The sequence below is a fragment of the Cinclus cinclus genome, chromosome 21, assembly GCF_963662255.1.
Source record: "Cinclus cinclus chromosome 21, bCinCin1.1, whole genome shotgun sequence".
In the NCBI taxonomy this organism is placed as follows: domain Eukaryota; kingdom Metazoa; phylum Chordata; class Aves; order Passeriformes; family Cinclidae; genus Cinclus; species Cinclus cinclus.
This window is the reverse complement of record NC_085066.1, coordinates 7,142,897-7,427,045: the sequence shown is the minus strand read 5'-3', so window position 1 is coordinate 7,427,045 and position 284,149 is coordinate 7,142,897. Positions and strand designations below refer to the sequence as shown.

The 284,149-nt window shown below is 45.4% G+C and overlaps 9 protein-coding genes across 9 annotated transcripts; 5 read left to right on the top strand and 4 right to left on the bottom strand.

Moving 5' to 3' along the window:
* The first annotated feature begins 4,447 nt into the window (after window positions 1–4,447).
* MLPH (melanophilin) lies at window positions 4,448–28,988 on the top strand. The gene is made up of 18 exons (XM_062506688.1): window positions 4,448–4,557; window positions 8,495–8,716; window positions 9,865–10,001; window positions 11,457–11,495; window positions 12,059–12,153; window positions 12,843–12,971; window positions 14,562–14,748; window positions 16,088–16,245; window positions 19,892–19,975; window positions 21,717–21,908; window positions 24,160–24,345; window positions 26,153–26,308; window positions 26,401–26,493; window positions 26,691–26,756; window positions 26,914–26,971; window positions 27,081–27,110; window positions 28,528–28,625; window positions 28,962–28,988. Exons 1-18 carry the CDS (start codon window positions 4,448–4,450, stop codon window positions 28,986–28,988), a joined length of 2,067 nt encoding a protein of 688 aa, XP_062362672.1.
* Window positions 28,989–35,945: 6,957 nt separating this feature from the next.
* Window positions 35,946–38,317, bottom strand: RAB17 (RAB17, member RAS oncogene family). Its single transcript, XM_062506710.1, has 5 exons — window positions 38,161–38,317; window positions 37,086–37,237; window positions 36,737–36,862; window positions 36,436–36,529; window positions 35,946–36,058 (listed from the first exon to the last, which is right to left on the bottom strand). Exons 1-5 carry the CDS (start codon window positions 38,315–38,317, stop codon window positions 35,946–35,948), a joined length of 642 nt encoding a protein of 213 aa, XP_062362694.1.
* Window positions 38,318–54,613: 16,296 nt separating this feature from the next.
* On the top strand, window positions 54,614–155,121 carry LRRFIP1 (LRR binding FLII interacting protein 1). The gene is made up of 23 exons (XM_062506642.1): window positions 54,614–55,078; window positions 100,283–100,369; window positions 106,959–106,976; window positions 110,207–110,254; window positions 111,502–111,546; window positions 112,061–112,111; window positions 119,871–119,927; window positions 123,929–123,973; window positions 124,772–124,837; window positions 127,748–127,825; window positions 134,596–134,628; window positions 135,397–135,522; window positions 136,036–136,107; window positions 138,145–138,315; window positions 139,187–139,279; window positions 139,743–139,835; window positions 140,951–141,043; window positions 141,507–141,648; window positions 151,665–151,711; window positions 152,537–152,654; window positions 153,078–153,157; window positions 153,800–153,904; window positions 154,885–155,121. Exons 1-23 carry the CDS (start codon window positions 54,614–54,616, stop codon window positions 154,993–154,995), a joined length of 2,244 nt encoding a protein of 747 aa, XP_062362626.1. The 3' UTR covers window positions 154,996–155,121.
* Window positions 155,122–160,868: 5,747 nt separating this feature from the next.
* Window positions 160,869–166,913, top strand: RBM44 (RNA binding motif protein 44). The gene is made up of 8 exons (XM_062506640.1): window positions 160,869–161,668; window positions 162,301–162,477; window positions 162,836–163,010; window positions 164,362–164,452; window positions 164,815–164,946; window positions 165,604–165,677; window positions 166,506–166,651; window positions 166,772–166,913. Exons 1-8 carry the CDS (start codon window positions 160,869–160,871, stop codon window positions 166,911–166,913), a joined length of 1,737 nt encoding a protein of 578 aa, XP_062362624.1.
* A 1,931-nt stretch (window positions 166,914–168,844) lies between these two features.
* RAMP1 (receptor activity modifying protein 1) lies at window positions 168,845–188,936 on the top strand. Its single transcript, XM_062506727.1, is given in 5 exon segments — window positions 168,845–168,888; window positions 169,078–169,174; window position 170,240; window positions 180,063–180,201; window positions 188,320–188,936. Coding segments are annotated over 5 exon segments (537 nt in total). The 3' UTR covers window positions 188,576–188,936.
* A 2,326-nt stretch (window positions 188,937–191,262) lies between these two features.
* UBE2F (ubiquitin conjugating enzyme E2 F (putative)) lies at window positions 191,263–244,176 on the bottom strand. The gene is made up of 10 exons (XM_062506715.1): window positions 244,065–244,176; window positions 242,132–242,265; window positions 234,181–234,210; window positions 233,239–233,304; window positions 228,042–228,109; window positions 224,524–224,594; window positions 220,658–220,715; window positions 211,797–211,829; window positions 209,787–209,849; window positions 191,263–191,767 (listed from the first exon to the last, which is right to left on the bottom strand). Exons 2-10 carry the CDS (start codon window positions 242,247–242,249, stop codon window positions 191,717–191,719), a joined length of 558 nt encoding a protein of 185 aa, XP_062362699.1. The 5' UTR covers window positions 242,250–242,265; window positions 244,065–244,176; the 3' UTR covers window positions 191,263–191,716.
* Window positions 244,177–246,342: 2,166 nt separating this feature from the next.
* Window positions 246,343–247,470, bottom strand: LOC134052276 (interferon lambda-3-like). Its single transcript, XM_062506639.1, has 5 exons — window positions 247,309–247,470; window positions 246,979–247,041; window positions 246,680–246,829; window positions 246,521–246,601; window positions 246,343–246,426 (listed from the first exon to the last, which is right to left on the bottom strand). The coding sequence occupies exons 1-5, from the start codon at window positions 247,468–247,470 to the stop codon at window positions 246,343–246,345; spliced, it is 540 nt and encodes a 179-aa protein (XP_062362623.1).
* Window positions 247,471–252,580: 5,110 nt separating this feature from the next.
* On the bottom strand, window positions 252,581–255,426 carry LOC134052350 (putative methyltransferase DDB_G0268948). Its single transcript, XM_062506733.1, has 6 exons — window positions 255,301–255,426; window positions 254,842–255,002; window positions 254,367–254,580; window positions 253,651–253,751; window positions 253,388–253,525; window positions 252,581–252,919 (listed from the first exon to the last, which is right to left on the bottom strand). The coding sequence occupies exons 1-6, from the start codon at window positions 255,409–255,411 to the stop codon at window positions 252,829–252,831; spliced, it is 816 nt and encodes a 271-aa protein (XP_062362717.1). The 5' UTR covers window positions 255,412–255,426; the 3' UTR covers window positions 252,581–252,828.
* A 5,752-nt stretch (window positions 255,427–261,178) lies between these two features.
* Window positions 261,179–274,678, top strand: MREG (melanoregulin). Its single transcript, XM_062506638.1, has 5 exons — window positions 261,179–261,267; window positions 264,608–264,767; window positions 272,374–272,464; window positions 274,045–274,208; window positions 274,544–274,678. Exons 1-5 carry the CDS (start codon window positions 261,179–261,181, stop codon window positions 274,676–274,678), a joined length of 639 nt encoding a protein of 212 aa, XP_062362622.1.
* The last annotated feature ends 9,471 nt before the right edge of the window (window positions 274,679–284,149 follow it).

The following is a 284,149-nucleotide window of genomic DNA, read 5'->3' as shown; positions in this document are numbered from 1 at the left end:
TCTCTGGGAAACCTGTGCCAGGGCCTCCCAACCTTATTATACAAAAGTTTGCCCAGTGTTTAGATCTATATGGACCTCTCTCCTTCAGTTTAAAACCATCACCCCTTGTGCTGAGGGGTGGAGCAGCTCCAGGTGTGGTTGGAGTAAGGCAGCATTTGGGAGCCCTGGGAAGATCTTTTTCCTTTATCCTTTCTATTCCATCTTCTCCATCACTCATCAGTGCATCCCAGTGCCCCCAGTTTCTCCCCAGTGCATCCTGGTGACCCCAGAACAAAGGCAGGGAGTTCAGGGGGAAAGGGGTTTAAATTGAGGGAAAAACCTCATTTTCCATTATTGTTTATGTTTAAACTGGGGGAAAAACCCTTCACCTGTGATTTAAACTATCAATTGAAAGAAAACCTTCATTTTTTGTGTTGTTAGGGGCATCAATTAATTGACCAGGATACCCCATTTTCCATTTTAAGTGTAAGGGAGAGATCTTTTTTATGCCATGTAGTGGGTTTGAATTGAGGGCAACACCCCCCCCCCCTCATTTTCATCATCTTAATGTTTAAGTTGAGAGGTAGTCCCTGTTGTCCCTCATCTTTCTAGGGTTAAAATGAGGGATGTAACTCCCTTTTCTCATCATTTGGGTGTGGTGCCTATGGGGTTGTGAGAGCTATGGGAGCTCTAAGGGATATAGGGTCTATGTAGGCTATAGGGTCTGTGGGGGCTATCAGCTATATGAGGGGTGTGACAGCTATGGGGTTTGTTAAGGGTTATGGGGTGTGTTAGAGATGTGAGGTCTATTTGGAGTATATGGGCTTTGAGGGCTCTAAGGTCTGTGTAGGGTTTGAGGGCTTTGGGGGGCTGTCAGTACTGTGAGGCCAATGGGGTTTTTGAGGAACTGTGAGGGTGTGGGATCTCTGAGGTCTGTGATGGCTGTGGGGGCTGAGAGGGCTCCCTAATGTTCACATTGGTTAGGAAAAACGTCCTTACAGCTTCCACCCCATAACTGATATTCCACAAACTTTGTTTCCATGTTCTCAGTGATAGTTTCCTAATTGCTAGAGATGTCAGAGCATCATCATCCATGATAATTAAAGTCAAATGGTTATATTCTCTAAGTGAGGCTGTTGGGGTCATTCCCAATGAGATGTGGTCATGCCATAACATAATTTAATTGCTGTATTAATAGATGGAACCCATGGCAGTCCCTCGTGAGTCACATACAGAAATAGCAGTGGCATTGTGCGCTCCTTCACTGTCCTGCTTGTTCTTCTCTAGTGTGATGGTGGTGATAAGGTGTCTTTGTAAAGCTGCCAACAAACTGAAGGGAGAACGAATGCCATCCCAGTGGGATCTCATGACTTGGAGATGATTGCAGGAGGATGGGGGGGGACAGGCAGAGGTGCCAGAAAATTCCTGGGGTCAGCAGCAATGTGCTTGTTGGAGCTCCTGTTTTTGTTATGCTCCTGTGAATGAGGGTCCTGTGACCTCTCTGCCTGTGGCTTTGAAATGGGCTGGAGCTGATGGTGGATGCTCCTGGTTTGACTCCATCTGGCTTTTGGAAACTCTTCTAGCATGGCCAGGTGTTTGGGATGACCCTGTGTTGAAGGGAGCCAAAACACCCATCAGTGTTGATGGAGTGAGAAGCAAAGCTGGAGCTGATGCCAGTGTAAATCCACCCACCTCCCTAAACATCATTTCAGCACCTGGTGGAGACACATCTTCCCTCCAGCACTTAAGGCAGTTGTTTGGAAAATTGGGTACTGGAGAAATTATTGGGGTTTTGCCCCTTGGTTTGACCAAACAGGGACCCCTTCAGCAGGAAGAAAATGAGGATGTGGGAGCATTGGGTGGCTTCACTGAGGTGGTGTTTGCTGTCCTTAGAAGCAACTGGATATTATCTTCACTCTGTTTTGTTGAACTTTGATTATGGATTTACTTCCAGTTGTCAGTTCAAACATTTTTAAATGAATGGCTGGAGAAGGGCCAGGCCACATGTCCCATATATCAATTCACAGTTGCCTTACAAATGATTACCAAGAACAAAGATAAGATTACCAAGCAAAGATAACCACTCTTGTGACTTAGTTTTAAAAGAATGGCCCTGCAGCTAGAAGTGCATTTCTCTTAAAGATACCCCAGAAATCCATTCTTTTCCTCATGTGGCAATAATGAAAATCAGAAATGGAGCCTGGGATCCATCTCTGCCTGGTTTCCCAGGAGAGGCTTAGTTTATGACACTTCCCTCTCCCATTTTGCCACCGGGTCCCCAGTTCCACTGGAATCAAGGGCCACTTGAGCCTTCAGCTAATAGGAAACACATAACTTTCCCTTTATATCCCTGCTCCTGATTTCCACCCCACACATGTGCGGTCACTGCAGGGGCTGGTGGACTTTGGCAGACACATAACATCATCTGCCCTACAACCTGGAATCATGAAGGGTGGAAAAGTCTTCTGACTCCAACCGTTAACCTAACACTGCCAGTTCCACCACTAAACCATGTCCCCAAGTACCACATGCACGTATTTTTTGAAGACTTCCACGTGACCGTGCCTGCCTGAGTGGTTCTGGGTGTGTGTATTTTTTTTTTTCTTTTGCATGAGCCTTTATTCACGGTTGTGTAATGGGGGAGGGAGCTATGGGCGGGCAGGTTTAATTGTCCTCCTTAAGGCAGAGGATTGCTGGGTCTGAATTGCTACAAAATCCAACAAACTGCTTTGAAAGAGGGGGAAAAAAGAAAATAATTCTATCTTTGCTGTTATACATACCAGTGAGCTGAGGGAGGAGAGTTTTCCTGAAGAGACTCTGTTCCCAGGCAATACTTTACCAATGGAATACTTTGAATTTATTACTGCACTCAGGACATTTACCTTGAGGTGGTTTTCTGGCTAAGCCAAAAATACCCTTTTTAGGGGGTATTGGCACTGCTGAACACTTGCATTTTACACATTTTCATTGCATAGCAGTCCACATCTTCCTTATTTAACACAACTTCTTTATCCTTTTGGAGGAGAATGTATTGGGATTTGGGGCGGCCGGAGCTCCTGGCGTGATTGTAGCGGGAGGCCCTGGAGCAGGGGCTTGTTGTGATGTAAATTAGTAGCTATTGACCGCTCCCTGTTCGGATGCAGTGGGGCGCAAGGGCTCTCAAACACGCTTACATAAGGACCTGCCCGACCGATGTCCGGCTCCTGCCAATAAACTGATTGTTTTTGTCGGGACCTCTGCTGGACGAGGAGCTGGAAATCAATTTCTGGCTTCCAGAGAAGATCATGCATTGCCTATATCCAAGCTCAAGCCCTGAATCTGTAGTCATCACCTTTCCTGCACAAAAATCCATCCTAATTTAGATTCAAAATGCTTTTCTGGCTCTGTTCATAGAGTTTAATCTAATCTTTGTTTCAAGTGAGTTACCAGGGTGGATAATTCCCTGTACCCCCGGGTGGGCAGCAGGGATTTTAGTCGCACCAGGCAGTATGCTTTTCCTCTTCAGTCTTGCTCCCTGTTTACATTCCTATCAGGAAAAAAAAAATACCATCAATATTTGCTCAGATGAAGGTGAGAAATTGTTTTACTTTAATATCCCTAGACACAGAGAGTATTCTACAGAGCAAGAGAGCAGCCTCGGTAGTCGGATAGATGTTGCAATTTATATCTCTTTGGCTGTGTGGTGTATTTAGCACTTTTCTTAAAATCCTGTCAAACCGTCTTTTCTTGCTCACGGCAAACGAGGGAAGTGCTGCGTCCTAATTAAGCTGTTTGCCACAAGCAAAGCTCAGCTGTCTAAATTGCTGTGAGAGCAATGCAGGACGCCAGCCTCTGGTGGGGGGTGGGGGGGGGGGGGGAAGCCAGATGTGCTTAAGCTTTCCTTACAAACTGCTGGTGGGGGCAACATTTGTGTGATGAGATCAGACACAGAGGAGCGGGCTGGGGGGCAGAGCATCCTGCTGGGGCAGGAGCCACCGCGATGGAGCCGGTCCTCCCGGGCGTGCAGGCACAATTCCTCCCGGGGATGCTCCGCTCCGCTCCCTCCCAAAGCCCGTGGCCTGCCTTCCCCGGGGAGGCGTTCGAAGGTTCCCTTTCATCCGCACACCCTGCATGGAGCAGGCAGAGAGTAAACATCTCCCGTAGCCCCAGCCAGGCGGGCGAGGTCTGGAGCGGCTGCGGGCAGGACCCCGGGGGAAGGAAGGGCCACCCTCCCGGGTGGCGAGGAGTCCCCGCAGCCGATAGGCACCGTGCCAGCCCTGCTCCGCGGGCAGGCTCACCCGGCAGAGCAGCTGCGGTGCTGGCAGGAGCCGGCTGGCCTGCCCGCAGCTCTGCCCCTGCCCGGTTATATGGGCAGCCGCGGAGGTGGGGCTGAGCTCTTCCCCCTTCGCAAGCAGCATCCCAGGGTGCGGGACGGCGAGCGCTCGGGGTAGCGAGTAACGGGATCGGCCTCGGCTCTCGCCACGACGAGATGGGCAGGAAGCTGGACCTCTCCAAGCTCACCGATGAAGAAGCCAAGCATGTTTGGGAAGTCGTTCAGCGGGACTTTGATCTGCGGAAAAAAGAGGAGGAACGGCTGGAGTGAGTATCTGCTCTCGGGTCCCTGAGCTGGGGGCAAGCGAGCCAGAACCTCATGTCCCTGTGGGCTGTAGGGATAAAACAACCTGCTGAGGCTGTGGGCGAGGAGGGACGGCAGGAGCCGGGGCTGTGAAAGTCAAACACGGTTAATAGATTGCGTTATCAGCAGCAAGGTGACGCATTCGGGCAGCAAAGGTGCAAACTGGCGCCGTGCCACCGGCAGCGATGCGGATCCGTGACACCGCCGCACTTTATGGGGACAAATACCAGGAAATGCTTCTGTGAGGCTTGAGGCTGGTGGGGCTCTCGAGGGGAGATTTCACCTGGGAGCAGAGGAAGGGATTTGGCTCCCCTGGTTTTGCTTCGTGTGATGGGTCCCTTGTGTTTAGGGCAGGAGTTTTCAGTGTGTCCTGGGGAGTCCTCAGATCCCTTAAGAATCCTGAGAAAATAACTGAGAGGAGTAATAAACCTACTAGTAGTACTAAACTTGTTTTAGTAGCCTTAAATACCCAATACAGTGGGCTGCGGTGTCCTGGGCATGTGTTAGGGACCCACAGATTGGGAAAACATTGAAAATCACTGGAGCCGCAAATTCTATGAACTTCTAAGTCCTTATAAGCAAGGCGTTGGACAAAAGTGCTGTTTAAAAAAATGTTCTGTCAGATCAGATTAAATTTTGAGCATGAGAAGTTACAGGGGTTCAGGTTTTGGTCATTAACTACATCAGACGCTGAACTTAATAATGCCTTAACATATTTCAAGAACCTGCAATGACCCTCTTCAGGGTCTGGCCAAGTTCTCATTATTCCCAGAGGAGTGGTCCATGCTCTCAGACTGGGTTTGGGCAGTGCTGCACTCCCACTGAGCCCTCAGACCCTCCTAGCTCTGAATTTTGTGAGCCAGGGCTGGTTCTGATACCACGACAATGCCTGGAGACCAGAAGCTCATTAGTTCCTCTATCAGATCCAAAAGAAGCGGTGAAAGAGTGATAGCCATCCTTGGTTTGGGATATCTGCATCCCCAAAAACCTTACCATCATGGGAGGCTCTACATTTACACCATTGGCTACAAGAAACTCTCAGTCGTATATTTTTAATCCCCTTGATTTTTTTTTTGGGGGGGTAAAAAAGCCAGCCTGCGTGGGAGGCAGAGATAATTCAGTATCTACTGCCTTCCTCTGTTGGTAGCTCTGAAGAGCAGGAAGGAGATCAGACAGGGATATTTTAAAAAATTATCACCCTGCAAAGGGTGAATGTCTCCCTTGTGATGCATCTGAGCTCAGCCTGGAGGGAGGAGGTGGAGACCTACATTGCTGTGCCCTGAAGCAAAGAACTGGGCGAGGTGAATTCCTTCCTTACTGACCTTGGCGCCAGACTGGCTTATCTGGGTCCTCTCTGTTGCCCAGGAAGCCTCCAAACTGAGTGCCATGCTCTGGGAGATGCAGGATGGGGGAAGGTCTCGGGATGCTCCTACCCAGCTGCTGTTTCTCCTCCAAAGGACCTTTCCCCCGGTTTCTTATTTTTATCGTCTCTTTAATCGTGCCCTGCAGTGAGCTGGAGTTAAGCATTCTGAACTACAGAAATTTCTGTACTTTCCGAATAATTTCTGCAACAGACCAGACCGCTAGTCTGGGAAAGTATGCCACATTCCTGAGTGCTGGACATCTAGGTACAGGAGAATTTTCTGCCTGTAACAAGCTGGGACATGATGTGACATTCTGGGAGACCCTACAGCCATTCACTCTGTGCTTTGACCAGCCCCATCCATTTACTTTTCTATTCACTGGGCTTGTCTCAACCTGCCAGCCTTGAAGAAATGTCCCATCCCCCCCCCCCCCTCCAGCTTGGTCTTTTTCTTCCCTTTTTGCTGCTTCTCTGTGTTTTGTTTTTGGCAGAAGCTATTCACCAACAAGGGACAAAGGCTTCAGCTTGCCACAAACTGCACAGGCATGTGAGGACAGCTCTTTGCCCAAAAATTGAAATAATGGTAATTTTGAGGACTCTCTCCATGATTCGTTCCTGAAACATCCATGCCCACAACCCCATTTTTGGGGGATGGCTCTCTGCATCTCTCCTGGAGCTCTGTGGGTCCAACCCTTCTGCAGCTGGCATCCCAACACCACAGATTTATTCATTTTGCCATGAGCAGAGCAGGGAAGGGACTGGCTGGTGCTCCTGCCAGCAAGAGGAGACAAGAGGCATGCGGGTTCCTGCGGGTTTTAAACTGGTTTGGCTGAGACTCTTCCTTCCTTTGACAGGTCTGGTGGGTGAGGGAGGAGAGGTGAAGGGATCCAACCGGTCTCTGGGAACCAGAAAAAGCAGTTCCAGTAAAAAAGATTGGATCCTGCTGGCAACAGCCTTAGCCCGGGAGTGGAAAAGGAGTACCGAGTCCAACCCAAGGGTTTTCTAGTTGAGGGTTTCTTTTCAGAAGTCACTTAAATTTACTGCTGGCACATTTGTACCAGTTTGTCCAAATCACTGCTAGGATGATGAATGGCTGATTATACAAACCAGGTGCCCAGTTCTGTCTTTATACTGTTTTTTTACATCTCCCAGATGTAAATGCAAGTTGGTGTCACTCCTGCCTGACCACAAACAGAGGAGTGACACCAAAAAATATGTCTTGCGGTGCACTGGCAGCCAGCTGGCCAGAAAATTCCTCCTCAGAAAAAAAATCAAGAGCTGAGCCCTAATGTGCAAACTGATTAGGTTAAACAGAGAGATCAGCTTGACTGATATGCCTGTCCTTCCCACTGCCAGTCACACCACTGCTCCCAGGGCCAGCCAGGCTCCTCCTATGCTCACCCCAGCTTCTCTTGTGGTCACCCCGGCGTCAGTCCGGCACTGGGAGCATCACCAGTGCCTCGTGGTCCACTCTGTGATCCTCGAACAGCCTCCAGACTTGATTCCTTGAGGGTTTTAACCCAAGCTGACTTCTGCTCTGGAAAACACAGCTTCCTAACCCCGTCAAGAGAGAAAACAACTTTCCAGGACCTTCCCCACAAGTCAAACACCTTCCTCTGGGCCATGGCCCCAAAGGCAAACATACCTGAAGTGGTGCGTGGCATGGGCAGCAAACAGAGCTTTTGGGCAGTGCAGGGGGCTCCCACCAGCTTGGCAGGAACCTCAGCTGTCCCCAGCTGGTGCTGGGGCCTCAGACTGATGCAGATACTGTCTCCCATGAGGACCTGCTGTGGCAGCCAGGTTATCTGGATAGTGAAGGAAGCTTGCAGGGTTGCACTGCCAGGTAAAGGTGCTCTTGGAAAGTGCTTCCCTTTCACAGGATTGTCAGAAGCTGCATCCTCTGAACCCTGAAGCCAGAACCTTGTTGCACATAACTTAATAAAATTCTCTGCTGAACTGTTAGTGCTGGAGGACTGTATTAAAACCCCTTTAAATCCTTTCTAATCCCAGATTTCTTTTCTTCTCTCTTCTCCTCCAGCCCCTTTTTTTTTTAAACTAAGAATTCCAGAAAGATTTTAATTCTCTGCAGGACTCCAGGCTTGAAGATTGTGTCAGGTTGGGATACTGCCACAGGGTTTGAGAAGAGCCACTCTCCTGAAGTTCCTGGCAATTAATGATCAACACCCTGTGAAACAAACAGAACAAGTTTTGGCACAAACACTTCTATTTTTAATGATCCATGTGGGTTCTATCCAAGTCAAAATATTCTAATATTTTATTCTAATATTAAATTAAATCTAATATTAAATTCCAGTTACCCATCCTGAATCTGGAGCCCCCTTCATTGTTATCTTATTTAACTCGTGATATGTTATTTATTAGATTTGCCCTACAGCTGTTTCCACAAGCTGCAGACTTGCAATGTTCCCTGGAAAATCGTTCCTGAAATGATTGTGGCATGATGGGCTTTGCCATGTGAGAGCTTGCAGTGAGATGATAACACTCAAGTTCCTGCTTTTTGGGGGTGTTTTCTACAGGGAGCTGAAATGCAAGATTGACCAGGAGAGCAGCAAGAGAGAGTTCCTGACCAATCAGTCCCACCTCAATGAAACTCACTGTGTGCACTGCCTGCAGCCCTTCAAGTTCCTGCTGAACAGCAAACGGCAGTGCCTGGACTGCCACTTCTACACCTGCAAGAACTGCAGCCGCTACAACAAGAAGGAGCAGGGCTGGGTCTGCGATCCCTGCCGCCTCTCCAGGTACTGCTCCTCAGGGAATAACAGGATGGTTTGGGCTGGAAGGCACCTTAAAGCCCATCCTGTTCCACTTCCCTGCCCTTCCACAGTCCCAGGTTGCTCCAAGTCCCGTCCAACATACCCTGGGACACTTCCAGGCATGGGCCAGCCACAGCTATTCTGGGAATCCTGTGCCAGGACCTCACCCTTCTCACAGGGAAGAATTCCTTCCTTATATCCCATCTAACCCTGCCCTCTGGCAGTGGGAAGCCATTCCCCCTGGTCCTGTCACTCCAAGGCCTTGTCTCAAGTCCCTCTCCAGCTTCCCTGGAGCCCTTTAGGCACTGGAAGGGCTCCAAGTTCTCCCCAGAGCTTTCCCTTCTCCAGGTGAACACTCCCAGCTGTCCCAGCCTGGCTCCAGAGCAGAGGGACTCCTGTCCTCAGAGCACCTTTGTGGCCTCCTCTGGTCTTGTTCCAGCAGCTCCATGTCCTTTTTTTGGGGGTCCCAGAGCTGGAGGCAGCTCTGCCATTGGCACACTCACCTGAGTGAGGCAGAGGAGTAGAATCTCCCACTCCCCTGCTGCCCAAACTGTGGGATCAGCCCAGCACACGAGGGGGTTTCTGGTTGTCAGTTCACATTTCTGACTCTTGCCAACATTCTCACTCTCCAGCCCCCACAAATCCTCATCCTCAGAGCTGTTCCCAATCCATTCTCCACCCAACCTGTATATTTGCTTGGCATTGCTCCAACCCAGGAGCAGGACCTTGTGCTTGGCCACATGAGTTTCTCACAGCCCCACCTTTCAAGACTGTCAAGGTCCCTCTGGGTGTGATTCCTTCCCTCCAGCATGTGACACCACTGCACAGCTTGGTGTGTCAGTGAACTGAGGGAACACTAAATCCCATTGTCCATGTCACCAACATGGGCTAAAGAATTCCAGTCCCTATATCAGGCCCTGGGAACACCACTCCTCACTGCTCTGCTCTGAGGGGGGGCTAAGGCACAAGGTGGGCCTCAGGGATGAGGCTCAACAAGATTTGCCCAAACTCAGCCTCCTTTCAGGCAAAAGCATGCTGTGTTTTTATTAGGACACAGTTTTTTGGGTGAGGGTCTGCTCACCGTGGGAGTGGCTGGAGTGGCTGACCTGGGTGTTGCTCCTCTCTTTGGGCAGGATTGTGAAGATCGGCTCCCTGGACTGGTACTACGAACACGTGCGCTCCCGCTTCAAGAGGTTTGGAAGTGCCAAAGTGCTGCAGTCCCTCTATGGCAGGCTGCAGCCAAGCCAGGGGCTCAACTCTGCCTTTCTGGGTGAGGAATGGCCACTGCTGCACGTGGGGAATCCGTGCTGCACCACCTTGGGGTGCAGCAAGGCAGGAACAGCAGTGTTGATGCTGCTCTGAGTGTCATGGGATGCTCAAAACATCTCAGGCAGGAAGCTGAGGTTCAGGGTTGTTCATTCAGACACAGGGCAGATGTTCTTGATGGCTTTTCTTCTGCCAAGTCTTAAGTTTTTACCACAGACTGGAGAATGTAAGATCATTACAGTTGGAAAACACCTCTAGATCATCCAGTCCCACCCAGTACTACCAAGACCACCACTGAACCACGTCCCCAGGTGCCAGATCAATGTGTTTTTTGAACACTTCCAAGGATTGGGGTTCTACCACTTCCTTGATCACCCTTTCAATGAAAAAAAAAATTCCCTAATACCTCAAGTTTAATTTAGAGGTCCCACTTCCTGTGGTTTGTAAGTATGTAAATTTGCAGGTTTTTTTTTTCTTTTGTTTCTTTTGGTTTTGTTTTTTTTTTTTGGGGGGGGGGTTGCTTTTTTGTTTGTTTGTTTGGGGTTTTTTTTGTTTGTTTTTGTTTTTTTTGTCTTTTCATCACAGAGCTTGTGGAATTAATCAGAGTTTAACCTGCAGGATAAAGCCAGTTCTCTTTTTTTTTCCCCAAGACCTGATGATTTTTACAACCAGCCTGATTATCCCCTGGCACTGACAAAACTGTGCCAAAATTAGTGAGCTACCTATCACCGTAACTGTTTTCTTCAGAGCTTTATGGACCTTCCATAATTCTGATTTTGGTCCACGAGTGCATAAATATATGATAATGTTAATACAATGTTATTTACTAGCCAACTCCTAGTTGTCATTCATAGAGCTCCTACTCCTTGACCTATTTCCTTTAGAAGCCAGTGTGGAGTTTATTCTCATCTTGAGGAGCCACAGAAAAGTTTGCACACATACCATGACCTGATTCAACTGCTCCAATCGCTCTTTTAGCCAGGGCACTCATGGCAGAAATAGCAGGGAAAAAAAATTAATGGACTGAGAGACAATCCATGCATTGTTTGGACCGAACATGCATCAGAGCACACAACAACCCAACCAAGCATGAGGGTAACAGCGCCTTGGGCTGCTTTAAATTGAGATTCTGATGCCTTTTTCAAAAGGAAATGATTTTGTTGTTTATTACTTCATTACCACTAGTGAATTGGCTTGACCCTCGAGCAAGCAAGAATCTCCTCCTGGGATGTATCTCTGGCCATCTGCAGTTGGCTGTGCCTTCCCCGGGAAGCTCTTTGACTTTTGAAAGTCAAGCGCCTGTTTTGTTCTCTCTAAAGAGCCTTTTTAACCATTGTTTCTTATGATGGCTAGAGAATGAGAATTCCAGTTAGTCATGGCTCTGAGGCTTGCTCTCTGCTCGAGGAACAGGAAGAAAATGTGATTATTGATTTTTCTCACCATTTTTCTCTTTGTTTAGGTCTTCATGACAGAGTTTATAGCCTGCCAGACATTAACAGTAAGTAAAAAAGGGGATTGCAGCAGGGGGGCTTGCAGTTCAAGCAAGGCTTCCAAAGTCTTTTTGTCTTTACACCGCTCCAGCTGTGGGCACTTCTGGAGAGATTTGGAGTGGTAAGACCAGGGAAAATTCCTACTCTGCAGGGGAGATGGACTGTAGTGCTCAGCTCCTGCATTGTGGCACATCTGGGGGCTCCAAGGGTAGATTTGGATACAACAGGACTTTTTAGTTTACAATCACTTGTTATCTCAAAGCAATGGGTCATTGGTAAGTAAAGAGCTGGCTGATGGGAATCAGGAATAGCTCCTGAGCCTTCAAGCACTGGAGTCACCCAGGTGGACCTCGAATGGCTCTCTGTGATGCAGGTGCCCTTTCACTTCCACATCTGTGATGGTGCACATCTGGCAGGGGAAGCAATGAGAGGAGGCCAGCCAAGCCTTTGCAAGATCAAGTATATAAAAGTGGGTGTCTGCAGAAAAAACAGTTTGGGAGGGTCCTTCTAATCTGGGCCTTTTCACCCCGTGTATGAAGCATGGCTTCACCTGCTGCCCGTGTCCCCTCAGGAGAGTGCCAGCTGCTCACCAGCTGTGACGCCAGGGATGACAGTGATGAGGAGGACAATGTCCTTCGTGGAGCTGAAGCAGAGCACTACAGCAGAGTAAGTGTTTGGTTCTGGAGCTGCCACTGCCTCACTCCGTGTCCCTGGCCTGCCTTGGGTGATAGTGGTGGTGGCTTTCTGTGCCACTTTCAAAACTTGGCCTATCCCTCTGTTTTTCTTCTCTGAGATAATAAGCTCCTCTCCCAGTTTGTTTAAAAACAACCATGTCAGTAACATCATAAATACTCATGCTCTGGAGAAAAGACCCAGTCCTAACACGATGGACATCACCAATTAATATTAAAGTCCCAGCTCCTACCTGTATAATGAGAACCCGCCTGCCTTGGGTTTTTACTAATGACCTCCCAAATATTCGGAGATATCTGCCTGCAACACTCTTTCTCTGAGGATAGGGAGATGCTTCAGGGCTCAAAAGCATCACCTGGATCTCTCTCTGAGCTGTAACCTGGCTCAGCTTTCCCAGAGTGCCTTTATAAACCAGGAGAGAGATTCTCACTCTGCTTACAGCAGCAGTCCTGAGCCAGAGGCTGTGGAAATCAATAACCCACTTTTCCTTGCCTTTAGCACAAGCACATGCTGTACCTGGCTCTCTTCAAGCAGGACAGAATCAGGCCCAAAAAGCAGAGCAAACCCAGGCAAACTAAGGAGAAAGATCCTCCCTCCCCCTTTCCTCAAGGTCAACTGTGTCTTACACTGAATGTTCCTTCCTTGCACTTTCTATGCTAAAGATGTGCAAGACAAAGCGGCTGCTGTCTGTGCATCCCTTTGATTTTGAGCTGGACTCGGATTACTCTGCTCAGTCTCGCCGCCAGTCTGTGCAGCTCTCTCCAGCAGCCAGCAGCCCGGATGCTTTCCAGGTACTGGGAGACTCCTGGGGGGTTCCTGTCCTTTCTTCTTCCTTCTCCTTTCTTGCTACTACTGTTCCTTCAGCCTCAGAACTCCTTCAGCTGGTGTTTTCGGGCAATGGTGCCAATCTCTGATCCCCATCTGCTGCTTGCAATCTCTTTTTCCAATTGAAAACCTTTGCCCCAGGCCAGGTCAGGAGCAGGACATCTGATCCAAGCAAGGATGAGTGTTAAGATGAGACAGCAGGAGGTTCTCTGGCTGTGCCCCTGCAGATTTCCTTGCTCTCAGCAGACAGTCTTGTTTTCTTTTGTTGTCCCAAGGCTACAGGATACGCTCTGGGTTCCAGTGGGTTTGGTGCTCAAGGGATTAAATGAAATCAGGTTCTTCTCCTGTGTTCCCATCCAGTTTGGGACTGGGTTTGCCATGTGGTGACACTGGGGTGCAGCTGGCCAGCAGCTCCATGAGGCACATGAGCTTTGTGAGGTTGAGATGAATCTCACAGAGCCAGTGTGAGCAAGGGCCAGTCAGAGGGATGAACATTGGGAGGACGAAAACTGCAGGAATGCTGGTTACTTCTAAACAGGACACTGGATGTGCCTTGGTATCCAGAGCTTCTGGCCAGGAGCAAGACTCAGACAGATCCAGACAGTGCAGTGAGCTGTGCCCTGTGATCCCACAAAGGGCAAGGGGCTGACCAACCCCACCTTCCAGTTCTGGGGAGGAACACAGATGGGCCACCCTGGGTGTGGCAAAAGGTCTGAGAGGCTTCAGGTCCAGCTTTTTGGGCCACTCTTGTTCGCCTTTCCTGGTGAAATTGCACTTTCAAAATATTAAACACCTCCTTTTTAATAATGCTCTGATTAATTTCTGTTCTTGGGTGGGAATAGGATGTGCTGAGATCTGTAACAACAACTTTAAAAATAAATCTCCACAATTACACACAAAACTATTAGAATTTGGGGTAAATAATTAGACTCCTCTTTTTGTTTGTCTTTTTCCCCTCTTTTTGCAGCAGAATTCAGTGTGAGGGCTGGCCTCTGTCAAATTTGATTTACAGATTACAGCTTATGTGAAGTGGTGGCTGTTTGAATAAGTACAAGGGGATGGTGTTTTAAAAGATCGGGATGTTGCAGCCTGGCTGAAGGAACTCTGTGCTTGTAAAAATTACCAGTGCCCCCTGGCAGTGATGGGAAGTATTGCTCAGGGTTCAGCAACCAGGAAAAGCCTTTAAATGGGATTATGAGGAACTTTAATAATTTATATAAATACAAATGGAATTATAAAAAGTCAATCTGTGCATATATTGAAGAATGAAGAGAGGAGCTCTTAGTGAAAGTCAGGAGAGAGAGGGAGTAGTAGAATCATAGAATAAGTTGGGTTGGAGGGACTGTAAAAATCATCTCATTCCAATTCCTTCCACTATCCCAGGTTGCTCCAAGCCCTGCCCAACCTGGCCTTGGACACTTCCAGGGATCCAGGGGCAGCCACAGTTCTATATTGTTCTTACTCTGGGGGCCCCTGAGCTGGAGGTAGCACTAAACATAGGGTCACACAAGTGGAATCTCCATGGTCAGCTGCTCAGCATCATCCTCAACTCTCAGTCCTTCCCAGATTTCCCCAACTCAGCTGAAGATGGCTCCCAGGAGTCCAGGATCACGGATGCAGACCTGGTGTTCCACCATGTCCTGCAGGAGCCAGGGGTGAGCACTCCAGAGCAGCATTTCAGCACAGAGGTTCGGCTCACCCTCAACGCACGGAGGAGGAGCCTGGAAAGGAGCCCAAAGCCTGGTAGGTGTCCTTGTCTAGGTTCCTCAGAAACCCAAAGCCTGGTAGGTATCCTTGTCCAGGTTCCTCAGAAACCCAAAACATGGTGCTTATCTTTGTCCAGATTCCTCAGAAACACAAAACCTGGTAGGTATTCTTGTCCAGGTTCCTCAGAAACCCAAAACATGGTGCTTATCTTTGTCCAGATTCCTCAGAAACCCAAAACCTGGTACGTATCCTTGTCCAGGTTCCTCTTGTCTCCTCTTGGCACAAGTGGCAGCAAGTGTTGGACTGAAGTGAAAACATCTTCAGGTTTTTTTCTGAACAACCTCAAAGCCATAAAGAGGCTTCAGGCTCTACACAATTTATCCATTTGCAAAAGGGATTCTTCTTAGGATAGAATCTTGTTGATGTTATTTGGTTGTAAAAGAGCTGATCTTGTTCCCAACAAAGCCAAAGGGGCTGCTCCTAAGGTGCCCATCCCTTTCATACTTACTGGTGGTTTCCTGTGTAGAAACTAGATTCAGTCAAACACACACTGCTTGAAAAAGTGGGATGCAGAGAGGAGTTCAACTCCTTAGTAAAGGAGGTTGTGGCTGCAGAAAGCTTTGAGTTTTTAGGGCACTTGGACTAGAACTGGAGGTTGCTAAGTGCTATCCTTGTAGCTGGGCAGTGTGCATGGGTAGGCTGAATGATCTATGAATTTGTGAGTCTATAAATGCCCTCTAAGAGGCAGAATTTGCCTTTTACAGCCTCTGTTTTCTCTGCAGTGATGGCAGAGCCAGGAGGGTTGGATATTGTCTTGTGCATCTGCAAATGTAGAATATGTCCTTCTGTGTTTCCAGTGGCTGGCTGTATTTTCAGGACATTTGGGAATGCTGAGTAGACCTTAACATGGCTGTTTAAATTCCCATTCCAAGTCCTGCTGGAGCATTAAGGCAGCAAGGTCCCCCATGCATGTTAATTTTGTTTTCTCTCCTTGTTTTTGTCTCATTTGAAATTCTCCTTTACACAGGAGACTTTCCACTCTTTTTAAATGCTCCATCCTAGGCTGATACCTCTAGCCTGAGCCTAAACATCTTCCAGCAGCTGGGTTGTACACAAAGGGCAGCATCCAAACCTGGGCTCCTACAAAATTGGGAAGGCAGTAGAGGTTTCTGGTGGGGGGCCTGGCTGTCCAGGGCATGACAGCAAGGAGGATGGTCCCTCCTTAAACTTGGTCTGGCTTGCAGAAACACTTCCTGCCAAAGGGTAAGAAGTCTGATCTGGGGAAGTTCCTCATTATTTGCTTGTCTTAAGGATGGGGCCGATGTCCAGGAGGGAACTCAGGGGTGTGAATGCTTTGTACCTTTCTCTCTCCAAGGCATCCCCTGGAGCGAGCCACCCCGGGCCCGGTACTCAGCAGATATGGACACCTCTGATGAGGATGTGAAGGGAGCCCAGCTCCCAGCCTACCCACCCCACATGAAACGCAGGAACAGAGCCTCCTCCCAGGAGAACATCAGCCACTCCTCAAACCAGGTACCCAACAGCTTCTGCTGACACCAGGCCCATGGTCACATCCCTCTTGCTGCCTCTGAGATGCAGGGTGGTTCAGAGGAGAAGAGAAGCAGCAATGGCCAGCTGGGTTGTGGTTTTCCAGTCACAGCAAAAGGAAAACCAGGCACTGGATGGTGCTTCCCTCTGCTCATGCTGCCATCACAATAACAAACCTGCCTTTGTTGCCACTATTTTCCAGCTTCCTCACTAATCTGAGTTCTTTGTGGGTTCTTGTGTCTCCAGAAAGGCTTTCTTAAATTGAATGTGCCAGTGCTTAATAAGCAGATGGAGGTCTGGAGATGGATATTTAATAAGCACCAAGATCCTTCTCTTCCTTTGCAGTGTGTTCCTGCCTCGGTAGGACTGGGTCAGGATGACCAGTCACATACCTCTCCTGAGTGATGGTAATGGGGGGAACAGCCTAAATGAAGGTGTCAGACAGGGCTTAAGTTTGTGTTTTAATTGTCAAGCAAGGACCTGCTGTTCCTGCTGCTGCCTTTGCCAGTGGTGGGTGGTGAGGATGGTGAGGCTGAATCTGGTTCCTTGGATCTCATGAGCAGCAAAATTCAGGGTGGTGTTTGGCTGCGGATACAAGGGCAGTCTCACAGCTGGTAATTTTACATGTCCTGGACTCCTCTTTGGGTAAACAGCGTGAGGTCTGTGACCACAACCATCCCTCAACACCACGCTTCATGTGCCTGGGTAGGGAAAGCTTCTCTTTGCCATTTACTTCTGTGGGCACGTTTTAATTAGTAAATGCCATTCCTTCCTCAGGCAGCAGTAAATGGGAGAACCCTGGACTGGGTGTTCTTTATGAGGTCATGCTGTGTTAGGCATGAAATGTGCACCGTGCTTTGCAGTGGGGAAATGGGGCCAAATTCCTACCAAAGCCTCCCACGACTTACTCCAGGAGCTGGGCAAGCTCCCACTGCAGGCTGTGGTTTGCTCCCTCACGCCTGGAGGAAGGCTGGTGTAGCTGTTGTCACCCTAAGGGTTATGAGGCATCTTCTCACTCCCACTTTACCCCCATTTGCTCTGGTGGCAGCTTTGCTCATTAGCTTAAATGTCTCCCCATCCTCCCTGCCCTTTGTGCTGCTGATGTGTTTACAGCCAGCAACCATCCTCCCACCCAACCTGCTCCTCACCCAGCTCTGTGCTGGTGCAGGGAGCAGAATCATGTTTGTTAACCCTGTATTAAATCCCATAGCCTGGTTTCATATGCAGTGTTGTCCTGGCAGGCAGGCACCATGAGAGCATCTGAAAGATTCAGGAGGTGGAAAACTTGGCTCTTTGACCACACAGATGAAAACTCTCTTCTCCTAAAACTACTTTAGGGGCAAGTTTGTCAAAATATGTTTGATTTGAAAACCACTTTTGTATTAGTTCTGAAGAAGTTTCAGTGTTCAGTCCCAAACACAAGAAACTCAGCTTCTCCAGTAACAGAAGCAGGGGCTGTTCCCTAGTCCTGTGACTCCAAGAGCTGAAGGTTCAAGAACAAAACCTAAAAAAAGAAAAACTCTATTTAAAGAAGCACTTAAACTTGATGAGACACAGAAAGAAGCCCTGAATTGATAACTGTGTGGGTCTTTGCCTTTAGGCTTTTATAAGTCAGGTAGAAACAGGACCAAGCCACAAGGAATAGCTCCAATTAACCAAGTTTCTCCCCAGAAGCCATCCTGCTATACCTCAAGGGAACTCGGTGGTTCTGGATTCCCAAAGTTTTGATGCTGTATGGCCCCTCTTCTTTACCTAAAGCTTCTGTTAGAGGCTTGGGTAGAGTAACCTGTCCTCCCTCCTCAGCAGCAAGGGGTAGTTTCCCCTACCGATGTTGTGGGCTGTACTTTTTGTTTATTCACCTTAAAAGTTTTAATTCAGAGCACAGTTTGGCAGCCTTTGTCACACTGAGAGAGGTGCAGGGTGACCCAGTCCTTGCTGGAGATGTGCCCTAATGAAGTGCCCACCGCTGCATTAAAGCCAGCCTTGACTGGGAAGGAGAATGAAGCTTTTCAGCTCCTATTCTGGTAGATATCCACTAATATCAACAGCAGCCTGGGCTTTAGGCTCTGATCTCTCCCAGGCTCCTCCTGATGGAGATAGGGCATTGGTGACTCCTGGTTTGTCACCATCTCTGAGGCTGATGGGCCATCAGAGGCTTCTTATTGTCACTGAGCAATGCAAGACTCAGGCCTTAAACAGGACTGAAAAACCATTTAGCAATGGACTGAAGTGCTTCATGCCCTCATGCCAGTGGGTTTAATGCTGCTTGGAGATGCTTTCAGGTCGGGGTGGTAATGGCAGCTCTGCTCTCCACAGTGCCAGGTTTTTATATTCATCCTCCCTTAAGCAGATGCAATCATCCCTAGCTGTATTGAGGGTCTAATTAATCAAGCCCTGGCAAGCACAAAAAACTAAGTGAGGGGATGGAAATTGTTACAAAAACAAAGCCTGATCCTCACACCTCTTTGTTACCACCTTTGCTTACTGCTTTTGCTGCTTGTTCCCCTTTGAATGGGCAGAAACCATTCAGCACAGCAGTGATGCACGGGTAGTGTCATAAAACAGGCCATATTTATCATAATTTATGTTTTATTTGTCTGGATCAAAGGAGAGAGACTTAGTTTTTTTCAAGGAAAGAAAAAATTAAATTTCTATAGGGGAAAAAAAAAAGCTTCTTTTAATGTTTTCAGTGATCATAGATCATAGAGATATTTTGGTTTAAATGGATCTGAAAAGTATCTCATTCTACTCCCCTGCTGTGGGCAGAGACACCTTCCACTATCCCAGGTTGCTCCAAGCCCTGTCCAACCTGGCCTTGGACACTTCCAGGGATGGGGCAGCCACAGCTTCTCTGGGCAACCTGTGCCAGGGCCTGCCCACCCTCACAGGGAACAGTTTCTTCCTAATATCTAATCCAAATCCACCCTCACCACAAAGGTTTGTCTTGATTCTGGAGCACAGAAAATAGCTTCTCTTTAATTTTCGGGATTTTGTCTGTCTTTAATTTCTCTGCCCTTCTCTCCATGCCCCATTTTTAGTCAGAAGAGTGATGGAGAAGAGAGGGGCAAGCATCAGGGTGAATCAATGCACAGAGAAGTCAGATAATTTCAAAATGGTGGGGAATATTTTCAGGTTCAGTTTTCTTGGATTTTTTCATGGGGAATTCTTGCCCTCTTCTACCACCACTGTTGGCAGGTCTGTGATGGGGTGGTTACAGCTTGAAAACATGTGGGTAGGAAGAGAAAATGGATATTGACTTTAATTTGGGGCAGCATGGGAACAACAGCAAGATGGGTTAATTATAGTCTGGTGCTTTTATTGGTGATGGGGTTTTACATGCACTGCACCAAAGCTCCAGATGCTTTGGTGGGAATTGTCTTGTTCTGGGGGCTTGGCTTTGCTTGGAGTTTTCCAAATTTGAGGTTCCTCTGCACCTCCTGGAGCTTACTGGCATTTTTAAGACATTACTTAAAAGGTTATCATTTTTTAATGTCTTTTAACTCTGCCCACGGTGGCAGTGTCCTGCTGCTTGCTTTCCTCTGCTGGCTGCACTCCTCACTGTCGTGGCAGTGGTGGCTGGTCTTTTCTCTCCTCCTTTTCCCTCTCTCTGTCTCTCTCCCTTTTCCTGTAGATCCATGAGCTCAACACTCGCATGTCTGCAATTGAACGCGTGCTGAACCGCTTGGAGGAAAAAATCCTGATGCGATCTCATGAGGTAACTGGGCAGGAATCCTGCAGGGATGGAGCCTGGGCTGGGCTGCTCCCTTCCCCTGGCCACTGGAGAGGCTTCTCTGAAGCAGCCAGCACTGCAAGGATGGACAAAATCATAGAAATATTTAGGTTGGAAGAGACCTGTAAGATCACTGAGACCAACCATTCCCCTACCACTGCCAAGGCCTTCACTAAACCCTGTCCTTAAGCACCACAATGACCTGGGCTGTTGGAGTTCACTTCTCTCTTATGGCCTTGAAGGCTGTTCTCCAGTTCCAGGTGATGGAGTGCCTTTGCAAACATTGTATGGCAGGACAGAAACACCAGGAAATTTAACCCATTTATACCCTGTGCAAGCTAGTGCCTTCATTGCCCCCTCTGCACAAGGAAAATTTGTTTTTGTGCTGATACTTCATGAAGTGCTAATCTCAGGAGTTTTGTGAGGTGGTGTCTGTATCTGCAGAGCTGTGACAGCTCATTTTGAAATCATGGGACACTCAACTAATACCTGTGAGGAGGGCACCAAGTTATTGTGAATGTGAGAGCTGAGTCAAGGAGCATTTTTGTATCTCTTCTGAGCTGCCCTCATCTTACCATGCCATCCAGCTTGGAAGAAAACAGCTAAATTAAGTTAAAGCTGAGCAACAATGTAGAATCTGCGAATACTTAGACCGCTTAACATTGATTTTTGGGTTTCTAATTTTAGACTAGGCACTCTTTTCCTTCATGTGAACCTATCACCACTCTGGCAGCTGATGACTCAGTAAAATGCATGGTGATAATTACAGGCAAGACCCCCAGGCACGGATGAAACAATGCAATTTCTCCTTTTTTTCCCCCTAAAATTTACAATAGGGGGATGGCCACGATTTTAATCATTCAGGGTTTCCATCAGCAATCCTGACCGAGGGAGTAAGAGGTTTTCACAGTGTCAGGCTCCCACACTTTATTCCCATATCTGTGGCAAATCAGAGCACAGGCAGTGGGTCTGTGGGAGAGGCTGAGGTTAACTACAAAGCAAAGCTTTCCAACAGAAAGGATAGCAGAGCCCTGGAGTAGGTTGCCTGGGAAAAAGATTGTCTGCTGCAGATGCCACTGTTGGAGACAGCTCACACAAAACCCCACCAGGTATAATGCAGGTAATTGTATAATGCAGGGGTCAGCAAGTTCAGGAACTTCTGGAAATCTCTTGCAGTGCCTGTGAGTTTAATAGGATTCTTCTCCAGCTACCAGGAATTGCACCTAACAGTGGGGTGGGTGGCAATGTACCATCTATCCTACAGGGAAATATGCTGTGTGGTTTCTCATCCCAAATGGGATTACCCAGAGGTTCCAAAAGTTACCTCAGGGAGTGGCAACTCCCATGGCTGCTTTCCTCTCCCTGGTGGACCTTGTTTCTGGGTTGCTCTGTTCTCTGCCCTCAAAGCAACCAGCCATGCCATGGCTCCTAATGAAAATGTGGTGATTTTTTGGCCCCAAAGCTCTCATGCCCACCTTTTTAACGGTGGAGAAAATGCAACTTTCCATGGAGAAAACCAAGTTAGTTGGGGGGGGGGGGGGGGGGGGAAATGGGAATGGAGAACATTTAAGTCAAGGGTTTTTGTTCCTCGGTGAGGAGCCTTTGGGCTCTGCTGTTCCCTCAGGTTGTTTGAAAGTCCCTCTGTGGTCACATTTCTGGAGCTCCTCTGCTTGGAGCTGTCTACCACAGGAGGGTCTCACACTGCTCCCTTCTTCTGCTCCTCCAGTCTCCAGCCCCAGAGTCCCACACTGATCCTGATGCTGAGGAGGAGGAATTGAAGAAAAAGCTGGAGGAGCTAGCCAGCAACGTCAGTGATAAAGAAGTCTCTTCTGATGAGGAGGAGCGTGAAGAAGAGAAGAGAGCAAAGAAACCAGAGATGAGTTCCTGCAGTGATGGCATGGCCAGAGATGTTCGAAAGGTAATCTGTGCCCTGCCACCCACATCATTCCAGGCTGCATCCATCATTCCTTCTGCTCTCAGTGGTCTATGGTTTTACACCGTGAAAACGTGACTCTTCTTCTGTCCCAGATCTCCACCACAGGCTATGTCTGTGTCTGCTTTAACAATGTCAAGGGATAGGGAAGTCCCAGGGTGTTAGATCTGGACATTTCTCCTTGTAGGCTTTCCCAGTCTCAACCAAGAGTCAAAAGTAAAGCCTCTTAGAGTTCTTGCAGGCTACTGCCTGTCATGGAGAGGTATGCAACCCCACATCTACTTAAAGGAGTTGTCCCAGGATCTGGAAGTCACTATAGAAAAGAGTCCTGGGGTGGGAAAAGAGCTCAGTGATGATTTAGTACCAGCAGCCTTTGTCAGGCACCTGCTACAGCCTGAAATGTCTTTTCCACACCTGTCAATGTTCCTGAGTCCCTACATCCCTGATCCCACCTCCACTCTGCTAGATCAGCATCTCTTGCATTTCCAGCTCTGTGCTGACTCCTGTCCCTGCTCAGTGGAGGGTGACCTGTGGGGACAGGGGTCAGGGAGAGGAAGACAGGTCACAGCACCTCTGCAGTGTGTCCCCAGTTGTGCAGAGGCTCCAAGATGATCCGTTAGCACAGATAGAAAGGTCAGCATTCCATATTGGGTCTCTGAGGGCTGGTTTGTTCATCCCCTCCCTCCTGCCTTGGCTGTGGAAGGAGGATGTGTACATTTGCTCCAAAATGCTGATAAAGGAAGGAAGCAGGCACCAGGCTGCCCCTCTCCTCTCCTTCAAAGCTCCATTCATCCGAGGTTGTGATGACTTTCATGATGCCATGAAGCCTCCCTTTAATGTGCATTTGTTCCTCAGCCTCACAACACAAAACCTGGTGGGTTTGGGTACCATTTGCTGTGCTCTCACTTCCACTGGAGCAGCAGTGCATCCTTATCCACAGCATCCTTTACTGCCTCCTTTTTCCTGAAAGCTGTTTTCAGATGATTGCTGCAGCCAGACTTAACTTCTTGTAGATTGAACCATCTGCATCATTTTAATAACCATTTCTAATTAAGTCTAGAGAAGTGGTAACTCACTGAGCCAAGGTGACAGTTTCTGTGTGAGCTTCTGATCTGCATCAGACAGAGGCTCAAACCCTGAACTGTTTGTGTGGTACCAGTGTAAGATTCTGGTTTCTTATGAAATGAAGCCTGGTTCCTCCACATTTGCTACTTTCTTTGCCCCCAAGCCCTGCTATGAAGCAGAGTGGAGTATTGAGACAGAAATATCTGCAGTAGCTGGACCAGCCTTGGTTAAAGGCTGTCAGCGTGGATGATGTCCAACAACCACTTTCTGTATACTTGCAACAGATCCAGGTTTGCATTTTGTCTGATTCTGTGGGATTTTTGATATGAGGTTCCTCCAGTCAAGAGGAAATCTTCTAACTGGGGGAGCACTGTGATGGAAGCACACAAACCTAATGGAAAATGTGAAAAAACTCTGCTGTACCGTGAAGGCACCATAAAATGATAAAAATATCATCTGGACTGAGTTGGCTGGTTCTCTGCAGGAGCAGCTTGCCTGGAAATACATGCAGTTGTAAACACAACCAGCACATATGTCACCCCCATCTCCTTGGTTTCTAGGGAATTATCAGCTGGGAGACAGATGATGAGTTTCTTGGGCCCATTTTGACATGTGTTTAGCACCTCATCAAGCCAAGGGCAGCACTTAGGGGCATTATTGTCATCAGTGCTCCTTGGGGTGGGAAGAGAGGACATTAGGTTCTGGTGGTGTGGCAATACAATCATTTTATGGTGTCGGGTTGTTTTTACTCTTTTGCCACAAACTCAAGGAGTTGTTTGCATCCCTGCTCAGGCCCGCTGAGGTGTAAAGCAATATGCTGCAATTAAATCTTAACTGCTGCATAACCGAGTGGCCCTCAGGTACTTCCAGTGAGTGAAACATCCTTCCATAACCTCTTTTCCAAGCCTTTTGAGGTGACTTCTTTTGTCACAGCCATCCTGCAGAAAGCAAGGGCTGAGATCAAAGCTCTGCTGTAGCCACGCATCCGTCTGGTGGAGAGCCCTTCAGGAGCAGTGTAAGCCTGTTAATCATCATTTCTCCCTCTTTCCACAGCTCCTGGAGGTCTGGTGCCCCTCTCACCCCTGGCTTGTACTGTTTTATATACCATATTCAAATAACATCGATGTTTTTTTACCTCCCTCCCTCCCTGCCTCCGCTTTGGCTCTCGCAGAGGTCGTCGGCTCAGGCTTTGAGTGAGATCACGGCCAAAGTGCTGAGAGCCATAAACGCCACGGAGGAAGCAGTGTGGGAGTCCTTGAATGGAGAGAGCCAGGGCTGTGCCCTCCCTGCAGGGCAGCTTCCAGGCCTGGCAGATGGGAGAGAGGTGGCTGAAGTGTACCGGGAGCTTGAGGAAAATGTAAGGCTCCCCAGAGCTTTTGGGCAGCAGGGGGGTGGGAACACAAAGGAATCCCCCCCACCCAAAAGAATTTCTTGTTAGCACTGAAAGGGTGGTCAGCAAAGGGATTAAAAAGTCTGGTCTTAGAGGATGGGACAACAGCAAAAGCAGATGCTCTGTCTTGTGGCTTTCCTTTACTTGGTTCCTGGGTGATCCCCACCTTGCTGTAGCATCGCTTTGCTGGATTTCAACAGTCTCTGCTCCAGCAAAACTTGTTTCCCATTCCCTTTGGTTCCCACCAGCATTGTGTTGGTCAAGGGGTTTATGAGCATGATTCCCCTCATCACTAAGGCTGCTTGTGCCTGGGGCTGATGAGCTCGTGCAGGTGACAAGTTCACAGCCAGAGCATAGTCCCCCTGGAAGGTTTGTGTGACCCTGGAGCACTGGCAGCTTTTTTAGCCATAAAAACTCATAGCAATCAATTCCCTGTGGAACTGGTTTGCATCCACAATGCCCTGAACCAAGCTCCAAATAAACAATTCAAACAAGGGTTGGATCTCGATCTGGGAGGTGGGTTTTTGCCATAGGCAATGTCCTGCAATGGGAAGCAGGGTTTCGGGACACACTCTGTGGCTCATCTCTCACTGGTGAAAGCTTAGAAGTAAAAGCAGCAAGCTGCAACACCTGGATGCTTTCTGGCCAAGTATAGCATCCCAGGGGAAAATGGTTGGATGTGTGAAGGTTCTGGGGTTCCCCCTCTCCCAAGAGAGGGGATAGGGCTGGAAAGGATGTGAACTTTGGGCTTAGTGCTGCTGCTGCTGTCAGCTCGGGACAGGGGTAGGCAGACAATGGCCCTGGGAGATGTGTGTCATCCTGCCACTCCCTCGGGGATCCTGGCTGACTCACAGCTGGCTGGCCACTCTGTTCTCCTCTCCAAGGCATGCCACCCACCTTGGAGGGCACTGGGGGAGTCTGATGGGCTAACAACAAATCCCTGTGACTCAGGCTGGGTGGTGCATGGCCTTAGGATTTGCACAGGGAAGGGTGGGAACCTCTGGGAGTGTGGTGCTGTGATTTGGGTGGATGAGCAGTGCATGCAGAGGGCTCCTGCCAGGCAGTTTTGCACAATGCCCAGCCCAGGAAAAGCTGAGAGGGCTGGAGGAGCAGCAACTGCTGTGGCAGTACCAAGATCTCGGCTCAGTCAGCAGAGCAGTGGCCACATCTGATCATCTGATGTGATTACATACTGATGTGTTAATGCTTCCTGAGCTGCCTTGCTTGGACCTGTGTCCTTGTAGTAACCTGGGAGGAGACAAGTGGCAGTAAAACCAGAATTTTTATTGGGATAGGTCCTTTTACCCTTCTCTAGGCAGCAAAAGGAGTGTGGTGCAGGCTGACCCTACTCCCAGCAACACCCTTAAAACAGACTGAGCAGGTTTGGAAAGTCAGTTTGTCTTCTTCCCAGCTCAGTCCTCACAGGACACAGCAGCCTGAGTTGGTCTGCAGGTACCTGCTCTCCCTCTGAGCACATGGCACAAAGTGCTGCTGCTTCTCCAGCAAGTCACTGAGTTTTGGACCTTCCTGTGTTCCCACAGAGCCTCTTACCACTTCACACTGTTGGTAATTGCTCTCAAAAAACCTAAGGAAGGGAGAAAATAAGATGAAAAGCTGTATCAGAACTGACTGGTACTGTGTGTGCTGCAAGGCAAGAAGGCAGTCAAAAAAGAGCAGCAGGAGCTGCTGCGTCTGGGGCTGCAGTCACACCAGGAGAGGAGAACTCCAGGGAGGTGAATTCTTCCCTGCAATTTTTCCTTTTTCTGTATTTCAGGTGTACCTGACTGCTGGGAAGACCTACCAGCTTGAGAAGACCCTGAAGGAGCTTGAGGAAGGGGCTCAGCACAGTGGCACTACAGACTCAGAGCTGTCAGAGCTGGAGGACAAAGTGGCCTCAGCAGCTGCTCAGGTGCAGCAGGCAGAGAGCGAGGTGAGGGCCTGACTCTGACAGGTCAGTGATGGCAAACAAAGCCACTGATGGATCCTCCAACCACCACCTGTATGTCTTTTCTCCTCCTAAAGATATCAGATATTGAATCCCGAATTGCAGCTCTGTCTGCTGCAGGGCTGACAGTGAAGTCTGTGGAAAAGGCAAAGAAGAAGTCGAGTGTGCAGGTGAGCATGGAGGGTAGTGGCTGTGATGTGTGTGCTCCCCTGAGCTGTAGCTGCTGCCCCTAGGTGCTGGGAAGGGCTGCCTGGCTTGCTGAGCCTTTCCCAGCTCTCCCCATGCTGCCTGGTGCTCTGCCATGGCAGACTGAGCTGCCTGCCTCCTCCTGCACCCCAGAGACACCTCTGCCTTCCTCTGTCTACAGGCTGCCTGTCTCCATTCTCCTGGCCCTGCCAGCAGCAGTCCTGGGGAGTCTTTGGATGACATCAAAGTGAGTGTGTGTTTAATCACAGGCTGTGCCTGTGGCACAGCATTAAGCCTGGACACAGCCAGGGTCTCCAGGGGGCTGCTATCAAAGCAGTGGCCTCATTGGAGACCTCTGCCCTCCCATCCCTTCCCCACAGCAGGCTGCTCCCCTTCTCTTTCAGGCAATGCCTGGACTGCAGAGGTTCAGGAGGAAGTTCAACAGCCCCCTGGAAATCACCAGTAAGGACCAGGGCCCTGCCCGTGGGAGATGGGGACCTGTGGGTGGCTGGGCTGGGCTCGGGGGGATGCTGCTCCTCTCTCTCTGCATCCAGCTGTGTGTCTGCACTAGAGTCCCCTTCCCTGTGCTCACAGCCTGCTGGTAGGACAGCCACGGGGGAAACCTGTGGTGGATAACTGGGAAAGGAGGGAGCAACTGGGAGGACAGGGGACAGTGATGGGAGGGCAGAGATCAAGCTGAGGTGGCTGTGTCCTCCAAGAGCCAGGACTTCTCTGCAGCCACCCCAAAGTCATCTTTGAGAGAGGGAGACATCTGTGTGCCTTCATCCCATAGACTCTTGGGCCTCAAAGCCTGGCCTAAGCCCATCCTCTCTTCTGACAGAAATTTCCCCCTTTCTTGACCATCCTGGGGAAGGTATCCTTCCCTGAATAGCATGCCCCATGCCTGGAAGTGTTCCAGGCCATGCTGGATGGGGCTTGGAGCAACCTGGTCTAGTGGAAGGTGTCCCTGCCTGTGGCAGGTGGGTGGAACAAGAGAGGATTTCAAGTTCCTTGCAACCCAAACCATTTCATGACTCTTGAATCTTGACTCTTCTGCCCACCTGACTCAGCCATTGGTCTCTTCTTGGGGGCAAGAAGCCCTCCAGGGCCCAGCTATGGACAAAAAGCAGCTTGGGAGAGCTTCGAAGTGGATGGTGATCTGAAACTTGGCACAGCAGCTTGTGTGGTATGGGGGACTATCGCTGGAAATGTTTCATACTGACCAATATCAGTGAGACCCATTAGGAAATTACTTTTCTATTTATTTCTTATCTCTCTTCACAAGCTTAAAGGCAAAAAAAGTGGCTCTGCTTCCAGATAATGGAAGATGAAGGGAGGGAAGGAGGGTAGGATCATTTAATGCAGAGGTAGAGCAGTATTCCCCCCATTTACACAATTAACAGTGCTGTTCCCCAGGCTGGGGCTGGTAGGTGGAAAAGTCCCTTGTCCTCACCCTGAGGAGGAGTCATCTGCTCTCCTTGTCCCACGTGCCCGTGGGACATGTCAGCCCTTTGAGGAGATAGAGGGACATGCAGTGGGGACAGACGTCACCAGGCAAACCTAATCCCCCGTGCCTGGGATGGACCAGGGGGTGATTTGGTCTCCTGACTGCCTGCCTGGCAGGGAAGCGACTTGGAAAGTTGGGCCTGAAGAGGTGCAGCTGGTGCAAGTTGGTGGCAGAGGAGATGAGATTAATTAACAGGTCAAAAGAGCCTCATCGGCTGGAGCCGTGAGAGCTGCTCTCAGGCTGGGGTTTTGTTGTACCATGGAGATTTCCAGGACTGCTGCCAGGCTGACCCAGCTCAGGCAGTGCTCTGGAAAGCTGAGCAGCAGCAACTCTTGTCTCCTTGTTCCCAAAGTGCTTCCTTCTCATCACCCTCCTGGAGAGGGAAGTGCCAGGATGCATCCAAACACACAGCCAGCAGGGGATTAGTAAATCCCAAGGGACTTGGTGAGTCACTGAAACTTTTGGTGAGGTGAGTGAGGACCTGGTGCCCATCTCTCTTCCCTCACTGCAGGTTTTGACGACTCCTTTGACCGGAACTCCGTGTACCGTGGCTCGTTGACTCAGAGGAATCCCAACGGGAAGAACAGGAGGGTGGAGCGGCTCTTTGCGGTAAGGACCCAGCCTCACGGGAGGGCTGCTGGCCTGGCTTCTCCTGGTACCTGTCCCTCTCCACTCTCTCCTCAAGTGATGGAGCCCTCAGCTCTCAGTGCTGGTGCTGTTGGGCGAAGGCAGGAGTGCTTGGGCACCACCTCCTGAGGTCCAGGCTGTCACAAGCCCCAGGGAAGATGAACATCTTTGAATTCCTGCTGCCTGCGTGGTCCATGGGATGGGGCAGGGACTCCATCTGTGCAGTGGCAGCTAGAAGGGTCAAGGATCATGCTGGGTTTGCTCAAGGTGGTGTGGACATGGTGGTGGGCTGAGGTTTCTCCTTCTCGTGCCTTGCAGAAGCCTGTGATGACCCACCTGTCCTGAGGAGAGGGGACTTTCCTGCATTTCAGTGAAGATACAAGACTTCAGCAAAGCAAAGCCTCTCACAGCCTTTCCTGCAACACTTTCTCCTCCTTCTCCTGAGCCCCTCTCTCCCTGAAACCCTGGACAGAAAGGAAGACAGAGGCCATGGGCAGGAGGCCTTTCTGGGAGTTGATGGGAAGAGGAGCAAAGCATTGGGGTGCAGGCATGTGGCCAGGGCCTCTCGTGGGAGAATGCTGGAATGAGGCCTTGGGGTGGGGCAGCTCTTTGGTACTGGGTCAGCCAGGGGGACCAGAGAGGTGCAGAGCAGGAGTGACCTCCTCAGAGGGAGCTGGATGTCAGTGTGACATCCAGCACAGGGACTGGAGCAGGGACACAGCCCTCACTTGGCAAAAGCTGCCAGTGCCTGTCCCTGCTCTCTGCTGCTGAGCAGGAACAGGAGCTGACACTGAGTGTGGAATGCTTTTGGGGTACCTCAGGTAGAAGAGGGACCCAGGCATCCCAGTGCTTGGATTCACATCCTGATACTGGTCCCAGTTCCCTGCCATGTCCCATGGAGCTTTGCTTCCCTTCTCTGAGCAACAAAGCAGGATGAGAGCAGTGGTGGTCCCCTCCCAGAGAGCACCTGCTCTTTGCCCCAAGCCATGCAAACACCTGCTGAGGCTTCTGCCACTGTGCCTGAAGCAGCTGTGGCCACCTGGGAATGGGAGTGAGGTGAGGCCTGAGGGAAGCAGTGCCAAGAAAAGTGGGAGGAAAAGCTGGAGGGCTTGTTTGGGATTGGTTTTCTTTTCCAGCTCTTGAAGATATTGCCGCTCCATGTGAGGCTCTATCAGCAAGCAGCAAGCAGAGTGTAGGTGCTCCTCTGCTCCACAGAGGGGTCAGCCCCTGCCAAGATGCACTTGGTGGATGAACATGTCCCCTGTCCCTGGTGATGGCATTGTAGAGCCTCTTAGCCATCCTTTGGGGGGCTGTGATGACCTTTGGGGGCTGCAACAGCCCTGGACCCCTGGTGTCAGCCTCCCCCAGCTCCCCCAAGAAATTTGTTTTCCTCCAATATTCAGCTCTCCACATCCACTAGGCCCAGTGGATCAGTACCAGCCCCATATCCATGACCAGAGCACCAGGATGGGCAGAGGGTTGCTTTCTCTTGCAGGTCACTTTGGAAGAGGTTTTTTGCTCAGTCCCTGTCCTGTACAACTCCCACTTTCCTTCCTCCTTCCTTCCTTCCCTCCCCAGTGGGCAAAGTGGGGAGGATCACTCACAGCTAGAGCAGGGAGTCAGACCAATGCTCAGTCCCCTCCATGGCCACCCAGGCTGGATCATTTTTGGCAATTCCTGTGCATCTGAGCTAAAACCACTTTAATTTCGAGCAGTAGGGTGAATTCTTATGAAAGTAACACATTTGTTTGGCTTTGGTAGTAGTAGAGGCTGCTAACTGCCTAGGAGTTGCTTCTGTGGTCATCCCAGAGAATGTTGTAAGTCCACAGTCTGGGCTTCCCAGCTGAAAACAAAACCAGTTTCTTAATTTAAAATTAAATCCTTCTGGCCCGAAGCTCAAAAGGGTAAGTGCAAACCTCTGCTGTCACAGAAGCTTTCCCAGATGCTGTGGCTTCACCAGATCCAGCTCGTGGCTGTACTGGGATGGCAAGTCCTTGGCTAGAAGAAGAGAGCTCCACCAAGATCATCCAGAGGGTTTGCACTCCCCCTTCTGTTATCAGGGTTCAGCCTTCAACCCAGCCCCATCTCTTGCTTGTCTGGTGCCAGCCATGACTCAAGTCCTTCCATGCCTGACCCTGTGAAGGAATCCTCCTGGGGAACCCCAGCAGTGCAGGGGCATTGTTCAGTAGCCACCCATGTTGCTCTTTGCTGGTTTCCTGACCCATTTGCCTGTGTAGAGATTATAATAAATGTATACTAAATCATGCAGTAAAGACAACTTTGTGTCCAGAACCACCCACCCATTTCCCAGTGTCTGTTTTCCCAGCACACTCGATCAAAGGTTCCTTTCTCTTCTCATGGAATCCCATAATGGTTGGGAAGGCACCTCAAAGCCCATCTCCTTCTATCCCCTGTCAAGGCCAGGCATGCTTTCCACAGTCCCAGGTTGTTCCAAGATCTGTCCAGCCTGGCCTTGAACACTTCCAGGCATGGTCCTGCCACAGTTTTCTGGGCAACCTGTGCCAGGGCCTCACCACCCTCACATGAAAGAATTCCTTCCCAATATCCCATCTATTCCTGCCTTCTGGCAGGGGGAAGCCATTCTCTCTTGTCCTCTTACTCCATCCCTCATCCCAAGTCCTTCTCCAGCTCTCCTGGAACCCCTTTAGACACTGGAAGGGCTCTAAGCTCTTCTCAGAACCTTCTTTCTCCAGGTGAACACTGCCAGCTGTCCCAGCCTGGCTCCAGAGCAGAGGGACTCCAGCCTTCAGATTATCCTCATGGCCTCTTCTGGACTTGTTCCAGCAGTTCCACATCCATCCATTTCTTTAACCATCCTGTGCACTCCTTGCTTTAAAACTGGCCAGATGGAGTAAACAGGAGCTGAATGAGCAGCACTGAAGCCAAATGGGGGCAGATGGTGCAGGTCAGGATGGCCACTTGGCTGGTCAGACACTGGCCACAGAGCCATGGGTGGGTCAGTAATGCCCAGTGTTGAAGCTGGGGGGACAAAGGGGATGCAGAGGCTGGTGCCGAGGAGGGGCTGATCCTGAAATAAATGCACTGCTCCAACTTGCATGGAAACCCTGAACTCAGTCTGGCAGCTGAAGCCACACAAAACACAAGCCCACAGTATCAAAGGGATTGCTTTAAATCTGTTTTAAATATTAGCAGTAACCCTGGGGTAGCGAGAAGCCGGCTGAGCCCGGGGTGGGGACTTCCCTGCCCGAAGCTCAAGGTGGGGCAGGCTCTCCTCTCTTCAGCCCTTTCCCTCCTTTGCTGCACATCTGTGGCAATGCCCCCGTGTCCCACACTGCTCCTGCCACCTCCCCAGCACTGGCTGTGCTCAGGGACGGCAGCACTGCATGAGATGGAGCTCTGCCCCAGGGCAAAGCCAGCCTCACATGGGGGTGGCAGACAGAGACCTTCCCCCTGCCCACATCCCACTGGTGACAGTGTCTTCACAATCCTGCCAACACAGAGATGTCCCTGTTTTGGGATGTCTCCAGTCCCTCTTTTGGCTGCATGGACGCCAACTGACCCTCTAAGCTGGCTCCTCCAGCATCACATCCAGCAGAATAAACATCAGAAATCTTTAAAATCAGTTTAAAACGGGATTGAGGGACCGGGGAGTGGGGATTTAGAGCTGTCATGCCCAGAGAACAAGCCCGTTCCTGCCAGCCCTTGTCCCCCAGCACATTACGTTCCTCTCGTCTCTGTATTTAGTGTTCTGCTTTCCCTAAAGCAGTTGGTGTTGGTTTTTTGGTTTTTTTTTTTGGTTTTTTTTTTTTTTTTTTTTTTTGTTGTTGTTGTTGTTTTTTTTTTTTTTTTTTGTGGAGAGTGGCGGGGAAACGGTGGTGGTACGAGTGTAAATCCAGCGGTGGAGTTGCACTGTTCGTTCAGGGCTGCAGCACACACCGACCTCGACAGCGAGCGCCGGGGGGCTGAAGGAGCAGAACACTTCCCCTTGTCCGAAATAATCCTGCACCGAGGATGGGGATGAACATCTTCCCAAACCCATCTCCCTCAGCCGGCGTAAGAGAAAACGCTGGTCCCCTCTGAGTCATGAAAATCCATCCCCGTGCTGATTTGATGAGAGGGGACAGCGGGGAGGGGAGATGCCCCGGCTCGGTCCCCGCCGGGGCTCGTCTCTGACATCAGCACGAAACCGGCCATAAAAGCAGAGACCGGAGGGGACTCCGGTCCACACAGTCGCCACCTGGCTCAGCGGGACGGCAGCCGGGCACCTCAGCTCGCCTCGCCTCGGTGAGTGCAGCCCCGCTTTTCTCTCCCTCAGGGGATGCTCTTGCTGCTGGGTAATTCCCGAGCGCTGCTTTGCCCTCCGTGTGTCTGTCCTCGCGTCTGTCCAGCCGGCTGGGGGGAGGAGGGGGGCTTCCAAAAGTTGGTGGCCGCAGCAAAGCTGAGCTCCCTGGAGCCCGGTCTGTCTCCTGCTCAGCATGCTGAGAACTTTTCCTTCTCAAAAGTCGCTGGCAGTGGAGCTGCTGCCGCAGCCCCGCCGTGACCTGCCTCGCCCAGCTCTCCTGCTTCGGTCCCTGGCCCTGCTCCCTCGTTTCGAGTGGCTGCAGAGATCCAGCCCATCGCTCCCTGCACTGTCCTGCTCAGCCCCTCAGTGCCCTGAAGCGTGGCACAGGGCATTCCCAGGTTATCATTTCAGGGGTGGGTGCCAAGGGTGCAGAGGTGGTCATCATCCATCCATCCATCCATCCATCCATCCATCCATCCATCCATCCATCCATCCATCCCCTCTTTGTGCCTCTGCTTGGTGCAGCCAGTCCTGCGTTTTGGTGGTGGACTCCATCCCCTGGGCTGTGGGGTCCTACAGGTTTACTGGGGATCTCAGAGAAGATCAGGCCTGACCTAAGGCACTAGGCTAGGATCAAAATCTATTTTAATGACCACGAGGTTTGTGCAGCTCATGTTTGGAGGTGATATTTTTCCCAGAGGTGTCAACCCCAGCAAAACCCCCAAGCCCTTTGCTGCTGGCACAGGGATGCTGTGACAGGGACACACACCAACAGCCAAATCCCTTCTCTCCTGCAGTCACATCGGAGTCCTCAGCAGGGCTCAGGAGACTTCACAGCGAAGTCACTGCTGCCTGAAAGTATTGGGGATGAAGCTGGGGGTCACCTGCCTCCTGTGGCTGCTGCTCCTCTGCCTGACCCTGCCCGCCACCCACGGCCGCGTTCTCCAGCGCTCCATGGAAATTAGGAGTAAGGAGAACATGAGTAAGGGACTCTCCCCACCCACCCCTGCCTCCAGCTCCTCTGCATTCCCACACTCAGCTGCACTTGGGGGTGAGGGGGTGCTGCCACTGTGCAGGAGCTTAGAAACTGCTTTTGCATCAGCTTTTACCCTCCTCATCCCCCTTCCCTGCTCCCCTGGTGCTCACCATCCCCTCACTCTGAGTGCAACGCCCCTTGCACGCCCTCCAAACCCCTGATGGATTTTCGACTTTCCCCTCCAGACCCGGACATCGACCCCTCGTGGTACACGGGCCGCGGGATCCGGCCGGTGGGGAGGTTCGGGAGGCGACAAGCCCTGGGTGGGAGCACCCAGCAGCGAGGCTGTGCAGCCCCCTACCCGCACCCCCACCCTCCCCAGCAGCAGCTGAACCCCTAAACCGGAGCTGACAATAAAAACCTTTCTCCTCTCATCCTTGTGTCCCAGCCTCTCTGTTCCAAAAGGCAGCGTGGCCGGGCCTGGGGGCTGTGACCCCCAAATTTGCATGGTGGCCATGGTTTTCTGCCTGCCCTGGCTGTGTATGTGGCAGCCCTTCCCTCTCAGGTTTATCCCCTGACACTCCAAGAAACACCCTAAAAGTAAGCTCAGAGTGTGAAAAATGAGGTTCACTTTTCTGGCAGATTTGAAAAGGTTTAATAAAAGACAATAAGAGACAATAAAGCAAAAGGTTATAATGGCTGGGTGCATGGCATTCAGCCAAGAGCACCCCTGCTGTTTTGGAGACACCCCTTAAATTCATCAGCCCATTGTATATTCATATAGACCTCTCATACATTTTCAAACTTCTCTATAAACTATTTTCCATATTCCAGGAACTGTTTTACATGGCCACTCCTATAGTCTGCCTTTTTAGAGCATGTGTGTTTCTTGGCTGTGGTTTTAATTCATTTTGCTTATCAGTCTTAATTTGGGCTGTGGTCTTTAATTTCCACAGACAGTAACTGGTATATCAGTAGCAGGTGTGTTACCCAAACAAGCAGGTAGCTCACTTCCTACAAAGACACTTTATGTTACTCCTAAGGAAAACTATATTTTAAAAAACATTTCAACACCACACACATAGTATCCACCCTATTATTTGTGAAAAGCCAGTACCATAATATGTATTTAAAACAAAAGGGACCCCATTCCCAGGTGTATCCCCTGTGGTCCCACAGTGTGCCAGCTCCTAGGGGTGCCCCCAACAGCTTCATTTCCATGAGCTGTGGTCAGAAACAGCCACCCCATTTCTGTGGAGCTGGGGTCAGAAACACTTGGGGAGAATGTGATGTTCTGTCCACCACACTGCCATGCCCCAAAAACTCCGAGATTACTGCCCTGCAGACAGGGTGAGTGGTGCTGCCTTTGGAGAGAGCACAGGTGGTTTTTTTCCTCCTCTTCCAGCCAAGGTGAATTTCCATAGTCGACTCAGAATTGTGTAAAAGAGAGACCCAGCAAGGCACAGGGCACACTCTGGCTCAGTGATTGCTCCCAAGGATGGGCTGTGACCCCCTGTAATGGGGTGGGTGGGGTGAAGAGAGCACCGGCTCTGGTCTCTGCCACCTCCAGGCTTCCTGTGATTCCCTACAGGCTGACATGCAGGACAGAATAAAACAAACAAACAAACAAACAAACAAACAAACAAACAAACAAAAACCACACCTTTAGGGCAATATTCTCTTTATTTGCAGCTTGGGTGTAAAACCATTGGGATCTTTGCTTTGGGAAATTAAACCCTCCCTTTTCAGATGGAAAGAGAAATGGAAGAGGTGACAGCTGGGGGTGGGGGGATGTCACCAGTCAGGGTTGGTGGCAGTGTTCCTGGCAGGTTGTGCTTTTCTCTGGAAATGGAAGATTGGTAGAAGAAACCCCTGTGCTCCATCTCCCAGCTGAAGATGGTGCTAAAGGGTTGAAGATGCCCTGTGTAACCAGGATGGGCTCTGAACTGGCTTTGAGAGAGAGAGGATGGTCAGGCTGAGCTGTCCCTGCACTTCTGAGTCTCCCCTGCTTTGTCACTGCCCCCCATGGAGGCTGAGTCCAGCCCTGCTGGGTGCAGAGTCCTCAGCTCCAGCAGCACCTCAGCCTCGTCCTGCTCACCCTCAGGTCCACAGTTGACCTCCCATGCGGGGATGGCTTGGATACCTTCTCTTTTTCCCTCCTCAGGAGCTCTTGGACTAGGAGGAAACACAAGGAAAAGAAGGGCATTTTTCTCCTGCCAGTGGTTGGGATGCAATGGCCACCCCATGTCCCACCCCAGGGGACCATCCCTCAGTTCCTTGAACAGCTAAACTGGGGACACCATTGCACCTAGACTGGATACCAATGCAAAATAAAATTGTAGCTCTGGGAGAAGGCCTGCAAGCCCCCTCTGACACTGGAGTATCTTGGGATGGATCTGTCCATCATTCTGCCTTAAGGGGTGGCACAGGCTGGACTGGCTGGGAGGAACATCAGTGACAAGTAGGAGCAATGAAGGGGGCTGAGCTGTTCAGGGGCTTGGGACCATGGTTCACCTGCCTCTGCTCTCATCTACAGCCATCCCATAACTCACCTACAGCCATGAAGACGTCATTTACTTGATAGTTGGATTTTGCAGATGTCTCCATGAACAGGAGGCCTTTTGTTTGTGCAAACTCTTCTGCTTCCTAAGTGGAAACAAGCAGAGTTATTGCCCTGCCCCGTCTGGGGATGCTTGTTCAGTTTTATGGTTGATTTCATGGTGGGTCAATAATTATTTGGAGACTTTGGAGGTGTCTGAAAACCTCTTAAACTCTTGGCTTTCCTTGGAAATTTTCCTTGGATGTATCCCAGTGCTTTCTGTGAGGGGTGATGAGGGAACCCCAGGCACTCACCTCAGTGGTGACCTCTCGCTCAGCAGCAAGGTCTGTCTTGTTGCCCACTAGAGCAATCACAATTTCATCAGGGAGGAATCTCTTCTCCAGCTCCTCCAGCCACAACTTTGCTCTGCTGAATGTTTGCTGGAGAGATGGAGACAAAACCACCCAGTGATCTGGTTTTGATTTAATCCCTCTGTCTCAGACCAAGCCAGCACCAAACCAAAGAGGGTGGGGAGGTTCCGATTGCCCCTCTCAGGGGAACACCAACCCTCAAACATATTTAGGGATAAATCACCCTTGGATGGGATTTGTGGCAGCAGAAATCACTCCTGGGTGGTAGCATGGTCCTTGCCAGGGGCCTTACCTTGTTAGCAATGTCATAAACGATGAGGGCAGCTTGGGCATCCCGGTAGTAGAGGTGACAGACACTGTGGTACTTCTCCTGGCCTGCTGTGTCCCAGATCTCAAACTTGACCGTGGCCTCATCCAGGTCGAGTGCCTGTGTGAAGAAGGAGCCTGCAGGCAAGATGCAGGGTGTGTGTTCACTTGGAGCAAGAGCAGGGATGTCAGATCCCCTGCCCTGAGGCCAAACCCATCCTGAAGGTTGTCAAAGATGTTCTAATGCACAGAATCCAGGGGGGACTCGTGATCACTGGCACTGGGCTGAGGTGGCCCTTCCTGGCAGCAGATTTGGGTGGATGACACCAGATTTGATGTTGGATTATTCAGAGCTTTGCAGAATAGCCCCCAGATAGAGAGACAGCTCCACCTCGCTGAGCTGTGAATGGGAATATCCACAGGAAGGGCTCCTGCTGGAGGGGAGCCTCCATCTTTTCCTTCCTTCCTGGCTTGCAGACCAACCAGGGACAAGGAAGAGGGACAGGAGGAGAAGCTCCACTTTGCTCTGCTCCACCAGTTCAGGTAGGCTCTTCAGTTACAGGTGGGATCACAGCCTCTGTGCCTGCTGTGCCTTAAGGCAAAAACCAGGTGCATCACATAAAATGCATATATATATATATAATGTCTAGATGCTATAGGACTGAGGCAGGGGGAATTGAAACTAGGTGATCTTTAATACAAACCATTCTAATAGAATATGCTTAGGCACACTCCTGGGGTGCCTGAATAGCAGGGAAGGCAGCACAGCATGCAAAGAGCAGATGGGCTGCACAGTTTACTCATTTTGCTGCTTACCTGCCTCTAAAAAGCAGCAGGAAGCCGGATTTGTGTGATGTGGACATGGCTTTGTTTGTGGCTTGGTGCTGAGGAAATGGGCTGCAGAGATGTGAACGGGCAGGTTCTGGCTTTTGGGCAAATCCGCACCGTGTTTCAAAGTGGGTCTGTGCTACTGAAAGATGGACCAAGCAGCTCTCCTGCATCCCACCCCGCTGCAGAGAATTGCATCAGGCCTGCTCTCTTGTCCAGAGCCCCTCACTCACACCCCACGGTTGGCAGCAGCTCCCTGAAGTCGTTTCTCACGTATCTGTAGGCCAGGCTTGACTTGCCCACGGACATGCTGCCCAGCAGGACCACTTTGTACATGTAGGAGGGACGAGGCCCCTCTGGGGAGACGCCTGATGTCACCATCTGTGCCATGTCCTGCAAGGAAACCAACTCTGCTCAATGGACATCTGCAAGTGATCCCAGGATCAGCTGAGCCTCCTGCAGCAGCTCCTAACTGGCAGCTGGGCAGCTGGGGCTTAACTCCAAAATAGGCTGGAATAAAATCAAAACCATTATAAGTTGTGAATTTAATGGATCAAAGCACCTGCCACTGTTAGTTATGACCAGAAGGTGGAGATGTTTAGGAAGAAACTTCATACAAGAAGCCTCCTTGGATGTAGGCAAGGAGATTGGTGCATCTCATTTACCTGGAGGAGCTGGAGGAATTTCCTGGCAGAGGGAAATCCCTTCTGGCTGTGCCTTGCTCTCCAGGACATCTCCCTCCCCAGAGTCCTGGTGAAAATCTTAGGTTGATGTCCCCCATTTATCCTGGTTAGAAGTTACATCAGGAGAGCCTCAGGAGCGAGAGGCCCTGACCCAAGCAGCCCTGAGGAGCAGCAGCAGCACACAAAGGAGGTAGCAAATGGTCCTGCACCCTAAAGACCCCCAGACAAACCAAACCCCTGGAGTGCCACCCACGTGTCATCCATGCCACCCTGCTGTGCCCAGGGATGGCAGAGAAGCACAGACCCAGTGACAGTGGTTGCCTCAAACCTGGCTTGAAGAGAGAGAGAGCTGCTGCAGAGCCTTGGCCGTTCCCTGGTCGGTGGGAGCCCTCCTGGGTGACATGAGTGTCCCCTCCTCCCAGCCCTGAGTCAAGGAAATGCCACTGCCTTGTGGCTGCTGGTGGAGAACTGCTGGTGCAGTGCCCTGGTTCCTCCTCGAAGAGCTCCTCCTCCAAAAATACTCAGTTCATGAGGACAGTAATAAAGGAGAGGGGAAAGGTCACGGGGTGTTGGACTGAGCAGGATGCCAGGTTGAGCTCTGCTGCAGGGGGGATTTCCCTTCCACGTAGAAGCAAGCCCTGGTGTGGCAGACAGCAGGGATCTGCAAAACTTCTAATGAAGGATTGGTGCCATTTCTACCTGGACCTCAGGAATTTGGCTGTGGAACTTGGTGAGCAAGAAGTGCCTTTACAAAGACACCTACAGCAGCACCAGCAATGGAGCTCCCTGCTCTCTGCAGTTCCCTGCCCTGACAAAAGCCCCTTGTTCCTGCGAGCTGCTCATCCCACGTGTCTCCTTTCTTTTGCCTGTCCTCCCTCTGCAATCTGGCAGGCTCCAGACCTTTAATTCTTCATTAAGGCTGTCATTAAGAGCGCTCCTTGGCTGAACCCAGGTCTGTATCTTTAGACCCAAGTAATTTTTCTGCTGGGTGAGACGGGCTTTAATCCCCTTAAAAACATAGGTAATATCATCTCCCCCAGCTCATGTAGCCCTGCAATGAAGTGCAGGATCACAGTGTGTGCAGAACAGCTAGTTAATCATATTTTTCATGCAGGCAAAAGATAAGCCCTGTGGCACAGCACACATATGTATGGTCCTCAGGGTACTGGGGGTATAATACTCCTTAGGGTATTGATTACATACATTTGCCTTTCTGTAGGCTGGAAACAAGACTGCCATCCATTCTGGGCTGTTATTGTCAGTGATAAGACATAAAACTCTCTAAGGAGACAGAAGGCTGCTTGAAAACTACTCAAGGTTGTCTGTATTAAACACAGTTTCTCATCATTTTCCTCTGCTGCTCTCTGTTCAACCTTAGAAAGGGGTTGATGCTGGAACAAAACTCACCTGAGATTTACTGCAATGAGTTCTGCCAAAGCTCACTCGAAACAATTTTTTCCTCCGTGTTAAGAGGCAGAAGGTGAGTCTCCCTTCCCACCTGAGGAGGATGGCAAGGAAGCAGAACAAGTGGCTTTGTTCTGATTCAATTGAAAACAGGATTTAAGGGGAAATGGTGGGGGTTTCAATCTCTTTTTTTTGTTGGAAGAGTACAGAGTAAAACTCTGCACTTGCTGGATTAGGGATTATGGGAAAAGCATCCAGCATCCATATCTACTGTCATCAATTTGGAGAGCAGCCTGGGCAACAGCTGAGGTGGTGCAGGTCCTCTCCTTTGTGCCAAGAGGCCACACTGAGAGGCAGGGAAAGTTCAACCTACTCAGATCCAGTGTAGTCACAGAAAATAAACAAATTTATATTCAATCAGCTGTGAAAACCCTGTTGGTGGGTTTAGTCTCTAGGTACATCTTAATATTTTGTGACAGCTGTGTCTAGCAGCAGATATTAGGGGCAGGCTTGCTTGATCCTACACCTGTCTTGAAGGTGAGTTCCCAAACAGCCACAACACCAATCGTTTCCCACTTCCTAATAGAGGATTAAACATTGATGCACCCAGGAAATTGTGTTCAGCATCTTCAGCCTGGGCTGGAGGGATCCTGGTGTATTTATTGTCAGGGGATAAGCCTTTTATTTCCAAAGCTGTAATAAAAGAAAAGCCATGCATACTTCTGGGGATAGAGTCACTGAAAAGTCTTATTTAAAACCCTATTTAGTTTGCTGGAAAATTGATGTTGTTTAAGTGCAACGATGTCTAACAGGTGTCTAAGCTTTTCTAGGTCTTAATACCATTAAAGCCATTTGCTGAGTTTCTGCAGGGGGGCAAGAGTGAACCAGAACAGAAATTACTAAGCACCTCAGAAAAATTACAGGACTTTAACACTTAACTGTGTAAGTCTGCAGATTTTGGACACGATATTTCAGGTTATTTCAGATTTAGATACTTAACTTCCCCCTTCCCCCCCAGGATAATTGTCATGCACCTACCTCCCCATTTAACTTCTACCATTTAGCTCAAAGCTCTCCTCTGCTTTTGGAATCCTCTTCCTACTTGCTTAAGTCTGGTTTAAATAAGAGGGTGGCCACTCAGAAAGTTCACTTAAGGCAGGGTTACCAGAGAATACAAAAATCCCAGCTGCAGACATAATGTGTAAACCCTAGACTTACACAGCGATGATTTCTCAGAACAAGCAGCTCCCCTCAAAGGGAAAGGGAAGGAAATAAGGATCATTAACCTTACTGCGACAGGGAAGTAAGGCAGCAATAAACGGGACCGCCCTGGGCTGAGGGAGAGACCGAGAGCTCTGCTGAGACCTTCAAAACAGCTCTGGGACGATGGGGGTAGGGCAGAAGGCTTCCTAACACCTCTTCTCTTGGGCAGGGAGTCCATGAGGACCGTGCCACCCTTCGTGCACCACTCGTGCCTTGGGGGTGAGGCTGCTCCCTGAGGATGGGAGGATTTCTGGAGCTTGCCTGGGAAAGGCACCTTGGAGAGGGCTGGGGACCTGTCCGGTGGGGAATTCCCGAGCAGAGGATTCCTTTACCTTCCCGAAGCCTTGCTGTGCTGCCAGGCTTCCAGTCCGTGTGTCAAGGGTGACAGGATGCCGGCCCCATGCGTGTGTTCCAGCCTCTCCGTGCCGGGAGCAGCTCAAAGCGCAAGCACCGGCCCCGGGAGCGGTGTCAAAGGGGAAGGAAGGAAGGAGGGAGGGAGGGAGGAAGCCCGAGATCAGCGAACTTTAGACCTGACAGCAGGCCTAAGGTCTGGCAGCCAGGCAAGACGGCACGAGGCTGTTGTGACAGTGGCCGTGCCCCCAGCATCCCTCCCTCCATCCCTCCCTCCCTCCCCACTTCCCACGCTGGGGTTTGGTGGTGGGTGGGTGGATGGATGGATGGATGAATGGGTCGGTGGGGATTACCCCCCCCAAAAAATCCCAATGCTTTCGGGATTCAAGAGCAGCCCAGCTACCAAGGAAATGGGGGTAAACCCGCCGCAGACCCCCCAAGGTTTCAGGATTAGGAAGGGCTGGGTACAGATGGGGTTGTGGTATATATAGGATTTGTCCTCTCTGGATTTTTATAACATGGCAATTTCTGCTGATGAACATTAGACCTGGCTTTGGTCTTGTGCCAGGTACAGGCTCAGATATCCTGGGCTGGGATTGCAAAGGGAATTTGTTTTGTTGGAGAAGATGTGCCCACTTGTCTGGCAAAATGCTTCTGCTGCAAAGAAGCTGCTCCTGAATTTGGGAGGCACAAAGTGAGCAAAACCTGAGCATTTTACTGCCTGTTAAGGTAATAGCTGGTTACCCCAGGCAGCTGGGGCTCAGTGTTTTGAAGAAGGCTGTTCTTGTCTAATATCTTGAGAGAGAAATCACAGCATATTATATTGCATTGAGATACTGGGTGTGGAGTGAGAATGGGAAGGTCTGATGATTAAACATCTGAATGACAATGATAATTCTGTGTTTCTGTCACTCCTCTTGTCATAGTCAGTGCCTTTCCTTCAAGTAATATATCTGGAAGGGAAACAGATAAAACAAAATCTAGTCCTAATGGTTATAGGGAACAGGGTGAAAAGCAGAAATACTACAAGAAAGCTTAAAAACAATGTCATCCTACTTTTGAAATGAAAAATGTGTCTTGTGACTTCCAAGGCCTAACCACTGCAGTTCAATTACTTCCCATTTCAATTATGAAAAGCCATGTACAATTTACCCTCCCAGCTCCTTCCCATCAGCTTTGCAGAGGCTAGAGCAGGATTTGGGGGTCCTTTCAACACAGTTCCTAACAACCCTAGGAATACATATAGTTTTTCCAGCCCAGAAGTAGTTTAATGTGCTCCCACCCCTTTCTTATAACTTGTTTCCCAAAGGAGCTGATGTAAAGCCTTATTTTTTCTTTTTTTTTTTTTTTCTAGGGCTTTGGATTAGTCAGTCCTTCAGTGTAAGTCTCTGTGATCCTGTGCACAGTTGCACTGGTACAGCAAGGGGGTAGGAAGATGTTTCAGAATTTTGGAAGGGCTGAGTGTGGATACCTTGGGCTAGGGTTGCTGCAGCAGGAATCCTTGCCCACAGCAATGATTTTACCTGCTGGTTTGGACCTAAAGGGTTAACATCATGCACCTAAACTAAGCATCTAATTTTCAATAGAAAAAAAGGCTGGGAGGCTTTGAAGCCTTATGAAAGGATGGCTTTGTCACTGCTAAGAGAAACTTCACTCCCAGTTTGTGCTGCTCTGTTATTTTCATACCAGTCTCTCTGCCTGAGCATATGTCACATCTCAGAGGCCTTTGTGAAAGGCTTTGTAAAAGAAGATGGTGAGGATGAGGTGCCCAAACAAAGTGCCATGGCTTGATTGGTAAATGCCCGGGACGACTCCAGAGCCGAGGGAGCGTGTCCCTTGTGCTGGCCGGGACAGCCTCCCCTGGAAGGCTCTTCTGCAGCTCCTGGCGAGCCAGACCCCACTAGAGGGCACAGCTCATCTACCATTGAAGATAGCGATGTTGCTGCTGCCCAGTCTCATTTCTGAACTGGGGAGCCAAACAGACACCAGTCCGTGAGAGACGGACTGAGGTCCTGACAGAAGTGTGGATGGACAGCCAAGCTTCTCTTGTTCTTTGTTCTCCAAACAACAGGAATGTGAACATCTCTGATAAGCACTGTTGCAGTGCCAGGGAGCCAGAGGTTTTCCCCATGTATCACTGTCTGCTTGCCTGCTTCTTGTGAGGGAAAATATCCAAGATGCTGAGGATCAGACCTCCTTCAGTGGTGAGTGGTTTGCAAATGGAGTCTGTGGCTGCACTGATACTGGATGGGTCCTGCACAAACCTAGGGATGCACCTCACTGTGCTTGTGCATTGAACGGTTCCTCACTTGAAATAAATTTTACTGGTAAGAACTGGGTTGTTTTTCCGAGGTTTAGGGACTGCATTTCATTTTAAAGTTACCTGATGTAATTATATCATGAGAATTTGGAGGATGGGTCTGGCCACAGGAGTGGTGTGGATCAAATACACCTGCAGCCCCCCTGTAGACCTTTCCCCACTGCTCCACCTCAGCCTTTTTATTTGTTTTTTAACTGTGAAGGAAAGGCTGATATGTCAATGGTTCACAACAATTCCAGAGGAGGTCAAAATAGAACTTCTAGGCTAAGTATGCAAGAATATTTTCAATAATCTTGTATTTCTGGCTCTGCCTGCTGCTTAACTTTGAGCAAGATGCCTCTCCTTCCTCCTTTCTCTGAGCTAAAGGAGGTACAAGCACACAGATCTTTGTGGGGCAGTTTAGAAACTCCTGGAAGGTTCTTTTTCAGTGTTTGTGTAGCACTTGGTTTTCCCTGACTGTGACTGCTATGAGGAAGCATCGATATTGACACTGTAAATCCTCCCTTGCTTAAAGAAGAGTGGTTGTGTGGGAATGGCAGCAGAGTCTGGCAACAAAGGCACAACCCTCAGCTGAAAATAGAGACTGATACCTCAACTTTGCCACTTGTTTGCTGTCTGCCTGTGGGAAGAGTTTTTTTTCCTCCCCTGACTTGTTTCTCCCCCTTTTCTTGGGCCCATCCACATGGAATTAATGTGGTCCCTGGTGTGCCCTGTGCAGGCAGCCCTGCTCAGGAGGTCTGATCACTACCAAGACTCCCACACTGTTGAAACGATGCTTAGACTTTGTATTGCTCTGAAATTATGCCCATCTTCAGCATTTTTGGTCCTCTGAGGTCCCTGAATACCACTAAATTGTTCCTGATGGGTCAGTTTGTATCCGGAACACTCTCATTTCTTATTTTTTTCAAGAACAAGCACCTGAAACTATGGTCAGCAAAATAAATTCAAAATAATCAATCCATCCAGAGGTCACAACAAATTATACTCTCAAAATTGTTTGCCATACCTGTGCTGGTAAATGTGCCATCCCTTGTTTGCATGCTGGTATTCATACAAAACATGGGTAAGGAGTTAAATCACTGAATGGATATGCTTGAAGTGTCCTGGTCTTTGCTGTTTCTCCTTTTCTGTGTCTAATGATGAATAATGAAAACCCAGGGTATTCCACTGGTGATCATACAGGCAAGGTCTGTCACCACGGCCACGGAGCATTAAAAAATAATTTTGTTTTGAGAAGAGCAAGGGTTGTGCCTCTGCTTATCAAAAAAAAAAAAAGAAAAAAAAAGAGATTGAGGCCCCCACTGTTACGATGATAAAAAATTAAGACATATTTTAAGCATTGGTGGAGTTGTAATGGTGAACAGATCATTTACAATGTGTCTCATAACTGTGGGCCTACAAACTGCTTCAGGCCTCCAAAATGCCTTCCTGTATTAATTATTAACGTTGCTAAAACACTCCAGAGATTGGCCTGGAAACATTAAACAAACTTAATATTAATAGCTCCCAGATGATAAGTGATGGTGAACATTAGCATGTGTTAAAGACCGAGGAGGGAAAATAACTACTGACTACAATAAACATTTGAAGTCTGGTGGCATTAAATTACAAAAAGAATACAAGTGTGAACCACAAGAAAGGCTTTCCTACAGCATTAGCGCTTGAAGAGACAGGTGAGATTGTTTTCACCTCTGAAATTCCACCTGACAGGTCACGATAAATAGCCTTGAGGTATGTGCTGAGGTTCTTGCCCTATGTTTAATAAGTGCAGTTTGGGTGAAAAGTAAATGCATGTGGCTTGCTCGAGTAAAGGTGTCTGCACTGAACAGTTTGCTTATCTCAAACTTCATATTCTCTTTTCTCAGCGGTCCTTGGCCAGGAGGATCCCCCTCCACGAGTCCAGCCCACATTGCCAGGAGAGCTGCCACAAAGAGACCTTTGGCTCTAGGCTGGGTACCCAGCTTCAAAGGAAAAGACAGCTCCCGAGGGCCATGGAAATGGTTCTGCGAAACAAGAGACACCTTTATCTAACAAAAGCACAGGTTTTGCAGCATTTTACATGATTAAAGCATTTAAGCACTCTCTTCCACGTGCAGGATCTGGTGTCCACCCTGAGCTCCATGTGCTGTTTTTTTGCCAGTGGGGATATCACATTTGGGATGGACCTTGACCTCTGAGGAAAACTTGGTGGCAACTGGCCAGCTGGCTTGAGCTTTTAGTGTGGGACTGGCAGAGTGATCACACATGTTCCCTTAGGAAACCAGGCTAAAAATGGCTGTAGGTGGTACCTTTCCAAGCAAAGGGCTGTAGAGGAGCTCCCTGATAGCCAAAAGTTGCTCAATAATCTCCCCCAGAAGCACTTCATCTCTCTGTGTTTGCAAGGCAGTTGCATGAAATGTCACTGAAAATTATTTGCCTGTGCGTGGAAAAAGAACTATTTAAGCAATGCTGTCTAGCACAGACTTGAAAAGCTCATGTGGGTGTGAATATGAGTTTAGTTTCCCTGAAGTCCCCACCCAGCTTTGGGGGTGCCTACCCCAGAAAACTTCAGAGGGCATTTTATGACAGGTTTTGCCTCTCTTCATGGCACCCAGGCCTGTGGCCACTGCAGTTTTGCTTTTTCATGTCACGTCTAAATGTTTGGCAGATTTTCCATTGATTTTTAGTCTCAGGCACTGGGTGTTACAGGCATGGCTTGTATAGGCACAGGAATAGAAACTATTTCATCAGTTTGAGCCTGAGTAACCTCGTTTAAGGCCAGATAGTCCTGGAAGAGTTGTAAAGCAGTCATCTTGGGCAGAGGTGAAATGAGTCATCTGCTGCCAATAAACTTGGAAAGAACAGAGATGCCTGGTGGGGGAACACCATTATCTGCTGTTACCTCAAGCAACTCCTTTTATAATTGAAAAAGGTATTAAAAGTTATTTTGGGAATTTCTAATTAGTTGAGTTGAACCACTAATGTGCTCCGGATGTTTTGGAAACTTAACCCAGTAACTTCCCCAAAAGAGGCCATGCAGAGAAGTGTCTTTCCTGTCTTTCCCCTCTGCCACCACAGCTCCAAGGTCAGAGAGGATGAAAACCTCTGCAGAAATTCAAGTTGAGCAATAAAGGCGGTGCCTGTCAGCCCCTGGGGAGGTGGCTCCTCCTAACAGCGCCCAGACATCCATGGCTTGAGGCTGGAAACCCTGCAATATATTGAGTAGCTGTCCTTAAGAGAAAGGCACAGATAGGAAAGGCAGAAGGCAAGAGGATGGAAAAGCAGAGACTTGGTGGCAGAGGCCATTCTATTCCCGTCTCCATCATCTTTTTTCCGTCATGATCCTTGACAAGTTGTTCAGCTGGCTGTGGAAATTGGCAGTTTCTAGCTGCAAAATATTTTGCTTTCTGTCCAGTTTGGGGTATTCCATGCTTTATCTACCTATTTATTTATTTATTTATTTATTATTTTTACAGCAGCTGAAACAAAAGGGTTCTCCAGCAACTCACTGTGTTCGGAGGGGGGAACAATTATTCTTCTAATTGCTCCTACAATGGGAGGGCAAACTAAACACTGGAGACTTTGACAATGCTTGCCTGACTGTTTTGGCTCCTTATTGATGGAGAAGAGAGGAACTGATGCCTTCACATTCCTACTGGGAAGGATCAGAAGGATTTTAGTGCTGTGATAATTAACGCTGAGGAAAAACTCACAGAAAAATGGCAGGGCATCCACCAATACCTGCTGCAGGGCTGGGATGGAAGAGCTGGGTCAGGATTCCCAGCAAGGCAGAGGGCAGGGAGACCACGCTGGACAGGTGACTCAGCCCCATATGCCATTCATCAGCCACTCTGCATGGAAAACCAGGAATGCTATGGATGCCAGAAAAATGTGTTATGATTTAAAATCAGATGCACCAGCTTTAACACACTGTATCATCTCAGATGTTTTGTCTCCATTTCCTCTAATGTTTTGTTACCAGTATCATCTTTCACTTCCCAGTTTAGGCAAAGTCCTTTATTTCAGGAAACTATAATGACCTGCCTTCCTGCCCTGCTGGTGATTATCCCAGCTGGAATGTGAAATCCTTTAGCACCAGCACGGCTTTAGGCAAGCCAGGAATTGTTAGCTGCCATGGCTGGTTTGCTGCCATTCTGTGCAGGAGGGCACAGAGAGATGACAGCAGGTAGGGTAGGGATGCATGGCTTCAGATCATAAAGCAGAAACATGAAACATCATACAGGTGATCTTCTGTCTGATGTCAAGTGGTTGGAACCATTCCCTGAGAACAGGCCTGGTGATTTTTCACTTTACTGTAGAATAGGTGAGTGGAAAATACCTCTTCCTGATAAGGAATACCTGACAAGAATGAAAGGTGATTTGAAGCAGAGCACAGCTTTCTGTGCTTGAGAAGAGGGATGGTTTGCCTCTGATTTGTGCCTTGGAGGAATCTGGATAGATTTCCATGAGGACAATAAATGGCACCTCTTTCCCCCCAGCTGAGGGAGTTCTAACTGTGATGTGGTTTCCCAAAAGCTTTTCCAAAAGCATGTTCATATGGCATTTTACAGAGCACTATGACTAATTGCTGCAAGCACTTGGTCTTTTACAAACAATTGGTTGTTTTTAAGCCATGTGTTGTGGTTGTGTTTTACTCCAGTCCAAAACAACTGGCGTTTAAGAAAATCTGGAGGGCCTGGTTGGAAAATGTGGCTCAGCTTAATGCTGCAGCATTTGGGATGGGAGTGGATGAGGCCACACAGCATGGAGCAGGAAAAACACAGGGAAACTAGTATCAAGGCCATGTGATTCCCCACTCCTGTGTCTCCAGGCTGTCAGTGGGGTGAGGACACTGGCACCATGGCAGCAGGAATGCTTTGATATATTAATCCCAAAGTGATGGAGGGATAGTTCCTCAGCTGCTACAGATGATGTAATGCATTGTTTGCACTGAAGCCAGCCCAATTTTGTCTGGCTGAAGGATTTACTAGTTCAGAATATGTTTTTGGACAGATGTAGAGGCTGTATTCCCAAATTAAGTATGTACATTGATCTTTCACCTGCATTCCACCTGGAGTGCAGGCAAGAGGGAATGCAAGGCATCCCACAGCCTGGAATAGGCTTTATGCCCACAGCACTTGAGGTAGGGAGCAAGGAGTGCTTTTAGACTAGGTGGAAGAAACTAGGATGTCTTTTCTTCTGAAAATAGCATGAGGCTCTCTTAAAATGTGGCTTTTTTTACACATCAAGAGGGGAAGCCACAGGAGAAGCATCCAAATTTGGAGCTCAGCAGTGCTGTGGCAGGCTGGGAATAGCAGATAGGAGCAGAGAGAGCAAACAACAGACCATGACCATCCAGCTTTGGGAGACAGCCTGGGATGGGTTTGGCTCCCCACAACCCCAGCTGCTGTGGAGCTGGCTTCACTTTGTTCTGCTCAAACACTGAGCCCTGGCATGTCTGCTGCTAATTAGATTAGGTCCTCAGGGGCTGCTTTGAGCGGGTTCCCATTTTTGCCCGAGATGGGCTGCTCTCCGTGAGCTCAGTCATGCCTGGTACATTGCAGGTGAGCTCCCTGCCTGGCACAGTCACACAGAACGTGCACGTGCTGGTCTGGGTGAAGGCTGGCTTGTGCCCTCCAAGCAGGAGCATCAATGGGACAAGAATGACCTCTCTGGGGTCACTGAGTGACAGCTGGGATGGATACCCATGCCCCATATTTCCTGGCAGGGTGAAAAGCATGCAGTATTTAGACTAGTGTTTGCTAAGGCAGACAGACTCTCAGGATAGTACTTACCACAGGCTTGACATACCCAGCTACTCACAACCTCTTTTAGGAGAAATTTGGCAAGAAATCTCTGGTATCCAGACTAAAATTATAGATGGTCTGTTTAGCTGTATGCTTTTGTGTGCCGAACTGGCTTTAAACTTTACATAGCATCATCCCCATCCCACTTATCTCCAAAGGACTTTGTAGAGGAGAGATGCAGTTTGAACAGACAAGCCAACCCCTTCTCATCTCAGTAAAGTCCTCCTGCTGCTTATCCTAGGAGCTTTTCTCTCCACAGCTATTCAAGTTTGATTTCTTTTTCATAAAGAAAAGCAGACTTGCAGGCGCCATTTTAGATAAGGTCTTGTAGATGGTTGTGCAATGACCCTTTCTTGAAGTGCTCTCAACGTTAAATATAATGTTTTAGTATTTCTGTTGTGATGGTGGCACCCAACCAACTCATGGCCAGTTTATGACCCCAGAACTACCCCCTTTTCCCTTATTAACAGTTAGTGAGATCGTGAATTTAGCTTTTGGCATGGTATTGGCTGTCTGCTTATTTTCACTCCACTTGTTTCTCAAGTCCTTAACCTCTTGTATGACTTTACCCTCTTTTTTTGATGACACTATAACACTGCGTCATCATCTTGTTTCATTAGCACTGTCCTATTTGTGCCAGGATGCAGATGAAAATACTAAATTAAATCAGCCCTGAGGTTAACTTTTGAAAAACTCCCTCCAAGAGAAAATTCTTCCTCAACCCTAAAAGCAATCCAACCTCGAGCTCCCCAAAGTGGCATTCTTAGTGACCTGTGAAAAATTTACAAATGAAAAGCTATCTCCTGTGGCATGCCAAGGTGATTAGAGAAGGCAAATATCTCATTGAGAGGTTTTGGCAAGATGAAGCCAACCAATACACTTTCTTCAGGAAAAAAAAAACCACATCACATTGCTGTTGGTAAAAGTGATCAAGGTCTGCTGCTGTTGTTGGATTTTTTTTCTCCAGTCCTATTAAAGCTTGGCTTGGAAGCCCACAGTACTCTCCTTGGCCAATCCTAACTCATGGATCTCTTTTTTGGACCAACTGGGAAGACGCTAATCAGTTCTGGCTTTGCTGTGTGACTACAAACTCCAGGCTAGACATGACAAAGCTAAGCAAGGCTCCCAAAGGGCCAGAGCTCTGCTGATGCAAATAATGACCCTGCTGACTTGAAGAGATGGAATAACAGTTAGGAATTTCATCCAGGCAAAATACATACGGACACCACCAGTCTCCTGAGCCCTGTCTTGACACTGCTCAGATGTGGCAACACACCTGAAAGCTTTTCCCAGGAGGTCTGATTTGCTGGAGAGGATCACCTTGGGCTCCCTAGGAAGTTTAATAAAGTACAAGCCCTTTAGTTGTACCAGCTTTTTTTATTTTCCTGCAGAATTTCAGTGCCAGCACATACTTGTCTGTGATGTAATTTTTTTCCATTAATAAATCCACAGACCCTGCTGGATACCACTGATGTTATGTTTGCAAAATATTGCAATGCTAATGGAGCCCTGCTCATCTCACGTATCCTGACAATCTCAAATATTGACCTCCTCAGTGTAGATTTTCCAAGGTCTTTAAAGCGTTCCACTCTCTTTGGACTAATGGACATCTTGTTAAAGCTGTCAGGCTTCATTTCTGGTTTGGCAGATGCCATGACCTTACAGTGGAGAGGAGAGGTGCCCTTGTGCTTGCTTTTAACACCCTCACTCAACCACTGCTTTCCCCTATCCCAAGGCTTGCCTCTAATAGAAATGTAATCACATTTTCCTGCACAGGACACAAAAATCATCAATTTCATAGTGTAAAAGAGATTTGTCAAGTATACCACCACCACCAGTTTTAACACCCGATTGCTTGCTCTGATTCACAACAGTGAGGTTTAACAAGAGGGTTTGGTTTAAGAGCAGCACAGGGGGAAAATTGTATCTTTTAGGGAGTGCTCTGCACAAAGCAGCCTCCTTGCACACAGCATACTGGAGAATGAGGGGTGTTTTATGCACTTAAAATAGAGCCCTTTAAAACTGGCATGGGATACTCAGTGTTGTCTGACTGCCATTCATCACAGTCATGACTTTCAGACAAAAAGAGCCTCACCCTCAGTTGTTGCTTGCTAGTATAAGGAATGTCAGTGTTTCATTTTCACTCACTGCACTCCACAGAGCAGCCAAAACCAACGTGGTTTGAACCATTATTTCGAATTTATCTGGACAAATTATCTATGTATAGTATTTTTATTACAAGACGGCTTATTTTGTCTATATTCAAAGAAAAAAAAAATTACTATGCATGTCTGGAATGCAGGAAAAGAGAAGGATTTCTTACACTGCAGAGCACATTCAGTGAATGATTTGAAATCTGACTGCAGTCACCCACCAGCATGTTCTCTTCCAATTTCTCTGCTTTACTCTCTTAATTCTTCCTTCCCTCCTCCATCTTTCTTTCCCCCTTCCCCTGTATTTCTATACTCTATTTCTTCCCCCCTTCTTCCTTCCTCCCCTGCTCTATTTCTTTCTTTCTCCCCTTTTCCCATCTTTCCCCTGGATTTCCTTTTCTCTGCTTCTTTCCTCTCCCTTTCTCCCATCCATTTCTTTCCTTCCTCCCCTGGATTTCTCTTCCTCTCTCATCCTGTCTTCCCCCTTTGTCCCCCCAGATTTCTATTTCCCCTCTAATTCTTCCTCCCCTTCCCTTCTCCCTTTCCTTTGTTCCCTCAATAGTCAGTTTTTGGACAAAAATCCTTGCCTAGCCCAAGGCTCTGCAAGGCTTTCAGCCAGGCAGCACTGATGCAAATCCTACTGCACCCCTGAACAGGGAAATTCCTTGCATGGATACAGTGATGCAGCTGCACAGGTGGCCAAAATCCCTGGGTAACAGGGACCTAAAAATAAGGCACTGCCCCGCCTCTTTAGCCAGAATTCCTCATAGGGCAGGGGCAAATGTGAGGATAAGAGTTCAGGGAATGAGTTATGCAGAGCCTGAAAGGGTGGTAGTGCTAAGCCAGGGCTTTGGGAGGTGAAGAAGGGAAGCCTGAGGGATATTTAGGAAAACCTGACCCAGCAAAGCTATGCCTCCAGGGTGAGAGCTCAGTTTAAAGCCCCTGTGCTGCCTTGCAAAGCAGGTCCTTTTTATTCAACTTGTGTAGGATCCGAGTAAACCCGATGCCAAATCTGATGGTGTGACACACATTCTGCTGCCCAAGCAAGGTGAGGGACTCATCCATCTGCTTCTGCTGACAAAATAATTATTTGATTCTTGCAAAGATAAACAGTCCCAGGTGCAAGGAGCAGCAGTGATGCAGTACCACTACCCAGTCAGTCTGAGGATGACTCAGATCTCAGGTGCTGTACATGAAAACTGCCAATAAATATTAAGAAGGCAGGTGTTGCCTTTTACTTCAATCAAGTTTAAATCGATAGTAAAATTAAATCATAAAGATTAAATGCAGCTTTCTGGTCAGAAGGGAGTGAGTGGGTTTTGTAACCCTTTTCTCTGTCTATGCAATAACATGAGCTTGAGAGACTTTAATTCATATTTAGGGAATTAGTATGAAAATTGAGGTGTAAGGGCTGTGACAGGAATCCCAGAAAATACATGTTCCTTGTCAATGTGAATTCATTAAGCACTGATGTACTTGACACTAAAATTAATCATGTCCACTTACACTTAATAGTAAAATTCATTGTTGAAGAGGCCCCACAGGGCTATGAAGCTGTGTGAAGTGCCAGGGCACGAAGTGTCGTGTTTCTGTCCTGCTCCCCCTCTATTTGTGGCAGAGGAACCCCCCAGCTTTATGGCTGGTGAGGTTTCAATGCCCATTTCCATGATTTCTGGTAAAATTTACTGTGTCCAGTTCTGGGCTCCTCAAGATGAGAAGCTCCTGGACTGGGTCCAGCAGAGGCTGCAGAGGTGATGAAGGGATTGGAGCATCTCTGAGGAAAAAAGGTTGGGGGAGCTGGGGCTCCTCAAGAGGAGGCACTGCTGAGAGGGGACCTCTGTAAGGTGTATAAATATCCAGTGGTGGGTGCCAGAGCATGGACCAGGCGCTGCTCTGTGGGGCCCAGCAATAGGACACACAGAACAGGCAGATGCTGATGCCCAGGAGTTCCACCTGAACAGGAGACAGAACTTCTTCCCTGTGCAGTGACCAGACTGTCCAGAGAAGGATGTGGAGTCTCCCTCACTGGGGATACTCCAGAGCCCTCCAGACACAATCCTGTGCTCTGGGATGACCCTGCTGGAGCAGGGAGGTTGGATCAGATGATCCTTTGTGGTCCCGTCCAACTTGACTCATTCCGAGATTCTGTAATTTCCTATGGCTTGGTAGGGAGCCCAGGCACCCCAGTGGGAATGGGGTTGGTCCACAGTGGGGCTGAGGGAGCAGGATGAACCCTACACACCCCAATTTTGGGTGGTGAGGAAAGTGAGCAGGGACCATCCCTCCCCCCCCACCCCCCCAATTTCAGATGGTGAGGACAGTGAGGAGTGTCCCTCAAACACCCGCCCCAATTTCAGGTGGTGAGAGCAGTGAGTAGAGACCCCCAAATACCCCCAGATTTTGGGCAGTGATGGGAGTGAGGATGAATTCCGTACGCACCTCAATTTTGGGTGTGAGGGCAGTGAGCAGTGACCCCCAAACACAGCCCTGCTTTGGGTGTGAGGGCAGCGAGCAAGGAGCCCCAAACACCCCCCAGTTTTGGATAGTGATGGGAGCAAAGATGAATCCCACACGCACCCCGATTTTGGGTGTGAGGGCAGCAAGCAGGGTGCCACAGACTTCCCGATTTTGGATGGTGATGGCAGCGAGCACAGACCCACACCACAATCTCGGGCGATGAGGGAAGCAATCAGAGACCCCTATACCCAGCCCGGTTTTGGGTACGAATGCAGCGGTCCCCAGACACGGCCCGGTTTTGGGTTCGAGGGCAGCGGTCCCCAGACACGGCCCGGTTTTGGGTTCGAGGGCAGCGGTCCCCAGACACGGCCCGGTTTTGGGGGCGAGGGCAGCGGTCCCCAGACACGGCCCGGTTTTGGGGGCGAGGGCAGGGAGCGAGCACCCCCAGCCGGGTTTCGGGCGGGCGTGAGGCGGCCCGTCCCCTCATGGCGGGGGGCGGTGGCGCATGCGCGGGGCGGGGGGCGGTGACGGCCGCGCCGGCGGAGGCAGCGGAGGCAGCGGCAGGGTCGCTCGGGGCCGGCGGGCAGCGGGTCCGGGTTCGGCTGCGCTCCGGGCCGGGCCGGGCTGGTCGCAACCGCCCAGCCATGGGGACCCCGGGCGCTGGGCGAAAGAGGCTGCCGAACCGGGAGCGCCTGACGGCGGAGGACGATGCGCTCAACCAGATCGCCCGCGAGGTGAGCGGCGGGAGGCGGCATCCCCCCTTCTCCCTTCTCCATCCTCCTCCCCTCGCTTTCCCCCCCGGGCTCTACCGAGCGCCGCGCAGGCGCCCCCGGCACCGCGGCGGTTCAAGGGCGAGATGGAAACCCTTCCTTGAGCGCCGGCTGTGCCACCATCCCCGGGCACGCGGTGAGGGAAGGGCGTGCGGGGCCGGAGCTTCCCCCCAGCTCCAGCCCTTCCATGAAGGGGGCGTCCGTCGCCAGCCGCTGCGGCTGAGACCCGCCGGGTTAGGTGTTAACCGCTGGAAATAGGCCGCTCGGGTGTGTTATGGATACGTATAAATCATTGAATCGCAGCGTGGTTTGGGTTGGAGTGGATTCCAAAAATCATCTCGTTCCAAGTTCCCTGCCGTGAAACACCTTCCACAAGACCAGGTTGCTCCAAGCCCAGTCCAAGCTGGCCTGGAACACTTCCAGGGATGGGAGAGAATAATGAAAACCAGAATACTGCAAGGTGATGCTAGGTCTGGGCATAAATGAACCCTCTGACTTGGAAACTGATTTTTATATTGCTGCCCACCAAATGCTGCATCGTGCTCAATGTGACTTCAGCCTTCTAAGCCAGCTGATTGCTGATGCTTCCTGCCTCCTTATTCTTCTTATGCACACTTAAATTGGTTCAGTGGTAACCAAGACAATATGAATTTGTGTTTTATCTTTATTAAATCTGACAAAGTGTGTTCTCCATCCTTGCTGTGGCAGTCCTGCAATAGGGTAAAGGGGGATAAGCAGCCCTGGGGTTCTTCTCCAGTAGGAATCCTATGAAGAAGGTGGAGAGGGACGATTTACAGGAGCATGCAGTGACAGGACAAGGGGGAATGGGAAAAAAGACCAGGGTTAGATGAGGTATTAGGGAGACGTGAGGGTGTTGAGGCCCTGGCGCTGGTTGCCCAGAGAAGCTGTGGCTGCCTCTGGATCCCTGGAAGTGTCCCAGGCCAGTTTAGATGGAGCTCTGAGGAACCTGGTCCGGTGGAAGGTGTCCCTGCCTATGGCAAGGGGTTGACGTGAGGTCCTTTCCAAGCCAAACCATTCTGTGATTCAATGTGTAAACTGCTCCAATGCTGCTGCTGAAGGTGGCCATCCTCTTCCCCAAGTGTGGGTTATGTGTGTCAGCCCACCTGGTGTTGGTGTGACCCCAAGATGGATTACAATATAAATTGCTCTTCTGGAAGAGTTTTAGGTCTCTCTTGGTTTCCTTTCCTGATTCGGAATTGCAGCAGGATCAGGTGAATGCTAATGTATGGCTTATTTTTGGTGGCACTGGCTGGTAGGTTGAGTTAGCTGTGATACTGTGCTCCTTATTGCCACCAATGGCTTTCCAGTTGTTGTGCACCATTTTCAGGTGGTTTGTAGCATCTTTGGAATATGTCCAGTAAACTGAGATTTGTGTGAGTGATTCAGTGTGTTCTCTGAAGGCAGATTTTTGTGACAGGGTGATGTGAAGGTTCCTAAGGATGGAGTTTGAGGTAGGAGGGCAAGAATGTCTCATGTCCTGGACATGAGACAGCAAGTAAGAGTGATTGTGCTATCTGTTAGAGTCATGATGGTATCCTAAGAATTGTTCTGGGATGAGAGCTTGAGTTCCACAACTGTGTCCTGGCTGTGCTGTTATTTGATCGAGGAAGACATCGCTCTCTAACAAGGAACCCAGCTGCTCTTTTCTGTTGCACGTTTTTCTCCCACTTTCTCTTTTCTTTGTCTTAGATCTGCTTTTCACTGCATTATGTAGTGGTTTGAGGACGCAAATATTGTGGTGGTTTGTAGCTTTTTTGGTTTTTTTCTTCCTTCTCCTGGGGTTTGTTTAAAGGACAACTCCATTTGCTCAAAAAGCCCAACACAAGCATGTCTTTTATCTTTTCCCTTGAGTGCTAAAACTGTGAACTGCCAAGTTCAAGGTTCAGCATTTTCCCATATTATTTTATCTATTTGCATTACTCTGTCTTGGAGTACTTTAATTATTTTGTTGTTTAACTGCCTGGTCTCCACACAAAGGATCCCAGATGACTCCTTCTGTATGATCCAGTCTTAAAATATGTCAACTAAGCCTTTTTTCTCTCCTTAGCAAGGATGATGAGAGCCTCCACGTTGAGAAGGTGGGTGGATTACTGATATTTTGGCTCTTCCAGCCTTCTACACAGGTGTTTGGACAAACCTGGGACACAGACATGTTGCTTTTACTCATAGATTTTCACTCCTGTCTTTGCCTTGCTCCTTTTTTATCCAGAAGCCAGAGATGCTGGAAAGTTATTTGCAGGTCCTAGAGTCTCATTTTCCCTTTGTCTATATGGGATCCCAAGAGAGCATCCAAGAGCATGAGGTACCTCATTCACAGAGGTACCTTTCATTCTGTGGTTGTCAGAATATTTTGGCTAACCCACCATTCTCACTCTACTATGTGCTCCTATAAGAGGACAGCAAGACTTGCAAGGACTTTTTGAAAAATTGCTGTCATTTGAATATAAATTAGTTTGGATTTGGAGCTGGGATGCCTTGCTCTGTGTTTTGCACAGACCAGGAGAGAACCTGGAGTGGTGAAAAGGGCAGTGAGAGCAGTCGTGAGGGGGTAAGTAAGCACAAGAAAGGAAATTGTGAGAGTGAAGCATCTTGTAGTGCCAAGGGTTTAGTAGCAGTATTAGTCATGTCAATTAGTAGTAGGTTTAATGTTTGAGGCACTTTCTGAAGGAGTTGATCACCTTGTCTAGACTTATTCAGGGCAAAGGTAGAAGGTGAAGTTACAAATTGAAGTTGCAAATCATTTCCAACAGGAAAGGGTAGTGCTGTATCACCAGATCTGGTTGTGGGGTTTGACAGGCAGGGTAATTGGGTGGATGGCAAATACGTAAATATAATTTACACAAAACACGTTGTTCTGAGTTTCTAGCAGACTCACAGACTGCCACTCAGGATTTGCTGTTCGCACACCTGGCTTGTGCTGCTGAGCTTGCTTTCTCCCGGGCGTCAGCGAAGCCGATCAATGATCAGCTTCTCTGCTTTCAGGCTCGCCTTGACGCCAGTAGATTATTCTGCGTTCAGGCCAGTGGAAACTTTTTGGGCTATTTCATTGCCCTCGGTGAGCACATGCCAGCAGTGTTTGCAAAATCGAGCAGTTTGATACTGCTCAAGGTCTGTGCCAGCAGAGCCAGCGGGAGCCGCGTGCTGCGCTCTCGTCTGTCCGGCCAGAGCTGGGGAAGGCACAGTCCTGCCCAGCTGAGCCTTCCAGGAGCTGCCTTCCTGCTTGGATTAGATGGCTTTGATGTGATAACTTGAGACATTGTTTCTAGGAATTTTTTTTTTTTTTTTTTTTTTTTTTTTTTTTTTTTTTTGCTGACTTCTGCTCCGCTGGCCGCAGCAATAATTGTTAGGTGAGCAGGAGTTTTGCAAATCTGAGAAGGAGCTGTGTAAATGAGGTATTTCTCTTGTAGGCAGGTGATATTGGTTACTGTTTTTTATTTTCTTGAATGAGGAAGGACAAGGTCGATTTCTTGTCTGTATTAGGAAGGTAATTGACACCTTGTTTTGCCACAGTTTTGCAGACAGATGTGTGTTACACTGCTCAGAAAAATGATCCTGCCATGTGTCCTCTCTGTGCTAGAAATCTTAATCCACCATTTTATAGAGCAGAGTCCTTTAGGTAATAATTAATTTGAAATTAGTAATTCAGCAGCATAATTTATTTTTATTGTTAAAGGAAGTAATGTTGTGATGGTTGTGCCTTCACTCTTTGTACACTTTCAGGAACTGTTACCTTCATCTTTGTACATACATAATTATTGATTTTTTATAAACTAGCACAATCTATTTGTGGACCAAACATTTGATTATTTCACTGAAGTAATCAGTTTGGGCATGGACCTGTGTCCTTAGTGATTAAAAAAATATGGATGTTACACTGCTATGAAGGAGCAGAAAGTGTTGCTAATTAGAAAAAGCTCAAAATGCAGATGAAACCAGCCAGCCAGGTTTAATGGTTGCAGTAAGAAGGCACTTCAATAAGTAACTTCAGTAGGCTAAATTGGAGTTTAGGGACTAGTGAAGAGATGCTATGATGGTTGAATGTGGAATCTGTTAAATTTAGGGGTTAATTTGGGAGAGAAAACTCTGTTTTATACAACAGTTCTGGTGACTTCCATAAATAGAGATGGAAATAATTTGGTACAAATTGAAGCTAAAGCAAGCAGAGTGGCTATTTGTATGTGGGAACACAAGCCACATAAACTTTATTGAACTGTTATGCAAACCAGAACATTTAAAGCAGTGTGTTCCCTAAGGATATACTCCCTTAGGATATATTCCCTATGTGTGAGATCTGGGTGCCTTGTTAGGGTGGGGGTGGATCTTTTTTGAGCAGTATTTGGCATTACAGATGTGTGAAGGTTTTGTAAGCTGGGTGAATGTTCCAAGAGAAGCCCTTAGAGACAGCCTGACTTGTGTAGCACCAGTACTTGACTTATTGTTTTATTGCATTACTTTCTGCCTTTATGAGTGTTAATGTATGATCCAAACAAATGATCTGAAAAAAGCATGTCTGGCTTTTCTGTTCTAGAACAGAAAGTTACAAAAGCAAGGGATGCTCTTGACTCAGCCGGGCTGACCTAAATATAGGAAGAAAGGAGAGCTTTGTAGGCGATGCTTGCCAGTAGGGTGTGGGGAATTGTTCCAAATTTGAGATGATTTTATGTGGTAAATATGTTCTTCATCAAACACTCCTTTTTCCCTTATGCTTTACATCCATATATCCAACAAATGGCACTGGTGCCTCTTACAATTTCTCCTGAAGTGAATGTGTGAAGGAGTTGTTTAAAGAAGTGAGATAAAAGTCTGGAGACCCATCTCATGTTGGTTAAACGGGTGACTGGAGCCTGTCTTACAATCTGCCTCTCAACTTGAAATAATAAGTTGCCTTTTTTTGTGTCCATGCCTGGCCTCAGTCCTCTTCAGCTGCTCTCTTGCTGTCTGAGGAAGCAGCTGTTGAGGAGCTGTGATTCCTGTTTCAGTCAACCAAGGAACTACTGGTAGGATTAACAGCATGGGAAGCCCAGCCTCTGTCTTTGTAAGCCCAGATGCTGAGCTTGGCTGCAGGATGTAACACTAATCATTACCTCATCTAGAAGGAAGTTTTTCCAGGCCTGTTACTGGATAAAGTTGGAGCTCAAATGTACTTGCAAGGCTTTTAACACTGGGATTTCTTTTTTCTTTTTTTTCTCATCCTTTCCTAGGAAGGAGCATAATCCACATAGTATTTTGGGCTTGTGAAGCAAGGTATTTGTCCCTCCTGTCAAGTCAGCAGGTTGCCAAGAGCAGTGAATCTGTCTAGCTAGACTGGAGCACTCGTAGGCAATCCTTAAAATAGCAGCTCTGAAATATCAGCTGTTGTCTTGCTGGTGCTGAAATACTTTTTGGGGAGAAGCTGCCCATTGGAATGGTGTTGGGGGGAGGGGGTAAGGGAGCTGCAGTAAACCAAATTTTCCTTCAGAAAGGTGGCTTTGAGGGTTTATATTAAACCCCAGAGAAGGGAAGGTGCGTGGTTACTTCAATACCAGAAGCAGAGAAAGCTCCCTAATAACTGGTGCTCTTGCACCTCTGAATCCACCAGTGACACAGCTGGCCTTGCATGTAGTAGAAAAATAGCTCATTTTTGGGCTTCATCACACAGTAAAGATGAGGGAAGTGCTTAAGGGCTTCTTGTCTTTACATTTGTAGCCTTTAACTCCCAAGAGACTCTCCTTTCCTTCACCTTATTTTAGTTACAGAAAAAGAAATAGGCTGAAGAACATTCCTGGCTAATGCTGGGAAAATAAACTGGTGTGTACACTGAAATGAGAACATTACATCAAGCAAAACTATATTCCAAGAGCTTCCTTATGGGCAGGCTTGGTGTAGAAATAATAGGTTGCAAGTAAGGCAACTCTGAAAGGCCTGGCTGTAGAAGATTTTTCTGTTGAAATTAAAGCTTGGTGTGGCACAGTAAATACTAAATAAAGCTGTACTTCAGTGGAAGGCATGTGATGGTTTTAGCTGTGCAGGAAGAGCCCTGCAGTCTTTGCAGTGTGCAAATGAATGGCCACGTGTCATCATTTTCTCTTAGGAAGATGTGGAAGTTCTGGTCATCCTGTTGAAAACTTGCACAGTTTTGAAGATCTGCAGAGAGAGTACAAAGTCTGGGAGAACACAGAAGTACCACTTTGATGCTGGCAGAACTCTGCCAGAGCTCTGCCCACTGGGAGAGTTTGACAAGTGTCCTCACCTGGACCTCAGCACCAAAGGCATTTCTGATTATTATTTGGATAGTTTCTCATTCTGCCTTTAAACAAACTTTGCTAAGTGGCGTGAGGTGTGAAGGCAAGGCTTGGGAAGCATTTTCCAATGGGCAGAGCTAGGAGCACTTTGATGGCCTAACCAGCTGAGAATTTTGAGTGTTGAGAGAGAAGATGCTAACAAAGTCTGACTAATGCTGTTTCCAAAACTGAGTGCTGCTTGTTTTGGGATGTGGATGTGTGCCTAAACCAAAAACTGGGCAGAAATGGGTGGATCCCTGTCTAAATGAATCCTCCAGAGATGGATTTGACTTGCACTTGAGTGTTCAGCCTGCAATTCTGTGCTCTGTTTCTCCATCCCCTCAATGTTTAACATTTTCCTGTGAGTGAAGTTCTGATTCACTGTGTGCTACTTCAAGGTGTGGAATTGTGAAAGGAGAGGTGTTTGTCTTCAAATCATTTGAAAAGTTGTTGGTTTTAATCTCAGGCATAAAAATGCAAGTTTGAACAAAACTATTTTTGGGTTGAGGAAGGATGGATGTTTTTGGGTTTGAATATACTTGAACATAAAGGGCACAGTTCTGGTCTAAAACTTCAAGTGACTAGAAAGTTTCTGACTTGAAAGTTTCACTGAATACATTGAAATAACTTTGGTTAATTTAAGGAGGTAAGGTCCCGTTCAGTGCCAAGAAAAATGAGTGTCTGACCTAATTGCTCATTAAAAATATCTGACCTAGAACTGGGAAGTTGATTGCTTTGAGGTGTGCTTTCAGTAGAATATAGCTTGGGTGTGATGGGAGGAGAGGTGGATTTGCTCAGTGGCATCTGTTTTGCCCATCTGTGAGCCAGCTTGGCATGGGCCGTGGGTTTATCCACCTAAACACTCCTGCCACTTCTCAGAGTTGAGCTGGAGACAAGGAAAGTGATCTGAAAATGCCAAATCCGTGCTGTGTTCCCATCTCAGATGTGGTGAGGAATGAGGAAGCCTCTTCATTATTGCTTCTACTCCTTGCTGGTTTATCTCCTCTTTTTCCTCCTTCCTGCACACTGCTTTTCTGTGCAAGAGTGGAGTTTCCTCTGCCATACAGCTTAATCCTTGCATTAGGGTTGCAGAAACACCATGTGCCTTCTGGTTCTCTGACACTTCGTGAGCTCCCATGCTCCTGGAGACAATATTTAGATTTTATTTCTGTGTTATGTGTTGCTGTACAAGAAATCCGAGGCTTTGGTAAACCATAATAGCCAGGTGCACCATGGTGGCCATGTTCCTATTTTTAATACCTGGTAATTAGGTACTGTTATCTTTGGCATGTGGAGAAATGCAACGACAGTAGTTTGGTCTCAGGGCTGCAGTTTCCTTTCCTTTCAGCTGTTGGAAAGTTTATGTCAACGAGACTGGAATACTCGATTTGTATCCGAATTTCTGTCAGAGAAAGAGCAAGATGGTGTCTCCGACTGGCTTCCTCAAAAACAGATCCCTCAGAGCTGGGCTTTTCCTACCATGATGTCATTACTTGCAGTTTTTGGATGTAATTAATGTCAGATTGATTTATCTCTCCCAGAACGGCCGAGTTTACTGGAAGAGAGTTCCACAAAAGGAGTTTATTTGTGTGGTTGCTGGTGTAGCTGTTTGGGCAGTGACTTGTGTGTTAATATTGCCTGCAGTGGAGTGGTGATGCCTCTGTCCCACTGGTGATCCTTTGCAGACCATTCCCCCAGTCAAACAGATGCTCTGCTCAGACAGGGAATGTAAAGGGGTAATATTTCTTCCCTCCTGGTTTCTGCTTGTGTGTATCTTGTGACCTTTCCCTTCGCCAGCATCTGATTTAAATTTAATATTACTCTTTTTCCCTTTGCCCTCTTCTTTTGAGTACTTCCTACGTCCCAAAATAACCTTTCTCTAATCCCAAATACCATGTTTAGTTGAGTCTGTCTCTTGTGTCTGCCTTTGCCAGCCCTTTCCAGTAGGCAGAAATGGAATACAGGAGGATCTGGCACACTAAAAGCTGGGTCAGGTTTTTAAAATCATTCCCTCAGGTCAGATGGATTTCAGGCATCCCCACTTGGGTCTTCTAATTATGGAGCATTTATCAGCTAACATGCTGGGATGACAGGAGAGCAAGGAAAGGCTCTTGGTGTGCTTCACATGCAGAAAAATCCCTGGGCTCTGGTCTCCTATCAGACTCTTATAGCTTCACATTTTTTCCCTTTTAAAACACATGTTGCTTCAGAGTCAGATAGTTGAGATATGTCTGTTTTTATCAGTGCCAAAGTGCTGCAGTCTTCACACAAACCCATGAAATCGTATTTGCTTCTGCTGACTGCAAACAGAGGGAGCAGCCTACTGCTTTTGTTTGCTTGTTTGTTTGTTTGTTTTTTAATCTGTATTTACATTTTGTTTTTCTCTGATTCCAAAATTGAAATTCTTTCAACAGACTTACCAGGAAACTAGTAGATACAGTTTTATGTGCTCTTAGGAAACAAGTCAGTTTTTTGATGGTCTGCAACTCCTATTTATTTGCTGTGCAATTGTGCATTTCTCCTAAGCTGTTTTCCTTAAAATGTCCATTCTCCCATATGAAAAATGTGTGTGTTGCTCTTGGTTTGCTTCCTTTGCTGCATGTGCTGCTGGGCTCTAAGAGGATTTACATTGACAAATATGTTGAACCAACATCTGTTGAAAATGAAAGTGGGCTTTTGGGACATGTTTTGTGATACCCAAAGGTCACACTGCTCCATTGTCTCTTCCATATGAAATTGAAATCTGCCCCAATGTGAAATGAGTGTGTTGGAAAAGTGATGTGACCTAACCTTTACATGAACTGTAGAGGAATCCAGAGGCTCTGGGAAATAGTGTGGATACAAGAGATAATGTTGGTATATGTAGAGAATGTCACTGTTTTATTTATAGAGGGTTACACAGAGTTTTTAGAAATATTTGTGCATTCTTGTTTAATTACCCTGGGGGAAAGAAAAATCATTATTTGGTGAACTGGAGCAAGTGAAGAAAGGTTCTCTCTATCTGCTGGTGAAATGCTTCTGTATCATTGATGGAATAAGAACATCCTGTCAAACTCAGCAATAATTTTCAGTCAAGAGGTAACCCAGAACTTTCTGTCTAACCAGTCTACAAATTCAGCATTAGAAAATAAAGATCAGTGTGTTTGCAGTGCTATTACAAAAACCTAGCCTCATTTCTTTAAAGGGAGGCTGAACCTGTTAGAACAGACAGAAGCTTTTTAGAGATCTGAATTACCTGGAGATGCTTCTTTGGGGTGTGCTACCTGTGCTGCTGGCTGTACAAGGCTCCTCTTTTATTCTTCCCTCTGTAAAATCAATACAGTGCACCCCAAAAAATTCTTGGATGCTCTGTGAGTTACAGCAATCAGGTATAAACCACTCAGGAATAACCTCTCTAAGATTTCTTGCTGCACCTCAGGGATTGCTAGAAAACCTTAAGGGAATTGGGGTTTCATTGTAATTGCCTTTAAGAGAATGTGATTCTCCAAGGGCTAAACTTTTGCTGCTGGCTGATCCCGTTCTCTCACCTCTTGTTGTTACTCTGCCATTTTTCAAACACAGCTGCTCCTGGCCTTAAACTTACAGGCTGGCACAATTTGAGTGTTGAATAGATTGTGTGACTGATGATACAATCATAAATTGTATCTTTTAGGGGAAAATGGAGCAGGAAAAGAAGGATCTGCCTTTGTGCCATTGGTGTATTCCAAGTGGCATTCTGCCATTGCCAGAATTCCAGTAAAACAGCTGTGAAGGTCACTTTTGCTGTACCCCTAGACAAGGTGTGTGTAGCCCAGTGGCACATTTCAAACTGAATTAATTTGTTAGTGAGGGATAGGGCACAGATTCTCCAAGTAATCCATTACTGCTCAGACCCAGTTTGGAGGCAGTAATCCTGTCCCACCCCCACGCAAAAGCTGTCCAATCATTTCTCAAACAATGCTGTTTTTTTAGCCCTAATCCCAGTTGAAGGGTGGTTCAGCGCCATCACTGAACTCTGGGCAAGTTCTCCTGACATGTCCTGGCTCTCTCCTGGGGAATTCCTCTTCCCAGGAGGGATAGGGTTGTGGAATGATAGCAGCATGAGGGGGTAACTCGTGTCAGCCAGCCAGGTAAGATCATCTCACAAATTTTTGAACTGGTTGAAGTAGTCAGATGCAGAGTGTGTTTTTTATTTATTTATTTTTTTAAATTTATTTTTTGACCGGTCTCTTAAAATTGCAGGAAAAATGTGATTTTTTTTTTTTTAAACACTTGTTCCCTGTGAAATTTCCTCTGTGTGCTTTTTCTGCAAACCGAGTGTAGGACTTGGCTCTTCTCCTGGAGAGCCATGGTTTCAGCACTGTTGCTAAATGTTTGAAGTTTGATATTTGTGCTTGAAGGACAGAAAATCCAGTACAGGATGATGTAGTGGAAGCTGTTATCCATCCTCTGCAGCATCCAGCTGTACTAACAAAAATACTCTGTGTTTTTTAAGGTGGTTTCTCTGGATTTAGACGCTTTCCCTTATATCAGATTTGCTCAGGCAGGTTGTGGCATTCCCTTGGTGGATGTTACAAATGGAGAATTTTCAGAATTTCAAGTCTTCTGGCTTTCTCCTGAGAATATGAGTAGCCTGAGGGAGAGCTGTGGGCTATTTCCTGTAGCAGAGTATCTAAATTAACCAGAAGCACAGTCCCTCTGCAGGAAGGTGGTAGTTTGAAGAATTCCATGTAACTCTTTCCCACCTGGATCTCTCCAAACACTTGTTACATAAAGAAGTGGTCCAGAGCTTAACAGAAATGTATAGCAGTGAGTGGCATGAAAAATCACAATTTTTACAATAATTCCCTTGTATATGGTGTTTATTTTTTTACAAGAAGTTTCTTTCATATAGTGAATTTGAAACATGGCTTGTTTTATATATAAGATAAAAATAGTCATTCCTGGTGACATCTCTTGTAGGGTCCCTCATGCAATATATTTTATATACTGATCTTCTCCAGTGCTTATGGTGACTCTGGGTCCTTCTTTTAGATTTCATATAAAATCAGTGCAGTCAGGGTGAGAAACCAGCACCTTGCAGCTTGTAACCATTGCACAATATCCAACAAAACAGTGCATTGTAAACATAATAAAATGGTCTATTAACAAATTGCTTTATTAACTCTAATCAGTCTAAAGAGCTAAATTTAATTAAATCTGCTTGTGGATGAGAACATTCCACTCATGGAAGGGTGCACTAAAGGTCATCTCCTGTTTTGAATCTTAATGTTTGCATGTAAAAGTTTGTTTTGTCTTACATTTGCTTGAGGTCAGGTAGAGATGTACCTTTAAGGACTTATTAATTATTTGAAGAGGTTTTGTCTCCCTGCCTTCCTGTGAGAGAAGCTACAAATATACCTATAAGGTACAAGGGAAAACTTTGTCTATTAGATGTATGTAGTTGTAGGTATTTAACATTTTTTGAAATGGAAGTGCTGTGTAAAAGGAGATGGAACACTTTGTTCTGAAACTTGAATTCTGTCTCGAACTCCCACTTTTTAAAGTAATTAACTCTAAGTAGTATTTTTTTTAATATCTTGAATTTTAGGTCAATCCTTTCCAGGGCAAAAGGCTCTTAAATGAGGAAAAAGGAGAATATCTATTTTCAGATACATGGATGGGAATGGAAAATGCCACTGAGTGCAAATGAAACCTTTTTCACTACTAAAAAGTTGTCTTGGACTGATTTTTTTAAAGGGCGCTCAAACAGTATTGAGTGTCCACATTTCTGAGTGTCTTCTACAGCATTATCCCTTCTTTGGACATTTTTATATTAAATTTTGGATGCAGACTCTGGACATCTGCCTTACCACGAGCCTGTTCCAACACACTGATTTTTCTCCTGCTGTCCATGAGCTGTGGGATTGAGGATCAAAAAACTGTTGCAATGAGATCTTAGCAGAGTTAAAATAAAAATTATTTTAAATTTTAACAATTTAAATAGTGCTGATAGCAGCTGATAATGTGGGGTGTGTGTAACCTGGTTTGATGATGGACTCTGGTCACAGACTTTAAAAGAAATTAGGTGAGGAGCAGTCAGTGCTGCCCAAATGCTGGAGAGACAAGTGCTGAAGCAGAGAACAGGAGTTCTGGGAATTGGACAGGTTAAAAATCCTTCAGCAGTCATTAGAAAAATTAATTTCATTTGCATTTTTGAACTTCAGGAAGTTCCAAGAACCAACATCATGGGCATGGCAGGAAGTCCTGCCTAGCAGCTAAAAGGCTGAATGTCACCTTGGGAAGAGTTTTATAAATTTGATCAAGGGTAACTGTGTTATGCCTGTGTTATACCTGTACCATGTTACTGCTGAAAACCTTAGGTGTTTTTTATTTCTGTGTGGGATAAAACACCCACTCTTCTATGGGTAAATGATGGTTTCTTGGATATATTTTTAATATTTAAAAAAAGAAAGGGTGGGGAGGCAGAGGGGAAGAAAACAGAGGCCACCTGAGGGAAAGGTGTGATGCTGGTAGGCAGCAGAGGAGCAGTTGATAATAATTGCACTGATTGTAGCAGTGGTGCAGCTCTGTCACTCCTGCAGGCTTTTGTCTACTCCTGGCCTCAAATCTTTGTTTCTACTGCTTTGAATGACCTTCTTTACAAAAGGCTTTGCTAACTTAAAGAAACTCAGTAATGTAGTGTAAGTGGTAGGTGTGATGGCTTTTTTTCAAAGACTGCACTCCTGCTCCTTGAGACTATTATGGAGTGCTTTGAAAGTAACTCCAAAGGGGGACTTTTTTCCTTTTTTCCCCTCCTCTAGGAGAACTTGGATTTGGCAAGCTGTGTAATTCAGACATACTGTGCACCAGACAGGCAGTTTATATATAGAAGCAACACACTTCTGGTACTCTCTTTAATGTGCTAAGCTTGACAGAATTCCATGTGAGATGCAGTAAGTGGTTGCTCTGGCTGGATTTGCTAGCTGATGAAGACTGAGGAAAAGAAGGAAAATGTGCTGTGGTAAATAAGGGAAATGCAGATAATTAATATAATAAATTGAATTGTTTCCTTCAAAATATTATACATGCTTTCAAAAGGGATAATCAAGTAGTTATGTAATTTATTTATTTATTGTCGCACTCTTCACTTTGCTTTATCCTCAGTTGTGCAGCAGGAAAGCAGCCATGGGATGCAGTGAGATGAAATATTCATCCCAATGCTACCAAACCAGGACAGTTGTATAAATGGATTCAGTTTCCAGTTCTGTAGTGTTTCAGGGGGTTGTCTGTGAAGTGTGATCTGATCTTGCAGGGAGCACACTGGGAAATACAGAAATGAGATTTGTTTTTATCTAACAAAATGGCCCTAGTTAATAATCTTCTATGTTGAGTTATTTGATATAGCTTTTATTGCACAATAGTTTTAAAACCAGTCCTATTTTTAGAGTACATGAAAATACTTAGGCAGGGTGGGAGTCAGCAATAAATATTTTTATTCCCTAAAGTGGTGGCTCTTGGCCAACTTCTGTGCTCTTAGTTATCAGCTGCTGGTCTTATTCCTGCTGAATTAATTTTTTTTTAATATCTCTGAGAAGCAGGAGTAATTATTTATGCATGAATCTTGCTCGTGAGTGTTGTTTCATTAATGAGATGCTGTGATTCTGTGGTTCTTGAAAGGAGTTCATTCAGGGGCCTGGCTGTGCCACTGCCCTGTGTGACACCGTGCAACTCAATCAATAGAGATGTTGGCTTCAAAGTGTCCTTGTTTTTTCTTCAGTTTTATTGAAGATGGAGTCCCTTGAAAGATTATATGGTTGGCAGTGCTCAGTACGATACCTTTTTTTCCCCATAAAAAATAAATGAAATCAAACTTTCAGCATAAATGTCTCTCTTAAATAAAAGATATCCAAAGTGGAGGCTGGATCTGAGCACAGCAAGGAATTGTCACTGTGTTGGTTTATCACCTCTCCTGCTTGGTTGCTTATGCTGTGAGTTTATGCTGCATAGAAATGAAATCCCAAGACAAAAAAAACCCAAACTAACCCCACGCACTTACAGCTTCCTAGAAGTTTGTCAGTCAGTGCTTATTTTAGAAATGGACTTGTTCAGGGGCATGAGAGAAAATTATGGTAATGCCACTGAATGCTTCAGTAGTCAGATGTCAGAGCACTCTGCATTTGTTTTGCTTGAATGCCATTTAATGTTGCTGCTTTTAGAAGATAATGTTCTGCTTTCTCACTTTCATGCATCCCATACTGGCATCAGCTGTCTCCATTATGGAATGTTCCATAGCTCATCAAATCCAGAAGTTTCAGTCTTCTTTTTGGGTACTCTTAAGTGAAGTGCAGAAAACAAGAGCCTGGTTTGTTTTGTTGTCTGGTGGATTTTTCTACCGTAGCTGGAAATTCCAGGGGAAAGGGTTATATAGCTGGAATGGGAATAGAGAATGAAGTTCCTTCACTTGGCCATGGATTCAAACTGAGAGCAGAGCAATCCTGGCAGAGAACTCTGGGAATATCTATTAAATACCATGATGTGCAACTGTAACACTTATTCAGAAGAGGAAAAAAGGGAAAATGAATTGATTGTGGTGGAGAAAAATGGAGGAGAAAAAGGAGAGAGGTGTTCTTACACCTTAAAATACCTTTGAAAGCAAATGTTGGTGTTGATTTTACCAGCTGCTTGGAAGTTATGCCATAATTAAGAGAGGAGACACGATCCTGTGTGTTCATCCAGGGTACCAGTAAAGAATGAGAGCAGAACCCAGTTATGCTGCATCTTTTTACCCCTTTCTTAATTCCCAAGCAGTTGCTTCCTTCACTTTTCCTATTGTTGGAGAGGTGAAACAATGCTGGCTCTGCAGTGGTGTCACCCTAAACTTCTGTGTTCTTCACCTCCCTGCTGCTGACTCACATTTGCACCCAAATTGCAAAGTTAACCCCTTAGAAGAGGAAAAATAATAACTCTTCTGGGTATGCGCAGTGCAGGAAAACTGCTGCTGCTTTTTTTTTTTTTTTTCCCCTTTGGAATTTGGATTTTGCCTCAGCACTGGAAATGTACTGAGCAGTTATCCAGGCTGAAGTAGGTCAGAGTGTGAGCTGTCTCAGTCTCTCTGGTTCAGGTGTCACAGAGTGTTTCTGCTTGCTGGCCAGCTTTCAATTCCATTCTGAAACAGATTAGAGGTCGTTGGCAGCTTTTTTTGGATTCAGCATCTTGGGTATTGGTGAAACCATTGCAGGAAATGCTTTTTTTCTTGTTTCTTAAAGAAGACCTGTCTTTTGTTCCCTGATTTGGCAAGAGAGGAAGCCAAAATTGAAGGATTATTGAGATAATTGACTGGAAGGTTAACTTTGCTGTTGATCAGCTTCACTATGTCCATGTCAGGGTGGTTCTAATCTAGTGCTGGTCTCTAGCATGTGAAACCTATTATAAAGTGATCACATTGGGTGGAACTGCACTTCTGAAACCACAGCCTGAGTTCAGCAGAAATTGGACTGGACCTACTTTCTGTGAGTATGAGCTCCCTGGTGCAGTGGATGTTGTCCTAGGATACTTCTAGAAGACAAGGATGTATTTAAAAGTAGTACTGATTGATTAGTAAAATCTAGAGAAAATGAGCTTTTGTGCTTGACAGTTCTTCTCCTCCTCTAATACATTTTTTTTTTTCAGTGCAAATTTGAGAAGTTGTGTCTGTGTGTCCCCAAAGTTTGGCAAGTTCAAACTGTATAACTTTAAGTGGTTAATTCTGGAGAAGAGAATCATTTGGAATTAGGAATGAGGTGAAAGAATAGAGAGGACAAGCCAACAGATTCTTAGTAGTTCTGGCTGCTTTTGTACGTAGTGCACCTTTTCATCACTGCATTTGGACTGGAGTCACTTCCTCACATTCAGGATTTTTGGCATCCTGGCTCTTCTCTTAATCTAGTTGCAGAAGCATTAGACCACGATTGCTTTGCAGTAACCTGAAAGAACTTTTTGAGAAGAAGAGCTGGGAAAGTATCCTGGTAAAGTTCAGGAGCAGAGCTGTCCCTTCATCTTCATCTGTTCCTCCCACCCTGAGATCAACCAAGCTGGACATGTGAAGTGTGTGTGAGTAAAGGGGGCAACAAATGACAGCTTTGAATGGGCTGGGAATGCTCATGCTCACCTACTTTTGCTAAAAAACTGTGATAAAACAGTGAAAAAAATTCATATAGAGAGCTTTGTACTCTGGCTGTGGCTGAGGTTTTCTCCCAGGCAGGAGAGATGGATAGCTCATTTCTTTTACCAGATTATGTTGCAATCACTTGCCATCTGAAGCCAGAGCTTTGTCAAAAAAGACACTGAAGATGACAGCTGAGAGCTTGAGAACTGGCACACCTAAAAGGGGGAGGCACTTGTCACACTTGTTGCTGCTCAGATTCTGTGCAGGGTTGTCTGTAGATACTGCTCATGCAATATTAACGTTCCCATATGGCCTGTGAGAGTGAAGTTTGAGGGACAGGAAATCTGTGTGTGACAGCTACAATTGAACCAGCCTCTGTTGGAGGCATTCCTGTGGCCTCCCAGCTTAGCAGCTCCAAGTCCCCCCTGTTTCTCCTCCTCAGAGGTGGCAGTGTCTGCTTTTCCCATTGTGGCAGTTCCCCTTGATGCTCGCAGTCATTCAGGTGTCACTCCTTACCTAAAAACCAGATTTCCTAATTGCTGCAAAACACCAGTTGAGGTCTGATCTGAGCCTAAATATATCCTTGATATTAAATTTATGAAGCATAGCATTCCAAACTGGCGTGGAAGTAAAAAGCTTTATATGAAAGCTTAAGAGAAGAGCATCAGTTCTTTCCAACACTTCCTCAAGATCCCATTTCGTATTGCCAAGTGAATTTTGAGAGGGCTGTTGCATACTCACAGTTGGATGCTAAAGCTTGTCCACAGAGATATTCATGTTTACCAGTTTCAGCTGCCCATTGTACTGAGTGAAGCAGTTCCACCATCCTGAGCAGTTCAGGATGACAGATGATCAAATTGCTTCTTTGAAAGAAAAAACCACACACACACACACAAAAAACCCCCCTCAAAATTACTCAGAGCTTTGATTTGTACTGGTAATTATGACTAAAGACCTCTCTGAGTCTTACAATTAACTTTAATAACCTTATAAATATTCTCCAAATATAATTAAGGGAAATTACATGTTAGGGAAATAGAGATTAAGTGGCTGTGTTGGTGAGGACTAATAGGCCCTAGCAGAGATGTGATTTATAAACAAGAACTCACAAAGTGGCAGCTGTCTGGCAAGGGTTTTGTTGATACTTCTAGTTTGAGGCAATAGGATTGTTTATACACCTTGTGTATCAAAACCAGTAATTTATAATTTAATATTTATTAGATATAATTTAATTATTTATTAAATATAATTTAATGCATCATTTAAAACTGGTCAACACTGATATCACCAATCTCTGCTTGGATTTTTGAAGTTTTGAAAGGTAAGTTCAGCTTGAACATGATCTAGTCCACCTACTCTTTTTGCCATTGGATGGGAGGGGTGAGAGAATCTTCCCCAGAGTCATTCCCAGGCAGGGAGGCAGAAATAAGGAAGGGCTGTGTTACAGGAGGGAGTTAGGAGAGTTATTTGGAGTTGCTCGACAGCTGCAGCCCTCTGCTCTCGTGTGAATGGTTTCCTTTTTGTCACAGTGCTTGTTTTAATGAACTCCATCTGCACAGAGCTCAGTCCATCCCAGAGAGCAGCTCAGATCCCTGTGGATGCACTATGGATGCCATGAGTTCTCCAGTTTATCAAGTTGCACATGAAAGCTAGATATGAAAATGAGCTCAAAATCTGTGAAATTTATATTGTAGTTAACTCCCTGGGGGTTTACTGTCATTGGGTGTTAGCTTTATCTTTTTTTTTTTTCTTCCCTTCCAAAAGTCATGATGATGGTAGCTTACCGTTTGAGATTTTCCTGCTGTGGAAAGTGATTTTTTTTTTCTGGAATCTCTGGTTTTATTCAGATATTGATATAGAAATTAGATGTCCTGTCCTTCAACCTCTTGTCAAGACAAATGTGACAAAGGAAATACAGAATAGGATTATTTTAAGGCAAATTCCTTCTGAAATAAAAAACCTCCTTTCTTTTAAAACAGAAATAAGGAAGCAGAATGAAAACAGAAATAAGAAAAATTACTTTGATTTGTTAGCAAGACTTAATTTTTAGCCTCAGCTTACTCAGATAAAGTTGCTTCTGCCTGAATCTAAATATATGAAAAATGGCATCCAAAGCTTACTGGGAATATATGGTGCAGCATATTTTCCTTTTCCTCTGCCATAGGTTGCACATAAATCCTCAAGCAGCTCACCACACCAAAAATAAGGCTGTATAAATATCTGAGCACATGGAAAAATACCTCTCCTATTGCAAGCACATTAGAAATTAAAAGAATTAGACTGTTAGAGGCACTAGGCGGGGGCCTCTTAAATTAGTAACAATTCTCTGAACACAAACATCCAGGTTTTAGGCAGATTTCTGGAAATGAGCAAGGCAGTGCTGGCACTGAGATGACAGTTCCTAAGTAGTATTTCAGAGGAAATGTTTGTCTGAGGGCTTGAACAATTTCCAGCAGCTGACATTTTGCAACCAAAAGTGTGCCAAATTAGGTAATTTATATTGTTTTTTCGCTCTTTGTGTTCCACTTGCTTCTCCTTAGATTGCAGCATTGACACAGAGAATTCCTGACTTAATCTGTGACTGCCTGAAAGCATGAATTAGTCACCTGAGCACTTTTAATAATCTTAAAACGACACTGTGAAGGGAGGTAATGCCTTAGGCTGTCTCTGGTGGGATCTGTAAACTCTCACCTGCAGCTGTCAGGTCTGTAATTGATAAGGAATTGCTGTTGCAATTGGATGCCTGTGATAACAATTAGGATGGAAGAGATGCAGAAAAGAAACTCAGCTGTTAATCTGGGGATGGTTTGCTGGCGGAGGCTTCTTGGTGCCTCCTTTGGACACTTTCTAATAACTTTTTATCCTCTTTATATTGTGGTGCCCAAAACTTCAAAAAGTAATTTCTGCAGTCAGTAATCTCAGTCTCCCAGGCAGGTTTGGGAGCACTCTCAGTGCTTTTCCTGTTAATGAAAAGTTAATACCACCTACTCCCCACAAATCCTGTGGAAGCAAGAAAGGGAGAGTATTTTATGACTTCCTCCAATTGGTGTAGCTAAGAAGGTGCTAAAATTCAGGGTACTGTAGCTTCTTGGTGCTGTTCCTGAGGCATTTCTTCAGTTAAAGGTTAAACATGACTTTATTATCTTAATCATCAGAATACAGAATATTCATTCCTACATTTTAGCCACAAACCCCTCGTGTTCAGCTGTGCTGTTTGTGTCTGACGTGGCTGAGTCTCATTTCTGTTCAAAGGAAGTAAAATTTAGATGGATGCTCTCATTCTCCTGGTGGAAGCAAGAATTCATTGCTATGTCTCTGGGCAGCTTTTTACAGCTTGTGTGGCTTTCATTGCTTCCAGCCCTGAAGTTGGGAATACAAACATTCTTTCAGGTGAAATCAAGTGTTCATGAAGAATTTAGCCTCTATAGATTCTGCTCTGTAGGACTGAACTTCCATTGCTCCCAGGATTGTGGGACTTTAATTGTTTTTTTACATGAACTTGTCCTTTTTCTGTTTGTAATAAACACTCTGCTCAGGTGTATGAACATATTGCCACAAAAAGTGTCAATTGGCAAAAATGAAAAGTAATGCTAAACACGGGGTGAGAATAAAGGGATTGTGACTGGATTAACCAGAATTTTGCTGGAGAACTGGGTTAGAAATTTACTGTATCTGGTGATATCTGGTTGAATTTGCTGAAATGTTAAATTTTAAAAATTGCAAAACTAAAACAATTATAGACCCTGCTTTACTAATGGTGTAGCTGATGGGTATTTCAGATTTTTATATAGGCTGTTGTTGATGTTGGTTTGAGTTTAGATTTGGAAAAATCAAGGCACTGTCCATTTTTAAATGCAGTATTCTATAAATACCTGTGTGTTAACAAAGCTTAGTAACTTTTTAATTAACACATCTTCATCCCTAAGTCCTCTGGAGCAGCATGAACACTTTGAAACCTATCAGCTACCAGTGAATTTGAGATCAAATACCTAAGGCTCAGATCTGTGAAAATATTTTCTTGATTGTCTAGTTCTCAGTGAATTAAAAACCCCATCTCTATAGTTGTCTTCATTTTTTTTAACATCATGGTCATGCAGTTAAGGGTCAGCTCAGAGACCTTGGAGTGGTGACCCTCCACTGTGGCTTTGTCACATCAGGGCTGATGTGAACATTGCAGAGATCTTGATCTTGTTCTCTGAATGCTTGAAGGAAATGACTCCTGTAGGTTTGCATCCATGAAACTGAAAACCTGTTTAAGAGTATCTGGAGAAAAAGATTCATGTTTAAAAGGTTGATTCTCATCATTTCCAGTCTGTGCAGTGGTTGGTGATGGTGGTGACAAGAAGAGAAAAAGTAATTACTTTTTAAAGTACATTTTAAAGTAATGAAAAAGAAATTCTTTCTCAATTTTTTGTATTCCAGTTTCTCTTGGAAATGGTTCCCTGGAAAGCTCAGTGATGTGTAGATGGACCATTGCTTGGGAAGCTGGGACTCAGAATGCCTGGGGGAAGTGCAGTGTGCATCTAATGGAGTGGTCTTTGAGTGCTTTAGTGAACACATTTTAAAGATAAAAAAAGCACAAGAACTGTGCTGAATTCACCATGAAACACTCCTGTAGCACAAAGGGTTTAAATGTCACTGTGAGGCATAAAAGTCTTGGTTTGAGGAGAAAAGACTATTTTTATACAGCTTGTGTGCTAGAAAAAACGTGGTCACATACTGTCAATTCTGATGCTTCTTTAAGATCAGGAATATAATATTCCACTTATATTTAGCAGAACTATGGCTCCGTGTGAGCACTTGAACATTTGTTCTTTTTGTAAAGGCTGTGGGCAGCTCTGTGGGATTCAGAACAGTGCTGGTGCTTTTTGACACTGAGGGGCTGCAAAGGTGAGCTCTTAAGTACTGTTCATGTTAAGACAACATAGAAAAGCCAAAAAACCCCTAATAATTATATTCGTAATATATTTATATAATAATTAAAATATCATAAATAAGTATTAAATAATAATTACATATTTATAATATATTTATAAATATATTTATATTTATATTATACCTACCAGACAGGCAGAAATCTAGTTTTGGAGGATGATGTGTGCTGTGAGGAACATGCAGCTTTCCAGAGTCCTTTCCTGGCTTTCCTGTCATCAGAAAGGCATTTGCTCGTAGTAAATGCATTTAATGAAACTAATTTTAGAACTACAGGTCAGCACTTAAATTTGTTTTCTCCTTGTTAATCTCACAGCTAGATCAGGACTTAAAATTTATAACAAACAGGACGTCCAGGTCTCATTTCTTCTCCCTGTGCCAGAGCTGTTTTTCACACAAGTGAAAGAACACAGTTGTTGCCAGTTTTGTACCCTTTATAAGTCAGATTCCGTTTTCTAACACTTGAATCATATTTCCAGCACTAGGGTGGTGCTTTCCCCCCTTTCTTACTCACTTTTCCCTTTGTTCCCAATCCTTTATTTCTTTTGTCAGCGACAGAAAAAGTGGTTGTGCAAATCAGCAGCGTTGTCATGGGGAGATTTCACAGCATGAACATGATGAAAAATGGCCAGTTTTCTTTTTCTTTCTTTCTTCCCTGAGACACCACAGGGGGATGACCAGGGAAATCACTTGTTATAAATACATATTATGGTATTGGCTTTTCACAAATATTGGGGTGAATACTGTATGTGTGGTGTTGAAATGGTTTTTAAGATACAGTTTTCTTCAGGACTAACATAGGCTGGTAAAATGTCTTTGTAGGAAGTGAGCTACCTGCTTGGTTGGGTAACACACCTGCTACTGATATACCAGTTACTGTCTGTGGAAATTAAAGACCACAGCCCAAATTAAGACTGATAAGCAAAATAAAACCACAGTCAAGAAACACACATGCTCTAAAAAGGCAGACTATAGGAGTGGCCATGTAAAACAGTTCCTGGAATATGGAAAATAGTTTATAGAGAAGTTTGAAAATGTATGAGAGGTCTATATGAATATACAATGGGCTGATGAATTTAAGGGGTGCCTCCAAAACAGCAGGGGTGCTCTTGGCTGAATGCCATGCACCCAGCCATTATAACCTTTTGCTTTATTGTCTCTTATTGTCTTTTATTAAACCTTTTCAAATCTGCCAGAAAAGTGAACTTTGTTTTTCGCACACTGATTTCCTGCAATTTTCCTGGGGCAGCCTGTGGCTGGACAAAGGAGCAAGGGCTTGGTTGGTTCAGCGATGCTGCCACTGCTGGGCTGAACTTTGGGAATATCCCTTGGCATCCCTCAGGGCTCCAGCAATCAGCCACGCTGATTCCTTGGAGCAGCAGCTTTGTGGAGCAGCGTGGCTCCCGCAGGAAGCAGTGCCCTGCCATCTGTCCCCTGTCACTTGGATCCCTGTGGCTCTCGGGGGGACAAAGGGGATGGCTGGGTGGCAGCTGCCGTGTCTGCTCCGAGCGCTAATTCCCTAAGGAGATCGGATCGAGCCGTGCCTGCGCCATGGGAACAGCGCAGGAGCTACGGATTGGAGAAAAGTGGGAATTCCTTCCCTAAATGCCAAAGTGAATATTCAGGTTGTGCGGCTGCCTCTGTGGGCACCCTCTGGGCAGAGGTTTTTAAGGGATTGGTGATAATTAATCACCAATTTCAGCCTATCCAGGGTTCTTCCTGCTGCAGGGGAATTGGTGGAAGAGCTGGAATGTGGCAGAGGCTCAATCCTGGACATCATCAGGGGAAAACAAACCCTTCATCTTGGCTTGGTGCTGGTGAGAGATGGTTGTTATTGCAACTGGTGCAATATCACAGCAAGATTTAAAAGCTCAAACAGATCCAGGGAGAATGATCGATACTCCCAGCTGTACAATTCTGTGGAATTTACAGGGCTAATAAAAAACTGCACAAAGAGGGAAATACGATAAACACTTAAATTTCCTCATAAAAGAGATGGCTGGAATGAAAGCTGGACAGTGTTTTGCTGTAAGGAGGTGGGAGTATACAACTTCACAGTGACTGTGATAAAGCTTTCCTTTTCCAGATTATATTTAAGCTCCAGGAATCTGTATGAAAATTCCAGAAGTAGCACACTAAACCTGTCACCTACTTTGCTAATTATGTGCCATTTTGAGAACAGAAAGCTAAACCATGTGAAATGTCTAATACAGAGCAAACTCCATGTTTAATCCTGATCAACTAAGTGGTTTATTTTATGTGGGTGATGGTATTGGCCGGATAAATCAGGTACTGCTGACCCTGTAATGGTAACAGTGTTATGCTTGCATTGCCCATCATAGCTAGAATCTTCATATAGTTCCAATATTTAGACAGGCAAGTTGTGATCTTGGCTGAATGTCGCCAGAACGTTTAAAAGGGTATTTTACAAATAAGAGACCAAATATCCTTATGATATCCTTATGACCAAATATCCTATGAAGAGTAAATATTGCAGCCTAGCTGCAACAACGTTCAGTTACATTTAAGTGGATCATTTATCTCCAAAGGTGATACCTGGTGAAAACAAATTAAAGGCAATTTTGTATCAATCTCTTAAAATGAATCATCCCAGTTGTGTTTTTAGTGGGAGAATCAGTCAGAGGAAATCAAATCATCATTAAGTGGTTCCAAAGTGGCCACCTTGTAAAGTGTGAAAAACAAGGTTCAGTTTCCTGGTAAAAGGTTTCTTTTAAAGGAACCTAAAAGGTTCCTTTAAAAAGGTTTAATAAAAGACAATAAGAGACAAAGAATAAAGCAAAAGGTTGTAATGGCCGGGTGCTTGGCATTCAAGGGATGTTTTGGAGACACCCCTTAAATTCATCAGCCCATTGTATATTCATAGATCTTTCACACATTTTCAAACTTCTCTATAAACTATTTTCCATATTCCAGGAACTGTTTTACATGGCCACTCCTACAGTCTGCCTTTTTAGAGCATGTATGTTTCTTGGCTGTGGTTTTAATTCATTTTGCTTATCAGTCTTAATTTGGGCTGTGGTCTTTAATTTCCACAGACAGTAACTGGTATATCAGTAGCAGGTGTGTTACCCAAACAAGCAGGTAGCTCACTTCCTACAAAGACATTTTATCAGCTTATGTTAGTCCTGAAGAAAACTGTATCTTAAAAACCATTTCAACACCACACATACAGTATTCACCCCAATATTTGCAAAAAGCCAATACCATAATATGTATTTATAACATAAAGCATCCTTCGCATAGGGCTGCTGGGCTCTCCTTTGAGCTTGGAAGAGGCACCTCCCAAGCCAGCCTAGGACAGGGCTCTGCAGAGCCAGTGTTCGTTTTGCTGCCTGAGATAAGCTCAGCAGGGTCCCTAGTGTGGTGTGGGGAGTGAAATCCCGACAGTGCTCACTGGCGTCGGGAAGTGGGACAGCACTGACTGAGCTGCTGGGCTGGCTGCCAGGGCCCTGGGCAATCTGCAGTGGCCAGCAGGAAGGCTTGAATCCATCCCCAAGGCATTCCTTGGTGATGGAGCTTTGGGGGTGTTCCCTAGTGAAACCGCTGCACGGCTCCTGCTGGAAATGTCGGAGAGCAGGGGCATCCTTCCCTCTGTGAAAAACCAGGCTTGTCATTTTGGTAAATTTAAAAAGGTTTATTAGAAGACAGTAGGAGACAAACAGTAAAACAAAAGGTTATACGGCCGGCTGCTTGACATTCAGCCAAGGGCACACCCTAACTAGGAAAACACTTTTTAAAGTGTATTAACCTGTTGAATATTCATAGACCTTTATGTATTATTTAAAATCGTTCCCTCCCCAACCTGTAAATCAACTTTTTTCCTTGTGACTCCATCTTGTCATGCACTCTCTGATCAATAAACTTCTTCCCTGGGGTTCTGCTCTCCCTCTCCCCTATCTTTCTTTATCCAGATAGGATAATTTAAGAATGTGAAGAATTTCCTGATTATCTTTTTACTATTTTCTGAGTTAGTTACATGAACAAAAGCTTTTTACGTCACCATATTACAGTCCAAGAAAAAGATATTTCTCACACTACTATTTCTAAGTTTTGTTAATAGCAGAACTAAAAGAAACTATATTCATTCAGCAAAGTTTTCTAACATTATACATATAGCAGTCATTTTAATATCTGCAAAAAGCCAGTAATATAATATGTACTTATAACACCTCCTACCCCTCAAGGCAGTGTTTGGAGGAGATTTATTCCTAGACTGTAGTGGGAGAACTGGCCAGTGAGGGCTGGGGCCCTGTCCTGGCTGCTGCTTACCCTGTTTTCAGTATCAGTGCTCAGCTTCCAGTTTGCCATAAAGCTAGTACTCATACATGCCTAATGTGAAATGACTTGTTCCTCCTGAATTGTACATTGCCTAAATTCTTCAAAAATAAGCCAGTTGAGTTTTTCTTGCATAGCTAAAGAGCTGTTTCAGGTGTATCTTTGTACGTAAAGTTTCTTTGGGATGATACTCTACACTTACTTGTCTCTTAAATATTCTGTGCATCAGTTTTTCTGATAAAAAATAACATGGTGGAAAGTTTTAAAAAGTAATAACATTTAGCAATATTCTCTCACATCCTAATTTCTAGGTGCTAAGTGATACGGATTGCACTGTGACCTGTTCTTGTGTGTAACTTTTCTTGTGCTGGGATATGAGCTGTAGTATCTTAGCAGGTATAGTGTGATGTGATAGGTGCTCTTTTAAATATGTGAGCATTTCCAAGCTGGTTTTGCAGCAGAACAGTTACAAAGGCATTTTTATAAAAACCTCGACTGTTTGTCATGCTTATTCCCAGTATATAGCTGGATTGGTGGCAGAGCTTCTCCTCTTGAAGTGATTGAGCCTTGCTTTTCCCAGGCCTGCACCATGGATTTGCATAAGCTGCAGTTACACACTCCAATGGCTTTTCCAGGCTCTGTACTACAGGCTTCCAGTGAAGCAGGCTTTGCTGACTGCAGCTCTTGTCGAGCCATTAACTTAGCTGGGGAGTGTCCTCTTTATGTTCAAGGTGGTTTTCAGATAACCTTGGCATGGCCAGGATTTCTAAAGCCCTGTCAGGTTTATAACAGGAGAACTCCTCAGCCTTTCCCCCGCTGTATGAACGGAGCAGTGGCTGGTTTTGTGATATTGCTACCCTCTGAAGTGGCAACTGCATTAATCGAGTAATGGTGTGAATCCTGCAGCTCCACATGTTTTATTCAGAGGAAACCTTAAACCTGCTGGTGGCTAATGCATGGTGTAAGCTGGATGTATTCATACGTTGGCCCAATCCTCAGCACTTGGAGCTTCTGTCTTCACTTAAACATGTTTTTTAGAGAAAGAGTTCCCTTTTCTACTTTATTCTCTGCTAGAAACTGTACAAAGAAATGGTTGGATAGCAGAAAATTGCATCTCCTAGATAGAATGAGGCTTGATGGCCTCAAGGATTTTTTTCTTTAAACTTTTTTTTTTTTTTTTGGCACTTTTGTCTCCGTGTATAAATAGCTCAAAAGTCTCTTCCTTGGCATTGGCTAGATGTAGTGTTAAATGCTTTTGGGAGGTGAAAGTAGGCTTTCTCTTTTTCTTGTGGATGCAGAAAATCCAAGCTGCATGCTAAATTTACACACTTAGGTTCCCTTGCAGCTTTTACTCCCTAAGTAATATGTGCTGATTTGGTGTAGTGTATTTAAAATGCACAAAAGATTTATGTTGGACTTAAAAGATGGAAAAGTGTTTTGTTACTCAGTTTCTAGCTGCATGCTGTCAGCAACTCCATCTTAATTTATTAATGCAATTTTTTAGGTAATATTTTGATCAGCAGCAATTCTTACATCTCTTGAAGAGTCATTTAAGGTGGTTAGGTCGTGCTGCTTCCCTCCGTGGTGTTTGCTGTGAGCAGCTGAATAAGCTTGTCATTCATGCCCTTGAGTCTGCACTGATTGATTTTTTTGGAATTGGCTTGGCAAGGGTACATTTTTCTCAGCTCACCGCTCGTACCACAGGAGAATTTCTCAACTGTATAAAGTGCCCTGGCACCAGATCCTCCTGGAACTGCCAGGGGAGTGCAGGTGGAGTTCACTGAGGACAAACCCACACATTTTTCTGTGTTTGCAAAAGGTCACCAGGAATTCTCAGGGACCTCAAGGAGACTTTTTTTTTTTTTTTTCCTTTCAGGCAGCATCTCAGGTTTCAAGGAGCTCTGTTGCTTCCCTACTTAATTGGGGCTGTTGAACTATGGAAATTTGCTACCTATTAAAGCATCACTGACATAGAAGGCTTTGAGGTCTTCTCTCCAAATTTTAGCTGGTTTAAACTTTCGTGTTGTCTGACTCTGCCAGGTGCCATGGCTGTGAGCATCATTAAAGCTTGGGAGAAATTGCTGTGAGTGTTTTAGAAATGCTACTTTCCATGAAATTGCTTTCAGGGCTGAGAAGATAATGGAAGTTGTTCTTTGTATAACTTCCTTATGTATTGAGGGTTGGTTTTTTAATATAACGTAAAATCCTACTTTAGCTTTAGTAGTTAACTGGTTTGTGATGATGAATGTTTGACATTAATATTCTGGAATCATTTGCAATAAATCTTCTGTTTTCTGGCAGACATGCCTCTAAAACCTGTTGTTTTCTATGTCTGTAGCTCCAAATATTGCTACATCCATAACAGACAGCTTTAAAAAATCAGGGGAGCAGTCAGAGCTTTTATTAAAGTCTGTATTGGGATAACTGATGTGTGCCAAAGACACCCAGAACATGTAAAAATGCCTCGTGTAATTGGTTTTTTTTGGTTTTTTTATGTTTATGATATTGGTACTGTGTTGGACTTTACAGATGAATGTAAAATCCTCATTTTTTTTTATGATTAGAGGCATGGCTTCAATTCAGATTCCTTTCCTCCCTCTGTCAGTCAGTAGGATGTGCATATAATGAAATACCTGTTGGGGTCACTGTGGGTAATCCCAGAGGGAGAAACCTGGGAAAGGAGACCAGCAACAAAAAATACCAGAGGGTCGAGAAGAGGACCAAACACACCCTCCAGAAGCTGCCAGAAGAACTAATGATGGGTTTCAGCTGTGGTTCCTGTGTCAGTGACCAAGCTCAGCTGTGCTCTGTTGGCCCTTAGGTACAGAAAAGAAGAAATTCTGTATCTATTCCTCCATCAAAATGTTTCCACCAGCCTCCCCTCTCTATTGTAATTTATAGTTAAGTGGTCTCTCTTTACAATTCCCACTCTTAACTAAGAAAAGGTGATAAATTATTAATATGTCCCAAAATACTGAGCCTAGGGGGTAGGAGACAAAACAATGCAGGAGGTTCTGCCCCTAAAAACAGCATTTAGTTGAGTCCTCAGCCTCTGCTTTGTGCTGTGAGGTGCTCCTTCTTAAAAACCATCTGTCAGCACAGCACACTGCTGCCTGTTCTTCCACTTAGCCACAACGTTGTGGGAGCCTGCAGGAATAATACTGTGAACCTTTTCAAACCTCTTCATGGCTTTTTTGTTTGTTTGTTTGTTTTTTTTTTTCTCTGCTGTTGTGGTGATGCTGAATGTGGAAGCTGTTACATTTTGACAGGCTGCTTGGTGTTTAAATAAAAAAACCCTGTAGGTTTTGTCTGAGTACTTCAAAAGTATTGGAGATGGAGCAGAGAGTGGGGATGCAGAACAGGAATTGCTTACAAAATAAAAGCTAGCTAGGATTTGTAGCTTATTTTGAGAATCTGGGGGGTCTGGAGACTAACACAAATTGCTAAACATCCCTACTCCCCTGCCAGCTTCAATGGTTTGCTTCTTCACATAAGTGGTTGAACTGTATCTGGTAATGGTAATAATTTAAGGCTGAATTACCATGTCCTCAGTAGGAACACAGAGAAGTGTCCCTTCTGTTGTGGTCTCTTATGCTCTAATGATAATTTTCATCCACATCCTCTGTGACTGAATAACCATGTAATTAAACATTTATATTGAAAATTCAGGGGTCCAGCTTTGTGTGGTGCAAATAGTGTCTCCTTAGGGACACAAAAAAAGTACCCTTTGCTTGATTTGCTTGATTGCTGCTCCCTCTTGTGGGGTTCAGGCCAGTTCAAAACAAGCTTGGAGTTCATTCTTGGTCTGTTTAGATGGAGTAATTCATCAGTGATTCTCCTCTGATACACTGGGTGGGGTAATGACCTTAAGACTAGCTTCTCTGTGTACCTCTGCAAATCAGAACATTCTTTTATGTCAAGGGCTATAAATCTGTAAAAGAGTTTAATTCACTTTTTAAATGTAATTTACTTTTTTTCAAGAAATTTACTTTCTTGCTGTTGTGCTGTTGATGTGTAGAAAGGTTTACATTTCTGTCAGAGCAGAGATGAGGCAGTCCCACAGCTGTAGCAGACTTGGCAAGTCCTGCTGTACTGGCAGCAGCAAAACCTCTTACACCTCCTCTCCTGTAGTCAGTGCTTCTGTCTCACACTCCTCGGGCTGTTGCCCTTCTTAAGTGAGTGGCTCCTGAAAATTAACCCCCAAAAAAGAGCTCTACCTCCCATGTGCTCTCCTGTATCCCAAATAAATGAAAATGCTGTAGCTGGGGGAAAGATTTTCTTTCTTTTTTTTTTTTAATTGTAATTTCTCAGTTGTTGTGCTGACCTAAAATCTCCACATCTAATGTGTTGTGCCTGGAGATGTAAAAATACTGCTTAGGTTTGTTTTCCTCCAGAGAGACAGATGAGCTCTGGACATATAATCTCTGTTCTCTGGACAAGAAACTGAAGTGCTGTGGATTTCTTCATTGCTCCTAATTGATGGCAAAGACCTGTGCAACTCCACTGATCAGTTTTTGGCATGAAACTCTTCCAGGAATTTCCCACTGAAGCTTAAAAGACAAATTGTCCTGACCTCTTGCAAAATGGGAAGGGGCCACATCAGTGTGACACTGAAACAAGAGCAGTTCACATGATCTAATTTCTAATATTACACCATTTCACAATAATGATAGGATTTGTCTCAGCACTGCAGTTTCCATTACTTAACTCATGTTGAGCTGTTTCTGTCCAGGAACTGCAATATGGGTATTAAATCTCAGCTTTGGAGAGCATTCAGTGGATTACCTGAACCTTTTGATCTTCATTTTACTTGGCTTTAAAAGAATAAATCAGTCTTGAATGTGCCTGCATGCAAAGTCTGTGCTTCTGTGGAGACCCAGTTCTGTTGTTGGACACATAATGAATTCCCTGTAAATGTATTTATTCTTTCTGTGATGGAGGCAAATGTGGGGTTTTTGCTGAGATTAAAGCAGGAAGCAGGTGCACTTGATCTGAGAAAAAAAAAAAACAACACAAAAACAAACCCCAAAACAAACCAGAATTTAGTGTTCTGTTTATGCCTTTTCTTAAAGCTTTATATCATTTTGTGTCACCAACTGGGTAATCTCTAAGCTGGTAGCATTTACTTCAAGACTTGTGATTTTCTTTCCTTTGACTGGTATTGTGAGCGTTATTTTAAGCAGTTGCTGGGGTTCATGTCTATATTTTAATGTGCTCTAAGTGCAGGGTTGTGTTCAGGATTTGCCAGCGCTAATTCAGATGAAATTTGCAGTTCAGTGGGGACCAAAGGGTCATCCCCACAGACTGCATTGCTTGTAGCAGTCCCTGAAATTCACTTCTTATTTATACTTCAAATACTTTTACCAGTCAAGAACAAAACTTCTGTTTATGTCCATGCATCAAAAAGATGTTGGCATCCACCCGACCCCAGAGCCTTCCCCAACCTGTGTTTATGTTGTAAAGGAACCAGTTAAGAAATGGCATTTTATTGCAGGTTCCAAATGGGGTTACTGTGCTTTACTTTATGATCAAGACAAGTGCGTTTGCTCTTCAGTAACGTGTACCAGTGGCTGAATTAATTTTGCATGTGTGCTCCCTTATTAAGAGCTTCTCTGCTGTGTGTTGGTGCCTGAGGATGAGTTCCCAGTGGGAAACACTGGTTGGAGCTTTGCTTCCAAAGAGAAGTCAAACACAGAAGTCTGAAATACAACTCAACTCTTTTATTTGTGAACTCTTGAGTGACTTCAGTTGCGGAGGCAGTTCTGCAATCAAACAGAAATATGGTATTTAAGCAGCACTCTGCAATACAGCCATTCTACTTGGGTGTTCTGAAGTTCAGTTTTATTTAAATTTTATATGAGGACAACAGTTGCTGCAAAACACTGCTGGTGCCATAGAGAGAGAGCTACAGGTGGTCACTGCAAAAGAGAAACTTCTCTCTTTTTATAAAGAAGTTGGGCAAAACACTTAGAAGAAACCACTGGCTGCAGATTCATACAAATAATTATTCCAGAAGACAGCAATGATTTTCACACTTTGCTTGTGAAATTCCAGCCCATATTTGCTAATGCTGCCAGTTAGTTTTGTTTATTTTTCTCCTTCTAGGTGTCATTTCTAATTGATTAATTTATTTGTGTGAGTGATCCAGCTTTTTCCAAAGTCAACTGGGCTCCTCCAAAACTATTTCCAGGAGTTAACAGTCTTGATGTAAAATACACGACTGCAGTATTATCCAGAGTGTAGAAAACACATGGATTTGTTCTCAGAGGTAACAGCTGTAGAGGAGTATCCAAATTCTTCCCTGGTGGGACCAACCACTTACTGACCAGAGAGCTATTTAGGGAGAAAATGCCAATTGAAGAAGTGACGTAAATGTGGTCAGTTGATACTAACTGAGGAGCTGCCAGCCAACACCCTATCCTGGACTTGCTCTTTCATCCCTGTTTTGCTTTTTTGGAGTGGAAACAGGACGAGTGATTGATTGCTAAATAGCAGTGGAAGTGGTGCACTCTATATATAGAGTAGTGCTGGAGAATGGAGCTTCAATGCTTATTAAAAAAAAACAAAAAACAAACCAAAACAAAACCCCACCAACAGAAACATTTACTAAGATAATAAATGCCTCTAAACCACTGCCAAGATGGAAATGATAACGAGATACTTCAGTTTTAAGAGGTGTTTAAAGACCAATTCCTTGTTGCAGGATTTGCTTTGGTAATCCGTGTAAGCTCCTGGTGGAGCTCAGTTATTGTTTAGACTAAATATTGTTTGTTGTTCTATTTTTAGCAGCAGCTCCTTGGGACTCCATGGCAATATAATTTACAAGGTAGGATGCAAGTCCCTAATTGTCTCTTGCATTGTAGAGCTGTACAGGCTGTTCACTGCAGAATAAACATTCTGCTCCTTTGTAGGGGGAAAAGGTCTGTGTCAACACGACTTCCCAGCCTCTGCTCACATGCCTAAGTTCTATCTCCAAGATGGGTTTCCTGGCAAGCACATCAGCAAATGTTTCTCCAAAGTGGACAGTGCTCATGTATAAATTCCTTCATTAGTCATGGGTCTCATTCCCTTCTTCCCTTCCTAGTCTTTGGTTGAAAATATTAAGCAAGAAGACCAAGAATGCTGAGCCCTTAAACACAGATAACTCACAGCAGCACCCTCAGCACGTAAGAGCAGAGTGTCTGCCTGTTCCCACTCCTGGTGCTTGGGAATTAAGGAAAAAAGAAAACCAAAGCTCTGGTGTTCTGAGAAACCCTAAAACCAAAATTGGAAATCACCCTTGGAATGCCCTTGCAAGAAAAACTTTCCATGAAAAAAATCCATCATTTAATCTCCCACCAAACTTCAGTCTTGTAGAATTTGCAGGGTGTGGATGAGCCTGACCCAGGGAAATAGGTTCAGGCTGCAGTCAGGGTGGTCATGGGAACACCATAACAGTTCTTTTGATCAGGTATCCACTGTAGGTATACTTCATTATCCTCTTTGTATGGAAAAATTGGACGCTCCTCAAAGGCAACTGTCAACTTTTTGCTAAAATGTTTGATAATGAGATTCTTTGGTGTTGGCAGAGCACGTGATCCCTGTTCATTTAAGGTGCCATCCTAGTTCATTCTCTCTAGTGGATACAGTCAAATATTTGAGTTGAAGCCCTAATGATGTTTAGCTGTAAGTCTGACTTTTTGGACTTGGTTTTTACTGTGATTTGTCTTTTTTTGTATGTGTTGAGTGGGAAAGCTTGGTGACTTAACTAGGGCAATCCCAGAGCCTGCAAATGCTGGTGGTGTTTCTTCCCACCTTTTGTCCCTGATGGGGGTAGGATGAAGCGCAGAACCACTGCACTTTTGTGTGGTACTTTTTGGAATTACTGTTGGGTTTCCAATTCACAAAATTTACAGTCATGGTGGAAATGGTTAATTCCAACTCTTTAATCTCATTAGGTTGGAAGTAGAGCCTGGGAGATGGCAAAGCCTCTTGCTGTGGGTACACCAGCAAAGAAGCACTTTTCTATGAGTAAAAGGCTCTTGCTGGATCATTTTTGTGGTTTTGTACACAAATATCTGTACACTCAGGTTTTGTGAGATGATCCAACCAAAACTCTTTTCTTCCTTTGGTTTGGTCTTTTTTTCCCCCATTATTAAGCGAAGAAATGGAAAAGCTTAAGACTAGGTCAAAAATTTTTATTATTGGAACCACTCTTGATTCTGTCACTTCTAAAACAGGAAGATCACGTAAGTTTTCATCCACCCATATTTCCAAATTCTGAAGCTTCCATCTGCCCAGATTTCAAATTTCTGAAGCTGAAGTAGTCAGACTTTAATGTATTCAATGTCCAAATGTTGCTGGCATCATGTTTTGAAGCTGAATGACAAATGTGCCATGGGCTCCCCAAGAGCCTCCCAGCTTCCCTGCTGGAGCATGACTCAGTCTGCCTTGTGCCTGTTCCAGCAGTTTCCTTCTTCCTCCTCCTCCTCCTCCTCCCTCCAGGCTGCCTGGACAGAAGATAATCTGTTGATCCTGGCAGGGGATTTTGGTGCTGAAAACCGGACATTGTTTTCCTAAGGAGCTCTTGGCTGCGTGTGCTGGAGTGCAGTGCCTTGGTGATGGGCTACAAGGAGGTTTTGTTCCCCTGGCCAGCTGGGCTCCAGACGTGCCAGGATGGCCCAGCAGGCAGGGATGATGAAGTGATGAGGCACAGACATCACTTTTCCTGTCTCTCTGACTTCGGGTGGGTGTCACTCCAGAGGATTTTATTGGCTTTCTTCAGTATTTGAAGAACAACACTCTGAACCTCATTAAAAAAAACTCCACAAACTAAAGTAACCAAATATTTCTTCTAATATAAAGTATTTTTTAGCTTTTTTCCACAAAATGAGACTTACTCACTGTATGGAAAGCCAGGACTGAATGACACTGTTGGACATTACTGAAATTCTAAGAATCATAGAATCATTTAGGTTGGGAAAGATCAAGTCCAATTAATAATCCAACACTGGCAAATCCATTAAAAATGATACCACTTGAAGAGAATGCAGGAAGTACACAACAGAATTTCATTTTTATAGATGTAAATGATAAAATCTGAGTTTTATATTTTGGTGATGGGAAGTGGCTGCTGTATTGCTAAAGAATTAACACTGAGGTGGGCCAAGCTGGAGCCAGAGTGCTCTGAGGTGCAGGTTTTTTCAGTTTTTAAAACTATCTCTAAAGGTTTGGCTGCTTTATTCCTACTTGCATGCCTCTTAACCTACCTACAACAAGACAAAATAAAAAGCAATTGAATATGAGCTGTGATGGGGGCCAGGCTTCCTTGGAATTTGAGTTATCAGGGATATTAACATACCTGGAGGATGACTGGGTGATCTTTCCCTCTTGCTTGTGACACAGTTTCTCAGTTGTTGTTTTTTATGGGTAAACTGCAGTTCTGGAAAGCTGATTTTTAGGATTTGGGCCAGCATTTGTGGAGCATTGCATTGTCCTGAGTGCAGGCATGCATTTTGTGTGTGAGTGTTTGCAAAGGAGAGGCGTGTTTCCCCTGAGGGGATAAGGAGTCTGTCTCATTAGAATCAAAGCTGCTGTCCTGAGTGCAGTAAACTTCCTTTTAATTTTCTTCTTAGACATACCCAACTCACAATTGTCCCACTAGGTTTCTGGAAGTGTCAACTGACTCTTTTTTACCCCCTTCTAAATCTCCCATTACCTGTTTTTCTTAGTCTCAGTTTAGCATTGTTGTACATGAAATGCATATTTCCACTGGGCTTATCCTTCCTGCCTAGATATATCCTGGAATTAATATCACTCTTCCACAGCATCCTATTTCAGATGGGAAATGCATGGACACAAGAACTGTGTGCTGAATAAATAAATAAATACATAGCAATTTTAGAAGATGCTGCTGTTTTTCTGAATTGGAGAGAACTACGACAAGATGGGCACTGCAGTTTTGAGGGGAATTGTCAGGACCTGATTGGAATTCCGAGCCTTCTTTTACATAAAATCAATTATAAAATGCTGAAATGTGTGTTCAGAGCTCTGTCAGCTCTGTATTGCTGAAAAATGGAAGTTTGCTAGCAATAAAAAGACCTCTTGATCCTCCAGTTCTGACCCAGCAGGTCTGTAATGTAGTACAGTTGTTTGTTTGAATTTACCCCGGGGTACGTATGAAGTGCTTCCTCAACTAAACCGAATAAAACCAAACATATTGGCTTGGAAAGTAAATAGGAAAAGGTGTGTTTGTGTGTGTGTGGGGGGGTAGTTTATGCCTGGTGTAGGAAATACTTCTATTTTCAATGTATTTTCCAAGTGACGGTGCAAAACCTGTCAAGATTTGCCAGTGAATGTAAGGGGAGATTAATTCTTGTTAACCAAGAACCAGAACAAATTGTCTGTTTCAAGTCAGGATGAAGATACTTGTCATGCTGATTTGTTCCAATGCTTTGGATTTACACAGTTAACATCACTCCCCTTCTCTGTTAAAACCTCTACATATAAGGCAATATGTATTTTTCCTGAAGAATTAACTCCAGTGCCTGTTCCTGGCTGCCTTGGGGTGAGCTGCCATAGTCCAGAAGTGCCTTCCTCACTGCTGAGCACCAAACATTGCTGGAAGCCCCAAATCATGCTGCTACCTGCACCAAAACTGAATGCTTACCAGCCTCTAGGAATTAGGGCATGACTCTTCTTGGACTTGGGGCTGTTCCACAGAAGACAGACCTGCTGGAAGATGAAGTGTCTGTTAATGAAGATTTAAATTATAGATGTTTCACAGCAACACGTATTTATTATTTTCTTTACACAGATGCTGGAGTGGATTTGAGAAAGTTCAGGTTTATTTTGTTAAAGTTGGGTTGTTTACCTGGTAGAGAAGTTAAAAATAACTTACATGCTCAACTGGTGGTTTTGGAGTTGAACAAAAGATGTGACTTTGTAGATCTTATTGCAGCCTTTCAAGCTCTTAAAGAAATTGTTATGGGAGTGACAGAGACTTTTGACAAGGTGCATAGGCATGACAGGAGACAGGTGAATGTCATCCCACTGCCAGAGGGCAGGGTTAGATGGGATATTGGGAAGGAATTCTTCCCTGTGAGGGTGGGGAGGCCCTGGCACAGGGTGCCCAGGGAAGCTGTGGCTGCCCCTGGATCCCTGGAAGTGTCCAAGACCAGGTTGGATGGGGCTTGGAGCAACTTGGGCTAGTGGAAAGTGTCCCTGCCCATGGCAGGAATGGGACTGGATAGGCTTTAAGGTCCCTTCCGTCCCAAACCATTTTGTAGTTCTGTGATTAGCATAAAACCATTCTGTTTTACAACTGTAAAGCTTCACCTGACGTAAAGCAGGTTTTCTCACAGGGGGCAGGGTGCAAGTTAGACAACCCTAATCCCTCTTATTTAAAGGAAGCATGACTGGCGTTCCTAGGGACAGTGGGACATGGCTTGGGTCCAGGGATTGCCAGTGGATCCGGCTGAAGTATTGCTCCCAAACGTAAAGCGCTGCCAGCGCTTCCAAGTTAGCTAAAGCCCTGTCAGCAGCATGGCAGCGTGTGCTGTGCCAGCCTGAGCAACCAGATTCCTTGTCCCGGGCAGGCAGCTCATGGAAAAACTGAGCTCAGTCGCTGGGTGGAGGCTCCTTCGCTGGGCTGGCTGGCCGGGAAGGAGGGCGCAGGCTGAGTTGCTAAGGAGCAACCTGTTTGGCTTGCCGTGGAAAATCCCGTGCCAGGAAGAGATGAGTCCCCGAGTGCTCTGCTGCTGCTGCACAATGGCAGTGGGTAAAAGGAGATCTTTGAACTTCGCAGTTCTCCCAGCCCCGGTGGTTCCTCCCTGGCCAGGTGCGAACTTGGGACGAAGGCAAGGGAATCGAGAGATGCTTTGGGTGGAATCCGGTGGGATCGACAGGTGCCATTGATTTCTGTGGAGCCAGGATATCTGCTCTGACCGCGCCTTCAGTTGTTCTTGGGGTATCGTTCCCTTTAGCGCCACTTCAAACCATTTGTGCCCTCTAATCCTTCTGTGTCTTCGGCTCATCCAGCTCATCATCAGAGACACAGGCTTATTTTTTGGTCGGACACTATTCCCGATTGCTCTTCTGCAGTACTGTCCGATTTCAGTGCACGTTTTGGGTTTGCTGTTTTTTTTTTTTTTTTTTTTTTTTTTTCCCCCATTATTCCGTAGCGTGTAATGCCATTTCTGAAAGAACGAAACCAACACACCAGCCCATCCAGCGTGGGTAGCTCGTTTAAGCTCGGCTCTACACAACTGCTGCGCTCCGCAGCACCGATATAATTGCAGCAATTAACAGCAGTGGCGCGGTTTGTTTCGGCCATGCAAAGGCCACGTGGCGTGAAGAGGAATATATATTATATATATATATATATATATATATATTTATAAGTATCTGCCCTGGGTGTTTGGTGGCTGTGCAGCCCGGAGGGAGGGCGGGATGTTACTGGGATGTTCGTTCTGGAGCTGCGTATCTCCCTCGGGGGCAAAAAGGAGGCGAGGAGGCCCTTTGGGTGGTGGATGCCTTGCGGGTTTCGGAGCGATGCCCGGCGGCGGCAGGTGTGTGTTCTCACCCCGTTCCGCTCCGTTCCCCGCCCGCTCCGCTCCCCGCTCCGCCCCCGGGCCGTGCCGGGCGCGTCCGGGCGGGCCCCGGCGGGGACAGAACGGCGGCGGCGGAGCCATGGACGCGGCTGCCGACTGCCTCAGCCCGGCTGCCCAGCAGCAGGTAAGGTCGGGGGTGTGCGGGGGGCTCGGGCGGAGCGGCCGGGACAGCTCCACGTGGTGGCCGGGAGCGACCGGCGCCGTGGGAGCCCAGCCCGGGGGTTGTCCCAGGCTCGCTTCGTGCGTTCACTTGAGCAAAACGTGAGATGATGGCTGCTCCGGGAGCCGTCGTGCCAGCGGAACCTGTTAAATGATTGCTGAGTAAAGTGTCGGAGCAGCCCCGTGGGGCCATCGGATGGCCGCGGGCGGGTCAGGCATCCCTCGACAGGAGCTGTCACTCGGGCTGTCACTGCAGGGGGAGAGGAGCTGTCGGACCAGCCCGGGATGGGCTACCGGGCCAGAGGCGATGGGGCTATTGCCAGGGAATCCCTATGCTTACCTGTAGGCTAAGGTTCATCAGCCTGCTGCCTCTGAGTAGTAATTTGCATTTGCAAGAGAAAGCCGAGGAGTGAAGCAGGATGTGGACTGACCGAAGCCTGTATGATTCACGGGTTCATTACCATATGAGTAAGATGAGTTGTTTGTATTTATAACTCAGCAAAGAAAAAAAAAATCAGATAAATGTGCTGGTTTTACCTCTTAAACATGGAAGTCATTGTGGTCGCTCTTGTTTCGATGCTAAGTACTCACCACTCACAGGTGTGCTCCTGGAATTCCTGGGTTAGGTCACATGCTGCTCAAACGGAGATGGGGGAAAAACATTGCCATGGGTTAGCACTGGTTCTACCCAGTAGCTGTGTTGGTCAGCTGTGTTACAGCAATATTGCAAATCAGGTGTTGCATGTCCAAACAGACTTTAAATTATGGAGGAATGCAAGAAACCTTATCAGATTTTTGACTGGTGAAGTGTGACTTGGCTAAACAGAATGAACAGTCCTATAATATTTGAAGAAGGGGATACAGAATACTCAAATGGGACAACACCCATCACAAAAAATTATGTTGGCTCCAGAAATGACTGGCTGGCTGTGTCTTAGCAAGTTGGCAAGAGGTTTAAATCAGCCTGAGAATAGTTATTGCAGCAATGCACAGCAGTGGCTGCTTACAGGGAGCAGGTGTAATTTAGTCAGAGTTGTGTTTTAAGGTTTTTCTGGCAATGGGATCAGAGAGCTTTTCCGGATATGGTTTGGTGCTGGCAAGCTAACACTTCAATCCTCCACAAAAACTAAAACACTGACTTTGATTACTAGTCTCAGAAGCAGGTAATTTTGAGTGCACTGGAATTGAGGGGTGCTTTGTATAGCTGGGAAACTCTTACACATGTAACGATGTGGCAAGTCAACATAGTCGTTTTTCACCGCTCAGAAAAGCAGCATAACTTCCTGTCTTTGTTGGCTGTGTCTTGGGGCTGCCAGGCGAACAATGAAGCCCTGGCCATTTCAGGAGGGAAAGGCTCTGAGAATGCACACCTTCAGGATGTGTGTGAGTGTGTGTGGCTGGCCTCTACCTTAGCAACTCACCTAAATAATTCTCTCGTCGCTGCGATAATGACAGCACAGCTTCCCCGGCGTGGCGCGCGGGCCAGGAAGCCACGGCTTCCGTCACCATTGTGCTTTAATTTATCCCCTGGCCACGGGCACAGCCTGGCCTCGTCCCCAGCAGTGGTGTTCAAAAAGGGGCTGTGTAGGGGTCACTCCACAGCAGCTTCAGGTCCCATGCTCCCACTTCTCCCCGCTGCTGCAGGCGGCAGAAGATGCTTCTCACCCTTTCCAGCTGATACCCAATACCTGGTTTATTTTTTTTTTCTTTTTCAGAGGTAGTTGTCCTCCAGTTACAGCCTGCTGAGTTTTTCTCTTTTCAGAGCTAAATATATTGAACCCCTAAGCCCCCCCCCCCTCCCCGCTGCACAGGGCTGGGTTTTTATTTTCAGGCTAAGTGACCCAGAAGCAGGAGTGTCAAGTGGTAAGCAAGTAACCTGACAAAAGACACAAGCATTTTGCAGTTCTGCACTGCATTTGTTTCAGGGTTTGGTGACTGTAAATCTTTCTGAATAACTGTACTAAAAGGACAAGAATTCAATGTGTATATTTGTAGTATTTGAGCGAGTCCCATAAATTAAGGTGATGATTTTTCAGCTGGTGCCCAGTTCTGTGTTCATCTCAGCAGTCTGGTTACCATCTCCTCTTGTTTTGCCCATGGGGCTTTACAGAAGCCTCTTATGAGGTTGGGGGATTTTTTTGGTATGACATGCTCAGTAGGGCTGAAGCTGCAAGTTCTTCTTGTCAGATGAGCAATATTTCATAAAAGGGAAGTTGCAAAAGCTTTGTAATGAGTGCAGTTAGGCTTCATATTTTTATTCTTTTGTTTTTGACAGCGATCTGTTGCTTTTGATTGAGGCCTGTATTGCTTGCTGAGTCACTAGTGAATTTTAGATGATTTTAAGATCACTTCCTTCAGTCCTAGTGATTTCTATTTTTTTTTTAAATCTTGAATCCCTTGAGTAGTTATTTATGCCATAGGCAGACTAAAGAACAGCTTTTAGTAAGCTGAATTTCAGAAGTGTGTGAATCTTTTGGGTGGTTTTCTAACGTTCAGCAGTGTCTCTTGCAGGCTGCAGTGTCTGTCTCTGCTACTGCCTTTAGAGGTGACTCGACTCTGGGCTCTGCTGAGTGCTTGGGCTGGACAAAGACCAGAGTCAGCCAGGCAAAGCCTGCTTTGGTTTAGTCAGCACAGAGAGAGAAATGTAAAGTTAGCTTTGCTGCTTGCAGGCTGTGCAAGAAATCAAGGTATTTATAGCACAGAGCAGAGTCCAGGAGTCTCAGAGAGTGTGGTTTGACAAAATCCCATGAGTTCAGTCACGCCCATGCTTCTGAGGAAGAGGCCCACAATAAATCTGATGCTCCTCTGTGTTTGTCTGGAAGCCTGGCCTGTGATTTTATTCTTACCTGTCCAGCTTGAGCAGGTGGGGGTGGCTGTGGGGCTGTTCTGGGTGTCCTTGCCCTGTACCTGAGCTGGTCTTTGGCACAGGAAAACCTGTGTGCAGCAGGCCTTCTTGCAGGATTTGTTGGGTGTTAGGGCTGCTACCAGACTTTGGTTTGACTTTGGTATCATCCTGCCCAGTGAGGTGTGGACTCACCCCTGCCCTGGTGGATTTATTTCCTCTGAGCTCACAGGTGATGCATTGGGCATTGTCACCAATGCCACCTACAGAATATAAAAAGAATACATTCATTCTGAGTTAAGTAATTCCATCCACCAGAGCATGGTGGGATTATGAAGGCCACAGGTTGAGCATTTGATGTCTGGCCTGAATATGGCATGATATATTTCTGTTGAGCTGGAGAGCACCCTCCAAAGATTCGTGGGCAGCCTCACATACTGAAGCCTTTTTTTTCCTCCTTGCATATTTCCTGTCCCCCCTTCTCTCATTTTGCTGTGGGCTCGAAAACCCTTTATGGAAGGATGGCCTGTTTCTTACAAACCCTCCTTTGTCCAGCACAAATGAGCTGGTGTTTGGTCAGGAACCAAAGTGAAAATAACCGTTTAATCATCTAAATGGCGCCCAGACATCCCGGAGAACATGCTTGAAAATATTCCTTAGTGCTTGATGCAGCCCTTAAGGTGCAGCAGCCTTCTGACAGAGAAGTTGGGGTCACTAAGGAGCCAAGAGCAGATTCTGACATGATTTGGTGGGGACTTATTCCTTTATTCCATGAGGATGCTCAGGCAGTGAAACAGGAGCCTGGAGAGGCTGTGGAGGCACCAAACTGAGGTTTTCAAGAGCCATCTGGACCAAGCCCTAAGCATTGTGATCTGAATGTGATGCTGACCCTGCTTTGAGCAGGAGGATGGACTGGAGACCTCATGAGGTCCCTTCCAGCCCAAACAATTCTGTAATTAATTGTTTTGATGTGATGAAAATGAGTTACTTTAAAATGTGAGTGTTTAGGATGGAATAACACTTGATGACTTCTTACAGAGGTACCAGTATATGCTAACCATGGGTTTTTAGCTTAAAGTTCAAGAACCCAGGATGCTGTTCCTGTTGTTTATATTCAAAGATGCTTAAGGCTGATGTGGTCATGGAAAGAAACAGTTCATAAATAAACAATATACTTGTTCCAATCTGTAAGCCATTGTTAGTTGGAGCTGCTGAATGAAAACGTGTTTTTATTCTTACAAGGTTTGCAGGTTAGCTTTAAATGGGCAGCTGTAAGGCTGCAAAGATGAAGTAGAATAAAGTAGAGATGCCCCATGGATTGGCACTAAAACCAGAATTATATCCTAAGAAATGACACACAAAATGTGTGGTTTTGCACAAAGTAAAATTCATTTAACTTCCTGCACTTGGTATCTATAATTTAGAAACTGGCAAGCCTCATTCTCAGGAGGGCCTGAGAAAAACTGGCTAAATTTTACATTTTTTTCTATTTTTCAAGTTGCTTCATTTCATATTATATTGTGCTTGCTTCTGTGAGAATATATAATTCTGCAACATAACTAGCAAGTGTGTAAATCCTTTGGCCCTTATCATACAGGGAAAACAAGGGGAAATATGTATAATTTGAATTTTACATATAGGCATCTAGTTCTGATGTAAAAGCTCAGCTGGTTATTGGATGACAGCTACGATCATGCTAACATCCAAATTATCTTGTTTCTGCATTTTCTGTCAGGAGGGAAGTTGGGGATACACAGCCTGTACTGTTTGCTGTGTTTTGCTTATGGACACTTTAATGCCCTTTGTTTTCCATGGGGAAAAAACAGTTTGTGCTGGTGTTATTACTCACTTCTATCAGGTGGGATTTGCCAGTGTTTATTTTTAAACAAACAGAAGGGATCACATCAGTATCAGGTTTGTTTCCAGAGATGTGATTTCGTGCCTTTAGCACACATTTCAGGGCATGTTTGGATAGTGGGTGTCATGAGCAGTTTCAAACACTGCAGGCGGATCATGGCACTGCCTGACAGGGATTCTACCCAAGCTTTGTCCAGCAGCAGCAGGGCTGCTTTCTTTTCTTGGAGAGACTGCTTCAGGTTGGGAAGTGGTGTTGGAAACACATTTGGGGATTTGTGCGCCTGCACCCGGAGCCTGCTGTCACCTGGTTCTGTAAGAAACAGGTTGTGAGAGGGGATGGTTTTAGGTGCAGGTGTGGAGGGTCTGCTCCTACTACGAGTTTCTGTCCATGGCAGAGCCGCTTACCTCAAAATTCAGGCAGAGAACTCAAAGGAATGCAGCTCTGTGCAAAACCAGCCCTTTGCTCTTTTCTGCCATGGGTTTTTGTATAATTGTCTGAGAAGGCTTGTTGTCCTGTTACAAGTAGTTTCTCAGACTTCACAGAATCACAGAACATTTGAGGTTGGACTCTGGAGTCCCAGTCCAATCCCCTGGGTCACCTAGAGCAGGTGGCACTGAAGCATGTCCAGTTGGGTCTGGGATGACTCCACAGAGGGAGACTTCACATCCTCCCTGGGCAGCTGCTCCAGTGCTCTGCCACCCTCAATGAACAGAAGTTCTCTCTCATGCTCAGGTGGAACTTCTTGTGGTTTAGTTTATGGCCCCTGCTCCTCATCCTGCCACTGGGCACCACTAAGAAGAGTCTGGCACTGTCCTCTTGGTATCTGCCTTTGGGATATTTGTATGGATTGATGAGAGCCCCTCTTGGTCTTCTCCAGTCTGAGGGTTTAGGATCTACATCATCACAAGGCTGCTGGTTCTCCCGTACATCAGTTGTGCTTGATTTTTGTCAGTCCTTGTTTGTTAACTGCAAGTTTCAACCATCCTACTCCTTGTTGTTTTTTTGTTGTTGTTGTTGGTTTTTTGTTGTTGTTGTTTTTTTTTTTTCCCCCATGTTTTGTTTGTGTTTTTGAAGGCTGGGACCTTTTTCCCTGGGCTTAAGTGGTGAATGCACTTACAGGAGTGAAAATAAATTATACCTTTCCTTTCTTTGGTGGTTTTCCTTCTGTTTAGAAGCACTACTGAAAACACCAGTGTTTTGATTTCTCTGGTGCTTGACCTTGATCTTGTGGCGGTTTTTCTTGTCAATTTGGATGCTGTACTTAGAGTAAAAGGTTTCAGAAGCAGAGGAGTTGGGTGACTGGCTGTGCGCAGAGCCCTGCTGAGCTGTTCTGAATTCCGCCAGGCAAGATGCTCACGGTTGTACTGTACCCAGCCCGAGCTAATTTTACTTTTTACTCTGTAAGACCTACTGGCTTTGCCTGGGATTTAAAGCAGAATATTGAAAATGTTACTCTATAGCATGTTCCATCACTTCCAAGTGGGCTGAAGTGAGGAAGCACTGTAGATCTGTCTAGAGGTCCGTTCTTGGCAGAATTCCACTCCAGCAAGGTGTGGACTGGGATATGGAATTTTGGAGATTTATAATGGAGCTAGTGCATTTTCTCTCCATGATTTCAACCTTAGCTGTCCATACTGAACTCCAGTGTTTACCCAAACCCTGTGCCCAGGTATGTGTGCACAGTGTCAGTGGTTAGGAAAAATGTCACATAATGTGTTTGGTGTAGGTCAAATTAATTCATCAATAAAAAACAACCCACGCTGCAGGGGAGGGAAAAAAAAAAAAAAAACCAACCCAAAACAAAAAGAGCAAAACCTGCGTTTCTTAAACTAATCTCCCTGCTTCCTCTGTAGCCACACAAATAATAATTAAAGAGCTCTTTTAAACACAAGTGCTCAGGGAGGGTAGTGCCTGCACGGGGGTGTTTTACCTGACTGTTGAGATAACCAGTTAGGGAAGGCAGCGCCATTACCTGCAATAGGAAATTAACTCCTACAGATGTGTTTACAGCCAAGCCTCCCCATTCCCTGCCCAGCTTCCAGAGCGTGTTCCCCGTTGGGTTGCCCAGCTTTCATCTCATCCCATCCTTGTGTTCCTGTTCCCAGGCTGAAGCGAGACTCGCGGCCAAGAGAGCGGCGCGGGCGGAGGCACGGGAGATCCGGATGAAAGAGCTGGAGAGGCAGCAGAAGGAGGTAAGGCCGAGGCTTTGGGGGGTTGTATCCGGGGAGGAAGATGTTCAGAGATCCTGGAACAGAGGGCTCATCTGTACTTTGTTGAAATAGTCTACACAGAACTAATGTTGATCATAGAGAAACCTGGTTAAAACACGGATGGTGGCAAGGATTTTGTCCGGGTGAAGCCAGTGTAATTATTCACAGAAAATCCTGGTGGTTAGTAATTCTTGTTTAATGTTCAACTTTGAAGTATGCAGCTTCTTTGTGTGCCTATTAGAGGTGGTGGATTCTTATCACTTAGTTAGAAATCCAATGAATATGCAAGATTCCTGGCCCTTGTATAACTCCACTGTGAAGCTGTTCTGCTTCCTGCTGTGAAGCTGGTGCTGTGCCCTCCCCAGGTTTGTAAAAAGGATGGGCTGTTGTTGGCAGGAGCAGGGGTGGAAGCTGCACTTGGCAAAGCATTATCTGGTGAACTGAACCAGAAGCACTCAAAACTTGTGCTTGGTGATATGCATGTGGTGAAACAGCAGAGTAGCTGCAAGAGGGACAACAATAATCACAATTTAGTTTTTTTCAGTAGATTTTTGAAGGAGAAGGAAGAAGTAGTGAGTCTGGGGGCAGGCTCTGGGAACACATAGCAAGAGTAAATGTTGGGCAGTAAAGAAGGGAAACGGCTTCATACTGACGGAGACAGAGTTGGATTGGATATTAGGATAAACTTCCCTGTGAAGGTGGGGAGGGCACAGGGTGCCCAGAGAAGCTGTGGCTGTCCCTGGATCCCTGGAAGTGTCAAAGCCCAGGCTGGATGGGGCTTGGAGCAACCTGGGATAGTGGAAAGTGTCCCTGCCCATGGCAGGGGGTGAGACTGGATGTTCTTAAGGTCCCTTCCAACCCAGGCCATTGTGTAGCGGTTCTACATTTGCTTTATGGTGCAGAGCAGGATCTGGTTTGCAGCAGAGAATCAGGAGGTGACAGCAAGATGTGGATCAGGAGGTGACAGCAGAGCAGTGCCAGGGCGGGCTGCAGCAGCCAGCCCACAGAGAAGAAGCTCTTGGGCAGGTTGCCCACGCTGAGCCCTTGGTGAGGCAGGTCTGGATGTGTCTCAGCTCCCTTGCTGCAAACACAGAGCTCGAGGAAGGTGGGAGCCTTTTCCTGTGCAGTTGCTGCTTTCTGAAGGGTGTTTCTTACTGGGAAGCTCTGTCACTGCTGAGCTGCAGAGCTGGCAGCCGGGGCAGGGGGACCTGGGAGCAGCCGTGGGAGGACTGTGCTAAACAGGCACCATGTGTTTTGTTTGGGCAGCAGAGTAAGTAGGGGTGTCCTGGCAGCTGACACCATCTAATTTACAGGTGACTTAATGGAGCTGATGACCCCTTTGCGGATTAAAAGCTGATGCTGCAAAGGGTGTCTTAGTAAACTGAAATTCAGATGTGAAAACTAAAGCCTCCTGCAATTTAGAGCTTGTCATCTGAAAACCTGTGAAAACTTCGTATACATAGAAATTGAGTAGGGCAGGATGTCCCTCTGAAATACCACAGTCATTGAAACCTCAACCAGATACCCATCACAATCATCTTTGTAACTCACTGGCATAAATGACTTATTTATTTAATATTTTTCACACTTGGGTATTCTGTAACTTTTTGAAGTAGCTTAATCTCAGCCCCCAGATGCCGGGTAAAGATAGTAAGGATAGCTGCAGGAAGTTTTTCATTGCCACAAGTGTCTTGCAGGTATAATAAAACATAAATACAGAAAATCCCAAGCAGTGATCAACACAAGATATCTGGCACCTACCTCTTCCTAGGAGGGGAGCCTGCTGTGACACTGGGATCTGTACACCTGGTTCTCTGCCATATTCATTTCCCTTTGCAAACTTTTCAGAAACATAAAGAGCACTTTTCCACTGCTGCCATGTTAAATAACCAGAAGTTAAAGCACTTGCTTTACTACTTCAGAAGGCTTTTTAGAGCCCTAACTCCCTTCTGGGAGTTAAAAAGCAATAAATGAATTTATTGCATGCGCGTGTAGTTTTTCATGCTTTAAGCTGTGTGCATGCCCTGGCAGGCTTCTTGTGGAGCATGGATTACTTGAAAATATATTTATACTGCTGGTCTGAGTTAAAAGTTTCCAGGTGCTACCATTACAGGCTATAACTATGGCAGTGAAAGAGGGTGTTTTAATGATTTGGATTTGGAAACTGGCTCCTCTCCTGCCCACCACCTCATATTTATGACATTTCTCAATCTTGCACTTCATTTCCCTCATTTTAAAGTTTTACATGAAGAATCTATGCATATGATTGAGAAATTGTGCAGCTGAATAGATGGGCTTTTGGCAGAGAACACCCAGTGGCAGGAGGGTGAGATGTGGGAAAGTTCTTGGGGAAGGCTGCACTGTGGTGGGGCAGGATTGCAGGTGTGCTCCAGAGGCAGAATCCGTCTCATCACCTGGCACCACCTCCAGCCAGGCAGCACAAAGAAAGGTAACTGTGCCAGTGGTGTGGGTTTTTTGGTTTGGTTTCTTTGTTGTTTTTTTTTTTTGTTGTTGTTGGTTTTTTTTTTTTTTTTTTTTTTTTTTTTTCCCTCTGGGGAGGGGAAGATAAAGATGAGAAGATAAGCACACGTTTCATAGGAAAGTATAAGCTGGGTGCATGAAAAGCGTTTTCTGAAGCTGAAGAAAAAAGCGAGCGCAAGATCACAGAATCCCAGAAAGTGTTGAGTTGAAAGGGCCTTAAAACGTAACTTGTTCCACCCCCTGACATGGGCAGGGACACTTTCCACTAGCCCAGGTTGCTCCTCCCAACCAGATCTTGAACACTTCCAGGGATGGGGCAGCCACAGCTTCTCTGGGCACCCTGTGCCAGGGCCTCCCCACCCTCACAGGGAAGAGTTCCTTCCCAATATCCAATGTCAACTGTCTCTGCCAGTGGGAAGCCATTCCCCCTTGTCCTGTCACCCCAGTCCCTGGTAAATAGTATTGTACCATCTTTCCTGTTGCATTCCCAATTCTCTCAGCCTTTCCATGGAGCTGTCCCATCCCTCTGCCCATCCTGGTGCCTCCTCTGGACTCTCCAGCAGCTCCAGGTCCTTCCTGTGCTGGGCCCCAGGGCTGGAGGCAGCTCTGCAGGTGGGGTCTCACCTGAGCAGGGCAGAGGGGCAGAATTCCCCCCTTTCCTGCTGCCCACACTGTGGGATCAGTCCAGGACATGGGGAGTTCCTCTGAAGATAAGGGTATTGATCACTCTTGAATCACTAAAGGTGTGAATCAGTTTGTGTATTTATTAGAGAATGTGTTTTTGGTAATGAAGCTTTAGAAAAGGCAGAGGTCTAACAATTGTAACAATATGAATGATTCTGACTTCTCATTTAGAGCTGTTTTGTTGTTGTTACCCACCAAAGATGTAAATAATTAATCTGGAGGTCTGGTTAAATTCTCTAGTTTGCTTCCACACATCAGTGAGTGCAGGACAGCTCTCATTGCCAGGGCCTGTTCTGAGCTGAAGGACAATTAAAATACGTGGTACTTCCTCCCTTTCCTGTTTTCCCTGGTGGGAGTCAGAGCAGTGATGGTTCCTGGTTTACCATACCATGCTGCCATGCTTTTGAGACATTTGGTTTCCAGCTGCAGGATCTGAGGCCAGTCCCTTCGGCTTGTACTGTCAAGATGCGCTTGATCCTGAAACAAATTCCTGTGTGCACTCAGGTTATTTATTGTTAATTCATGCAGAAGAGCAAGCCAGGAGTGGGCAGCCCAGTTTTTCTGAGTAACAATTTGTTAATTATCATGGGGCTGCTAGGTAAAATGGGAAGAATTTTTTTTTTCTGTGCGTTTTTTTTTCTCTCAGAAGCTTGACCTGAAATGTATTAATGCCTTTTTTCCCCAAGTAATATTTAACAGTAACAGTTTTGAGACATGTAAGAGCTGCAGCAGTAAGGCTATGTGTAGAGAATGCTTTCTGTAGGAGTGCCTTCTGTGTGTTCTGCTGGCAAGGCTTTCAATGTCTCTTCAAGAGCTGACACTCAGAGACCACAGTGTAAGCTGATATTAGTGCCTGCAGTGAAAAGAGACTGATCCCCTCCCACTCCTTAATCGGTGGGATAAGATTCTTCCCTGCCAGTTCACAGAGTAGATGAGCCTGTACTTCTAGTTCAAGGCAAGTGCACTGTGCTGGGCTCCTGGCTTCATTTGCAGCTCTTGCTTTAAGGCTGTAAGGGCACAGCATGAAACTTGCCTTGGCTGTTCTGTAAATTCTTTCCTTGCCTCACTTGCACATACTTTTCCCCCTTTGGATTTGTATTTCTTTGGAATAAAATATGCTACAAGTGCTTTCTAGTAAAAAAAAAGAAGGGAAAAGCAGATTATTGTGGCTTGAATGGAGAGTCAGTATGAAACTTGGTGCTTACATAAGCAGGGAAGAAATGAAGGAGTTGGTTAATCTGTGTCTTAGATACTCAGTGTGAAGATGCCCAGGAAAATTTGGAGAGGGATGATGTATATGATGTTTTTAGCAGACTATTCTTCTGCCACCATCTAACCATGCAACACTGGCTTGTTCTGTCTTGTCCTATTTTAAAGCTACTAATATGAAAACTTTTTTTTTTTTTTTTTTTTTTTTTTTTGGTGGGCAGCCTCCTTTGATAAGGAAATCAGGAAAGCTGTCTGCTGTTAATATTGTGGACGAAACACATTTAAGTTTTTTCATCATACCCTATTCCAGGCAACTGCTCTTTAAAGCATTTGACTTCTTAGATATGTATTGACTCTTTTTGGGGGGCACCCATCTGCAACAGAGGTGATTGTTTAAAAGCGTACCTTTTCTCTTGTACCACACTTTCTAAAGAGGACAATGTCACCGGAATCCTAAAATGGCTTGAGTTGGAAAGAACCTTAAAAATCCCCTAATTCCAGCCTCCCTGCCATGGACAGGGACACATTTTCCTCGTGCGCTGCTGAGGGTTAGGTCTCTTTGGAGCAGAGCTGTTGGCTGATGGGTTCCTCCAAAACTCCAGGTTTTATAAAAAGCTGGAACAGTTAGGTGATGTACTTGGCTTTATCCCCGAGGCCTCCCCAGCTCCCTCCATGGTGGCTGGCCTGAACAAGGACTCCGTTGTTATCCTGTCCATTGGCAATCTGGGTCCTGGGCACAAGGCTCCTTGCATGCCTTGCTTTGGACTCAGCAGGGAATACCTGCTGTGTCAAGCCTGAAGCACTGAGCTTTGAAAAATAAGGCTTCCATGGAGCTGCCTTGAGACGGGTGAAAAAAGCAGCACGGAAAAGTTGAAGCTTTGAGGTTAATCAGCTGTGTGGTAATTGCCATATTTGAACCTGTGTGTGGATGAAAGGCATTCAGAGTGTGCCGTGGAGAAGCCAGAGATTGGGATTGTGTGCAGCCTTGTGGGAGGGCCCAGTTCATTTTCCTCTTCATGGCTTTCTTAGGGAAAGGAAGATGGGGTGGTTACTTGTGGGAATGCTGGTTTTTAAATGGGTCCTAATTTTCCCTCCTGTGCTTGCTGGAATGGGAATTAAAGCTGCTGAGGCATTAATCTGGGTTGTGCAGTTGTCCTTCATGAAGGGGAACCTGATTAGGAGGGCCGGGACTGAGAGACATAAGCTTTGCGTCCCAGCACTGGGATCCAGATTCCCATGAGGTGTCCCTGAGAGCAGTGAATAGCAGGAATCCTCCAAAAAACCCAAAATCTGGGAGACTTGACTACCTTGCCATCACAGGATTGTGCAGCCAGACAGGTGTTTTTGAACAAGAAGGGTTCATTGAGGTTATTTTTTCTGAACCCAGAAATGTTCTGGTTTCAGGAAAGATGTGAGGGAAAAAGAAAATAACATGCTTTCTGTTTTCACATGGATTCACAACGCTCATCAGTCAAGGGCAGTTCTCCAAGAACAAAAGATTCAGATGCAGTAGAGTGGCTGTTAAGGTTTTATGTGTTATCAAAGTGCTCCAAGACTACAGAACAACAGTGTCAGCAGGCATTTATTCAAGTCTGAAAACAGTGTGAGGCTCCACAGAAACATTAAAAATTGACAAAGCAACCTGCAGAGATCCTTTAAGGCTGGAAATATACGTGTAAAACATTTTCCAGGAATTTTCACACACTGGCACTGTGCTGTGCACAGGTGAAAGGCGTGTGGGGTTGGTGCTTCATCCCTCAGGGACAAATTCTATCCTTCAAAGAGGAACAGTTGGTCTGTAGTTAATGCTGTTTGCTTTTATTGTGGTCGTAGATACACAACTCATCCCGGGTGAATGTTTGGGCATCCATTCCTGTCATGGAGGGAGGCTGGAAAAATGAGAGGTCCTGGCTCACAACTGTGCTGGGCTTGGGGATAAAATGTCCCATGTGCACCCTGAATCCTGGTGGGAATGGGAACAGGAGTGCTGTGTTCTAGCCAGGCATATGGAGGAGGCCTGTGATACAAACACTGCTTTTGTCCTACCTAAATCCACAGGGCTTCTTCTCCATATTCATGCTCTTCTGTATTTTCTCTATAAATGCTGTTTTTTCCCTCTAGAACGAGCTGTGGAGCTATGTATCCATCATTTACGCTAGCTTTGTTCCTTGTTTCTTTCCTCTCCCTTTCCCCCCAGATCTATCAGGTCCAGAAGGTAGGGCTTGCTCGCTTTCATTGTTGTTTGCATGCCTTCCCACCTTGTGAGTCTTGCTACAATTTCAGAACCACATTTAGGTTGCAAAAGACCTCCGAGATCCTCGAGTCCAACCTCAGAAATCCTCTTAGAGTGAGAGGTGCCCAGCAGGCTGTAAATGTCCATGTAATTCTGCCCTCCCTTCCCCTAATCTTGTGGGGTAGACAGTCAAGGGGAATGGGGGAAGATGACCCATGTAAGATGTCTTGTCAGGCACTTAATGTGATTTTTTTCTACAGCCTGTTTGGCAAAGAATAAGCAATAACAGAAAAGTGACTTGGCAAAGCAGGATCAGAGGAGGATATGGTGTCACCAAGGACCTGTGTGTCACCTCTGTTTCTGTGCTGAAGGCCAAGAAAATCATTGGAAGTGTTTCAGGCTGGGCAAGCATTTAACAGGTGCCAGCAGGAAGAATGACTTTCAGATGACTTTATTTGCACAAAGTCACTGAAGAAGTCGGTGATGCTGTGTTTTGAATTCATAATCCTTGGGTAAATAAATTGTATGGCCTTCCTTCCAACAGCACCCAAGCATTAAAAATGCTTTTATATTGTTTAATCCTCTCTCATCTCAGTTTAAAGTCATGATCTCTTCTCTCCACCCAATTTCCTTTCCGTGATGATGGCAAAAGAGGATGATAACAGTAGCTCTTACTGAGGTCACTTGCTAGGTAGCAACAGAGATTTTGGGTTTGTGTCCTGATGTCTGGCTGTTCTGCACTTTCAGCATGTGAACTGTGTGGCACCTAGAAACAGAAGAATAATATTAACAGGGAGGGAGAAAGCACACTTTTCTTCAAGCCTGCCGTTTTCTTCCTCGTTGAATATTTCTGTTTTTTCCTGAGATATTTTTATTGCTTGCTGAGTGATGAATGTCTCCTTTAACCACAGTGTGCTTGGTTTTGTTCTTGCACTCCAGCTGCCCTAACTGCACGTTTCAAAGCCTGACCCAGCTCTGCATGTGCTTCTTGGGAGTGCTGTTCTCCTCTTTGAGTGTGTATGTGTATGAAGAGAGCTGCTCAAATCATGTGCTCTGGCCTTTAATCCTATCCCCATCAATTTGGCAACAAATCTCTCTCACTCCTGGTTTTATTTCTGGAGTTGACTACACGCTGAGTGACTCAATGTCTGCCCATGGATCGACGGGCTCATAATTAATCTTTATGGGAACTAATTTAACCTCCTGGTGCAAAAGCAGCCCCGTGGGAGCCCAGGAGGTTGTTTACTGTTGGTGTCCTGACATGGATGAGGAGATAAGTGGGTTATCCTCCCAACGTCCCATGGTGAGTTTGTAAGCCTGGCAGTTTCGCTGTCACTCAGTGAGCAAATCGCATCTGGAATTCTCTCTCAATGGTATTAACATCATTAATTATTTAATTGTATTATCACTTTCCAAGGTAGAAGGGAACCTGAGTCCAGCAAGGGCCTCTAAGTGAAGCCTAAATGAATGGAAAAGCACAATTTCCTCCTTTAACCCTTTGGAATCAGGCCCCTGGGGGCAGAACAGAAGAGTCAATGTAGAGACAGAACTGAGAACTGGCTGTGAGGGGTCAAAATACAGCTCAAAAGCTGCCAGTTCAGTCCAGTATGACATGTGCTCTTTATAAATTGAAAACAGTCTCTGGGCAGTCTCATTCATTAAGATTTTTCTTCAGGGGATGTTAAGCATGTAGCTGAGTAATTTGAAATGGAGAAGGAAAAGCCTGGAAGTGGAACTTAAACTGTGGCATAGCAAGTCTTGTAAAGGCTGTTTCCTTATCTGCCTTTTGCAAGGCTGAACTCATAAGCCAGTGTCAGACAGTGAGGAGAACAGAGGGCATGAAAAGGAAGCAGCAAACCCTAAAAAAATTACAAGTGTGTTTATGGATCCTTCCTATGTGTGAAAAAGTATTCTCCATTTTAATAGTGTGTTTCAGTTTTTTAAGTTCATGTGTAGTGTTAGAAAACGTTCTCAGTCTGTTAATGGCTAAAAAGCCTCTAATAAGGCTTTACCTGACCTGCTTTACTCCAAAGCGTATAATCTGTAGGTTCTCATTGTGTACACAGCTCTGGGAGTTCATGGAATTTTCAGGGGTCATTCTCAGGCTGAGATGTGCGTAACAGTTAATTTCATAACAAGCTGGTGCCTGGGTTATGAATCTGTAGTGGGAATAAAGTAATACAGCACTGAAGAATGTGCAGCTGATTTTTTTTTAGTTTATCAGTAAATAGTGAATGAGGTTTTAATGGTGAAAATAAAAAGACATTAATGCCATTGAGCGAGTGCTAAAACCAGAGTGCAATACAGAATAGGTTTCTGTTTGGTTTATTTTTTTTAAAATAATTTTCTAAGGTTTTGGCTGTTGATGCTCCTGTCTCCTCAAGCCTGTAAGAAAGCTCTAAAATGCATATTATTCTTCCTGAATTTATCAGGATTTCCATTTGCCTATTGCTGCACTTTAGGCCAGTGATTGTAATTCACATTGGAATCACTTTAATGGGCACCATTAAAAACACAAAATTCCTGAGACTAGATTTGACAGGCTTGTTTGGGGAGGAAGAAAAGTCCCATTAAACCTGTGGATCTTTGAACGACTTGCTGACTGGGGGAAGTTCAAGTTCATTGGGAGGTTCCCAGTGTTGTCCTGTCCTGCACTGGAGGGTCTTGTCCTCTTGTACCCTTATTAGTGCTGCCACTGCTGCCAGGTGGGTCCAACATAGGCAAAAAGCCTGGTGCTCTGCAAGGAGCTCTGTGGAGCTCTAATCCGGCAAATCAGGGTGCCCAGAGATGAGTTGTATCCACCTTGTCTGCCCAATTTGACAGACCTTTACAGGAAACATGATTTGACAGCAATTTTCATCCTGGAAGTGTCCTGCGCTCGCCTCCCTTGTAATAAGTCTTGACTTAACTGGGTCAGGAATTCAAGACTCATTACTCTCCTTGGTCCAGTCCCCCAGCACAGGGGCTTTTGCATTGCTGAGGGAGAAGAAGCTGCTGAGCACCCTGGTCATCCCCAAACTCCTCTTTCCCCTTTCCAGGCTGATTTTCCCAAGCACTTGCCGCGGAGGGCTCTGGTGCCACGTGGCACAGCTCTCCCTGGCACATTCATGTGGAGCTGAGTGGCTTGGCCAAGGCCTGGCAGTGCATGTCTAAATGTTCTGTGTTTGCTTTTCTCATATAAATTCTTGTTTTTTTCCTTTTTCTGTCTGTAGAAATATTATGGGCTGGATACTAAGTGGGGAGACATCGAGCAATGGATGGTAGGACTTGATCAACGTAGCTCAACAGCTTTTGTGTGTTGAAGTTCTGTGTAGTTCGTAGAGTTTGAGATCCCTCAAAGCAGGTATTTTCATGCACTGGCAGTGTGAGTTCTACTCCAAGCAATGCTACAGTCTTGCTTTTCCAACTGAAATATGAGTTTTGAGCAGCTTAAGGCTGGTAAGGACTGGGTTAGAGCCATTCTTTTTAAAGATCTGTGTCCAAGCTCTCGGTGGAAGATTAAGTTAGGAGAAAAAAAAACGTTAAAGCCCCTTGGGATGCAAGGAGTATTTGTGCTCATTTTACTTTTTATGGGTTTCATCACCATTTGAGTCTTCTTAAATCTGCCTTCAGATTAATTGTGGGCAAATTTCACTCATGCTGTTTCATTTCCCTTAGCACTTAACTGGCCCAGGGGAATCCCTCAGAGGAATTATTGCTGCTGTGGTGGCAATCCTCTCTTTCTTCCAATAATACAATGTCCTGGATTTTAGAATTGGCTAAAACCAGTGAATACCAGCTCCAGACTTGGCTACTAGCTATATCTGACTGTTTTAACACCCATAATATGAGATAAAGAAGTTGCTAATGGGCTGGAAGTCACTGGCATCAAATGTCTTACAACCCTAAGTTTATGAAACCAGTTACCAGTGATGCCAGATGAAATCTATGGCCTTGCTCTGCAAAGCTGAGTAGTGCACACTGGAAAAGGCAAAACTGAGCAGCTGGCTTCCAGTGTGGAAAGTAGCTTCCCAAACTCCCCAAATTCCTTGGTCTTTGATAATTAAATGCTGGTTTGCATGGACCAGCCCAGACTCACACTGAGTCACACACACATCTCCTCTAGGATGAGCATAACTCCACATTACTGGCAGTTCCCTTGCTTGGAAATCAGCTCACCTGTAAGAATCTGTTGACAACAGTGTTGAAACTTTTTTTTTTTTGCCGTTTTCTACTGCTGTTCCTAAATTCAGTGGCAACTAAATTTGTTCAAATCCGCTTGTTGAAATGTAAAACATCCGACGGCATTTCTAGTGTTGCAGGGGCTGTAGCAGAGGGGAAGAAATATGGGGTCACAGAGAAGGGAGGAAGGGTTTTTCTGCTTTGACAGGGTGTCAACTCCCATGGTTTGGTTTAACTTTGCTGGCTCCTCAGCGTGGCTGGAGTTCACTGTGTGTTTCTGGAACACTCTGTTGCTGTGTCTGTCCTCTCAACACCTCCCTCTGTTTTCTCTCTGCTGCCTTGGTAGGAAGACAGTGAGCGTTACTCCCGTAGAGCCCGAAGAAATGCATCGGTCAGTACCTACTTTTGCTTTTTTTGTTCAGCTAGACATTTCAGATTAAGAAAACAGTCGTGTGTAAGGCACTTCCTTCTCAAAAGAAAAGAACCTAAACAAGCTCCCGCCACCCACGGCAAGTGGAAACCCCAAAGCCACTTCCTGACTTCTCTGCCCTCTCCCCAGTCACTCCAGGGAGTTTTTGCAAATGTGCAAGAATAAAGGGGGTGGAAAGTGGGGGAATAACTTGTTTGGAGTGCTTAATGTTCATTAAAGAGCCAAGAGCATAGAGCAGGGAACACCTCAGCAAGCTCTTCCTTCACCCTACAGTAAAAATGCTTGACTGTTTCTTGGGTAGGGTATAATTTCATTTGCTTTCTGCTTACACTTTCAATGCAATTATTTTTAAAAAACATTGAGTTTGTGCATCTTTCTCTTCCTCCTGTCCCATCAAAGCCATCAGCATTTGCCTCAGTGCCTGTTACCTGTGTTCTTTTCACTGTTTTTTTGTCTCTACGCTTTCTCTCGCTAGGCTTCGGATGAAGATGAGCGCATGTCAGTGGGTAGCCGTGGAAGCCTGAGGGTTGGTAAACTCTGCAATCTCTGTGCATGTCTGTGTATGGCTGTCACTGTCCCCCTGTGCCCCTGCACTCCCAGGGGATTGTCCTTCACGTGTCCCATGTGGGGTTTTTTCAAGTACACGTGGATCACTGATTGTCTGCAGTGTGTGCCCTGTGCAGGAGCCTTTGTGTGGTCACTGTTCTTCACTCGTGCAGGAAGGACTTAGCCAAGATATTGATATCTGCATGCACCTTGTAAGCTCCCCTGTTTTACTCCTGATACTGGAAATTTGGGAAGGGGAAGTGCTAGTGGGGTCAGTGTTCATTAGCTCAGGAAAGCAGAAGTGATTGATCAATGGAATTAATTGTTGAGTGCTTTGGAATTGCAGGTGAATACTCATAAAATAATAGAACAGCCTGAGCTGGAAGGGACCCACAGGGATCACTGATCCAGCTCCTGTCCCTGCACAGACCCCCCAGCACTCCCACCCTGTCCATCCCTGAGAGCAGTGTCCAAACCCTCCTGGAGCTCTGGCAGCCCTGGGGCTGTGCCCATTCCCTGGGGAGCCTGGGCAGTGCCCAGCACCCTCTGGGGCTACAACCTTTCCCTGATATCTAACCCAAAATCCTTCTGACACAGCTCCAGAGGGATTCCCTTAGGTCCTATCACTGGTTACTTGCTTTAAACATGCTTTAGAAATACTTGAAAATCATCTGCAGGCCTGAGTTTTGTGGAGAGTGGGATTCGTAAAGCACTGAGTACTCATCTGTAGGAAAAGTTCAGTGTTTTCCTCAAAACATCCAGACAGTATTTTCCCAGATAACACACATTTATATAAATGTTAACTCTGTTATAACATAGTCTAGAGGACTCATTAAAAAAAAATTTAAAATTGCTGCTGCTGAACCTGCTCAGGGATCCCACTGTAAAACTGCGCAAAATGTGCTTAAAAATATGAAATGCTGTCTTGTTTCCTTTTTAGTGGAATCTTTATTGCTACTTATGAAATGCTGTTAAAACCTTTATTCCTCAAGATGACAAACCTGAGTGCTTTTCAAAGCTAGGAGATGCCTCAAAGCTCCAAAGATCCAGTGAAGAAAAGCCTCTCTGCACAGCTGAATGTGAAAAGCAGTGTTTATTTTGCTTAGGGTTAAATGTTGACATATGGAAGTGTTTTTTGGAGGTGAAAAAAACACTCTAGTTCAGTTGAAATATCAGTTCTGTATATTTAGAAGGTGATGACACACACATGGGTTGTTTACCCCTGACTGTAACTGGCACAATGCAAACACACTGGCTCTGTGTTTATAGCACATCTTCATCTGAAACACCTTTTCTTCATGGAAATCCACCACTGATTCTTTCTGAGGTGTTTTTGCAACACAATCCTGTGGTTTATATACATTTAAAGAGCAGAAGCCCTGCATTCTGCCTCCTCACCATCCCTTGGAGGAGCTTCTCTTGCCCTTTTTACCTGAGCAGTCTCAGGCTGTGATAACCAGCCTCCAGCTGCTCCAGGGGACGGCCCCAGATTCCTCATACTTCTGCAAGAAATGTCCTTCTCTGACAGAAGGATCTGCCTGAAACTTTCCACACTGATGTTTCTCAGTGATGTTGCACAGGCCCTGTTCCCCATGAAGCAGCATTTGGTGGATGTGCTGATGTTTTTGGTAGGCAAAGGAAGAGTTTTGACAGAGCTTCCTTCCCTCATTCTTGTGTCACTGGGATTGTAGAAGCACGTAAACATTTGCCAGTCTGAACTGAAATTTATCCTTCTACGTCTTCCAGTTGTTTTATTTGCAAATAATTGATAGAATCACAGAATGGGTTGAGTTGGAAGAGACCTTAAAATCATCTTGTTCCACCCCATGCCATGGGCAGGGACATCTTCCACTTGCCCAGGTTGCTCCAAGCCCCATCCAGTCTGGCCTTGGACACTTCCAGGGAGCAGCCACAGCTTCCCAGGGCCTCACCTCCATCACAGGGAAGAATTTTTTCCCGATACCCAATTTAAACCTATTTTTTTGTCAGTTTGAAGCCATTCTTTCCTTTCCTGTCACTCCAGGCCCTTGTAAACGGCCTCTCTGATCACTTTCCCACTGTGGATTTACAGGAGATACTTTTAGTAATTTGACCATATCTCTGGCTAATCTGTGAAGGCTCTTGCTGCATCTGTCTTAATAATAACAGAAGTCCCATAAAATTTAAAATTTATACCAACCTTAAAAATTTACTTGAGTTCTAGTGTCCAGTTTGGCTTAGGAGTTATTTTAGCCTGAAGACAGCATCAAAAACAGTTGCCTTGTATCCACAAAGGGTTTACAAAATGACTTGGAGAACTCTGAATGATGCTGTCTTCTTGGATATTGGGAGGCTCTCCTTCCATCATTGCAGGATGCCATTTTTGGAAAATTCATCTTTCAACTTTGGCACTCAGGCTCCTTGCACTGTGAGGGGCTAGTGGTGCCAGGGGCTCCTTTTTCTAGCTGTGCTTCTCTTCTGTACAGGAAGTTTTCACTGAAATGAGCCAATATTAGACATTCACTTCTCCCTAGGGCTTCACCACCCCACTGATCTGTGTGGGTTTCACACTGGACTTTTCTCCTGGAGTATTTTTGAAGTGGATGCCTGGACTGCAGGCACCAGAAACATGCTGAGGTAGCTTTTGGGGAGCTTCTGTATGCTTCTGGCAGAGCAGGAAGCTCTACACACTGCAGAACCTCCAGAGATACTCATTAGACTAGGCCAGCAAATTGACTGAAGCTCCACAGCTGTGACTGTGCTGCAAACAGGGACCAGGGGTCCAGGGAGTCCTGGCTTGGCTGTGTCTGTGGCTCCTCAGCTGTCATGGAGAGGCTTCTTCAGCAGCTTATCTGATGATCCTGAGCCCATCCACAGCTCCTGTTTCAGTAGTTCTGCAAGCTCAATTCTGTGTCATGCAAATTTTCCTAGGGAAGCTCAGTAACATCAGCCTGTGTTTGTTGAGGCTCTCGAGCCTCTCTTCAGGCCCTTTTCTATTTCATTTGTCCTGGTTCTCCCACTTCCCAGCTGGCTGTCTCTAATCCAACACCATCAGCGTGAAATATTGTTGTGTTGTCAATCACTCGTGATTAATTCATGCATCCTTTTTTGTATCCTCCCAACTTCCAAACTTGTGCCTTTGTTCAAGAAATCCTGCATTATCAAAGTTCTTTAGTTGGAATTTACATCTCCCTGCCTGTTTTTGTGTTTGTTTATTGTTTGTTTTGTTTCCGAGAGTTCCTTCGATTAATGTAACTTGTGTTTTCATTTGTATTCTGATTTTCCTCTCCTCTCATGCCTTTACAGTCTCATTTGGAATATGCCAGCCCCTACCCAGTGGTGAGAATAGTCTGCAAGTTGCAGAGTGTGTGTGTGTGTTCAAAAACTAATCATGAAGAAGAAGCTAACACAGGTTGTGATAACTGCTCTGAGATCTGGGTGATCTGGAAGGATTCTGAGGAAGTTTGTGGTCTGTGATGTCAGGATGCCATTTCCCTCTCTTCCTGCTCTGACACAGTTCAGATGAGAAGTGACAAATTATTTGAGAGATCTGAGCTAGGTTTAGCTCAGTAGTTACCACAGGCAGAGCAGAATGGCTTGGGTTTCCCCTAAAATGCTGTCTCTGTTAAAGCCTGTCCATTGTTGGACCAGATGCATCTGGATTTATTTCAACACAGATCTGGAAAGGAATAAAACTCCCATAAACTCACTGTAAGTAGATCTAGCAAAGGTGACAGGAAAAACACACCGCCTACCAAAGCTGCAGCTTGTGTTCCCTTTAGTTTAGAGGACAAAATCAGATTTATAATAATGCTTTGATTGTGAATGTTTGCTCTCACCAACACTGAGATAAAGCTGGCTCCTGAAAGAACAGAAAGGGGCAATGAGGATTAAAGCTCAGTTTAAAATATTTCCTGCTGCCTTGTATTGGACTGGAGGTGTCCTGTTGTCTGCAGGATGCAAACTGGGGAGTGCAGTTCTCTAGATCCTCCTGCTCTTCCCCTCTTCTTCACTCCTGGCACTATTTCCAATTAGGGATGCAGCGCATCTATTTGTGCGTGACCTACATCCCAGAATAATTCCATCACATTTGGGTTTTGCATGGCTGTATTGATAAAGCCAGGATGGACAGCTGGTAGCTAATTGACTGAACCCAGCCAGTGTGAGTGATTGGAACTGCAGCTGCTAAATTTAACACCATTTTAACAATATTCTCTAATAACTGGGTGTTTGACTCGGAGGGTGGATCGGCTGCTGAGCCATGCTCTGCTCATGTTCCTGCATGGGGATGTGCATGCCTGGCCCTGGATGGGTGTGCACAGACTTGATCTTCTCACCCTGCATTCTTAATCCTACTGCAGGCTGGATTAGAGAGTGAGAGGACCAAAAAGAAGAACTACTCCAAAGCAGTATGTATTTTTATCTGTCTCAGAGAGGGTTCTGCCTACAAACCCATTGTGGCAGGACAAGGAGTGTGTGCCAGTGTGAGAGCTGCCAGCCCAATGTCAAGGATACACCATAACTATCAGCACTTGCTAGGGAATAACGAGCACCAATTTACATCCAAAATGTGGGATTGATGTGGGTTTTAGTTTTTATATTTTTCAGAATCTCTGCTGCTTAGTGTGTAACTCTGAATCTTCATGTTAGGTGTCAGTAAGGTCTCTTCACAGGGTAGTTAAACAAAAACAATTCCTTCCCAGCTGGAGAATCAAGGACAGCCAGTACCCAAAAGGTAAAAACAACAGTGAGGGAAAGGGGGCAAGCCAGGGGAGTGAGAGTTCATAACCTGGATAATTGACCCCAATATGTAGATGAACCAAAACTTATAAAAGTGTAGAAACTTGTGACTGGGATCCATCTTGGATTTGGTTTGGGTGTAGCCCTGGCCAGGCTCTTGCACTGCCCAAGGTGTATCCTTTCAGTAAATACCTATTTCATTCCTTTTCCTGTGTCTAGTCTCTGTTCCAGGTCAGCCTTTTCAAGCAACAGTATAATCCAAACTCTTACTTCAGTGCTGTACATAAAAGAGCATGTGGAAAAACTCAGAACTTTACTGGAGCTACCTAACCTGAACTGTAACATGACACAAAAATAGGCAATATTGGAGAGAATATTATAGAATCCCAAATGGTTTGGGCTAGAAGGGCCCTTAAAACCCATCTCATTCCATCCCCATGTCATAGATGAATCTTGTGGGGAGCAATTCCAGGCAGGTCCAAAGAGGACACAAGAGAGGGCAAAGTGGGAATACTTCTGTGGAGGGAAGGCTCCACATTGCAGGTGGAGGCTAGGTTGGGGTTCATTGCTACACTGGAAATGAGCAGAGAATTTTTCTAAGGGCTGGAAGTTGGATGTAGGATTGAGAAAGCCCGAGGTAAAAACATTACAAGCAGAAATGGACACAATGGCAGTGAAATGGTTTCCTTTGCCAAAAGCAAGAAGAAAATAGAGAAATAGGGTCACTGAAGGAAGAACAAGTAAAATTGAGTCATTTTAGCCTGTCTAGGATGCAGTTTTGTTTTATTTGATCATGAGGGTCAGATGCTTTGCATGTAAATGTAGCCTAGAACAAAGGTCAGCAAGGTCTGACCCTCTTCTCCAAGAGCTGCCTGGAGCATTTGCCTTCAGAAATGTGCACTGAAGAGGTTTCTGGAGAGGATGGGTCAGAGGGGCAGGGGAAATGGCCTCAGCTCTAGGGCTTCAGGCTGAAATCTGAAAGACACAGGGCAGATGAGGCAGATTCCTTTAGAAGGGCCTGAACTGTAAAGTGATAACCAATTAAACTGGGCTTGTGGAAAATGCATCATGCCAATTCAGCTGCAGTTCCTAAGCAGGGTAATTATCTCAGGGCATAAAGGATGTTACTGTAAATTGACTGTAAGGCTCTTGGCGTGTCTCTGTGTGACATTAAGGGAAAACTTGGGCCAGATCTCGTTCTTGTAAAAGGAATGTGCAGTTAGAAAATAACTTTGTTAGAAAACAAGATAGCTGGGAAGAATCTCAGCTGGTCTGCTCCCATCTAAGACAGCATCATCTGGGTTTTTTAAGGAGGGAAAAGCAGTTCCCCAGGGGTCTGTATTGCCTGGCTGGCTGAGTGCAGGGAGTGAAGGCAGTTTCATACCAAGTTAGAGTGAAAATAGTGATGATAAACAGGAGACAACTTGTCAAAATGGAATAACAGTAAACACAGATGAGGAATACCACATCTGGGAAAAGTGAAGGTACCATTACAGAGTAATGGGATGGTTCAGATAGTAATCTGAGGTTACATTTAGTCAATATTACTCAGCTGAAAAAGGCAAACAAGTCCTCAGTGTAGCAATAAAAGGGGTGGTGGAGGGAATTGGTCTGCACAGAGCACTGAGGCTGAGCTGGAGCATTGCCTTCAGCTGCTGGAGATCCATTTTAACCATTCTTCAGGGAGGTGTTGGAGAAATTCAAGGAGCCTGGGGAAAAAAAAAAAAGAAACAACAAACAACCTGGTAAAAACTGGAAAGAAGCCAAGCTGTTTGAGAGAGCTGCAGGAGTATTTCAAATCAGTTCTTCAACAAAAGAAACTTGGATGTTTGCCTTCTATTTGGGGTGATAATGTTGCATTTCAATAGAGAATCTAAGCTTTTCCCAGAAGCAGCTTTCCTAGCTTGGCTCTGAACTGGTTTCTCAGTTAATTTGTTTAATTTTTCATGGAAGCTGCTGTAGAGTAGATGATAAATATTTCTCTTGGAAATTAATTCAGATTGATTCTAGTGGATATTCATTTTGGGAATGCATCAAAACATGGACTTCAAAACTTACTTTTAATAGAAATTCTAATTAAATTTCCACTAAACCCCCACCCCAAATACACAGAGTGCTTCCTTGTTTTCAGTGTTAAATCAGGGCTGGTTGTGAGGTGATACCAGAACAATGAATTGCTGGGGAAACCTGAGCTTTTAATGCTATCTATTGAGGAGACACTTGGGTCTGTCCTCTCCACCACCACATTCCCAAACTCAGGGCTGAGTCACTGTGATTGTTTTGTTTTATTCCCAGCACTGCTGCCATAGGGATTTGAAGCACCTCACCTTGTTTATGGAGCAGTCCTTCTGGGCCTGTTTGTTTTTCCTCCTTTGAGATAAAACATCTTCCTGACACCAGGGAGGAAAACTGATCCCACCCAAATCTCTCCCTAGCCCTCAGACTGCTGCAGAATCCTGGGGTATGGCGGGTGGTTGCTGTCTGGGTTTAATTTTGATGCTCAAAATCAAAAAGAAAGAGAATTTAATACAGCACTGCATGTTTGCTAAGTTGGATTTCTCACATAGAATTAATTCTTCTACTACAATTTGCTGCTTTTTAGGTGTTTAGCTGCCTGAGGTATAAGTAGCTATAGTGATATGTGCCCTTCATTATAGTCTCTGATCTCCTTTTTGTCCCCATTTTGTCCCCTATTCCCTTCACAAAGTGTTTGAATATAGACCAGTAATAATAGGGGAGGCAAAAAAGGAAAAAGGGGGATCATAAAGGACGAGCAGGAGTATCCTTGACATTTTTGGCTGTTCTAGATGTAGTGACGCAAATGTTTGTGTCCTCGTGTTTGAAATCATGACCTAATCCTGCACTGCTCCTGTTCCTGGTGTATCTTTGAAAAGTTCTGTCTCTGCCTTTGCTTTTCATAAGTGATGACATTTGCTTAAAAATTCCCTTTGGGGTCTACGTCAGTTTTTCTTCTGTCCTTTTTGTCTTTCCTTTTTTATTTGTTTTTCCTTCCATAACAGACCAATGGTTATGAGGAAGACGTGTATGGATCATCCCAGAGTAGAAAATCTAGCAGGGTTAGTAGATGATTTCTATTGCTATAAAATTCTATTACTCCATTTAATGGGATTAAAGCTAATTAGCAAATTCTTTTCAGTGGTGAAGCAGGTTTTTCCTGTCTTGCATGGTGTGGGTTTGGAGTTTGTCAGACACTGAAGGTGCAGCAAGAAGCCGTCTGGGAAATAAAAAAATCAAAAATCAGGCCCTGAGTGGGGAGTCTCAGAAATTGGTACAGAAAGATCTTGGAAGCCAGAGCTGCTGTAACTTGTAAAAAAAATTGGGTGAAAATTACATTGTGACAGCACTGGCAGGGAGGATTTCCATGTGCTGCAAATAGAATGAGTGCTTTTCAACCTCTGCAAGGTGTTCATGCCATGCTCTAGTATCTCCCAATTTAGTCCATGCCTTGAGATTTGTATAGTTAAAATGGACTTTGGATTTTTAATTTTCCTCAAATGCACATTTTTTTATTTGAAGTTTACTTAACTAAATGCCTTTGGTTTGGGTTTTTATTTTTTCCTTTATAAACCGTATCCTAGGGTTTCTGGAAATGCCTATAGAGCTGAAGAGCCAGTGCAAGTGTTCCCACTTAGCTACTTAACATTGATGGACTTTTATTTCTAGTCCAAAAAAGCTTAATTATTAACCCTATTGTGAGGATGTGGGTCACACTGTTGTCTCATGTTCCAGCACAACAGGTGTTGTGTATCAATTACAGCAACTCCTGGCCCTGCTTTGTTAAATATTGGGGATTGTGCAAATGATTTAAAGGGATTGTCCAAGCACAGCCTGGGGGCAGGGGGGAAGCTGTTTTGGTTTTTTTTCCCTGTATTTTAACAAAGCCAGACAAAAGCTCAGAGCCTGTTGATCTTTATGCTATCAAGGCTTCTAAAGAAATTTAGTGGTATGCAGCCTAAAGCTCAATGTTTAGGCCAAACATAAACTCCTTTTAAGCCTCCATTTAGCCAAGTGTTTGAGCAATAGCAGGCTGAACATGAGAGTTCAGGGGGTTACTTGGTAGGCATGAAGTGGAGCAGGAGCCTGGATAAACAGTGAAACGGGACCTGATATTTCACATCCATTTAAAAATTGTTGCTGCCATATAATTTAGCTGGCATTATGTGGATAAGGGACAATGAAATGCTGTTGCTTGAACTGCTAAGAAAACAGCCTGTCCTGTTGCTGGCCTGTTTGAAGAGTTCAAGGAGCTTTGTTCTGTAGCACTGGTGACAAATGATGTTCTTACTCTTTACTGACATACTCCATTGCTCCGATGGAGAGTGAAATATCTGCAAGGAAGTCACCCAGGGAGAAGAGGTTGTTTGGTTTCCATTTAAATAATTTAAAATCATCCTGGAATTATCGTTTTCAGCGTGGGGGTTTAGTCTGAGTAGGGCTTAATTACAGCAACATCCTTAGTTCCTTGTAGTTCCATTGCTGTTTGGATTAATCACTAATTAGGAGTGGGAGGAGAGTTTGGGGGTAACTCAGAATAGCTGAAACTTCAAACCAAGTTGATGCCAGCCTGGCTGGCATTCACTTTTAAGGAATATTCTCTCCAAAAAGCCCAAGCTGAATCATAAAGATTGTCAAAGTGACAAGGAAAAATGAAAAAGAGGAAAATTCTTCAGGATAGCAGGGAAATGATGAATGAACGTGCTGGCAATGGCTCTTTGCAAAATAGGTGTCCAGTTTTAAGTCACAGTATGGACTGATATCCATGTGGACACTGCACTTGTAGTGTTACAGGTTGATCCCTTAAATATGATTAATGCCATGTGCTTAAATAGTCCACGTGCAGATTGCAAACTCTAAGCAGGAATGAAAGTAATTTCTTCAAGTTCAGTTCAGGTTTCTTTTCAGTAAAAGTCTTATTTTACAGGCATTTTGGGGGGGGGGGTTTGGTTTGTGGTTGGTTGTTTCTTGGGTGAGGTTTTTTCTGAGGCTGGACAATGATTTACCCTCGGGCTGTACCTGTGAGTATTGTGTCATATCTAAACCTCACAGTGACAGAAGAAAGCAAACAAATTTCTTTAATTTGCCACAGATCTCTGTCCTTTGTGAGGAAATGAACACTTCCATGGACCACAGCAATGAAGCAAGGATGAGTTAGGGTTTGTGAGGAGCTGGCTGCTGAAAGCAGAGAACCTTGGCTGTCTTGACCCCCATGAGAAATGTTTGGAGAGGAAAGGTGTCAGGGAATAGGTGGAGAAGGAGAGCTCTGGAGAGCAGCAAAGGAGGTGAAGGCATGAGATCTTTGAGAACAGCCATTCCTCATTAAGATCCCCTAAGTGGACCAAAAGTGCAGGGATGACTGGATGCAAGCAGGAAGCAGGGAAAGAAGGTGATTAATTTAAAGTAGGTGTTTAATGTACACAATCTCACTTCCTAGAGAAGAGTTTTCTCCCCACTCAGCCCTGCCATATCTGACAGTGGGTTGCTTGCATTTCCTGCTGAGCACAGCCAGCAGTTTTGGTCCCTGCCTTTGCTCTCCATCTCCCAGGATCTCACCTTCTCCTGGGGGTGTAGCTTACAGGACATAAACTCCTCAGGAGGAAGCTGACCAGCTCTCTGAGCAGTGCATTTTTCCAAATGGTTTTTTCAAAGGTTCCACAATTTTCACACAACCTCACAGCTTTAATGCAGTTCTCTCTTCTTTTTTGCATCTGTGACTGCTTTGCAGTTTGTAATCACCTAATTCACGTTTCACTTCCCGTTTAAAGGAATAAACAATGAATCTGAATTCTCAAGTTTTGTTGTTTTTTGTTGGTTTTTCTTTCTTTCTTTTTTTTTGCTTTGTTTGTTAATGCAGGCATCGTACTACTCTGACCTGGGTCTCCCCAACAGCAGTTATGCTTCCACATCTCAACTTTCTTCCCAAAATGGAAATTGGGTCTGTTGCCCTCTGGCTTTACCTGGCCTGGACTTTGCTTGGATAATACAACCTCTTGTACTTAGGAATCAATTTGGACCAATTGTTAAGAGTCTCTCTACCTCTTTTTAGTGAAACTTTAAAAAGCCCCAAACAAATCAGACCTTTTAAGATTGGAATGAGTAATGGAAAACTGTTTTCCTTTGCTGCTCCTCCCTTTCCTTGTCTGCCTGCCATTGGCCTCAATTGGTCTGGAAAGATAAGGGAAATCTTAATTACCTGAAGTTCTCTATTTGAGGCAGCATGTCAGTTTGGTGGGCTTGAGGCAGTCCAGTCTGCACGACACAAAATTACAGAGAAGCAATTTCCAGAGTGCTGGAAGGACATCAGTGAAGCTGTAAAACCCCCGGGAGGTTGGATTGTCCCCTGTGTGTGGCAGAGCTCCAGCAGTGCTCCAGGTCCTGCCTGGGGACACGGCACAGGGGCGAGATGGGGCACTGGCAAGCAGGACCTGGCCTCAAGCCCTGGGCTTGGGGGATCACTGCTGGAGCATCTCTTGCACCCAGTTCTGCCAGACACAGCGAGTGTTCTGGGTTTGTTTGACTGCTGCATCTCGAAGGGCATGGTTACTAACCCTTGTTTCAGGCTGCTCTGATTGAAGCCTTTGTAATTTTTTACTGAATTAGTTGGGTTTTCTCTGTGTGAATAATAAAACACACGGGAGATGATCTTAAAGCTGTGTGAAACACTTACAGTGTGTATGTACATTGAAGCACTTCTGTGTAGCTCTTTTTCTGGCTTTGGTTGAAGTGAGAAACCCCCTTTCTGGCTCCTGTACACAAACGTGTGGGAGACAATAACAGCTTAACAACCTAAAATTAAATTGTGCTGTGTTGCTTTTGTACACTGTTGTGTCCTCCCTTCCTGTAGGAAATGCATGTATCTGATTGGTACTCTTAGTCTTTGGGAGCTGAGATCTAATGCTTCCATGGTGCAGATGACTAATATTCTCTGTACTGGGTTTCCTTCTGTTGTCGTGTAGTGATCCTAATCTCTCACCAAGAGGGTTAATTCTGCTATAGGCACCTTTTTTTGTTGTTTAATTTACTCTGCCAAACCAAAAAGTGTTGTGCTTGTCTCCCTCAGCCCTCCCTGCTGTACAGCGATGCCCTGCCAGCCAGGACTTACAGGGTTTGTTGTGCTGATGCTCTGAGCACCAACACCAGAGCCACTCACCCCCAGCCATGCACATGTTGTGTGTAATTCCTGTTGGGTGCCTTTGTCTCACACCCTGGTGTCCCATCCATCTGAATGCCGTGTGTATGTGTGTCTGTGCGTGTGGGAGATGCTGTTTGTGCAGACCTGGATTTGCTGATCCTTCCTTTAATTCCTGTTGGGACTGTGCTTATGGGGTTGTGATGCTGCCGCGGGTGTTGTGTCCATGTGGAGAGAGTTATCTTCCTTGGTGTATTTACAGGAGCAGGACAGAGAGGCAACATCAATTCTTGCTGGTTGCTTAACAGCTAACAAAAATCTGTTCGCAAACTTTTTTTTTTGACAAATTCCTGCCTTCTTGTTTAAAATCAGCTTCTCAGATTTTTTTCTCAAAGCTTAAAGGTAGAGTTTCCTACTCCCCTTGTGTTTCCTGAGCCATATATCTCAGGAAAAATAAAATACGCATTTTCCTGCTATTCTGTTGATTTACTAAACCTGCTGGTAAGTGAAGCTCATCAGGTGGGAGGTTTTTCTCTCACCACCAGCAGGTGAAACAGATGGAAACAGTTTAAGAATTGATGTCGCCATTTGAGGACAGGCATAGCCCTGAATTAAAGCTGACTGAAGCATGACGGGGTGTGAGGTCTCGGGGCTGTGTCAGACCTTGCACGTGGAATCTTCCCTTGCATGCTGCTTGTGCTTGCACACGGGAGATGTCCCTGTCCCGGGTGGATCCGTGCCCAGTCCTGTGCTGACTCTGTGTTTGAATTGTAGGCGTCTGTGTACGAGGAGAGCGTGTACAGCGGGAGCCGCCGCTATAGTGCCCCCAGTTCCCGTGCTGTAAGAGCTTTTCTGCTTTTCCCTTCTCTGTGCCCGTCCCCTGCCAGGCTGAGGAACCTTTCACGTGGGTTGTGGGACATTCAGGGCCTGCTGCTGTAGGCAGCACCATTCCCACCAGCTTCCATGAAGGAACGAGCTCCCATCAATGGGAACTCGCCCTCTGTGGGACAGGGAATCCAGTTCTGCTTCGTGCTTGGTTTGAAGATAAAACACCTTGGAAAGCGCATGCATGAAGTCCTTTCCCTCCCTGAGACTTCTTGTCAAAACTGAGAAAAATACAAGTTTAAAAAAATAATCAGCCAAAAATTTAAAAATCAGTTCCACATAAGCTGTGCGAAGTAAATGATATTTGTGAATATATGGCTTGCTTGGTTTTGTTTCTTGGATTTATATTCAAATATATTTTATGTTCATATATGTGACAGTGCTTCCAAAAAGCGTGTTCCTCAGAGTGGAGGGCTCTGTCATGGATGGGGAGCAACAATACAAGGAATGACCATATAAATTGGTTCTTTTCAAAAAAGAGAAACTCCAGGAGTCTGTTTACAGATTAAAAGGCAGGAAATGCCTCCACCTCTTCTCCTCTGTGGGTGTTTGGGTGAGGCAATCCATCTGATGCTGTTGCATCCACCTGGAAAAAAAAAATAGCCAATCTCTTTAGATTTTTAAATCCTCCTCTGTGGGCCCACTGCTTATTCTGCCACTCATCCCCTTCACTGATGATGCCAAACCCAACCAACCAAAAAACCCCCAGCAAACAAATAACCGCTATCTAAGGCCATAAGAGTGAAAAGACAGAGCACTGATGTTATGTTACCTTTAAACATCACATTTTTATTAGCTTGGAGGAAGAAACACTTTGAAGAATGTTTACTAAGCACTTGTTAGTCCTTCAAGGGCTGTGCCATCCTCTTGCCATCCCACTGATTCACAGCTGTCAGAAATCATTCACAACAAACCTGTCAGCCCAAAACCTGTTTGCAAGTCTTTCACGGGCTTTCAATGGCATGAGCAGGGAACACTGACTAAAACACTTGGTGCTTTGTCCTCCCTGCATCCCCATCCCACCCTGAGCCACAGGTATTTGTGTGTAACCCAGCCTTTCCAGTTGCTGCTGCCTGTAGTGATGAGAGTTCAGACAGGAGGGGTTTGCCTCAGAGGCAGCGACCTTGTCACAATAACTGTGGTTGTTTTAATGCCTCTGAACCTTGCAGCACTGTTAACCTGGACAGGGAGTTTCACCAGGGGTGGCTGCTCCCAAAAAATGTTTTTGGAAGAGCAGGTGAATGTAGTGATGCTGAAAGTGGCCTTGCTTGGTCACAGTCACTTACTTCCATGGTCGGCCCTGCATTGCACAGGGAGCAACTGTGGAATACATAGGGCCTGGAAACATTAATATGGGACTCATCAGTAGTTAAAACTTATTCCCTGTCATGCGTTTCAAATTTATTCTAAACTCTTCTTTTGTTAAACATAAAACACGGCGGTGACCACACAAAATCCGTATTTTTGCTTCAGTGCATTTTGTCCTTAATTTAGGAATTATTGTGTGATTGGCAATAGGTGTAAACAGTGTGCGACAGAGTTTTGTATCGTGCATTTTCTCACCTCTGAAATGAAGATCAAAGCCAGTGTAATACATGGAGTCCCAGAATGTTTGGGGTTTGAAGGGACATTAAAAGCCACTTTGTTCCCATCCCCTCCCCTGGGCAGGGTCACCTTCCATTATCCCAGGTTGCTCCAAGGCCTGTCCAACGCTGAACATTCCAGAGATGGGGCAGCCACAGCTCCTCTGGACACTCCAGGTGCATCCAAGGACACTGCCCTGCCCCTGGGCTGCCTGGGGGCTGTGCACCTTGCACAGAATGTTTTGTGGTCAATGGCTGGCCCCGTGCTTGTGCTCTAGCTGGGGTTATTTCCAGCTTACCCTCTCACCATTTATTACTGCTGCAAGCTTAATTTGCAGGTGATGCTGTGCTGCTTTGTTACTGTGACTAATGATGTTAGAGCAGCCCTGCAGTGGCTTGGTGAAGGCCTGGCTGATTCTGTAAAGCTGTAGAGTCCAGGAATCTCTAGCAGCCAGGTGACTTAATAAAAAATAGCTGTAAAAAAACCCCACAGCATCTCCAAAGTATGATAATTCTTCAGATTTCTGTGTGTTTGTATCTGAGAAACAGACCTAATGACCTCTGGAATAAACTCATTATTTCCAGAGTAAGTTCTAGTTCTGTTTCCCTGATGCTTTAAACTTTCATTTTCCTGCTCCATTTCCACTGCATTAAAACCTCTGGAAATAAAACAGCATAGATAATGTTCTTTGTCCTTGTCAGCAACCAGCCAGCCCTGTCCTGCATCTTTGCTTAGATGTTTCCATTTAAAAAAAGCTAAAATACTTTCTTTGGCAGGAGTTGAGGACTGCAGGTGCTGGAAAACCAGGAGAGAAACTCAGTCTCTGAGCTGGGCTCAGTTTTTACTTTAATCCCCACACAGATGGATGTTTCTTCCTTTGGCTTGTGGAGCATGAATTCATTTTATATGTGCACAACGTTGGGAACATGGGAAAGTGATTCATCAGAGAGCCCCAGAGCTCTTGGAAAGTAGTAGGATGGAGCCTTTTGTACAGAAACTGAACTGTTTACTTGTCACTGGTACCTGAAGAGATACAAATAAATGATGAGTATTCTTAGAATTGAATGGAAACTCTGCTTGAACTGACAGTGGAATTACCGCATGCCTTAATTTTCAAATTAATAATTCTCTGACTTCCACTGCTGTTCCTTTGTCAAGCTGCATGTAACCATCTCTTTGACTAATTTCAGATGTGATGCTCTGCATACTCTCCTGCTTCCCTTCCCAGTTCTGATGCCTTTCTCTTTTCTCTGCCTGCTGTTCCTGGATTTCCTGCTGCAGCCTTCCGAGTACAGCTGCTACCTTGGTTCGGGATCTCGGGCATCCTCCAGAGCCAGCTCTGCTCGGGCCAGTCCAGTGGTGAGCTCCTCTGTTTCTCTTTGCCCCTCAACTCCTTCAGTCCTCTCTTCTTCAAAGTCTTTTTTTCATACAGAAAAGACACTGTACTTCATGAGGCAGTTTCCAGAAACCAGAGGAGAAATTGCAAAACTGAAGTGATTTCTATGCAGATGCATGTTTTTACAACAGAAAGTACACTCTGGACTCTCATGACAGTGCTGTATTTGCTTTGAATGGAGAATAAAGCACAGCAAGGTTATTGTGGAAAAGACTGAGTTGTTGATGAAAGTGGGAGAACAGGAAACCCTAAAGCTTACTGCAGCATTCAAGCAGTTCAGTCTCTCTCCAGCGAGCAGTATTTTGCTGCAAAGCTGCAGGGCTCCTCAGAGGCTGGATTTGAACATCTTTGTGGGACTGTAGAGCGCCAGGCACTGCAGTCTTTAGCATGGTAGTCTTAGAAGAATAAGGAAAACAGCACAGGCTGTGGTTGAACAACACTCAAGTGCTAAAGGCTTGTCCACCCTCTGCTTTTAGAGGGTTTCTATCTTCAATTTTTTTAAATTCTTTCTCTCTGTAACTGTTCCTCTCTGTAGCTGTTTCCAGCTCTGGTTATCTTTCTGATTTATTTCCGAGCCTGCAGACAGCTGCTGGGTGTGCAGTAGGATGTCTGGTAGAGAGAGCTGCAACATGCAGCTTACAGTAAACTAAAATATAATAACATTAATTTGCCACAGAGAATGAGTTTTGTAGTCTGCCATTTGAAAACTGATACAACAGAGCTGCATGCTTTAAAGTTTTGGTGTTCCAAGGGTACATTCACTTTTTAAAATAATTTTAAAAAGAGGGATTTTCATGAGATAATGTATGGCAACTGGTGAACTATAAAGAAATCAGTGTTTTAATTATGCCCTGAACCTGAGTCCCTGGGCTATGAGTTCTTGCAGAATATAACTTATATTAGTAATACATCTAAAGTGGCTTTGCAAACTGAATTTCAATTACCCCCAAAGCAAAAATGAATCAGAATAAACAGGGATTCCATTACAATTCTGTAAGTGTAATAAGAACTGGGTACCCACTGCAGCTGATTTCCATTAGGTGTTTTCTGTATGCCAACTGAGTCATTCCTGCAGGTTGCTTACAAGAATCATGGGATTCTGGGAGGTGCATGGGAGGGTTTTATTTTAAATTCCCTGCTTACACTTTGGCCTCTTGGTATGCAAGTGGCTGGAGATGGTTTGCTGTGTCAGCACCAAGCTGAATCTGCTCTGCAGGGAGACAGCAGGTGCTCCTTAAATTACCTTTTTTTGTTTTAATTAGTGGTTTATTGCCTGGTGTGAAGAACTTCCCTTAACTCTGTCACCTTGAAGAGCAGAGAGTTAATGTCACAGTGAGCCCAGCTGATCCTAAAAGTTCTTACTGCTACACAGGGTCAGTCCAGCAGTGCCTTCTGATTATAATATCATTATAATATTTTTTCCTGTATTAAACAGACATTGCTTTCCTGTAGTTGTTGTAGCTCAGAGTGAGGGATCACTTTTACTGACAGGTTTCAGAGTGTTCTGGTAGCGTTTTCAGTCAGGTGAAAAGAGAAAGAGAGTGGAGAATGATTCCATGGAACTTTCTAAATTAAAGCACACAACAGCTTGTCACTGCAGCTCTGAAATTTTTTTCTCAGAGTTTTGTTTCCCCCTTCTATCACTGTTCACTGAACAGTGAGCAAAAAACCAGCGGTAGTTTTCCTGCTGTGCACAGCTTTGCTAGCTCATGTTCTCATTTGTGTTACCATGTTGGTAATACAGTCAAAGGCAGGAATATAGTTAACAAAATGTGTCAGTATTTGTCTTTGTAGTTATTTTAAGAATTCACTGTATCTGAATGAAGTTTGCTGTTTGTTTATTTTTCTCTAACGTTATCCCCACTGGGTAACATCTGCTGTCCTTGCAGTTACTGCAGATCTGCAAATATGTTGTTTAATATTAAACCATCCTCACATAAAGTACAGATCTTAAGACTACTGAGAGCAAACATCAGATATTTCTGTACAGATGGGCCTGAGCTCTCAGCATGGTTTGGCAGAGCTGGATTTTTAATATGAGTTGCAGGAGTTTTGTTATTTTTTTTTCTAAATTAAGAAACTATTAGCGAAAAGCAATTATTTCTAAATCTGAAACAGACTCAGGATGCAGTAGTATTTGTCCGAAGGCTCTCTAAGGCAAGGCAGGCAAAACAAGAGAAGAGGGCATGTTTTGTTAGGCTGAGATGATGATGGTTCATCCTGGCTCTCCCTTCTTGTGGAGGCTCAGGCAGCAGCACAAGCACTCAGAGCTCAGGCTGAGCACACACAGAGTTGTAGAATATCCTGAGTGGGCATGGACCCACAGGGATCATTGATCCAACCCCTGTCCCTGTACAGACCCCCCAGAACTCCCACCCTGTGCATCCCTGGGAGCAGTGTCCAAACCCTCCTGGAGCTCTGGCAGCCCTGGGGCTGTGCCCATTCCCTGGGGAGCCTGGGCAGTGCCAGCATCATCGGGGGAAAGAAGAACCTTTCCCTGATCTCCAGCCTGAGCCTGCCCTGACACAGCTCCAGCCATTCCTGGGTTCTGTCCCTGTCACAGAGAGCACATGGGAGCTGCCCCAGGGGAGGAAGATGCTGAGCTCTGCCCTCAGTCTCTCCTCTGCTCCAGCTGAACAAACCACTGCCCTCAGCTGCTTCTCAAGTGGCCCCTCCAGACCCTTCCCTATCTTCTGTCCCTCCTTTGGACACTATCTAACAGCTTTAGATCTTTCTTATCCAAAACTGGCCCCGAAGAGCACTGGAGGTGAGGCCAGCCCAGCCCAGAGCAGAGCAGGACAATCCCCTCTCCTCCCAGCCTGGCTGGCTGTGCTGAGCCCGATCCCCCAGGACAGGGATGTCCCTCCTGGCTCCAGGGCACTGCTGGCTCAGACCCAGCAGGCCATCGAGCAGGATTTCCAGATCCCTGCTGCTCTGCACCCTCTCATCCCCCAGGGCGTCCATGTCCAGGTCATACATCAGTGCCCAATTGTGAACACCTCTGATCACTGGCAGAAGCTGAACGTGTTCTCACCAGAAATAAAATTAAGACACTGACAGACTTAATTTTGGTGGAGGCACTTAAGAAACTTTGCCTTCTGTCTGTGTGCAGGTTTGGGGTAGGTCGTATCCTAGCCCTGCCTCTGATGGTCTGGATGTGCTTTGGGCCCCTCTGGAGTGAGGATTTGCTGCAGTGCTAACTTGCATTTTTGGGACTGATAAGTTTGTTTAGGCAGTGACGTTCAGCATAGCACTCATTCCTGAGAGAGGATTCTTTTCACAAACCCTCTTCAGACCTGACAAATTTCAGCAGTGGTTTTCCCTTGCTGACTTTGAAAGGCTTGTTGCTAATTGAAGAGTTAAGGTGGCTCTCCTTGGAGAAGCAGCAGGAACTCTCTTACTGCCTGCCCCAGCCCAGATGATCAAACTGGTAAGACTGGGGTTGTAGGAGGGATTGTACTGGCTGCAGTACCTCTTTTCTTCCTTTTAATTCCAGATTCTGTAGATACCATCCTGTGTTAAGCTCTAGCCTAACAACTTTGCTGTGGGCTGAATTTCCATTTCAAGCCGCGTTGTGCTACTTTAAGGGCAGGAAATTATGTTAATTTGATTTGTCACCAAAAAACCCCTTGCTTACATGAGGAAGCTGGGCTAAGTGCAAGATCTGAGCTGGAGCTGAGCAGTGACAGCCACGTACTGAACACTGAAGCAGTTCTGATACCCGAGCATGGCACATGGCACATGGCACAGGCAGAGGAGTTCCAGGCTTCCCTTCCCTGGCCTTGTTCAGGAGCCTGGGAGCTGAAAACTGTGCCCCAGTCATTGATTTTGAGATCCCTGTACTTGCAGTAGGTGTTTGTTTGGTTGGATGCTCTGTGGTAGTTGTGGACACTCCACTGGTGGCAATGAGCTTCACCCTAAAAGGGTTAACCCTTTTAATCTATGGAAAACAGACACTTTTTCCTTATAAAGGCTTGTGGGGTGATCTTGCTCACGTTATGTTTCCAGCTGTGGTGAGCTCTGATATTGCTGACATTTTCGTAATGTGGTTCTGGATTTATTCTGAAATTGCTGTCAGAAGAGGCTGACCTTTGATCCCACTGCGCTTATTTTGCAGAGAGCAGCCAAAACAAAGATGTGCTTGCTGGAGTTCCTCGGAAAATTACTTCCTTTTCCTGCTTTTTTATGCACTGAAGTACAAATTGCCCCAGTTGTTAGTGAAGAGGAAGATAATCTGTGATTAGAGACAAACCCATACCCTTTTGCAAATGAAAAATGGCAGTGATGTATAAATTTAAGGTACCACACTAGGTGAATCCCTCTTTGAATCTCCTTTTCTGGCAAGTGTTCTGTTAATCCTTTGTGTTTGTGTGTGGAAAAATCCCAAAGCCAGAATATTTTTATCAAGAGCTGTACTGAGTACTTGTGAAGGTAAAGAAGTTCTTTTCAGCCTATTGAATAATTTCGGTGTTCTTAATTTAATTCCAAATCAGAAGCTAAGTGTTTTGGGCAAGAATTCTGTATGACTTCAAATAAACATTTCTCTCCTGACCTTTCTCTGTTTCATTTATTGCTGAATCAACTGCAGAGGATTTGAGGGGGACTGGGGGAAGGCTGGAAACCTGGAGGTCCCTCTGGTGGCTGATTCCTTTAGGAAAAAATCATCTTTTTAAAGGCTACAGTGAATACATTAATCTAAACATGAGCACGATGAAAGCAGTATAAAATATTAATCTAAAACAGGTTTGTCTCTTTCTACATGACAGATTGTGGTGTATCACTGCCATGTAGCCATAAAACTAAAGGCTGCTTGTTTCAGACTGGCTTTTTGCTTAGAAAAGTGTCGTGTAACAGGAGGCATCTGTGTAATGTAAGGATGTTATTTTGGTATGAGGAACTAGCTTTTCTCGAAATTGAGTTTCTAAGTGTTAATAAATATTTAAATAAGTTGTCAGGGACAGTTACTGGTTTGGAGGAGAAACTGCTCTGAATGTGGCATTCATGGCACCAAGTGGATGTGTGCAAGGGCATCAGTAGGGAAGATGAAATCTGGTTTGTTTTCTTGACCAGCTCAGTTGTAGATGTTACTTAATAGCTTTCATTATTGGAGATTATGCCTCATCAGAGTTATTATTTAAGATAGTTTTGCAATAAAGGTGTAGCAGGCTTCCCAGGTGTGGTTATGAGTGCTCTGAGTACAAACACTCACTGTAGTCATGTCTCTCACCACATTGTCTTAAACATTCCCCTTTGTAAATGGAAGCTTTTATTTGACTCATGTGATGCATCATTAAAACAATATCAATATTTGCTCCCTTCTTTATTTTGCTAAAAACTGAGATTGCGCTTTGTTCCAGAAAATAGAGGCCATTGTGCAAATGGCTGAAGGAAAAGAAGTATTTTGAGTTGTGCTCTGTAAGATAGGTTTTGCAAAGGCTGTGACAGATTTCCAGAGGTTGATGTGTGTGGACAGACAAATCTTTTGTCACATGCCATTATTGACACTGCCACAGCTGTCTTGATAAACAACAACACAGTGTTTGGCTGGGCTAAAAGGCTGCCAAATCAAGCACTTGGAGCTGTCTGGCATGAAAAGAAAAAGCTGTTTGCACAATTCACTCCATCTTGTTCATTGGGTCTGAGCTAAATTGTCTGCCTTCATTAATGACCTTCTCTTATTGCCTTCAAATTGAGTGATCTGAGGGGTTTTTACCTAAACATTTTATGTATTCGATGTCTTTGCAAGTTTAGATCTAGTGCTTGAAGTCTGGCTTATTTTACTTTGAAGCCTCAGATTTAAGTTTTCTTAATGCTAATTCATAGGGAATTTTAGCTGGGACATGTCAGTGTTAAAAGCTGATTTGTAACAGGTACTTTACAGTTCTGAGATTTTTTTTTTTAATAGGGTAACATAGGTAATATGAAGAATAATGAGTGAGATTATCCCCATATTTTTCTATAGAATAAAAAAAAACAAACCCAAACTGCCAAATGTGTACTGATTAGAAAGAGATGTAGGTTTTGAGTGTGTTTTCAATGGAAGTTATCAACTTAAGCTCAGTTATGCCCTGCCTTCCCCTGAATCTGGTCTATTTTGATTGTTTTTCATGTTTTCATTGTTTCAAAAACACTATTCCCTTTGGCAATTAGGCTCTTCTTGGTCTGGGGAAGACATTGATTTTCTAGGAGTCGTTTGGGAAACCATCTTGACTGTGCTGAATGTTCCAAGAAGAATTCAGGTTTTGTTGAGTTCTGCTGAGTGTTTAATTTCATTCAGTCCTTTTTACTCTTAGTTCCATTTTAAATGGAGGTCTTGTGTAACTTCTAAACACTGCAGTTGTCTGCATCTGTGATAATTTTCTGTCCTCCTAAATCCTACTTGCTCACTGTTTGGGTTCTTCTAGACTAGTTTTAGTGCAGGATCTCTCTTGTAAATCAGTAAATTGCAGTGAAGTACTGAAACCCTAAAAAAGCCATTTATTTAGACTTTGGACTGATCCCTGTTATTTGACTTGAGGGTCAGTTTTGTTAGTCTAGGATATTTGCTTGAAGTTGCAGTCCCTGTCTTGAGAGGGGAATATTAACCAAAGGTTTGAAGCTTTAGATTTCAGGTTTAACTTGGTACCTTGCTTTTTGGAATAGGGGGGATGTGGTGGCACTTCTGGTATATTACTGCATTCTTTTACCCTTTATTGATTCTATTAATGATTCCTTCTCTGTCTCTCTTTTAAAGATTGAGGAAAGGCCAGAAAAAGACTTTGAGAAGGTAAGAAGGATTTTATCCATTATTCTAACAACAGTGCTTTGTTCATTCGTTTTGGTGGGTGGATCTTGCCATGAGTGTACAGAAATTTCCTATAAAATCCATTGTGAGGCAGAAATTTGAATTTCTGGAGCCTTCTGCTACAGCATTTTTGAAGATGAACTTTTCAGCCCCTGCTTACTCAATGTTAAGTAGCTGACCTTCAACAAGAGTTGGTTGAAAGTGCTTTAGGCTAAGCCACACAAACACTGTGTGTGTTTGTTAGATCTTAGTTATAAGATCTAAGTTATTTATGTAAAAATAAATAAATCATCATCATAAAAGAGGAGGCTACATTAACCCTGAGTACAGTTGAACAGTTCATGTGGCCACTGCTGCAGAGTAAATAAATATCCATAAAGAACAGCAGCTTCCAAAGCTTCCATGGAATGTGTTGTTACAAGTTTTTAAAATGTCTGGCAGCCTGATACTTGCCCCTAAAGACTTTCTCCAATTGAGAATTAATAGTTAGAAGCTAAATTATGCAAACTCCTATTGCAGTATTATTTAAATACTTCTGATCTGCCTTTTCTCATTGGCTTCCCTTGTTAAATCTTGATTTTTATTTTTTGCTTCTTAGAAAGTTTGATTTTGATCAAAAATGCATAATTTGGAAGCGTAGGGATTGGTGTAATGTGTACATTAAAAAAAAAAAGAAAAGGGGAAAGCTACAAAACCCATGATTTATCTGGAAAAGAAAGTTCTAAGCAGTTCATCTGTGTGTGATTGTAGGGAGCAAGAACTGTCTCAAGTTTATCTGCAGCCACTTTGGCTTCTCTGGGTGGGACATCTTCACGGAGAGGCAGTGGGGACACGTCCATCTCAGCTGACACAGAGGCATCCATCAGGGAAATCAAGGTGAGGAGTGCTTAAACCCAGAATAAACCATGGAATATCCTTCAGGCTCCCTTCCCAGGAAGGAGCTGGCAGCTATGGCAGTGAATCAGGTGCTGTGAAGGAGAAGCTTTGCTGGAGATGGCTCTCAGATGGGACTGGTTGTAAGAGGCACCTCCCATCCTGAAACAGGGAGTGATAGGAGGGTGGAGATAACTGCACTGCTGGAGAGCAGGAGAGCCTGGGACAGAGGGTGGTCATCTCTGAAAGGGGCAGAGAAGGGCTGGGATTGTCAGAGCCTTTGAACCTGGGTCTGCCTCATCCTTAACCGTAGAGATTCTGTTTTTTCCAGCCAAGAAAAGCAGAATTAGCACAAACTCCTGACCAAGAAGTCTGGTTGTCTGGCAAGACTTCAGCTTAGGGTCAGAGCCCTTAACAAGTGTGGAAGGAGCACTTTGAGCATTGCTTGTCCCTCCCAGCTGCATTCTGCCCAGTAGTGTCTGTGGCATCACTGACCTTTCTCGCCATCTCCCTCAGGACATCTATGAGTTAAAGGACCAGATTCAGGATGTAGAAGGCAAATACATGCAGGGGCTGAAAGAACTGAAGGTACTGGTGTGTGAGCATTAACCCTGGCCCCAGTGTGAGCCCCAGAGCTGCCCTTGCATGCTGTTCTCCTGGAGAAGCTGGGAACTGTGTGCAGAGTGTCTCATTAACCAGCAAACTGTTCTGACTGGGTGGGCTGTGCTGAGAAAAGCCTCCAAGTGTTCACTGAAAGGCTGCTGGTTGCTCCTGCATGTTGTGTTTGCTGGTTTGAGGAGGTCATTGTTTTGCTAGCAAATTAAAATTACTTGGGTGTTTTTTGAAATATTGTTTCCTAATCCAGGAAACCTTCCAGTATGGGGAGATAAACTCATCTCCTACTGTTCTAAAAACAAATACGAGTTTAGAACTTTGTATATTTTTATTTTTATAGATCCATGTGAGGTGTCATTTTGGTTTCATCTTTAGATGACAGAAGACACCCTTAAACAATTCTTGTAACAAAACTTGATGTATCAAAGCCTGTTACATGAAGGAGGAGTGCTGAAGCTCTTACTGCTTCCATGAAGCCATAAATGCATTTTGGTGAAACATCCACGTGCCACCCACCTCCTGAGTGAGCAGTGACACGAGCTGTGGCTTTTTGGAAAAGGCAAATAGATAAATTCTGCATTGCCAGCATTAATTGCTGATTGTGTCATCAGCTCTGCTCTGACAGATGAAGGCATTGCCATCTTAAGTGAGTTTTCAATGGAAACTGAGTAGTTAGGCCCTTTTTTGGTAAAATTTTGGTTTCTTTCCTGGTCAGTGAGTAGCAGATCAGATCAAAATAATCACACTGCATAAAAAAAATTTTCAATCCATGTCCTTTAGACTGCCTTTTGGGGCGATTTGGATCTAAGCTGCACTATTTGATGCTAAGAAACCAAAATGTGGTATGCTGATGGAGTGGAGCAGAACTTCCTTAACTTCTTCCTTGCATATACTTCCTTTCCAGCTCCTTTCTGAGCTTTCCAAATCCTGGTGGCTTTCCTGTGCTTGGTATCTCTCATCTGGAGCTGGAAAGTGCCCCAAAACACAGTTAAGCACATTTGGAACTAGAAAAATCCATGTCCTAAAAGATAAATTTTCTCATTTTTTAATAGAAATGTCAATTAAACTCATTTCGACTTTGCCACTACCATCCTTATTTCTATTAACAGCTGAAAAAGGAAGTATATGGAACTCACCCATACTTCAGTTGAAAGAATTAGAATTACACAAGTTCCAAGAGAAATTGTTTGATCCATAAACTAAAATGTTGACACGTGTCCTCCTTGTTTGCACACTTACACTGCTTTGTTTAGATAACTCTTTGTTTATATAACTCTTTGTAGTGCAAAGTTTGTCTGCATAATTGAAAAATTATGCTAATCTTTATTTTACCATCGTTTGTTGTTATAAATACCTCAGTATCTTATATTTAGGTCAAGCTGAATAGAAGAAGGGGGATTTCAAGATACTGAGAATAGTATCTTAGAGAGTGAGTTTGTAAATAAGGGATGTGATAAGGAAAAGCTAATGGGAAATCACACATCCGGTCACAAAAGTTGCAGCTTTCTCTTTCACAGTGAATTCTAATTCCTGAGTCATTATTTTAGGGTTCCCACACTGCAAGGATCTCTAAAATTAGTGTGAAGTGGCTGTCAAACTGCCTTAATTTCAGGATATTGATCATCCAAAGTGATCTTAAATCAAGGCCAGTTTACCTTTAAATAAAAAAAAAAAATCCCAACTTGTCATCTTCAGCAGCTGCTTTGAGCTGCCAGTGTGCAGGGGGAGGAGGGAGAAGGAAGAGAACTGGGAAGGCAGAAGCTGAAGCAGCAGAGGGCAGGAAGCATTTTATCTGTGCTCAGGTGAGGCTGCTTGCTTGGAAGGACAAGTGTGCTGGGGACAGGGGAGGTTTTCCTCACCTTGGGACAGCTGGGAAGCTTCAGCACAGGATTAATGCTGCTTTCCATAGGCAAACTTAGTGAGGTCGTGGTTTGGTGCTTTATTTTCTCACTGAAGGGCTTGGTTGGCAAAGTGTCCTCCTTTATTTCTCACTCTGCTTATTCTCTGCAGGACTCTCTAGCTGAAGTTGAGGAGAAGTACAAGAAGGCTATGGTGTCAAATGCTCAGCTGGACAATGAGAAAACCAATTTCATGTACCAAGTGGACACCCTGAAGGACGCGCTCTTAGAGTTAGAGGAACAGCTGGCAGAATCCAGGAGGCAATATGAAGAGAAAAGTAAAGTATGTGAATAGCTCTGGCATGGGAAATAACAGGGAGAGGTTTGGAGGGGCTTAGAGATCTTTGGGAGGAGGCAGCTAAGTTATTATTCAGGATTTTGAGCAAGTTGCTGGTTTAATTAGTTTCAATTTGTTGTGTACGTACAAATGAGAGCTTTCCCTAAGCCATTTCTGAAGTAGGGGAGAAATGTTCTAGCTGATAAAGGCTATAGAGGTACAATCACATCTGCTTTTATATTCCATCTCTAAAGTAAACTCATAGGGGCTTCTGGAGCAGTTTTACACACAAAGGTGTCTCCAGGCAGCCTGTGGGAGAGTTGTGCAGTTCACACAGTTCAGGCAGCTCTATGGTTAAATGTTGAATTAAGTTTTCCATTGATTCAGCAGCTGACTGTGATTTGGTGTTAAATAATAAAATTGGGGCTTATGTTTTCAGAACTGCCTTCTTGTAGCTTGGGCATTTGACTACACCCCACTTCAAAATACATTCCTTGAAAGATACAGTGGGGTTTTTTTCTTTTTATTTAATAGTCCAGCTAACTTTTAGTCCATGGCCATGTGGGAAGAGTGGGTTAAATTCCCATCCATTCATCTGTGCAGTCTGAAGGACTGGAGTGTAAAAGCTCTTCCGCCTGCTGCTCAGCTTATGAAATGGGCTAAATGATGTCTGTCACTTCTATATTTGGTGCAATAATATCATCTTGGAAAAAGGACAAACTCAATAAAAATGGCCCTCTTGTGGGATTGTGATTAGGGGGATATTCAAGAATTACATTGCAGCAAGCATTTTCTTTGTGTTTGGGCTAATTTTCCTCTTTTTGATGGGATGCATTTGTGATTAATAATAATCTTTTGACTATTTCATTATTCACAGGAATTTGAGAGGGAGAAGCATGCTCATAGCATATTGCAGTTTCAGTTTATGGAAATCAAAGAGGCTTTGAAGCAGAGAGAAGAAATGCTTGCAGTAAGTAACTTTTTTTTTTCTTTTAATGGCTTCTTTGATTGGTACATTTCCCAGGTAGCAGCAGAGTGGAGAATGTGAGGAATGGAGAATTTTATTCCCTATTCAAGTTTCTCACCAGAAGAAATGTTAGTGTTTCAGGCCAAACAGGTTCCGATCTGACTAATGTGAATAGTTACTTTCCCAAATATTATCTTATTCTTCCTAAGTTTTGCATTTTGGACAGCTGTTTGTGGAGATACAGAGGAAAATAACAGAACTGTGTAACTTGTTTAAAGTCATGTTATGAATAATAAGATTGTCTTCAGGGACACAGGTTCAGTTGGGATGTCAGAAACTGTGCATTGTAGATACTCATTTACTTTAGCACCCGACTTCTTTCATTCTTTGGCATCACTGCAATCTTGGCCTTCCTTGTTAACCTGTTACCTGCTTTCTGTCTTCTTGTTTTGCTCCTGCCCCTCAGGAAATCCAACAGCTGCAACAGAAACAGCAGAGCTATGTCAGGGAAATTTCCGATCTTCAGGAGACAATAGAGTGGAAAGACAAAAAAATAGGGGTAGGATTTGCCAACTCCATGTGTTCAAAGTGACACTGTTATTCTCCACCTGATCCTGCTTTATAAAACCCCATGGATAAAACCCTCTGTAGTGCCTTTGCTTGGTGTGGCTGTCCTATGATGTTGCCAGTGAAGTAGCAAACAGCAAGTGTTGTCTTTGGCCAGTACCTTAAAATCCAAGGAAAACCATCAGCTGGTCTGTTTTCAAACCAAGGGGAATTGATTTGCTGTGCTGCACCATTTGCATTTGCCATATGGGGAAAGGAACTGCTATTTATAATGCAATTCCATCAGCACTGAGCTTTTGCTTATTCAGATTTAATCTGCAGACTGAGCAGAAACTGGAGTGGGATAAAGAGGTAATGGAGCTATTTATAGGCTCTTGGGGTTAAAGTCTCCCTTGCTTCTCATCCCTTCCCACCTCTTATCAAAGCCACATGGAAACCCACTCTGGTTTTCTTTTCCAGCTGAACACTGAAAGGCTTCCTGAATAGAGTAGGAGAAGAAACCTGACAGCTTGCCCATGTTTGTCCAATAATTTATAGCAGCTTGAAACTGAAAATTGTTTAATTTTTTTGAATTGTTCTGTTTGTACTTATACAGAAATACTGGGAGGGGGGAGTTCAGTAGTAAAATAGGCATTTGCACATGGTGCATCCCAGACTAAGAATGACTTAATGGCAGCTTTCAAATTAATTAAAATGTAAAATAAAAATACTCCTGAAATCCAGTGAGCCTACTTCCATGCCCTTCCATTAACACATGGGAATGGCATGATGTCTTCAGTGTGGGTATGGATTAGCTTGTCTAGCAGATAAGGATAAAAAGTGAACCCTCATTTGAAGGATCCCTAATGAGGAATTGGGCTCTGAATGTTTTTGGCAGGAATTCTTGGTTATTGAGGAAGCTGTGCCTTTCTTGGATTTGAAGTTTCTCTCTCTGTATGCAAGCTCAGTCCTTTAATCTGTAAACGCAACCTTTTTCATCTGTGCCCCTTCCATCCCCTGAATATCTTAAATTTACTCATTCTTGTCTACATTTGCTTTTCATGACCTTTACTTGTCTCCCTTCCTTTCTTCACATCTCCTTGCCCTCTATCTGTGTTGGGAACTCAGGCACTAGAGAGGCAGAAAGATTTCTTTGATTCCATAAGGAGTGAGCGGGATGTCCTTAGAGACGAAGTGGTTGTGCTGAAGGAGCAACTGAAGGTATGGAAGAGGAATAAAATAAATTTATATTCATCTGCTGACCCTTTTCCCCTGTGCATTTGGGCAGAAAAATTAAGTCTAGCTCAGTAGCAATAACTCAATTTTCATATTGCCTATAAATTGCCATTTCAGGTATTTTCTATATAAGGTCCTTTCCCCTACTATTGATTGTGAGTTCTTAGTGTAGATTGGAGTATAAAGAAGTTGTTTTTGTAGGAGACGCTTCTCTGAGGAACATCTTATGCAGCAGATTTATGTTTAAAACAAAAGAGGTGGGATCACATGCTTTCTGTCAGAATGGCTGAACTGAGAACTGCAATATCTGTTCTCCTTCCTGACTCCCAGCCACGTTTAATGGAATGATTGAAGCAATTGTTTATTCAGAGTATCTCGGACAAGAGCACTTGGCAATCCTTCCCTTTCTGAGCAGCAGGCTCTAAAGCATTACTTTTGCTTCCCACAGAAACATGGAATAATCCCAGACTCTGATGTAGCCACCAACGGGGAGACATCAGACATTCTGGATAATGAAGGACACTTGGATTCTTCCCGAACTGTCCCAGGCACCACTCAGGCATTAAAGACAGGAGGGGAGGGGATGCTAGGTAAGTGCTGTGTGTCCTCTCAGCCTCTCCTGCCTGTCTGTCCTTCCTTCATCCACCTTTGCTTGGATGGGGCAGTTAGTGGGACAATTAACACCACTGCAGCATGCTCCTTGTCCAATCACTCCCTGTGCATTTCCCTGCTTCATGTTGATTATCACTCCCAGTGTGTCATGCAGTCTCCTCCAGCAGCAGAATTCACTTCCCCTGCAAGGTGACAAAGGCTGGGAATACAAATAGACAGTTACAGATAAGTAGCAGTCGTTCACATTGCCATCTAAACCCTGAATTGGAAAATTGTCCCAGGATAATCCTCCTGCTGCTCAGTATTTTTCAGCACATACCTTAAATAATCACACAAAAAGGCATTTTAGTTTTCGATAAAGAGATTGTATGTTGGTTCACTGATACCCCTGAGAATTGTGTGTACTTGAACAACCGTGCTGGGCTCTGCCAAAGCACACCAAAGGATAAATTCTTCGTTTCTGTGCTACTGAACACTTCAGATTAACACTTCTGTGTTTTTACTTGTTACATTGACACTTTAATGCAAAGGATATAGTTGACATGGACAATGTAAGGAAGGAGAAATCTGGTTGGCAAAACCTCTTTATGTTTTCATGTGGTGAATGGCCATTAGAGAACTATTGTGCTAGTGTAAGGAAAGAAAGTAATATTTTTGGTTTGTTGGATTTTTTTTTTGTTCTAAATGAACATACTAATAAATAGCTGCAGGCAACAAATGGTTGCAAGTGCGGGTTCTCTTGCTTTGAGCTTTTGGCTGCTTTTTCCTCACTCAGTTTGTGTGGAAACAATGTGGAAGACCAAAATCCAAGGTAAGGGTGTATTTTTAAATGTAATATGTTTTCTGCATCTCCTAATCCTATTTTCTTTTCAGAATAGGTACAGCATAGACCCAAAAACTAACAACAAACACTATTGTTTTAGTATCTGTTGCTTTAAATATAAATTGAAGGAAAAATAACCTTCAAAAAACCACAGAAGTCCCCACCCCTTTGGGTGGCTGAAATAAGGGGCACAGATTACCTGAGCTTTGATCTGTGTTGGGAGGTCTGAACAGCCAAACCATTTGCTTGCCAATCAGATTTTAAATTCAGTGTCTGTATGTGCACTGACGATGTCTGTCTGAGATTTTAAAAGACAAATATTACAGAATAATCCTTCATGATCCCATTGTAATGGCATCAGACTCCTGCATGGATAGAGGAGTGTCAGGTTAAAGTTGTAGACAAAGTTGCTGAGGAAAAACAGTCCTTAGAGGTACATCTGCAAGTACTGCTGTTAAATTGCACTGCTTCAACCAGTTGTTCTCTATGAAAGCTGTCATTCCCACAGCCAAGGGTATAAATCTGCTTTACAAAAACACGAGCCAGCACCAGAGACTTCTTGCTTTGAGAGGGTGATGGTGAGTTTCACTGATCAAACCCTCTGGATCCTTACTAATTCAAGCGCTGCTTTGCCTCACAAAATTGGCAAAAGCTGATCTTTTATTAACCTTTTCTTCTCATTCTGTCTTTTGGGTTTTAAGTGGGGAGGTGAGTGCTGTGGTGTGGCTCCCTCAACTTTCTCAATGGTCTTTTAGGCAAAGCCAATGAAGTGGAGATGAAAAATGAGATTTTGGAGGATGTGGGGAAAAGAGAAATCTTGCAGAATACTGAGCATAAGGAACACAAAGAGGAGTCTGAGGAGGAGAAAGTACAGACATTGCATGCTGCTGAAAATGCAAAGGCAGAACAAATGGTTGAAGAACGGGACGCCCTGCCAGCAGTGATGTTACCAGAGAGTAGGTTTGCAGAGCAAGCCCAAAGCCTCGTAGAACCTGTGTCAGGGAGCACTTCTTCAAACAGTGACAGTGACACAGATGGCTTGAGAAAGGTCACAGAGTCCAGGGGCGCAGCAGTCCAGCAGCCTGAGAGTACAGAGGCTGAACACCATGGCTTGAGTGCAAGGACAAATGAGAACTTGGAGCTGGGTTCTCTGCAAGGCCAACAGATTTTTGAGACTCCTCAGGAAATGCTTTGTGACTCAGGTACAGAGCAGGAACTGGGAGAAGCTACACCCAACCAGAAGGAGCAAGAGGATCTTAAAACCAGCCATGCCTTGAGTGATAATGAAGTGGATGGAGGATGTGACAGTACCAGTGAGAGCAGTGACTTGGTTTCTAACCAGGCAGGGCTAGCTGAGGGAGTAGTGGCAGGGTTGCTTAGAGAAGAGGGAAATGTAGAGAGTTCCACTCCAGAGGAGCCCCAGCACTTAGAAGAAAGTGCTGAAAACGAGGTTGCAAATGTCTTGGAGGAAATGTTTGTTGACTGCACTGATGGAAGAAGTGATAAAACAGCAAGTGACAGAGCTGGAGAAGACAATGAGGTTGGTAACAGAGTTCAGGGTCAGCCAAGGGAAACTGAGTCTGTGGGTTTGAAGGGGACAGAGCCACGTGAAAGGGATGTCCCAGCAGAGCCACTTGAAAAGGAAGGTGGAGAACATCAGGCATTCATCCCACCAGCTTCTTCAGGGGACGGTCCTAGCACATTCCCAGAGGAACCAAGTACACAAGGTAAAACTGCGGATGAAACTGCTACAGCTGAGAAGGATGGACGGAAAGAAGAACTGATGGAAGAGCTGGAGAAGTGTTCAGGTTCTGCTGGAACAGGCAATCAAGGTGTGGCATCTGTGGAAGAGGCAGGAGGCTGCATTCCTGAGGGAAAGGGAAGTGAGCTGCAGCAGGCACAGCCAGGAACAGAGGTTGTGAGAGAGGTGACCACTCAGGAAACCCATTTAGACCCAGGTCTTTTAGATGAAGAAATTAAGGAGTCAGAATTGGGAACAGGGGATAAGGCTGGGGAAGGACAGGAAGGCAGGACAGAATGGGTAGAAGATTTGAATCCAAAGGTAGAGGTTCAAACAAGTCAGTGTGGTGAAGAAACAACAGGTGGTACAGAAGGAGAGAAAAATGTTCCTTTAGAGGGTGAAGTGCAGAAGGTGGTTAAACAAGTAGAAGGAGAATTTCAAGAGGAGTCATGTGTAGGTATTACTGTAACTACTGAAAACAAAGCCAGTAAAGAAACACTGAAAGAAAATGAGCAAGAGGTAGAGCTTGCAGACCAGCCTGGTGGGGAATTTGCTTCTGAGGAAGGCAGAAATAATGCCCTGACACAGAAACCTGTGCAGGATGAAAACTTCAGTGAAGAAGTTAAACTGGAGGGAGGTGCAGATAATGCCCTGACACAGAAACCTGTGCAGGATGAAAACTTCAGTGAAGAAGTTAAACTGGAGGGAGGTGCAGATAATGCCCTGACACAGAAACCTGTGCAGGATGAAAACTTCAGTGAAGAAGTTAAACTGGAGGGAGGTGCAGATAATGCCCTGACACAGAAACCTGTGCAGGATGAAAACTTCAGTGAAGAAGTTAAACTGGAGGGAGGTGCAGATAATGCCCTGACACAGAAACCTGTGCAGGATGAAAACTTCAGTGAAGAAGTTAAACTGGAGGGAGGTGCAGATAATGCCCTGACACAGAAACCTGTGCAGGATGAAAACTTCAGTGAAGAAGTTAAACTGGAGGGAGGTGCAGATAATGCCCTGACACAGAAACCTGTGCAGGATGAAAACTTCAGTGAAGAAGTTAAACTGGAGGGAGGTGCAGATAATGCCCTGACACAGAAACCTGTGCAGGATGAAAACTTCAGTGAAGAAGTTAAACTGGAGGAAGGTGCAAATAATGCCCCAGCACAGGAATCTGTGCAGGATGAAAACATTAGTGAACAAGTTAAATTGGAGGAAAGTGTAAATAATGCCCTGGCACAGAAACCCGTACAGGATAAAAACATTAGTGAACAAGTGAAACTGGAGGGAAGTGTAAATAATTCCTTGGCACAGAAGCCTGTGCAGGATAACATTAGTGAACAAGTGAAATTGGAGGAAAGTGTAAATAATTTCTTGGCACAGAAGCCTGTGCAGGATGACAACATTAGTGAAGAAGTTAAATTGGAGGACCAAGCAGAGGAAAGCCTGGAAGATGACGGTGATGCATTTGATTTTGATGAAGAGTCAAATCAAATACTAGAATCCGATGAAAACTGTGATGGCGAGAAAGCTGATACACAGGGAGAAGAGGGTGATGGAGCAAATGGAAAAACTGCCCACAAAGACAAAGCTGGAGAGGGACCAGACAAAATGGAAGTCAAAGATGCCTTAACCAAAGGTGAAGTCCTGCAGCATAAAAAAGATGAACCTGAAAAAGCAGGGTGCTTGCAAGAGGAAGCATCGGGGAAAACTGATGAGGAGGCTGATGTGCAGGAAGATGAAAAGAAAGTATCAGATTTTAGTAAAGTAGGAAAATTACAGGATCAAGATGTTTTGGAACAAGATTTGGAAAGTGCTTTCATTAAGAGGGCTGAAAGCAGAGAGGATTTGCACTTTGGTAGAAGGAGTAAGGGTAGATCCAGAGATGACTGTACAATCTCCTGAGTTCAGAATCTCAAACTTACACGAGTTCCATGCCCTGTGACCACTCCCAGGACACAAATATGCACTTTGCACAAGACATGAGAACTTGGAATACTCTTAGAGCTTTGTCTTTTTAGGTAACTCAGCATAAAGCATGGATGTGGTAATGATGCAGGTATTAAGTTATTCACTGTCATACCCAGCCACAAGAAATTGTGAGTGGGTTTGGTTTTGCTGTGTCTCACTTAGGTTGAAAGCTTGTCACCTAATGAAGAAGCTTCACAACTTGACTATTCAAACTATTAATGCAATTAAAGTACTGCTAATGTGGATAGCTGCTCCTGGGGAATTTCTATAGGATTTTTTTTATTCTAGCCTAGTTGATCAATATCATGAATGTATGTTGGGCCTTTGTGAACTTATGCACATTATGCTTACTTGTACTTTAGATCTACAGCAAGTACATTTACTCTTCATGAAGGAACTCAGCAGATCAGCCACACTGATGGTGAAACTTCTTTCAGAATTTTAAACCTATGAACCAATCTCTTTTTTAATATTAAGAAAAAAGATCTTTTCATTCCCCTTTGTGTGTATTTCTTATATGGTCATATTCCAAAATATAGTTTGATCACTGTGAATCTGCTTAGTCTGAGCACTTTGGAAGAGCAGTGTATAGTTTGGAGAAAGTGCAACCTACAGGTCTCAGTTTGCTGAAAGAAATAAATACATATGTTTACTTTATCTAGGCACTTTGCACCACAATAGGCCTTTTACCATGTCTCACATGGGGTTTTTATTTTTTCCAGAGAAAGTGTCAATACACACAATACACACTGTAATGTGTGCTTAGGTTTGCTATCAAGTACTGTCTAGATATGAATATATAAAATATCTATTTTTCCAAGAAGATTTTTGTTTAAAATTGCATTTGCTTACTGCATTATATTTTTTTGCAAACTCTGATTCTGAAAGAATGTTTTTATCTCTGAAATAAATCTTATTTCTTCCCTTCTGGAAAGAAGATAACTTTGCATGTCTTAACTCTTCCTGGATGTCAGACCAAAGAGACTGTTGTTTTGTGTACCAGCCCCCCTGTGCCTTTTGGAAAAGCTGGATTGCTTTGAATTGCTGGCATAAATTAGGTTCTTGGACTCCCTTGCTGTATTTTCTCTTGCATCTCTGCTAGTGCTTGGGAGGAAAAGCATGTTTTGCATATATAAATATTCATTTAAAGTCTTCAGTAATGAATGTCCCAAGGGAATGCAGATCGAGGTGGGGTGTGGGCTATGAAAGGCTGTATTTGTGTTGATGTTACAAAGTTGTCAGAGCACAGGCAGATTGCAAAATATGAAGATGTATATCAAAATGTACTGCTGTATATAATTTAAATAAACATATTTTATACTATAAAGTACCTGTCCAGAGCACTGTTTCTAAACCTGCACAAGAAGTTATTTAAACCTGTATAATTTCAACACCGTTTTTCTGCAGCTTTTGTTCAATTTATTGCCTTGTGCTACGTAGCTACAAGAGCCATCTCCCTAGGACTGGGTAGCCTCGGGGTTTGAGCACCTTGAATATGTGATGGCACCTTAACTGTAGAGCTCTAACAGGTCTGTAACCCTGTAATTCCTTTCATGTGGCTTCTCTCCAACTTACAGCAGATCCACCATGGTTTCTGTAAGTATTGGCAGTTGTTCCTAAGTTTACACTAGCTGCTAATCCAAAAAGTCATAAATCTTAAAAGCATTTCTTATTAGCATGTAGCAGTGTTTATTTAAAGAGTTGGCTATGCTATACTCTTAGCAGTAATATATGGTTTAATGTTGGATGGAAGTGGGTTTTAATTGTTAAATAGACTTAAACAGATCATTAAATGTTCTTACCAGGCTTCACGTGTACTGTGGATGGATCTATCAGAGTTAAATTAGGCAACATGCCATTATATCATGTATTTCTTATGAGTTCATTTCTGATTTAACTAGTTTCTCCACTTGAGAAAACACAGCATCTTTAAGGGAATTCCTTTTTAAAGCCAAGTCACAGGAGCAGAAACACCTCCCATCTTACCTGCGCAGGTAAGATGGGAGGTGTACCATGTCCATGTACCAGCTTTGATCCCAATCCCAGTGTAACTGGGAGCAAGAACATGGAGAGGCAGTGCAGAGTAGCTGGTGTGTCCAAAATCCACCCTGGAATGTTGAAAATGAGTATTTGACCCAAGGATGAAACTTCTGTCTTCCAGAATAACCCCACATTCTTGCTGGGTTTTCTGGTCATCCCCTAGTGGCACATAAATGCTGTAGCCCAGATTTGTGCATATCAGAGCTAGCCTGAAATGTTTTCAAGAGTAGTATCTCAAGAAACTTACTTGATAAAAAAGGGGAATAAATAGGGAAAAGGTCTTGGTCAATGTCTTCTTTACTACAGAGAAGAACAGTCCTCCTGTCCCCCTCAAAATTGGTACTGCAAACCAGTGTCTTTCAAATCCTGTGCTGTCTTTGGCAGTGCCCCTCTTCTGAGAAAGACAGGAAAGCATTTTCTCATTATCCAAAATAAATTGACAGACCTGAAGAAGGCATTTTGCCCAAACTGCTCTGACGGGTGGATTCTTGCAGGTTGTTCTGAATAGCTGCTTGGGCCTGGGATTTCATGGGATGTCTTTCCATCCTCCAAGAGCAGTTTACCCCTTTCATTTGCACCAGGGGCCACACATCATGTAAATCATGCAGGTAAAAACAGCTGCTTTCCATCTCATGCTGCTTTCCAAGTGGAAAGAGACATGGAGGATCTGTGGCTGATTTGGGAACGCTTGGTGCCACTGGAGCAGCACCTGAGGAAGCAATGCCTTGAGTCACCTGCAATGCCAAGGCACTGAGATCAGTCACTGCACTTAGAAACTGTGGCAGAAGACACTGGTCAGCACCATGCTCACCCCTCTGTGTCCTGCTCCCTCACAGGCCCCATCACCTCCTCAGTCCTCTCTTAAACTCTGTGGCGTGTGAAGGCCAGGAACTGGTGCAGTGAGTACCCTGGGAATCACCTTACCAAAGTTAAGTGAGGTGAATGTCACACTCTGATTATTCACTGCAGTATCTTTGTATGTGGAATAAAGATAATGACTGTTAGAGATGAGTATTTTAATTAGCTGCTTCCTGTCCTGATTCAATAGACTGTTCTTTCCTGCTTACCTGTTCTCAAGGTCCTCAGATTTGCTGGAAAAATATCTCCTAAATGCAAAATTAAGGAGACCCTGCAGAGTAAGTTTTCTGTGTTAATGTGGAGGGTTTAAGATAAGTGAAACCCAAGAGACCCTCATCTCTACAGGCAGAAAACTTCTAGGTGGATGGCAATTTTAGCAAACTAATTTTTTCCCTGATCTGGTAAACCCTGCTGTCTGCATGTCCCAGTGGGGTGCACAGATGTCCGTAAGGAGGGTAGAGAGAATTGGGGGTGAGATCATACTTGAAGGTTCACCCCAAAATGCATCCTCGTTGCAGGAAAAATGCTTTGGGGAAGCCAGTGTGCTTCCTTACTGGAAGCTGGAAGAGGTGTCCTTTCTTCAGGCAGGCAGGTTGCACCCCACAGCAGTGGTTCTGTTAATGAAAGTCACAGCAAGATTATTTTCAGGATCAAAGTGAATTACTTAGCCCTTTTGGAGGCAGTAAGTATGGGCTAATTTTGTAGTGGCCTAAAAGTTTCCTGCTGCACCAGTCCTCATTCTCTTTCCAATCCTTGGAACTCCATTTCTCAGTCTTTGCTGGCCTGTAAATCCCAACACAGTCTCTTGAGTCCAAGTATCTCCAACCTGTTTGCTCTTCTTGTTTTCTCCATTGACCTTTGTTTTTCTTTCATATCTTTCATCTTTTGCAGAGTTTCTCTCTGAAGTTTTCTTTCCTTCCCATATAGATCTGTGAAATTGTTTTATTATTTTGAAGGGGCTTATACTCTGAAATTTTGGTTGTGGGTGTATGTACAAAAAAAAAGTGTTGTGTTTTTTTTTTTTTTTTTTTTTTTTTTGTTTTGGTTTGGTTTGGTTTTTTTTGTTTTTTCATATCAGTGTTCAGGTGAAACAATGTTGCGTGTGTTACAAATGGATTAAAAAAAAAAGAATAGGACTTCTAAATTAATCCATAGATCTGCTGAACTGGGATGTCACACTAAGAACTGTATTTGGGTATTGCATCAGATGCCAAGGTAAAGGTTTTATTCCATGCTCTGGAATGGGACTATATGGGGGTGTGTATTCCCAGGAGGGGAATCACATACCACATTAATGGACTCTACATGCCTGCTGTACAGAGGGACTTCCACTGGGAAACCAGTTTTCACCCTGATTTGCTTCAATGCAGACTCTTGATTCCCTTTAAGTGCACGTGTTAACAAGAAAAAAGGGAGAACCATGAGACTCTGGCCTGTTCGGGAGTTGTCAACAAAGAAGAAATGGTATTTTTTAAAGCACTTCAAAAATATTTTAAGTCTGTCTATCAACAGAATTTGCCTGGTAAAAGCCAATCAGGTTCTTAGGTGTAATTTACCTTGCTTTCCTAAAGTTTACAAAAAGATCTTTTTCTTGAGTTACTTTTGGATTTTAACCATTTAATCAGCAGGCCAGACCTCAGCTGTGGAGTTGAGCTCTGAACAGAGCTCTGGGCTCTGCTGGCAAGGGAGGCCTCTGAACAAACCTGCACTGAGACCCAGCTGAGGTCCACAGATCCTCTCCTAATGAGTGTCTTTGAATGGGATGTTGCAGTGTACTCCTGCCTGAGGTATACCTGAACAAACTGAGCTTGTTAATTAATGAGGTCATTTTAGTGGTAGGAAAATGGGCTCTCGCATTTTGCAGCCCTTAATGGGGAAGGAAAAAAAAGAAGTGATTTGGTTGCTTATTTTGTAGTTCTTTTTTCCAGCTGTCTCATTCTGTAGAGTGCACTTTATTAACGAAGGCTGCACATACCCATCTGTAGCACTTCCAAGTCCAAATGTAGCACAACAGTTGGTGCAGGTGTCCATTGCCTCTCGATGTTCGATCTGGAGAATTGACTCTGAAGAGAAAATAGTTTTACCAGACTGCTGCATTCAAAACACAAATAATTTGACGGGCAAATGTTTTTCTGGTCATAATATTGGAGCTAAAATGTCACTGCCGTGTAAAAGAAGGGAAGAGTGAAAGTGCTGAGACTGTGCTTAGCTGTGATTATAGGTGTTTACAATATTGTCATTTTGTTAAACTGTCAAGATTTGTGAGATTTTGTGTTGCAGTTGTGCTTGACCCTAGAGAGTTCTTGCATGCTAACCTAACGTAGAAGATTAGCCTCTTTGCATGCAGCTGGCTGCTGCTACTGCCGGGACAAGCATGTTCTGTGAGAATGCCATAAGTGCCCTGGCTGCAGCCCCCCCAGCCCTGTCTGGGCCTCGTGTCCTGTGGTACGTGCCCTAACTCCCCCATCAGTAGTCACTAACCTGAACGGGTCAGTCTCGTGTCTCAGATGCGCTCCCCGATGTGTCACTTGATCAATCGGCGCTCAACTCTCCCTTTTCTCTTCCAGACAGGCTGAAAAAGCTCATTGATGAACGGGAGTCCCTGCTAGACCAGGTAATCACAGGGCAAGTGAAGAACAGTAAAGGATTAAGAGAATGAAAATAGCCTGAACACAAGGTGTAGAGCAGCAGTGCTCTGGTCTGGTGGCTCTTGCTGAGGACTTGCTGCCTTGCTGGCCACTCTGTTCTTCCTCCAAAATATTCCTCCTGTATGTTAATTCAGGATTCGTGGAAGATATGACCCAGTGTGCCTCTTATTTCTGAATAATAATCCTTCAGGTTACTATGTCAAGCCATTTAATAATCCTTCAGATTATTATCTGAAAAACAGGCATGGCTTAGAAATTGTCAAAGCAAATTTTCTTTCCAAGAGTAAACCCTCCCCTTTGCTGGGTCTGTGGGTAAATGGGCCATTTGCAAAGGTTTCTTGGAGGAACTGCAGATGGGTAAAGAGCAATTACCATGGTATTCCGTAGTGGCTATAAAGCTTATTCAGAAAACTTCAGCTGATCTGTTGTCCTCCAGGACACTCTGCTTTCATTTATGCTCAGTGACCTTGGCCTTGAGACTCCCACACAACCAAACACAGCTTTGGGAGCTTTTAAGAAAGTTTTACATGAATGTGCCTGCAGAAGATTTATGGCTTTTCTAATAAACCAGCTGTCTTTCACTCATTGTTTTGGTCCTGGACTCATACATAAGTACTGATGTGTAAAATACCATGAGTCATTTGCCAGAAGAATTTCTAGGATGCTATTTTGTAACAGAAGACTTTTTGGGATTTAGGTTTAAAAAATACATAATTTGTTTTACAATACTGGAGTGAATGCGAGCCACAGTTTCCCTTAGTTGTTTTAAATAACTGTTTTCTGTCCTTCAGATTAAAAAATTAAAGGGACAACTAGAAGAAAAGCAAAGGAATGGCAAGATGGAAAATACACAGTCTGAAGATGAAGTTCTGGAAAACGGGACAGATATGCATATGATTGACCTCCAAAGTGAGCTGTATTTTGATTTTAAGAGAATTTTGTGCCTGCATGTGAGTGAAAAAATGTATCAGTACATTAATAAGCACATGGCTCTGAGTAAGAATGAGCCTTCAGTTCCAAGGGACGTGGGAGCAGCCTTGCCACCCCTACAGAGGTGAGGGAATTAGGAGCCTTTGTTTCAGATTTCAATTGGAAGTCTCTATTATTGCTGCTCAGCAGAGCTGGGGTGAGTTCAGATTAATTCTGCCTTCAGAGTGGTTGGCAGGGAATCAGGCAGGACTGGGAGTGGTCCCTCTCTGCTGGGTATTTATTGAGAGAACTACTCTCCTGCTGCCCCACCTAGATCCCTGATGCATGGAAATTGTACAACAGACTTGTTAGAAACTGTTCACATTTGTTCTGACATCTCTGATAAATCTGTGATTCTTTTAGGAGATGCCAACAGACAGATCAGTGATCTCAAATTTAAACTAGCAAAATCTGAGCAAGAGATAACAGCATTGGAGCAGAATGTAAGTTTTTGGCTTGTTCTCTTTGTTCAGGCATGGTGAGAATACAAAGAGAAAGTGTATTTGATAAATGATAAATGAAATTATGTTTACTGTGATTTTCCCTTAAAGCAAGAAATGGGAGTGTTGGAGCATGAGGGCTTCTATGACATTTATGTATGGGGAAGAAGGAATATATTATTCCTATGTACAGAAAGAAGAGTGGTCAAAGACAAAAGTACCTGATGGACACTGCTGAACTCTTCCTTATGCCTGGCTGTCAACAGGTTTTAAATGGCTCCCAGCATGTGATGTGGCAGAGATGGATTTTATACACAGCTGTTCCATTTTGATTGTTTGCTCTTGTCCAGGGTACATCAGCAGGTACAGGGCCAGGTACATTCTCTTGCTAAGAGAAATTTAGCCAATGGACTGTAATTTTTGTTCTTGGAAGTATATTAAATATGGATAGGTATAAAAGGTCGGGAGTAAATTGCTGTTGCCAGGCTTCCTTGGTGGTCTTTTTTTCCCCTGAAATTATGCCTTTATTTTATCAAAGAGGAGTTAGCATCTCTCTGGTTATTCCCTGAGTACTAGTGGAAAAGTAAAGCTTCAGAGTAGCTTCTTGGTACAGCTTCTAATTCCCAACCTATGCCTTCACCTCAGGTAATACGACTGGAAGGCCAGGTAGCCCGATACAAAACTGCTGCTGAAAATGCTGAGCGAGTAGAAGATGAACTGAAGGCAGAGAAACGCAAACTGCAGAGAGAGGTAACTCCACCTGCAAGCTGTCACAGATCAGCCTGATCCAAGTGGGGAAAACCTGCCTCCCTGGGGTAATTTAGGGGAGAAATCATCCTTGCCACATTAAGGGATAAGCATCCAGTTTCTTTATTGCCTTAGTTACTCCTTCTAAATGTGCAACCAAATTTTCAGCACTCAAACTGGGGTTAACAGTCACAGCTGTGAGCTCCCACTGCCTTTTCACCATTCCTTCCTAACCTGACTTGCTAAAGGGTTGTGAGTTGTTCTTTGTGAGCCTGTTTTCCTTGCTCTGTCAATCTGTTCAGGCCCATTTGGGGTGGTGTGGCTGTCCACAGACTCTGACCATACTTCTGTCTCTTTAGAGCCTGAATTCCTTTATCAGCTTTTCTCTCACTGCCTCCTAAGGTACTGCTTTGATTTTTTTTCAGTATGGCTCCTTGCTTGTTCTGAATACTCCTTCTGCTTAGCTGCCTATAAATACTGTTCTGTGCAGTCCACCTGTCTCTCCCTTCCCCAATCCTGTGGTGGGCTTTACAGGAAACTGAGGCTCCAAGTCACAGCTGTGGATAGAGTTCTAGGAACCAGAAACATAAAAGCTGAGCAGTGAGACAGTTTACATCAGCCAGAGCCTTGTGCCTCTGGCTTGAGGGAAATTCTGTGATTCTCTGGGAATCTCCTGTTCCACAGGGGTAACCTTCTGTCCATACTGACTGCCTCAAGACACACGGTTCTATCAAGCCAAATCCAGACTTGGGAGACCACATTTATTCTTAACTTGGACTTCTTTGTTCAACATTCTGTAAATACCCTGGGTTCTTGGCAGTGTATGTGGCCTGCAAAGCAGTTTTAACTCTGCTAAATGAATTTTCATCTGCTTTATGTTCCAAGTTAACACTTGGTCAATTAGCGTTGGTAACTACAAACCTTGCATTGCTTTGGAAAGGGATAACACGGTGAAAGTTACGGTGTTTTTCTGCTTCCTCCAGCTTCGTTCGGCGCTGGATAAAACCGAGGAGCTGGAGGTCAGCAATGGCCACCTGGTGAAGCGGCTGGAGAAGATGAAGGCCAACCGGAGCGCTCTGCTGTCCCAGCAGTAACCACCCATGGGAACCACCGCCGCTCGCAACCGGAACGATGCCGCAGCCGCTTGTGTGTCCTGCTGCCCGGGACGCTTCGTGTCATTGCCTTGTGAGACCAGGCCACCCCAACACCTGCTCCGTGCCTCCCAGCCGGGCTCTCCCCGCGCAGATCCTGCTGCACTACATCCACAGGAGGAGCTGATCCAAGTGGCCGTGCCCGACATTCAAAGTACAGCGCGTAAGAAGCACATGGGATTCTCCATCCAGAGGGCACAGCAGCCATTTATTGCCATTTAAAATGGCACTCAAAGAAAAACACTTTGACTGGAATTTTGTGTCTTGCTGAAAATTTTAAAACAAACACTGTAAGTTTGGGACTTTTCTCATGACGGTATCTGTAATTTAGTGACTACGGTAGAGTTATTCATAGTAGGTTTTTCATTTACAAATCACTGTGGAACCACAAGCCATTACAAAGCAAAACTCCTTCAGTGGAAACCATGGAAGAAGATGGTCTTGGAAGCAAAAGTGACCTTAAATGACTTTGCCAATAAAACAAATGTGTTTGGAGGGATTTTTGCACCAGTAGAATCGTGAGACTCTTTTATTTCAGGGTAAATAGGCAATAGCTTCATTGAATTTTCAATTTTTATTTGTATTATTTAATCCCTGCTCTTGGAGTTGAAGTAAATGACTTTTAAAGGATGTAAGGTTGCATTAATAAACCAGCATAAGGCCATGTTTTCAGAAATGGTGGGGTTTGCACTTAGGTCACTCTCTTTGGTGCATTTATCAAAGGAAATGTCATTTGCTTAAACAAAATAAGTAATGGGTTTTTTACATCAGAAACTATCTACTGGTCCATGACCTACTAGGAAATGATGCCGCTACAAAATACAAGTCTGATTTTTTAAAAGAATAACTGATAAGTAAAGAAGCACTTTAGAAAATATTACTGCCTATGGGTTTTCTACAGCTACAGAAGTAGCGAGTTATTTCCTTCTAAGATCACTGCGAAGGTTTTCCACTTCTCACGCAGAGCAGCGTGACCCATTTGAGATGTTGCAGGCGATTCTTGTGTGTGTAAAAATGGCACACGATTGGCACTACAGCTCTGGTTTATCAGAACTCATTCTGAATGTACTACTCAAAGGAGAGAAGCAGCTACCCCAGGAATCAAGCTGCCCGTCCCACCTCAGCCCTAACAGGAAAGCCAGTGCCTCTGGGATCTGCTCACAGGCTGAAGCAGCGTCTCCTGTCCCACGGGAGCGACCATGACTGCCTCAAGAGGTTCTACCAAGCCAAATCCAGACCCAGGAGATCACATTTCTTCCTAACTTGGTCTTCAGACCCTGCGATCCAGGTCTTTCCCCAGCCTCCTCCTCGCAGACGAGAGGTTAGAGTAGGAACCGCTGTTATTTTCAACGCAAGGGGATCGCTGGCATCTTCCTCGAGCACCTTCACAAATTAAATAAACCAAAACCACTGTCTGAACATGTTTCTCTGGTCTGGCTAGAAAACGACACCCTCGTCTTCATCTCTTTCAAGTGCACAAGGAAACTTAGGAATGAAGTACTGAAATTATTATTCCAGGAAAAGGATTAAGGCTTTTTTGTGCCCCTGGGGAATTAAGCATGTCCTTGTTGATGACATGTGGTGAAGCATGGGAATGGAAGGAATCTTTTTAAATTCAGTTTCCGCTCCAGTTAGGGCTTTGGGTCCTTTTTTTTTTTTAATTGTTTTTGAGAGGAACATTCAGGTGCAGAGCCAGGTTTCTTGTGCTATACCTCAAAATGGCTGTAGATAGCAATTTACAATTTTCTGTGCTTGACTTGTGTAATTTCTGGTGTACAAAGCCTCGGGGGCCTAAAAAACGAGCTAAGGGATTTTCAGAATGCAAACAAGACATGCTAAATACAACATCTTGCCAAAGGTAAGGTGTGTGATTGCCACCAGTCATCATTTCATTTGTGGCAGCAGTGAAAGCTGCCTCTTCTGGCAAAGTTCAGGAGAAACAACCCAGCAACCAAGCGTTGGTCCAAAAGGCAAAAAAACCCACTTTTTTCATCAAAAAGGGATGTGTTTATCATTTTGAAGTAGATTTCATCTCACACCCATAAGCATTAACCTCATGATGGAAATCAGATGTGTATTTCAATCTGGATATGCTCTTAGTAGATACCTTTGTGTGTGATAAAGTAGGTGAATGTTGAAGCCACATTTCCCCTCCCCTCCCCTAACTTTTAATATGACTTAGCATTAGAATAAGGGAAAAAAAAAGAACTGGTTGGTTTACTGCAAACTGTTCCATGTTTTTTTCTGTGAAGAATGTACAACAACAGGGCTTTGAATGGTGATAATAGCACATGTCCATGTCCTTTTATTTGAGCTGCAAACGAGAGCACCTCAGTACTCTTGAGAGCAGGGCTGAGGTGTCAGCAGCTGGGCAAGGAACAGCTCCTGGGGGAACCAGGATGGCTTTTCCTAGAACTTCTGTTTCAATTTGTTACCCTCCGTTTTAATTTTAAATGTTGAATGATTTTTACCATTTGCAAGCGAAATGTTTTTGTTTTTCCCAATCGCTCTGTTAAGAGATGTGAGCGTGGAAAAGGAAATTCATTATGAGCAGAACTCGCCAATAAAATGTCACTTGTTTGGGTAGTTTTTATGGAGTGGTCTCTCCGTGCTGATGTTACCAGTACAAGTTCTCTTGGAAAATACAGACTTTCAGGGTGTAACAGCCCGTTTTCTTTTTCACATGTTGCTGCAGGATCACAGAAAACATGAGCAACACTGGTTGGTAAAATGTATAAATTCAGGGGCTTGTGTAACTGAGACACACCTCCAAAAACCACATTTTTAGTGGCAGGGTGCACATACACTTCCAAATTCTGACATTTTAATGGCCAGGTGCACTTGGGGAGGAGGAGGACAGGAGGACAGTCCCCCATCAGGAGAAATTCAAATGGTTTTGCTAATTGGATTAATTCTCCACTTTTTATTTGTGGTGAACATGGAGGTAACCCACATAGTAGCTTTCCCTGGAAGAATCCTTCACAACAGGAGGCAGCCTGGTTCATCAAAACCATGTTATTTTAGTATTAAATGTCCTCTTGCATGGATGTGTTGCCAGAGCAAGCACTCACATGAAAAAGACTAAGCAGGAGGGTAGTGCTTGTCTTGGCTTTGGATGCTCTAAACCAGTGTATGTCTCTGAAGGTTTAATTTTAAGCAACCGAGTGATGTTTTCCATGCTTCATTACGACCTTTACACGTATGTAAAGGAATACGTTTAAAGGAAGAAGCAGAGACCCTTGCACAAGTAATGTGTGTGGCAGGTAGGTTTGTGTCCACTCCTGCAACGTGCTCCTTCAGACTGAAAACTTTCATGTAGGTTTTAATGTGTGCTAGAGGAGGTTAGAGCTGGATATTAGAAAAAGTTCTTTCCCCCAAAGGGTGGCTGGGCACTGAACAGGCCGCCCAGGAAATGGTCACAGCCCCAAAGCAGAATTTAAGGAGCTGCTAGAGTTTGGACAATGCTCTCAGGTGCAGGGTGGGATTGTTGGGGTGTCCTGTGCAGGGCTGGGGATTGGACTCCATGATCTTCGAGGGTCCCTTGCAGATCAGGATAATTCTGTGATTCTGTAGTAGCCATACAGGGGCTGCTGTGCTTTGGTCTGTCAGTGCTCGGCGGCGGGAGAGCCGTGACAGGAGAGAAGGGACCGTGAGGGGAAAGAAGGGACCGTGAGGGGAGAGAAGGATCTTTGAGGAGAGAGAAGGGACACAGCAGTACTGCTCCTGAGGGAACATGGCGGTACTGATTCTGAGGAGGTAACAGCGGTACCGATTCTGGGGGAATATAGCGGTACCGCCTTTGAGGGGATACAGTGGTGCCAGTTCTGGGGGAATATAGGGGTACCGCCTTTGAGGGGATACAGTGGTGCCAGTTCTGGGGGAATATAGGGGTACCGCTTTTGAGGGGATACAGTGGTGCCAGTTCTGGGGGAATATAGGGGTACCGCTTTTGAGGGGATACAGTGGTGCCAGTTCTGGGGGAATATAGGGGTACCGCTTTTGAGGGGATACAGTGGTGCCAGTTCTGGGGGAATATGGCGGTACCGCCTTTGAGGGGATACAGTGGTGCCAGTTCTGGGGGAATATGGCGGTACCGCCTTTGAGGGGATACAGTGGTGCCAGTTCTGGGGGAATATAGGGGTACCGCCTTTGAGGGGATACAGTGGTGCCAGTTCTGGGGGAATATGGCGGCAACGCCTCAGAGGGGAGGTAGAAGAGGTGCACGCGGCGAGAGCGGGCTCCACGCCGGCCAATCAGACGTCGGAGCGCTGCGCGCCGCAGCCAATGAGCGCGGGGCGCGGCGGAGGGCGTTGGGCGGGCGTGTGGCGGGGCCGTGAGGCGCGGGGCGGCGGTGACGGGAGCGGCGCCGGGGCTGCGCTTCGGCCTGGCCTGGAGCTGTGGTGAGAACACGTTCATCCCGCATGAGGGGAGCGAGGAGCACCGGGCTGCCCTCAGGGCTCCCCTGCCCTCAGTCAGCTCGCTACCTGAGCGAGCGGGAGCACCGGGCTGCCCTCAGGGTTCCCCCGCCCTCAGCAGCGTCTGCGGCGGGCTGCTCGACTGTGGTTCAGCGTTTGGTTGTGTCACTAGCAGCGACAGGAGGGTTATTGTCACTTAGCTGGGGCGTGGAGATGTATTGGTTCTTGTTCTCAAGGGAAAAGTGAGGGGGAAAAGAGAAGTGATGTATCACTTACCTGTGATAATAATAATGTTGTGATTTCTGTGCAGGCGTCTGGGATGTGCTTTGCCAGCAGTTTTTTAATTCCACGGAGCTGCTCAGAGCCTCAAGGGGTGAAGGTAAGGTTAATGTAGTAAAAAAGGACAACGTTTTTGAGGTAAAAATAAGTGTAGAAGTGTGTAAATAAACCACAGAAGTGTTTGAGACCAGGTTGGATGGGGCTTGGAGCAGCCTGGGATAGTGAAAGGCTTGAATATTTGAACATTAGAATATTAATTTGTAGACATAAATCCAAACATTTAATATTAATCCCCACCTCCCAGAAAAGGGCTGTCAGATACCATGACTGAAATTGTGATGTGTCACTTAGGTAGTTTGGAAAGCAGACATTGAGAAACATGGCTAATGTTTTAATGTATTCCTATCTTTGTTAGAAGCTTCTGAGGGAAGGCAGAGAAAATTGACAATATTCCTAAGAAACAAGCTTCACAAAGAGCATCTTCTATCCCTACGCCCTCAGCTTTTTGTTGGTGCTTGTTACAAAACTGGGTTTGCTGCAAGTTCAGAGTAGGTGTATTGCTTTAGTCTAGTGAATTGTCCAGCTTCCTTCTATTGCTAAATGACCTTCCTGTGTTCCTTTACAACTTTCTGGTTGTAAAGATTCTCAGGTTTTCTTAGGACTTTGTCCCTGTTAACAGTTTCTTCTTGCTTCCCCAGAATTAAGAGGAATATGCTTTAATTTCCCCCTTGTCCAACACCCAAGGAGGTTTTAGTTTTTGGGAGGCACGGAGCTCAAAAGTTCACCTCTTCCTTAATATAAGTAACCTTTGTTTGAACACTCCGTGTACTGTATGGTGTAAACAGCTCACTGTGTATCAGCAGGGATTCCACCAGTTCAGGAATGAGCTCTTGGGATTTCTTTAGGAGCATGCTGTAGAATTCCTACCTGCTCTAGTAGCACACAGTGAAAATACGATGGTTAATTTAATGTAATTTTTTGTCCTTTTGTATACCATGGAGTATTTTGAACTTCTCTTAATTTTTATTAAGGCAGGAAGAGCAAAACCAGTGACTTGGAGAGGCTGCAGTGGCAGTGAGTTGTGTGGATTCCTTCCGAGGAAGAGGAGAGCATCTTGGCACCATGGAAGTGGAAAAGAGCAAGAGGAGCTGCTTCACTCAGACCTCCTGTTTGGGTGAAGATTTAGGTGAAGACTCACAGCTGGAGTATCTGAGTGCTCACGAGGAATATGAGGAGGATAAGTACAACTCCAGTGAGTTTTCTGAGCAGGGGGAGGTTGCAGAGGTGAAGGACATGCCACTGATCAGTGACAAGGTGCCACCCCAAATCACAGCAGGGGAAGAAGATCCTGGAAAGAGTGAAAGACCCACCCAGAGCATGGCAGTGGAGCCAGACATTCTTTTCCTGCCCCACAGTGAAAATGCCCAGCTCTGCAGACATGCAGACCCCTCCTATTTCAGCAGCTGTGAAAAACCTGCAATGTGCACACATGGTACCAACAGTACTGACAGCACTGCAGAGCGTGCTGAAACCCAGTTCCCAGTGCCTGAAATCCCCCCTAGCAAGACTCTTGTTGCTGACATGGAAGCTGCAGATAAATCCTCTAGTGGGAGCCCCAGTGCTGGGAAGTGGGAGCGTGGTGAAGCCCTGAGGAGAGTTCCCGTTGTCTCTGCAGCCTTGCAGGCTGTGGATGATTCCAGAGCTGGCTTCCCAACGAGCAGAAGCAGCAGTGCCCAGGTGTGTCTCTGCTCCAGGGCAGTGAACACAGAGGTAACCATGATGAGCAAAACTCGACCCGTGGGGTGGCTGGGTCAAACCTCCGTGGACGCTGCTTGCAACACAGAATGGTCCTTCAGAGCTCAGAGCTCACACGTGCAGGCAAGTGACACAAAACAAGAAGTGCCACCAGACCGGTTTGATAGATAGAACTTTTTTAAATTTTGACTTGTCTGTGTGCACATTAATCTGTAACTTTTGACTTTTTTTTTTTATTATTATTTTAAAAGCAGGAATCAAATTATCATCTGTGTATCTGTGACCGGAAGACAGGCACTGACAGGTGGGTCCAGGGTTGTTCTTGGTCTTGAAATTTGAGATTTTGGATAAGAGGTTTTTTCATGATTGAAAGCTTGTCCGTGGCTTGGCAAAACTGATGGAATTAAAAACTTGCTGGGCAGCAGTTTCTGAGCTGAAGACCTCCTGAAGTTGAACAAAGACCAAAGCAGCCTTGTCCTGCAGTTGCAGACTTCCAGAGGTTCTTTCCAACCTAAGTTATTTAATGGCTGAGGAAACAAAATAAATGCATTTGCAGATCCACAACATTGCTAAGTTTCTTTTTGTTCTTAAGACTTAACTTTTTGGACAGAAATTATGATGGTGCTTGTGCAGTTCCCACCTCTCTGACAAAACTGACTGTAATGCTCCAATCATTATTGTGGGCTAAATAGGACTTTCCTTAAATCATATCAGAAATGCTTCTGTCAAGCTCCTTGCTTCAAAATAAAGCAAAATCTTGAAGCCCTAGAATAAATACTCTGTTATTATTATTTTAAAGGCCAGAACATCCCAACACGCAAACTGGGAAGAATTCTGCATCAGGCTGCTGTCACAACGTCCTGCAGAGAGCAGCTGAAGCAGAGCTGCAGCTCCTGGCCATCCATTACGAGATGTGCTACCAGCACTGCTTGAAGGTTTATGAGCTGGCTTTGGAGGAAAACACCTGTTTTGGGAGGCATGTGCTTTAATGTCCTTTAAAATCAAATGGATAACTGGTTATCAGGCAAAATTTGCTAAATGGTGCTGCTAGATTCTATCCATAGCTTCTAGGAGTTTTATGATTAGTGGTGTTGTCCAGAGGACCCCCAAGTCTTATTTCCAGCCTTAATGTTTTTTTTGTAGCATTCAGTCCCAAAATCCTGGCTTTTTTTCCAGGAATAAAACCCAAGTGATGCACAATGCAGTTGTTAATTTGTGTTTTGGTATAACGTAGAGAAATCTTTAAACCCTGTAAAATCTTGGGGCATCTCCAGAAGCTCTAAAATAAATGAAATGTCTAAGTTGGTGTTGCTTTGTTACCTATATTTTGATAGGTGTGAGGAGAAGACTGAGTTACATTCATCTCTCTTGTTGGTTTTGGATGAGCTGGACAACAACTACAGCAGTATGAGAATGGAAATAAGCATGGGCATACCTTTAAATGAACTTCCACCACTGTCAGTTGAGCTGAAGTTTTCCCCAATCTCTTCCTTTTACATCCCTTCCAAGGTAATTGCTGAACTGTTTTATGTTTGTAATATAAATTGTTTTATAATTAAGGTAATTTATCTATAAATCTCCTTTTTTTTGACAGGTTTTCAGAAAGAGTCTTTACTCCAAGTAAGCAGCTTTCATTTGTTGTTTTACTTACTAAGTTAAATGAGGAATGAGTTTGTAAGATGTTAAACTTGTAATTTCTTTATTTTAGGATGTATCTTGTTGTTTTAAGCTGTTTAGTTGAAAGATCAGCATTGCCCTGTGGGTACAATGATTTTAAGGACATTTTTCCTCTGTGGTGTTCTAGTATGCAAACCAGGAAGTGTCTTTAGCATCTTTATAGTAAAAGTTTTCAATTTACCACTCGTTTGCCTGGTTCCCTGCTTTCACTACTAAAAATCTTTGTCCCAGTTATAATGGCATCTGTCTTAAAAACCAAGCAACAAAAAAATCCCCAAAAAATCCCACACCACAAAAACCCAGAAAGACTTTGCTGCCAGCAGAGAATTATTAAGCATATAGATAATATTAAGAGATAATATGAAGCTATTTTGCTAAGATTATCATTCAGATATGAAGGATGATAGAAAAATAACTTCATATTTCAGGCAGGTGCATGATAGAACATGTTCAGGAGCCAGGTCCAGTGGCTTTCTGTAAGTGGAGATGAAAATAAATTTGGCAGTAAGTTTTCATTGAATTGGGTAAACTGCTAGAGACTATTTGAAATTTCTTGCTAAAGGTAATCAAGAAAATGTAAAGACAATTATTTTGTTTTGTAAATAATTAGTAAAAGTTTCACAAGTATTTCACATTGTAAGGAATCCATCTGAACATCACACAGAAAACTGTTAAGATACAATAAAGCTGAGATTTATTAAGTGTGTTTATTTTACTGTGAGCTTCTGGAAATATTTAAATTACTGTAGAACTTAAAATTGTTGTCCCGTATTTTGTACTAAATTCTCGGATGTGTTTTAGTGAACTTCCAGGTGAAGGGAAAGCTGAATTTGAAGAACCAAAACGGCAAAAAAAGAGGATTTCTGCCAATATGGTAGGGAATTCTTCACTCCTGGGTTTTGGGAGATGGTCATGTTGAGAAGTATTTTCTCTTTTTAGGTATCTGCAAGTGTGATCAGAGTCTTCAGGGCTCTCAGCCTGGGATCCTCTGCTACAAATTGCAAATTCAGCTCATACGTTCACAATTTTAATTGTCCTTTCTAAATAAAATAAATCGGGGGGGTCCTTGAGGATGATCAGCAGATTAACTTTTTTAAGTTCACCCAATTCCCTGGGCTGATACTCTGAAAAATAACTTATAATCAGGTGGGAGTGCTGTGATACAACTGCAGTGTGTTTGTAGGAGAAGTCACAGGCTGATAGTGATCATCCAGGTGACTCTGCTTCCCCTGAGACACGGGAAGAGCAGCCTAAAGATCAGGCTCTGGAACGTGGTAAGTGATCTGCTCCTAGTAAAAATAATCCTTTACTTGTGAGCTAAGTTTTCAGGGGAGGAAAGAAACCCTGTGTAAAACATACATATGGTAACACAGCTGCCCTTTCTGTGATAGAATTTTTATATATCAGCTATCAAAAAATTATTGATAAGTAATAATATCTCTATATAATTACTTACTTCTTTAAAAAAAATCTTCTACTTAAATTAGAATTCCAAACTAGGAATGTCACTTCTTTGAAATGTAGTACCAAGAGATGTAAGTAGTTGAAATCCTCTTCAGCACAGAAATTTGATACTCGTTTATGTAGCATACCATGGTTTGAATTTTAACACTTGAATTTTATCCCAACTGCTAAGGCTGTGTAAAAAATGAGGAAGGGAGTGAGTATTGGTTTGATGCTAAGGAAGACTTGTCAGTGGCAGATATTTCAGTAATGTGCAGAGAAACGAAAAAGCAACAAGGAAAACAAGACTCGACTGACTCAAGAGGTAAAGTCGTGTGCTTTAAGCTGATAAACCAAACAATGGTGTTTATTACTGGAGTGCTCTGTTCCTTCTCCAAGCATAAGTAAACCTGGAAAAAATGCCAGCTGGGTTTTCAAATTGATTTTTCTCACTCACTAGCAGTGAATCCCTGTACTCAGCTGTTTTCATTCATCCATGTTTTTCCTTGAAAACCTCACCTACAGTGCTTGAACTCAAATTAGTAAATGCCCATGCAATCACAGAGATAGAATTTTTTTTTCTTTCTTTTTCCTCCTCCTTTTTGTGCTTCCTTCTCATGCTGGAGGCTTGAGAGCGAGATGCAAATGGTTTGTGTTTGGAGATTGGAGTCACAGAGATGAGTGTGGTGAGACATCCCAGGGTGTGGAAGGCAGAGAGCTTGGGGGTTCTCTGTACCAGCCTTCAGCACTGGTACTGTTACTTCAGAGCTGTGTTTCCTCTGCCTCTTAAAATCTCAGGAAACACTCAGGGAAAAGATATTCCACAGACTGAACTGCTGTGCTTCTCAGGACACTCATTTTCTATCAGAAGATTCTCTTATTTCTGTTACTTCTAAGGTTTTCTTCCTAGGCATTCCAAAATCTACAGAGAAGATGTCAGCTCAAGAACAGTAACTCTTTGCTTTCTGACATTTATTATTAGACGTGAAGAGAGTGGGGAGTGGGGATCGACATTCTTCTATTCATGGTGATGGCCCAAAACCCTCAGTGCCTGAGGTAGGTCTGGTTTTAATTTGTAGAAGGAATTTCTTGCCTCTTTAAGGCTTCTTTCATACTCCACATTTACTACCAAGTGCCCTGATCTGAAATTACTTACCCAAGAGTTTACACATTCTTTGCTTGGAGATAATAAAAAGGTAAATAATTATTACTAACACTCATTTGTGTGGCAGACTAAGAGCCTTAAATATTCTTGTCTCATAACATCTAATAGATAAAAAATTGTGTTAGGATAGGAAAGTATGTTACATACTGGTAATAAATTTCTGGCATGTGGCAGAAGAGTGAAAGCACCGTTCTTTTGCCCCTGCATCAAACTGTGACACTTCAGCTGTTGTTTCTTAATCCTAGGACAGTATGGAATAAACCCATTTGCACTGGATTTTTCATCTTGGAATGCCTGTTTTTTTTAATGCATATGTCATACGGTTTTATATGTGAAAGATTTTGGGGTAATGGATGGGAAAGAAACTGTTGGATTTTCCAGCATAAATCTAAGAAACCTCTACATACAAACAGATTGTTTTGTATTGGCTCAGCTTGGTCCTTTGAGAGTAAAGGGCAAATCAGTAATTGCTGGAATTGCACTCATAAACCACACAGATGTGCTGTCTTTGGGGATTTCCCTTTAAACATGCTGGTCCTTGGGGAAGTGGTAATTGGATCTAATTTAAAGTAGCAGGAATAAGATGAGCTTTAAGGTGCCTTCCAACCCAAACCTTTCTGTGGGTTTAGGATTTTATATTTATCTGTAGGAAAGAGGTGTTGTATTACCTGTACAATGCTTAACCCATGCATTTTTTCCTTATTTTGATGCAATTCTAGGATGCTGGGGAAAATTCCCGGTTGAAAACATCCTCCTGTTCCTCTGTTAACCCATCTGGTGTCTTTGTTTCTCCTTATGCACTGAACTTGAGCAGCTTTACCAAGTTAGTAAAGAGGCTTCAAGAAAGGCATCCAGAGTTTAGCAGGTGAGGTATTTGGGTTTCTTTTTAGCCCTGATTTGTAATGGAGTCAATATCCATGGTAACTAATTGCTAAATGTGTGGCACAAAACGTGATGTTAACAGTTACTTCTTTAATTCCCACAGAGATGAAATTGTGGGGGCTGTGCAGGAGGTGAGGAAGATCAACAAAGGTGTCCTGAGTGGCTTGGCCATCAGTTGTATTGAAGAAAAGACCTCTGCCATTCTGAGGAGATCGATGTGCTGTTCTCAACAGGAGAAGCAGTGAAAAAGGTGAATATTCCAGCCTGCAGGGGAGTAAACCGACTTGAGTTTGTGTACCTCTACAGCCTAGATGAACTTAGGCTAAAGTCCCGCAGGAGGTACCAGGGTGAATCCACTGGAGCAGTGGTTTCTAAGGACTGGGAGCTGTAAAACAGGTTGCATTGTATAAAGCTTGGTGTGCTGGTGGTTAATTGCTGACCTGCTTGGCTGAGGAGCTTTGTGGAGGGCGCTGTCAGACATGTTCGGTACAAAGCTGACACCTAACGGCCAGGCCTTGTGTAGCCTCCCACACAGACATCACCGGCTCAGTTCTGTGTCAGAACACTGAATTCTGCCTGCTGTCTGGGGGCCAGCTCCGGGCTGGAAGCCTGACAGAACCAGACTGTGTCTTGTCGTTTTCTCACACTTGGTCCCTTTGCATGATCGTGTGGCACTGCAGGAAGCTGCAGCAAGCGTAAAACCACAGCCCAGAATTCCAGGGATGTGTGTATCCATCCTTGGTTTGGTCTCCTACTCAGCTTGGTGTTCTACTTGCTTCAGGTGCCTCCTAGCATTGCCACTACTAGGTTTCCTGCAAAAAGTTTTCATATTCATGTCCTGTCTTTTACAGGACTGCAGATAAGGACAGAAACTCATCCTCCAAAAATTAAAAGCTTATGCTTGGAAGCATTTTTAGTCAGTAAGGTTTTAACAGCCTTGAAAAGTGTTGTGCCTTCCTTGTGGACTGATTATTTGGTTTTCCAGTGGTGCGTAGACTCTGCAGTCCTAATTGTTCCAGTTATGGTATTTTTATCCTGTTGTTTTGTGTGGGAGGTGATGACTTAAAATTTTTATTTTCATCATGGCCCTGTCATTAGTAAATAATGGGGAGAAAAAGAATCCACATTTTCCATAGTTAGGAACAAGTATGCAATGCGTGTAAGAGAGCGTGATTCTGCTCAGAGCTCACCTATACTAATTCAGTTTCTTTGTTGAACTTTGTTCTAGATCCTGCTGGAATTGCTGCTGGAAAGAGCAGCCTTGTTTACTGTCAATAAAGGTTAAAATTTGTTCTTCAAAAAAAGTTGGGGCAGTTCTGTGCTGTTTCCAGACCTCTTCTGCGCCCTCTCAGTGGCAGAGCCGTGGCTTTGTGCTGTGCCCTTGGTCCCGGTGCTGCAGCTGAGGCACCAGCTTTGGTGTCTCCTGCTCTGTCAGGGTGGAAGCAGTCCCAGGCTTTGCTGTTCCACGTCATTCCCAGCAGCTGTTGCCGTTTCTGTTCCCCAGCCTTGGCTATGTTAGTAGGCAGGTGATAATAGTTCAGGAAGAACTGGCTCTCTGGCCTGTGAGCTGTTGCACGGTGTGACAGACTAGAGTTAGCACACTCTGGTGTTGCTTCACGTTCCCTTTTTAATTGATCTTCTCCCCTTGAAAGAAAGAAAAACCTAAGCGATCTCTGGGGCAGTGATGCTCCCAAGGGCCTATCCTGCTCCGGGCAGGCTCTGCTGCTCAGGCACAGCTCGGGAACGAGCTGCAGGTGGAGCTGTAGGAGCTCAGGAACGATGTTACACTCCAATAAAAAATAAAGAAGCCACAAAACATTTCTCCTTAAAATCGTGTTCCTTACGTACGTTCAACACTAGAAAGGAGAAAGGCAGGATTTTTTAGCTAGGGGGAAATCCCCTCGGCGGAGGTAGAAGCGGGGTTAAGGAAAGTGCGTGAGGAAGCAGGACTGCTCCGTACTTCGCTTCGGAACTGTTCGCTCCCTTTGCCGCGTCTCCGGGCTGCGAGGGCGATAAGGAAAGCCTGGACTGCATCCCGCTGCCCCGAGGCAGCGCTTCCCCCTGCGCTCCGGCAGAGCGGGCAGGAGCCGGGCGGGGCCGGGCCCGCCCCTCTCGCAGCGCCGCGGGCGCGGAGCCCGCCCGGCCCCGGGAGCGGAGCCGCTCCTGCCGCGGGGCCATGGCCCTGCTCCCGCGGCGCTTCCTCTGCTTCGTCCTGGGTAAGTGCGGCCGCCGCGACACAACTTCCCCGGAGCCGCTGGGGCGGCGGGCGAGGCTCCCCGGGGCTCCCCTCTGCGCTGGGCTCGGGCGCGCAGCCCCGGCCACCTCCTCCGCGGTTCCACCGCTCTCCCTGAAGCCCGGCGAGGCTCCAGCCTGGCTTCGCTGGCTACGCAGCAGTTAGGGAATCAGAAGGAGGAATTAATTATTCCGGGCCGCTTGGCCTCAGCAGCAGTGAGGTGATGATGCTGTGGGACACAGCCTGCTCTGTGAGGGAATCCCTGCTTGCTAGGTGAGATGGACCGAGGCGAGTTCTGCCTCCTGTCCCTGGCTTTTGTTGCAAATGTTTAATTACTGCCTTTGGATTTGGAGTCTGTCTTCCCTTTCTTGAGCCGCAGGGAAAAGGACGCGGCCAGAAGTGCCCCTTCAAAGAGCTGAGGTTGGATGTTCTGGGGTTTAACGGTGGTGGGGTTGGAAATGCTTGCGTTGTGTGGTTGTTCTGTGGAATGCAGCCTGCCTCGGTTTCTTTGCTACTCCTGGCAACAGGTAGAGATTTGTGCCTTGCTTGTCACCCGTGTACCCACAGCAAAAGCTCTGAGGACGTTGGTGCTGTGTAAAAGCACGTTTATTTAAGGTACTCCAAAGGGAAACTGCACACCCTCATCCTAACGCTGATCTTCCACAAAAGCAAAGCGCTCCTCGAGGAAGCACAAATTTCTCCTTTCCCTTCCTTCCCCTGTGCTGGTTTTCTCCCCCAGGCCCTGGTGAATAATGCATTGAGCCGTGCTGCACATAATGTGCGCATTAATAACTATTTACTACTTCTCAGCTGTGCAGGGGCAGGAGCAGTCTGTGCCCTTGGACGAGGCACATTCCCCCTGCTGGGTTGCAGGGAAAGGCTGCACGCTCCTGGCTGCAGAGCCCTGTGCAGGGAGCACTAACTCCTGCGAACTAGGATTGCTCTCTGCTCTGCTTTCCAAGCCCCTGGCTCCTTTTCCTGACTCTCCCTTCTTTTAGTTGGGGAGCTGTAACTTTTAAAAGTACTCCAGGTGCTGCAGGCTGCTCCTTTCCACCTCCAGTGGGCTCAGAAGCAGCAGGATGTTGCCTCTTGTGTAATCCACGTGCCCAACAGCAGCTAATCTTGGTGCTGTGGATGTGGTTTTCACTACATTCTCTTCCTGAGATTTTTTTACTTTAAGCACATTTAACAAAAAGACCCAACCTTTTTATGCCTTTGTGCTTTTACAGCCAGGGCTGCACTGAAATTGCAGGTGGCAACTGGGTGTCCTGAAATCGCCATGATTTGCACCAATGCAGATGTTATAAAGTGAGATATTTTTTTTTAAAAAAAGGGAAGGGTCTAAAAGAAAAACCTTTCTCTTAAAGCTCAAGCTTTAAGGAACTTCACCACTGGCTGCAGTCTTCAAAAAGGAGTGACAGTCAGGGAATCCGCCATCCTAAAAACCCTAGTCTCATTCAGCAGGCCAGGGATCCTGCTGTACCCCAAGGTAGCCACTTCCATTAAGGTAAAATGAGGCTTTTTCTGGGTTTTGGCTGCAGCTTCCTGCAGAGGCTGCTCAGAGGAGGGGATGAGCAGGCTCCAGTGATGATTGGCACCACACACAGCTCTCTGCTGTATTATGGTGTTTAAGGGCAGTGCTGGGCTGCTTGGATTTCTTCTGGGTGTAGATAACTATTACTGTGAGAGTAAATAAGGTCAGTAAAACATTAATATCTTCTTGATTCCCTGCACCTTCTGTCTATGCTGTGCAGCACTGTTTGCATAGTCCACAGAAAATGATGCTTTCTTAAAAACAAAACTTCTGGGCACTGTTTATGATCTGTCCTGGAAATCAGGAATTAAAGTCCTTTGTGTCTTCTCTCATCCCAGAGCACACTCAGTAATGCCTACCGCTGATTTCAGCTTGAGTGCCTCCTTTATAAAAAGCTACAGCTCCCTTTAAAGTCGAATTTAAACCTGCTGCCTCTCTGGGAAAATCCTCCTCGATATTTAGAGAGTGCCCTGTTAGAAATCCCTGATAATAAAGTAAAACATTTCTCCTCCCTTTCAGAGCATCACTTGCATGGAGGGGACTCAAAACTTTCTATGCATCAAAAGAAAAGTGTATGGATAGGGACAACAAAATTGCCTCCACCCTGTAATTTCTCATACTACTCCAGTTGTTTTCCTGCAGAAACCAGTGGCACATGGATTTGGTGGGCTGGCTGAAGGTTGTGTAGTCTGGTCAGGAAGCCTCTTGGCTTTGACACATGGGATTGCATTTATTAACTCTGAAATGCTGCTGAATTGAAGAGCCATGAAGCACCAGTGCTGTAACCTCCTATTTGTGCTGACCCGGGAGGCTGGGAGTGATGAAAATACAAATGTCATGACCTGGATGAAATTAAATGAGAACCTTCGTAGTGGCTGAAGATGGGGTTGGCATCTTCCACGTTTCCACAGGGCTGGAAATCGATGTTGGGATTATGGCAGAGTTGAGGAAGGTCCTGGAAAGCCGTGGGTGGGAATCCGGAGTCACTGCTCTGCTCTGGCAGGTTTGTTCTGCCTCTCTGGCTGGATGCAAAGTCTGGCTCTGTCATTTTTTGGGGGAGGCTTGGGCCCCAAAACCATGGTTGTGGTCAGAGCCCTTCCCAGCACAGACCCTGCACCAAGCAAGGACCGAAAACACCACTGGGTTGGAGTGAGAGGAGCATTAAAAGCTCATTAGAGAGGGAAATGCAGCGTTTCAGCTCACTCAGCTAACTGCCTTTTTCTCCTCTAAACCAGAGGAGAAATAGCCTTGGCTGGGGTTTGCCAGGTCAGTTCCTGCTGTGGGTGGGTGATTACCAGGGAATGAATCTTGGTCCCTGTCTGCTGTTTTGCTGCCTACAGAGCTGGCTGCTTTTAATCATCAAATCCACTAATGAAGCTGCTTCATGCTTTCAGTCCCTTGTCTCTGTGCTTCGACAACATGAGGTTTTGGGGATCTGAAAACACATCTTGACACCTCAGAGAAGCACCCCAGTGGGGAGGCAGGCAGCAGGCTGAGAGAAAACCCTCTGATTTCAGCCAAGGGTGATCCCCCTGGGCTTCCCTTTATCCTTTAGGTAATGTTTGCTCGGAAAGCAGCAGTGCTGTGTGTGGGTGAGTTGCAGAGAGGTGCAAAATCTCTGTGTGCTCTTCAGCTGGAAGGGAGGAAAACCACATTGAGAAGTCTCTGTTGAAAAGGAAACTAAATGATTCTGGTGATTCCCGGGCTGCTCACGAGGCTCAGCAGCAGATTTTACTCTGGAAACTCTGTGTAGAAAGTATTTAGTGAAGCTGCTGTTGTGCACAGCCTGTGATGGGTGCACCAACATGACAGTGAGGTTATTTTGGTTTTCTCTCTAAGAAATTTTTATATGTACTTATTATTTGCTTCTTCATGGGAAACTTGTTAGATTGCCCAGGCAGTGATTTTTTTTTTATCTTGAAGGTAATTCAGTAAAATGTTTGCTAGTCCTGTGTAGCAGAAAATCTGTGTTTAACACACATTGAAATCTGAACCAGCAGGATCATAGTGTGTTGTCTCCAAACCAATGCCAGGCACTTTTACCCTTGGTGTTGCTTTTCCCTGTTCTTATTTTAGCCTCAGTCAACTGAAATAGTTGAGGGAAAAAATAATCCTGGGGGTGGAAGGAGAGTACACTTGCCTTTAGCACATTCCTGAGATCTGAGTGTGGTGGTTTCTCCCTGGCTTTGTGTAACAGGACCAGCCTGGCTTTGAGACCAAACCCACATCTGTGGCATCCTGTGCTTTGTTGATACTTCAAAAATAATGCTAAACCTAGCTCTAAGGTTGGATTAAGGTGTTGGGATGGCAGTGTTGGACACCACAGTCCTCCCTAGGAAGGCAGGAGGGATTTGGCTGGTTCCCTTCAGCCCCTGGATTTGGGGTGCACAGAATCCAGTGGGGATCCCTCCTTTCTTCCACCCTGCTCCTGTGAGGAGGGATTCAATGGTGGCCACGGTCAGAGATGATTGGAACTCAGGATGGGTAAAACAGGGCTGCTGTACAGACACTGCCAGTGCCTGTCTAAAACCTGTGGTTTTCCTCCATTAATTAAATCAAGACGAACTATTTTTCCAAAAGACCCTGCTATTAATCAAGAATATAATTATCTTTATAACTAACAGCTTGTGGCAGATTTTTCCCTCCCCTGATGTGCAGTCAGCCAGCAGTTGGATTTCAGCATGCCTGGCTTTTGATTTCCTTTCTCCTTCTTCCCTTCTCGGCCGTTTTTGATTTTATTTTACCTAGTGAGTGAATTTTGGTGAGTAAATAAAAGTATTTGTCATTCTGTCCTCTGCAGAATCAAGTCCAGGGACATGTAAGAGAAGTCCTGGAAATGTGCTTGGCAGCCTCTGATGGATAACAAGGCCATACCATAACTTGTGCTAAGACAGGTGGGAAACTGAACCAAGGAGAGAAATGCCCTCATCCAGTTCCTTGGAGCAGCCTATTTCAGTGTGTTTAGTAGTTAATATTATTTAACAGCAATGCTTTATGCCAAAAAGAAAACCCCTTGTGACCCAGCTAAGCAGGACTTCCCTGCACTAGGCTACACAGTGCAAACCTTTATTTTACATTTTCATTTTAATCCCATATTCTGCATCTTACAGGAGCTGTTACATGGAATTTTGTATGGATGGAATGGTGTTAAATCATCTTTCCTTTGGGGATGGTTTGGCTGTTGTAGGTGCTTCTTGAAATACTGGACTTGAAAGAGGAATAACAAAGTGCAGTGGTACCTCTAAGCCCCCAAAAGCCCCCAGACAGGCTTTGTTGTCAGGCAGCTGGCTCCTACCTCAACTTCCAACTAATATTTCCCTGGCAGTTATTTTTAGGCAGCTTATTTTGTGCCCTCTTATAATGCTTGGAATAGCTATAGAATGGCAACAAAAACTCAAGTATCCCCAACCCAGCAAAAAGTAATGCCTACAAATCAACCAAGTGCCAGCTTGAGGGATAAATCACTTCCTTCCTTTGCAGGCACAACAGGATGCCAAATTTAAAACTTGGGAGATCCTTTTTGGGTTTCATGATGATGTTCAGCTGTATGCAAAACACCTCATTAATGCTGGCTGGGGGAAAAAAAAGCAGCTTTCTCTTTATTTTGCTTAGTGTAATAAAATTAAATGAATAACCATTCCAAGAGCAGGGATGAAGTCTGCCTTTGTTACACTGAGTTAGTAAATCAGATAAAAGGCCTTTAGGTTGTAGGTGCACTTCCCCTTAATATGGAAAAGTGGTTTGTGGGATGGGCCCCAGAGGGCTCTTCAGGCCCACCACATCTTGTGCTGCATTCCCTGAGAGGTGGAAACCTTTAGTCCCTTTGGAAGCTTTCCACACATCCAGATCCCTAACAGGGGCCTGTCCCCAGCTTGGCTGAGCAGGGAGTGACCTTCTCTGCTACCTGTGGATCCAGTGTCCGCTGTGTCCCAAGCCAGCAGGATGTACTTCAGCCATGGCACCTCCCACCATGGGCTTATCCTAACCCTGCCTCTTCTCATTTCCAGTTTTTCCCCTGCCATGAGACTTTCTTCCCCTCTCAGCTTGAGTGGCTTCTGCCCCATCCCAGGTCCCTCGAGTGCTTTTGTGGTAGTGAAGCTGTTGGACAGGCAGAATTTGGGATGAGCATTCCTTCTGCAGAGCTCCCTCCCAGGGCAGCTGTCCCTGTGTCCGTGCTCTGTTCAAGCAGTCACTGTGTGGTTTCCTTCTGCTGCTCCATCTGCAGCCCCTGGAGCAGAGAGCAGGCAGGGAGGGGGGATCCTCCTTCTCTTCTCCCAAGTGAGCTCTGGCAACCTATCCAAGACATCCTGGGATCAGCCTTCCCAGTGCTTGGAGATGGGCAGGTCTCCCCCCAGCTCCCAGCATCTGCTCTGCCTCCAAAATCCTTTCTGTGCCACGGTTTAGCGGTATGGTGGAAAATCCCCGTTCCCTTTCAGCACATAAAACCCCCAGATCCCATGAATTCCATTTAAATTTACATCCTGAGTGGCTGTGTTGGGAGAAAGAGTCCTGCAGATGAAGGGACAGTGCCACAAGAGCTGCCGGGGTAGCAGCAGCTGCCTGGTTTGGGGACCTCGGGATGCTCCTAAAGCGTCTGTGAGCAGATCCCGTGCAGGTCTCTGTCTCCCCCATGATCACCTGCAGGGCTCGGACCCCTTCATCCATTGCTATTCCCGAGCTGCTGCACCGCCCCTGGAGCCGCTGCTGGATCCCAGCTCCCATCCTGAGCCAGCCGGGCAGGGAGGAGAGACTTGAAAAATGCATTCCCTGTGCAAATCCCGGACGGAAATAGCCCTGCCGGGGCTTGGAGGTTTCGGCTGCCTGCGGGGGCACAGCCCGGGCTGGCAGCAAGGGGAGCTGGCAGCAGATGGCTCCTGAGGAAGGCACAGTGCTGGGCCAGCCGCTCTCCTGTCCCCAGCCCCAACACCTGCAGTTTTCTGTCCAAAAAAAGTGTTCCAGCTAAACGCAGCTTTGCTTTTTCCTGGTGAGCCCGGGGCTGTTTGCAAGTCCTGAAGCCTCTGCCAGAAGCAGCCCCAGTGGAAGGTGTTTTTAAACAGAGGGTACCAGACCCTGCCCAGATTTCTGCAGATGCTGGAAGGGATAATTTTCCTATTTTTGTGGCTGCAAACTGGGATGTTTTCCATGCTCATCTTCTGTCTCCTGCCCCATGTCCTCTCCTCACCCTTCTGTGAGTGTTTTATTCTGCAGCCAAGTCCAGACCTCGAGGCTTGTTCTTAATAAAACAGCAAAACCACCACCTTCAAGAGGAGAGGAGAACAGCCTGTTTCCATCTGGGGCTTGTTGAGAGCACTTCACAGGGGAGGTCTGAGAATTTGGGAGAAGCCCAGGGGAAGATACTGGGGTGTTTGTTCTCAGAGCCCAGAGCTTTTCTGGTGCCACAAGTGCCAGTGCCAGCCCTGCTTTGTCACTTGACAATTATCTGCCATCTTTGGGGTTCAGCTTTTGGATGAATATCTGCCTATTTCCTGCTCTTTGCTAGGAAGCCCTGAACAGTTTCCCCCCAAAAATCCTGACAGTCCAGCTGGATGGTCTGGTGAATTCTCTACATGTGTCATCAAATAGTTTCATCATTCACTCAGCACCATCAGGGTGCTGAAAATGCCTGGGCATTTCCCAGGCACAGAAATGCCTGGGAAATGGGAACATCCCATGCTATGCCAGTCTGAAATGCCCAAATTTGGTCTCAGGATCTCAGTCCTCCCTGCCTCTGCTTCCCTGTGGGCTTGGTTGGACATCCCAGCAAGACAAGCCCAAGAATTCCCGGAATTCCTGGGAACACTGAGGAGAAAAAGGCCAGAGACCAAAGAATTGTGCCGAGGGATACTGATGGGAAGTGCAAGATGTTTCTTGCAGAGAAAACTCAGGGATTTTTTGCTGGTGAACCATCACGGTGATGAACGTGTGGGCTCACAGAGGGGTAGTGTCCCCAAAGCTGTTTCTGTCCCCAGTGCTGTTTCCAGGCTCCAGCTCTGAGAAGTGCAGTGTAAGAAAGTTGAGTTGTCTTCCCTCTTCCTGAAATTTTTGTAATAATTCAGGACCAGCGCTGTTTTTCTGCTGAAATAAACGTGTGACAGGCTTTTTGCAGCTAACCCTCAGCAAGCCGAGTCCTGGTGGATGCTTGCTGGGACTCTCCAGGACATCAGTCCCAGTGCAATCATGAAGATCTGGGATGCCTGCAAAAGGCATCCCTCCAATCACCTCCCCACCACTGCTCTCCAGGTGTTTCCTGTGAGGAGGCAAACTAAGGGTCCTTCTTACTGCATCTTTTAAGAGGCAATCAGGGATTCTCTCAGCAGGGAAGGTTGTTCATCAACAATTCTTGTGATAGGAGAAGAGGGAATGGCTTCCCACTGCCAGAGGGCAGGGTTAGATGGGATGTTGGGAAGGAATTCTTCCCTGTGAGTGTGCACAGGTTGCCGAGAGAAACTGTGGCTGCCCCTGGATCCCTGGAAGTGTCCAAAGCCAGATTGATGAGGCTTGGAGCAGCCTGGGATAGTGGAAGGTGTTCCTCTCCATGGCAGGGGCTGGAATTGGATGAACTTTATGGTCCTTTCCAACCCAAACCATTCCAGGATTCTGTGATTCCCCAAGTCCATGTGGCACCTAAAGACCAAGCAGGGCTTGAAGGTACTGTGTGGCTGCAGGGGGATGCTCCAGAGGAGCACTGCATTCCTGCAGCTCTCAGTGCCATTTTTCCTGAGGGAATGGCAGCGACAGGGGCCCATGAGAGGGGAGCTCTTTGGAGACAGCTCAGCCTTGGTACAGTTGAGTTTTGGAGCTCAGTTATTCAGCAGCTCCTTGCAGCCTTTCACAGATGGATGCTGCTGAGTACAGAGCTGTGACTGCTCTGGAGCTCAGTTATTTACAGCTCACTGCAGCTGACTTACACCATATCCATCAGCAGGGCTGAAGGAGAAGAAAAACCTTCAGGAATGAGAGCCAAGAGATACAAAAATCCCTTCCTGTTCCCCCCCCCCCCCCCCCGCCTTGGTTGTTACAAACCCTGAGCCTGTCCCAGTCTGAAGTTGGGTTGGGGGAAAATCTGTGAACCAGCAGGAATCTGTGGGGTGAGGTGGGGACCGTGTGGAAATGTGGCAGGAGCTTCTCACTTTTACCTTAAATTGTGCAATTACAGCTAAAGTCAGTTCTCTGGGTCAGCTGGAAACAAAAGAGCTTTTTTGCCTTGCTGTGCCCAGCTCCATCCTCACAGCACTGACACTGACCCTGCTGGGCCTCACTCCTCTCGGGTGGGAAACAAAAGAGCCCTTCACCATGTCCAAAATCAAATGGCCTTGGCAAAGGTCACTGGTGGCTCTGCTTTCACCAGTCCCTGGGGCAAAGGGATTTGCAGAGCCCACGTGGAGGTGTAGGAGATGCAGTGGGAGAAGCATCTTCAGGAGCAGGTCCTGGTGGGGCTGGCAGAGCTCTGGGGAACTCTGAGGAGCTGCCAGGGGGGACAGCAAGGTGCTTGCCTGCCTCTGAAGGACCTCCAGAGCTGCATCTGATGTGACTGGCAAGTGCTTAAAGCTCCCCAGGGTTTGGTTTTCACTTGGTTTGGGTTGTTTTTTTTCTTTTAATAGTAGGGCTGGTTTCCATGCTGGCTATCTGTGGCTGGCAGCCAGGTTGTGGTCGCTTCCTCGCCATCCTTTATTCAGTGCTTCTCCTCTCTCCACTCAAGGTTAAGGTGTTTTTTCCTCCAGTTTGATTCAGCTCAGCTGCTTAGCTGTGTTGCCATCAGGAAACATTTGGGCATCCCTAAGGATGGTTGTGGTACAGCTGGTCTGGGCTCATCCCAGATGAGAGCGGGGCTGCAAAATGCAGCCTGGCTGTGCTTGCTTTAACTTTGCTTCTCTCTCTCCTTTTACTGCATCGCTGCTGAACTTCCTCAAGTGGCTTTGTCTTCTTCAGTTTCTCTCTGTGCTTTGCATGTCTCTCTCATTCCTTCCCGCCTCTGTTTCCTCCTGTGCTCCTCAGTTCCCTTGGCTGCTCATCTGTCTGTTTTTTAATCCCTTCTCCTGCCCTGCTCTCCCTTGTCCTTTTGCTGTGCTCTCCTTCTCTGCACCTGACACATTCCCTGGAAGCATTTTCTCTGCAAGCTGCTTGTCCAGGCAAGTGATGGCTGTGATATTTACAGGGCACTTGTCCTTCACAGTCCAGTGCACGGATGTCACCGAGGGGTGACCCCCAGGGTGGCTCCTGATCCTCCCTGGGATGCTGGTGCTTGCTCAGCCATGTCACTCCTTCACTTGACTCATCCAGATTGGAAGGGATGGAAAGGGAAGAAAAGCCTTCAGGCCATCAATCATCCTTGAGCCTGTCTGGACTGAGATTTGCAGTCTGTAAATAATTTACATTTGCCTCATGTAAAATTATTGTGCCTTTTCTTCATCTTCTTTCTTCTTCTCACATTCCTTCTTCTCATTCTCATCCTCTTGGTGCTTTGCTTCATGTCAGACCCTCCCATGTAGGAGCAAATCCCTTATCCCTGGCTGGTATCAGCTAGGCAGAATGTGAGATTTTGATAAACTCAGTTTTATTATTGCAACAGTGGGGGTTTAATGCTCTTTAACTTGTCTTGGCTCAGTAACTCCCATGGTTTTATCTCAAGTCAGGCTAAAGTGCCTGCTGCTGTCAGAGGCACCATGAGAGCCCTGCACCCATTCAGGAGCATCAGCCAAGGCTCTGGGGGCCTTTCCCACACAAATTCCCACCAGGTCCTGACTTCCCACCCATTGCCATAGGATGCTGGTACCTTAACGCTCCAAGGATTTTGGAGGCTGCAGAGGGATGGTGTCCCATGGTGATCTCCCCTGGTCACTAAATAAACAGCTCAATTCTGTTGTGTTAAAAAAATCAGATAAAAATAAAGCACAGAGTTATTCACACGTAGCAAAAAATAGATCTGGTATGTGGTGCCTGCCTGCAATGCACTCCAGGAGCTGCAAAGGCACTAGCTGGCACTTTGGGGAAAGCGATTATTTATAGCCAGGCTCACTAAATCATTCCCCAGAGGATTTTTTTTCCCTTCCCTTTGTAGCATCACTGTCCTTTCCCTTTCCCCTCACCAGCAACGTTGCACTGATTGTGCATGAGGCTGCAAGCAGCACCTTTTTCTTCCCTGTTTTTAAAGCAGTTGCGGGGACACATTCCCAGGAGGGAATTCAATCAGCACTGTGCAGCCAGGGATGGATTTGGTGGATTTCCCTAAGTCTCCATCAGAGGTGGATATTTGTTCCCAAGTGTGGCACTGTGCAGGTCATTTTTCAGGGGTCAGCAGCAGGGTTCTCTTATTCCCCAGCTTCCCCCCCACCTTTACTTGTTTTTTAAGCCCAAAACCTGGATATTTTTAGTCCAAAGGCATTTTGGCCATCAGCAGATAATAAATGTACATCCTTACTAATTTATGAGCTACCTAGCACATCTTAAATAACTGATTTATGAGCACTGATCGCTTGGGAAGGTGCAGGGTCCCAGGGGTGCCAGGAGGGGATTTAACCTGAGAGAAGGAGGTTTTGAAGAGCTGGGGTTGCTCAGGTGTGAGGACGGGGGGCTGTGGTGCTGCTGTGACCCCCCAGCAGAGCCTGACAGCCCTGGCCTGTTTTGCAGCCCAGCACTTCATCGCGGCCACGGCGTGCCAGGAGGCCGACTACGGCTGGATGATCCAGCACTACTGCCTCAAGCAGTTCCAGCTCAGCATGGAGGGCATTGGCCAGCGCCTCTGGTGTGACTGGGACGAGACCGTGGGGTAAGTGAGCTCCCCCTGCTCCCCTCTCCCTCTCCTCCTGCTCCCGTCGGGGGTTTCGGGGTGTGAAGGTGTCAGTGCTGGGGTTTATTTCATGGGGGGAAGCACCCCGGTTTCACTCTGCTTGGCTTTGTCCCTGCTGGGTCCCTAACGGGTTTCTCCAGCCTGGTCACATGTAGAGGGCTTGGAGGGGAGAGCAGTGGATGTTATGTGCCCAGACTTTGGTGATGTTTTTGGCACTGTGTCCTGTGTGTGCTGGATGAGGTGGGTTGGGAGCTGCCAGAACAGCCAGGCCTGGGGGAGTGCATTGACCAAACAATGGTTGCAGCGCCTGGGGGTGTGTCATAGGGGTTAACACTGTCCTGCTTCATTAGTCATGTGGGTGTCATGTCTCTTCATTAGTCATGTGGGTGTCATGTCTCTTCATTAGTCATGTGGGTGATGGGACTGAGTGTAACCCCAGCACCTCAGATGACACCAAACCTGGAGGGGTGGGTGACACACCAGAGGGGTTGTGCTGCTCTCCACAGCAGCTGGGAACCTTCCAGAGTTCAGCAAGAGGAAGGGCAAAGTCCTGCACCTGTGGAGGAACAGCCCCAGGCACCAGGACATGCTGGGGCTGCCCAGAGAGAAACCAGAAAAGGACCTGGGGGCTCTGGTGGGCACCAGGTTGAACATGAGCCAGGAAAGCATCCTGGTGGGAAAGCATGGGCAGAAACTGAGGCATGGGAGGTCCCCTCTGGACACCAGGACACCTGTTTTCACTGTGAGGGTGGCACAGCACTCCCAGGGAGGATGTGGAATCTCTCTCCATCCTTGGAGATACTAAAAAAAAAACCAGTTGGGCATGGTCATGAGCTGTATGTGGCCCTGCTTGAGCAGGGACATTTGGACAAGGTGGAGTGGATCTCCAGAGGTCATCTCCAGCCTCAGCCATTCTGGGAATAAAGGGGTTTTCAAGGAGCTGAGCCTACACAGGGTTTGGAAGTCAAGGTGGTGGTCATGCTCCACCTCACAGCAGTGGAGCTCCAGTAAGAGAAGACCATGGCTCTGCTGTGTGCTGGAAATTGATGGGTTAATGAAGAGGTAGATTGGGATCCCCATCACTGGGAGTTTCGGGATATATTTTCCATTAGATTTTTTTATTTTTTCTCAGCACTCTACTTCTCCAGACGGTTCAAAACACCCAAACTCAGCGTGAAAACCCCATAACCCACCTCAAACCCTCGCTGTGAGAAAATCCCAAACTGTCCCACCAGAGCCGTTGGCTCAGCCCCTGCTTCCAGAAGTTGTGTGTTGATTTTTCCAAGCAACTAGGAGAGGCTGGAATGGTATGGTATGGCAGTGGCAGCTGCCTGCTAAGCCTGCTGTTTGTAATCAGTGTCAGGAGTCAGCTGTGATTTATGGCTTGGGAGCAGCAGAGATGCAGCCTTGCTGCCCTGCTGGAATGCTTGGGAGCATCACTTTGGGATAAGGAGGGTGGAAAGGGAACCCTGCTCAGTGCAACCCCACAGGGAGACTGGGGGTGTCATATGTGGGGATTGTGCTGCTCTGCAGGGGCTTGTTGGATTTTTTTGGGGAATTTCCTTTGGGTTTGGTTTAATTTTTATTGCAAGCAGTGCTTTCTTTGGATTTGCTCTTTCCTATTTGTAATCAGCAGAGCTGAATCTTTTGGTACAGCCATGGTGTAAATCTGCTGAGATGGTTTTGATTGAAGTCGAAAGACCAGGCAGAGGTGGCTGTGTGTTGGTGTGAGGGCTTGAGAGAATAACCCCCCTCTCTCCCCCTTCAGCTGACTTTCCATGTTGTGCCTTTCCCTGACAAAATGAAGCAGTGGAATACAAATGAGCTCATGTGACACCAGAGTGGATGGGGGTCAGCTGGAAACAGGGAGCAGATAATACTGTGTGCCTTGAGTGTTTTGTACAAAAATTAAGAGGTTTTGTGAGATTATTGTGATTTCCTGCTTCATGGCCCTTTCTTCTGTATGAAATTAAAACCTACACACATATATGTATGTATCCATCTTTTAGTCAAAGGTTGGACTCCAAGATCTTGGAGGTCTTTTCCAACCTTAATGATTCCATGATTGTGTTCTGTGATTTTAAACACACTCATGGATTTTCCTTCCCCTTGATCCATGGCAGAATGGAGGGGAAGAAAACAGAGCTGAAAGACTGAGGTTCAGATTTCTGGTTTTGGGAAGCCTCAACTGGTGCTCAGAAATGCCCAGGGCTGCTGATGTTGTTCCAGCCCTCACCATCTTATTCTTTATCTCACACATCCTTTTTGTCTCCTAAACACCTTCAGCTAAACTCGTTGCCCTTGAGGCACATGGAGGAAATGTTGATAAGCTTGCAGGGTTTAATTTGATTGCCGGAGTCCATTTGCTCCATGCAAACACTTGGCTCGGGGTTATTTGAGAGATGACATTCCTCTGATCCTCTTGTGCCCTCAGGACATTGGAAAAATTGGGTAGAAATAGTTCAATTACTGCAGTAAATCAGCTGCAAGGATATAGGGGTTTGGGTGGGCCCAACACCTTCCTCCCTGGATGTGTGTGGGAATCACCATTCCCTTTTTGGGGAAAGGGAAGATGTCCCAGCAGGAGTGGGCAAGGGGTGGCATAGCTGGCTGGTCACCCCTCTGGTTCTGGGGGAAGGATTTTGTCTTCCACCTGGTGTAAGACAAAGAAATGGAAATAAAGCACCTGCCTAGAGCCTGCTCTCCCCAGATCTTCCCCTAAACCAAGGCATTTTGATGCTTGAAACAACGAGATGTCTGAAACAAGGAGAAATGTTGGGAGGTTTTGCCTCTGTACCACCAGCAGCATCGTGTTTGGAGCTCTGATTTCCTGCATGCAGCAGGGAAATGCCCCTAAGCTCCATCATTTCCTGCTCAATTGAGGATGGCACGATGGGAACATCTGGATAAATGAATTGTCTCAGCAGAGTCTGTAATTGTGGGTCACTGCTCCTATTTATAGGCAGCAGATGCTGCTCCCATCAGAGGCATCAGCTGAGCTCTTGCCCCGCTGCTCCTGCTGTGTTCTGATGTAACCAAGGGGTCTCTCTGGAGCAGGAGTGTTGGGTGAGGTTGGGTTGGGCCATGTGGACAAGCACCAGCTCTCTGGGAATCTTTGTCCAACGCCTTTGAGCTCTGCTGGCTTTCTTAGGATCGCATTTTTAGGGGAAATGGGTTGATTTCAATACACGAGTTTTTCTCGTGGAACTTGTGTGAGCTGTTGCACACTTTGGCTGCCGTGGGATTCCAAAGCCAGACTGGAGCTGCATCTCGGGATCTTTGGTATCCAGGCCTCCTCCCCTCCGTGGTGGTGGCCGAGCTGCTTTGGCCAGGAGCTCAGCTGTGCCCAATGAATTATCCCAAAGATCAGCTTGGCTATTTCCAGCTCCATTTCATGGCGTGGTGGCTGAGCCAGGGGGATTAGCTGTGGTGTCCCTCGAGGCAGCTATTTCAGGGGTGGATGAGGAGGGCTCGGGCTGCCACTGCCCAGCCACGAATGCGTCAGCGGGAGCTGATGACTCGGGGATATTTTTCCTGCTCGTTTTGGCCGGAGGGCTGTGGCCAGGGAATGGATTTGCAGGAGGGTTTGTGCACGGGGGGATGCTCACGAGCACTGCCACAGCTGCGGGTGTCACTCTAGCCCAGCCAGGCATCTTCATCCCAAATATATCCATCCTGTGGCATTCCTGAAAATCTCTGTGGAATGCTTTCCCCCGGGTGTCCGGGAAGGAGCTCACCAGGGGGATCTGCTGCTCTGACAACTGCAGCCATGGATGGAGCTGCTCTCCCAGCTCTCAGCACACTCACACTCTGTCTTCAAGTTATTTATCCATTATTTACAGAAAGCATATTGATCCATTCTCTTATTACCTCGTTATCTACTTATTTATCTTCAGCTTGCCAGGTCCCTTCTGGATACCCCTTTAGTCTGGCTTCAGGCTCACACTGCACCCTGGCAGAGGAGGAAATGAACATTTTCTTTTAATTTGCAAAGCAAAAGTGAAGCCTTGTGCTGTTTTTTCCCTTCTGAAGCAAGGAATTCAGGGAGGATAAGGAAATACTGGGACACTGTCAGTCCTGTGAACCCCAGTCCTAGTGCAACACCATCCACATGCGAGTGCTGTCAAGGAATAAATGCCAGGGCCAATTCCAGTGGTAAAAAAACCCAGAGGAATTTGTTAGGATTTATAGCAGTATAAGCATTCAGGTGCCATCAAACCCTAAATCGTTTTTTGACTGCTTCCCACCAGTGGCCCAGCTCCATCCCCATACTGCCTGCAGCCCTTCATCCCCACACAGTCCATCCACAGCATCCTTTCAACCCAAACCATTTCCATGGTGACAGGGAAAAAAAAAACCAGTTCTAACTGTAATTCACATCAGGTAGAGAAAAAATATCCCAAAGCACAACCAAGCTTCTCAGGGCCAGGTGTCTGTCTCCTGGCAGTGCTGGGAATGTTTGGGAAAATCTGCCCTCTTCCCAGTGCTATCCTAGAGCAGCTGCTTTATATTTTTGGGGAGGAGATGGTGTTTGGGAGATGGAGGACTGCAAATGAGCTGTGGGCTTGTCTGAAAGCCTAAAGCTTGACTCCACGTTTGCTACAGGCAGAATGGAAGCGTGGAACAAAGTTCATCAAGGGAGGCCCTTGTGTTGAGTCAGGAGATGCAGAAAGGACTCCCAGCTTCCTCAGTTTCCTAGGATGGGGTCTGGATGTGGGTGAATTCAATTATTTACTACATGGCATAGGTAGTTATATATATTGCCCTATTTATTGAAACAATGTTAAAGCAAAGCTGTTAAAATGAGCAGAATAATTATTGAGTAGAGATTGATGTTAATCCCCATGTGGGCAAATCATGACTCCCCCTTTCTCCATCCATCCCTGAGAAATTTCACAAAAAGGGTAAAATCCAAGCTGGTTTAGCATCACTTAGGCAGAGCATCCTGCTCCAGCCCTCTCTCCAAAGAGTTTTAACTCTGTGACTGAGGATCATCCTTGCATCCTCCAGGGCTTGGTTCAGCTTTGCCCTGCTGAGCGTGGTGGGGTGTGTGGGGGCAGCATCACTTTTGGGGCTGGGCTGTGGGGTGGCAAGAACAGGGCAGAGCTGAGCAGGAAGAGAACCTGCCCTCCCTGAGGTGTTTCACCACCGGCCCAAGCTGAATTCCCAGTGGGAGCAGGCTGGTGTGGTGCTATCACAATAATCAGTCTCATAATCTAAAATTCGATTTCATAATCTAAGTTTGATCCTCACACGAGGCACCACTATATTACTTTTCTTTTTTTCAGTCAGAGTTGGGATTAAAAATGTGAGAGATGGAAATTTCATGTTCAATTTAGATGTTTATTAATTCTTACTTATGTTACAGTGAGTGCTACAAGCACTTCTAGCTAACAAACTAAAAATTAAGAAGTGGCAATGTATTTCACTTGTTACAAGGTCTTTTAAGGCCTAATTGTCCAATTAAAAACTAACATTTACATTATTTTTACTTTTGACCCAATGACTAAACACCCGTGACTGCAGTGCAGCATTTTCTAATTAACAACTACTACTTATACCCGAGAAGAAGAGACAAGAAGAAACCTCCACCCTAAACCCTCCATCTTTGTCCCATACCTATTGCTATATCCTAAAACCTCAAATTCCAAATCTCTTACTATGTGATATTGCACACTTTGATTCAAACTACACACCGGTGATTCTAGTTCTGTCATTCAGTTTTGGAATCCTTCTCCAAGGCCTGAGATGAAAAGCAGTGCTCTTTTGGGGGTCGGTGCCTGACAGCACAAAGTTCAAAATTCCCTGCTCCCAGGGTTCCAAAAGCCCTGCTTGTGAGAAGAGAGCAGCAGGTGCTGTTTTGGAGATGCAGTGGGATCAGTGTTCACCACGGCTGTGGTGAGGAAGAGCACACTCAGGCCCAGGCATCAACGTTTGTGCTCTCCAGGGGGATCCTGATCCCATCTCACAGGGCATCAGTGAGCAGCATGGATCTTTAACCCCTGTTTTCCCTTCCCAGCCAGTGGATTGTCAGGAGAAGGCCCCAGTGCCCTGTGAAGGTGCATTTGGGATGGACAGGAGGTGATGGGGTGTGGCAGGGCCGTTTGGGGCTCTGTGAGATCAAGTGGAAGAAATGAGAGCACTTGGCCATAGCTGAGAGTGCTCAGCTCTGCTGGTAGTTGGCTGTTGACAGAAGTGCTGGTCCTGTGTAAGCAAAGGGCAGAAATTGGTTCCTGAAGAGCACCCAGCCTTGCTCTCCCTTGGCCAAGAGCTCAGCAGCCCTCAGTGTCACTGCTGCACTTGCACCTGTTCCTGAAAACTGTTCCTTTTCCCCTGGGACCCTCCCACTCGCTCCCCACTGGCATCTGAGGCGTGTGGGGTCAGAGGGTGGGAGTGCCCCTGATGCCACCCCGCTCTTGCTGACGATGCCATCTGGAGCAGGGGGGCTGTAATGAAAACAGCAGAAATAAAAAGGACAAGAGAATGGGGTGTGCTAAGCCACTCCACTGCTCCAGCCATAGCCCCACAGCCACCTCCGTGTCCCCCCACGCTGCTCGTGGGGCTGTGGCTGCCCAGCTCTCTCCTTGGTCCATCCTCACATCTGGAGGTGGCTGAGTGCTGGAACTCTGAGTGCTGGAACGCTGACTGCTGCCTCCCTGGAAAGGCAAGTGACAGTTTATTTATCCTTTCCTTTGCTGGCTCTGTTTCCTTGCATGTCTTCACATACAGTGATGGGAGCACTGATTTATGCCCATGGAAGCACAGTTGGAGCCAGGGAAGGGCTAAGCCAGCTGCTCTATGGCCCTTCAGCTTTAAAAATAGCTTTTATTCGCCTGTTAACACTTTCTCTCTGATTCCTGAAGATGCTGCAGCAGCTCCCGAGATCTCTTAAGGATCCTGATGAATGAGAAATGAATTTTGATGAATTTTGCACGCTGGGATGCTGAGCAGAGGCTGCTTTTAGCAGCTGCAGGCCCCATTAATTAAATCTCTGGCTGTGTGGGCACAGCCTGCCCCAAAACCCCAAACCCCAGCTGAGGAGCTGCACAGGGGCTGTGCAGAGTGGCTGGGAAGCTGCTTCTAAAGTATTTCTTCCCCCAGGCAGCTTTTTAATTGGAGAGCTGGGGTTTGCTTTGCTTTGCTTCTCTAGGATTAGATGTGACTAATTGGGGTGGGGGAGAAAAATGGTATCTGGGTTTTTATGCATAGTCGGTTCTAAAGCAGGGAGGGTTCTCCTGTCATTCCAGTGGATGGCACAGGGCTGCTCCTGGTTTTCCAGGTATTTTTTTAAACAATGGAAAAACAGACTTGCTGGTCCTAGAGGGCTGGGATGGGCTGTGGGCCTGCCTAGCTGGTTTCCATGCAACCTCCCCAGTTTCAGGCAAATGAGAGATTTTGAAGTAGATTCAGTGTACTTATTTCTGTTGCCCTCTGGACTGAACTCATACAAACTGGAGGATGGTGCTCCGAAGGCCAGGTTGGGATGGCTTTCCTGAAGGTCTGCTTAAAATGTGGGTTTGGCCTGTATTTTTCATAACATCAGTTCTGCCAGGAAATACTGCAAAAATTAACACAAACCAAACAGAAAAACTCCTAACTGGCTTCTTGTTATTCCCATAAATACTATTTCTGTTTTCATTTCCTTCTGTAAATTAAAACTACTACCACGTTATTCCATAAATGAAAACTGCTTTTGCCTGTGGGTGAGCCCTTAAAAGCTGCCATCGAAGTGGCAAAACCCGATGGGAATTCAAAATACCCTGTTATCTTTTTACGTCTCTAGCTGTGAACTCGAAAACCCATATATTTTATATAAATTTCCAAAAACCCACTGTGTATTTCTACAGGGTGAGGTATATCTAGCTGTAAACTCAAAAAACAGCTGAAAAGTTTAAGAACTCACATAACAGCCGTAGTACAATCTCAAGCACACACCTCTGTAACAGAATACAATATATTCTACAGGGAGGGATACATTACATTGCCTTCATACGTATATTACACATTCTGCAGTATGTGTTTTGTATAGAGTATGTACGGTTTCTGTTGCTTGGGGGGAAGGTGGCGGTGCCACCCGGCTGTCCCTGTGTTTTGCAGCACCTACGGGGAGCTGACCAACTGCACGGCGCTCATCGCCGAGAGGCTCGACTGCTACTGGCCCAACCGGCTGGTGGACGAGTTCTTCGTGGCCGTGCACAAGCAATACTTCAGGAACTGCTCCCCGTCGGGCCGGGCTCTGCACGACCCCCCGAACGGCGTCCTGTGTCCCTTCATCGTGCTGCCCGTGCTGGTGACCCTGCTGATGACAGCGCTCGTGGTGTGGAGGAGCAAACGCAGCGAGGGCATCGTGTAGGGACGGCGCGGGGGACGCAGGGCTCCGGGTACCAAGCGCCGGAGGCAGGGACAGCATGGTTCCTTTCCAGATGAACCACTGAAGCGATGGGTGCAGGGCAGGACGGCCTGCCCCGGGCTTTGGGGAGCGCCGCTCCCCCCGGCCAACTGTGCCAAGCAGGGACATTTGAAAGGAAGAAAAAAAAAAAAAAACAAACAAAAAAACCCAGGAGGGTGTGGGGAGTTGAAATTCTGCCAGCCCCGCAGTGCCAGCGCGGCATCAACACACGTGAGAGCAGCGGGACTGGAACATCCTCGGCTTCCTCTCTTTGTCATCTTTTTGGGGTTCCCCCCACATGTGGAAAGGCTCCCCCAGCACAAGGAGGAGGCTTGCACGGGCTGGGTTTTGCCTGGGAGCTGGGAAACAGCGGGGGAAAGTCGGCGGTGGGAGCGGGTGGGGTTAACAAGGAATGGGAATAAGGTGCTTTTCCTACCTAAATAAACAAATACGTGAATAAACCCAGGTGCCGGTCTCTGTGAAGGCTGATGTCAAGCCTCCCCCTCAGTGTCCTCGTTCTGTGATGCCAGAGACCCCCAGCAGTGCTGACCCCCACCCCATGAGCCCTGCCTGGGCAGTGGGGTCCCTGGGGGGGTCCCTGGGGAGGTCCCTGGGTGTGCAGGAGTGGGGTCAGCTCCAGTGCAGGGCCACTGGGCAGCACCTGGGATGGGCACTTCCAACCCTGCCCTGACAGCTCTGGTCCATCCCAGACCCCTTCAGTGCCTTGCTGGTTCACAAAGGGGTTCCCTGTGGACACCCAGCTGCTGTTCACTGATGACTCTCACATTTCCCAAAAAATCCCCAAAACGTAGAGGGACACCCAGCCCTCTGCCTGGCCCACTCACCTCTAGCCCAAACCAGTCTTAAGATTCTGGCAGAAGCATAGGTTAGTTGCATCTATATAAATACCATAAAAATACATACAACCAAATACACATATATATTTATGTAAATACATACACCACCCCCCCCCCCCCCCCCCATCTCCTTGCATTCAGGAAAAATTAAGTTTATTTTCCTGGACTGTAAGGTGATGAGATCTATGGATCTGCCCCCTCCCCCTGTCCTGGATGAGGACAAACCAATGCTCAGACCTTCTTGTACAGTATTTAACAGTATCCAAACTTTATTATTCTGCTCATTTCCTCCAGGCAAGCAACAATACAGGGAAGGGGTTAGACAGGATTGTTCTGGGAGGCAGGGATGGCTTTGGTGGCTGCTGGTACCTGGACACAGCAGCTCCCTGGCTTTGCTCTGCCCTGGGCACAGCAGCAGCAGCTTCCTGGCGTGAGTGGGAGCCACTCATGGTGACAGTCCAAGAAATGGGGACTGGGACCCCTCCTCCTGAAGGATGGAACCTGCTAACAGTACCAGGGTGCCTCTACAGAACTACTTGTTACAGCAACCTGGCTGAGTTTTCCACTCCTGAATAATCTTAATGCCATAAGCAAAATCTGGATGGATTTCCCAACCTTGCTGTTCCTGTGAGTGTTTTACTGCTTACCTTTGCTGACTTATCTGTTTGGCAGCAAAGATCTCTCACTGCAGTTGCCTGCTTAAAATACTGGGCTGACCTGTGTTTCCTTGTATTATCTGCAGGTGAAAACTCTCCTCCTGCATGCCAATCCCTGCATTCCACCTCCCTGCCTTCCCAGGCCTCCAGCAACGGCTACAGGAGCTTGTGAAACTGTAAAGGAAAAGGCACAGGGAAAACTCAACACACAAGTTTCATGCTTACAGTTCGCAGCCCAGCTCTGCTGTGCTCGTGATGGAGATGGTTTTCATTTCCTCCAGCAGGAAATAATGAAGGGGGGATAAAACCCCAACAGTCAAGGCCCAAGTGTCTGTACACACACACTTGCTCTGCATGAAACCACACAAACAATTTATTTCTCTGGTTGCTAAAAGCTTGGCTGGGCTCCATCAGCTCCCATGTGTGGTCCCAATGCTGGAGGATGCCCAGGGAGCTCTGGGCACATGGACTGAAGCTGCTCTCCTCTGCAGGCTCTCAGTGCCATCCTGCTCCTTACAGAAAAGGCAATTGCAGCATCACATCCTTCCAGATCAAGAAAGCCAAGTGTGCACAAGTGGGGGGAAATGTGTTGTGTGGGGGGAAATGTGTTGTGGTTCCAGCTGCATCATTCCCTTTCAGTGCAGGAATCTGGAGAACACAATGAGGTGCTCTCCAGGTAACGATGCCTAAATTTACCTTCATCAGATCAAACAGCTGATGCTGATCTGATGCTCTCTCACCACTTTCAGATTGGAAAGCCAAAGGCAGATTTAAGAAAAAAAATCTCCCTTTCATTATTTTTTTTCACAGAAATATATAATATATATTATATATATAATTTTACTAATACTAAACATGTACTTAAGTTACGTATTAGCCTGTATTTCTTTTAGCTACTTCACACAATGAGTAGAAACAACAACAAAAAAATACTGTAGCCCAAACAGGGCCTGAAATTAACAATGTAAAAAATCCAAACTCTGACAAAAACATACTTGCATTAAATAGCATTGAGATTTCAATACCAGAAGTAGAATCTCATTCTGCACTTCTACTCTGGCAAGCTCTAAGCCTCAGCTGAGTGACTCTTAGAAAAAGCTCATATTGTTTCTGCTCATCAAAAGTAACAGTTTTGTGATTTGGTTCACAGGAGACCATTTATTGCCAACTCGAAATGTTCCAAAAACATGCCACCTTTTCTGCTTGGGTTGTTTGGGTTTGTCTTTTTTTCCTTCCCCCCCCTCCACATTAGGCAAGCATTTAAAAAAAAAAAAAGTGTAATTACAATTTCAATAGTGATTTCTTTTAACTTCTCAAAGCGTATCTCATCAACAGGATATACAGTACAGTCAGAAGAGTAAACATTTGTAAAAGGAAGCAGACAACTTTTTCAACCAACAGACACAATTTCTTGCTGTATTTATGCTGAACTCTCCTTTGAATATGGACAGGTTATGAAGTTAGTTTTCTTCTTCAGTACAACATGGACACAGGGCTGGTACAATCCGGGCTGGTTTGGCTGCTGTTGAAGTTCAGGACAACTCGAGTGGAGCCGTGGTCCTGCCATCCATCCATCCATCCATCCCCCTTCATCATCTGGCGTAGCGCTTAATGTAATCTTCAACTTTATTCCGAAAGTCCTCCTGGAGGGAAGCACAGGCACGGTTACCTGGGCACGGCCTGGATGGAATGTGCTGCAATTCCCATGGGGATGTGCTGCTGGATCCCCACGCTGCCACGGGCAGAGTCAGGCTCCCAGCAAGGGAAAGCTCGCCCCAAGAGCCTTGAATCCTTACAGTGAGGAGTCTGTGCTCCACAGGAATCTCCACTGGGGAATGAAGTGGGAAAAGAGTCTGCCATCACCAGCTACCAGCTTAGGTACACACACACTGCCTGCTATTCCATAACCTCTGCGTCCAGGGAAAACAACTCTACTCTGACAGTTTGTGCTTATAAAGCACAGAGATGCTGAGCAAAATCAATTCTGCCATCGTGGGATCCTTGTGCAAGCTGTGCCAGGCACATACCACATTCCTGGCATGTCATTCCAGCTTGGTATTAAATGTGTTCCACCCAAACACCGAGGGGCCTGTGCTCCAGAGTGATTTCCAGCTCCCATTTTTGTGTGCTGCTGGAATATAAAGCAGGAAAACCTGGGACATTTATGTGCTCACACTGTTAAAAAGAAAACAATTAAAAAAAAACCATGCAGTAGACAAGGAGGTTTTGAACGCTCTCCTGGTACACTGGAGCTACCTGTAGAGCAGAGGGATTGGAAGCACTGAAATCCTCCTGCAAAGGCTCTGCTTTTACTAGGAAGGACACTAAATCCCACTGCCACCAGCTGTGGGATCACAAGGCATGGTCCTGCTTCAGTGTCACTTGTCAGCTCCAGGTTTGCCAATACATAAAATTATGCCTATCAAACACATCCCAAGTGTTTTGGTACAGACCACCCAGAGCTTGAGCACTAGTATGATCTTTGTGCCTCAGTCAAGCTTGGAACACATCAGTATATCCCTGGCTCCAACACCACATATACTTTTTACAGTATATACCATATATACTTTTTACAGTATATCCCTGGCTCCAACACCACACTTCTAACACTTATGAACAGCTCCCCTTATGATGGTTTGGTTTTCTGCTGCTAAGTTCTTCTACCAGCGAAAGGATAAAGGTTATCCCGTGGTTAAAATGCAGAAGGATCAAAAAGAAAACCTATGATCCATCACAAACTCTGTGATTTCACTTTTCTGCTGGTAAGTGCATCACAGATGTCCAATAACTATGTGCAAAGTGCTCAGAATCTCAACATTAAGTTTAAAACACAGTTTAAGGCCAGAAATACAGTATTAGGAATATGGCTGCAGAAATCCCACTCCTCCTCAGGAGTGCTCTTCTGGGGTGAAAGAGCAGCTGTTCTGGTCCAATATGGCACCTAGTGACTTTCTCACTCTGCTGCAAGCAACACCCATTTCCACACTCATCCAGCTGTAAAAAAAACTAACACTACAATGCTAATGCCATATTCAACTGAAATAAAATTTCCAAACCCAGGCAATTTCAATCCATAGGTGCAGGTTATGATAGCTGTGGTGGAAACTGAATTCACTGAGGGCTTCTTGCACACTCTTTCTCACTCCTGTGTTTCTCCAAAGGATGGAGCTGAGCAACACCACTGGACACACACCTGGGACCTTCCCTATGTGTACAATACCCAAGAGCAGGGCAGTGCAGAAAGCTCAGAGCACCCCTGGCTTTTCCCTGTGTCCCCTTATGAGTTATTTATGAGGAAAATGGGCTCTCAGCAGTGACTGAAGAGAAGCAAGACCTCAGCCAGGAAGGCAGAAGGCTCCAGAAAGCCAGGCTGTCACTCAGCAGCCTGGGCTGAAGGGCCTGGTGGTGTTGGCAGGGATGCACTCACAGGGCACTCACTGTGTGAAGCTGGCTGTGAACAGGAGGGGCTCAGCCCAAAGCTGCAATATTCCATCCTCACCTGCCATATGGCTCAGCACTTCCTGATTAACAGGGGGCACTTCTCTCTGGGCACAGCTGCTTATGTGCAACACTGAATAATCAGAAGCAAAAAAACCTCAGCGGAGCAGGATGTACCCTGCATTATAAAGAGGCACAGGCAAAATCCTGCTAGAAATGAGAAGGGAAAGAAAGACTCATACATCCCTTCAAGGACATAATATATCCCACAGAAAGCATCCTCTGTATTTAAACAAAGATGATTTGTTTGTACAAAGAAGTTTAATAAATAACTTTTAAATGAATAAACATATATAGAATAAACAGGACAGGGGGCAGTGATTTTAAATGGATAGAGAGTAGGTTTAGATGAGATATTGGGAAGGAATTGTTCCCTGGCACAGGGTGCCCACAGCAGCTGTGGCTGCCCCTGGATCCCTGGCAGTGTCCAAGGCAGGTTGGACACTGGGGTTGGAGCAACCTGGGACAGTGGAAGGTGCCCCTGCCCATGGCAGGGGGTGGGAATGGGATGAGCTTTAGGGTCCTTTCCAAGCCAAACCATTCTGGGGTTCTGTGATGATATTTAAGAACAGTTGGGAGAGGATCTATACAGCCTCAACCCCAGAAGATAATTCCATTCTCCATCCTTTCTAAAAGCATGCAGCAACACACACTCAAGAACTAGACACTGTTTCAAGAACTAATGTTTGACCTGATTTGGCAGCTGTGGGAGAAGAGACTTTATTTTTTCAACTGTTTATACTGCACCAAGTCATGCTTATTAACTGCTCGTCTTTTATTAAGCTTTTAATTTGTAACCCTGAGAAGATCTGCTCAGTTATCCAAAGCAAACAACACTTTGGTGACAGCTACCAGAGAAGTCTGGAAAAGTTCTGATGGAAACTTTACCTCAGGAATATTTTTTATTCATTTCAAACAAATTATGTGTAAGGATTACCCAAAGGTGAAATTTAAAAAAAAAATGTAATAAAAAACCCCAAAGGAGATTTAGCTCATTTCTTATCCTTAACATACCCACTACTGGTGCTTCACACCCTGCACTATTTGGCCAGTCCCTGTAGGAAAATGTGCAGTTTAACACAGCTGTCCTTTCATTGTGACTACAGCCACCCAGGTACTTGTGACAAACTTTCTGATCCACCTTCACATCCTTCAGATTCACAATCCCATAAAATTCAAATATAGACAGAAAAAGATCACAAATCAATTGCTCCTGCCTTTCCCTCTTCTGTGCTAGTAACCATGATAGTAGTAAATATTTTTTTAAAGCAGCTCTATTTTAGCAAAACTATCTGAACCTAACATTTATTACCAAGATTATATTCCAAACAACTTCTGCTAGGTCCAAACAATCTGATCTGTGGTTCCTAAAGGGATTAGGAAAGGGAACCTCTGAGCACCAGTAAAATGGCATTCATTACTCAGCTCAGCCAAGGCTTTAGGATGTAATAACCAGGAAGATCTCTACCCATTAGCCCTATGGATTATATTGAAAGCCACCTTTTCTTTCTTTTCCCCCTTGCAGAAAATAAGTATTCACACCCACCAACGCCCACACATCCCCTCCCATTTAAAAAGGAGCTGAATGGAACTTCTGAGTAGTACAGAAATCTCAAGTATGAGGTGTTGTTTTACAGTTCTTTTTCCTGCCTTGCTCTCATTTCTCTCTCATTGTTTCATTTAGCTCAGTCTCTACATGATGTGGAGTTTTCCAAGCTCTGTAATTAAATTTTAGTTCTCTGAAGAAAGAGGAGAGTGGGGGGTGAAAAACCTATACAAAAGTATCTCCCACGAGCTCTCTGCTTAGCAGGTACAGTCAAAGTCACATCAATTTTCAAGGCCTGTGATCCCAACTTCAGATTTTAAAATTCTCCTAGACACCAAACAATTGTGATTTTGCAAAAGGATGCGAAATGCTTTAGTGGATTACTTAGTAGCCAAGACCTAAGGGAGAAGAAAAGTGAGAAATTTTTACTGCAGGGAAAAAGAAATTACCAAAGCCAGCAAAGAGCAGCATTGTGAGGGAGAAACACTAAGGTTTGGACTCTTTTTTTTTTTTTTTTTTTTTTTTAATCTTCCCACAGAGGTAGGTTACAGAATTGGTGTGGGAAGCACTGGCCTGCCTGCCAGGACAGCAAGAAGCTGAAGATACCTTTCAGAGACACAGCAATTCATTAACACACTGAACACATTTGCACATTTGTTTGGGATTTCACATCTTAAGCAGGAACCACTTCCCTCAAGCTTCCACAAATTTTCTGCTGTCTGCCACTGGAGAAAGATGAAGGGAGAAAAGGAAGCTCTGAAGTTCCTAGAAGAGGAACAGGCCACGGATTAGATAAATACACCTAAATCCTGCTTGTGCAAAGGCAAGAGAATTGAGCCAGATGAAGAGAAGAAAACCATGCCCTGGCTCAAATGCAACTTGAGTCCAAATCCCCCATGGGGCTGGATGGGGATGGAGGCCTGGAGAGTCCTCTGGAGCAAAAGGACTTGGAATTTGCGTGGACTGCCACAGATCTCCTACTGCCATTTAATATTTTAACTGGGCTGCTGAAAACATAGAAAACCTCCTGGGAGTTAACCCAGGGAGCAGAGACTGCTGGGTCCCTCAGTGCCCGAGGTCAGGAGTCTCCTCTGCTCCTCCTCTAAGGCTCCCAAGGGTGGCCCAGGCAGTGACCACCTTGCCAACTGTGGGAAAGGGTTACACAACAGCCCTTCAAGAAAATTAAATGAATTATCCCAGTTGCTCTGAGGCTGACCTTCGCTAAGCTGCAAACACACTTCCACCATGAGAATGCCACTAATTCCCAAGAGAGATTATGTCCTTGGGATCTGGGATCTTGATGGATGAATCACAGGCACAGAGGAAATGGGAGCTGCCTGGCTCTGGCCAGAGGATTTTGCAAGTCATGCTCTACTCAAGCAAATGATGTTCCACCTAACCTGACTGGGCAGGTGAGGCACGTGGGGAATGCAGATCCAAGAGCTCAGACTCCCTGCTGGCCCTGAACAACCCTGCCATATGTCCCTTTTCAAAAGCCATGGATGTTTCTGAAGGATGCAAAGCAAAAGCTTTCCTTTTAAGCCACTTAGTTGCCTAAAGCATCTAAAACACAAGCTTTAAAACATCTGCATTTCTTCCACATTACCTCAGCAAAACAAACAATCTGCAAAAGCTTAATCAACTTTGCTGAACCTGCGGAGCCTCCATCTATAATCAAAGTGTTATGGAAGATGGGTAATGGTTTCTATAAATACTTGCAGCATTAGAAAAGTAATGTTTTTCCTATTTACATCTGTTAGCTCAATTAGCAGCTGTGCTGTTGCTCATTTGCACATGCCATTTAATGCACTTTGTGTTTGCTGGGAAAAGCTTTCAAAGGCTGTAACAAAGACACAGAACATAAAATGGGGAGGCAATCCAAGAAAAACCCCAGTGCAGCTCTGTAATGCAGAAATGCTGCAGAAAGACAAAGACGTATTCTACCATGGCTGCCACGGTTTCAGTGAGAACAACAAACACCAAACAGGGTGGCTGGGGGAGCAGAGGAAGTGAAGGATTTACTGCAACAAATATGAAGATAAATAAATGCAATGACTCACAGGGAGAATGGTTATGAAAAGATGGTTTTGGACTGGAATGGAACTGTTGTTCTTAATAAGCCATTAAGCTGTAATCAGAGAGTAATAAAAAAACCCCACAACAAAAATTAAATAGCTTCCAAAAAACCACATCAAGCTTGAAAGCCTTTTGGGGCTACATTCTTTTCCAGTGTGGTAAAAGCTTGGAAAACTGAGGTTAGCCAAAGGTGAAGATCTGCTTCAGTTTTTCAGATACACCTTGTGAGTGCATTTAATTAAAACAATTATTCGGTGTTTTGTAACCCCTCTAGAAGAAATCAGGGAAGAGACACTTGATTCAATAGCCAGGAAGAAATGTGATTTTCTTATTTCACCTGAAGAAGCACCATCACACTTCCATCACTTGCAGTTTTGTACTGTTATAAATAAAAAGCAGTGTTCTCACCAATGTTTGGAAATAGCTACTTTCCATCAGGAAGAGAGATTTCAGGATGTCAAGGGCTGGTGCAGGGCTATCAATTTAAACCAGGGGAATGGGGTTAAGTGGAAAGATTCATACTAGACCAAGGACAGAGACAGATCCCAGCCTGGAGAAAACTTGACGAGCACAGCAAGGATGAGACCGTGCTAATTTAAGCACCAACACTGACTCAAATATTCAGCAATGCAAAAACAACATAAAAAAAATGAGGTCCTGACAAAGCCAGGCTGAAGCAAACATAGTGAGAGCCAGCTCTGTTGGTGTCCCTGTCTTGACCAGTACTGAGCAGCCTTTCTACTCTCTACCCTTCCCTAAGCTAAGAGCCACCAACAGAGTTTTTGACAAAGTCCGACACCAAATGGGTTGAAAATGAAATTATATTCATTTGCATCCTACATTCTTGGACTCAGACCAGAAATCAAAAGCCTGAGAAGTTCCTGGTTTTAAAACAGTATTTTTTATTTTTTTTTTACTGTTCCTATGGGTATAGAAGTAGTTGTATCAATCTCAAGCTGTTTTCTAACACGGCCTTGGATCTCATGATAAACTCTTCGGAACTTCCCTTTTTTCACTGTAATTTCTCACTACGAAAAACTGTGATCTCACAAACTTCACATCAGAGCAATTCCAAAATCATGTGGAGGAGTTGCCAGTTTGCTGATGAACTGATAACAACTAAAAATGCTAAGAGGCAATCCAAGAAGATATTACGAAAAGCAGAGCAGAATGCATGCAAGCAGAACGGCTAGTGTGACAAAGTACACAATTTTATAATGAATTTTACAATGTCACTCTTTCTGTATGCCTTGAGAATTAATAATTCACAAGAAAGAAGCAGTAGCTTCAAAGCCTTGACCTCAATTACTTCTTCAGCAATTTTAGCAGCATATATTGCTCCAGCGTTGGGAGTAAGAGCCAGTAGCAATGAAAATTAAAAAAAAAAAAAAAAAAAAAAAAAAATCTGAGTTGTACAAAGCCCCCTAAAAATTCATATATGCAACAGTGTGCCCACTAATTACTTCAAATGTGGCTAAATATGAAAGAGGAAGAGACAGCTACAAGTAAAAACCTGCAGATCTTGTGATCAGTAGGAAGCAATGGAACACCCTGTAGTGTTTGAATAACTTGTGGGGTGTTCTCTTTATCAAAGTAAAACCTGGCTTAGTGTGCAAGAGTCTGGAGCATCTAGAGCCAGGGAATGCCTAGCACAGGCAAGAGAAAGGGCTTTACAAGACACATTTAAGAAACAGACACAGCAAAATCTGATTGTTCACAGATGTGCAGACTCTCATCACTACTCCCAACACCACCCAGCTTTTCCTTGGCACTTCTCACCACCTCAGCCTGACCCGCAGCGAGGGCAGGACAAAGCCTGGGGTCTGCTCCCAGCTGGATGTGCCCACAGAGCCCACCTGGAGCTCTCCTGGAGGCTCCCTCCCAGCCCAGCCTCTCTCTGCTGCTGCCAGGTCTGATGACAGCCTCAGGAACTAGATGTAAAGACTCTGCTTGCTCTGTCAAATCTGATACAAATCCATGCATGTATTTAAAAGCTCTAGGGATTGAGGGGGAGGCTGGGATGAGGTAACACATGGATGGATGGCATCACTGCATAAGCCTTATTCCTCTGCCAAAAACACACACTAAAAAGCAAAGCAATTGCCAAAGTTTCTCTTCAGTGAAGCTCCAGGACAAACTGATTCAGGAGAGACCAGGTGAAGGGGCAGTGGGGGGAAAGAACCTGCTGAAAGATTGAGCCACCACCATCCCCAGAGGTCCCTGCTGACCTCAGTGACCGTAAAATACCTCCTGGAAATGTCTCAAGGATGAAGTATTGGAAAACCTACAGCTACAGAGCAAACGCCCCCTCTAATGTGATTCAGAATCATTTCACTTGGTTACGCTGGCCATGAGCAAGAGAGAACAAAGAAATGTTTCTATCACGTCCTTTAACTTCCATTACATTACATTAAAAAGCAAGATTATTTTCATGCAGCCTGACAGTAACCTTGCCAAATTTTCCAGAGGCTCCTTATTTTCATCATTATCCATAATTTTATATTTCTTCAAATTATTCTGCTGCTGTTAGAAGACTATCAGACTGACAGACTCCAACTTTCATCACAGAACTGAAAGGACAGAAAACAGAAATGCTTTAAAAGCAACAGTGGCACTGGGTTGACACATCTCTCCACACCACAGTGATGCACCAAACACAAGAACATTTTGTTAAAAGGATAGTTTTCAGTCTTGGGGTATGGAGGAAGAAAACATCAGGCTTGTCAACTCAGTATTTCCTTCACCCCCAGCTCCAAAGAAGTTCTTCTGTTCTACACCCAACTGCTATCCATCTTGCATTTATTTCAGTATGTTCAAGGCTAGATTGTTTAGTTTATAATATATAGAGGGATTCCCCTCCTTCCCCTACCTAATTACATTTCTACAGCCTAAGAAACTTAATCAAAAATTTACTTTAAACCTGAAGTGCCCTGCAGTTCTGAATCTTTCCCCACTCACAATAATTGACATTAATCACATGAAATTGACTGCTTCTAAGAACAAGGCAAAAACTTTCTTTTCCTTTTCACCTATTTTAGCAGCTATCTGTCCTATGATGCCCTGCTCAGGATATTACCCACGTGATGACAGCCTTGGCTTCTATTTTTAAAAAGATGGCCACAGACTTTAACTACACATGAGAGAAAATTTCCTTTCAGCCCAGGAATTATGGCTAGGATTGCCAGCAGAATACAGCAAATATATCATGGATGAGTGGCCACTGATCCTAAGCCACTGCCAACCATGAAGAGCAACTCTCCCCTGAGCAGCACAAGGAGAATGGTTACAAAAACCCTGGTGGAGCCTCTTTCTGTCAGTGCTAGAGGCTTCCCAGGGGAGGGTGGCTTATCCACCCAATTCTGACTGTCAGCAACTCAGACCTTGGTCTTGCACTGAGCTCCTTGCCCAGCATTCTTTAATCTCTTTATCACAAGCCTGGAGGGCTGAAGTTTCCAAGATGTAACAGAGAAGAGCCTTGGGATGAGAGTCTCAGCTGTGACTACAGCCAGTGCAGCCCAGCACTGATTTAAGCCACAGGCCAACCTCAGTTCTGACAACCAGAAAAAGGATTTATTTTGCAGACAGATTAAAAAAATAAAAAGCAGAATGTCAAGATTTTTAAAAAAACTGGTTGCTTCTTCCCTTGTGCATTTTAGCTCATCTGGGGAATTGGAACCTTTGGCACCTGCAAGTACAAAGGGCAGCACAGCAGAGAAAAATGGTCTGCATTTGCTCCTTCAAAAGTGATCCTGTCAGAGATAGAACAGGTGAGAGAGGCTGTCTGTGTAGGAACATTACAGCAGGACTGAGACATGCAAGGAAAGGACAAGGAACAGAATGCAATTTAACTGTCAGGCTGTTAATCCAGGACTAAGATGATCCAAATGAATGCCTCCCACTGGTCCATTGTCCTACCCAGGGTGAATCATTTCCCTCTGCACAGCACTCCAGTTCTCATCAGCAAAGTACCAAGCACCACAACAGCTCTCCATCATTTAAATTTAGTTTGGTTGGCCAGCAGTGCAATTTGTGGACATGAGATCCTACTCTGTTCACACAAAAATAAGTGTCAAGCCTACAAATTCTAGAGTAAACCAGCATTAACCACTTCATGATACTGAAAATAAAACAGCCACCTATTTTTGTTTAAATCCGTTTTTCAGGTTTTTGTTGTAAGAGAAGATATCAAAATGAAATCACAATTACTATTGAACACTATAAGGAAAATCAAGACATGATCAATCATGTCCAAAAAATCAAATAAATCAATCATGACCAAAATCAAGACCATAAAAAGCTCAGCTTGTGTGTAGCCAATGAAGAAAAACCCCCAAATTTGCAGTGGTAAAATATCAATTTTCATTCCTGATGAAGCAAATAAGAACCTTAAACCAAAGGATCATCTTTTTTTGCCACCTGTTAAATCTTTCACTGTTATCTACTTATTTAGTTTCAAAAGTTTCATTTCACTCTCTGAATTTTCAGAAAATATAAAAACCAGAATATTCCAAATTTCCCCAGACCTGGTTTACTTTCTCCCCTATTAAATGAAATCCCAATTTCTTTTTTCAGAGGGATTTCAGCCCAGGGGTTCAGATGCTCAATGCTACTGAAGAACCCAAAGCAGCTGTTGTTTTCTGCACAAACACTGGAAGGGCTGGGAAGTTAAAAGGGCTGGTTTTGAGTTGAGGGTTATGTTAATACCCCAGCAGGGTTAGATGGAGCAGGAATTTAAGAAGCCCAGCTCCCTGAGCTCACATTTCACTGCTGGGGAGCACACACCCCACAGGCTTTTCTGGCCAGCAGCACCATTAAAACTTGCTTCTGTTGATGCAGCCAAATAAAACACAGTAAAAGCATTGCCCAACCCTCCAGGATAAAATCTCTGTAATCCAAGCACACAGAGTACCTGACCATGATCTGACATGGGGGAGAGCTCTACCTAACCAGGAGTCATGTGATAACCACCATCCTTATGGCACTCCCAGATGGGGAAAGCCAAGGGGATGCTTGATTAAAGGGCTCTGCATAGACAGGGCTGTTAAATTGCTCTTGCACAACTTGTAAAAAGTCTGGTTTGTTTTCCAGTGCTAAAACACAGTGCAAAATCTACCAAAATTAATTCCTGGAAGTGTCCAAGGCCATGCCAGACAGGGTTTGGAAAAACCTGGGATGGAGGAAGGTGTCCCTGCCTATGGCAGAGGGTGGGACTGGATGGTCTCCAGGGTTCCTTCAAACCACACCACTTTGTGACTCCCTGGAAAGTAATTTGGAGGTTACATGGTAAACGTTTTACTACTGAAACAAATATCTTTCAAGACAGCAGGAAAAAAAATATTCTGGCATGGTAGCTTTTGTTACTGAATTATTCACACTCCTGACAAGGCAGGCAGGACACATGACAAGCTGAAGTTTGCAGACAGGCTCCTTTCAAGTCTGCCAGCACAGGCAGGAGTCCATGGAAAAGCCCCAGATCCTGACAACACCTCACTTGGCAGCTGTAACCAACCCCCTTTTCTCCAGACACTTTGTCAAAATCAGTGCAGGGCTAACCCAGGCAATACTTGAAGTCAGCATGGTGCCAGAAAAAAAATTCCAGAAAATTTTGTTCACTGCTGATTTCCCACTCCTTTATGCCGTGTTCAAAAGGTCAAACTTTAATACTTTAGGTTTTTAACCCCTTAAAAATAATTCAGCTCAAACTGTTCATGCCTTATGAGCAGCTTGTACACCCAACCCCAGCACACTGCTCCTCTAGCACCAGCTCAAACTCAATAACAATAAACTTTTAAAGATCACATCAAGCTAAAATTCAAGTAAATGTTTTTGAAGTATTTTCTCTGTTCTAAAGCAAATTTTCCAGCTGCCTTGAGTCATCATTAAACTTTTGACATCTGAGCTTAAAAAATGGTAACAGTAATTACCAGAACTCCTCATATATCACTGTCACTGTTTGAATACAGAACTTTATAAGGATATGTTTGAAAAAATTTCCAGCTGGCTGTGATGGGAAACCATTTGCAAGGGTGAAAAGCCTGACAAAGAGAATTGAGCTAAAAAATAATACGTGAATGAATTAAATGAGCATTATTTCTTAAAAATTCCTTAGGGAAGGCTTTAGAGAATGAAGTTTACCATGAAAAATCCTTGGAGTGCATTCCCTGGCTCTAATTCAATAAAGAAACATTCAGACAGAAACATGATATAAATTTGGGTCATAGAGAGCTGGTATTTGACTTTTGACCCACCCATGTGCTTTGGAATACTTTACAAAAGAAAAGTATTTCAACTGTTCTGTTTCTTCAAGGACCACTACCCATCACAGAACACGGATTATTCACAATTATCTGGAAAATAAGATGCTTGTTTAGAGCTATTTCTAATGCTTTTTACCACAAATAACATCATCTCTGAAATGCACGGTGACAGGACGCAGCAGCCACAGACCATGACATTTTATTTGTTATACTTTACATTCTCCAAATGTTTAATATAGAAATGTCTTTTAGAGAATCTTGGATAATTTTGGTGACTGCTATCCAAACAAGTGTTTTGCACCCAAACTGGCCAACAATCACTACAGATCAGTGGACAATATTTCTAATTCCCACACAGATTTAAGCCTTAAGGAATTAAGCCAAAAACGACCTGGGGAAAAAAAAGCCCAATCTAAGCAGTTTGGAGGTAAGGAAGTGGCAAGGAAAAGAGCTGATGTCTTCTGAGCAGGAAGAATCCCTGCAGGAGCTAAATATTCAAATATACCTTTGACTTAAAAATTATAAAGACAGAGCAGGTACAACAGAGAAACAAAGAAGCTACTGTAAGATAACTCAAATGAATTACATTAAACCAGAAGATCTGAGGAAGAAATACAGATAATTAATTTTTTTTTTCCTCCAAACTTTCAAGTTGAATTTTATTTTGTGTTAGTTTGGTTGCTTAGAGGATCCAACACACCTGTGGCACACTGGCATTTATAGCATGCTTTTCATTCAGATGTATTAAAGGGCATTTCAAACAGACTGATTAGGAAATTACATTAACAGAAGAAAACTAATTTTCATATGATCAATGATGAGATAAAGCAGAATCCAAATTTGATAGCATTTAGGTGCTTTTCTTCAGCTATACAGAAATACGGAATTTGAAGAAGGCTCAAAACTAAATTAACTTATGCCCTTATTATGTGTAAGCTTAGAAATAAAAAACCAGGACGATGAAAGAACAGCTGGCCATGACATTATTTTGGAAGAGTCTTCAGAAGGATGAGATCTGAGATGACACACAGGCAGTGAGCTCTGGGACTCTTTAGCTGTCTGAAGGTACCAACAGTGAAAGGACAAAATTACTCCAAACTTCAGCAGAGATAAAAGATCCCAAATCTGTCTGCTCCTGGATTTAGCACCCTGGGGAATAGTTCAGAGAAGAAAGCACCAGGCTCTCAGATTGGTGTTGGATAAAACTTGAGGTGAGACACAAGGAGACAGGAATCCCTTTCCACTTTGAGATGTGCTTCCCAAGCCAGACCTAAACATCTGATAAAAAAAGCAAATAAACCAACAAGGAGGAAATCACTCTTGGTGAAACAAGTTTTACAATCCCAGCCTGCTGCTGGTTTCTGGTGGCTCCAGAACTGAGAAGGATATGCTGGGCAATGACAGTTTTTGATGCAAATGGAAAATCTGAGGGGGAAATTCAACTCAGTGTGCTTCCAAAGGGATGCCTCAAGATCCTCTACAGAATATCTGTATTTGTTTCTTACTTGCTGATAACCTTCTCCTTCCATGGCTCACCTGTTCTCAGGAGGTATCTGACACTTTGTCAGGTGCTGCTGGTTCTTGCCAAGTTGCCCAGGGATTTTATAGAATTCCACACTGGTTTGGGTTGGAAGTTCATCCCATCCCACCCCCTGCCATGGCAGGAACACCTTCCACTCCCCCAGCTTGCTCCAAGCTCCATCCAGCCTGGCCTTGGACACTTCCAGGGATGGAGCAGCAACAGCTGCTCTGGGCAATGCTTGAGCAATTAAAATTCTTCTATAAAAATTCTGAACTGTTTGCTGTTTAAGGACTCTAAAAAACTGCCTACAATGATGAAAGGTCATAAAAACCCCTCAGTGAAATCCATACTCAGCAACTGTTCCTAATTACCAATGGAATTCCTAATGGAAGTAGATTGGTGCTCTCACTAGTGAGGACAAGGCGACAGTCCTCAAATAACTTTAGGAAAACATTCACCCTACAAGACCCATCAGAACAACCTTCAAAGGCCACAAGCAGCTCAGAGGAGGGACTGGGTTTTTTAAGCAAATTTCCTAAAGAACTGAGGCTGTGTAGGGCAGCTACAATCCTAAGAGGAAATCTTAAGAGGCAGCTTTGAATTCTGTAACACCATGAACTTCATAAATCCATCTCCACAGAAACAACCCTGAAATAAAAACCTTGTTTTATCACCCAGAGAAACCCTTAATTAAAATTTAAAAATTAAAAAAAAAGAACTGCAGAAGTCAATCCAGAGCCAAACTCCTCCACACAAACCTCTGCAAAATAATTGAGCATTAAATGTTGCTTTCCAAAGAGGATGCAAATAAAATCAGGGCTCACTGAATTAAGTAAAAAACATGTTTGAAGTGGATCCTTGGCAAACATACACCTATTCCCATTATATTTCTCAGCTCTGGCACTTCAGAGCTGCAAATAAATATGATAGGCTGGATTTTCACAAGGAGGAAAAAGAATTCCCTGGCAAATGCAATCTGCCTTAGTCTTTCACAAGGACACAGCACAGAGCACTGAATGCTGACAGATGGGTTTCACTATGATGGAAAGATTGTGTAGGAAAACAACATAGGGAGATGTAACTCAGCTTCTGCTACTGAAACAGCTCCAGATCACACAGATGAAAAAGTAAATGAGCGTTTGCTAATCTGCAGGATGATAAAAGTTTGCTTGAACTGCACCAAATAGCACACAGCACTGGGGTTCTTGACACAACAGGCCTAGGTGAGAAAGAAATCCAAGGAATACTTAGAAAAACATTTCTACTTCAAGCCACACGAAGCATGCAATGAATCTTCTGTTGTGTGCTGTGCAAGTGGCTTTGAAATGGTTTTTTTGGCAGAATTAAACACCACTAGGAAATGTAAAGGCTTTTAAGGATCCTGGCAAAACACAATGTCCTGAGGCAGTTCCCAAACCAGCCACGACAGATGGACATACAGAAAGTATTTCCTGGATTTCAGCTAACAAATCACAGACACACAGCACCTCTGCATGAGGAACACACAAGTCCTGAAGCACTAAGCTCACTTGGTTTTCCACTGCCAAGCTCTTATCTTTGTGGTTTCAGTATTCAGCCTACCTGGCTGCCACAGAGCAGATCAGTAGAGCTCTGTGTGTTTGCTATATAAAAAACAGCAAATCCTACAGTTTTTAGATCACATCATTTTTAAGTGAGTAGTCATTAAAACTTTAAACACTTGCTCATCGCTTTAGAACCCATGGAACTGAGTTGACAATTAATGGCTCTGGGTATCCATAACTACTGACAGATTCTCTGCTAAATGAAGACTAGTCCAAGCTCATTAATTAGTAAGAGCTTCTTTAAATTCAGCAAGAAAATTCGTATCATCAAACTGCTGAGATTGTATCACTGTGAGAAGATAATGTTGGGCAACTCCTTGCTTAGTTTACATGAGACATCAATCATCTTTTTATTCTGATTTATTGAGCTCTACACCAAGAGAGCATGTTGCTTATCTTCCAGTGACTGTCACCCAACTGCAGAGCCATGTGGGCACCAGGGATGTCCAACATTTGGGAAAATAGATGTTGATCACTCTGCCCAAATTTGTTGTACAGCTTGCCAAAAAACTGGCATCTAGCAAGGTGTGTGTGTGAGAACTGTATAATGAGTAAAGCTGCATAAACAAACCTATTTGGATTTTAAAATAATTTGTAAAAGTGACTTGCTGTTCACTGGCTGCAGGAAGCTCCAAAGGAACAAGTTCACTAACTGACAGCTCCCTCCAGGAGCTAAAGGAAGTCCTGGAGGGCTGGAAGCTGAAGCTGCACTAACACATGTCAGATAAGACAGGTTAATAAAGCAATCAATTTACAGAACTTGAGCTCTGAATTCTGTATCATTTCACATCTTAGAACAAGGCTGCTTTTTTAAAAACTACAACTACGTGCTCAGTTATACATCAAAGATTTAATGCAAAAATGGAGAGGTGCCTTACAGTGGAAGGGATCATAACTGCCCCTTCCAGCCTCATCTAACACAAGCATTCCCAGCACAGAACCAGCAACAAGGATTTGCTATCTCTCATGGGACTTTTTCCAGCATCTGCAAGGCAGGAGTCATTTGTGATGACCTGGAGCTGACCAAACCCCAGCCTCAGTTCTCAATAACCACAGGGAAGGCCAGGGATTAGCTGTTACCCTCTCAGGCAGCAAGGCTCAGCCTGGAATGTCAGCAGAGGAATGCCAGGATTTCAAATCTGAAGGGACATCAGTACAATTCTGAGTCATCTCCCCTGGGAGAACCACAGGAGACAGCCCAGAGGTGCAGTGGTTTGGCTGTTACCCACCACACACCCAGGATTCCCCTGCAGGATCTGCTGCACACAGATGTGGGTACAGAACTGTTTGTGTACATCTGTTCATACAGATACTGCACATGCAAACATATTTTACATAGACACTCTTGGTATAATTGCATTACACATGTAAACAAATCTCAGAAGAAAGAGAACTAATTAACATTCCCATATTAATCCTATTGGGCATTGCAAGTATTTCTTAAGAGGCAGGATGGGACTACAGCAGTCTGACTCCACAAGAAAGTGTTTATGTAAAATACAACATGTCTGCCAGGGGGAAGCAAAAAAAAACACAAAAAAACACCACACAAAAAAAACACAACAAAAAAAAAACTACCAAAAAAAAAAAAACCCCAACAAAAAAACCCAGCACAACTCAGGCTGCAACTGGAGCTTTTTCTCTCCCTTGCATTATTTATTCTCTCCACAAAGGCATCACTGGGTTGTTTTGATGTCACTACAAAATACACTACAGAAAATCTAGCCCTACCTGGTACTAAAGAAACACCTACATAAAATTCAGATAAGCTCAAAAAAAATTAAAATGGCATAATGTGAATTTTACAGATGCTTATGAGACTGCTAGGAGTTTAATAAATGAAAAATATATTCCCCCAAAAAACTGTGATTCAGAAGACCTTCCAAAAAATGCTCTATTTCTTCTTCATTTCTTCAAACAACTTCCATGCAATTAGTGTAGCAGTATCTATTTTTGAGGGCTCATCTCTGGTTTTGAGGGAGATGTGTCTTTTAAATCAGGTAGCATTTTCCTTTCTGTGGATTCCCAAGATTTCAAATCTCTCAATCAAGCTGAGAGGTGCAGGACAGCAATTTTAACCTCCCAGGGCCAGGGGGTGGAATGGGATGGGCTTTAAGGTTCCTTCCATCCCATGTCTGTGATTCCATGACAAAACAAAATCCCCCTCTTTCAGAGGAGGTTTGCAGACAATATTTTCCAGCTCTGCTTTACATTCTCATTTCAGCCCTGCAAACATGGATGAATACCAGAATAGATACAAGATCTCATTAATCAAAAAATATCTGGAAAGATGAACTTGCAATCCTGGTACTTCCCCCTGGAAAAATGAGATAAATTAGCTGCACTGCCTGACTGCATTTTCAATGAACTCTTCAAATCAACACTCGCTTACCTGGAAACTTCCTTGAATCTTAAAGGTTAACTTCAACAAATGTGTTGGAAGAGTTTAATTAGAACAAGAGGTCTTGAACACACTAAGTGTGAGTTCCATGTGCTTGAGGAATATATCCATGTAGTGTAACATAATGCGATTTTGGAGATGGATACAAAGGAGAAATTGGCACTTTTGCTCAGAGGTGAGCAGTACATCTCATCCATGTTCACCAGGCCATGTCCTGCTTGGCCCAGCCCATAATACACACATGAAAATTAGGATCAGTAAAAAGAAAACTGAAGTTTCCACTCCGGTTCTTTAAACTTGCCCAGATTTCTCCTGGCTTTTTAAGTATATGCAACATGGAAGAGCTCTGAATAAAAGAGCTGCCTTTGGAAAAGAGACAGAGGAGCTCCTTGCACAGGTCTTCTAAGGCAAAGGTCACTCATGTCACCATGCCAAACCAACTCAGCATCAGCCTGCTGCACAGAACATGCACAACTTCAAGGGAAATCTAAGACACACAAAGGATAAGATCACCTATTTTGGGGCTGTGACCACATTGTGGCCCACAATCCCAGCACATGGTGACTAACACTGCTGTGTGGGGTTTGCTTTCCCAGAGAAAGCACTTTTTGTTTGAGTAACTGGTTGCTGATACAATGAGTCACTCGACTACCTCAAGCAGCAGCTCCACCACTCTAAAGCAGCAGCTCCACCACTCTGAAAGGACTGGCTGGGAACTGCTGAGTACAGAATGTGTGTTTGTTTAGGAACAACCTGCCTTAAATAAACCACTGACTCACCTTGTCACGCAAATGATGCTCTGCAGCCTCAATATTCAAAGGATCGTCAAAATTCAAAAGATCCTGGAAAAGAAACAGAGAGAACATTGAGGGGCTCCCACTCACTGCATCACAAGGAGCCCAAAGCCCTCACAAACAAGATAATGGAGCAAAGCAAACAGGGCAGCAAGGGCAGTGCCATTTAATCATTAAATCACTGCCTCGGTGGTGTCCCTGCCAAACCGAATTGCAAATGAGTTTGGTAATTGGAAACCAAATCACAGGACAATGAAATGGCAACAGCACCAGGGCATTTCAGCCCTTCTGGTGTGGGCCACACAGGGCCCTATGACACTCCTCCCTGGAAGTGAATGCATTTCTATTGGAAAACTAGATTTTAGAGGAACAGTCAACCTTTCAGGAGGCACAATTCCTGTTGATTTTTGTTAGAGAGCAAAGTAAACCTCTAAAAAAACTTCTGCAAACAGTGTGCTGATAAAGTAGCAGTTTCCCTAATTCCACCTCCATAGAAAAGCAATTTAATTCTCTCTTGTGAAGAAGCTATGTAAGCTGGAGCCTGACAGGGAAGTTTTATTGTTGTGGGACAAACAGGGTCTAGAGGAAAAGGAGTGCAAACACCCTGAGAACTGCAGGGACGGGGAGCAGAAATAGCAACAATAAACCTCAGGCCTCTCAGTTTAATCTCAAATATGAACTTTGGAAGGAGAAAGGGTCTAGAGTTAAAAACAGTGAAGAGGAACCATCATTAAAAATAACACAGAATCACAAGGCCCTTGTTCTGCCTGCAGCCCAGATCTTTCCCCAGTCCAAGATCAGCCTGTGTTAGAGTGAAATACCACTGTTCCACAATGTGAAAGGCTCCTGGCAGTCCCTGACTCATCCTCAAGCAGCAAACCCAAAATTTACTCAAATCAGGACACCTACCCACCTCATTTTCACTCACTTTCTTCAATAAAACCCTCCATGAATCTGCCAGACCAGTGTGATCCCAGTGCCAGCTTTCCAAAGCCTAATTATTTACAAGAAGCTGGGTGTGAGGGAAACCCAGGAGGGAAGCACAGCTCTTACAGCCATGACAAATGCCCACCATCTCCTAGGCATGACCACCACTCTCTCCAATATTTTTATGTGCAGCTCTGCCCTTGAGGATTTTAATTCCTTCCACTGACTTGGCATGCACAGAGAGACTGACTGTGAAAAGCAATTCACTTTTGCTGGAAAGGCAAAGGCTCTCCAAACTTCTACATCAATTTACCAAAGAAGCTGTTGAAAAAACCAACCAAGACTTTGGATGCCAGGAAATCCAAGTTTCCTTCTGCACCCTGGAGTGGTTGGGTTGGTCCCTCCAGAGGAGACCACAAATGTGGCCACCAAGTTAGTGCTGCTCTCTTTGCTCTCTCTTGACCTTCCCACCCAGGAAAGGAATCCCTAAAAAAGGTAACCTGCCCTCCTCCTCCATTTTCAAGGTGCCCCTGCAATTACAGGTTCCTTGCTCCCATGAGTCTTTAAAATAAAAGGGGAGGAAAGGGGATCCCTGAATAAAGTCATATAAAATTCTGTGGATAGGTACCAAGGCCCCTGAATAGGAATGTAAGTGTTCAAAAAAGGAATGAGACTGCAGGGTAGTCATTAATTCCTAAATAGCACAGGGTTTTTTAAAGACTAAAACAAACACAATTCCTTCTCAGAGCAGTATGAATCTCCATTTCCTGCAAATCAGCAGAAGGAGTTTCATACTGTGTGGAAGATCCCAAATAATCTGTTATCAAAACATCCCCTAATATTTCTAACCAAAGTAAAATCCATGTACAAAAAGCTGGTATTTCAGACAGTCTGGAAGAGTCCCACAAACAACAGCACAATCTGATTTCATACTGATCTAACACCCATTGAAACCAAGGGAAATAAAGACCTAAACTTTCAGGGGCAACACACAGAGCATTAGGTGATGCTGAAACTAAACCAGGCAGGAAAAAGAAAAGCAGATGTGCAAAATATTCCTTTACTTACAGTAAATAAAGAGTTTAACCCCCAGACAATATCCTGCAAAGAAAAAACACAGTTAGACATGAATTTCAGGAGTTCTGAACATGTTCACAAACTTTCTTTTTATATTAATCCATCAAATACCGGGGGGGGGGGGGGGGGGGGGGGGGAGAAGAAAAATCTACATTATGAGTAATGCTTTACTAATTTCAATCAAAATGCTGAAAAAGCTTTCCAATTCCGTGGCCACTTGATATTTAGAAGCCAGCAAAAACCAAATACTGCATATTCAAACAGAAGGTCAGATCTTTCTGTGTGTATTCCTGTTGCTCTTCCATTCAAGGAGAGTGAAACTTTAGGATATGCCACCAACTGAAAACTGCACTGCTTAGTTTAAAGGGTGGGTAATGAAAGCTAATTCAGCAATCTATTCTTAAAACTAAAAAGGGGCCAAACAAATACTTGAAACAGTCTAAGTATCAGAAAAAAGAGAGTGAGCTGTAAGTAGGAGTACAGAGAAATATTATTCTTCCATAAGCATTATGTCTCAAGTCATTCCAGGGCTAAAATGCACCCTTTACAATAAACACAAAGCCTCCAAGTAAAAAACTTCCTACGCACAGCAAAGAACCTCAGTAAATGTTATTTGAGCTTGTTTCCTGTCCTGGGCCCTGTGCTGAGAGTGTGGACCACAGAAATCCATATCCCTTAAGGACACTGTCCAATTATGCCCTAATGAACAAGACACGATGTCAGCATTACGCAGCCAACAGCCTCTCATGATCCAATTTCCCTTTGATCTTGCACAAACAACCCACTCAGTTTACCTGCTTTTAAAACATCAATCTGTCCAGCAGAGCTGGCACTGTCAGCCTTTCCAGCCTCAGCACCTCCTCAAGTGTGGCACAGACAGAAACTTTCAAATGTGCTCATCACCTTCAGTGGCAGCACAGACACACAAACTGCACAAAAGGGATGACCCAGACATTTAATTACAGTTATCTGTAAATTTTCAGACTCTAGTGCTGAGCAGTCAACTCTGCAAGTTCCCTGGCAAGCAGGAGAAAATGAACTATTTCAAATAACAGATGAAAATCATTGTTTTATAATTTATATAAGTTTCTGTGCTTGTTCAACAGCTGGCACAGAAACCAGGCATAGAAGTCAGCAGAGCATGGTATTAAAGAAACCTGTATTAATCCTAGGGATAAATTATTAGTACAGTGCAGTGATGTGCCAAAGCCACAGATTAAAGGAAGATATATTGGCATGGAGAGCCTGGAGAGTAGCAAAAGGCAGGAAATTTCCCATTTCTTGATTCAATTTCTTGATTCTCCCACAGCCAGGCATCAGAGGGTGCTCAGCAGCTCTGGGCAATCCCAGCTGAGGCCCCAGCAGATGCTCTGCCCCCAAAGGTCAGGAGCCCATTTCACTGCTGCCCTCCAAGGCTGTCTTGTCCTTCAGGGAGGCAGAGTTGCAGAAAAAAAATAACAACATTTTTAGAAGCTGCCTTCTACCTGCACCATGAGACAGCAGGCTGAATTTGCAGAATGACAACACTGAGCCTTAAAACCATCCTGAAAAGGTGCAAGGTCATGTGAGCACCCTGGGGTCTGGCCACTTCTAAATCCTGAATGCCAAACCTGCATTCCCAGGGTTACAAACTGCCCACAGCTGTTCAAGCACCAGCATGGCTAAAAAGGAACAAACCAGGAGCAAGTCAGGCCTTCTAAAATCCTCAAGAGCTCATCTTCTCCTTGCACTGAGCAGTGCTGAACCCCCTGGTCTGGCCAGAAGCTCCCCAGACACCAGCAGAGCTCTCTCCACTCAAAACTCTTTCTTGTCCAATACCAGCTCCAGTACCTCACACAAGTAAATGCTGCAGCTCAAAAAGGAGATGTGATGTCATATTTTCCTATTAAACAATCAATTGCTCCCAAATTCTTATTTGCTGAACCCTGGTTTTAATGCTTTGGGGTACTGGACTCATTTGGGATAGTTTTACAGAGTTTTATTAAAAAAGCAAAAAAAAAGGGGACACCAACAAAAAAGCAAAAAACAAACAAACAAAAAAAACACCTTTGTACAGGCACAAGCTGTCAGGATGCTGTACTTCTCTACTGCCATTCTAGACAGCAAAAAGCATAACAGAATCATTATTATTATTACTGAATAATCTACCTGTGAAAGTCTTAATACCACTTTTGATGTTTCCATCTACTCATGATTTGCTGGATTCATTTTATACTCTTGCATGGCTCCATAAAAAATAATGCTAAATTACTACCAGAGGGCAATTACTTTTTGTGATGAGCTTGAGGCTAGCCTGGATTTAAATCTAGGATATTAAGAAAGGGAAGTGGGATGGAACAGATGAGCAAAAGTAAAGCAAGTACTTGGTATCTGAAAAACTCAACACTGTTGAATTGCAGAAATAATCACTCTGCATTACTGACTGCAGCAGAGCTGTTGGCTGCATGCAGATAAGCACTGGCCTGGATGTTTGCTTTGGGTTTTCCTGAGGAACTAAAAGGATGTGCACACTGCTGAGGATCTTGTGAGATTTAACAGCTCAAAAACTTCTCCTTCACTGTAATAAAGCATCAAGCTTGGCTTCAAATATTTACTGAACGTGTGGCTTACACAGTCTGAAAACAAAGTTAAGCCTACGTGCAGGAATTTTTAAAGGTTATCTTCACAGGGAGGAGCAGGGCAGGTGGCAACTGGAAATAGTGCACACCTTGACAGTGCTGCACTTCAAGTGAGACCCTACTTGTACAACATCAGACATCTACACCTGACAAAGCTGTTTCCTCTACAAAGCTGCTCTTCATGCCATTTCTTCTGTGTTTAACATCAAAGTTACAGAGGACAAGGGCACCACTGCTGAGGGGCAGCCACAAAGCAAAGCTGAGAGCCTCTGCTTTCGTATCAAACCTGCATTTTGTACCTGCCCAGGCTGGACCTGAGCTGCTTTATCTGGTTCCTGCTCCAGCTGTGCCCAGGCTGTTCTCTGTTTGGTATCCCAGAAGTTTCCCATCATCCGTGGGTCAGATGCCTTTGGGAGTCCAAGGCAGGTCTTGGATATGCAAGTGGGTTTAATTCACCAGTTCAGAGGAGGCAATGATGGTATTTGCAATCAAGAACTGGGGTTCCCAAGCACAGCAGTAGCTGGCTAAATCCACAGTGGGTAGGGGGACCAGAGAATAATGAAGAAAGCAAACTCTGCTCCATGGCACTGCCACCATTCTGGGCTGGTGCACGGGGAAGTCAACACAGGCAAGTCAGAAGATCAACAGACTGTTGTAAACACCCCTTTATAATTGTCCCTTTTCATTCTGGACTATTTTTGTGCTGCATCTGAGTGAAAAGTTGCACTAAATCCCTGCCCACGAATTTATTTATGGCATGCCAAATGAGGAGCAAAAACCTGCTGCTGCAGCAGTGTCTGAAGTTCAAGAGCAGTGACTCAAAATCCTCAATGCAGCTTTTGAAACAGCTCTCCTGAGGCCAGGAAGGCTCAAAGCTTTGCATTTCCAGGAGGTCCTAACTCAGTCACTGATCTTGGCAAGTGACAGTTCTCAGAGCCACTTCACAAAAGCAATGCCACAGAAACCATGCCACAGACAAGGGTTTCAGAAACACAACCACAAGCACTTCTGGAGAGAGAGCAAACACGGAAATTGCAAATTAAGATTTTCCTTTTACAGGCAAAGTATATTTAATACATTAATTTAAGAAGAGAGACAACCAGACAAAAACACCTAACAAATTTCCAATCAAAGAAATCCCCTTAAGAGATTCCAGAGCATTTCTGATCTAACAGAATGACCAAATCAAAACTCGTTGCTTAAACAATTTTTTATAAACAAACACTTATCCCAGTCAGGTGAACAAAAGGAGCAGCAGTCATTTATACAGGCACTTTCTTTTTGTTTGTCTTGAAAAGGACTGGAAATGCCACTCCAAAGCTCATCCAGGCCATGCATGGCTAAGTCCTGGGGCAGCTTTCTGCAGCCTTCTCTGCCTGTACACCACGTCAAGGTATTTCTCCTCTTCCCTTCCACCATCTCTTCAAAACAAGCCCAGCTTCTTCCTCTCTTCACTGCAGCCTAAAAAACCAAGCACACCTCATCCCACCCCACCAAATTTATTACTGGTCCTGGGGATTAAAAAAGCTGTTTTCCTTCCAGAGACATAGGCACTTTTCAGCTTATGAAAAAAACTTCTTCCCTCCTAAAAACTGTCATCTCCCAAATAAAATATCCTTTTACATTTCCTCTCCTGCTCCTCTCTAAATCTTGCAAGAGTTGAAAAACATCGTTTCTACAGAGGAAAAGGTGATAAAGTGAATGCCACCTTTCTTTAGCCACCCACAAAAGCCACCTCAGTCAGTTGTCATGTGCCTGCCATCCTGCCCCTGCTTCCAACCCAAACACAACAGCAGCTCCCTACAGGGCTTTGGGTAACCTAAAAGGCATAAACTGCTCCAGTTAGCAAACACAAAACAAGGAGGAAGGCTGGAAAAACCATTTCTTTTGTACTTAAATATAGGAGGGGAAAGAAAACAGGAACAATTCCAGTCTGTTCCTCTCCCAGATCCAGCCAGCTGTGAAGTGCCAAGTATGCAGGAGCACTCCTCTGAAATCCCACTTTGTCACTGACTCCTTGACATTCTTCCCCGTGCTTACTGCAGGGCAAGGGGATAATGCTGTGGAAGTTGTTCCCTGGGGAATTCTCTGATAGCTGCTTAATGAACTACACCACAGTGATTACAACAATGAAGCCATCACCCTCTGGAGATCAGTCTGTTCAGTGCATTAAAGCTGACACAAATTGAATATTCAGAAATCAGCAATTTGGGGAGAACAAGCATGGTTTAATTGCACTTCCTGAGGTATCTCAGCTCTCCTGACTCACATGCTCGTACTAACAGCTGCTGTACCTAAACCAAAGATTTGGTTCTGCCAGGGGACATTAAAGAGAGAAAATTAAAATTCTGCCAATCTTTTCTGAAGCAAAAGCTATTAGAAGACATTGAGTTGTGTATTTTCACCAGCCTGGGCACGTATGGAGGGGAAAGAAATAAATAACTTCTTATAAAACTGATAAAGCCAATTTATAATAAAGTCAAAATACAACACAATATATCCCTGGAAAACTAATTCCCTGAAGCTTATTTTAAGAAAAAACTCAACATCAGATCTGCACAAAAGATTGTCTTCCATGGTTTTATAGTTTCTCTTTCCAAATACTGGGTCTGAAGTTTTTGTCCAGGGCTTATTGAATTTTTAGAAGTGAAGAAGACATATAAAAAGACCAGCTCCAAAATAGCATTTGAATGAATCAACAGCTGTATGACGTTATCATAATGCTGAGAAAATCAGCCTGAGCAACAAGAATTAATGTAAGATAAAGCATACAGGTTTCTTTTTTTTTCCCTTCATCCTCAAGACAGTGACAGTTATTTTACTGTCTGTTTAAAACACTCCTCTACACTAATTACAGATGATTTGACAGCAGACCATCTCTTTTCCTTAAGATGATGGGTGAAAGTTTTGTACTTTCAAAACTCAGGTTGATGCTTAAACATTTAGCTAAAGTGGAAAAATTAAGTCACGACCCTCTGATTTGTTTCTCCAAGAGATGAGGCTGACATTTGGATAATTCCAAATTAAGTCATTCCCCTGCCTGAAGACAAGGGCAGAACCAGTGAACCACGCAGGACAAAACGTTGCCATTTAGCATTAAAACACTAATTAAATTAGCAAAGCTCTTAAGGATCAACTCCAAGTAGCAATAGTTTGCTGGAAATGAGTCTTAATTCCTTTTAGATCAGGTAATCTAATAGCACAGACAGATATTTATTAACCTCGGATCTGGAGTTATGGGAGAGAAATTCCTGAAAAAACAGTGGTTTCCTGGAGGTGGGCATGAAAAGCTGTTTGCAGATCTAGAGTTTAAGACTATCTGGATGTTTCCCACCCCTGCTCCTGTCTCTCCTGACAGCAGTAACACAAAAGTGACAAAACCTAGCACTTCAAACCATCTCAGTGAAAAACTAGAAAGGACACACACCTAACAAACATGGAAACCCTCCAGAAAACAGCCCAGCTTTGAGGCCAGCTGGATCTCTATCAGAACACAGCTACAAAAAGAAGAAAAAGGACAAATATTCCCCGTTAACAGCCACCCTACATTTTTAAACAATGGTTTTAATGTTCATATGCCCTCCACAGAGTTGTCCAAGTGTGCTTTCACTATTTCTAAGGCACATCAATCAGCCACTGATTTATGAACCAATTTTCAGTTGCAGTTAGAGGTAACTGCAGGAAGAGCCTGACTCTTAGAAACAATCAGGCATTTAAAATCCAGATCCACTTATTCAGTTCTTAAAATCAATCACCTGAGATGTTTTTATAGCAAAATGAAAATAAGCATTTAGGACAAACTGAGGATCATTAGGAACTAACTCAGCTAGGCAGGTGATAATGTTGAGGACTAACAGGAGCTACTAAAGCACTTTGGAGTCTGAAATTGAAATTACTGAAGGCAGAGAAGAGTAACAGCAACAGTGTGAAGTCATATGAGGTATTTAAAAGCTGGTATTTCCAGTGATGTAAAAAGCTGAAAACAGAATGGAATAAAAGCCATCTATTTGCTTTCTGCCTGGGAAACTTCCATTTTGACCATCACACCTAAAAACAGGAGAAAAGCAAGTTCAGACACTCTGAGCAAGGCCCAAAGTAACTGCAGAAGTCTCCAGCTTTGTGATCAAGCTGTTTTAGAGAGGAAAATATGCAATAAAATGATGAAGAACATGACAGAATGGAGACTGAAAAGTAAATAAGCTCCTGTTAGCTACACAAAGATCAGCTAGAAAGCACTGCAGCAGGGTTTACACAATCCACAGCCTGGAGACCAGCCACTACCAGAAATTATCTAAGGGTCTGAGCTTCTGGAGTGTTTCTATGAATAAAAAAACATGATTTAAAAAGTGCACATATAGACAGGTTGGCAGGTTAATGTTTTAAACTTGTTTCAGGGTAAGAGCCCAACTCTGCTCAGAACCTGATTTTTAAAAAAGCATCTAATGCAGGAATTCAGAAATAGCACATTCTCTAGTGCCTTCACTCATACACAGGCTGCTCTTCACAGTGGTCCATGGAAACATGTTTCCAAGCACAAAGAAGAAGAAAAAGATAAAGCTCAACACTTGGTAACCTGAAGAGAATTCAATCATGGATGACATAACACCAAGTGTGAAAAAATGCTGGGAAACAAAACTCAGTTAGGTCCTCTTCCCTTAAGAATCCTCCCACACTGTTAAAAATACATTTTATCAGCTTTTACAGACAATTTAGCAGATTTTCATTTCAGTAAGTTTATTCAGGTTTCTACCCATTTGAGACTAAAAAAAAATATTAAAAAGGTCACAGCAGTTTATTTTGAAGGATTTTTCATGTAAGAGCTCTGCTGCCACCACAAGGATTCAAAAATGAGACACAATCAAAAAACCTGACCTTCTAAAGGGTTAAGCACACAAACTCCAGGCATGCAGCTGCATTCAGCATGGTTTGTGCATGGGGCTGCTTGTGTGTATTCTCTACTTAAATGGCTTTTCTAATGCCCTTGGAACAGTTTTTGGGGCAGAAGGGCATGCCCACTCTCAATTTAATTCTTTAGTAGTTCAGAGTGCCTCACTGGGCACATCTGGGTGCTGTTCCTCCAGAAAACCAGGTCGACTCTGTATTATTGATGAATGAAATACTGACTTTCAAGTCCATAACAGGCCAAGACTGGGTTACTGACCATAGTGATCCTGTGCAAATTCTCACTGGTCCTCTTGTGGTGAAGAAAAGCTGTAAAAAGTGAGCTTACAACTGTGGTGTTTCAATGCTAAAAAAATTAAAAATCCAAGGAGGACATCTGAGATGATTTTTTTCTTTTTGAAATTAAGCTACTACCTCCTTTTCTCTTGCTGAATTTTTCATTCCGACAATCACAGAAAAAGCTCCTGTCTTTTGGGTTTCTTGAACACTTGTACTGATTTAATGGCTAAAGCTTGAAACTAGCAGCCTAAAAACTTTCTCTGAATTAAATACAGGGACAGGAACAGAATCAGTTCACTTAAATTATTCAGTGCCTTGACTTAACCTGAGATGAAAACAGAAACACAAAGGGCAAAACAAAATCACACCAACTGATGAAAAAATAATAGGGAAAGACTGCTTTAAGAAAATCCACAAAACAACACATTCATTTTACTTCCAGAAAGTCACATGCTCACCTCAGAAGAGATTTGACAGATGAAGAAAGTCACAGATCTCATTCATAGTGCCAAAAAGCAAACCAAGTATCAGATAAAGGTCACTTGCAATTTGGTTTTTGAAAGAGACAAACACCTGATGTGCACCCTTTATCCACCTAATGTTGTTAAAGCTCTGGAAGAAACAATTCTGGCAGCATTGCTGGGAACAGCAACAGGAAGATAAATTCCTGCTCAGTGCTCTGCACTGATTTTGTCAGGAATATCAATCCCATGGAAATGATCAGGGTTATGGATTGTTGTTCACAGGTTGCTCTTGTGTTTCTGCCTGGGTGAAAACCAGCACACCTTACAGAGTGTGGGTTCTCAGAGTCACCTGCAGCCACACCAACCTCCAAAACTTTTATCAGAGCAGCACTTGTGCAGCCACACAAAAACTAACAGCATTTCTACAATCAGCACTGTTCCTGTTCCACTGTTGCCACCAACACTTGCTGAAAGACAAAGCTCACCTCAAAAACATGTTCTTGAGCAAACCACATGAGCTGTTTCTTTCCAAGGCCAGGAAAAGATTTTTAAAGATGAATTTTTGGACACATACAAAAGGAAACAGTACCTTTAAGGTTCTGGTTGGGGCCCAGCCAGTGCCATCAATTGAGTGTTCTCTCAATAAACTGGAAAAAAAAGACACACATATTATACAGGGCAACTTCTGCTTAAGATGCCTCTGTCAGAAACTTTCTCAGAAAACATTAGGAAGTAATTGCAAGATAAGATCTAATTCTTGCACTATTTATATTCAGGTAATGGAATTTTAATCCCCAGGAGCTGGATGTCTGCCTAAAATTACATTCTACACAGTGTCATTACAGAACTTCCCATCTCAGCTCAACCTCTATCAAAACACCTGAATTATTTTCCTCCAGCAGCACAAGTGTGACAGAAACCCTTGTGACAGTCTCAACACTGAACCCTCTTAATTCCCTGATGCATTTTAGAACATGTTAATCTCTGGTGAAGAGACAGCCTTGCAGGATGACCCATCTCTCACCAAAACTGGCACAAAGCAATCCAAAAAAGGGTGTTTTGGGGAAGGATATCTAATTAGCAAAGAGAGGATCATCATCATCCTCTGTTCTGTGAAAGGACTTCTGCTTCCTACAGGTTAAGAGAAGAAAGTGAAAAAGTTTTAGTCTGTCTGCTCCAGAGGAAAAACTTCCTTTTAAACTATAACCTGAATTTCAATATGAATATTAACATATAAAATACAGAATTTCCTATATGTACACATCCAGTATAGAAATTCTGTATGACCAGCATATGGTGGTACATATTAAGCCCAGAGAAGCTGCTGACCTATTGGCAAGTAGAAACCATTTGAGGTGTTCAGGCATTTCTGGACCTTTCAGATCCAAACCTCAGCAGTTACGAGGACATACATTGGGAGTCAGAACACAGTTGAAAAATAAGCTGAAGTCTTGCACAGAAGAGTAATAATCTGAATGAAAAAAAATCTAAAACAATCCTTGGCAGCATCATTTCACAATCATGCCTTCTCCTGTGAGGAGTAAACTAAAACTCCCAGCTCACACAGCAAAGCACAAAAATTCACCACCAGCAGCAGCTTCTACTACTGAAACAACAGGGTTAAAGTGAAATAGTCTTAAACTATTAGCTATTGTAGCAATTTCCAGGCTGGCACATATTAAGCAATTTTTAAATTATAGAGGATGACTAGACCATACAGGTTATGGAGCTATTTAATGAACATGACAAGTTTACAGCCAAGGAAATTCAATCCTTGTTCAGTGCAGAGATCCCAGGAACAGGGTGATCAACCTGGACAAGCCCATTTCACCTTAACTGTGCTGCTCATCTCATTTCTGTGCCTTTAGAAAGATAAAGTATGCCATTACCACTTGTGCAACGTTAAAGGCAACATCTTGTGGATGCAGTTTGTGTCCATATGACAAAAGCAAAAGCAGCTTGCTTTTGGTCTGTTCCTTATTAAATTGCGTGGCAGTACTTCCTTTTGCCTCTCCATACACCTCACTGTGAAATTCCAAGTGAGGAGGAAGTCAACACACAAAATAAAATCATAAAAATATTCAGTGACAGAGCACCTGAGCGTGAGCTAAGCCTGCAGCTTCTCAAGGTCTCAGAGCTCTCCTGGCACATCTCCAGCTGGGGACACCACAGCCAGGACTCAGGAGACATTTGTGCCTCTCAGAGCACTCTGGCAGGAAAGCAGTGAAGAGACAGAAGTGTCCCTTTAGCTTAATACTCCTCATTTGCTGACAGAATTTGTTTCTAGAGCAGGAACCTCTTTCTTCTACAGACTGGGAATGATCATTAAGCCCCTAAACAGAACCTTTTCCCAGACCTAAGGAGACCTCCCAACCTATGATTACAAATCCTTGTATCTGGGTTCCTATGGGCAGACTGCAAAATCACTGCTTTTGAACTTTTACCAACCAGAACAGCCACTGATGTGACCAGTGAGCTGCTCAGCTTTCGTTTCAACAGATATCTTCTCATTCTGTAAGCAATTCCTGCATGGAAGAAAGCTGTGAGGAATTTTTTCTTTTTAAATACACACAATCCTGAAGAGATCTTTCAAAAAACATCTACTGAAGTGGGAACTGCATGATTTCAGTAAGTGTAAAACCTTCTGAAACTCCAGCTGACCCAATCTGCAGCTTAAGTGACTACAATATACTGTAAGGGGAAAATCAGTCCTGGAAAAAACTCCATGGTTTCTATCCAGACGTGCAGGGGAGGTGATATCCACTATGGGCCACACCTAATTAGTATCTGTCATTAATAATATGGTCCCAGGTAACTGCAGTCCATAAAACACAGAAAAACACCACTTCTCCTACCCTGGACTGTCACACTTGACCATAAGTTTAACCATTTAGAATGTTTTAATCCTGGCATCATTATCAAACAGCATGAGGTGTGTGGGGGGAAAAGCACTGATGAAGATGGTTTTGCTGCTTTTAAAAATAACTAAGCTATTTTAATGCAAAGATTTCTGTGTAAGTTGATTGCAGATACTATAGGTAGAATGCATTTCCTAACAGGCATAGAGCAATTAAGTTATTTTAGTTTTTCCTTCTAATGCCAGACATTTCCAATGTTTGATACGTTAAGATATCTGACAATCCAAACTGTTTCTGTGTGGATGCTGAAAAAAATGCCTTCACTTCATTAGGATTATGATGCTCCAAACACCACATTCATCTCTCATAATTAAAACCATTTAAAGAGATGGAAAAGCTGTGGCTGCCCCATCCCTGGAAGTGCTCCAGGCCAGGATGGACAGGGCTTGGAGCAGCCTGGTCTAGAGTGGAAGGTGTCCCTGCTCAAGACAGGGGATGGGATGAGCTTTGAGGTCCCTTCCAAGCCAAACCACTCTGGGATTTTATGAATGTGAGGCTTTATTGAAGCTCAGAAGATGCTGTGCTGTAGTTGGAGTTTCAGCTTTGGCTTGGTGGCTGGGATTTGCTGTTCCCTGGGTCCAAACAGCTCACTTATTCATTCCTTCACTTGCACTCAGAACATCTACGTTTTCTTAAGGCTGGTGAGCCTGACCTGCCCAGGAAGGGCAATAAAAAACTTCATTTTCACCAGGACCTTCAACACAGCATAAAAATGGCTTTTCCATCTAGAGGAAAAACTCAGCTTGTCTTTAAGCACTGAGTTGCTATACGCATGGTGACAACCATGCTGGATTTCCAGAACAGCTTTCAATCTCACAGGCTTTGCTTCTGCTTCATCTGCTTTTTCTTGTGTGTGCCATTAACTTGTAAAATGACAGGCAGGTTTCTCACTTCTGTTTCACTTTGGTTTCTGGCCAATTTCACCATCAGGTATTGAGGATGAAATTGTGAAGTTTCACAGATTCATTTGGAAGAGGAAACATTTACTATCAAGGAAAACCACCCAGCAACAGAAGCCTCTCACTCTGGCAAAGTAAAGCTTTCTGGTTTCATATCCTGACTTTTCTTGACCCCAACCCTACTTTGTTGTAACTGGCACATCAGGGGATATTAAATATTAAAATTAACAAATGGCAAAGAATAATTACTGTCAAAGTTTAAGGAACACTTTTCCCCTTCCTTTCTGAAATAGAAAGGATTTTTAAGCTCATAACACACTTGGGTATTAAATGGCAAAGCCTCAAAGCCTCCCTCAGGGCCTGAGGATGGTTCAGTTATGAGGGAGGGAAGAAAATACCCAACCACATTTTGTTTAGGCTGTAGCTTACATTTTTACCCCAAGTAGAAAAAAATTACTAAGTCTGAACTTGACAAGTCAGGCTCTACATGGCCTCTGCAGCACAGCAAGAATGAGACTTTCAGTAGATTTTTATGCTCCTAAAAGTTATATGCAGAACCAGCACCAAAAAAATACTGTCAAACACAGTTACATTTAATGTTTTATCAAAAAAAATCTCCACCAGAATGTTGTTCCTACCTTAGGCAGATTTCTCCTGTCTCTGTAATGTTTGGGTGCCAGATTCTTGTCAAACATTTTACCTTTGGAGGCTGCCAGGAGAGAAAACAAATTACTCTGTTATTCTTTAAGATAAAACCCTGTTATAACTCATAAAACAGAAAGAGGCAAATACATTGGATATTCACAGCCTGGGTCTGTATGTTTAGGGCAATGACAGATAATCTACAAGAGCCAAACCAGATTTCTCTGCCCTGTTAGCTTTTCTCAACTCTTCATAAAAAAACAAGCTGCTATTAGGCTTTTCCTTAGAAAAAAAATAACTTTTAAGAAAGCCAAGAAAATTTACTCCTTCAAGGAAAACACACTAAGTCATTCAGCTTCTTCATACTTAACCTACTAAAACAAGAACTGAAACCACAAAACTTCACCAAGGCTGGTCCAAATCAGAGATTTGCTGAAAAATAGCAGATGATGTAAAGATAACAACTACACCAAATAAATAACTTTTTTAAGTACAGACCCTCCTGTTCACAACTGAACAGGAATGCATCAGAGCTGAATTTGAGACACTAAAATGAAAAGCCACAGGTAAGATCATCAATTTTTCTGAACTTCATAGTGGGGTTCAGAAATACAGATTTTTAAAGTACAGTCACCTATGCTCTAATTTTGTGAAGTAAATAAAGAGTGGGACAGCAAAATTTCAGTAGCTTAGCAACAGCACGTTGTGCCATCCCTGTGATCTCCCCATAGGACTTGCAGCTTTCAATCAGGCAGATTATTTCTGATAGGAAGTGTCCTGGAATCATCAGCACACACCAGCACCTTGCAGAACTTCAATTAAATCACAGATTATAAATGTGGAGCCACCTCCCTCCATTCTTTCCAATGATGTCTTCAATCAACAGGCAAAATAGCTCAGATCTGTATTTGCATGGTAGCATTATATGTTTTGTCTCATTTTGTTCTTAACTTCCCAATTACCTTTTTAAGAATTTTTTTAAAAATTAAGACTCCTTGGAAAAGGTAAGAAAATATGCATGACACTAAGATACCAAAAACCTACCTAAAAGAGATGTTCTAGAAGAAAGAACACTGATCACCACAACAGATCTGGGACTGATAATGCAGATTGTGCCTTTCCTCCATTTCTGTGCAATAACTCAAGGGACATCAGTCACGGCATTATTGAAAATTAAGTGGCTCACAGAAAACAGTCTCCAATTTTTCGACCTCTAAAACACCTCAGAAGTTTTCCAACAGCACAAGCTTTTCACTAACTGCATTTTCACATTGTTTTGAAAGATGATGCCTGGTTCTCAAGCAAGGGAAAGCAGCAGAATTTTTTCCATGCCATTACAACAAGATAAAAGAATGAATTTCTACCATATGCACCTTCAATCAGGAAATGTATTGATGAGTCAAAAAGAAGCTTTATACAAACTCTCTTTTTAAAAAAATCCCCGCATCCTCACAGTGAATTAACTGGTGTCTCATTTTTTGTACTGTGGAAACAAAATAATTCCTTTATCCTTTCAAAGTGATTTTCATTGCTAGAAGTTAGAAAAACCCACTCCTGACAGTAAGACGAAGATTTTTCTCTCCTTTTTCCTTTTTAGACAGACAGGACAACTGCAGCACTACTATGAAATTTATCTTCAGACTAAACTTCTCCTTGCAACTTGTTCCAAGTCATTCTTGAATGCTCCCCAGACCAAATAATCCAGGAATTTCCTCAGGATGATGTTTCACTTGAACACGTGTGACACTCTGCCCAACAAAGCTCCCAAAATCCATTTTTTTCCTTGCCCAAGCTCCTTCCCCTCAGACACCTCAGCTGGGGAACACAGCAGTGACCACATTCACCACTTCCTTCTCCGTTTCCAAGCAGCCACTTTTGCTCTGGGATCCCTCATTTAAAATCAGCAGTTTCAGTTCGTGATACATGGGCACTCTTAAAGGACAGGTGTACCAATAGATCTTGCAATTTTTTTAAAAAAATGTATGGATTACTTATAGCTTTAATTTTATCAGTATCCTGTAGCTCTAACTCTTCACTAGTGAAGAAATTTACCTAGAGAAGCAATGTGGCTCCTAAGAGAAATCTGGAGTCCATGTAATTTGCAATGTTTTCTCTAGACAGCAGCTAGTCCCAAAGCATTCTGCTAAGCCACCCTGCAACTGTAACTCCAGCTCTTCTCTTCACAGCTTGTAAAAACCATAATTCCCCCAGGAGGCTCTAATGGGGATACAAGTTCCTGGGGGTGAACTACATTCCAGCCCCAAGATATTTCTTGCCACTTTCCACCACCAGTTTCTGAAGAACTCTCTCAAGACTGCCTGAACCTGAACACTACATAGAGCAAAGCAAATACAAAATCTTCCTAGTTTGTCCTTTTCATTTATTTTATGCTCCTCCACTACATCACAATTCCACATATCCACTCCTTTTGCCAGTGCAGAGGTGTGATATCCCAACCTTGCCTGTGGGCTGAGAGCCCTGGCAGGTCTGCAGAGCTCTCCTGAAAACAGGCATCACTTGTTTCAGTCCCATTCTGCCTGGCAGGAAACAAACCACAGCCTCAGCATAACTCCCTCAACACAGGGGATCACAAATTTGCATTAATAACCTGATCACAATCCAACATTCAACCTCCTGCATTTCTCCAAAACTCTTTATTTTTGTATTGGATGAGAGGTACTCAAGTTCAAAAATACTTCATTAACATTTGCTGTCAATTTTCCTGCCAGTGCTGAGCAGGGAACTGTAACAAACCAGAGGCTTTTTTATTATGGGAACTGAGAATCAGAATCTCAGACCAAAACTGAACTTCAGCTCTCCTGTTAACACACAACAAACAATCCTGCAGCAGTGCTGGTTAGGTGAACAACTGGAATACAAAAATCAAAGGAAATAAAATGAGCACACAAGAGTTAGTAAGAGTGATCTCTGTCACAGTATAAAATTATTTGGTAAAGTTAAGGGGAACTTAAAACATCCCACAACCAAACCCACACACCTGCAAACATTACCTAGTTGTGACTGCAACTACTACACACAGATAATGCTGAATTTAGGCTCAGCACAGCTGAACAGGAACCAAAGATCTTCCCTTGAGACTCTTCTGCAGGATCCTCCCCTACACACTCTTCAGCCTCTCTGAAAGGACTCTGAACTTCCAACACCAAAAGTAAGACAACAAAGCACAAGAATGGGGAGGAAATTATAGAACTGTCAACCTTCTCCTTCGGGTTCACTTATTTTATTCTTATATATATATATAAAACTTTTTAATGAGAAATTAAATGCAGGTATCATGAATAATTAACAGGAGAGAGCAGAACCTCAGCCAGAAGGGAGGGCACTCAGATCAGACTCATCTGCACTTCCAAGAACTTCTGCCAGACAGTTGCAGAGACTTGTTTTATTGAGACAGAAGATAATTTCTCAGTCTCAATGCCAAGTTCCCCCTGAAGTCCTGTTACCTGTAACTAAACCTAAAATGACAACTATGAGACTAATGACAAATACTCACCACCATATTGTAGGCATCAGGAACTTCAGTTTCAAACTGAAACTTCCCCCCTTGGTAATAGCCCTCATCTAGAAAAGGGAATATAAGGAAAACAGTTAAACAGGAGAAAAACACCAAGATTAGAACAACAGCACGGGGTTATAATCAAATACTTAAGCTGGCTGCACTACTAGCTGCCACCTAATCCAAGAAGTGTGTGAGCATTGTGTCTTCCTGCAGTCCCAACATTTTTACAGCAGAAATTTGAAGTCAGGGCAGCCAGAAGTCCCATAAAAATCTACCACCCTGATCACAGGAACAGGGATACCCAGCTAGAGGAACCTTGGACTGAATGTCTCACCGCAGGGAGAAAATCCTGGCACATGGCAGGCAGTGCCACATCATTGACCCTTGGAATAAGCTGGAAAAATCCTGCACTTGGTGATGTATGGCTAAATCCTGCTCCAGGACTGAGCACATCTTCCCAAACCTGCACCGTGGTGAATGTAGTATGTATGTATGTATGTATGTAGCATGAATGATGTGTGCAAGAGCATGTCTCAGAGTGTACTGCAATAAGAGCAAGCAGGCTCCTTCATTGTAATTATCTTACTGTGATGTATCTGCTAGGAAAACACGTCTGCCACTCTGCCAACCTCACTACTGAATTATTAAAATGGCTAAATTTTCAAATATGACACATTAACATATCTTCTTCCATTTAACCAGGGCTAACAGAATGGCATGACAGTCAGCCTGCAACTCTCGAAATAGCTGTGGCTTGGAAGCTGAAATGCTTGCAAGTGATCTGAAACGTGTCTGGCACTGCCATTACTGAGGATTTTCATTAAAAAATGGAAACAGGTACCCAGCCCACACTGGGGATTTGACATATCGGAGGGATGCTCTGGCTCAAACCACCTTGAGCACTCCAGCCCCAGTGAAGGCCAGGAGGGCTGGTTAGCATTATATGATGCAAGTTTTTTATATTTTGTATTTCTTAAACCAACACTGCAAAGAAGGGTTCTGTGAAACAATCCATAGTTTACATAAAGTCTAAGAAGAATTTTGTTACTATCTAGCCTGTTCCAAACCACAAAAAAAGAAAAAACACACACCAAACAAAAAACCCTAGCTTGTCTACTGTAGGTCATGAAAATCCTCCTTCAGGTTGTTGTCTCCTGATCTGCTTTTCAAATCCATTCTCCATTCCCACCCCAATTCAATTCTGAAGTGTGCTGGATTTATTAAGCAGTTTCAGGCATGCAATTAAGCAATTTTTTTTGGCTTTACCACAAAAGTAAAGGGACATACACTGATTTTTATAGGAAAAAAGCAAGATAATAGCATTTATCTTTTGTTTTTAAATATACAGAGCTAAAAATCAGTAAAGGCAAACCATTACTGAAGAACAAGAAGTAAGAGGTGAGTTACACTGATACCCCTTGGTAAAACTGCTCCCTGTCAAATGTGCAACACACTCAGAGTGAGACACTGTTCCAGAAAGGAGTCATTGGGAAAATGGTCCAATATCCCCCAGGAGCTCTAACACCACCTTTATCCAAGAGAACACAGACAGCTGACTGCACTTTATCCACCATCTAGCACTACAATACATGTTAACCAAGTGTCAGGAATTATCATATTTCCAAGTACAGAAGTTATTTTTCTTGGCTTAATTTCACTAGTTCCTCAATTTGCTGGACTTGGAGCAAAGCATGTAGCAGCTCTTCACATTCCACCCCTGATAAAACAAAGTAAATGCCTACTGATGGAGGTGTCCACACGTGTCTTATGTCAAAGAAAATCCTCAGGATTAATGAACACTAACTGCAATGGCTGTCTAACACTGAAGAACTTTCAGATCAAGTCTTCCTTCAAGACAATTAAAATATTCATCACTGCCTCACATTACAACTCATTCTATATTTTAGTTTACCTTGACACCAATCACTAATCACACTAGCACTAATCAAAAAATACACTGGGTAAGCTACTGGTTCTGCTATCAAATAAGCAAGGATATATTTACACTATTAGGAGAGCCAAGACATCTCTTGTCTCTTTTATACAAATTCTCCCTTCCTGTGTTTGTAAAGCAACAATAAAGCTATTCATTAACAAGTCACTGAAATATGTATTAAAAATTCTGGAGAGCCTCAGTACCCAGCCAGAAATCTTGGATTAACAAGGTAACTCTTCACAATGAAGTCATCTGTCAGCATCTCAAGTAAATAGCTTCTCGGACTTGGAGAGAAATCCTCAATTTTTTTAGGCACGGACAAGTGGTAGGAAAAATGTTCTGGCAGAGTTAACAGTGAGGAAAGTGCTATAAATAAACCCATCAAATGAAACAGCTTTAACACATAACTTAGGAAGTTGGCCACAGAGACTTTTGCTAAAAAGGGAGGATGTCTGAGCCACAGTTTTCCTCCTACTGCTTAAATTTATGTCTTCAAGCTGTATTAGCAGAGCAAGCATCCCTCCCACTTCAGTCTCAAGTTTCATTACCAACAATCTGACTAATCTTAGCTTGTGTTCGTAGGGTGTTTTAATGCCTGAAAGTGCTCTGGAAAACACTTAAACTAATTATTTCCTCACTCTGGAAGAAAATCCAAGATAATTAGGGCAGGCCACGAAGGATGCACTTTGGATAGTAGCTCCCTGAATCAGCCATGCTCACCAGTATCTGTGAGCATTTCACCAGAAAACAGGGTCTTTATTAATCCCCCTAAGAGTGGCACTCAAATATCCACACCCACCCCAGCCTGGGAACTGCAGGGAAATTGCATTTACTGCACTTACTCTTCTGGATTTTTTCACATATAAGCTACCCAAAGTCACCTCCTTTATTTTTTTCCAGGTCATTACCATGTTTTAGTCCTCAGCTTCCAATTTTGTGCTCCAAATACCAGTGCAGCAAGCCTGGATTCTAAGCATCTCTCTCCTTATTTTCCCTAATTTTAATCTAATATGATACTGGTGCAAAAAATATGAACAGAGGCAAGTGGCAGCACAAGGGTATTTTTCAAAGGCAGAAAAACTGTTTCAGATGACAAAAGGAAAGAGAAGCTTCAGAGAGCAGATAAAACCAGCAGTATCTGCCTTGGGAACATGGAGTTTTGTCCTTTGCAGCAGAAAAATCCAAGTCTTAGCCATTTTCTAGCATATGCTGCTAAATATCCACTGATGGTGCACTGCAGAAAACTGCAGGGATTGGAATTTCTTCAATTATGTAAAAAAAAAAAAGCAGCCACCCTCATCAAAATTTTCTACAAAACCATTTTAAATTAAAAAATGCCTGTCACCAGGATAATTTTGCAACATTAAATACCAGCTGAGAAAGGTTTTTGTGAGAGGTGCTGAGCAAGGGGCCTGAAAGGATTTCTGCTTGGTGGTCAAGTTTATTTTCTTATTCAAATTAGTCTTTTTGTGAAAGCTTAATGAAGCTTCTTTTACTGTCCTTTCAAGACCAGCCACATTCAAAATGACTGCATAGAAGGAAGTCAAGATTCATGCAATACTGTCCAGACAATACAAAAAGAGTTGGCTCAAGCCTGCTTGAGCCATAAAACTTCTGTGACAATCACTCTGCTGCCTAAAGGAAAACTAAGATTTAGCATACACTAGAGAAAACTTCCAATACTGAAGAGAAGCATAAAATTACAAAGGTTTTCTTGGTCTGTGTTATGTTCTGCCTTTGGAGTGCTAAGCTATGGCTGATCACAAGATTCTACACCTGAATTATGCACAGCTGAAAATAGATGTTTACTTGGGTTAGGCTACAACTGCAGAGACTTCAGCTGTGCAGCTATATTTAGAGTAACAAAATGTTAATTAAGATCATCTCATTTACAAGATCATTTCAGCAAGGAAGCTGGCACAAAACCCATGCTCTGCATTCAACAGCTGGTTTCTGCCTGCAGCATCCTGCTGCACAGCAGTGAACAGACAAAACAATTCCTAGGATTTAGACTCCTTGGAGTTAGGGCAGCTTTTTCATGCATCACTCATTTGCACAGTGATGCTTCTGTAAAGTCAAATCCTTCCCAAAATACAATAAAGCAGCATCATGTAAAGTGAAGGGCATTTGGCACAAACAGAATTAATACCCACCAAGTAAACATGAGCACAACTCCTACACAGATTGACAGCGCCAATTCTAGATTAGCTCTTGCATTTATTTTTAATTACACTAACAAGGGCAGCCTCACTCATTTCTCCATCACAAAAGGGAGTGTTAACAGAGACCACCCAAAATTTCTGCTGGAGGAAGGGCCAGTTGGTTTGGGCTAATAAACAGCAATAGTGACACCTAGTGTTGCTCTGGCTTCCAAGTACTGGGTTACAGAAACATTCAGGTATTCCATGAGGTGCACACAACTGTTTCTCCAGGTAATACACCAGAGACTGACACACCTCCCCCAAATTCTGTTGTCAGAAAGCACCTAGAGAAAACCTACAAGAATGAGCTGGCAGGGGGACACTGATGCCAACACATCTAACTCACACCACTCAGTGCACTGCACACAGCAATGTTCTCATTTAATCACCTGCACAGTGTCCAACAAGTGCATGAGAAGTTTAAATAAACTTCCATGCAAAGTCATCCATAAAACACAACCTTCTGCTCTAAAATACACAGAAAACACCAACTTCAGGTGGCTATTAAGAAACTCATGTGGAAATTATAATTTATGGAACTGCTTTTACTGACCAGCCCGCCAGCAAGAGCTTCACAGGATACTCAAGTTGTGTTAATAATAAAAAATTTAATTTCACATATTTGAACAACCAAAGACTCAGAGATTCCTCCTTGTTAAGGATCTTCAGGCATGCCTAGGTCTGAAGTTTTCCAGCAGTGTTACACTGGTAACCTCTCTCTACACCTCTGCAGAACCAAGCAATCAGTGCAAGGGAACACTCAACCTAACAGGGCTGCAATGCAAAAATATATCAAGGTGGTTTGAAGATGGCTGAGAGGAAAAACGTTCTCAATCAAAGTATGCAAACAAGATCTGAGTATTTCTTAACCCTACTCATTTTTAAGGCCTTATTACTACAATCTGGTTGTCAGAACTCAGCCCAGTTTCTCCATCCCATTAATAAAATAATCACTATTAAAGCCAGACTTTCTTTGACTCGAGGCTTTATTGGAATTACATTTCCTGAACATCAACACACAGAGACACAAAAGTAACGTGTAGGGAACAATTACCTGGGGTTACAGTTAGCTGAAAGTAATGGAGCTTGTTTGGGTCAGGAAAATTCACTTTACATGTACCTGTGAAGCAAAAGAATAATTTACATCACACAGTTCAACAGTGAGACACTTCTATCATGGATATTTTAGCACCCACATTATGCAGCCTTTATTTAGCCTCTTAACCCATCAAGCTGGATGTTCCTTTCTGTAGCCAAAGAGCTAAATAGCATCATAGCTATAAATCCTATTTGCCTGAAAAAAACCTACCTAGAACTGTACCCAAACCCTAGTAATGCACTCACATCATTTCAGGTGTTTGTTACTCTATAACAGAACCTACACTGAAAAAAGTTTACTTAAAATTATTGTGTAAATTCTCTATAACTGCCTTTAATGAAGGCTTGTATCTCAAGTATGATTCAGGTCTAAAACCGTATTATCTTGCCTTTTTTTTTTTTTTTTTAGGGAATATGGATCACTCTTAAAAATTAGTTTTCATGGGTATTTTCACTATGAACAAAGACATCAGGTTACATCTTGAAGTGAAAAACTACAAATTGACTTCATGTTCTCTGAGAGCTGAGCCATTTGGTCTGCCCCTAAAACAGAATCTCCTGATTTTGAAATGAGAGAATAAAGAAAAAACAGGAGTGAGGCAGTAATTGCATCCTTGAGTCCCAGCAACCTTTTGGGTGCTTTATGAAAGTTTTGCTGCCACTCCCCAGCAATCAAAAATTGCTGGTAAATTATCAATATTGCTTCCAAAGGACACTAATGAGGGGCCTGCTCTCCACAGCCACATAAGAGAAGGCAACAGAGGAAATCTGCTCAAGCCAGAGTGGTGCAGCTTTGCACAGCTTTCCCTGAGTTCACAAATACCATTAGCAATCATACTTCAGTCAAAATGTTCACTTCAATGGTCCCTTCCCCCATACTATTAAATGTTATACTCACAAGGTAAATTAGCTTCAAGGTCTGCAACCTCTGTTGAAAGAAAAAAAAAATCAACAACAAAACCATTATTTATGCAAGCATAAAGCCCTTCTTCAAGTCCAAATTGAGAGATCTAATTTAAGCCACCCCGTAAATCCAACTTTACTTAAAAATATAATTAAGCTGCAGTGGAAGTTTACCTTGAAATTTCTCTTTAAGCCATGCAATTCATTACTAAAATGCTCATTTGCCCTACAGACATGGAAAATGTATCCTCCTTTGATGGGGATCTCAGCTCTTCCAAAACTGAAGTGCCAGGGCTGCTACCACACAGAGCACTGGCATCCCCAAAGCACAGTTTTTGTTACTGATATGCACGCCAATTCTTTTTTTCATTTCCTGAGCTTAAAATTCATAAAAGAAAGGAAGCATCCTGATTCTGTTCCACAGACCCTAGGAAATTAAGTGTATTCCTAAGCCTGAAATTGCTGGAAGAACCCCTGCTTTTGTGTATTTTATTGAAGTCTTACTTTCAATTACATATGAACAAGATGCATCGAGGTATTCCCCCCCCCCCTTTTACTTCTAAAGTCCTAGGAAATCAAACTCAGTATATTTCTGGCTTTTCCTCTGGTCTTATTTTCTACTTCTAACTTTGCTTTCAGGCCTCCACAGACACAGCCCACTTATTTGGGCTGACAACATGCAAGAGATTTCAATGCCAACTCTCAAAAACACACATCTGAAGAAAAATGACATTCAGAATTCTTGGCACTGAATCCAAAGTGATCTCATCACAACTCCCACTAACTCTCCAGAACTTCTCCATGTTCACCAAACTTGGCATTTCTCTGCAGTGGAAATGATGCTTATTTGACTCCCATCTCCCTTGTTCTTGGCACACCCTGTATCTGCAGCCTACTACGCTAAGAGAAAAAAAACCACCACCAAAACAGAAGCATCGTGTTTCACACTTACCTATAAAATTCACAACTTCACTCTTTCAAAATCCCACATTTGCAGCCAGAGCTGATTTAATCAAAACCATGCACTGAAGGATAATACTAAAGCCATACTTTTGCTGAGGTACTGTCTTCATAAAACACACACACACACAAATATAATTTCAGCTGTAATCAAGGACTTTATTTCAATTTTCCCTTGCTGGTTGATAAAAAAAAGAGGTGACAACCAACCCCCAAAGGCTGCAGCTATGAAAACTTTTTTTGTAAGATTATTCCTTCACTCATTTCTTTGAATGCACCAGCCTTTCATAGCGGGAGGCACACCAATCTTCATTACAGTGCAAAGTTTAGGACCTGGTTCAATTATTTCTAAAGTGTTGACTGCTCTTCTTTACTGCTTTTTGTGCTTGTGTAATGCTCAGCTTAATGAATCCTGCCTGCCCTTTCCCTGATCCCAAAAACAGGAGACATTTAAGGGCAGAGCATGTTCAGTCCCAGCAAAGGCTGAGCTGAGCCAGGGCCTCACTTCCACCTCCTGCAAGGTTCAGTAGAGAGCTTATAATCACTGAAGTTCCTTTAACTGTGAAAATTCTCTGTAATGTGTTCACACTTCTGTGTTTCCCTGTGTCTTGGCACCAGAATGAGTGTTTTTACTTGTGAAAACATGAAAACAAAATGCTCATACCCAGGAGAAGGGAGCCCTGTGCTCCTTCTTGGAAAGTGTGCATGCTGTGCTAATAAATCTACACAGAAGTTTTGGTAACAAAGACAAATGGTCCAAAATTGAGGTTTCTAATGAACTCTGCAACAAACCACTGAAACTAAGAATGAAACAACTTCATGGAGGCAAGGCAGATAAAGACCTGCTTCAAGAACGTAAAGCTTTAAAAGCAGCATCAAGTAAGGCCACAGATGTTACTATTAATTGTGCCATATGAACAAACATTGGTGATTCACCAATTAACAAGCACATTTATCAGGCCAAAGCTCAGTGTTTGAGAGTTTTCCAAATTCTGTGTCTCTGGTAACGACAACATTGCCATTAGAAGCATTTTTGTATCTTGCTGTTCAGAAAGCAAACATTTTGACCAGAGCATTCCAACTCCATTAAGATTCTGATGTTTTAACTTACACATTTTCTACATAAAGCAGTACCTCTAGCATGAGCATTCTCTGTAAGAAAACACCCCTTGGGCAGACTCTTATTTAACAGAGACTTGTAAACAGCAAAGCATGGAAGTGACAAACAGAGCTCCAATGCACTGAACTTCCAAGAGCTCTGAAAGTTCCACTAAACTAAAGAACAAAGTTTTTCTGAACTACTCTTTCAAGAAATGACTGTCACTACAGCTAAACAGTGAAGAAAATTCAGTTTGACTACTTTTCATGGTCATTTTGTGGAGAATTTGCATCTGTGTCTCAATTCACACCATTAAGATGACGAGACAACCAGAAAATCCATGTCTCAGGAAACTCCAAGCATTCCATCTGGTGTTCCCAAAACCTTGTGTGATCTGCTGCAGGAGCAGCTCAAGGGAAGGAGTACTTGCAGAGTCCTGCTCTTGACCCAGGAGGACAGTTCTAAATGTTATTTCAAATCAGAGAAAAGACAAGGCTTAAACTTAAACCCAACACAAACACTGGAAGAGTTGAAGGCAAATGGATTGTATCTCAGCTTTTCTCTCTTCTCTACAGTTCCTGAGTTGCTTCTAAGCCTAACACAAGCAACCAGAGTTATTTTTAAATTATTTCACAAACAATAACTCTCCCTACCCATGACAGTTCTCGAGACAGAAATAGGAACACTCCTGCTGTGTGTACAAGGTTTATGAATGTTCAGTGAACACACCACAACCCCACTGCTCTGCTCCCTCACCTCCTGAAATCAGAATTTAGCAGTGCTTTGTTTACTAAGTCTTCCACAAAAATCAGCCTCTATGCTTCCTGCTGGAGTTTCATCTCAAGTGCACCAAATGCAAGAATTATTTCTTCAAGTGAACATTCTCATCCACAGCAATATTACATCCTTCTGGTTTTGTTCAAAAAGTCCCTTCTACTGTTTAGGTCCCTCTTTAATTTATTTCTTTAATACTTCCAGAGATGAAGATTAAACACCTTTACACTAATAAAAATTCCATTTTCTAAGTACTAATTCTAATATTCTATTAATTCTAGAAATGCTCATTGCCTCTTATTTCTTATTCATTTATCTTTGCAGCATTCCTTATTTAGCTCCTCTGAACTGTACAGGCCAGTATAAGAAAAAAGTATTTTCTCCCCTCTCAACTTTCCTGTTTTTATGAGGAGGGATAATACTATTTTTGTGTACTATTTTTGCTTGAAGAAAGCAAATAAATGGCTTCCTTCATTTTTAGTTACAATAGATATACACCTCACTTTCATCATCAGTCTCCCACTTCCATACTCTCAGGCTGATACAGACTCACACAAAATATTTTCTGGTTACATAAACATGGTTGTAAAAGCCACAGATATTGACAATAACCAAGAAATAAACCTTGTTAACTCATTCTCACATATATTAAGTTATTTCAAGTTGCTACAATCAAACTAAGCAGTAGTAGTAATATAGAACTGAATGATGAAGTTTCTGTGCACTACTGAAAATGCAGCTTTATGATCCATGAGCTGCTACTGCCATCCTGGCAGGCTCCCTATCTTCAATTCAATTTAGCAGCCCCCTTCATTATACAATATTCATCTTAAACACCACTTTGTCCTCAGCCCTTTTTAAATTTCAGAAATTATCTGCCTTTCAAGTTCAGCACTGCGTGCTTGCCATCCTGGAGGAGCAGTCACATGGTCCCTGCTCCCAGCTTAATGAAGTTCCCTATAGAGACCAACAGAACATTAAAAATTGCCTCTGCAGCACAGAACAAAATGAAAGCTGCTGAAGCAATTGTACTGCTTGCTCTATTTTAATTTGGGTACTAGGCCTACAGAAGTAGGGGCTAACTCTCCAACTAAGCCTAGATGGAAATGCAGTGAAAACAGATGTGCAGATGAGTCACACACAGTTCTGAACAAAGCTGTGCTTTACTAGACCCTCTCTACAGCTGGAAAAGAATATCTAAATGACCTGGAATTACTTCCCTAGGTGTAAAACTTTAGTGATGGAGAGATTTCCATTCATAATACGTCCATAAAATAACCCAAGTGTCCTGAGACATGACTGATACCCGAATCTCTAACAATGCTGGATATAAGCAATCAAAGGAACAACTTAAGGAAAAACTAACAAGGGCACTGTATTTTAAGTGCAGCTTTTTCCCAAAAGTGGAACAAAGCCTGTTTAACATGCACCCACCACTAAAGTTAAGGTCAGTGCCTGACACCACTATTTCTAACACCAGCTGCACCCAGAGTGCAAATAGCTACCATACCTAAATTAGCACTTATTTTTCCTACTTTCAGGCAGCATGCAGGTCTGTACCAAGTTTTCAAAAATGTGTAAGCATCACTTGCACTTGTCAGTGTCTGGGGTGATGGTCATCACCTCAACCCAAACAGCACTGATCTATTGACCAGGAGGAGGACACAGCACAACTGAGGGCTGCAGGGCTTTCAGTGTGACTGCACATCCTTCAGAGATCCTGGATTGGACTCTCATCAACACAAACAAAGCTGTCTGCAATTGACCTCCAGAAAAAAGCCAGACACTGACTGTGTCTGGACAATACCCTCAGCAAAGCTGGCAGACATCCCTCTGCAGGATTTATTAGACTATTCCAAATTTACCGTGGAGCAGGAATAGCACAGTGGTGCTTCACCACTGGCACAACACTCTGGGCCTTTTCTCATCTCTTCCTCCCTTGCTGATGGCCAGGATTTCTCCTCTTTTATGCAGGAGAGATGATTTTCTAGTTTGTTGTCAGGACACTGACCTGATGGAGCCTTTCCCCATTGTGTCACTGTTATCTGTTTGTAACTCCAGCCAAAACACACACCAGTAACAACTTCTGCTTACAGCTTTCTTCCAGGCTCCTACTGACCTTGGCATCCAGCACAACAGCTGAAGTTCAGCTATTACAATTCCACACAAACAAAAATAAAAGCCCTGGTGCTGGTCCAGCTGCAGTAGCATCACTGCTGGGCGAACATCTTTAGCAGGCAGCTCTGCACTCCTCTTCAAACTCATTCCTGCCATCTTTAAGTGACCTAGAAACACCCTCAATATCAGAAATTCACCCCCACTCAGTCTCACAACATCATATATGCTGCTGCAGCTGATCTATCTTAAAATGCTGAAGCAAATTCTAGAAACTTTTGTAAACAAATGGTTTACATTTAGCTTGAGCACATTAAAACAGAACATCCCCAACAAGTGTTTCCCACTACATTTCCCTCTCACTTTCAGCAGTTAGCCTGCAATGATTTGCTTCTCTTGCCAGTTCCCATTTCACCCACAAACCATCCTCAGCAGACTGGCAGCTGCTCCTACAGCTCTTTTGGGAGAGCAGTGTGATTATGGAGGTGCATTCTCTCTCCCAGCCTCTGGCCTGCTCTGCAATTTCAGCAATTCCTGTCAGGCCCTGGCCTTGGCAGAAGAGCTCAGTGCTGAAGCATTCCTGAATTGGAACTCCTGCTGCCTGGACAAGGTGGGAGATGGGAGTAGGAATAATCAGCCATTCCCTGATGGCTTTGGAACATTTCTTAGCTGAATTATAGCCTGAGTGAAATGGCACCATTCTCACTTGAATTTCAGGAAATTCCAGTAATCCCCAAAAAGGGATTAACAGGACTATTTCATTGATTCTGGGTGGGGCATTTTTTAATATGCATTCCCATGTATACATACATGTGTGTGTCACCTTTGAACACTTGTGTATCTCTACACTTATGTGTATCTTTGTGTAGGTGTGTGCACTGACCTGAACACACTATAATATAGTATACATCTTATTATCTTGAATCTATATTATGTTTCTAGCTGATTAATAACTAATATAACACTTAACTGCTTTCATGGTTAAGTTCTGCTAAATCTTTTAGGCACAACTGTTGAGTCCAAGCCTGAGACTGGGTCCAGCTGCACTAAGACTCCTCCCTGAGGAGTTTAGAAATAAAAGGATTTCACTCTGAATCTCCTGACTCAACCAAGAGTTTCCTTCACCTTTTTCCCTTTCCTCTTTCCATTCCAGTCTCTCCATATATCAGTCTAAATTGATTCTAATTTGATTTTCCTTTGCATGTATTATCCATGCAGAAAGCAGTAGCATAAACCCTGCCAACAACCCTTGTGCTTTTGTAAATTTATATTAAGGAACAACATTTTCACCAATACCTTTGATGGTAACTCTAAGTGACCTACACCACTCATTTCACAGCAGGGATGCAATTTCCATGCTCAAATGGATCAGGATCCAGCACTCAATGCTTGTCAGAGACGTGTGAGCACTGACCTGCTTTTAACACTTGTCAGACTGGGACTGTTCAATACTTAGTTAGAACTTAGTTTAAGTACTCAGTTTTACCTAGTTAAATACAGTTTTTACTTAATTTTTAAAAATACTTTGTTTTTTAAATACTTAGCTTTACTTAGATAGCTGGTTTGCTATCACAGCCACAGCAATTACAATTACAATGTCAATATTCATTTTCTGCAGATTACATTCTCTTCTTCCCCTGCAGACTTGGGTATGGTTTTGAAAAACATGATTGCTCTAAGGGTAGAGTAAAATTTCTCTGGCAGGTCACATGAAGGCTATTTTATTTCACACTGCTGTCTTCCCCTCAAATCTATACCTGTCGTGAGGGAAGAATCTCAGATTATACATATTTAGTAATTTGGCTTTGTAGCTTAGTCTGGTTGAAGAGCTTATTTCTCCTGCCTGAATCATTCCCCCTCGGAACTGAAGTTAAATGAGGATTTCCAAATTCTCAGTGCAAGAGTGATCACAATAATGATTTAAAGCATATAAAAGTTCAGTGTCCTTAAAATGATACAGAGAGAAAACTGTGGCTTTAACATTCCTGCAGCTTAGCTGAGGCACTTCCCAGTGCACTGAGGCAGCAGCATTTGCACTGACACCTTGCTCCAGATATCTGGCAGAATTTACCCTAATTTGGAAAAAAAAACACCATGCAGTGCTAGTTAGGTAATATCAGTCAGGCAATTACAGCTGTGTTGGTTTCACATCATTCTGAAACAAGACCAGGAAATGTGGATTTCCTCTGGCTGGTGAGAATCCCAATAGTGGCAGATTACACACCAAGAGCAGTGTATTTACTACCGATCATTTTCAGCAGAAACATCAACCTAAACAACACATCCCTTTGCCACTAACACTCAACTTTTACCAGAGAGAGTGAACCTGCAAGCTGTCAGCATCTATGGATTTTTAAATATAATATTATATATGCTACCAAAAAAAAAAGTGAAGGAAAGAGTTGTCCTTAACAATAAAATAGTTTAATTTTTGTCTCATAAACTACCCCATTTATCCACAACTGCCAAGCAGTAGGTTTGGGGCTTTTTTTTTTTCCACCAGCTGGTAAAAACCTACAGCAGCCTTCCCAAAACACACTACAATTATTCACAACTTCACACTCAACTTTTAGTGACTCCAGGCCTACAAAAATCTCTCTCTGCATTGCTTTTTTAATCTTTTTAAAGTGTGCTGCCTCTGACCTGTGCCATTAAAGCCATCAAAACTTTGTTACTTTCAGGATGTTTTTTCCTGTGACAGGCAGTTATGGTTTTGTTGAAAAACCACCTTCCTACCACGGCAAATATCCTTCTGTTGATATTCTCCTCCTATACGTTCAGTGACACTTATGTGGCAATTTTTTTTCATGTTTTAATTGATGATGGACTTATTTTCAACAGAGTAAGGACACTTGTTTTGATTTTCACTGTTCAATAATAATGAGTGTCCTATAGAACAGCTGAAAAATACTTGTGGGAATTTATACGCAATTTAGTGTTTACTGGTGACACACCCAAAAAACAGTAAATCCCAACATATTCCAACATATTCCTTCACCTTTAACGAGTAATTTGTCCCGGACAGACACCCTGCGAGTGGAGTCAGACGCTGGGTTGGACGCACGGGGGCCTCTGACACCATCATCCCGCTTCAGCTTGCTTGCCAGCGTTAGCATTACTGCTGCTTCCCACCTGGAACACAGCGGGAGGGCAGGGACAGTCACCAAAAACCAGCGGGCTCAGGAAAATAAGTCAGGGTTGTTGAATAAGGAGTGAACGATCTGGACACAGAGCTGATGCACACAGGTAACAGCCTGGTGATTAAAGGTGGGGAAGGACCTCAGGCGCCTGAGCTTGGAGGAGTGAGCTTGGTTGGGCTGGGAATACTGAGGGAGGTGCAGTGCATCAGACCAAGAGGAAATTCAATTTTCTGGAGGGCTTACATCAGTGTTTACAACCCGATTTCACTGCTCCTCAGCTGGGAAAATACCCCTGGCAGCCCCCTACTCTCCTCCACACCTCACAGGACAACATTCACAGCTGCCTCTCGGCTGACTAAGAGGAAAAATAAAAAAGAAGGGGGAGGGATTCCTGGAACAACTCTCTAACTAGGAAGCGAGCTTTGAGACAGCCCCCAGGGCACAGGAAAGGGGTTGAGGCTGCAAACAGTGCAATTATCTACACAGCTGCACAACACTAACTCCTCACAGGGCAAGGACCTGACACACAGAAACCAAATAACTGAAATTAGGAAGTACTTCGGCTATGCCAGCCATCCACTCTAGAAAATAACTGCACTAACAAATTAATTACTGTAAAAGGTGGTCAGAATGCCAAAGTCATGAAGCCAAACATCCAGTCTGTCATGGCTTAATATGTTTTGGCGATACTCCGTGTTGAAGGCAACTCCTCCTTTAACATTTTGGCTAAAACCAACACAATGCTGACAAAACCCAAACCCTTCAAGCCCCCCAACAGCTCAAATGGCAAGGGAACTGCTCATTATTTAAGTCACACGAATTAATTCAACCAAATAAAGGGGAGGAAAATGCATAAAGTCAGGGCATAATCTTTACTTGGAGATTGAGAAGAGCTTAACCGAAAAGCAAGCAACAGAGCTTAAAAAAAGGAAATATGTATTTCACAACAGTCCCTAACAGTGGGAAACTCTGGTGAGATCTACACGAAGGTCAAGCCCCCTGATGCTGACAAGTAATGAATGTGTCAGCTTCAAGTTGTATGTTTAAAAACGAAAGTACACTTCAGGGTAAATGTAAAATCCAGCTGGCTCAACTGAAACAAAGTGTAGGTTTTACCCTGGAGAAAGAAAGAACAAGCAAGAACAAAACAGTCAATTTTTACCCTGGAGAAGGAAAAAAACAACAGCTTCTCAAAAAAAAAAGGGGGAGGGGGGGGAGGCGGGAAAGTAGGGGATCTGAAAAGTAATGAACGCGGCCAAAAATTAAAATTGGAAAAAAAAATAAAAAAAAAAAACAAAGAACAAAACTGTAAATCAGCTCTCCCCTCAAAAATATCCCCATGTTTTAGGTTCTGATTCCAAATAAATTCAACCTCGATAGGCATTAAACGCCTAACTATCTTTACAGCTTGTTTTATACAACCAGGGAACCCAAGAGGAGCGTGACCAGTCTGGAAAATAAATTCTTCTCTTCGGCTGTATCCCTAATTCTAATGAAACATAGCAAGAAAGCGCTCAGAAATCGCAGGTAAAGCTTTACCGAGGAGACAGAGAACGAAGACAGAGGTGCTGTGCTTATTTCTAAGAAAGGGAGCAAGAGTCCGGGGAATTCTGCAGCTGCCCGGGAGCCAGGGAAGCCCCTGTGCAAGGCACGGGGATCGCGGGGTTGTGGGTGAGCGGGCCCGGGGGACTCCACCGGGAGCCGAGGCCTGGCGGTCCGGCAGATGTGGGGACAGCCAGAGCGGCCAGGCCCGAGCACAGGGCTGAGGGAAGGGGGACAGCCCGCACATACCTGAGCGCGGCGTCAGCGCCCGTCTGCCGCGGCCAACACCATCCCCGGCGCCGGCCCGGGGGAGCGGCGGTGGCGGCTCCTCCTTCTTTCTTCTTCCTCTTCCTCCTCCTCCTCCTCCCCCCCTCAGCAGAGATCTCGCGAGAGCACAGGTGGGGCTGGGAAGTGTCCCCGCCAGGATCTCGCGAGAATTTGGCGGGGGCGGGAGGGCGGCCGTTTGCCGCCGGGAGGGCGGCGCCATGTTGGGAGTGCCGCTGAGGGGACCCTCAGCAACGCAGCCATATTGGGGCGCTCCCTGAGCGCCAGAGGGTGCTGCAGTGTCTGAGGGGAATTGATGTCGTCGGAGTTATCGGTCCCCAGGCCGAATTTTCTCACCATTTGTAAACGGACTCACAGAATTATTAAAGTTAGGAAAGACCTCTAAGATCAGCGAGTCCAACCTTTGACGGATCTTCATCATGTCACCCAGACCGCGGCACCGAGTGCCTCGTCTAGACGTTCCTTGAACACCTCCAGGGATGATAAGGCCACCACCTTCCTGGCGAGCCATTTACAATAAATTCTATTGTTTTACTGTTCCCTCACACTGCTGCGCAACGGGGGGGGGGGGGGTGATTCAACAACAATATAAATTATGCTGAGTCTATGGCAAATAGCAACCCACCAGAAAAACCAGCAATTGTCAGGGTGATTTCAGGAGCAGAACTTATAATCAGGCTGCAGTGTTTACCTTAAAGGCACTTGTGTAAATTAATCAAGTATTTGTACATTGCAGCAGCAGCAGCAGAGTGGAAAACTAGTGAATCAGATGGAATAGTCAATATGTCAGTAATATCAATATACAATAGTCAATCAAATGAAATATCAATCATATAGAAGAACAAGTCCATCAGACGGAATCTGTGTAAAAATGATTGTAAGATTGCATTTAGTAATGGAGAGTGAAAACTTTGGTATTGTAACTAGACTGCCCAAAAAGAAGTTTTCACGGTTCTGTTAATTCAGCCCTCCCATCTGTAAAATAGGTGCATAAACTTAAGTTCTTCCATTCGGTAGCTTCCACTAAACAAAGGAACCAAAGGTTAGCCATGAAAGCAGCATGCAGGCTAGAAGTTGGAAGGCAAAGCTGGAGACCTGACACAAGGGGAAGTTTGGCATTCAGCTGCTGAAACACCCACTGCATCCTGAACATTCACTGCAATGATACCACCACCACCCCTTCCCCAAAAAGAAACTGGAACTGAGCTTACTGGAATCTAGTTAAATCAGCACAGAATTGCTGCTTAGGGCCCTTTCTTCCTTCCTTAGGCTTTTCTCTCCAGATCCATGTATTGTTTGGATAACTCAGCACAGCTGCTCTGGACAGAAATGTCCTAAAAACATCCTCGTCCCACAGAGGGATTTCTTTCAAGCAGTCAAAAGCGAGGGGTGAAATCGGGAGCAGGGCCAGGAGGTGGGATCCCAAAGGAGGGATTTGATGGCATCTGCCTCCTGCCAGCCCGAGGTCACAGAGCAAAGCGTTCCTGCAGTCGGGATTTTAGGGAGAACGAGCTGCGCCGAGCTGTGGCAGAACGCCGGATTCCATCGGGAATTCCAGGCACGCCTTCGGGGCTTTCCCCGCCCTTGGGAGGTCCAAGGGTGTTTCCCTCTGGATGGGTTTTCATTGCCTCGGGTGCTGCTCCTGACCTAAGATAGCTGCCTATCTGGGGCACGGCCAAGATATTCGACAGAATCTATTTAAGCTTTCTAAAAAACACAACATCCAGGCTTTTTTTCTTCTCTCTGTCCTCAAATTAAACGCAACGAGGTCTCTTTTGGGCAATGTCCTTGCGAGGAGGTGCAGGCAATACCTGGGCTGTGGTATTGCAGAAAAGCGAAGTAAAAACATGTGATGGCAGCTTATCTGCTTATGATAGTTCGGTTAACTACTTTAGTTTTCATATTAAATAGCACATAAGAAAATAATTTGCACAGGCAAGTATGCAGAATATACTCTTTAATAAATAGCAGATAAAAAATATATTTCCTTAAAAATATTATGAGAACTAGAAAAATAAAGGTACCTATATTCACGATCTTTCAGGAAGGGCATTACTTTGCCTTATCCCGAGCCAATAATTTAAAAGACCGGGGCGGAGGGGAGGGGGGTGAATAAATAAAATAAAAGCTCAGTGTCCTGAGCTCGCGTGAGGAAAAAGGTTAAATAGGTGAAATAGAAAGTAACAGCGCAGCACTGTGGTTTTTTTCCCGGTTCTCGGGGCGGTGCCGTGGGCTGGGCACTTCAGCACTTGTCCTGGAGGGCAGCGCAGCGCAGGTTGTCCAGCACTTGCAGAACGTGCAGGATGGTGGTGGCTCTCAGGCACGCCTTGCTCTCGGGGCTGTCCTGCGGCGGGGAGATAGATGGGCTTGGTCAGCTCTCAGGTGGGGGCTGACACCCCAAACCCCGTCACCCCGCTGGCCCGACTCACTGTTCGCATGGCTTCCTGCAGCTTGTGCAGCCAGTGCCGCAGCCTGCCCGAGGGCTGATGTGCAGGATCCACCTGCAGGGAGAGAGGCGGGGTAAGTAGCAGCCCCCAGCGCGGCCGTGGAGCTGGCCCGGGTCAGGGGCTAGGGGAGGCACTCACACAGCCCCGTACGTCCTCCCGGGCATTGGAGAAGAAATCCAGGGGCTGCCGGCGCACTTCGACAAAGCTGGGGACAGCGGGGAGCTCCAGCATGGCAGTGGTGAGGTTCAGCTCGGCCGCCACCAGCACCACTCGGTCGGACATCTGTGGGTGGCAGTGTCCTGGTTAGGTACCCAAGCACTAGGGCTGGAGGATGGGGGTCTCCAAGACCTGCCCGGGGGTGCGGGTGGAGGTGGAACCAGCTCCAGTCAGGAGAGGTGTCCCCCCTTTTTACTTCATCGTCTCACTCTTACCGGCAGGTTTACTGCATTCCATTTCCGGTGGAAGAGCCTGGTGTTGCATTTGTGGTTGTTCACCTGCAGGCATAAACCCAAGAGAGAGACTGAAAAACCCTTCACTGACTTCTGGCAATGATGGACAACCCCAGCCAGCCTTGAGGGGTCTGAAACCAGGACAAAATTTGGTCCAGCATCCTTCATGTCGCCACACACCCTTGGAAAACATCTTCCTCATCCCCAAACTGCTGCAGAAAACATGCACCTTGTCACTCAGGTCTTGAACTCTGCATCCCCTCTGCCTTGCCCCCTGCCAGCCCGCAGCCCCCTGTTGCCAGCAGTACTCACAAACGCTTGTCTCATCTTGTCCACAGCCTCCTGCTCCTCTTCTGCAATGCTCTGGTACTTGGACAGCCTGCAGCCCTTCTGAAGGGTGTCATGGGGAAAGGCAGCCCCCAGGCTGACCCCCAGCACCAGCACGAGCAGTGGCATGAGGCTCAGGCACAACATTTCGGCAACAAAAGCTTGACAGTCAGCGATGGACTACGATGGGGAGAGGAGGCTGGGGTGCAAGATCCTAGAGAGGATGAACCAGAGGACTTCAGGCAGGATTCACTAAATTCCAGATGCAGAAGTGCCTGACAGGTGCCACAAGTAGATTGTTCAGACGTCGAGGTGCTGAGCTGGTGGCTGTCCCAGAGAGCTGCTTTGCCTTGCTCACAGTGGCTGCCTTGCTGCTCCAGATCCAGCCTTTTATTCATTCCCAGTGCTTTCATATTCAGAGGAAAACCCAGGGCTGGTACAGCTGGAAACAAGAAAATGAAAGTGGTGCAGGGAATCTCCCCTCCATTACCTGCCCTGCTGCCTCCAGCCCTGCTGCCTGCTCTGCCTCAGTCCGGCATGCCGGGGGATGCTGGGGCTGGGGGGATGCTGCTGTCAAGCTGTGGCTGGCAAGTGGGGGGACACCAGCATGGCCCAGCCCCACCCCATGCTGGAAGCTGCGGGAGACACCTAGGGACAAGTTCACAGGAAGGTTTTGCTGCCTCCTGAGCAACAGCAGGAAGTCAGGCCTCCGTTTCTCCATGGGAAATGTCCCTGGGAATGGTGGGGAGGGGGCATAAGCAGCAGCCAGGAGTGGGCACTGCACAGTCCAGGCTGCAGGAATGAGCTTTTATGGCTGTGTTATCCCCAGGGACCAGGCTCAGCACCAAAGCAGGGGAAAAGGTGAGAACAGAAACACTTCCACCTGAAATTTTCCATGTGGGACAGAGAGTTGTGGAGGGAGAAGAAGATGAGCAAGGCTGCCACCCTACAAGCCACTGAAACTGGCTGGGGTTTCAGTGTTCAGCTTGGAGACACAAATAGGGTGTATTGCCATCCCTATGCTGACAGCTGGAATGGTACCTCTCAGCAAACTCTCCGTCTCTCAAGGGAACCTCCTGTGGTCACTGCTGTGCTTTTAACCTCATGCATTCATCAAGCATTAAATACAAAAAATTAGGGCAATAACCTGGATCCAAGAAGCAAAGGGAGTAAGAAAGTAAAAGGAATAAATGCACTTTGCAGTGCCTTGCACAGTGGCCACAGAGCACTCCAGGAGGACCCAATTTTTAATGTTCATAATTGGAATTAAAGTGCTGATTTCAAAGAGTCCAAGAAAAGGAGAAAAGTGCTTGTGGAAATGTGTAAAGGTACACCCGTGGTATACCTCTGCTCACCTGTGGGTGAGCACAGTGGCATGGACGTGGTGATGCAGGTGAGCTGTGACGTCTCGACGTCATCCAGTTCAGCCCTTGCTCTGGCAGGATCAGCTGGCACAGGCTGCCCAGGACAGTCACCAGCTTTGAGCATCTCCAAGGATGGAGTGGACACTTCCCAGCCTCTCTGTTTTTCTTGTTTTCAGATGGACTTTCCGTGTGTCAGCTTGTGCTGTTCTGTCACACCACCATGAGCCCCTAAGCCTCCTTTCTCAGCCTTTCCTCAGAGGAGACATGTTCCTGTCCATCATCTCCATGACCTTGACTGGACTCCCTCCAGTCCCTGCCACGTCTCTCTCCCACTGAGGAGCCCAAAACTGGACCCATCACTTCAGGGGTGGCCTCAGCAGTGCTGAGGAGAGGAGAGGAATCACCTTCCTTGGCCTTCTGGAAAGACTTGAGCTTCAGGGGTTCCCATCAGCCCATTTCTCCAGCTTGTGGAGGTCCCTGTGGACAGCGGCACAGTCCCCTGCTGGGTCTTCCACTTCTCCCAGTTTGGTGTCACCACTGAACTTGGTACAGCGAGGGTCCCCTGGGCCTCATCATCCAGATCATTAATGAAGTGGTCGAGCAGGACCAGCTGTTGACTCACAGGGTCCATCCAGCCCTTCTTGAGCCCTTCCTCTGCTCCAGCTGCATCCCCGAGAGCTCAGATCTTTCCTGGAAAGCCACGGTGGAGATGAAGAATGGGAGGGGGCAGCATGGATTGGACAGTGGCTCATTCCACTTTGTCCAAACTGGATGCAGACACAGCTTGGTGAAGAGCCAGGACAGCAAAACGTGGTGCTAGACCTCCAGACCATGGTGGGCTCAGGTTTTCCAGTCATGGATGTGGCCACTGGACCAAGCTGCTACCCAGGCTCCCACACCAGCCTCCCTCACAGCAGCAGGTTAGGGGAGGTCAGTCACTTAAAGCCTGAGCCCTGGTGTCAGGAGTCCCTTGTCTGCCCTTCTGGTGAACAGGACAATGGCTCTGTCTTTCCTTTCAATCTGGTTAAAGAAATCCACAGGAGATTAATTTTTGTTTAATGCTAGGAAGTTTATGATCAATATAGCTCTGAAATACAAGTCCAAACCAGCATCAGTAAGTCCACCTCTGTCATCCAAACAGGCACAGCTCAGCTGGAATAGAGGGCACCTTAGTAGAAAACCCCAACAGATGTAAAACAAATGTGGCCCCCAGTGAAAGAGCAGTGATCTGCCACCAACCACAGACCCACGCCACCCATCCCTGCCGAGACACTTTTGTGTCACCCATCAGGTTACAGAGCAGCATCACATTCTCGTGGGACAGCTTTGACTCCTGTTTCCCATTGCTGTGGCTTTTCTCTCCCAGCTGTCATTTCTGTTTGGAGAAGTAAAGCGAAACCTCATCTCTTCACACATGAAAAGGAAATTCAGAAGCACCAAAGAAAAGCTAAAGCTGCAGGATGAAGCCAGGCCATGAGTGCTGCCCCCAGCACTCATGGTGGCTGGGATGGAAGTATGAGGATCTCTCCTGGGCACCCTGCTCAGATATTTGTGTCACCCCCAGCCACAGCTGAGCCCCCAGGGGCCTGGCTGAGCAGCAATCAGGGCTTTTTCTTAAGGGATGGGGTTGCCATCCTGGGCTTTGGTGTGTCTTGCCCAGCAATGTCACACGCCACCATAGCCCAGCCAGCAAAGCATGGCTGCATTTGCCACAGGTCCTCCAAACCATGCCAGTGCCACCTGTCCTGGCAGTGGAGAGTTCCCCAAAGCCAGCATGGGCTGGGGACATCACACTGTGCCCAACAGAGTCTACAGGACACTGGGGACCCACCACAATCATCATTCCAGTCCCAGCTGCCAATGGTGCTTTCCCAGAGAGCAGCACAGATGGTGATGATGGAGCCCCTTCCTTGGGTTCACCCAAGCTTGCTTGGAGCAAGAAATCCCAGGTGTGTGGGATTTCCAGGTGCGAGAACAAAAGTGAAACCTGACTGCGGACAGGGCTGGCGTCAGCACAGGGTGAGGCAATCTCTCCATGGTGACTCATGGGCTCCTGCATGGCACAAGCGTGGGAAAGCCACACACAAGCCATGGCACTGCAGTGGGTAAGGATGAGCCCAGATGGCTCCAGCCCATGGGCTAGTCTGGGAGGAAGTGACTCCTGCTAACCCGACTGGTCTGGGCAGAGAAGACAGAAAGAACAGAAAGCGTACCCTGAAAAAGCCAGCTTTAAAAGAAACCCCCTGGTTACGTGTGGGAGCCCTGCCCATGGCCCCATGGTGCCAGGACAGGGGGCAGCTGGTGGCCTCTGCTCATCAGCAATCACCGGACCTGCCCTGCCAGCACAGGGTGCTGGTGCCACCAAAGTGCCCCCAGCCCCACTCCATCCCCCAGAACCCTTCAGCACCTCCCAGCACGTGTGAGCTGCAGCAGCCACTGCAATGGCTGATGCTGCTCTGCTGCACCACCCTGCACGGTGGTGATGCAATCAGTCCCTGCTGTTCAGTCATGGCCATATGGTGCAGGGAGGGAAGGGATTTTAAATTGCATTACAGATGTAATTAGCGAGCAGACTTAAATTTGCTTTAAATTTAAAGTGAGGAAAAACTCCAAACACTGCCCCAGAGCCTTTTTGCCAGCACTGTTGGGACACGGGACGTCACCTGCTGGGGGAGCCCTCCCTGCGCTGGAATATCCGCAGGGATGCACCTCACAGGGACAAGCCCTGCCAGCAGAGCTGGGGCTTCCCCGGCCCAGGCAGCCAGGCAGGCCATGGGCATCACAGCAGTGCTGCCACCCAGTGCCATCCCGGGCAGGAGAGACCCCTCTTGCTCACCTAGCAAGGGAGCCCTGAGAGCTGCTGCTGGAAAAGCCCAACCTGCACCTGGAACAGCCCCTCAGCAAGTGACAGCAGGGCCTGATCCAGTACTGCTGCTCCAGCACCTGGCCATGGACACAGAGACCAGCCTCCCACCCATGATGGGCTTCCCATGCCATAGCTGTCCTCTTGAGACCCCATCACCCTCCTGGGGGACCCAGTGAGGTCAAAGCCTTGACTCCCCACCCTGGGCAAGCTGAGAGGAGCTCAGTCAGGACCCTGAGAGCCCAGGACCTCAGCAGAGGTACATCCAGCCCCTCTCAGCCCCCTCCAGGTGCACTCTCTGGGGCCCGGAGCAGAGGTGGCACTTCACCTTTTTTAATAATGCATTGATGTAGAACTGAGTGAGGGCACAGCCCTTCCCAAGGTGCCAGGGAAGCTTTCTTGCCAAGGACAGGAATTACAGGAAAGGGAAAGATCCCTGCACAGGGTGGGTCTGGACTTGAAATATCCAGAAGGCAAACAGGAGGTAACCTGTGCCAGGGTATGCCCAGCTTTGAGCCCTCATGTCTCTCCTTGCCCCTCCCAAAAAAATGCAGCCTCTAATCTTCCCTTTGCAGCGTGGGTGGGTGATAGGGGCACAACCCTGCTCTCCTTCAGCAGTGATCCCAAAAAGGCTCCTGAGCTGTTCTGAGGGGCCTCACTAAGACCAAGGCACTGCTGATACCTGCACCAGCCAGCAAGGCACCAGGGATGGGGGCACATTGTGGTTGAGAACAGCCCCCTTTCTCAGGGCAGCCTTCAAAGACAGTGCACAGAGCCTCGCTTAGCCAGGGCAAGAAAAGGGGACAATGGCCCTTCCTACCCAAACCCCACCTTCACCTACAGAGCAGAGGGGCACTGAGGGCATCAGGACACCCAATATCAATGTAGTATGGTTATTCCCAAGCCAGTGGGTGCTCCACAGCCTCTCTGTACAACAGGAACCACAGGCAACATTTTCTCAGCTTGATTTTTATTAATTGTGTAAGAAATGCAGTGAGTTTCTCTGCTGTTCCAGTGATTCTCTTCCCCACATTATTAAAGCAGCAGCCCACAATGGGACACTTCCAGTGCTAAGGGAGCAGCACTGGGCACGACCAAGGTGGACAGGAACCTGAGGGGCATAAACCCCCATCTGCTTTCCACAGGAGACCAAAATTTCAATCAGCAAAATCAGCACCAATATTCCCAAGGATTGAGAGCAGTTGCAAGCAGGCTTTTAGGAGACAATCCACCTTCTCCTTCCATTGTAGCACCACATCAGGAGAAGGGTTTGCTCTCTCAGCGTCCCTTGCAGCCCAGCACGCAGACGTGCCTCACCCAGAACTCCACTGGGGTCTCACGAGAGGAAACCCCCATTGTCTCCAGCATCCTGAAAGGACAAGCAGAGGAAGGGTCTCACCCTGCCCAGAACCAGAGACAGATCTCTTCCACCCACAGCACAGAGGTGGGATGGAAAATGCTTCCAGCTGCTACACAAGGGTTGTTCTGGTCAGTGAATAAGTGAGCGGGCACCCCTTCCCAGCAGGGCCTTCTTGGGGCTGAAAAGATGCATGAAGATGCAACCACCAGTATTGTTTCATGGCCTTTGCCAATTAAAAACAAAGTAAAGAAACTCAGGATAGTATCATGTCAGAAGTTTCATGGATACATCGGTGCAAGCACATCCTACTGCTACACAGGCTTAAAATTTAAGGATCTGCTGTTTAACCCCTGACAAATGTCCACCCCTGGAAAGGAGGGAGCACATCCCTGCCCTTGCAGCTTTGAAGGGGTCTGCAAAACCTCCCTCTGCATGCACTGTATAGGACAAGTCCTCCACATCCTGCAGTGCTCCCACCTCTTTTCAGTCTCCTGGAGGAGGGATGTTGCAGCTTTAGGATCATTCTTCTTAAAGGTTTGATATGGAGAGGCAGACTCCATGTAACCAACCACACCCTCAACAGTCATGGGAATTGGGTCGTAGATATCAGTGACTCTACAAGAGACATGGGCATGAAAGGAGCACTGGCAATTTAAATCTCAGCGGTGGGGGAACACAGACAACAGGCTGACATGGTGGTGGATAAAATATCTGACACCATCAAGGGTGGTTCTGCTCACCTCTTCTTGTCTGGGAATGGCAAGGCCTCAAAGATCTCTTTGTAGTTGTCCAAGACATATTTTAGTCTACTATGTGAGTATTTTAAAATCTCGTCCCAGCACTGTAAAGACATGTATTAAAAACAAACACAAAACCACTTGAAGTTCTCACATGCCACTTAACTCAGGTTTGGGCCTGCATCTGATACGTTCATGTATGTCCTTCTGTTTTTTTAAAGACTTGTTGCATTAAAATACACCAAAATCTTCCTTAATATGAAGAATTCAAGGATCCTATTAAGAAATAGAAATAAGGCTTCTGTCCTCCTACACAGCTCTGACTCATAGTGGAAAGTCTCCTTTAATTGTTAAAACACCCTTTGTCTAGAAGGATTTCTAAAAAAAGCACTTACTCCCAACAGTTTCTACTTCCCATTCTTTTCACCATGATTAGGGCAACAGGAAAAATCTCCTGGACAATACCAGCTCCCAGATCTGCCCTGGCACCCTTCTCACCCCCACCAGAGTCTGCCCTATTAGTCCTCATATCCCTCATGATCCAGCCAGCCCTGCGTGGAAGTCTCTAGATCCTGCCTCAGTCTTATCCCTGCATTTACCCATTCCTTTGTCCCTTTCTGCATTAGGATTCCTTTCATCATACCCCCTCAATCCCATTCCTTCCTCTCTGCATCCAAGCGCCACACATTTCCCCCCACGGTGAGGTTTTGCCAGCTCACCTCCCTGAAGATTTTGGTGAGTTTTTCGGAGCAGTCTCCGTAGCGCAGGCTCATGTCCACGGTGTAGGTGCTGATGGCCACGCAGCCGCCCGGCCTCACCACCCGCTCGGCCTCCCTCATGAACTTCTCCACGTGGAACCAGTGCGCGGCCGTGAACGACGTCAGGACATCCACGGAGCCGTCCTGGAACGGCAGCTCCTCTGCAGGGCACACGCTGCAAGGGCCAAGGGAAAAAGCCAGGGGTCGTGTCCATAGCAATTACAGAGCAGGACGTGAAGTCAGCGCGTATTTTTTCATGGTTTGGGATGCAAGACCACAGCTTCTGGAAGTCTAGGATAATGCTTGTTCACACCAGGAATTCCATCCAATGGAATCTTTGGTGCCAGCTGACTCTCACAGCAGTCATACTCACAAACCACCTCCATGCGAGGCCCTGAATTCTGCCTTTGGCTGAGCATGCTGTCCTGACACTTACAGGTAGGAGATGTTGGGCATGCAGGGCGTGTCCTTGGCCTCCTGGATCTGTGCTTCGCTGATGTCCGTCCCCACCACCTTCTTGAAGTGCTCCCCAAGGAAGTGGGTGCCTTGTCCAGACCCACAGCCCACATCCACCGCCAGCTCCGCAGGGATTGCCTTCTGCAGGGAGGAGTGGATGTGTGGCAGTGGGCAGCCGCTCAATTCCTGTGCTTTTACCCCATCCCTTCCCCCAGCACCCACCCAGGAGCAGCCTTGGCATGGCAGAACCTGTAGAAAGCCTCTTCCGTGCCCCCACCTGGCCTTGAGGCCCGCTGTTCTTTCCCTGAAGCACCAACGAAAGTGACGCTCCCAGCAAGGTAAACACTGCCACCCACAATTAAATACTCCTTGGATTTTTCCCCAGCCACAATTAAATACTCCTTGGACTTTTCCTCCAGCCTGGCCATACCCCGCTCACCTTCTCCTGCAGGTAGGAGAGGATGGTCTGCTGCAGCTCTTTGCCCGGTGCAAACCTGTATTTCTGGTAGACGGCCGCATGCCCTCTGCCCTCGAACATCTGGGTGGCCATGCTGAGCTGACCTGGCACCTTGGGAGGAGGCAGCGAGCCGGGGATGTCACACGGGACCGAGCTCCTGCCGCATCCTTAGCCCGGGGACCGCGGGCACTGAGCTTTCAGTTCCCTGCGGAACCACGGGGAGGACTTTGCCCGTGAGGCTCCAGCAAGGGAGCGTGATCCTGCTCTCCAGGAATCCCTCCCACAGCCCTAAGCTTATCACAGGAGCAAACCAGCGGCGTCCGACAGGAAAAGCTTTCCAGGTTTTTACACACTCCGTAAGGAGTGCTAAACTCCCGTGCTTCCCCCACCCACCGGGCTGTTTTCTCAAATAATTCACTGAGCAATGAAGCAGAAAAACTGCCAGTAAAACACAGGGATTTTTTTAGCCTTTTTTTAAATGAAGAAACCCATTTTGTAATACTAACAACACAGTCACAACTCCACCTTGCGCTTTCCGAAGCCACTCAAAGTCTCTTACCCCACTGAACCCATCCCCATGCGTGGGGGCGAGCCCGGCCCCGGGCCCGGCGCTCCCCGCTCCATCCCCGCGTCCCCTCCCCGGTCCCCGCAGCCCCGGCGGTGCCGCCGCCCAGCCCGGGCCCATCGCGCCGCCCCGGAAGGCTCCCGGCCCCGTCCTGTTTGTGCGAGCGTCCGAGGCAGCGGCAGCTCCCGGACTCGGCACCGACCCCAAGCACTGCTAGGAGGGCTCCGTGCCCGCTTTCCCGGGGATAAACACCCACTCGTGTGCCCGCAGCGAGTTTATGGAGCGACACACAAACACATCGGGAGATCACGGCTTATTCTGCCTTCATGCAGGAAGAGATGCTCAACCAGCTCAGGGCCGGAGCTACCAGCAGGGAACAGCAGCGCTGCCAAAGCGCTTTCTGGACAGACCCTCCGGGTCCTTTCCAAGCGCTCAGAGGAGCCTTCTCCCCGCAGCCACCCTCGCTCCTTACCGCCAGCAGCCCCCGCACCGGCAGCTCCCAGCACCGCCCAGTCCGGGGATGCGGGGCCGGGACCACGAGGAAGGCGGGGGAGGGTGAGGGATGGCCGGCACCGCCCCCGGTACCGCCCAGCCCGGCTGGTATCGGCGGTAAAATCCTGCCGGCAGCTTCTAGGAGCTCACTCCCACCGAGATCCTGGAGCGGCAGAGACAAGCCTTAACCTTTCCACGGCTCTGTGGTTACTAGTTACATAGTTACAGCTTTCAAAATGCCCACGGATCCTGGGAATGCTCGAGCAGCCTCCACATCTCCGGAAGCAGATGCAGAGCCCGGAGGATGCTGCAAGGTAGCAGAACAGGATTCAAATGCTGCCGGCAGCCAAAGCCATACATTCAGAACTCTGTGCTGCAGACCCCTCCTGGTGTCCACCAGAAAGACAAAATGCAGCAAGAGCCCCCAACAGCAGTGCTTAAAGAGCTTAGAACGTTGGTATTTCAGAACTAGGTTTGCCTTGATTCAGGATGTGATTTTACCCCTTCTTCAGGAGAGCAGTGTGAATTCCCTGCAACTGAGGCCAACAGAGCAGTGGTTTGGTGGAAGCACACTCACTTCAGTTTGTACTCTGCACAGCAGTCATAGGTCCATGCTAATTAGCACAGCCTCTAAGCCACTCCTAATTTGAAGAGAAATCAGCGAACTTACTCAAGGACTGAAAACAGAGGCCGGCTCAAAGCAGTTTGTTAAATCAAAGCATGGGTTAGGGTTGCTGGGCTTGTTTCCCAAATATTTTATTTGGGCCACCTGCTGCTTAATAGTGGGGGGGGGGGGGGTGGAGGGTGATACCTGCACCAAGAGCAAATACCACAAATCACCAAAGGCCCCTGTGTTTTCATAACCTGGCTCTTTGGGGTTTGCACACCCCCATTTTGCCTGTATTTTGATGAGAGCGCCTGTGCAGACAGGAAGGGATGATGTCCCAGGCTGTAAATGTGGTAACTGCACCACTTTAATCAGTGGCTTGTCTTCATTTTCTCCTGTCTTTACTCAGAGTCAGATTAAAAACACGAAGGAGATGAATTTCTCATGTTCAGGCTTGGTTGTTTATTAAATCTTATCTGAAGTACAGAGGGTTCAGCAACACCTCCAGCTACCACCTAGAAGTGAGCAAAATGGAGTTGAACCTTGCTATAGCTACAAGCTCTCTTACAGTCTAATCTAAACAGTCAGAGAATTAACACCTATATCATTTATACTTTAGACCCAATAACCAAACTCCTGTGACTCACAGTGAAGCACTGACTGTCCAACCAGAAACTACAACCTGAAACCATGGAGAAGAAGGAAGAAGAAGAAAAAGAGACCACCCAAAACCCTTCATCTTGTCCCACACCTATTAATGTATTATAAAACCCTCAAATTTAAAACCCTTCACCATGTGAAATCACACACCTCTATTTAACTACACACCCGTGACTTGAACTCCATCACTCAAATTTGGAAGCCTTCTCCAAGGCCTCAGGTCAAAAGCAGTGTTCTCCAGGGGTCAGTGTCAGAAAGTACAGAAAGCTCAAAAATCCCAGAATTGTAGGATCCAACACCAGGGCTGAGTCACCCGCCCTGCTCAGAACTCTGCAGTCCCTGGGCTGTTCTCATGGGCAATGCACAGGTGATGTTTAGCTGGGGCTGCAGCTCACACCAAACACGAGCAGGAAAACAAAACACCAGCCAGGCATGGGCTGTGAATGGAACCAGACCTTTTCTAAGCCCTCCCAACCTTTGGCACACTGGACTCTGCTCCTTCCTCCATGTCTATTTTGCTCCCCAAGGGACAGCTATTCTCCAATGGCCCTGCACCATGCAGAAATAAATTGGTCTCCTCAAGATTTGGTTGCTGAGCCTTAAGTATTTAAACAGGCACAGAGAATCACTGTCCATCATTCCTGCCTGCCCACTTACTAAATCCAAAGGCTTTGAGGAATGCCAAAATGCCCTGGGGTCTTCCCAGCTTGTTCCCCAAACCTTCAGACCCTGTGGATTTTAATTATATAGCAGGGTCCTGGATTAATAGACCCTCATTGGGAATGCATCTTGCTCTTTTTATTAAAACTATTAATTTATTAAAATTATTAAATTAAAACTGGAAAAATTAATCAATCTATTTTAGCGGACAGAAAGGCCAAAGGATACTCCTGTCAGTCCTCCTGTGATCATTGGTATTTTTTACCAACAGGTTTACCTGTGGATGGATTGCTAAAGGAAGAGGAGGCAAATGGCACCATTATCCTGCTGCAATCAACTTACAAGTTTAATAGTTTTAAATTCCATTTCAACTTTGATTGACTCAGAAGCTTTTTGCTGGACCATGCAGGAGGGAGAATACCCACAGGGCTGGGATCCACCTCCCCATGCCCAGGATCTCCTGGAGAAGTCAGTGATATTTCTCCTACCTTGTGGAAAACTTGATTTGGTTTTAAGATCCCAGTAAGACTTCAGCTCTAGGGAGACTCTCCCCTGTCTATTTGTTCTCTGATGGAAAAGGAAAAATATTAATTATCATAACAAGGAATAAAGGGATTGGAAAATAGTTGGTATTTCTTCAGTGATCTTTTTAAACCTAGGGGGTTCAGATTTTAAATTAATGAAGAATATAATTCTCTTGTCTTAACAGCAGTGGGGTATGGATAAAGCTCCTTGTAGGGAAGGGAATCATCCACAAATCAGGTATGTCTCTGTTGGTGTGTTAGAGCTGCGCCTCAAGATCTCAGCTGCCATCAGAGTTATCCCTGCCTGCTCCCAGGAAAAATCAGTGTTTGTGTCCAAAAAAAGCCCAGATGAACAAGAGACCTAGATGATCAGCCGGAGAGGGGAGGGAGAAGGGAATTCCCGCAGCAGTGACTATTTTGGGAAGCACATCCGTGCCCGTGCAATTCCCGGGTTGGATCCTTGCAGTGACAGCGGCTGGTGATTGTCCTGCTTCAGCACACAAAAGGCTGAAGGGGAAATAAAGGCAGACAGGGACACGCTCAAGGGCAGAGGAGGAAGCCTGCAGGGGACAGCATCCTTGGCTTTCAATCCTGCCTCGCCCCTCGGCTCATCCGGCCATAAATCCTTCCTGATGGAATCACTGCTGAGCAGCGCGGGAGGGGCTGAGAGCAAAGCCCAGCACTGGGGGCTTCCAGAAGCAATAACAGCAAGTCCTTCTCCCAGCATTTCACCTCTTAATTAAGGAAGATGGGAAATCTGGTTGTGGAGCCAGTGAATTAAATGAAATTTAGAAGTCACCTGAGAATCTGTGGCTGAGAAACCTGAGATCTCCCATTCCCCACTGCTGATGAATTAACAGTTCTGGAACACAAAGAGGGAGAGAAACGTGAGCTCAAAATGATCTTATTTCACCTTTCCTTGCACGCACACACTGAGCACAAGGATGCAATAGCTGATATTATTATATCTGCTGGCATAAACAAAAAGTCCAGTGGCGTCAGTAAGCTGCTGTACTAAAATTAAATAACTCTTGGGGATGTGCGTGGCCAAACCAGACTCAGAGCAATTGCTCTGGGTCTGGCTGATGCCTGATGGGCTATTCTGAAATGCAAACAAATTTGTGGCAATTGAACAAGATCCGGGACCATCTTAATTCAGGGTTTAAGCTTTTCCTTCTTAGGATCCCAGCCAGGCATATGATAGGAATGTAAAATAGAAAAGTGAAAGGAATGAGAAGGTGGTGTCTTCACAAACAAACTGTGAGCCTGGTGGTAGAAAAGGCTGGATACAGAGATGAAAGAAGCAAGGGGGGGAACCACCAATTCCATAAGAATTCCTCTAATTGGCACAGACTGTTACTCACTCAAGACTGTGCTAGATCTCTGGATTTAGAGGAAAAGAACCGAGATACACATGAAAAATATGGGGGGCAGGAGGTTAGTGCACATTAGAAGGGGTCTGAGTTATTAGGCTTTTTGGGGAATCTGTATCTCTCCAGTACCTCAGCCAATGGGGAAAGAGAGGGGGAAATGCATCTGGGAAGTTAGGATTAAAAGGAAGCTGTGTTCCCCCCAGAATTTGAGACCCCCTCAGGGGAATGTCCTGTGGCCTCTCCCTTTATTCTAACAAAGTTACAGGACTCCTCTGTCTCCTTTTTAGACATAAACCTCTGGTGTTTGTGGATTAATTTTCCTGACAACAGGGAGAAAAAAAGGGAGAAGGCAGCAATATTTTAGGCTGTTCTCTTCTTCCTCTAAAGCCCCTGCACGAAGAGACAGCTGAGCCCATCCCCCCCTGCCCATTTCCCATTGTAGCTCCCAGGATCACAGCCCTGTATCCCAAAAGCCAAGTGGGAACAGGCCTTGAAGTGTAGCGGTGCAGAGGGTTGGAAAAGGGAGATTTTTGGGGTTTGGCCGTGCTGTGGTGGCCAGCGATGATTTGTTCCAGCGGGGCCATGAGGCTGGATGGGCAAATGCAATCTGTGGCATTGAGGAGGGTGCAGGAGGGCAGAGACGGAGCAGCAGAGCGTGGAAGGGAGTGTGAGGACGCAGGAGGATGCAAAAGGGCAGGGAAAGATGCTGCAGGGGACAAGAGGGTACAGGAGGGATTGGAAGGATGCAGAAGAGCGCTTAGGGAGCCAGCAGAGTGCAGGAGGATGATGTAGGACAGTGCAGGAGGAAGATGCGGGAGGGCGGTTCAAGGAGGATGCAGAAGGACAGAGCGGGGCTCCGGCGGGGCAGGAGCGGGCAGGGCGGTGCGGAGCTCGGCCCGGCCCCGCTGGGGCGGGGACAGGGGACGGCCGTGGGGCCGGCCCGCCCTGCCCTGCCCTGCCCGGCTCTCCGGCGGCGCCGATGGGGCTGCGGGCCTGGCTGCGATCGCTCGGCTGCTGCGGCTGCTGCGGCGGGGAGGCGGCGGCGCCCGAGAAGGAGCCCCTGCTCAGGTGAGACCCGGCGGGGGATGCGCCCACCCGGCCCCGAGCGCTTCATGTCCCCGCTGTCCCCTGCCCCGCTCCCCGCGCTGTCACCGGGCATCCATCCCCTGCCTGACCTTCCCCCGGCGGGATGGAGACGCTTCCCGCTCTCTTTCCGCCTTGCCAAATGCCACAGGGGCTGGATTCCTTCTGCCGGCCGGCGCGATGCCCGCAGGAATCCGCCCGCGGCATCCCCTCGGTGCTCCCCGTCCGTGGGGACGGGCCAGCGCTTGTCTTTCCACCGTGGGATTTCAATAGAGGAGCTGAGGCACTGAACAAAAAGGGGGCCGTGCATTTCTAACCAGGGCGTCAGGTCCCACTGCCGGGCAGCTCTGGGTTGTGCAGAGCTCTGTTCGCAGGCTGGGGTCACAGAACCCCAGAATGGACTGGGATGGAAGGGGAATTAAATCCCATCTTATCCACCCCCTGCCATGGGCAGGGACGCCTTCCATTATCCCAGGTTGCTCCAAGCCCCGTCCATGCCCCATTGCAGGGACGGGGCATCCATCCCCAGCTTCTCTGGGCAGCCTGTGCCAGGGCTTCAGCATCCTCACAGGGAAGAATTCTTTCCTAACATCTAATCTAAATCTCTCCTCGATTATGGAGTTTAAGACCGTTCCCCTTTGTCCTATCACTATCTGCCCCAGTAAAAGTCATTCTCCCTTTTCGGCACGGGAAGGGGCTCTGAGGTCTCTCTAGAGCCTTCCCTTTCCCAGGTGAGCACCCGCAGCTCTCCAGCCTGGCTCCATTCAGGGATGCGGGGGAGGAGATGACGATGCATAGCCGGAGCTTTAAGCGAGAGCTGCGCGTGTTGATCCCTGGGGAGCAGATGCTGCTCTCCTGCTGCCGGCCGCATCTGCTTTGTGTGCAGAGCTGGGGGTGCTGAGAAGAGCTGTGCAAGCACGTAAAGAGGGTTTGAATGTGGCAAAACTCCCTCCTTCCCCGATGGCAGCTGCAGTCCTGGCCCCGCAGAGGGTGTCACAGCCCCGGGATGGAGCAGGGCCCCAGGGAGGAGGCTGGGATGCTCCCGGCGTGTCCTGCATCCGTATCAGGTAACAGCAACGCTGGGGACACGCGGCTTGAAACGTCCTGGTGAAGCAGTTTCCTAAATAATAACCGGCTAATCCCAAGCATGGGGCCTCCAAGCCAGGGAATTGGCATTAACCTCCGGGCAGCCGAGCACACGCAGGGAAGAGGATCCTTCCTGCTGCCCACGGTGCCTGTCCCTCACCTGGCCCCTCGCTTTAGTAACACGCTGGTGATCCAATTAATGCTGCCCCTAAGAAGGAAAGACTATAAATTCGGGGAATTCGAAAGGCACCTGCTCTTATACACATGTGCCAGAATAATTGGTCTAATAGCCTAATCACTGTCCCTGCCAGCCCCAATGCTTGCTCCTTCTCGGGGGGCTGTGGGTTGTTATTTTGTAGTGGGGATCTTGTGATATCTTGCTGTCTGTATTTTTATTTTTACCTCAGTGCTGTTTAAAGTGAATAACTTGCTTGAGATTTCAGCTCTTTTAGCCGAGTTTTAGGTTTGGGAGCTGGTGTTGCAAAGCATCCAGGCTGCTTGGTTGTCTCTTGATTTGTGAAGGTGGAGTCTGGCTGAGATTGTGCACTCAGGATGAAAATTAACAAAATATTTGGGCTCCAAATGCCAAAATTTAATGTGAACTGAAAGCCACCTGGAGCAGAAATCCGTTGATGAAGTATTGGTACTCACTATTTTCTGGATAAATTCCACAGTGTGAAATGCTCCCTTTCCTTCTGGTCCTACTGAGATTCCTTAACCTGCAAAGCCACAGCTGTTCACGTGCTTCTTCTCTCCCTCCTATTTCTTCCTTCGCAACGATGCTTGGAAGAGCTGCTGGCAGAGCTCCCCGTGCTGCTGTGGATTTGGGGACTCCTGGGCTCTGCCACATGCCTTACAGGATGCTCCGTGCTGTGATTTGGAAATGGGAATGTGCTGGGAAGTGCCCTTCGAGCTGTGAGGGAGGGAGTGGCTCAGAAAAGCTGAGGTGTGGCAGTGTTATTGCTAGATACCGATGTTTTAAGTAATTCAAATGTTAAGCTTACTGGTAAATGCCCGAGTGGGAAGAAGCTGTGGAAGGCTGGGTGGGAGTGAACTCCTGCTGATGGCACAGCTGGCTCCTGAATGCTCCCTGCTGTCTGCTCCACCATTGAAAAACTGGGGGTTGTGCCCCTCCACACCCTCCAAGTTACCTTTGTTTGCTTGCCTTTAATGAGAGATTATAAGATATTATCTTTCCCCTTATTACCTGTTGCTCAGGTTTTCGGTTTGTTGAAAGTCTAATTAACCTTCCTGCTGGAATGCTGCTGGGAATTAGCTTTTCTCTATTTCATCTACGTGCTGGAGCTCCTCTTAGCATCTTTTTGTCGCTTAGTGCCATGGCACCCACAGCCTTACCTGAAGTTTATCTGGATGGGTTCCTTGGGAAAGGAATGGGGTTTGGGTAGCAAACAAAAGAAACAGAGGGTTGTTCTGAGGAGAAGTGAGCAGGGATTGCCAGAGGGTGGTAAGGCCAAAAGTAGTTCTCCACTTGTATTGTTCTGTTCAAGTGGCTGGACATCTTGATTAGACACTTTATGGAAATCCCCTGCTAAAAGTTCTCTTGGCAGAAGTATCCTTATTAAAAAATTGCACATCCCAATAGGAACATAATGCCGTAAAACACAGAACTGTCCCAGTGCACAGAAAAGCTCCCCAGCTCTTTGGGGACAGCCTTCCCAGAAGATGATGCTCAGCTTTGCTAAGCAAATAAAGCCTGGAGTTCATTAGAAGGCTGAGGACATTTCCATTACTAAAATAAGATGAAGCTTAATATCCTTGACATGCCTTGTCTGTTGTGCTCAGCACATCACTGCTGCTCTGAGGTAGGAGCTGCTGGGTTTGGGCACCCATGGGCATTGCATGGTTTGGTTTGAACTATGACTTGTCTGTGTGCTAAGGAAGAAACCTCTGTTTCCCCTGTGAGAAATGATGCTCACTTTTAGAATTTCAAAGCCTTATTAAACCTTAACAAAAGTAAGACAAAAGACTGAATAAGTGCTGGGAGCACAGGATTAAAATGCCATGAGTGTACTAGGGGAGGATATATTACAATAATGTATATATCTACAAAACTTAACATACACACAGTATTTATCCTTTAATTGTGAGAGCCAGAGCCAAGCATCACAGTACTCATCTCTAACACCCCCTGCTCCCCTCCCTCCCCTCTGACAGCAGCAGTGGGAAGGTAGCAGGAGCCAGGCTGGTGCTGACGCTGCCTGCCCCTCTCTCTCTGCAGTAACAACAATCCCTACGCGTCCTTCGGAGCCACCCTGGCTCGGGATGAGGAGCAGAACCTGTGGAGCACCCCCCATGATGTGACCCACACTGAGGCTGATGATGACCGTGTGCTCTACAACATGATCGTGGTCAGGAACCAGCTGGACAAAGATTCAGAGGTGAGGCAGAGTCAGCCCTCAGCTCCACCACGGGCCAGGGCTTGGGGTGTTCATCACCCCACAGGTTTTGGCAGTGCATGGTGAATCACAGAGATCTTTGGGATGGAAGGGACCATAAAGCCCATCCAGTCCCACCCTGCCCTGGGCAGGGACATTTTCCACTCTCCCAGGTTCTTCCAAGCCCCATCCAGCCTGGGCTTGGACACTTCCAGGGATCCAAGGGCAGCCACAGCTTCTCTAGGCACCCCGTGCCAGGGCCTCACCACCTTCTCAGGGAGGATGTTTTTCCTAATATCTTATATAAACCTACTCTCCGTCAGTTTGAAGCCATTCCCCCTTGTCCTGTCATTCCAGGCTCTTGTAAATAGTTTTGCCCCATCTTTCCTATAGGATTCCCTTCAGATAGTGGAAGGCTGCAATTAGGTCACCCTGGAGTTTTCTCTCTCTCCTCTCTCTCTCTCCATCCCAATTCTCCCAGCATTTTCTCATAGCAGAGCTTCTCCATCCCTCTGATCACCTTGGTGGGTTCCTCTGGACTGACACCAGCAGGTCAATGCCCTTCCTTCAATTAAGCTGCTGAGGAGACCCCAAAGTCCCCCACTGTGGCTCATGCAGCCACCAGGTCCTCCCACCTGTTCCATCACCCTCCAGATTTTATCCTACACCTGGTGTGGATGTCTCTGTGGCCACCTCATCCCTGGGATGCTTGGGGGTATCTCCAGCACCTGATCCAGGAAGAGCTGCCCTGAGGTGTGGTGTGTTTCTCACCTCCATGGTAGCCTTGGTTTCATCTCCCTCTGTTGTGAGAATCTCCGTGTTCTCCTTGGCTTGGATACTTTCAGGACCCTCCCAGGGAATTACCCCATCGAGCATAAATTCTCTCCAGAATAATTTCTCCCCTCACTCTCCATCCCCTTCAGAAACCTGTATTTTTGTACATCTTTGGTCAGCCCAAACCAAAGGTTATGTGCTTTCCATGAAGGAGTGAGGGAACACAGCAGCTGCCACTTAAAAACCAAGGAAGTCAGGAGGTCAGTAATGGGCTGCCTACGTGGAGGGATGTGGGAAAAGACACAAGGTAGGCTTGAGATGGAGACCAGGGACACAAGAGACTTCTCAGGGAAGGAAACTGAGAGGAGGAATAGAGAGAAGGGACAGAGAAAGGAAAATAAAGTGACAAGGAGTGGGAAGAACACGAGGGAGATGATTTACAGTGGCTAGGAAGCATTTGTTTCTCACATACCAGGAAGCAGGGAGATTCCAGGGAGGTTTCCCAGGCACTCATGGCAGCTGGAACATGCTTGGGAATGATGCCCTGCAACCACCACAACCCACAGATGTGTGCTCAGCCCCATTTCCTGCCTTCCCAGGCTGCTCTTTTGGTTCCATATTTCCCCTGTTTGTCCTTTCCATGGCCAGGCTGACGTTTGCACGGCCCTGGCAGAGCCCAGAGCTCTGCTGCCACTCCAGGGACGTGTCAAGTTAAATCCTTCTCCAGTGGGATGCAGGGCAATTATTGGGAAGCAGGGAACTGGCACAGCACTTAGTGGGAAGGGGGAAATCATGGCTGTTACATAAAGGCTGTTTTGCAGCCCTGATTTCCTTTGCTAAGGCACTTCAGTGCAAAGGAGATTGCAGTGGCCTGATTAGGAGCAGGCTGTAGCAAACAGTGACACATTTTTCCCCTCTCTGATTGCTTTCATGACTCCAGAACTGTTTGCAGGGAAGCCTGGAGGCTTCATGTCTAACTTCAACGTGACCCTACTTCATCCAAGAGTCTGCAAGAGTGTTAACTGTTTCACCTGTGATAGTCTGTGTAAACTAAAAGCCAGCTCTGCTTTACAAGGAGCCTTAAACTACAGATAAATCAAAATTACAAGTTGTAATTAGCTAAAAGAGGTAATGGAATCCTCGTATACAATTGGCCAGAATCACCATTTAATGGGGTTGGTTTTTGGCGAGTTTGATTTAATCATGATGTTTACAATGGATGGTTTTGAAACAACATTTTCATGGTGGCATGTGACCTTTACAGCTCTAACTGGAGATCTCTTCCCTCCCCACTGCTGCTCTCTCTGTATGGAGTTGCTTGTCTGAGAAAAGCCAGGGAGCTTCATCCGTCTCAAAGTGGTTGAAAGAAACAAGAACAGCTCCATTTAGGGGGCTGCACTGGTGCACAGGAGTGTTTGTGTCACCCTTGTTCAGGGGGCAGGGAAGAGCATCAGTTATGGCTGAGCAGGAAAGTGCTCCTGCCCCTGCATGTCCTAAGCCCAGTGTGCCTGCCTGTCCTAAATCCTGCCCTTTCTCCTGCCTCCAGGGTATCTGTAAGGTTTTTACTGGGTCTGAGCAGTTCTCATGCTTGCCAGAGGAACGAAAAGCCCAAAACTCACAGGGCTTCCTCTCAATAGCAGGGTAGGATCACATACTCTGCTTTTTCATGAAGTGCAACCAATAAAAAGCCTGAGGAGCACAGCATCAGGACAACAGTAAGGAAAGTTTTGAGGAAAGCCAAGGCACTGTACTCTTGCTTTGAGGGTGGCCCCTGGATGGGCAGGGGCTCTGCTGTCTCCTCTTACAGCTGGGAAATTGAGGCACCACAGGGAAGCCCAGCAGGCTGCTGCAGTTTCCAGCTGCAGCTCTTGCTGGGTGGCAGGACAGAGAGAGGCTTGGGCAGCAAAGCCAACATTCCTGCGCTTGGCCCCTGGTGCCAAAAATCTCTCCTTACTCCAGCAAGCATTTTAAAACTAGGCCAGATTGCAGTGCCCTTCCCTCCTAATGAGACTTCAGCTCAGAGAGAGAGGAACAAAAAGTCAAATTGCAGCACAACACTGAGCTGCAAAAGCCATCACCTGCTTTGGGGGCTGCTCTGCTCCCAGAATCCCCAGGGTTGAGCCTGTGGATACTGCAGGACGGAGGATGGAGGAGCAGTTTCCTGGTGTGGTACACAAGTGTTACAAAACCATAGGTTCTTTTCTTCCTGTGGTTAAAACTGACTGAAAGGAGAACTTCCTGCATTTCTGCTCCTTCATTTAACAAAGAAATTCTGGTGTGCAGTGCACTCACTGTGTGCTTTGCCATTCCCCACCTCTATCTCAGGGATTTCCCAGCACAGGGGTCCCAAAGAGCAGGTTGCTTTCCAGCCTGTGTTCTTTATGTGTTTGGCACCATCTTGGCAGTGTTGGTGCCCTCCTCTGGGGTCAGTTCTTTGCCCCTACTATGGGGTAGGACCCACACCTGATCCATGTGGAGCTATGTCTTCCTTCTGTCCCTGCTGGCAGCTCTGCTCTGGAAAATTTGGCAGTTCCACCCCAAACTCAGTGTGTCCTTAGCTTGCACAGAGAAAACCAGGAAAGCCATTGCCGAGGGGCTGGCTCAAGGGGCTGGTCAAGCAGATGCAGCCTTTGAAGATCAGAGCTGTCATCACAGCTTTTGAAGGCTGGGATCGTGTTTCAGATATGGAAAAAGTGGGGTTTTTTTTTCCCTACTCTGGCTCTGCAGCATCACTGAGCCTGTTGTAGGGTAAAATAAATCTGAGATCTGGTGGTGAAACGAGCAGCAAGGGCTGCACTGGGGTTGTTGCTGGGCTAATGAGTGTGAGGTGCACAGAGTCCCCTCCATGAGGTCCTCTCTGGGGTGGCCCTGGTTACTCCATGGCCTCTGCTGGGGTGTGTGGAGTTACCCAGCGTGGGCAGGGAGCTGTGCACCAGTCCTGGCTTCAGAGAAGGAGCCGGGGCTAGGGCAGCTGTGCCACAGCTCTGGGAACAGAAACTAGAGGTGGCATTTTCATGGTGACCGAGGTAAAGCCCTGCTCTCATGGCTTGCTGTAAATGCAGTGTTTCTCTCCCCTCTTGGCTTATTCCTGAGGGAAAGGTGGGATCATAAACCCCATAGCAAAGGCAATTCCTCAGCCTGCATCCCTGCCAGGGTCCTGGCTAGCAGAGCCACACTGGCATGATCCCCTTGAAAAGCCCATTAATGAGCTGGCAAGGCCTATTTTTTTTTCTCCTCCTGCTCTCCTACAGGATTATTCTTTTCTAAACAGGTTACAGAGAAGGTCAGAACTGTGACCAGCTGTTACTGGGGCCTAGAGAGGTAGATGGGATTTATCCAGGGCTGGGGAGGCCAGACCTGACTCTCTTAATGTCTGCATGCCTCTCTTAAATTGAATCCAATTTAAGATTATTCTGAGATGTTGGTCTCTAGTTTATATTTGTTGAGCTACTTCCAGTGGAGCCAGAGCAGGAGCATCCCTGGTACCTGCTTGGCCTGATATCTTGCAGTCTTTCCCTGATAACTCGGTTTTGACCTCATTTCTAAAATAATTCTTGAACAGAACAGTGACCTCAATTGCTTTTAAGATAATAAAGGCAATGGATTTGGTAGAGGATTGGTCTGGCCACATGAAGAAATCTCCCTAGTAATTAGGAAACTTTCATATGATCAGGGATGAGAAGCTGGACAGTGTTGCCTGTTCTCTTGGCACAATTTTTCCCAGAGCTCTAAATTATGTACCAGCCTGGCTTATTCCATGTCATTTGGCATTTGCAGATTTACTGTTTCACACTAGAGAGTCTGGGGAAGTTTTCCAGGTAAATATTTGAAGGGCTGAGCATGTAGAGAAGGGAGGCAGTGGGGTTTCCCTGCTGCTCCTGGGATATTTGGGGTTTTCTCAAGCCACCACTGGTATCTGTTGTGCCCTGCTCTGTAGGTTTAAAAGGCAAAACTGGCTGCAAAAAGCAGTGCTGGGAACTGCAACCTAATTTGGTTTTCTGTGGTTAACTCAGATTTTGGCCAAAGAGTCATCTTAAGGGATTTCTGAAGGGATTGCTTTTGAGTGCAAGGCTGGCATGTCCCAGAAGCACCACATGTTTGCTTCAGTCTCCCCCTGTGCTTTCCCAGTCTTGTGTGCCAGAAGTTTCCTCCTTGCCCCAGGAATTCCATCTGACTTCCCAAGAAGGTCGAGGGAGAGGGGTTTGGTGTGGAGCTGCCTGCCAGGTGGGCTGAGCAGCCCCGTGATGCCACCAAACATTCCCTGGTGACTCACAGGAGCTCCCTTCCCAAAGCTTCTGATGTTGCCCTTGCAAGGGCAGGGCAATCTTTGCCCTTTCTCTGCTGTGTAAGGGAGATGCTTTTTAGAATAATTCTGGGTGTGGAAAGATGCTCTTGAGTTTATTCCCTCATTAAAGGCACACAGAGAACAGCCCATGGCAGTTCAGATGTCTCTGCTGCAAGGAATTTCCTAGGAAAATCCAGTGGTCTCTAAGACTGATGGAGAGCAGAGTCCCTTTGAGATCTCAGCCCATATCATCCTGATAATCTCTGCTTCCCTAGTTCCTTTTCAATGGCTGGGAGCATCCTCCTCCCAGCTTTTTACAGAAATGTAAACACATTCAGCTCCATGCTCAAGCAAAAGAAATCCCACCAGAACAAGAGGTCCCACCCAGGTACGACAGTTAAAAAATTACCAAAATCATTCCTTTGCACAATCCCCAAATTCTCCATCAACAGGACACTGTCAGAGCTCCCCTGGGACTGAATATTCACCACATTCACTTCCATAACACAACTCAGACACTATGATGCACTAGAAAGCCATAACCTAGATTCCCTTAAAACAAAAATAGACAAGGGAAAACACACTGCTGTTAATCCAGAGAAAATCAGGAGCAGCTTCCCTGCATGCTAAGCACCGCTCACTGCTCTTAGTGAGGAGTCTGGCTCGTACCACGGGGTAAATCCCCACTGCCCTCAAAGCTGCTGCTGGGTGCCAGGAGGCCACATTTTGTGGAGAGGAGCATCCTTCCCAGTGCCCCAGCTCCCTAATTCACAGCGTGAAGCACGCCTGGGATCGCAGTGGCTGTCTGGGTGGATTGTGTGCACTAAAAGCCTTGTTTATCTCCGTGGGAGGGCAGAGACATGCAGCTATTCCCCACCAGCACGCCCAGACTGGCTCCCTCTCCTTTCTGCCTGTGCCAGAGGGTCACGAGAGGACCGAGGCGTTTCCAAGGAACCCCTGCCAGTGGGGACCAAGGCATCATGCAGTTTTTCAGCCTTTTTCTACAAACTCTCAAGTTTTCAATAAACTTCCCACAAAGCTTTAACACAATAACCCCCCCCCCCTCTTTTCTTTTTCACCCGGAGTTTCCAGCTCCCAGCTGGTGTCATGGGAGAGGAGAGTCTTGCCCCTGCCTCATTCCTCATTCCTGGTGCCTTGTGCTGGCAGCCAGGTGCTCTCCTGTGCAAACAGCAAAGCTGTTCTCAAGTGCCACTTCAGGAGAGTGGGAAATGTGCCTCTGGAAGGGGATTTTGTTTTCTGGGAGTGAGTGGTTGTGGCAGAGCCTGTTCCCCTGCTCTCCTGACCTGAAATCACCACTGACTTAACCCTGCTGGCTGCTTTTTCCAAAGTGTAATCTCCCAGGGCTTCCTGCAGCTAGTGCTGATCAGCAGGAAAACAGGCTTGGCTTTAAATCTCTGCAGTCGTGGCATGTCAGCCACATTCAGGGAAAAAAAAAAACACTAAGAAATTATCAAATCTTTATGGAATCAAGTCAGATATTTGACCAAGTACCAGAAAACAGTGGGATTTCTAACACATGGCCAGCCTCTTTGGTTCTTGTTTTTCTCCTCTGAACCCAGCATGGCCTTTAGGAAAATCTCAGGGTGACAGCACAGGTTAACACCTGTTTATGCTTCGGGAGCCCATCTAGGTAATCCTTTGCTGAGAAATTAGATTAATTAAGGTTGTTACTGGAAGGAAGTTATCAGGTGATGTTGTGACCCTGCTGTTGGGCTGCTTCTAAAAATGCACCCTTTGCAGTGTGTGCATTGATTAAACTCAGCTAGGAAGAGCTGGGAAAAGTGCTCCTGGTTTTCTTGCAGAACACATGATTTCCACAGGAATGCATGTTTATAGAATCATGGAATCATTTAGGTTGGAAAAGTCATCTAATATCACCGAGTCCAGCCATTAACCCAGCACTGCCAAGCCTATCATGAAACTTGTGTGTTTGTGTTTAAATGTGCTGGTGTGACTGTAATAAATAACCCCAAACCCTTTCCTCTTGCTCAGCATCCCTTTATCCAGCTCTAGAACTGGAGGTGCAGTGAAGTGAGGCATAAACTGCAGCAACTGGCAGCCATTAAGGGTTATCATGTCAGACAACTCCAGTTCAGCCCTCATCCATCCATGTGCACCTCTGTGCACCTCTTTCAAAAGAGTGATCTTAAAATAAAGTCTGTTTTTATTGTTTTCAAGTACTTTTGAACACCTGCCTGCTCCCGTTCATGCCAAACAGGGCTCCTTGTCTGACGGAGGAGCTGTTGTCAGCAACACCTGAGCTAAATTCTGTAATTCCAGGGAAACTGGAAGGTGTTTTGAACAGAGAAGACAGAAATGCTGAGCCAAGTGGCAAGCTAAATATTCTGTGTTGGTCAGTGTAATTTCTTCCAAGGACAAAGCTGCCTGGTCATGGACCTTCACACCCACCACCTCATAGCTCGGCGCCGACACCAGCTCTGCGCCTCTGGCTCCCTTCCTCAAAGCTGAAATTCCTTGAAAAGCAGCAGATTCCAGTGGCTGAGTGTCTCTCATCCCTTTGCTTTGCAGGAGTGGCAGAAGCTCAACTATGACATTTATACTTTACGGCAGACCCGGAAAGAAGTGAGGAGCAGGTGGAAACACATTTTGGAGGATTTAGGTAAGCTTCAGGCCAAAGGGATGTAATTCCAGTGGTACTGAATGTGAGATCCACCGTGGCTGAGGATGGGAGCAGCTCCACAAAATGAAGCTGGAGGGGAGGGAAGTTAAAAGGAGGTTGCTGAGTGATGCCCTCAGGTGTCCCATGTGGTATCTGAGGTTCCCCAGGGCTCAGGCACAGCAGGGACATCGTGTCTGGAGGCACGTCAAAAGCTTCTGAGCCATGATCACCTTCCAAGCCCATAATAACAAGCACAGTCATCCATTTCAAGCTTCCTTGTGGAAACCTTGCAGTGGGAGTTCACCCTGGCTTTTTCTAAACGAGATAAGCAGGAAGGAATGAATATTCCTTTCAGATGGAAACACAGATACATTTATTTCGTTTTCTTAGCCAATGGCAGCTGATCAGAGCTAAGCCACTCACCTTGTTTGCTCCCAAGTGGATTTGAAATATTCTTTCACCAAGTGGAACTGCTGCACAGAACCCCTCCTACTGCTGTTTCCAAGAGGTGCTGGTGGGTGTGATGGGGTTTTCCCAATTGCCTGGCACACAACATGTGACACTTGGGATGTGCCAGCACATCAGCTGGGTGACTTCCATCATGCTCTGGAGGTGGTTGGTGGCTGATGAGAGGAGGATCAGTGAATCTATTCTAGGATACCCTCAATGGGAGCCAGAGATGGGTATCTCAGCCACTCCTGCTCTACCTGCTATTCTGGCATTTGGGTGGGAGGAACATCATAAATCCATAACCAGGTGTCAACCCTCATCTCCACCCAGGTGCTCACACAACCTGTGCAGGCCAAGCTGGGGAGGGATCACTTGGCATCCTTCCACCTCTCACTGCAGGCTGACAAAGGTTCTCCCACATCCCTCCCACATCCACAATGGCTCCAAAGTTGTTGCGCAAAGGCAGGGGAAGCTCAAGGCCAAGGATCATTTGGCTTTAATGGTGCTAAATGAGCAACCAGATGTGAAACCTTCTATCTCCTGTTATCTAGGCCTCTGCTTTAATCATAAGCCCACCACTCTTACCCCATAACTGTTTTCATGTGAGGTGCATCACCACCAGCCCCCTGCAGCTGAACACAGAGTTAGTGGTAGCCATTGCATGTAAAGACCCCTGCATTCACTCTGCTCCGCGTTTCCTTCCCTGGATGCCCTTCCTGTAATGGATGCTGACTGCTATGGGAACAATTAGTCTGGTGTTCATCAGTGCCACAGGTTTTATCCCTGTTACCTGATTTAGGGAGCCCCACCAGCCCTGAAAGCTCTGGTAGCATCAGGAACATGGAAGAGCTGAATCAGCACCCTGGGTTGTGCATGTTCACACACCTTTTTTCAGGAAAGCCAGCAACAAACTTGCTGTGACTACTTTTGTGATTTATTTCCCCATGAGCAAGTTTCTACCTGTCCCACAGCCTGCCTGAGGGAGTGCTGTTTATTTTTTTAGGAAGTAGGGATGCAGCTTCCCAGGGTGGAGGGGGAATAGGAAACCTTCCAAGAGCCTGAAGGGCTCAGGGATGACCCTGCTCTTTCAAACAAATGTTTGATTTGTTTCTGTAACATCTCTTTCTCAGGTTTCCAGAAGGAAGCAGACTCCCTCTTGTCCGTGACCAAACTCAGCATCATCAGTGACTCTCAGAACATGAGCAAAGCCCGGGACATCTTGTTAAAGCTCTCAGAAGAGACCAACATCTTCCCGACCAGCTGGGAGCTTTCCGAGCGCTACCTCTTTGTGGTGGTGAGTACTCCGAGCACAGCTTCCCCCCAGCATCCAGCTCTGCAGGGAGCTCACTCGGGGGGAGAGAGCAGGTGAGCCAGAGGATGCCCAGATTCGTGGTGGCATCTGGGGTGATCCCTCAGATGTCGCACCTGGAGCTTGGCTGTTCAGTTTCCTCGGAAATGCCGGCGCTGCAGCACCATGAATTCCGCACCCCTCTACAAGTTCCGTGCAACTGGATGCTCCTGGTGGGAAAAGATGACACCCAATGCCCCAGAGTGGCTGTGGAGGGAGGGCCCTGGGCAGGGACGTGGCTGGAACATCCCCCGGTGACCACGGCCCCCCTTGTTTGGCAGGACCGGCTCATCGCCCTGGACGCTGCGGACGAGTTCTTCCAGATGGCCAGCGCGGCGTATCCCAAACGGCCCGGCGGGGACAGGGCGGACGAGGGCCCCGGGCCCCTGCAGAGTGTCCTGGCCACGGCGCCCTGAGGAAGGAGCGCACGAGTGAATGGATGAATGAATGTGCCTCTCCAGGCAGGCTGCTCTGCCCAGGGTCAGCACACGGTGCCCTCCTGGTTTCCCTGTGGAGGAGCGGGTGGGGAGGCCGTGCCCAGCGGAGTGCGCGGAAAGGCGGCGCTGGCCCCGAGGTGCTCCCAGGCACGAGGGACTGAGAGCTGCTCCAGAGCAGCCCTGGTGGGACACCACTGGCCAGCAGTGCATGCAATAGGCACGGGGAGGATCTGCCATGCGAGGAAATTCACCTTTCCACCTTCCTTTCTGTCCCCTCCCTCGAGCCTGCCAGCCTGGAGGAGCAGCGAAAGAGGAAAACACCTCCGTCGTCTACAGCTCTGTGACTGGGCCTCTTCCTCACCCCGGACCTCCAGGCAGGTGCCTGGGAATCTGGGAAAGAGGCAGGAGCTGTGCCAGGAGGACAGGATTTAATTCCAGGCAGCAAAGCCTTGGAGCAGCGTCACACTTGGGTGCTCCATCCCCAGCCATTTGTGGTTGAGGGATGTTTTTGTCAGGGGTCCTCGGCTTGACTTCTTAAAAGAAGGTAGAGTTTAGGAAGGTGCCAAGTTCAGAGCTGAGAATTTGGCTCCTGGAACGTTAGTTGCCCAGCATCTCATTCTGTTTTGAAAAGTTGTGGTCTTAATTGCCTAAAAAAACTCCACTACAAAGCTGCACATACTGGCAATACAAAAATCCTCATTACCAGCAGGGATGGTATAATGAACATCCTTTTTATCTTGGGGTTTTGACTGATAATGAGCAATAATTTTAAAAACACTGGACTTGATAATTTACAAATAAGTGGAAGTTCTTCACTGATAAACACGCATGCTGCTAATTGGCCAGTTGAAAATGCTGATTACAAAGGGCTTCCCAAAGTAGCAAACCAGAGCTTTTATTTGTTTTTACCTATGGAGTTGGAAAAAAAGATACATTTATGAGCTATTTTTGTTTGTCAGTCTTCCTGGGAAACATTTTTTGTCAACTCAGAACAGTGTGAAAGCTGAGTTTAATAAAGAAAATGTTACAAAACCAGCCTTTCTTATTCTCTCTGTGAACCTATTCAGGTAACAATGTTTATATTGACTGCTGATAGCAAAAGGGTTGGGATATTTGTAGAGCCTCTGCAGCTCTTTCTCCACACACTTTAAATTTCCTGTTGACTTCTGGGAGTTACATTTGCCAACCTAAGACCAAAGTCTTTGTAGGAGACAATGGGGCTCAAATTTAATTTCAGTGGGATTTGGCATTAGGTACACATTTCCTACTGATTAATTTTTTTCTAGCAGGAGTCCAGCTGCCCTTTGGAAAACCTCCCATGTTTTTACAGAAAATAAGCTTCGCTGCATGACAAATCCAGGGTTTGATTGAACAAATTGTCACAGAACAGAGAGATCCATGTTCTGAGGAAACACGCCACCCAAAACTCAGCCCTTGGCACATTGTCACTTACAGTGCTACCTGTTATTTAAAATCACCTGATGAGTTTGGAAACCTCAGAGGCAAGAAAAGAAATCCTTTGAGCTGTGCTGCTTTTTTTGGCCAGGGAGGTCAGCGTTCAGCAGTCACAGCTGTGGAACCGGTTCTGATGTCACCAAAACGCATTTGGTTGTAACTTTATAGGGCAGACTGCCCAAAAGGGACAATAATCAGTATCTCCGAGTGAGTTTAGCTGCTGAGATAAAGCCCCGTGTGGCCAAAGCGTTGAGTTTCTGAGTGCAGCCACAAGGAGGAGCAGGAATTTGCCAGGAGCGTTGGTTCAGAGCTTTCCACACTGGGCTCAGAATTTGTGTTTGTGGACCAACCACGACAGGAACAGAAAAAAACCTGTCAGTCCCAGCACTCAGAAAAAACTGGTTATAGGGTATCCTGGAGATATTGCAGAACAGCCTTTCGTGAAGTAGAAGGATGCAGTGCTTTGGAAAATCTGCAACTTGAGAAATGGTAGAAACCAGCAGAAATTGTTTCCATATAGATCCAAGCTCAAGTTGGTCACTCTGTCCACCTCCATAGGAAATATCCTTTCATGCACTTGGGATAGGAGACCAAAAAACCCTATTTCAATTAGCAAAATGCAGGGAGTAATTTGCCTTTTCTAAATTCCATGGAAAATACCAGGGAGATGCACAACTCCTGGAATTCCTGCCCTGAGAGAGCAATTCCCCTTTTCACTGGAAGCAATTTGGGATTTGATGCACCACCCACACCTCCAGCTGCCATTCAGGTGGGCTTGGGCCCCCCACCCGATATCTGGGGAGATGATTTGGGCATACTGCATGTCCCAGGTGCCACTGGGGAGCCAAACCCCAGGTCATTCCTCCCCTGTGCTGTGCACTGGTGGGGTCACACCCTGAGTGCTGTGTGCAGTCCTGTCCCCTCAGTTTAGGGAGGACATTGAGACACTTGGGCACATCCAGAGGAGGCAACGAGGCCGGTGAGGGGCTTGGAACACAAACCCTGTGAGGAGCAGCTGAGGGAGCTGGGGTTGTTCAGCCTGGAGAAAAGGAGACTCTGGGGTGACCTCATCACTCTCTCCAGCTCCCTGAAAGGTGCCTGTGCTCAGGTGGGGTTGGTCTCTTGTCCAGGCACCACTGACTGAATGACAGGACACAGTCTCAGGCTGTGCCAAGGAAATACAGGTTGGATGTCAGGAAAAAGTGATCAAGTTCTGGAGTGGTCTGCCCAGGGAGGTGTTGGAGTCCCCTGGATGTGTTATAAAAAGACTGGATGTGGCACTCAGTGCCATGGTTTATTTGAGGTATTAGGGCATGGGTTGGACTTGACAATCTTGGAGGTCTCTTCCAACCTGGTTATTCTGTGAATTCTATGATCCTGTGACCCCTGCCCATGTCCAGGGAATGTTCCAGCAGCCGCCTGGGAAGTGGTGGCTGTAGGACAGCCCAGCGAACACCAGATGCCACTGTTCCCTCAGCATGGGAAAAATCCTGTTTACAAGGCAGGGGAAATATTCCCAACCTTTTCTTGCGTGCACTGAGCCTCCTGAGCCTGCAAGAACTGGCTCTCTGTTAAAGGTTGGGGCTGAGGCATTCAATAATGACTCTGGAGATGGTGCTGAGCCCATCTCTCTTCCAGGGCTGGGGCCAGGGCCTCTGCTCCTGCTGGGAAGTGCCACTTGGCCTGAGGCTGGCTGCTGCAGGGATTAGCATGTTCACTAAGAATATTTATTTTTCTAAGTAGAGGGTGATTTTGGTATCCCTTCCTCCAATCAGGAAAGGAAAAATAGCAAGAATTCTTTGAAATGAGTGATGTGAGGGGCTTTAAAGTGCATCTGGGTTCACTTGGCTTTCAGAGACTTCCGCCCCCCTCCCCAACTTGGCATTGCATTTAGCTAATATTTCATCAGAAAAGACAGAAAGAATAAATTGACTATTTTTTTTCTTTTTTTAAATTCATAAGCCATGGTTATGCTTCACTTGGATTTCTTTTCCTAGAATCCTGGAACCATAGGATGGTTTGGTTTAGGAGAGACCTTAAAGATGTTCTACCCCCTGCCATGGGCAGGGTCACCTTCCACTACCTCAGGTTGCTCCAAGCCCTGTCAAACCTGGCCTGGAACAATTCCAGGGATGGGGGGCAGCCACAGCTTCTCTGGGCAAAATATTTTAATATTTTTTGATCATGGAGAGCAGCACTGAAGTTCCCTTCCTCCAAATTAAAGTAAGAAATAAGCAAAGTGCAATTAATAGATATAAGCTAGAAAAAAATCAATTTACAGACCATGTTGACTGTGCATATGCACATGTGGTTTCTTCTTTGTATTCCAAGTTTTCCTAGGAAATACATCCTGAATTCGGCAGGATGAGGAAAAAAAAAATCCCCAAAGCCTGGTGAAAATTCAGCTGCGAGATGTAAGACAAGCAGAAGGTGGCAGTGCAGGTGTTCGGTAAAGGCTGGAGCAGCAGCAGAAAAGGAGATGGGATGCAGTGGCCTGGAAGGAGTCTGGCTTATCCATTTTACTTGTTAGGGATGTAAATCACAACCCAAGTTCTGATAAATAATAAGAATGGACACGGGAAAGAAAACTGTCATCTTTTAAATTTCAGCTGTAGGAAAAATTACCATTTCAAACTGCTCAGTTTCAATCATTTCTAACGTTAGAAATTCCAACATTTACACACTCTTCCTGGAGGGAAAGCATGTACTTTTCTGGTCTAATGAGGATCAGTAACATTGAGTGACTGGCCACAAAGTAGCTCTCCAGAAGCATTCCTTTGAAGACCTGCAACCATTTTTGTGTGGGGAGTCCTTGCCAAGCAAGTTATGGATTATCAAAACCATTTTTTTGCCTTACAAATCACAGACCTTGCGGACACATCCATAGGGAAGCTGTCCTTGCACAGGGGAGACCGTGGAGAAATCTCTTAATAAAAGCCCTAAGGAAATACTGACAGGGTAAAAGCTTGGATGTTTTGCCTGTCTTGTTTGGTCTGATGAAATGTGCCACTCTCTCTGTAAGCCTTCTCCTCACTCTTAGGGAGGACAGCGGTGTCTCAGAGTCATAATAAATTCAAGTGAATATTTTGTTGGACTTGGATCAGGAAAGGGAGACAATGGAGGCTGTGGGTGCCCTTCATAGGATTTCAGCAGCATTAGAACAAACAGATTTAGGCAGCCAAAGATAGAGATAGACAGAGATATATAGAGATAGATTATATAGATACAGATTAGAGATAGATATAGATATATAGATACAGATTAGATTTAGATATAGATATAGATATAGATATAGATATAGATATAGATATAGATATAGATATAGATATAGATATATTAGATATAGATAGAGCCACATGGCTGGGTGGGGCTTGGAGCAACCTGGGCTAGCAGGAGATGTCCCTGCCCATGGAACAAGGTGGGCTTGGAGGCTCCTTCCAAGCCAAACCATTCTGTGATCTCAAAGCAAAGGCAAGAGGGAAGCAAATGGAGGCACAGGCAGTGCCCAAGGGGAGGGCAGAGCATTTATTTGCTGTGTGCAGAGGGTACAGCACTGGTGCCAGAATCTGTGCAGCGTCATCTGGGTAGCAGCAACAGGATGAAATGTGTTTGTGCATGCCCCAGTAACCACCAGCAAAACCCCTGCCCAAGGAGAGTCAGAAAGAAGAGAGATTTATGAAAGGATGTGTTACTAAAAGTTTATCCTTCCCAGAGTGGCAGCTTTATATCTTAAACTGCTGGGATTCTTTCCACTGGCTTGAACTGGGTTTGAGTCAGACTTTGGAGACACAAACATCAGAGCAAGTCCAGACACCACTGGAGTCATAAACAAACCTCCCGCCAGCTGCCCATCTACTCTTTTTCTGCATCAAAGTCACAAAAATAACAAATATGGTTCCTGAGGAGGCTTTTTACAAAGATGAGAGGATCTACCTGTACTTCCCTAAAGGATGAAAATAAAGCCAAAGCCATTTGTCACAGCCAAGGGATCACAAGGAAAATTCAGATTGGAGAAGACCTCAGGAGGTTCTCTTAGCCAACTTCCTCCTTGCTTGAAATCACCTTCTCTCTCCTTTTGAAAATAGCATGAGCAACTTGTATGAAAAACATTGTTGTCATACACACTGTTTCATCTCTCCCAAGTAGTGCTGGTTGGTACAAAGAAAATAAATTTCTTTTTTGTTTGAATTAAGAGAAATAGAAGATCTGTGAAACCCATCTGGAAGGCGGGTTTGGAATGGATTAATCCCTCCATGAGAAACACTGCTTTGATACCTGCAACTCAAGTGACCATGGGTAGCTTTAAACATGCATTTTCCCATCCCTCCTTAGGTGAAGGAGCTGGAGGGAGAAGGGATGGGAGCCTGGAGCCACCCAAGGCAAATCAGCCAGCCTGTGATGTGGCCAGAGGGGGATTGGTCAGCAGGGAGCCAGCAGCACCCACAGGGTCAGCAGTTCCCCTGAGCCTTCTGGGCATGAAGGGGGAGGAAGGAAGGGATCCGTGTTATCTCAGTGACTGGGAGTTGGCCTGGGATCTGGAAACTCAGCTGCCATTCCCAGACATGCCCCATCTGCCTCTGCCCCTCAGGTCAACCAAAACTAGCATGGGGAAGTTGTTCCTCCTAGAATTGGTGGCAAAATGCTCTTCATGTGCTGGAGGTATTGTCAAAGTCTTGATGTTTCTGCATCTGTCTTCAAGTAAAGCTTTGTATCTCTAAAATGTTCACAACGCCATTATCCAAAAGACTCTGCTATAATACTTTCAAGATGTTTTGCTTCAATTTTGACTTTTTTTTTAATATAATGTTCTCCAGCTTTTCAATATAAGCCAAATCAAGCATTGTTTCTATCCATAAAATAGCATTTCAAATTTAGATCACAGCAGTGCTGAACCTGTTGGATTCTTTCTAAATTCAGGGGAATACCTATTCCCCCAAATAGCTTCAATTCTGATAAATCATCATTTCCAGACAGAATACCAGTTACTTTAGTTTTAAGTCCTAACCCTGTCCAGTAATTAATTCTTTTTGTGATCTGCTTGGGGATGCACTAACACAGTGTGCTGCACAGCTGTCAGGAACATCCCAGTTATTTTTCAAGGGAAAATTACATTTCAAAACAAAAGGTAAGGGCATCTTTTAATCATTTTGACTGTGTTTAAATGAGATCACCAAGAGAGACTATAGCTCTGCACAGACATGTGCAGGCATGCCTAGGAATTTGGCTTGCCTGCAGTTTATCTGTCCCAATTAAAGGCAGATGCAGCCTTTTGCTTCCATGGACATTTATGAATTGGCAGATGTGCTAACAGGGAGAGAGCTCACACACAGCAACTAGTCCTGATCTAATCACACACATTCTTAGAGTGCTGTTTGGCTCCAGCTTGCCCAAGTGCACAAATATTTTCAGTTTTCCTTCCTACCTCCTTGGATAAGATGCAGTGCAGGTATCACCCAAGTCTGGGTAATCAGGCAGTTTGCAGTTTATGTCTCTTCTCCCCTGTCTGTGGTTAAAGAGGGGAATTACAGGATGGACAAAGTGGCTTAGGCTCCAATTCTGCTTTACAGATGAGAAGGAGCTTCCCCGGAGTACCTGCAAACATACTGGGAATGCTGGCGAGTGGCTCAGAAAGCCCAGCAGGAGGGAGTTCACTGGAGCTGAGCACCTTGATTCCCACACTGAGTGCTGGGGGGATACCCTGCTGATGGGCACTTCAGGTACCTGGGGAAGCTGCCCAGGCTGCAGCTTTGATGGAGCAGGGACAGCAGGAGACAGCGAGACCCGACCAACTCCCCTGCAGCCCTGGTGTCACCCATAAGGCAAATTTGAGCCAGACACACACAGAGGTCAAACACTGCCAGCTCCTCTCAGCAGGACCTGCTCCTCGAACAGCAGCAGTGCACAGAAAACTCCATTTCCAGAGGCAAACCCTTGGCTCGTGCATCCAGCCACCCTGGATGTGAGCCAGCACAAACCCCTCCAGGCAGAGCTGGCACACAAGCGGGATGTCTCGAGGTAAGCTCTGTGCAGTTTTTGTTCCTGTGCTCAGAAATACCCCTTGCTAACGCTAAATTCTCTGCGAGTTACTCATATTATCAGGTGTTTCAAGAAGTCTCACAGCAACTGCAGAGCACATGCAGGACCAGAGGGCTCTTTGCCATCCTCCCCAGCCCTTATTTTTCTTAACAATGACAAATTACATCTCTACCCACCATTTTTTTCAGCTTCTTTGCTTACCTTTATTATTCTTAATAATTATTCTTCTTAATTATTATTATTTATAATTATTCTTATTATTCTCACTCCATGCAATGTTTATCTTTATGTGTTTTTTACCTTTGTGTCTTCCCTTCCCCACCTCCCTATTTCCTAGGTTGCAATATTGTAAATCTGCCCGATTTAAAAGCTGATGAGGTGGTAGGGGCTGACTGGGAACAGGACCTCCTGAGGTCAGCCCTTACCAGGCTTTTCCTATATTTAGGAAAAGATGTTAACTATGGAACTATGTGAGGTGACAGTCAGCAAACTTACAGCTCTGCTGTGAAATATGTGGCACAGATGTAATCACCAGCCTGTGACTGTCTCCCACCCACTGCCCTGCACAGGAGAACTTGCTGGAGACAGCAAAACTCTTTCCTTTTTTAATGATTCATGCAAATACAGACACTGACTTAAGGGGAGACAGCTCAGGGCTTGAATCTGGGGGGACTGGTAGTCACTGTGCAGTTTCTAGATAAAAATAAGCACATTTCTCAACACTGAAGAAGGATCATACAGAAGAGGTGAGTGGCCCACTCCACCCAGCTTTTCATTCCTGTTTTTGCAGCTTCTTTAGGAGATGCTGTTCTCCATTTTTTCCATTTCTTTCAGATTAGAGACCAGTTGAACTTGGTGAGCAAGCACTGGATAAAAAGGTATGGGGAAAATGAAGATCAACAAGGAGAGGGATGGCCACGACCATGAAGTCCTGAGCATTTTGACATTGGGTTTTCCCTTGCTAAGCTAAAACTTGGAAAACCAGCACTGCAGGGTAATCCCTCCAAATACACAAAAGGCCATAATTCACCCATTTAATCTTACAGCCTTTCCCAAAGGGGGTTTACGTGCAGGAGGGATAATTGTGGGTAAGGAAGAGGTCAGTGTGGATGATGGGACTGTAAACACACCCAACTGAGGCAGTTTATCTTCTTGCTTTAAGTGCACCAAACACTATTTCTCACCTGGATTCCTTTGTCCGACACCTTCCTGGTTCAGCAGGATGTGAGCCCACATGCCTCAGAGCATCATCACTCATGGCAGTGCAACCTTGAGATGATTCTGCAGCTTCAGAGGTGGGTTGGCAGCAGCAGGTGTAAGGATGCCCAAACTTCCCTGTGCCAGAGCTCCCAGGGTACCATCTCATCCAGCTCCTTCCTGTCCTGCAGTGAAGATGGATACTGCTCAGGACACAGCCTTGAGTGGCTTGGGAAAGCTCTCCTGATGACATCAACTCTCCCACTGATGCATGAGCAGGGAGTCTGTGCCCTGGAGCTCCTCACATAAATCACTACAGCTCTGCCCAGCCCAGGGGTCATCGTGGGGCTTGGCCCCAAACTCTGGGCTTGTACAATTTCTTCTGGCTGTCTTGGAATGATTTGTGTCTTTTGAAGGTGCAGAAGCGACTCCATCCTGAGCCAGGGCCAGTGACCTATTACTGGGGTTGATATGTGATAAATGACAGCAAGGAGCCAAGGGTATCCACTCTGACTCTCACATACATCTTCAGTAAACAAGGGGTGGAGGCAAACACACATTTTGCTATTTTAACCTGCCCTGCTATTAACTTTTCAGTTTGAATTTCCATCACTGGTTGCAGCTTTTTCTTTTTTTTTTTTTTTTTTTTTTTTTTGTTGAATGATTTTTCACCCCAGGAAGAGGCAGATGGGATGCTTTCACAGGCTGCAAGTGCTTTGTGCTTGCTTTGCCCTGTGCAGGTCAGCACCTTGCTTAGCTGGA

Coding starts and splice junctions, on each gene's coding strand:
- MLPH (XM_062506688.1), top strand. CDS start 4,448: ATGGGCAGGAAGCTGGACCTCTCCAAGCTCACCGATGAAGAAGCCAAG. Junction 14,749..16,087: donor GGAAAGGAGCCCAAAGCCTG/GTAGGTGTCCTT, acceptor TCTCTCTCCAAG/GCATCCCCTGGAGCGAGCCA. Junction 24,346..26,152: donor ACCGGGAGCTTGAGGAAAAT/GTAAGGCTCCCC, acceptor TCTGTATTTCAG/GTGTACCTGACTGCTGGGAA.
- RAB17 (XM_062506710.1), bottom strand. CDS start 38,317: ATGGCACAGATGGTGACATCAGGCGTCTCCCCAGAGGGGCCTCGTCCC. Junction 36,863..37,085: donor TTTATGACATTGCTAACAAG/GTAAGGCCCCTG, acceptor CCATCTCTCCAG/CAAACATTCAGCAGAGCAAA. Junction 36,059..36,435: donor TGACGTCTTCATGGCTGTAG/GTGAGTTATGGG, acceptor GTTTCCTCCTAG/TCCAAGAGCTCCTGAGGAGG.
- LRRFIP1 (XM_062506642.1), top strand. CDS start 54,614: ATGCAGCGGTCCCCAGACACGGCCCGGTTTTGGGTTCGAGGGCAGCGG. Junction 124,838..127,747: donor GTGCCCCCAGTTCCCGTGCT/GTAAGAGCTTTT, acceptor TTCCTGCTGCAG/CCTTCCGAGTACAGCTGCTA. Junction 153,905..154,884: donor AACGCAAACTGCAGAGAGAG/GTAACTCCACCT, acceptor TGCTTCCTCCAG/CTTCGTTCGGCGCTGGATAA.
- RBM44 (XM_062506640.1), top strand. CDS start 160,869: ATGGAAGTGGAAAAGAGCAAGAGGAGCTGCTTCACTCAGACCTCCTGT. Junction 162,478..162,835: donor GAAAACACCTGTTTTGGGAG/GCATGTGCTTTA, acceptor ATATTTTGATAG/GTGTGAGGAGAAGACTGAGT. Junction 164,947..165,603: donor AGACTCGACTGACTCAAGAG/GTAAAGTCGTGT, acceptor ATTTATTATTAG/ACGTGAAGAGAGTGGGGAGT.
- UBE2F (XM_062506715.1), bottom strand. CDS start 242,249: ATGCTAACGCTGGCAAGCAAGCTGAAGCGGGATGATGGTGTCAGAGGC. Junction 220,716..224,523: donor ACAGGAGAAATCTGCCTAAG/GTAGGAACAACA, acceptor TTTTTTTTCCAG/TTTATTGAGAGAACACTCAA. Junction 191,768..209,786: donor AGCATCATTTGCGTGACAAG/GTGAGTCAGTGG, acceptor GCTTCCCTCCAG/GAGGACTTTCGGAATAAAGT.
- LOC134052276 (XM_062506639.1), bottom strand. CDS start 247,470: ATGTTGTGCCTGAGCCTCATGCCACTGCTCGTGCTGGTGCTGGGGGTC. Junction 246,830..246,978: donor GGAATGCAGTAAACCTGCCG/GTAAGAGTGAGA, acceptor TGCCACCCACAG/ATGTCCGACCGAGTGGTGCT. Junction 246,602..246,679: donor ACGTACGGGGCTGTGTGAGT/GCCTCCCCTAGC, acceptor CTCTCCCTGCAG/GTGGATCCTGCACATCAGCC.
- LOC134052350 (XM_062506733.1), bottom strand. CDS start 255,411: ATGGCCACCCAGATGTTCGAGGGCAGAGGGCATGCGGCCGTCTACCAG. Junction 253,752..254,366: donor TCACCAAAATCTTCAGGGAG/GTGAGCTGGCAA, acceptor ATGTCTTTACAG/TGCTGGGACGAGATTTTAAA. Junction 252,920..253,387: donor CTCCAGGAGACTGAAAAGAG/GTGGGAGCACTG, acceptor TTGTCCTTTCAG/GATGCTGGAGACAATGGGGG.
- MREG (XM_062506638.1), top strand. CDS start 261,179: ATGGGGCTGCGGGCCTGGCTGCGATCGCTCGGCTGCTGCGGCTGCTGC. Junction 264,768..272,373: donor AGCTGGACAAAGATTCAGAG/GTGAGGCAGAGT, acceptor TTTGCTTTGCAG/GAGTGGCAGAAGCTCAACTA. Junction 272,465..274,044: donor ACACATTTTGGAGGATTTAG/GTAAGCTTCAGG, acceptor TCTCTTTCTCAG/GTTTCCAGAAGGAAGCAGAC.